The sequence below is a fragment of the Muntiacus reevesi genome, chromosome 1 (genome assembly GCF_963930625.1).
Source record: "Muntiacus reevesi chromosome 1, mMunRee1.1, whole genome shotgun sequence".
NCBI classification, from domain to species: Eukaryota; Metazoa; Chordata; class Mammalia; order Artiodactyla; family Cervidae; genus Muntiacus; species Muntiacus reevesi.
The window spans coordinates 182,590,353-182,834,145 of record NC_089249.1 but is presented as its reverse complement, the minus strand read 5'-3'; the positions used below and the strand labels follow the sequence as shown (position 1 = coordinate 182,834,145).

Here is a 243,793-nt window from a genome sequence, read left to right as displayed (position 1 = left end):
TGGACCGGAGGTCCGCTCCACTCTCCCATTGGTAAAGCGCATGTCATTCATCTTGTCCCGCCTCCTCGGGCCCGCCCAAGCCCCCGGCGCGATCCCGAGGGCCAGCCGGCCCGTATGATCATTGGCCGCCGAATGCTGTCCGTCACGAGACTGGTCACGCCCTCTCCGGGGCGCGGATCCCGGGAACTCTGGCCGGACCTCATTGGCCTGCGGCGCCGCCACTCGGTGAGACGTGCCTCAACCCGGAAGTGTGAGAGGCGAAATCTGCCTAGCAACCGGGGAAGCCGGGCTGCGAAGCGGGCAATTTCAGTGTGAGACGGAGCGGCGAGACCAAGCGGCGGCTTCGAGCGCGGCGCGGCGGCTCCTCCCGCCCGGGGTCAGCGCCCCGGCGCGCGCACGCGCAACCCCGCTGCCCGAACGCGCTCCGCGCCGCCCGCGCAGTCAGTCGGTCGATCGTCCGTCGTCCTGTCGCCGCCGCAGTCGGCGCCGCGGGCGCCACCTGAGGGAGCTGCCGCCGCGAGACCCGAGCGGACGGGATCCGATCCTGCCACCCGAGGTCGTCTGGGGCCCAGCAGCCGCCCGCAGAGGCGCCGAGCAACTTCGGTGAGTGAGGGGCGGACGCCGCTGGTGGCGGGTCCCCGGCTTCCGGTGCCCCGGGCTTCTCTGGGGCTTCCGCTTCTCCGAGGGGGCCGCTTCCACGCGTGGACCCTCTTGTCTGGGGGAACCTGCTTCTTTAAGGGACCCTGCCTCTCTGAGGGGAGCCTCCCTTCCCTGAGGGTGCCCCATCTCTTTGAGGGACCTCCTGCTTCGCTAAGGGGCCCGTTTTCTGAGGGCCCCGCGTCTCTGAGACACCTCCTCTCAACTTCTCTAAGGGGACCTCTGCTTCTCCGAGGGGTTGCTTTTTATGCGGGACCGCCTCCCTTTCTGGGACCGACCCCCATCTTCCCTGAGGGACCGCCACTTCTCTGGGGAGGTATTCCTGTTTCTAGGGGACCCTCCCCCTCAGTTCTCTGGGGGACCCCCACCTCTGTAGGAGATCCCTGCTTCTCTGAGCTGTTGTCCCACTGTGTACTGTGTTCCTTTTTTGCCCTAGCTTTTTTAAGGTGTCCTCTACTTTTCATAGGTTCCCCTTCCCCCCTACCTTTCCGCGTTGCTCTCCCTGCTTCTCTGTCCCCACTTCTTTGGGTGACCTCCTCCTTTCCCCATGTGCCTCCCCCTCAACTAATCTGAGGTGTTCCTGCTTCTGTCAGAATCCTTCTTGGAGGTATCCCCCACTTTTTTGAGTTGTCCTCACTTTTGATGGGACCCCCTAACTTTTTGATGAGTACCTCGATTTTCCTGAGGGGGCCCACTACTCCAAAGTGCCCATACATATGACTGGATCCTGATTTGTTTGAGGAAATGTTCCCCACTTTTCCAAAACAGTTTCCATTTTGTGGGGGACTCCTACTAATCTATGGGTGCTGCAGAGTTTGGAGGGGTCCCTGGCTTCTCCATAGGTTCTCTTCCTAAAGTGAAATGTCCCACTTTATTAGGCTCCTCACATTCCTGAGGTATGCCTCCACTCTTTCAAGATACCCCCTCTCTGATTGAAGAGGGAATGAGTTTCTTCACTTCTCTGAAGGGTCCCTGTCCATTCCCAGGGGTTCTCCTTCCACTTGCCTGAGGACATTTCCCCTTTCCTAAGGTTTCCCTCCTGGTTCTTTAATGCAAAAACTCTTCCCTCACTTTTCCTTCGAGACTCCAACTTCAGAGTTCCCCTGTTTCTGTTTTTGGTACTCACTCCTCTCTGTTCTGGAAGGAGAGATTGGAAATATGCCCCTCCCACCTTCATTCTTCTTTCTGGCCAGATTAGGGGTATTCTCTGAATTTTTACCTCAGCTTCAGGGGACCTGGAGGAATTTGTGGCTGGAAGGGAAATTGGGAGACAGGCAAAAAACAAAACGCTGTTTTCTCTTATCCTTTTAAGACCTGCTAGATTTGGGGGAGCAAGAGCTGTTGTCAAATGACAATTGTGGTTACTCCATGTTTGAGTCACGGGGCCACTACAGTGTTGTCAGGCCAGTGCAGAGACAGGACGGACAGGGCTGGAGCATTGTACCCCATTATCACACCTTCATGTTGTGGGATTGACCCATTTCCTGTCCCATCCCTCAGTCCTCTGCGCGCTTGAACTCACCCCCAACCCCTGCAAAAGGAGAAGAAAAAAAAAAAAACGCTCGTTCAGGTCTTCCTGCTGTGTTTTCTCTCCTGAGGTCGACTCACTTACCCCTTGATCTCTAGTGGATCTTCAGTTTGTGGGACACTCTGGTTTGAAAGGCAGGGCAAGAAGCAGGAAATGGGTCACCTTCAATTCAGGAAGGGAGGAAGGGAGGAAGGGAGGCAGAGAACAGGGGATTTGAATTCATTTCTCTAAGTTAGGTGCCTTCAGCTTGGCTCAAAGGAAGTTTTTACATGGCTTTTACAAATCTCATGTGTACTTTATTTTAGTGGCCCACCCTGGATTCCAAATTCACTCCAGTAGCTAATTTTATCTGTTTTGCCAAACGCAGAGCTCTCTGGAGCCCAAGTTGATGAATGCTGGCATTGAGAGATGGTCCAAAGGACAGGAATGAACTCAATTTGAAACCTGAGTAACTTGTAACCAGTTCGTGTCCATGCACAAGTCTCAGGCTAAAAACATGGGGAGAAATGTTCCTGAAGTGGAGTTCTGAAATAGAGGCTGAACTTGGTGGGTTTAGCATTTCAACCAGTTCTTCCCTCTGACTCTGCTAGAACTCAGTTCACTTTACAGTTTGACTTAAGACTGTCTCTCTCCTGTTCATTTCCATCTGGGTCTTGCTTAATTTGCGTCCTTTGTGAAGGCTCCTGCCGAGGCTATAATTTGAGTTCTAAATCTGTCGGTGGACCATGTGGACACAAGTTTCAACTCGAGCTATTTTCTTCTGTGGAGAAGCGCTTGGAGAGTTTCCTGGGCCCGCTGCTCCTGCAGTAGTCAAGTCCAGGCAGGAGGCTGCCACGGACCTGGTTGCTTCTCTACTGCCTCTTTCTGGTCAGCTGTAGGCACTGCCCTGAAGGGAAAAGGAAGATGGTGGGGAACTCGAGGCTTAAGATGTCCTGAGACAGGGCAGAGAAGTGCTGGCACATGTTTATTATTTGAAATGAAACCCATAGGACCGGCAGGGTGAGGTGTTAGGGAAGGGGGAACTTTGAAGTCAGAAGGACCTGATTCAGATTCTGGGTCTGTCCTTCCTAGCTGTGTGGCCCTAGATAAGTTATGGCACAAGATCAGCACGTTACTAAATATTTGAGGCAGGGGTCACATCTCCGTGAATATGTGTGAAGGTGCCTAGAAATGGGAAGTGCTTCCTAGATGTGTGATTGAATGAATCTAGGATAATGAACCAGAGGCAGCCAGCACAGCACCTAGCACATGGTTGGTGTGCAATAAAGGTTGGTTGTTGTGCTCAGGAGACTATGGTTCTGGCCTGGACTCCCAGACCAGGAAACGTTTGATATTTTGCCAAGGCTAAATATGCCCAAAGAGCAAAGAGAAAGAAACTTGTCTCTTGCAAAATCCACTGCCTACCTGGGTCTAGCATTTTTCTGTGTTCAGATAGCAGTTGTGAGATAGTTTGGCTTTGTGGCAGGGGTTTGTGTTTGCCTTGGCCTTGCTTTCTCCCTCTGTAAAATGGGGTAACCTGTGAGCTAAGGACAAGGAGATATATTACTATAATTAGACCACAGGCCAGATAGAAGATTATTACAAACTTGAATTGTGGGAAGAAAAAGAAGGTGAACCATACAAGATCCTAGGCCAGATTTTGGGACTGCTTGACTGAAGGATACGAAACAGTTACCTGATAAGTGATCTCTTCTTACACATTAGAACCTTGGAAGACGAACCATTCTTTTTGGGTAATGGGTCAGATTTGGGGGCAAAAGACTGCAAACATGATGTACAAAGGCATTTGTTGCCACACAATAATAGTACATTGAGTGTGTAGCATAGTGCCTATGAGATCAGAATTCACCTTGAGGTCCCAAATATACAAAGAACTGTGGAGATGCTAACTCAGCCTCTGTGGATGGGGACTGGAATGGGCAGGACACTTTTTTTTTTTCCCTGAGAAGCTGTTTTTCTTAGCAATTAGTGAATGCCTTAAAATTGGGCCTGATGAGTTGGGCTCAACCTTTTTCACTTATTCATGTGGGGACAGATGGCACTTGTCCCTGATAGCTAAAACCTGGGTTGCAGGGGAATAGTGAGTGAGAAATCTGAGCTAGGCCTCCACTGCATTGCTCCCAAGTTAAAAGAAAAGGGTTCCCTCCAAAAAATATCCCCTCTCCCTCCCTTTGTCCCCCCCCCCCCCTTTCATACATACACAGTGAATTTTACTGTTGAAGCTAAGAAATATCTACCAGTCTTAAAATTCTCTTTAATTCTCTTAAGGACATTTATTCCATTATATGGGAAAGGAGCAAAGTTTATTACTTTTAAAATATAAAACACAAGGTTAAGAACTTTAAAGGGATTATTATCCCTTCTGAAATTATGTCTCTTATGTACCACAGACTTCACTTTGGTGGATGGTGGCGCCACCATCTCATCTCTTTTATCTAACAGGAAGTTTTTTAAACCTTTCTGTTTTTTGAATTGAAAGATCCTTACAGCAATAAAAACCCTTGGATAGTTAGAAATGATATTGATCTAGGTACATTTATTAGATGTAATGTAACGTGGTTATCCGTTGGTAGGCTGCTCTAAAAGGCATGTGGGTCCCAACACTGCCCAGCTTCTAACTCTGGATGATAAACTGTTGATTTATATAACTGAAATAGCTGGGAAGTCAGGGTTTCCTTCCTGTTGGAGACAGCACTGGGGGCATTAAATCCCTGCGGGATTTTGATGATAAGAAAGAAGCTGACCTCTTTTGGAATTGGGAAGTAACTACTCTATGGAGTTGTTCCATTCAAATAAATGGATGTTGTTATTTTGAATGTCTAGTATTAAGTTTGACTTTATCCTCTCTGCAGATTGTCTGCCTTTGTCTATATGGATGTGTTGCTTGGATATGAATTTATCCCTTCAAAGTGGCATATAAGGGCCATTTGAACACTCAAGTAAGGGCTTAACTTGTTATGAGTTTTCCTGTGTGGCTCTAAGGTAGGGTTTTTTTTTTTTTTTAATGTAAGTTAAATTGGATTGGAAAATAGAAAGTGTTAGATCTTCTGGCTCATATAACTTCCTATGCCAGCAAATAATTCTGCAAAAAATGATGCACTAGGCACGCCGTGCTGCGTGCTGGAAGTCTAGCAGTGAGCAGGCTAGAGAGATGCTGTCAGGCCTCCAGGATAGTACATCTCGGTCACAGGCAAATGAATGAATGAAAGAATATCTCAGGGCTTCTCTGAGACTATCCCTGGATGTTGAGATTTTGGGGTAGAGTTTCTTGAAAGTTTGGAAGTAAAACCTTACTACTCTTCTGATTTCCTCACTGGACCTTTTTTTTCTGTTTCCTCTCTCTGAAAGGAAGCAGAAATTATGGTGTTTTCCTGGTTGATTGTTGGCTTTTGGCACTAGTTGATCCAGGATGACTGGGGCTATAGTCTTGGACAAACAAAAGAGATTCTGGAATGGTTATTTCCCAGAGCATTTTCAGCTGTGCTTCTCCTGAAGCTGGTGGCAGTGTGTTTTTGGAATCCCGTGGCATTTCTTCATGGCAGTGCCTATTATGCAGAGATGCATGCATGCATGCTAAGTTGCTTCAGCCATGTCCAACTCTGTGCGACCCTATGGACTGTAGCCCACCAGGCTCCTCTGTCCATGGGATTCTCCAGGCAAGAATACTGGAGTGGGCAGCAGTGCCCTTCTCCAGGGGATCTTCCTGATCCAGGGATTGAACCCATGTCTCTAATGTCTCCTGAATTGGCAGGCAGGTTCTTTACCACTAGTGCCACCTGGGAAGCCCAGATATGCAAAGAAATATACAACTCTAAATGTCCTCTTGCCTCATTTGAAATCTCTTAAAAAAAAAAATCAGACAAGGGTAGTACTTGGCTGTTGTTTATGGCATAGGCAAGGTGAGATTTCAAGGAGCTAGGTTGCTTTATCTTGTATTAGTATTCTTGGCGCAGAGTTCCCTCTGCCCTATCGTTCCTTCTTATATTGGGACTGGGGAAGCACTAGTTTGATTTTTCTATGTTGTGGTCCAGATTTGATGTTAGTCCACTTAGATCAATCATGTGACAGGTGTTTTTCTTAAGTAAATGTATTTATGAGGGGTGGAGCCAGAGAGCAGGGGTGGATACTCATTCAGGGCCCAGGTTCCAGGGGAGAGGGAGCATATTACAAGGAGTTGCTGGTAGTCTTCTTTTCCTCTCTCTCCACCCAAGTACTGACTCCTGAGGAGAAGAGGAAAGCCCAGGCCGGAAGTGGGCGTGGACAAGTATTGCAGTTGTGCACGTGATCAGACTCCCACCTCTGGGCTCTGCTGCCCTTGGGAAGTGGATGCTTGCTCTCTCTTCACTTCCTGTTCCCCGCCCTCCAGGCTGCGTTCTTAGGCTCCAGGGTGAGCATAGAAAACATGTTAGGCTCTCACTTTTTGCTCAGTAAGCTGCTCTGTCAGAGCTGGGAGCTAGTGGACCTGCACTTAGCAGGACTGCAGGCCCAGCTTATGTACCCACAAATTCAGGACTGTCTGGCAGGGTGGTTAACAGGACAGTTTCCTGTTGCATTATCACAGGGTTCCCTGCAGTAGCTTGCCTGCAAAAGGCTGCTCTGGAGATGTGTAGAGAACTTACGGAAGCAGACAATAGATAGATCCTTCTGCAAGAGTGTGTTCTTGGATAATAATAAATTTGCTGTTATTTGTCTTTACTGCTTGGTAAAAAGTGCCATGGGAAGCCCTGTGTGCAAGAGAAATTTTAGAGCCAGAAAGCCAGATTCTGCCACTTGCTGGTTTTGTGCCCTTAGGAAAGTGGCCTAACATTGGAGCCTTCGTCTCTTCATTTGCTGGTGGGGATGGTAAGCATGAAGCAAGCAGCCAGACTGTTGTGGGTGCCTAGTAAAGGTAGCTTCCCAGATGGCTCAGTGGTAAAGAATCCGCCTTCCAATACAGGAGATCCCCTGGAGGAGGAAATGGCAACCCACTCCAGTATTGTTGCCTGGGAAATCCCATGGACAGAGGAGCCTGGTGGGCTACAATCCATGGTGTCACAAAGAGTCAAACACAACTTAACAGCTAAACAACAGTAAAGGTAATTTTTATAGAATCATATCAAGGCTGGCTATTCCTCTTGAGGTTGGCACCCAAGTTTGGATAGCTACCAATGGCAGTTAATACTGCCCAAGAGCAAACCAGTCCATGTTGGGGCCACAGGCTGCTGTTTATGATTGAGGGCCAGTGATCTAGAGCAGCAGTCCTCAATTTTTTTGGCACCAGGGACTGGTTTCATGGAGGACAGTTTTACCATGAACCGGAGGGAAGGAGGATGATTCTGGGATGATTCCAGCACATTACATTTATTGTGCACTTTATTTCTGTTGGTACATCAGCTCCACCTCAGATCATCAGGCATTCCAAGAGGTTAGGGACCCCTGATGTAGAGGTTCCTGGATTGGCTGATTTTTCCTAATGGGTTTCCTTAGTCCACTGTAGCCTTATACTGCCCCTGCTGCTTCTGCCACCACCACCACTGCATCACCTTGGTATACCCTGTGGACTTGCTGTGCCTTCTGAAGCATGACAGGGTAACTAGAAAAAGGCTCAAACTTACACACGATGTGGCTGCAGTATGTTATAGCAAAAACCTTACCTTCAAGTGTGATGGGAGTGCTCATTTAACTTGTTAAGGGTTAGGCGCCTGATTGGATACAGGGGCTCTCATATGCTGCTAGGAAAAGAGAGGTTCATGCACTGGAAAGTGCAGCAAAAAGCTGCAGCTGGAATGTGGAAGGAGGGATGGATTGGAGAGCCTGCAAAGGAAGGGGAAATGGGGAGAGCTATTTTTTAGATGACTGGGCATTCACAGGGGAGGAACAGCATGGGCACCATCAGGGACCTGGACGTGAAAAACAGTCTGGTGAATTCTCTTGACCTGAGGTGGTTATGCTCATCTAAAAATCAGTGTTTGAATGGAGCACCTTTGACAAGAAAAGCTCAGTTACCTTCAAAAGTAGAGAGTCTTATAAAATGTGTCATAGTAGGATTCAAGATTGAACTGTTAAGTTATATTTAAATTGACCTCTGAATAAGTATTTTCAATCAACCAGTGGTGGCTAGTGAAATCAGACTGTGCGGACTCTCTTTGTAATAGTATGCAGTCTACATGGAGGACAGATAATGGGGACTGCTTCTGAAATTTTTTTTAAATATTTATATATTTCAGCTGCACTGAGTCTCAGTTGCAGCCTGCAGGATCTTTACTTGTGGCATGTGGAATCTAGTGCCCTGACCAGGGATAGAACCTGGGCTCCCTGCACTGGGAGCACAGTCTTAGCCACTGGACCACCAGGGAAGTCGCTGCTTTTGAATTTTTTCTTTCCTTTGAGAATTGTCATTAAAAAAAATTTTTTTTTAATTTTATTTATTTATTTTTGACTGTGCTGGGTCCTCATTGCTGCACAGACTTTTCTCTAGTGGCAGTGAGTGGGAGTATGCTCTAGTTGTAGTGCTGTGGCTTCTCATTGCAGAAGGTGGGTTCTAGGCGCTCAGGCTTCAGGAGTTGTGGCATGTTGTCTCAGTTGTGGCTCCCAGGCTCTAGAGTGCGGACTCAATAATTGTGGTGCACCGGGTTAGTTGCTCTGTGGCATGTGGGGTCTTCCTGAGTCAGGGATTGAACCTCTGTTCCCTGCATTGACAAGTAGATTCTCTATCACTGAACCACCAGGGAAGCCCTAAGCTGGTCTAAAATTCTTAACATGCAGAACAGTTTTTTAACTTGCATGACATTTTCAAGGTTTAGGCTTTATATTTTATATTTATAAAGATTTCAAGTTTATATTTATCCTCTTAAAGTGTATATACTGAAGGTTGATTTTTTAAAATTTTATTTACTTTTTTAATTGAAGGATAATTGCTTTACAGGATTTTGTTGTTTTCTGTCAAATCTCAACATGAACCAGTCATAGATATACCTCTATCCCCTCTCTTTTGAACCTCCCTCCCATGTCCCTTCCCATCCCACCCCTCTAGGTTGATACAGATCCCCTGTTTGAGTTTCCTGAGCCATACAGCAAATTCCTGTTGGCTGTCTATTTTACATATGGTGAAGGTTGATTTTTGACCCAAATTTGAAGAAAAGATTTTACTGCTTTCAAACCAGGAGTTGGTAATATTGTAGGCCTGACTAGGTCAGCATGGAATAGGGCAAGCTGTGAGGGAGAAAGCTAGAAAGACCCATCTCATATATTTTCTATAGTAAAATGCTGGGCACCAGTGGAGGCGGCAAGTACTCATCCTATTAGGAAAACTTTGGGAGGAATGTTTTTCTCCTTCTTATGTCAAGTTGGAAGATCTGCCCTTTAATAACTGGAGATAGAGGTATGAACTGGATACCAAGGTTTTAAAATATGTTTTTCTAAATGTCTAAACCAATGATGTTTATTAGCATCCAAGGATGAATGATGTGACTAACTTTCTTTGTTAAGCGTGTTTGAATAGATTTATTTCTAGACTTAAGACTGTCATATAGCACTTCTTTTTTTTTCCTGGTCGTCTTCTGTTTTTTTTTTTCCCTCTTAATTCTTTAATTCATAGAAAACATGGTTCACTGATTAACTTTTCAAAGACTTAAAATAGATCTAAATTAGATGTGCTTTTTTTTTTGTCAGCCATGTATAGACACAAAAGAGATATTCCTTGCCAACTGGTGACACATGCAGATGAAGACAGAGTGGGAGATACACTTCCGGTTCACGGTTCACAGTGGTACTTCTTAGCAGTTTGTATTTAACCCTTTAGGGACGCATTTGTACTCAGAATCCTGTAATAGAGGGATATCGTCAAGGTCACAGAGACTAACTACACATGGAGCCTGAACTCCACATTGCATTGACACTAAGTGTTCAGAGTTGTGGTTAGAAAGAATACTCAAACACATGTTGACAAGGTGGCTCATCTCCAGAGAGCTGCACTTCAGAGAGCTTTCCTGGGATGGGGCAGACAGGAGCTGATGTCTCCCACAAACTCCTAATCTAGTGTAAAAGTGTTGTGATTGTTTTTAAACAGTGACATTTGTTGTAGCAGCTGTAATGTGTTGGGAGTATTGTATTTTTCTTAAAGTACATCCCCTTAACTCTTTTCTGGTCCTTGAAAAAGGTACCAAAAATATCGAAGTACTAGGGAGATGAAATTCACAAAGAAACAAATCTTTTCCTTTCCCAACCCAATTGCTTTGTAATCTCACCATCTGAGTATGAATTTGGGGTGAAATAAGAAACTTAAAAATAATCCTCTTAGAGACTGTGGTTATATTGTCTCTAAATGAAAATAGTTTTAGACTTTAGAGTACTAAAAATGCAAAGTGTGGAAAGTAGTCAGTTTTGTTTTTCTTTTTTTTTAAATATTTTTTTAAAATTTTATGATCACATTTCTATTTATGTATGTGTGTATGAATTTTTGGCTGCATGGGTCTTTGTTGCTGCATGCAGGCTTTTTCTAGTTGCGTTGAGCCAACTCCTCTCTAGTTGTGTTGCATTGGCTTCTCATTGTGGTGGCTTTTCCTGTTGCAAAGCGCAGGTTGTAGGGTTTGCGGGCCTCAGTAGTTGTGGTGCACAGGATTAGTTGCCCCTCAGCATGTGGAATCGTCCCGGACCAGGGATAGAACCCATGTCCCCTGCATTGACAGGTAGATTCTTAACCACTGGGTACCAGGGAAGTCTAGTGCTCTTTGTTCTAAGGGTACCTTAAAAAAAATTTTTTTTTAAACTTTTTATTTGGCTGCACTGGGAGTTAGTTACAGCATGCACAAACTTTAGTTGCAGCATGTGGGATCTAGTTCCTTGACCAGGGATCCAACCCGGGCCCCTTGCATTGGGAGCTCAGCGTCTTAGCCATTGGACCATGAGGGAAGTCCCTTTTTTAAAAAAACTTGAATGAACAACCTGTTTATTCTTTGGAGAGCTTCTTAGAATACAAGTTGGAGCTTAGTGTCACTGTTTGATAGTGGTAATCTAAAAATTGGTTAAAATCTTCATAACTAGGCCTGCTTAGCTTGTGAATTTAAGCATTCTGAGAGAGAAAGCCATCTAGAAAGTATAAAGGATCATGAACCCACCCCTTTTCAGCCCTTTCTGCGCCAAAACCACTCCAGGAGTAGCCAGCTCTGGCCCCTTGCCTCTGCTATTCTCGTTGCCTAGGATGTCCATCCATTAAGAGCTGGCTCAAATGTCACATCCGCAAAGATTTCCCAGAGCCCTCCCCAGGGAGGGGAGCAGTCCTTTCCTCTGTGAGTCCTGTCTTTCCTACGAAGGCATTTTCTGCATTGAAATCATTCTGTGTCTTTCTGTGCCACCAGCCTGTGAACTTTGTTTAGGTGGTTCCTCTAGGCTCCCTAGCCTACAGAATCCAGTTCTTATTTATCAGATAAGACATCTTAAATTTTTGTCCACCAGAAACTTCAAAGAAATTTTCTGATTAAAACCCCAAAAGTACAGTACCTTAAACATTCAGTAGGTGATGCTACTCCTTTTCAGTCAGTTTCACACTACTTTGGAGCCTTTGACCAATTTCTGCTTTATAAACGAGGACACGAACATGGAATTTGGCCCAAATTTCTTTTCATCAGTCCCTCTGTTGTACAGGAATTTAGCTCAGATGGTGTTTGGAAGTTTATTTAATAGTACATTAGAGAGATAATTAGAATATTTCTTCAGTGGTTAGGGTGGAAGGAGGCTTGGCTATTATTAGCAAGGATCTGATCTGAAGGATATGAAGTGAATTTGGCAGAAAATTTTTTTAACTTAATAACAGAAGTGTTTTTATGTTAACTGGCATCTATACATATTAAGTGACTGTCTCGTTCTTAGGGCAGAGGGAAAAAACTTCAAGAGAAACATAGTTCTAGCCCTGCTTGTCTCTTAGTGCTTTGTTTTAGAATGGTATCTGAAGGTGATTGCAGCATATTTCTTAATCAGCTGAATCTCAGTTCAGCCAGCTGAACTATTTGCTGTTTAGTCCAGTACAATGGCACAAGGCCTCAAAGCCAAGCAGCATCGGCATTCACCCACCTGAGCATCTGGGACCCCAAACAGGTCTGGATTCACCATCGCTTTTTCCATCTACATACTTGGTCCTCTCTTCCTATCACAAAATAAACAATTTCACCCTTTGCCAGCCAGAGAAGTTGGCACTATTCTTTGGAGGATCACCTGTCACCAGTTCACATCTCAGTCCATGGGGCCATGTCATTACTGTGTCACAGTTGATGCCTTCCTCTTTAAAACAGGATGGTTGTCACCTGGGTGATTTGCACAGGGTTTGCCAGCTCATATTCTGGAATCCCTATGTCAGACTCAAGTCTTGGATCTCCCACCTGACCACACTTTGCTGTGTCTGTAGTTAATTAAGTTGGATTAATCACGACCCAGTTGAGGAGCAGTGAGGTAATATTTTGCTTGTATTGCTTTAACATAGTTGTATTGCTTTAGTATACATCATCTCACTAATTGTTGAATAAAGCAGTTCTCAAAATACAGAGTTGCCAAATTAGAGTGAAAATCATACTTGTTTTAAACTACCTTTGCTTCTGGGATCAGGGATTTTTCTGCATTCCTCTACCCAGATACCTGTTTGAGAATAAACTGTTTTTGTTTGGTTTTTGAATTTGAACATTTAAAATTTCTTTGTAGCAAGCCAAATTGCTGACAAAACTGGGTCAGGCAAGGTGTTTGAGGGTCAACAACTTGTATTTTGTATCATTTTTAGATTTTTTGGGTTGGGTTGGGGGTGGAATCAGCAACAAAAAGTTGCCAGTTAGGTGTGGAACTCACCATTAAAATGGGCGTTTTTGAACTTCTTATTGAGATGGGGGGGGGGACATGGCAGAAAACTTTAATTTGTAAAACTTATTCTACATTTAGTGTTTTTAAAGTTTGGGTCAAGACCAGTTGTGGGTTAGAATTACATTGATTCTCTTTAAAAAAATGAAGTACAAAAATATCACTACATTTCAAGTGGTAAAGGTATGTTTGGTGAAACTTTGTTTCACTTGATGAATATGTATTAGGATGTGTTATCTAGGTGTCTCATTATGAATTATTTGTATTAATGCCATAAAAAGAACTTGGGAAGGGCCTTTTTTGGTGATTCTTCAGGACTAACCTTGATATTGAGAGCTTCTTGTAATACAAGGTATTTTATTTTGCCTTTTAAAATTGTGTTTTGCTTTATATAGCTGAATATCTCCAAAGCACATCCTCTCGGGTTAGACTGTTTCCCGTGTTTCCTCCACGTCACTGCAGAGGGAAGGGCTCAGATTTGCTTTCTTGGGAGGTTTCACCTTCTCCTAGAAGCACGGGGCAGATTGGGAAGTAACTGGAGAGGGAGAGCAGTCATCTCTTAAGTGTTTTTAAGTGGGTGGCTCTGGCGCTTACTTTGTAGAACTCTCTTTACTGAGCTGGAGGAATTATGGTTTCGCCGATCCCCTGGAGGGGAACGTCTGTGTGTCGATCCCGCAGGGGTGGCATTCTAACCTCGGTTTTCAGAAGTTGCTCGATGTCTCGCGGCCCAGTTGGAGCGAGGTCAGCAGTGAGCGCGCCGTGAGTCAGCCCTGGGCGCGGCCCGCTCGGCTGTGCCGCGGGTGAGCTGGCGACGACCCTTCGGCGCTGCTACAGGAGCCCGCCCGAGCCCTCGTGGGAAACCGGCGCACGGGGCAGGGCGTCCCGTGGAGGGCGGTCGGGAGGGGCGGGGCCGGTCAACCGACCCCGCCCACCAGCACAAGACCCCGCCCACCAACTGCCTGGCCCCGCCCAGCCGGGCGCGGGCGGGCGGCGTCGCCTTTAAGAGCTCCCCGGTGTTTTGGGGGCCGCGGGCCGGGCGCGCTGACCTGGTGCGCATGTCCCGGGCGGTGACGCCGGCGCCGGGCTCCATGTGTGCGGCCGAGGGGCGCATTATCTGGCCGGCGGCGCGGGCGGGAGGGCGGACCGGCGGAGCGAGCGCCGCGGGCCCGGGCGGCCCCACAGGCGGAGCGAGCGCGCGCGGCCCAGCGCCCCGAGCCCCTCGGCCGCCCGGCCCCGCAGGCGACCCCGACCCCGGCCCCGCGGCCCCTTGAACCCGCTCACTGTCCTAGGGCCCGGCCGGCCCGCGGCCCGGTAAGTTCCGGACCAAACTTGGCGGGGGGCGGGGGCTGGGGTCAGGGCCGGGGTCGCGTGGGGAGACTGGAGCGGCAGGGGCGGTGTGGGCTGGGCAGGGTCGGAGGGTCGGGGGGCTGTGAGGGACCCCGATGCGAGCGTGGAAAAGTGAGAGCGAGCGAGTTCTACTCCTTGTATTCCGGGAGCGTCTTTTCTCTCGCTGCCCTGGAAAGTTCCGCGCTCCGACGCCGCCCGGGCACGTGGGGGCCGGGCCGGGCGGGGGTCTCAGAAAGTCGCGGCGTCGCCCCTCTTCCCCTTGCGCTTCTTCTGGGGGTCAGAATCGGGGCCAGGTCGTGAGGTGCAGCTTCCGAGCGGCCGGGACGGGCATGGGGGCAGTGGCACGTGGGCGCGCGGGGCGGGGGTCCCGGGCGGGAGACGAGGGTCGCGGGCAGGCCGGGCCGCGGCGCTGAACCCCGCGGCGACGGCGACGGCGGCTGCGGATCCCGTGTCAGAATAAGAGTCCCCGCGCGCCCACGCCTGCAGGGCTGGCGCTCCCCCCCGCTCGCGCCCTTCCTGCCTGACCCCGGGGAGCCACGGGACCCTTCCCCCTCTCTGGGTTCCGGCCTTTCTCAGGGCCTTATGCTTTAAATTTATTTCTCCATCTAGGTGTTGGCTGTATTGATTTCTTTTTTCCCACCTGGAAAGGGTTGGCATCAGTGACTAGACAGCAGCAGCTGGCCTTTTAAAGGGATTATTGCCAAGAATCGGAATTGATCACTTCAACAAGGAAAGGCTTATGGGCAGGGCCCTAGCCTAGAGCGTGACTGACACTTGGTGTGTGTGTAAACACTGGGACCCAGAAATGAATGGGGACCCCTCCCTTAGGCACTGAATGACTTGGGAAACCTGCGTGCACGTTTCTCCCTTGCCCTGGGAATTTTGCAGGGACTGCTTAATTTTGTGTATCTGACCCTACCTCTTTTCGTGTGTGGTTCATCCTTATCTTTAGAGCTTCGGATTCTTTAGGTCAAAGTCCCAGTGAGTCACTTGAGCCTTTAATTTTTCTCTCGTCCTTACCCTTTTACTTCTTTCGGTTTTCTCGGAGTGGAGTACTGGTTAAGTCTATGGTTCTTGTGTGTCCATTTCACACAGTGACACCTTCTGGCTGTGGTAGCGCAGAGAAACTGAGGGACAGCCTTCTGTGCAGCTGCTTCAGTCTTGCACCCACTGTCTTGTTAATATTCTTTTTCTTCTGGTAGTGGTTACAAGTTTTCTTTTAAGTTCAGTTCAGTTCAGTCAGTGATGTCCAACTCTTTCCGACCCCGTGGACTGCAACACGCCAGGCTTCTCTGTCCAGCACCAACTGCCGGAGCTTGCTCAAATTCATGGCCACTGAGTTGGTGAGGCCATTTGAACCATCTTATCCTCTGTTGTCCCCTTCTCCTCCTGCCTTCAGTCTTACGTGAAATGTTCTCTGGCACCAGAGTGCTGGTAACTTGTTAGGCCTGACAGCAAGCTGTGGAGGAAAGATCAAACTGGCCCCAATTTGAGTGCCCACTGTTTGCTAAGCTCAGTTCACAGACATGTTATTTCATGCCATATTAATCCGATTTGGGATGGGAGAGTATAGTCCTCATTTTCCAGGTGGGATCACTGGGACTTCTTGCTTGTCCACGACTGCTGAGCAGTGGAGGCAGAGCTGGGCACGCGCCTGCCCGGTGGGGCGCCGAAGCCCAGGAATGCTCTGGTCTGCAAGCTGTGTATGAGTATTTTCTGGGAGCTCCCACAGCACAAAGTCATGTACTTGTCCAAGCTCCAGTACCTCTGATTGGAGTTAGGGGATGATCTGGTAACTCCGTTTCTAGCCCTGCTTTGTCCTTGGAGAGCAGAATTACCAGGTGACTTTTTTTTTTTTTTTTTCCAGGTGACTTTTAAGATCTAAGCCACAGAGTCGCCCTACTGCTTCGCTTCTGTAGCCTATAACTCAGAAAAGTTGACTCTTTTTTGGAGGAAGCGGTTTAGATTGGGGATTTTGAGAGTAACCTGCTAGACCCTCTCCTCGCTAACTCCCCCACTCTTCATCTTTCATCCCCTCTGTTGCCCCCAAAATTCTGAAGCTGGTTTTTGCAGAGGATTGCCTGTCATCTTGGATGTGGTGTAGAGAATGGGATTAATGTACTAATGATTTGGATGTATTGTTATTTCTATTCAGATGACATCATTTTTTTTAAATGTCAAGTCATCTCTATTAATGCAGTATCATTTGGCAGATCCTGCAATCTTATATTTTGATAGAGAGGAAAGAAATAATGCTGCTCTTGGTAGAAAAAAATCCTGGAAGAATTTGTAGCAAGATGTCAACAAAATCTTTGGGTTAGGATTAGCAATAGTTTTTTGTTTTTATAAACTTTTTGGTGTCTGTGTTTTACAAATTTTTTTTAACGAAAGAACACTTTTAAATATCAGTATTTAATGATAAAGCATTTAAAAGACTCCAGTTCTCAACTCTTGTAAGTAGTTCTTCTCACTTGTTTTGCATCACTTATTTTGTGACTTTGTGGCACTGCAAGTAGTGATTTCTCTATTGATTTATTCAATAAATATCAGAGTGCATACCGTGCCTCTGGCGCTGTGCTAGGAATCTCTCCCTGCTCAGTGGAGTTTACTGTGAGATTAATGGGAGAGCAATTGTAACTAATCTCATAAACTTGAGGAAACTTAACATGGGCCAAGGATAGAAGGATGTTGTGAACTGGTAAGCAGGACTCGAGGGGGCCTTCCTTCATCTGGGATCAGAGGACATGTAGGAGCTAAATAAGCGGAAAAGGGAGAGCATTTCTGGCAGAGAGAGTGTTTGGGACTGAAGGAAGATCAATGTGGTTGGAGCAGAGAGAGACAAATGGGCAGGTTCCAGGACTGAGGAGGTCTGGAATTTACCATAAGAGCAGTGGGACCCAGCTGAAGAGGGGGAGGCAGGGACCAGTGTGATGAGGGCGCACTGAACCCCACAGCTAGGACCTCCTTGGGCCCTAGACAGCAGAGGACTGAAAGGTGGACCTGAAGGACGTGAGTGGGAGAGTAGTGAAACTGTTTCTGAAATGTTGGCATTTTCTGGTTTTCTGTTGAGAGAGAATGAAAAATGACCTGCAGAGTCTTGAATGTGTCAGTTTCCAAGACACAAAAGTGTAATACTCTTACCACTGAGTCCAGTTAAGGACTGCAACTCAAATACTTGTGTCGAGAACTACCTATTTGGACTTGGGGTGTTTCTGTGCCATCAAATGGAATGGACAAGACTGTTTTCCCTGGGCTTATTCCCCCCCCCCCCAATAATTGAGATAATTTATGCTCATTGTAGAAAACTAGGAAGATTATGAAACAGGGGAGTAGGTGAGGTCTTCATGAGCTGTGGTCCTGGGGTAATAGAGCATCGTTGGGATTTCCTTATAATAGTTGTCAGGTTGGGAAGTGCTGTAGAACCAGAAGAACGAGTTGGCAGTGTCATAGTTTGAGGCTTACAGAACTGTGCTGCCAGCTAAATGTGGTTGGTTGTTAGAATGGATGCTCTTGAGTTATATGAACTGTTTTAGGAGGTGAGTTAGGCAGTCTGGCTTCAGATTGCTATTTGTTCAGCTAATGAAACTTACTTTATGTGCCAAGTGTGCAAAGCTACATCTTTGTCTTGAATTAGGAAGGCAGTATGTTAAGGTGGAGGTAAAAAAAAAAAAAGAAGGTGGAGGTAAAAGGCAGGGGATCTGAAGAGGTGGCAGTGAGGCGGAAGGTGGTGAGACTGTGTTATTGGAGACAAGTTCCAGCTGGGGAGACATCTTGCGTACCTGTGGATTTTCGCAAATATTATGTGGGACTTCTTAGTTAAGAGGGATGTCAGACCACAGGCTTCTTGCCCCTCCCCTTGCTTTCTAGGCTGTATTTGTGACCTCTTTTTTTGTCTAATGAAAATGTAGGTTAGTCTTTTAGAAGACAAAGAAACTTACTCTAATTGAAAACCTGCAGGTCGCCTTAGGAAGTGACTGGGAATCCTCTGGAACACTCCAGGGTATGTGAGAAAGGGTCTTTGCAGCTTCAGTGCACTGCACCCACTTTCTTGCTCTCAGTCTGCACAGAGGTACCTGTTTCACAGGTGAGTTGGACAGGGACCTTGCTTTCCTGTTCCAATTCGCAGTTCTTGGATTCCTTCTGTGAAAGGACTGAAGATTTGATACGTGTCCGAGGCAATCTGAGGTAGAATGTGCTGGCTAGGATGGGCTGTACCTGAAAGGGGGCTCTCAACAAAATGGAGGCAGGAGTTTGGAGGGAAGGTTTGATGAGGTTGTAAACTTTGAGGCTGCTTGGCCTTAGCTCCAGCCATAGCTGGGACTGGGGTAGAGGGCAGAGGCAGAGTTGGAGGCAGTGTGGGATTGGAAAGAAAGTCGTCACATGATGCTGAAGAATCCTTCAGCTATTCCTCCTGTGTCTTCATCTCTACACTTGACACTGCTTGACCTGCCTTGATGGCCAGGTCTTTTGATTTGAACCTTCAAACCTAATTTATCCTAAACAAGGTAATGCCTTTGAGCGCACTCTAATGCTGCTGGATTACATGGTCATCCAGCTCCTCCTGGTATCAGGGGTGGGGGTGGGGGGTGTCCCCGGGCAGCAGGTCCCTGTAGAGGTGTCCTGGGCCAACCCTGGCTTCGCCTTAGGTTGGGTGTGAGCTCCACCCAACCACTTCACAGTGACTTGACCTTGGTGAGCCTCATCCTCTGTTTCTCATTTCTTCTTCTTCTTCTTTTTTTTTTTTCCTCTTCTTCTTTTTAAAATATTTATTTTAATTTATTTATTTGGCTGTGCCAGGTGTTTGTTGTGGCATGTGAACCTTTAGGGAACTCTTAGTTCCCTGACCAGGGATCGACCCTGGGGCCCCTGCGTTCAGAGCTTAGCCACTGGACTGCCAGAAAAGTTGCCTGTTTTTTTGTTTCTGAAAAGAAGGAAGTGTTGTCTACCATGAATGACGGAGTTGGAAGTGAGATAATAAATGCAAAGGGGCTAGTGCAGCACCTAGTGTGTGCCTGCTCACACACTCAGGGCCACTGGGTGTACTGTTGTGGCTGGAATAGATGAGGCAGAGCTCGGATGCTCACTGCGCTGCTTCTCATGTGTGGAGCACCTCCATGCTTGTGGGACAGATGTCACTGTCTGCCCCTGGGAACCACAGCCTGTCTGCACATTTGAGATGGAAGAAGGTGAAGTCCCTACAGAGGGTGGTACTTGCAGGGTCACCTTGCTGGGTTTTCTACATCTGGGACTGGGCCCCAGCCTTTCTAATTTCAGACTGAATGTTTTTCCCGTCAGCCTTGGCGCCTCCCTGGCAGTACAGAACGTCTGGATTGGTGATGCCTCATTGGGGCAAAGGGGACACAGCCCCTCTTCCTGACCCAGGGCTTTCTGAACCTCACATTCTGATTTTCAGGGGGCTGCTCTTCCATTTGTAAGATGTTCGCCAGGCAGATCCTCATGGGGTCCTGCCGTTGAGAACCAAGAGGGACTTCTGTACTTCTGGCCTTACCACTGAGTGACTTGGGCCAGGAATTGGAAGTAGGTTGCTTGATGGTGCTTGCAGTGGCTAATGGGTGAGTTTGGGCCTGAACCCTGTCTTTCTTCTGCACTCAGGCTGCTTGGGAATCTGAAGATCTGACAACAGCTTACCATTCTTCAGCTGTGGGCAGGTTGTCTGGCCACCTGGCCTCAGCTTTCCCACCTGTAGATGGGCACTGTATCTTTAACCTCATGGGATGGTTGCAAGGACCACCGAGAAATGTTTGGGGTTATCCTAACCCTTGGTCCTCCATTTACCTCTGAGATGAAACTCCTCCCCTGAGGGAATTCCCTGGTGGTCCAGTGGACTCCTGGACTTCCACTGCAGGGAGCATAGGTTCTATCCCTGGTTGGGGAACTAAGATCCAAAAACAAGCCAAAAACCAAAATCCTCCTCTGCCCAGAGGACAACTACAGGATAATCCCCTCAAGTTTTACATCTCAATTTTCAAGCACAATGAAACACTCAGATTGAGAAACTAGATTTTCTTTATAACAAAAATTTTACCACAGCCTAACAATTTGGAGGTCTTCAGAACTCATTGTAAGGAGATCTCACCTAAAAAGGTCAATCAGGTTGCCCAGAAGGGAGTTTAAAAAAGCCTTGTGGTCTTAACTCTGCATATAATCCCAATATAACATTTCCTCCAATTCCGATTGTTCTGTGCAATTACCCTTTGAGTCAGTGGCTGTTAAACTTGACCCAACACATTTTTACCTGAGAGGAAGGTTCTCACCAGGACCTTGGAGGTAAGCAGGTTTCCAGGCCAGTTTTTCCTTACTCGAGAGTTTCCATTTGTTGGGCTTTCGTGGCAGTGACAACAGATATAGTTTTCTTGTGTGTTTTGGGCAGGCTCTCACTGCTAGCCAGCCAGTTCTGAAAATTTTGCTGCTGCAACCTTCATTCATCCATGGCGGAAAGTTTTTTTTTTCCCCCAGTTGTTCAGTGCTGTGGGGAAAGTAGGAGCATGGCAAACAGAATCTTTGGTTTGAAGGTGTTGGTTGCATTGGTTGAGTCACTCCAGAACTGTGATATTCTTAGGGCTTGCTTATCATTGACAGAACACTTTAACTTCATTTTCTTTTTTTTTTTCCTGTATTATTGTTTATGTAAAGACTTAATGCAATCCTTCAATGGCAAGTGATTCTTTCAGAGGATTCTGGAGTCAGATCCCTCCCTGGGATTCTTTTTCATGCCCTGGAGAGATTTTGAGGGTTTGGTTAGTGTTTTCCTTGACACTTTTGTTTGATTAGCTGACCTTTTCAGCAGATTGTGTGTTGGTCATCTGTCTCTTGCCTCTTTCCCCAAACCTTTAAGGTTTTTATTGTTGAGGCTTTCTGTCTCTTTCAACCCTACAAGTGACATTTCCTGATACTAAAGTCTGGAGAGAAGGTGGGAGTCTCAGGTGTCAGTAGTAGTCATACCCTGGTCTGCTTGTGAAGTTTTCTTGGTTAAGGATATTAACGGACTTGAGCCTGGATTGAAATGTAATTGCAGCCTACTGTCAATTTCTGTTTGTCAGGAAGAACATTAGAAATGTAACTATTTTTGGTCCTTGGGCAGCAGACCAGTTTAATATTCACCTGGGACTAGCTTCTGTGTGCTGTTTTGCTGAACCCAGCAGGTGGCATACAGTCTCCCAGATGAGTGGGGCAGGGCTTGATATTACAAACTGGAAACTGAGGCCTGAGAGGGGAGTGGCCTGCCCTGTGTTGACTTGCAGAAGAGAGAAGGACGCAGAGCTCTATTCCCTTCTGGAGCCTCCTGGTCTGATCTGTGACTTTGCTTCTTTATGGCTTGGTTAGGTTCACAATTTTTATTTTGTTTTAGGTTTCTCTTTCCTTTATTTATGTAGTGTAAGTCCAGTGGCAAATTTCCTTCCTCAGGACCTTGTCTTTTGAGGTCATCACGGTATCTCTAATGTGAGGATGGGACAGGACACAGGCAAGAATTCAGGCTGCTTCTGGAGTCTCCGGGTGGCATTTAAAAGCCAGCAAAGAAAACAAACTAGCTATGTTTCTTGTTCTGGAATTGAGTGGTTGATGGCTTTGAGTTTTAAGAGCATTAAACTGCTTTTCCCTATCTATTAAAAAACAAGAGATGGTTCTCATTATTTAGGCACCCTCCAGATGAGTCATTTTGGGTGACCATTTCAAGGATTCAGGAAAGCTGGACATCAGATCCTATTTTCAGGCTCTGCTAGTCTAGGGCAGGAGGGACGGTCCTCAACACTCAGGTAAGGGTGAGTCTAGAACAGCACAGGCTGGCTGCTGAAAAGCTATGAGAGAGGTTGTTTCTCACTTACCCTTTATATGTGGGGGGAGTCTGCTCCGCCTGCTGAAGTCATCTTTAAGCTGTTTCATGAACTGGTTACAGGATTGAATGTGTTCTTGAACAAGAGAAGATTGGGGTAGGGGGTGGTAAGGGGTTCCAGGAGGTATGTTGGTGATTTGGGAATCTTGGCTCAGGATTGGACAGTTGTCCTTTCCTGCTGCTGGTGCCATAGGTATCCACTCAGCCCCCTCAGGGAGGATGGAAGAGGTTCCTCTTAACTTTCCAGAGATAAAATCAGGTGACTCTGCCATGACATGCAGCAAAAGTGTAAGGTCCCTGGGGAAGGTGCTCTGCATTGGGTGAGCACATGAGAGACCTGCGCGCACCTTCTGTGAATTTAAGATGGTGGGAGCATGCCCACTTTGTTGCCTTGGTTTATTGCAGAAAGGAGAAGGAAACTTAAATTGTAACCAGTCTTCTGTGAACTATTGTTGGCTGCTGCTTTTTCTTTAAGTTTTTTTTTTTTTAAGTTAGCCCATTGATATTTAAGAGCCTAAGTTACTCCAGTAGGTGACCCATGGAGTGAAATGCAGTGCATGCATCTCATCACCGCACAGCGAGTTGGTGGCTCACACTTGGGCACACACTCAGCCACGGCACGTGTTGCGGGCTCTGAGATTCCCTAAGGAGAGATGCTGAGCTGGGTGACAGAGATGCAGAGATGTCCTCAGGCCCAGGTGGCCCCAACCCAGCTCCTCAGTGAGTTGCCCTCATATTACTGAAGTGTACTGTGCACATACAATTTTTGTTACATGTCATGACATGAGAAAGATGGGGCATCTGATCTGTGCTTGCCATGCACACTGTTCTGAGAAGAGATGATTTCCTTGGTCTCGGGGTTCTTAATAGCTATTGTGAAGTAGGTTCGTTGTGTGGAAGTGGACTGTTAGAGGGAGTGTTCCCTGTACTGGAGTGTCGGGGAGGGATGGCATTGGAAAATCACTGTCCTGGACCTCAGGGTTTGTGGAAAATAAGTTTGAAAAATTATTATTGTTGATGACCTTAAATGGAGGGCTGTTGACACCTGATACTAAAAGCACGGAGCGCCCTCAGGTTTGTGAGGAGGGAAATGCTGACTTGAATTGGGTAGGGAAGCCAGTGAGGGAGAAGGGCTGCTGATAAGAGGCAGACGTGGGCTGACCTGGCCTTAAGTTTCCTGATGGGGAGTAAAAAGCAGGGGCAGGTGCCAGAGACCCTGTGCATGAAGATCGGGTGGGATTAACTGGGTGCCAGGGTCTGGGGACAGACAAGTCACCTGTTCATTCAGCAGCCGCGCTCCCTTCTCTGCCTGGCCTGTGCTGTGCCCCTGGGTTCTGGCGATGGGCGAGAGGGCCAGTTCCTGCCCTCGGGGGCCTTAACTCTTCATGGGGGAGACAGGGCACAGTGCCCTGGGAAAGAGGAAGGACGGGCAGGAGCATGTCCAAGTGGTGGCACCTGAGTGAAGACTGGAAGGTGACACAGGCCCTGAGATAGTGGGTCTTAAGTTTCCAGGGTGCTGAGTTTGAGCAAAGGTGGGGTGACCTGGGTCCTAGAGAAGTGTGGTCTGAGATCATGTCTCCTTCCTGGGAGAAGCCAGGCATTGTGAGACAGCCCAGCCTGTGGGTCTGGATGGCTGCTCTCTGCTTCACTGGGAGAACATAGTGGATTGAGGTATGGTGGGTCGTGTGTGGTCATCAGGACCCAGGACCCTCATGAACTGAGGGGTGTGTGTCTTTGACCCTTCTCTGGGGACTGGGTGCGGAACTTGATTTGTCCTTGTGTCTCCTCCTCCCCAAACTAGCAGTGCTTTGTGTTAGATGAAAGTGTGGTAAATAACAGATAAAAGAATAAAATATCGGAGGGATGGTCCTGTATATAAACAGTTTGTTCTTTTCCCAAGAGTGAAGTGTAGTGATGAGTGGATTGAAAGTAGGAGGACACGGCCCTTAACTCCGCCTGAGAAAGAGCTTTGTAGTAGTTAAGAGGGCCCAAGAAGAGGCTCAGTGTGATTCCTGTGCCCTGGGAGCTGGTTGGTAATCAGCATTTTCTAAAATCTGAGAATTTTCCAGCTTGAGGCTTTGGACACTTTTCCAGACAGACCTAGAGCAATTAAGACACTTCCCTGAAACATCCACATGAATTTTTCCAAGAGCTGCTACTCTCTAGTTTGAGAAAGTTACCCTGTTTCATGCATTGCTCAAATGTTTTCAAATCCTGACTCTTCTGGCAGAGTCCAGGGAAGAAGACAGGTGGATGTCCTGCCAAATGACAGTATGGGTTTTGAGAGTAGGGAGGGGTTGTGGACACAGGAAGGAAGGGGGCCTTGGAGACTTGGCCCTTGGGAAAGAATGACTTTGGTTCTGAGAGTGGCATCTGCCTGATGGTGACCAGGGGTCCCGGTTTTGAGGTTAAGGGTGGGAGTGAGGAATCAGGAGAGTTAGGGTGAGGGTAGCAGACTGGTGCCTCATGTACAGAGCTGGGAGGGCCAGCATGTGCCCTGGCCACCAGCCACCTTAGGAAGCCCTGCCTTCAGGGCCTGGGCTGCCCCCCGGATCCATGTTCCGTGGGCTGGGGACTGCCGAGTCAGTGACCAGAGGACCTGTCTCCTTCCCCCAGTCTGTGTCTGCTCTGTTTCCTGCCTCCTGTGAGCACTTTGCTCCTCGGATGGAAGGAAAGCAGCTCAGTCTACACAAGTCCTCGCTGCGGGCCCCAGGTCTGCTTGCTGGAGTGCTGAGTGTGGTTGGCGTCTGTGTACATCTCACACAGTGGAAAAGGCAAAAGGGTCTTCATTTATATTTATAACCCAGGCTGGCAGTGTTGAGCAAGTCCTCTTCCCTTAGGTTGTGTGTACCCTGGCAGTAGGAGCTTAGAAATCTGTGCTTCAGCACCCTCTGAGGGTTTTAGTGCCTCTCATAGAAGGTGAAGACACACATGAGTCACTGCATTTGCTGAATGGCTCACGGAATGAGGGCTTGCACAACAAGACTTACTGTTACAGGAGGTTTCCTGAAATTCAGTAAAGGGATAAGTTAGTGTGCTCTAACTTAGGAATGGAGGTTGTGCTGACCTTTGCTTTAGGAAGTTCTCCCAAAGCCTTGGGAAGGATCCAGCTTAGGATGGTCTTGGTTAAGAGACAGACTGCCTCCCCAAGGTGCCACGGTTGAGATCAGAGCCTGGGTCTGGATCCCCATTAGCCCTGTAACCCTGGCCGATCACCTTGACTTCTCTCAGCCTGTTTTCTCACCTGTCAAGTGTGGGCATCAGTAGCAGTTTCCCCTGTGAAGTGTGGGTGACAGTGGCAGTCCCCCCGTGTGAAGTGTGGGTAGTGTTAGCAGTACCTGTGTGAAGTATGGGTAGAGTTGGTAGTACCTCATTCTGTGGTTACGAGGATTAAATGAAATCAGGCATGTAAAGTACTGGCACCACGCCTGGCACCAAATAAAGAATTTAATAATTGTTAGCCACTGTTACACTTTTCTTTTCCTCCTTTAGTAACAAAATCTCTTGTCAGTGTGCTAAAGGTGATTCTCTGGATGTTCCTGCCTTTGTCAGCAGTGGGCTTTTTTTTCTGCAGCAGTTTGAATCTGTGTGCCCAGTGGTGGCTTTCTCAATGCAGAGTCAGGCCCTCCCCTTCCCATGCCACCAAAGCTCGATGAGCACTGGAAGGAGTCCTGGACCACGGGGGACCGCGGAGCCCCCACTTGGAGCAGTCTTGTCACTGGGGTCTTGGGGACAGACCTGCAGTGACTGGGACCTAGGTCTGTGTGAGGGGCTGGTGACAGCATGGCAGTGGGGTGGGCCGCGGAGGAGGCCAGAGGGGTCCTGCAAGGCGCGCCCAGCGACAGTGAGGTGACTGGACTCCTACTCTTGCCTCCCTGGCACTCCTCCTGCCCCCTCTTCACCCCTCTGGTCTGGGAGGGCTGCTGACCTGGGACTCGAAGCAATTTCCCAGAGGATTTCTTGCTTAGGTTGTGTTATGTTGGCAGGACTGTGCCATTGGGATGAGATGGACTTTGTGGGCTACTTGGGAATATCTCATCCCACTTAGGACCGTGTTCCCCTGGAATGTGTGGTCTGCGTTCTCAACAACTGACAGCTTAGAAGTGCGCCTTTGCCTGGAAGATAAAATGTGTGCTGGCCAGTGTGTGCCCAAGCGCTCATGCTTGTGCACCTACAGATGGCTCCTTATGTGCTGTGTGCGCCTGGAGTGACCCACAGGCACTCTGGTGTTTGCAAATGGAGCAAAGACATTGCACTCAGCGTTGGATGTGGACTTTGTGTGGCAGAGTCCTGCCTTTTGTGGGGTCCCTGGCTTACTCTGGGCTGAGTTTGAGGTATAGGCAAAGTCCCCCTGAGGGCACAACCCACAGGTTTCTTTGGACTTCTTAAGGCAGAGATTCACATGACGTTTGCATCGTACCTCACAGATCATCAGTGTTAGTACTAAAATCTACCACCAAGGAAAACTGATTTGCAGCAGAGGACAAAGCAAAGCATATTTCAAAATTCTGGTCTCAACCGTTGCACCCCTGGAGGCAGGCACTCTTCTGAAGCTTTGGTGGGGGCAGGAGGTTCGCCCTCGCTGCCTCTCTCCTCCTGGAGTCGGCTTTTCCAGGTGTCTGAGTCCCTAGTACAGTTTCCTTCCTGTCTGCTCCCCAGATGCTGGCTTCTTGGCCCAGTGGAGCAGGACTGTTCCCAGCCAGCAAGACTGTGTCCGCCCAGCACCTCCTCTCCCCTTTGGCCCTTCTGTGAGGAGGAAGTGATGGGAAGTGTCCGTGCAGGGAAGCACTGACGGCCCCCAGAAGCTGGTGTTGCCCACTCTCCCCTCTTGCCTGCCTCCTCTGAGACCTTCGGGAGGCTCTGCTTTCTTCCATCTTGGGTTCAGTTTACCCTGTAAGGGCTGGGGGCAGGGGACAGTTGGATGGTTCCCTGAAACACCCTCCCTTAGAAACCCCTCTGATCCTGATGTTCTCTGATCATACCTTTATTGTTGGGTACATTGTCAGGAAGATGTGGTGTATGTTCATGTCATTTCTCAGTTTATTTTTAATTGGCTTATGTACTGCAAGCTTGTATGTAGGACTTCCCTGGTGGCTCAGATGGTAAAGAATCTGCATGCAATGCAGGAAATCTGGGTTTGATCCTTGGGTTGGGAAAATCCCCTGGAGGAGGGCATGGCAACCCACTCTAGTATTCTTGCCTGGAAAACCCCTTGGACAGAGGAACCTGGTGAGCTATAGTCCGTGGGGTCGCAAAGAGTCAGACACGACTGAGCCTGCGCGAGTAAGCACAGCACAGTGCAAGCCACAATTCACTGATGGATGTTGCCATTGCTGTGGTTTCTTTTTTGAAACTTTGCAGCATTTTAATCAGTCGTGCAATTTAAAAGAACTGTTTTTCTCTGTGGCTCTCCTGAGTGTTGATGTGTGTGAGTTTTCTCTAGCTGTGGCACGTGGGCGCTACTCTCTAGTTGTGACGCTTGAGCTTCTTATTGTGGTGGTTTCTCTTGTTGCGGAGCTGGGCTAAGCAGTTACAGCACGTGGGCTTAGTTGCTCCACGGGATGTGGGGCCTTCCCAGACTGGGGATCGAACCCGTGACTCCTACATTGGCAGGTGCATTCTTTACTCCTGAGCCACCAGGGAAGCCCTTGCCAGTATCTTTTTGTGCAGTTTATTTGGGGAGTGGAGGGAAGGACTGAGTGATAGTGAAGCATGTCAGGGACATGGGCCTGGTCTGGGAAGCAAGTTTCTAGAACCTTACTTGTAGTCGTGGGTATACCAGCCCTCTGGGATTTGTTCTGTACCCACGCCTCAGAATGTTAGAATGATCTGTTATTCTACCTCGAAGAGGCATTGTGTTGAGTGAAATAAACCAGACAATAAAGGACAAATACTGCATGATTTCTACTTAAATGAGACTCCTAGCGTAGTCAAATTCATAGAAACAGAAAGTAGGATGGTGGGTGCCTAGATAGGGGTGCGGGGGAGGGAGGAGTGGGTGATGAGTGTGTAATGGGGACAGAGTTTCAGTTTTGTAAGGTTAAGAAGCTCTGGAGATGGTTGGTGCTAATGGCTGTGCAGCAGTACGAGTGTACTTAATGCCGCTAAACTGTGCACTGAAAAAAATGACCAAGACCAGAGAAGTGACTTAAGTCGGTGAATGTTACGTATATTTTATTAATACCACATTGAGGAAGAAAAACAAAAGGGAACCTTTGTGAATTTAGAAATATCCTGTATCTTTGTGAGAGCATGCATTTTTATCCTCCAAATGTTAGCTTAGAGAGAAATGAACAAAGGCGCTCACATTTTGATGGTCTACCTTATGTCAGATACTAGGGGCTTAAAAAAAAAAAAAAAGATACGCATAGTTCTAGAAGGCTCATTGTAACATCATCTTGGGAACATGATTCCGTGGGTGTTCTTTGGTCCCTAGGAGGGTGGGGCCTGGATGCACTTCCTCCCCTTGGTAGGGTGACACGACTGGAGTCTGCAGGAGGTGTAGGGGGAGCAGTGTCCTGGAATACCTGAGGTCTTCTCACAGTGCTCAGAAGAGATTGAAGGTAGTCCTTATTTTCCTGTGGCTCTTTGTTAGACAGTTTCCTTAGTATGGCACATATTTTATGGGTGTACCCTGAAGGGGAGACTCCAGTTCCTAGGTCCTCGTTACTAACACTGAAGTTATTTCCTCTTTTGTTCTGACATTTTCTTCAGGGTGTCCTTTCATAACATCACACACTAATGCTAAACCCTTCAAACACTTACCAAAGTCTCAGACTTGTCTAGAGGTGGACATTTGATTGTTGTGCATTTTAAATATGGGGTGAGGTGTTTTCTCTGACGTTTTGAACTCCCAGGTGGACTGCTTGGGCAGCTGCTAGGGAACACGCGTGAAGACACTGAAAGGAGCCTCGTTATAAGGAGTCATAGGATTTTGAGGAGCAACAGTAGTCATAGTAGTCAAAGAAAGAACTAGTTGCTTCTGTTGGAGAGTCCTCCTGGAGCCAGGCTTTGTCGCTTGGTCTTCAGGGTGATCTTGAGTCCTAAGGGGCTAAACGGGCCCCCAGGGGCACAGTCGGATTTGGCCCCAGAGTGTTTGAATTGTCAGAAGGGTCGTGGCCGAGCAGTTGGTTGTTTGTGATTCATCAGGAGGACTCTGTTCATCATCATCAGGATGGTCTGGTGATGTGAAAGGGGGGGTATCCAGAATGCTTAGGAGAGAGGAGGTAGGTGGTGGGGTCAAGTCTTCAGGAGGGCGTGGGTCTGTTGGAAGGATTGTTGATGGTATTTTCTCGGGACGGATGCAAAAGGAGAAGGGGGCGGCAGAGGGTGAGATGGTTAGATGGTATCACCGACGCAGTGGACGTGAGTTTGAGCAAACTCTGGGAGATAGTGGACGGAGGAGCCTGGCATGCAGCAGTCCATGGGGTTGCAAAGAGTTGGACGTTGACTGAGTGAACGACAACAGCAGAGAACTTTGGCCGTAGGAAAGGGGGAGGGGAGTAGTTCAGGATGTTGGTGACTGGGTCCTGGGGTAGCTCTCACTTCTCAGCAGTGACAGGGAGGCGCTTCTGGACACAAGGCCGTTGAGGCCTGTCGGAACCTCCAAGCACCATTCTCCAAATAAATGTGTGAGGGAGTTGGGGGGAGCCCCTCCCCGGAGAAGCCCTGGGCCCCCCAGGGGCTGTGGTGATGCTGTGGCCTTGCCTATCTCCATGTGTTGTTTGTTTCTCATGTTATTTATATTGTCATGTTTTTACATCAAGTTGGTGGTGAAAACAGGCTTCCCACGTGGCTCAGTGATAAAGAATCTGCCTGCCAGTCCAGGAGACATAGAGACGTGGGTTTGATCCCTGGGTTGAGAAGATCCCCTGGAGAAGGAAATGGCTACCCAGGCCAGTATTCTTGCCATGGGGTCACAAAAGAGTTGGACACGACTTAGCGGCTGAGCAGAGTGGTGAAAGCACAGTGGCTGGGTGTTTATAACTGGCAGAGGATGCCGTTTTGTCATTTCTCTCCGTTCCTTGCTGGACCTTGGGTAAGAGGAGCAAGAGCCCTTCCTCTTGTGGAACGTGGAGTGTTTGGGGGAGAGAACCTAGCGGAATGCTTGTCAGATGTCAGGATCAGCCATGCCAAGTGAGGGGGTTTTAATCCTTGGGGATGAAAGGGAGAGGGTTTCTGAGTAATACACGTTGAGTCTGACAGATGAGTGAGGGGAAGGAAGTACTTTCATAGGAGTTAGAATAGCATGTGCAAAGGTCGGGTCGTAGAGGAAGGCAGATATGGTGGGTAAAGGAAATAAGATCGCTGTGGTTGGAGGCAGGAGCATGGTGTGTGTACCCAAACATACGTGCGTGCCTATACATAACGTGCATGCCAGATGACTTCATGGGGTTGCCTGGGCCTAAACAGTCAGGGTCCTAAAGGCTGTGGTGAGGTGTTGGGAGCACTGGGGGTTTTAAGGAGCTTCCGGAAGGGACGGTGTGGGGACACAGCCCGTGTCTTGGTGAGGCCATGGTTACTGTGGCTGAGGGGGATAGGCAGGGGTCCTTCAGGGCTCTGAGGGGCACATACTGCTTGCTGCCCGGTGGATGCTCTGCCTTGACAGTTGAGATCGGCCAGCTCTGGTTGCCGAGGACAGGCTTGTGCAGCCGGCCTCCCTGTCAGCTCCGTGACCCTCGTGGGGCTGAGTCTCCCTCTCCAGTCTGCCTAGTCATGCTCTCCCTGCCTCTGTGGGGATACAGGGTTAATGAGGCTCTGGGCCTGGGGGAGAGCAGGTACTGCTTGGTCCCGGGGGATGTGGAGCCAGAGCACACCCTCGCTGCGCCTGCGCTCTGATCTTGTCTCAGGCAGGCAGCTTTGACCGAGTCACCTCTGTCCCTGTAATGCTGAGCAGAGCCCACCAGCTCAGTCTTGTTGGCTTTGGGGGCCACGTTGTTGTCATTACTGCTCAGCTCTGCCCTGTGGATGAAAGCAGCCATAGACAGGGCGGATGTGGCTGTGTCCCAGGAAACCCATTTCCCAGAGCAGGCCCAGACAGTAGTTTGTGACCCCTGGATTAGGGAATTGACTCTGACCCAAGTTAGTCTTTGCCTAGCCAGCCAGCACATGCTGGAGCAGTGTGACCTTTGGGCTTGCTGGGGTAATCCACTGTTGCCCTGCCTCAGTTTCTCCTTTTCTCATAGGGCTGGCTATGGACTTCGTCTCCTTGACAAGTAGCAGTGTGGTTGCTTCGACTGTTGGCAGATGGGTCTAGGGTAATAACCCTTTGTTTCTGGAGGGCGATGCTCATTTTGTGTGGAACAAGTGGACTTTGGACCTAGGGGTGGGAGAAGGTGAATGGGATTGTTGGGTTTCATCTTGGCGTTTTTTTGGGCTTAATACCACGTTCTTGGGCCTGGATTGGAGCTAGGGTAGTTAAATATTTGGATGCAGACACAACTGAAGAATTTTAGAAACAACACAAGTGTTCGAGTGTAGACAGTGGTAAGGAGGAGACCAGAGGCATGTGGCTTCCCTAGGACCAGGCCTCGGAAGGGACAATGTGGCCCTTGGGGGAGCCCCTCAGAGAGCCCAGGCTTCCCCATCAGGCGCCCTTGGCCCCTGAGAGCTGACCCTGGGCTGGCTCTGGGCACTGCAACTTCAGTGTCCCTGAGGAACACTGGAGCTCCCTAGACAGCAGCCGGTGTCTGGCCGGGGCCTTCTCACCTCAGAAGGGCGCGGACCTCACTTGCCTGAGCTGGAAAGGATGAAGTGGCAACAATGGACTTATGTTCCCTGAAGTGCGGTAACTTGATTTCGTTTAAATCACCAATCACTGCATCCTCAACAAGTGTGATCTCCCTCAGATTGGGAAATCGTTGTTTGGGGTATTGTGTGTGTATGCATGTTAAGTGGAGTACCCAGGTGCAGGGTCAAAGCCAAACCATAATGATTTATCAAGGGAGCGGAAGAGTCTCTTATGAGTTGGTAATTGTGTACTTAAGGGTTACTCGATACTGTTTTAAATGTATGGGTTGGAAATAAAAACAGTAAAAACTCTCTAAACCCAGCGGGGTTGATGGCACAGCAGCCCAAACGATGTATCAGTGAAAAGCGATTACAGTTTCTTTTAGAGAGGTGCTCCCAGTTCTGTTTGGTGCTAAGGGGTTTCTGCTCCTTTCTGAATTTTGCACTAATTTTATCAAGGGGTGGTTGTTTATGAACTCCTCAAGTTGATTCCTTCTCCCTTAGTTAACCATCTCTGTTAAACCATCTCTGCTCATTCAATCCGTAAACTATTGAGTGCCAGACATGTTGTAGGTGCTTGAAATGAAATCAGGTCCCAGGCAGATACTCCTTTCCTTGTGGCATCTTTGTTTTTACTTGGTGAGAAAGTTCGTAGACATGGTAACTATGTTGTGTGGAGTTTGAGGAGGGGTTGGGGTGTGGGGAAGAAGGGGCAGTGAGCACAGTGGGCCTCTCTGAAGGAGACGTTTGAGCAGTGATTTGGGGGTGAAGGGGAGGAGTCGGTCCTCAGGGTGAGAGTGATTAAGGCAGAGAGAGCAGCTAGCACAAGTGGTCTAACAGCTACAGTTGGGACAGACTGTATACAGACATTCCTGAAAAATCGTGTGAAACTGAATATGAACTGGGCATTTGTTGACATTTAGGGCTTATTGTATGGTAGTTATGTCTTCAAAGGTCATTTTCAACTTGGACTGCAAACTGAAGAACTGATTGTTTAAAATAATAGCGTATCTGGGATTTTGTTGAGAACCTTAAAGGGGACCCCAAGGTGGAAGGGTGCCTGGTGTGTTGGAGGCCAGTAAGGTGGGGTGGGTCATGCCTCTGGGAGAGGACTGGACCTCACTCTGAGTGAGAATGCAGGGCCTTTGGAGGGTTTTGAGCTGAGGAGTGAAAGCAGGAGGTCCAGTTTGCAGACCTCCGCCCTGTTACTGGAGGATAGTGTGGCTAGTGGAGGTGTGAGAGGTGGTTGGACCCCACATGTGTTTGACAGCAAAATCAGTAGGATTTCCTGACGGACTGGATGATGGGTAATCTGATTAAGAAGATAATGCCAGATTTTAATCTGAGCATCTTGAAAGACTGAATTTGCTGTGAGCTAAAGTGGGGAAGGTTGTGGTTCAGGGTGAAAGTCTGAGATGACCTTAAAACTTCTTATATGTTGCATAGTGTCACATGATGCACTGTATGCATTATTATAGCAAATTAAGGTGACTTGGCATTAATCCCTTAGGAAAATGTCCAGTGTGTCTTGTGGTTTCAGAATTAGGGTACTTGGTGTTGCAAATCAATTGTCCATATGAGCATGGATGTATTCTGTTCATATATCTGCTCATCTGCTTTTATGTGCATGTCACACTCTTGGTTACATACTTGATGGTATGTCTCCAGATTTGTTTCTTTTTCAGTGTTTCATTATTCTAGGTCTTTTGCATTTCCATATAAATTTTGGAGTCAGCCTTTTTGTTTGTTTGTTTTTCAGCAAAAGATGCTGGCAAATTTTTGATTGGGGCTTTGCATCAATTTAGGGGAGAACTGACACTTTCTGATCCATGGGAAAGTCATCTCTCTATTTGGGTTTTCTCTCACTAATCTTGGTGACATCTTACTGTAATTCAGGTTGCAGGTCTTGTCCATGTTTTTAAAAATCAGATTTATCTTTAGGTGTTTTACATTTATACTGTATTAATTATTACTATTTTTTAGAGCTTTGAGTTTTTTTTCCCCAAAGATTTACTACTTAGTTTCTTGTCTGTGGTGGATCTTCGTTGCTGTGGTTGGAGGCAGGCTTTTCTCTGGTTGTGAGCAGGGACTAATCTTAGTTGTGATGCACAGGCTTCTTACTGTGGTGACTTCTCTTGTTCCAGAGCATGGGCTCTAGGCGTGCAGGCTTCAGTAGTTGTGGTGCTCGGGCTTAGTTGCTCCCTGGCGTGTGGGATCTTTCTGGACCAGGGATCGGTCCTGTGTCCCCTAAATTGGCAGGCGGATTCTTAACCATTGGACCACCAGGGCAGTCCGAGCTTTGAGCTTTTAAAAACTTTATTTACTTATTTGGCCGCATAGGGTCTTCGTTGTGGTGTGCAGGCTCTTTTAGTTGTGGCATGTGAGATCTAGTTCCCTGACCAGGGATTAAACTTGGTCCCTAAGAGCAGGGAATCTTCGCCATTGGACCACCACAGAAATTCTGAGTTTTGATTGTTTGTTGCCATTGTGTGGAAATACCTCTGACTTTTGTATATTGACCATGACCTGAAGAGAGCAGGAGCTTGGAAAAGCCCAGGACTACTCCTTCTGAGGTTTTGCTCTCTGAGGCAGAGAGGCATTGGCTCCAGGGAATTAATGGCATCTACTGCATTTCCCAGACTGAATAGGGTCTAAAAAAGTGACAGAAAGGGCCCCTCTCCCTAGGAGCTAGCCCTGGTGGTGGCTGTAGCCAGCTCTGGGCCTCACTGAGGAGGACTCTGTGTTCCTTGGTGCCCAAAGATCTTTCCATTAGATATCTTTACATATGATATTTGCTTATTTTGCAAGTTCTCCTATGGGAGTGTTTCTCGACATCCATGAGCTGTGAATTGCTGTGAACCCAGTTTAAATATAAAGGTTTCATATCAGAGCAAGCTCCTGGTAGTCATGTGGGTGCAAAGAATGACAACAGAGATGATACTGACAATATTTGGCAAACTAGAACTGACAGCTGCCTGGGAGGCTGAGATTTGACTGGTTCACTGGCTTGAGCCTGTGTGCCCATTGCACTGGACATGTAACCTCACAAAGGAGGGAAAGTCATGCTGTCTCTGTGACCTTGGGAGAGTTCCTGGACATTCTTGAGCCTTAGTTTTCCTGTCTGTAAAACAAGGCAGCCCCTTTTTGCGTGGGCCATGTAAGCCTTTTGGAGCTGATCCCTGGGTGAAACTTATAGTTGCCCTGTGGCAGTGAGGCCACTTCCATGTGGGAGATGAAGTTTATCCATCCTTGGGTACCTCATGTCCCCAGCTTCATGAGGGCAAACTCTGCCCTGCCTGTAATGGTGGGTGGTTTTCTTGGGGTCTGTGTTTGGGTGTGGGCACTGGCGAGAGGGGAGAGGTCACGTCTGGAGAGGGAGATGTGGTGACCTTGGACAAGTTCCTGAATATCAAATATGTCACTTCCCTTACCTGTCAAATGGGAATGATTGTGTAACTTAAACCCTGAGACTGTCGTGGGGATTCAGAGAGATAACCGAATTTTAATATAGTACCTGGAACTCACTACTGAGCATCTATTAAATGCTAGTATGTCTGTTTTTGCTGTTACTGTCATTAATAGTATAATCACAACCGTCAACCATTTTCTGCGTGCTCAGTATGTTGGCTTGTGGTTGTGTACCACCTATTGTCTCTATCCGTATTGTTTAAGATGGGATCTTTCATGTCTGACATCTTCGTGTTTACTGGTTAGTGCACCATATTGGGTCATACAGTCAGAGACTGATAGAAATTGATTTCTTCAGCTTGCCCTCCTGTGGAAGGGAGCAGTCACAGTGCTCTGCTTGAAATCTAGAATTATGCTGTGTAATTCCAGGGATTGGAGACATTTAAAATTGTCAGTATGTTCCAGTAACTTTTTTTGGAAACTCAGTGTTTCATCCTCTGTTCTTTGTTTTAGGTTGGCCAGCACATTGACAGAAGTTGCCTTTTGACATAGCTCCCACCATGGCCGGCTGGTAGGACCAGCGTCCCATGCCCAGAACCCAGGTGAGTGCGAGGTACCTGGTATCTGTGGAGTGGAGGCACTGACTTACCCAGCAGGCCTCGTTCAGGCCCTTGGACTTTTGAAACAGCACTGCTTCGGAAGCTGGTAGCCACTCCTGGAGAGGGAAGAAGGCCAGCACCTCTGGATTTGCACACTGGGCGATCTCCTCGGGGCTTCCCAGGCCCTGCCTTCTCGGGGTGGCCTTTCACTCTCTTCTTGGGTCTCACAGGTCACTCATTTGAAAAGCCCAGGCCCCAGGAGAATGAGCCGTCCTCTTTGAGGATCAGGGGCAGAGGATAGTTGTGGCCAGGTGGCCTTTGCCCTCTGGCCATTCCTGTGATTTCCCAATGCTGACGGAAATGGTTAGCATTTATCCTTAACCACCCATGCTTGTAGCTCATTGACCTTACTGCACTCCGTGCCTGTGGGGAAACTGAGCCATCCCCCCACTGCTTTGGGGTCTCAGGTGGAGACTGTCCAGGGCTTTTAGGACCCAACAGGACCGAGCCCAGAACCAGGTGGTATTTTGTCTGTTACTATCAGGGACTGGCTAGTGATGTTTTGGGCCAGGGTTACCTAACTGGAGAAAGTAGGACTGAGAGACGTCTTAGAAGATGAAGACACCTTGGAGACCTCCTGGGTTAGTGAGCCGCTTCCTCTTGTAGGCCAGCTGGCCGGTGACTTTCCGAGGGGTGTATGCCCTCGAAACAGTGGCACCACTGCATGGGGCGAGAACTGGCTGCAGGGACTCCCCTGCTGGGCTGAGCAGGGTATGTGGCGGGGATTGGGTGTCGATTTGTGAGGTTTCAGCTCTTACCTCCGTAGAGCAACAAAGTATGGGAGTGACCAAGTAATCCTGGGGTCAGGAAAACATTTCCAGAATGTTTCCCCAGCAAAAATAAATTTTACTGGTGTTTAAAATTTTTTAATTGAGATAATTTATATACCATTTAATTCACCCATTTATAGTATACAATTCAGCGATGTTTTCGTGTGTTAAGGAGTAGTGCAGGTCACCTCTGTGTAGTTATGGAACACTTTCATCACCCCCCAAAAGAACCCCATCTCCAGTCCCCCTTCCTCAGCCCCCAGCAGCCATTCCTCTACTTTATACCTCTGAATTTGCCTGTTCCGGACATTTCTTACCAGCGGAATAACTGTATCTGACCTCTCGCGTCTCACTTCTCATACTTAGCCTGTTTTCAAGGGTCAGGGTCTGTCTACTCTGCAGCGTGAGTCAGTGCTTCATCTGTTTTTGTGGCTGAGCATATTTGATTGCATGGCTAGACTACGTTTTGTTTATCCATTCATCTGGGATAAATTTGGGCTATTCCCACATCTTGGTAATTATGAATAGTACTATGAAGATTTATGTACACATGTTTGTGGAGACGTGTTTTCAGTTCCTTTGAACGTGTACTTGGAGTGGAATTGTTGGATCATAAGTCTAATATTCTGATGAAATGCCGGACCGTTGTCATGGCAGCTGCACCATTTTACACCCCACTCCCCCAGCCCTGCCCAGGGACCCTAGAGCTCTGGTGAAAATGACTCAAGGAGTCTGTCCCAGTTTCTTGGAGCTAGTTGAGGATCATTGGTGTTAATGGTGCTCATGACCTGGTGCTGGTGGCAGCATGCAGTAGGCCAGCCACCTAGAAAGTGGGTTTGGCCCGTGGTTGTCAGTAGGCTTTCTTTGAATGTTAGCATTTAAAATTCATGGTACTTTATGTCTAGTAAAGGTCTTACTGCAGCCCAGGGTGGGGTGAGTGACCATCACTTGTTTAGTAGCCCAGGGCGTTGTCTGAAGGCAGAGGGCTGGTTCAGGATTCTTTGAGGTCCTAGGCTGGATGACCTCATATCTGTCTGGCCCTTCGTTTTATTTTGCTTTAAATTTTGACCACAGTTCAGCATGTAGGGTCTTAGTTCGCTGACCAGGGATTGAGCCTGCACACGCTGCAGTGCGCGCGCACAGTCTGAACAGTCGGCTTGTTGAATGAAAGAAAACTCCTCCTTTCCTATTACAGGGCCAACAAGGAAGACAGAGCCATAGCGTTGGAAAGCAGTCAGGTTGGGGATCCAGGAGGGAATTTCTGGAAGCCCCCTCAGGTGTTCCTCTGGTCCTGCCTCTCTGTACCTGCTGTGTGAAGGGCTCGATGGGAAAATATGGGCTGTGGATGGTGGTGGCAGGTGATGGTCAATGTCAGACAGGCAAAAGCACCCTTGAGCAATTATTTTTAAAAAATGTATAAATACGTCAGCTTGTGTACTTTTGGTCGTGGGTGTAAGTCAGCCGAGTAGATTGATTGATTGATTGTTCCACTTTCCATTGAACCGTGGCCTGTGGTCTGCTGGGGTCTCCTCATTCCTGCTGCCCAGGACTCAGTGGGCACAGAGAAAGAGCAGGGCAGGAGAGGGGCTGTGTCCTGGAGAGTCTTGGACACGCACACAGCCCGCACACAGGGCCCCACGCTGTGTGTGTTGTCAGTGTGCGCACTGAGGGTCCGTCTGCTTGCCTGGGCTGATGGCATTGGTGTCTGCCCTTGAATTTCGCCTGTCAGGTGTCTTGTTCATTCAGCAGCTGTAGACACTGCTCTCGTGCTGAGAGACTGGCCTTGTGCTTGGTTGTTAAGGACCAAAACGGGTATGACTTGTAGAAAAACAAACAGGGAAAAGCAAATGCAGATAACCCTTAAGCAAGTCAGGAAAGAGACTCAGTCTTTCCCAGTACTAAGAATAATGCTCACTGGAGCTTCCCTAAGACATTTCTGACCCTTAGTCTTGAAAGGTGGACTCTGTTCTGTTCTCTTGGTGGGAACCAGGCACCACTATATGTTGCTTTGGGAGGCTCACAACACGTCAGAGAGGGATTTACTTACCCTTTGCTCCAGTGAGTTCACTTCTCAAAAAGTATCCTGTAGATAGACTGTCAAAAGTAAGGATTGTGGCTGGGCTGTTCACTACAACGTTCTGAAGTAGCAAACTGGAACTGACCTAGCTGTTTGCCAGCTGGGGCCAGGACTGATGGGGCTGGATCTGCCAGTGGGGTGGAGCTGAGCCCCTGAATGAAAGAAGGGATGGCTTCATGTCACGGTGATGGGATTTCTAGGGTGAATTAAGTAGAAACAATAACAAACTGAAGGGTAGATGTATTGCACTTACTTTCACCCCCCATGATAAAAGGTTAGGGGTAGGATGGAGACATAATGTGTATTTGTTTTTATTTTATTTTTTAGAATGGATATACAAACCATAAATGAACTGCATGGTCACCTCCAGAGGTATGACGAAAAGAGAATAGGATTATTGGGAGACTCCTCCAGGTTTCCTTTCTGTGTCGCACCAGATGCATGATTTATATAATTGGAAAATAAAGTTATGTCATGTTGGGGGAGGGGAATCCCCAAAAGCCATGCGCAAAAGCAAGCTGGAATAAATGAATCTAGGTACATATCAGTTGTACTCAAGTTGGTAATTTAACCTCTCAGAGGATTTATTTTACATGGCCTTAAAGCATTGTAGTTTTGGAGACTTGTTGGTGGCCCAGTGTTAACAATCCACATGCCAAGGCAGGGGACACATGCTGCGAGATGCCTAAGTCCATGCGCTACAACTACTGAAGCCTGTGTGCCTGCAACTAAAGAAGGGCCACATGCAGCAACAAAGACCCTGTGCAGCCATAAATAAGTAAAATTGAAAAAAATGGTAGTTTTTGATCATAAGATATGAGATAATGCCATAAAGGTAAGAATAAGGGGGGAAAAATCTTTAACTCCTTTTAGGAATCATATTTTTGGTTTCAGGTCAACAATGCCGATAGTCTTATATATTGTAGGAGAAAACAAGTAATTGATGTCTTTAAGAACCAAAATTGGAAAAAAAAAAAAAAAAGAACCAAAATTGGGAATTCCCTGGTTGTCCAGTGGTTAGGACTCCATGCTTCCATTGCAGGGGGCCCAGGTTTGATCCCTGGTCAGGAAACTAGAATCCCACAAGCCCTGTGGTGTGGTTAAAAAAAAAAAAATTTTTTTGGTTGTTGTTGTTTTAAGGACAAAAGACATGTGAGTGAAAGATCAAAGCACGTAAGTGAAAATGTTTTGATTCTAAATCTGCATTGGGACTGTCCCAGTTGTGAAAGATCCTGCCAGGGTTATGTCAGAAGGACCCACAGGACACCACCCCCCCCCCCCCCCGACCAAGGGTGGGGCAAGGGCACTGTGAATGAAAATTAGTCCCTGGGTTGGAGCATCAAATGTGTTTAAAGAAAAAAATCCAGGGTTTGTATTGATGATTAGAAGAAAGGAAAAAACTCGTGAGTGCCCTTCAGAAAGTGTTAGGGAGTCAACTCATGTTGAAAAATTGGTAGAGTGAAGAAGCAAGCATTTAGCTCTACTCTACAACTGAACTTGCAAGGAACAAAACAGTGGGTGAGGGCTAGTTTCCCTCGAAGATGGATTCAAGCTGCCAGAATTATCCAGTATGCTCTACTCATACTGTCTGATGTGGTACCTGGAATATTGTGACTGAGAAAGTAAAATTTTAGTTTTATTTGATTTAAATCTTTTTAAATAGCCACATGTGGCTAACAGACAGTGTAGCTATTGACACTCTGGCTAGTGAGTATGGAACATGAAATTATAAGTTCATGCTTTTGCAGACACCTAATAAAATGGTGGATCTAGACAGTGGTCCTCAGTAGCTGCCAGCCTTCCCCACCCCACCCCCCAACCCAGGAAGGGTGCATGTGCTCTCAGAGGGGTGTATGCTTGATTCGGCCTCAAAGTCTAGTTTATGGGAAATTGGGGTTGTGTTCCTGGTGTGGGTCCCTGGTGACTCAGACGGTAAAGAATCTGCCTGCAGCACAGGAGAACTGGGTTCGATCCCTGGGCTGGGAAGATTCCCTGGAGAAAGGAATGGCTCCCCACTCCAGTTTTCTTGCCTGAAGAATTCCATGGACAGGGAAGCCTAGCTGGCTACAGTCCATAGGGTCACAAAAAGTCTGAGCGGCTTTCTATGCGACTGAGCAACTGACAACTTTTCACACTTTCCATTATACCACAAGGCGGCCACTTGCAAAACCCAGTCAAGGGGAATGGGACAAATGACCTGATTTCTTCAACATATGATTGAAAAGAATGTGATGGGGGAACCTGTGTCTTAGACAAGTGTGACTTTGACAGAGATTGAGGAATGATTAATTGTTGATGGTGTGATCATGAAATTGTGGTTTTGTGTCCTGTAGTGATAAATACTGAACTGTTCATTCATAAATACATATTGAATGGCATTTGCTTCTTAGAGCCTATCAGACATGAGGTGGGTGAAAGACTGGTTGGTTGTCTTGATGACCGTGGGATCTGGGTGGTGGGCATGTGCAATTTATGCTGCTTCTTTGGGTATGTTTGCAGTTTTTCATAAAATAATTTATTCTCCATAAAATAAATTTGGAAAATGGGTGTGACCCAGGCCTTCCTTCAGGGAGCTTTATGATGCATGTCACCCAGTGCAGGAAAAGTACTACTTATAGCAGTGAGGATGGTGGCCGCTTGTGGTTGGTGTAAGTTCAAGCAGAAAACCTTCAGCAGAGATTCTGGAGTTGCTGTGGGGAGCTGTGACCAGTAGCCCATCAAGTGGTACAGCTTCCTGTTAAAGCGTTATTATTTTCTGTAATAACAGCACTTATAGTACCTTCGTGGAGCCATGTTGGTGATAAAGTGGGTGTGTTCCTATTTTGCAGGTGAGGAAGGTGAGGGATATGGAGGTGAGCCAGGTATTCTGGTTTCGGCCTGATGGAGTGTGACGCTGGTAGCACTGTCTGTTCTGTGCGTGATTCCTCCCACCGCCCCCAGAACCCAGAATGCATCGATCACCACATGTGTTGCTTCACTTCAGTACCCTGATGCCATAATGTCCCATATGTTGTTTTCTGACACAAATTAATATATTATTCATTAGAAATCAATCTCACCTCTCCATTGGTGGTGTCTGCCCAGAGCAGCCGTAGCTGCTGGATAAAGTAGGTAGTTAGCTGGTCTTCACCATGACTGTCTTATAAAAAAAGAAGTGCTTTGTAAATTTGAGCCTTAAGTGTGATCCAGGGTTTATGAGAACTCCAGTGTGGGTGGGACCTCTGCCCTATGTCTCAGCCTGCTGTGTTCACTGCCCACCCCACACATCTTCCTGGGACTGTGCTGCTATGGATGGGAGGCCTTTTGTTGGAACCCCTAAAGGTGTCGCTGGGGCCCAATCAGCCCCTGGTCCCTGGTAGAAACTAAGCAAGTGTTAGGGTGAATGAGTGAGTGACACATCTGTGAGACTGAGGCGTCTGACACAAGCCCAGTGTGGGGCCAGTGACAGGCCTGACTTGATCCTGCTCTACACTGGTGGCCTGTGTGACCCCTGTCCTCGGAGGTCTTGGCTTCTCACAGAGCTGGTTCCCTTTTGGTAAACTGTCCCATTTGTGCCCCACGTGGTCACACACTGTATCACGGGCTTGCTGCGGCCTCCTTGGCTGCTGTGAGAAGCTGATGAGGGACTACGCCCCAGTGGACAGTGGCTCTTGGATTGTTGGCGATCTTGTTACACAAAGGAGTCTTTCCTTGAGGACCCTTTTCAGGTCCTGTTGGGAACAGAGTAAGCCTGCTTTTCCCTTTTAGTAGTTAAGCAGCTCTAGAGGGGCTGTGGCTCTTGAGGTTGATTATTTTGTTTTTGTTTTCCTGCCTTAAAATACTAAGGTAATGTTCACACAACATGAAATTCACCATTTTAATCCTTTTAAGTATACGTTGGCATTTAATACAGTCATAATATTGTGCAGCTATCACCTCTAATTCCAGAACATTTTCATCACCCTGGAGAGAAAACCTGTATGTATTAGCCTATACTCCCCCACCTCTGTGCCCCCATTCCCTAGCAGCCATTAATCTACTTTGTGTCTTTAGATTTGCATGGTTCTGGGCATCTCAGAAAAATGGAATCATATTCTGTATGGCCTTTTGTGTCTGCTAAACATTCTAAACAGTTACCATGTTTTCACAGTTCATCTGCATTGTGACAGGATCAGAAATTTATTCCTTATGTCTGAATAATATTCCATAATATGGATATACCACATTTTGTTTATCCACCCATTGGTGACATTTGGGTTGTTCTTGTTGGTTGTTGTGAATAGTTCTGCTTTTTAACACTTGTATACAATTTTTTTTTTTTTTTAATGAACACATCTCTTGGATATATCTAGGAGTAGAATTGTTGGGTCATAGGGGTAATTCTATATTTATCTGTATTTAACTTTTCAAGGAGCTGCCAGACTTTCCCACATCACAGCAACATTTTACATTCCCACCAGCAGTTTATGGTGGTTCCAGTTTCTTTATGTCCTCAACAACACTTATTTTCCTTTTTTTTCTTTAAATAGTCCTCCTAATGGGTGAGAGGTAGTTTTGATTTGTGTCTTCCTAATGATTAATGATGGTGAACATCTTTTCATGTGCTTATTTGCCATTTGCCATTTCATCTTTGGAAAAATGTCTTTTCAAATCTTTTGTCTGTTTTTTTGAATTGGGTTTGTTGCTAAGTTCTAATAGTTCTTTATATATTCTGGACATCAGACCATTATTAGAGATATGATTTCAAATATTTTTTCCCTACTCTGTTGATTTTTTTTCACAGTCTTCTGCACAAAAGAATTTAAATAAATTTGATGAAGTCTTAATTTATTTTATTTTCTTTTTTTTTGATGAAGTCTAATTTATTTTTTTCCTTTGTTGATATTGAACTTTTGGAGTCCTATCTAAGAATTTCTTGCCAAATTGAGGGTCCTGGTTTTACCCTCATATACTCTTCTTCTAAGAGTTTTATAGCTTTTAATATTTAGGTCTTTGGCCAATTTTGAGTTGGTTTTTCATATATGGTGTGAAGTAAGCATTTTGTTTTATTAATTTTATTTATTTTTTGGCTGCACTGGGTCTTCGTTACTGTGCATGGGCTTTCTCTAGTTGCATTGAGTGGAGGCTGCTCTTCATTGTAGTGTGCGGACTTCTCATCGCAGTGATTTCTCTTGTTGCCAAGCATGGGCTCTAAACTGTGTGGGCTTCAGTAGTTGGTACTCCCATGGTCTAGAATGAGGACTCAGTAGTTGCAGCTCACTGGCTTAGTGCTCTTCTGTCATGTGGGATCTTCCTGGACCAGGGATCGAACCTGTATTCCCTGCACTGAGAGGTGGATTTTTAACCACAGGGCTACCAGGGAAGTCCCCATTTTGTTTGGTTTTGATCATTTTATTTTCTATTGACAGGAAGAGTTTTTGACTTATTTAATGAGGGAGGGGAGTGCCATAGTTGAGAGTACTGAAAGTACTTTTTCTCATCTGTTTAACAAGTATGTATTGAACACCTATTCTGTCCTGGGCCCTAGGACAGTATCACTGAACAGAGATAGTCTGTGTTCTTGGGGGGGTTAGAGGAGGGGGACATACAGATGGAAAGATGAGTAATTAGCATGTCTAGTGGTGATGAGGTGGGAAAGGGGGTAGAGACCCCCCCTGAGTCGTGTATGTGGGGTGGGGGGGAGATTCATGTCACTTTGCTGTTTCTGCTGAAGAGAATGCTGTACAGAGATCCTGGGAAGGATGTAGCAGGAAGTACAAAGGCCCTGAGGTGGGAGTAAACTTGGCTTTCAGAGGAGCAGCTGGGATGTCTGAGTGGCTGGAGCTGAGAGAAAGGGGTTGAGGGATAGGGGGGACGTGAGAGGGGTGGTAGTAGTCAGGTCAGAGGGGCTCTCAGGGCCTTGGCTGGGGCAAGATCTTGCTTTTACCTTGAGTAGCATGTTGTAAAAAATGACCACTCATGTGATATCCTCTAGGTCAGCCTGGCTATTTTTTGGAGATGATAGGTGTCTATACCCAGAACAACCCTCTGCCCAAGGGGGAGATTTCTACTCACAGGATGGAGGAGAGAAGGAAGATTTCTGTTCCAGCTTTCACAGCTGTGCAGGAAGTGCTGGAGGAACTGTTCCTCAGGAGGAACTGTTTCTTAGGCCCATGGGCTTCATTGAGGCCAGACACTTACTTAGCCCTAGACATAGGTTTCCCTGCTGGCTCTGATCCTTTTGGGGCTGCCTGCCCTGCTGCCGCAGGATGTGTATGGGGAGGAGCTGACAAAGGAGCCCAGGCAGGGCCTCCAGGCTCGTGTCCCCACATTGCTGGGTGCACGTTTGGCTCTCTTTCCACTCCCGTCTCCTCCTGAGAATGCAGAATGCTTTTCTGGCCCTTCCTGGAAGTTTCTCTGTAAAACCTCCTGCCATTCCCAGCTCGTTGGAGCTGGTGGCCAGGGCTGCTTTCCCAGCCAGGTCCTGAGGGAGGCGGCCCTGGAAGGGTTAAGGCCTCCCATTTGGTGATGTGACACCCACTGGGCACATTGCAGTTGGCAGGGAATTGGCAGGCATAACCCTTTGTGGGCCAAGGAGGCTCAGCCACACATCTCTCAGTGACGTCCTGCACTGGAGGGCCCCTGGCCACCGTTTCCCTGTGGGTATTTAATATTCAGATCCTCCTCACAGGCAGCGTTTTTTTTTTTTTTTTAAGAGTCAGACATGACTGAAGTGACTACAGGCAGCGTTTTTATTTCCATGTCGCCTTCTCTTCTGGTGACATTTGTTTCTCTCTGGGGTTGCACTTGGACTTCAGGCGCAGGCCCCAGCTGTCAGAGGCCCAGACACCTCTGTGGGGCCACTTCCAGGTAGGCAGTGTTGGGTAGTAAATGAGCACTTCTGAGAGCGGAAACACAAAATCCAAGCCCTCCTCTTCAGAGTGAGCCCCGGGGTGCTATCAAGTTTTAAAAACATTTGCTGCCAGTCTCTCCCCCTTTTAAAGCATGGTCAGTTTAGGCGTACTTTGTCCTGCTGTATGCTTGAACGTGGAGGTGTGGACAAGCTTTCATCTCCTGTCACTGGGAAGAGATACTCAGAGGCCAAGGCATGAAGCTGAGGTGCAGACTGATCTCAGTGATATCTGCATGGCCTTTCTGGTCCGTGGTGGTCCCTGTTTTCCGAAGTTTCAAGAGATGGTCTATGTCTGGGAAAGATAAAAACAAACTCACCACCTACCCCAGCTTCCTCGACAGGACCTGTGCTTTCTCTGGCTGCCTCTCCCTGTGACTCCAGGGAGGGAGGGAGGTGTTGAGGTCTGGGGACTTGGCTGTCCCAGGCCTGGCCCTACGTGTCCCCAGAGTGAGTCTGAGCGTCTGGGCGGGCCACCAGAGGGCTGGCTGTTACTGTGGCATGAGCCCCAATGAAGGCAGTGACCATCGGTTTTTGTGGAGATGACTGGTCCCCAAACCTGCTCTGTTCCCTCAGGTGGTACTGGGGTGAGGTGCTACCACCATCTTTCTCCAGGTCTGCATGGCATTGGCCTTGAGGAATATGAAGACCATTAAGGTTTTATTTTTAAAATGGTGGTGGTTGCTACTTGAGTATATTAAAATTTCTGCTCTCCGGATTAATTTTATTAAATATATCTCAAAAAAGCATTATTTCAGAGGCTACATTTACATGTCCTCCACTGGTGAAGAATCTGCCTGCAGTGCAGGAGACTCCGGTTTGATTCCTGGGTCAGGAAGATCTCCTGAAGAAGGGGCGGGCTCCCCACTCCAGTGTTCTTGGGCTTCCCTGGAGGCTTAGACAGTAAAGAATCCACTTGCAATGAGAGAGACCTGGGTTCCATCCTTGGGTTGGGAAGATCCCCTGGAGGAGGGCATGACAACACAAAAATAATCAGATTGTAATTGTGTGTTTATTTGTAAACTTAAGAGCCCAGGGTGTATTATATGTGGGTGTTTTTTTTTTTTTTTTTTAATTCTTCCCAGTGTTAACAGTGTTACATATCCGAGTGGTTCTTGAACCAAGGACTGAAGGTGACCTGATAGGATGGCTGCCTTGGTCTGACTTTACCTTGCATGATTCCTGAGTGGTGATGGCCTTATATTTGGTGTGTCATTATCATTTCAGATGGATGTGGTGTCTGGGCATGCTTGGCATGAAAGAAGTGCCCTGTTAGGAAACTAAGATGCTCCTGAACTTAACCTTCACCTTTGGCTCCTGAGTCTGAGTTGAACCCTCATTCACAAATGATGTGTCTTCCCTGAAGGGTAGGTAACCCCTTTGGGGGCTGGGGTCAAGAGAGTTCCCTGTGGAGAGCATCAGTGCTCAGATGGATTAGTTTGATGGAGTGACTGGAGGCACTTGATTTAAATTGTGTGCACACTTAGGTCTTTTTGGAGCACACTCTGTGCTGTCAGCACTTTCCTCCTCTGTCCTTCAGGACCTAAAGGTTCCAGCTCTCCTCACTCTCACAGGCTGATGGTCAGCCAGGACCTCCACCCCATCCCCAGTCCCAGACTACTGCAGCCTGCGGGGCCCAGTCATCACTGCTAGCATATAAATGGCCTCACTCTCATGGGGGAATGTTTTTTCCTTCTAAGCAACCTCATTCCATTTTAAAAAGTTGTTAAAAGTTTTGATCCCCTTTTATCTGGTTTCATGTACTTACTTGGGAGATGGGTTTTCACATGCCTGTATATTTCTGCCACTTTACCTTTTCTGCTCCCATTGCTTTCTCCTCTTCCATCTCTACAACTCCAGATTCTGCTCATGTGGCCTACCTCTAATGAAGCATTTCTAGATACTCCCCCTCCTCCTCTGGACCAGCTGAGTGGATTTCTTTTCCATTGTTGGCTTGTAACAAAATGATGATCAACACATGTATCTTACCACCCTTACTGGGTCTTTGCTGTCATGAAGGCCAGTGACCCCAAGCTCCTGCTCCTGCCTTCCACAAAGGTGGGACCCCCAGGTCACTGGCCCCTTGGAGGTAACTGACTGGGGCAGAATCAGTATTCGACATCCATGTCCTGGATCAGACAGACTGTGAACTAGGAGAAGGGTATCCCTGGTTGTTAGTAACTGACCAGGCTTCTTGGTACTGCCGAAGTTCCCTTCCAGATTCAGGCATCACTCAGATATTAACAACAGTAGACAGCAGTTGGTTCTTTGCCTTCTTTGGAACTTTACATTACTGTGTGCACAAAGTAGTAAAAATGAGCATGGTTGCAGGTGCTAGTGATTTTTAAACCGCTCTCTTGTTCTACCCAGGTGTGAAATTATTTGTCTCAGAGGAAGTGTGGGTTGAAGTGGTGGAGGTGTGCAGGGGTCCACAGAGGGCCCTGAGTAGCTTTTGCACGGCCTGTGGGCTCCTTCGCTTGCTTCAGAAGTTGGTGGTTCTGGACCCTGTGTCTCATCTCATTTTCAGAATGGTTTTCCTTCCCGACAGTTGGTTCTGGAGCCCAGCAGACAGTGATCACACATGAGAACTGCTGTTCTTTTGCTCATAAATTAATTACACAGAGAAGCAAGACCTTTTCTAAGATGATTGGATAAGATTTGGAAGTGGGAAGAAGGGATGAAAACTGTATATACATGAGTGTGTGTAGGTGCATGTGTCTGAGTGTGGGTACACGTGTGTATTTGTGTGACGCAAGGTTGCTTGGTGTTCAGCTAGCCTGGTGTATTGCATTTTGGGGATCAGGGCGGTATCTGCTGACACCCCTGTTTCCTGAGTCCCTCCTCTGCCAGTAGGGCGATGCTCTGCAAGTAGGGTCAGATGCTCCCAAGTCTGGAGCACCACGTGTTCATCTCTTTTACACTCTTCTCTCTGTGTGCCCAGAGCCTCGGCACCGCCAGCCACCATTAGAGGCCAGAGGTGACATTATGCGCCTTGTGAGAAACCTTTAAGAGAGCAAGTGAGCTCCTTAACACCACTGAAGAATTTGTTGGTCAAGACTTTGATTTCTGTAAAGAGGTTGTTTATCTGGCAAAAAATGCTGGCTTCTCTTACCATTAAGCAGGAGGCTCCGAAAACCTGCATCAAGTCCCCAGGTCCAGGGAACTCCAGTGGGATGAACACGATGCTGTCAGGCTGGAAGTGAGGTGGTGTGCCTACCAGTCAGGCCTGGCGTTCACATAAAAGTCAGGAGACTTGAAGGACCAAGGTGCTGACTGGTTGAAGGCTGAGCCCAGCGGCTGTTCCTGAAGCTGTGGTGGCGTGTCCAGGCTGAGGCTGAGCTGTGGAACTCCAGTTGCAGGCAGAAAGCACTGAGGTTTATTCAGGATGCAAGGAACAGGGCTGTGATGGCACTGCATGACTTGCCCTGGAGTAGGACATTGGGGGGCAGTGTGGTGTGAACCTGTGTCCTCCTGGACCCCGCCCCGCCCCCTGCTGCCGCCAAACCAGTTGAAGCCCTTCTTAGGGTTTCCCTGACACAGACGACTGCACCCACCCCCACCAGCCTTCAAGGGCACAGTTAAGTCCGGGTTACCTGGAGAGAAACCTGATCCCGAGGCTCTTCCCAGGAACCCCCTCCCCTCACCACCCCAGGTCTCTAGCAACTCAGCCCCAGTGTACTTGATTTGCACTTACTTTCCTGGTGGCTCAGGTGGTAAAGCGGCTGCTTGCAACGCGGGAGACCTGGGGTTCAGTCCCTGGGTGGGACAGATCCCTTGGAGAGGAAAATGGCAACCCACTGCAATACTCTTGCCTGGAAAATCCCATGGACCGGGTAGCCTGGCAGGCTGCAGTCTGTGGGGTCGCAAAGAGTTGGACATGACCGAGTGACTTCACTTTTTTTCTTTTCCTGGCTTAACCCTGCCCTGTACTTTTCCTTAGAGCTTTGGTCTGATGCTCAGGCACGTGTGCTTAGGAACCATTTGTTTCTGTAACTGGGTTAAAGTTTCATCTGCTTCAGTAATTGAGTTTATAGCATGTAATTTCCTTCTATGAGGGGCCTATTTATCTTGAGAGTGTGTAGGGCTTTTAGAATGATGTAAAATTGACCCATGTAGTTGGGACAGACTGACCCTGCAGTAACCAGTATGCACTTGACACTTCTTGAAACTCAATTTCTTCTGATTTGTCCAAAGGGTTAACCTTGAGTCCTGGACTTGGATTGAATTTACACATTCACTTCCTTTCTTTGAAACCAGTTTTCTCTATAGTCAGTTCTGCCGTAATGCTTGTTTGGAAAAGCAGATTTGTTCCAACACTGTTGGTATAAGGGCACATGGTTTTGTTACATGTGATTTTGTCCAGGAGAAATGCTAGGTCTGGGGGGTTGGGAACCTGTGGCCCACAGGCTCATGGCCTGTTTGGGTAAATAAAGTTTGATTGGGACACAGCCACGCCCATTTGAGAACCAACTGTCACAGTGCAGGGCTTGAGCAACTATGACAAAGACCGAATGGCCTGCAGAGCTGAAAATATTTACTGTGTCTCTTTAAGAAAGTTTGCTGACTCCTGTATTAGATGAATCCAGAAAACTACTCTCAGTTAAAAGAGCTCCTGCTGGGACCCTGAAACAAAATGCACCTACCTTAGATGTGCATCACATCATATCCATCCCCTTCTGGGTTCACACAACCTCCTTCCTCCTGAGTTACTGTTGCTGTAACTCAGAAACTGCACCCCATCCAGAGTCACAGCAAATACCCAGGTGAGGCTTCAGGCAGCATTTGTGTATTTCTTAGCTGTTTAACATGCTACCATTTAAAAATCAGGTTCCAAAAAATAAATAAATAAATAAAAATCAGGTTCCAGACTCTCTTTTGATGTTACTGGTGAAGCTTTGTGGTGGTGTTCCATCATTTCCACAAGCCCTGTGTTTCATTGCGCAGTTTTGCGCCTTGTGGCAGCTTTTAGGGATGTATGTCCTGTACTCCGGCAGAATTTCTGTGCTCTGAAAGCAACAGCAGGAGGTGTGGTCCCACTGATAACACTCAATACGGTTGTAAACATTTAATATCTCGTTTGGACCTCAGGGGGCCAGAGCAAGCGGTCAGACCCAACTTCCTGCTTGTGAGGCGCTTCCTGTGTCCTTTGGAAAGGACACGCCTGACTCTGGGTGGTTGATGGGGGTTTGATGGGGGTACTGTGTAGAGGAGCCTGGGCTTCAGTTCCCAGCACTGTCCCTCCCACGTGCTGTGTGATTTTCACCTGCCTCAGTTTTCCTTCCTGTAAATCAAGGGCTGATGATAGCACTCACCTTGCATCTGAGACGATTCATGTGCGGTACATAAATTCTCAATCAGTGTAAGCTATCTTGTCTGTAAAAGAAGACCCCACATTTCTGTTAACAGAGGAACATTAAACTTGGGTTGAGATCTGAGAGTACCAGTGTTGAAAGGGAGCCCATGTTCACCAACCCCCACCCCAGCCCCTTGGGGGGTCTCTTTAAAACCTGCATTTGTTCATCAAATGTTTGACGTGCACCCGCTATGTGGCTGGTACTCCTCTGGAGTTGGGGATACACCAGGTGGGTGGCAGTGACATCTGATGCCAGGAGGCTCATACCTTTTAGTTGCAGGGGTCCTCCTGGCCAGACTTCCCCACAGGTGCTTCTGTAGCCCCTGGCATGGCGAGCCTTAATTCTCGGAAGGAAGGCTGCCATGGAAGCCTTTGAGGACCACTGTTCTGTCCCAACTGGCGTCATTTACCGCCCCCCCCCCCCCCCCAACGTGCTTGTCTCTCCAAGGTCAGGGAAAAAAGATTTGAGCATGAGTAACAAAAGGCCTTTCGATTGTACGGTGGGATGTTCCATGGTGGGGAGCTTATAAGATAGCCAAGTAGAAAGAAGAGTGTTGAACCTGGTTCCAGGCCCACTGTACTCGGATTTCACCCCTTGTGGGATGACTGGCTGGTCTTCTACCCACAGAGACTCTTGGTGAATGGCACCTGCCCTCACATGTGTGGGTGTGGTCAGTCCTCACCGGAGTTCCCGGACTGCGGCAGGGAGAATCTGTTGTCCTTTGAAGGCCCATGGAACTTTTAGCCAGGTGGCTGGGCCCTTCTGATGATATATAGAAGAGAAAACATTTACATTTCTGAAGTGTCTTTAGGTTTTCAGAACACTAAGGGTTCAGATGATTTTGAACTGTCACGTTGGAGAAGACTGTTGAGAGTCCCTTGGACAGTAAGGAAATCAAACCAGTCAATCCTGAAGGAAATCAGTCCTGAATATTCATTGGGAGGACTGATGCTGAAACTCCAGTACTTTGGCCACCTCATGCAAACTGACTCATTGGAAAAGACCCTGATGCTGAGAAAGATTGAAGGTGGGAGGAGAAGGGGATGACAGAGGATAGCATCACCGACTCGATGGACATGAGTTTGAGCAAACTCCGAGAGTTGGTGAGGGACAGGGAGGCCTGGAGTGCTGTAGTCTGAGGGGTCTCAGAGCCGGACACAACTGAGCGACTGAACTGAACTGAAGGGTTCAGAACTCAGCTTCAGTCAGTAAGACTGAGGTTTCTTTTTGAGGAAATCTTTTGCACAGGACTAACTGTGGCCCCCTGTCCTCTGTCTGAGATTCCCCTCTCAGTTGCTAGGCATATGCTGTTCCTCTACCTGGACCATCTCCCTGGATTCCTGTTCTGCTTTGGCCTCATTCTGTGAGGCTCCATCTGAGTACACTCGCCTTCCAGAAAGTCAGAATGCAGGGGTTTTTAATCAAAGCCCTTGACTGACTTGCTACATTTTGCCATGTAAGCCATCTCCAAGAGTCATACCCTTCATGAGGCTGATTAACAGAAATGTAGGTCTAACTCAGCAGCCCATACTGAACCCATACTGTTTGCTCCACACTGAAGATGAAGACAGATGGGGGATATCTGCTGTGGGGGAGATGACGCCCCTGAGCGGTGTGGGGTTTGCTGCTGTGGGCTCTCTTGAGTGAGGGGCCCTCTCAGGGAGAGCCTACTCTGATGCCGTGGCCTGATGCCCACTGGGGATAGCTGGTGACCCAGGGGGAAGGTGGGCTGTGCGGATGAAATAATGGGTTCGGGTTTACTGCCGAACTCAGAACTCAGAAGTTGCTGTAGCAAGTGGTCCAGAAGGTGGACTTGAAAGCTGCCAGTAACAAGTGGGAAAGTGGCAGCAGCATCCACTCTCCGTCCGCTGAAGGTCGCAGTTCCTCTTGGGTTCTTTGCCTGTTGGAGGAGCTGGCCGCCTCCCTCCAAAGGGGACCTTCTCCCCTCACCCGGACCTCATGCCGCTGGTTCTTTCAGTTCTCACCTTCTGCAGTGGGAATGTTTGTTTATCTTAACTCTTTCTATCTTTGTTTTCTTTGACTACAAAGAAACTGGTTGTCACTGTTAAGAGAAATAGTTTAGTGCAGAAATGCTTAATATAGACAGTGAAAGTTTCAGAGGGGAGTGTTGTGGATTTTAGTCCAATTTCTTTCAGTTTCAATTTTAGTGAGCTTTCAGTATCTTTTCCTGCAGGTTGTAACTAAGCCTTTTAAAACTGAATGGTATCATACCATTCTGCAACTTGATTTTTCTCACTCAAAGGTTTTACTGATGTCACTGTTTCTCTTCACCCAGCAGATCTGTGAGTTGTGGAGGGGAAACTGAGGTTCAGGGAGTAACAAGCTCCCTTGCCAGTTGCTCCCTAAGGTTCATCCTTGTTCTCTGCTGTATCTGGTGGGGGCTGGCCGTTGGGAAGCAATTGTTAACTTTCCCAAGTTAAATTACATCCCTTATATTTGGCCTTCATGAGGTTTGGCATTGTTTAAAACTCGAGAGCTGGGGTGTTTGATGTGAGCTCCTTCCAGAACACAGCTGCTGCATCTCTGCCGCTGTCTCTCGGAGACATGCACCAGGAAGTAGCTCGGGCCGAGAGCAGAGTGAGGTCTCTGTGCTGGATGGGAAGACGGTGCGCCTGTCAGCCGGGGGTGGTGGAGGGTGTGGAGCTTGGCCGGGGCCCAGTGCGGCTGGCATCTGGGCCCTGTCGTCACCGTGGCAGTTGCCGCACAAGCTCAGGCCCTTCTTTCCACACCACCCTGAGTTCAGCGGCTGTGCCGTGTGCAGGCCCCCACCTGTCCGCACGCCCCTGGCCTCCGTGCGTGTCAGCCCGTCTCAGTCCCGTGGTCTTCCTTCAGACCTGCTCCAGCTCTGTCCCAAAAAGTCAAGTCCATCTTTTCTCAGCTGCTCAGACAAAAATTAAGAACAGCAACTCAGCAACCCTCTCTCGCCTCTTGTCTAGCTGCTGGTTTGTTATGTTGTTCAAATCCTCTGACGTTCACCCATCATTTGGTCATGTCTCCCTGCTGCTCTGCCCCAGTGTGTCCCCAGATCAACCACATGATCCTTTAGAACAGATTGGACCCCTCTGCCCCCGACTTACCCTGCCCTCTGTGCTCTACCTGAGGTCAGTCTGCACTCAGCACCCTCCTTCTGCCACCACCTCGAGCTCACGCCCTTCTTTGGGCTCTGCACAAAGCACCCCACGTCATCTACTTTTCAGAGCATCAGCTCTTGTCACTTCTTCCAAACACATAGTCCTAAGCCTCACTTTCCTCATGCCTGAAACAAGAGTATTACTAGTAGTGTTTTTACTGTTATGTTAGTAGCAGTATACATAGCATTTCCTAGTACAGAGAGTATTAATGATAACCTCAGGGTTAAGACTCTGTGACTTATGCCTCTCTAAACCTCCCCTCTCCCAAATGAACTAGCCTGTGTGAGGTGCTGGTCCCCTGAGTCCTGTTTAAAAAATAATGGTTCCTGCCATAGCACAATCACCCTTTTGGAGTTATTTTAGAACAGATTTTCCACCTGAGGTCCTCAAACCAGTTGGAAGGTGACATTTAACTGAAAGCATCTTTTGGTAGAAGCAGTTGAAATCTGCACCCCTTCCAGAGCCGTGTGTAAGCATTCTGCCTAGGACTTGGTAGCCCCCATGCTGGTATTTGTGCTGAGTGCTTGGGAATCCTCTGGTGTAGCTGGAGCTTGTCCCTCTTGGGCCCGAGGACTACTTGTGCTGTGTCCTGCTGACCAGCCAGGTTTTGTCTGGAGAGAGTGAGAAGGGGGACTGAAGCCCCCTGGGTTCCGGCCCTGCTCCCCAGGTAGCAGCCTGTGCCTCGGGCAGCCGTGCGCCCTGGTGGTGCCTCTTGGCGGTGGGCTTGCTGCCCTTGGGCTCTGCCCTGCAGGCAACAGCCAGCTCGGGATCCTGCCTCAGAGGGGCTGCTCTCTGCGGGCCAGCAGTTCTCCAGCCTGTGGTGGAGCTTAGGCGCTGTCGTCTGTCACTGCTGCTCTGCTGTCCCTTCGTTCTCTTCCCCTCACTCTCCAGGGGTTTTGAAGCAGATCCTAATTTCCCGGTTGGGGCGATATATCCTCTTCAGCTGCTCTTCAGAAAGCACCCTAGTGCTCCTCCTCACTGCGTCTTGCAGAAATTGTGCGTCCTGCTTCATTCCTAGGTCACACTTCATTCTTCAAGGCTGGTTTCTTCCTCACAACTTTTCTTTTTTTTTTTTTTTGCTGTGCCTGCAGGGCGGTGGCCGCCAGCCCTGATGTGCCGGATTGGGTCACAGGTCCTTCCTGCTGAGAGGAGGGTGGGGCCCCTCCTTTCTCGCACCTGCCCTCCCCAGGAGCAGTTGCCTGGCGGGATCGAGATTGGCTGGCGGCGGGCCCCTTGTGGGCACTAAAGCAACCGCCTTCCCCAGTGGAGGAGGAGGCTCCACCCAAGGAGGGGGAGGTCAGAGCCTGAGACTTCATCCCCCCTCCACCCCCCTGCTGTCCCCGCCCCCTCCAGCTGTGCACGTCCTTCGTGTCATGGGGGAAGGGTGCAGCAGCCGGGCCCCCCAACCACAGCAGCCTGCCAGAGGCCCAGGGAGTGTCTGGGGTTGGCAGAGTTCCAGCCCCTCAGCTTCCGAGTGAGCTGCCCTGACGCTGCACGCTGAGCACAAGCAGACAGGTCTCCCAGGTTCTCAGCTGGGGACCCTGACCAGATCTGAGTCTGGAGGGAGCAGCCCCATGGGTGTGAAACTCCACTCTGGCCCCTTGGGACCACTTGTCCCACACCAGTGACAGTGAAATGAGGTCACTGCGGCAGTGCCTCGCTGGTCTGATGGCCTCATGCAGAGCGACCTCCTTGTCTTCACTCCCCAGCCTTCCCCCACCCCAACCTTGTTCTTCATATTGACAATTGGGAGGAAGGACTTCAGATCGAAACTGGGGTTCAGATGAGCTTCATGGATTGGAGCCTGGGGCTTACCACTCTGGAGGCTGTGCTGGGGGGGCCCTCTCGGCTGGCCAGACCGAGAGCTTCTCCCTAAGGGACAGAATTTCCTTTGACTTGCCTGAGATCCTGGACTCCCCACATCTTTTATGCCTAGTAGGCTCCTCTCTGGTCCTGGATGCACAGGACCACTATTCACAGTGACCACTGAGATCACTGCTCTCATCCAATTCCCCAAATGTTGGAGCAGCTCCTGTTGTTTAGGCAGTGCCTCAGAGGAAAGTGACCAGTCCCTCCCATGATGAGGGAGGGGAGGGGAGGGGAGGGTGACTTCCATTCAGGGCATTGACTGATCTGCAGCTCATGGGGAAGCAGGACAGGCTCAGCAGTCTGACGGTTTGTGGGATATAGGGGGCTAAGGTGGTGTGGCAGGTGCAGGCTGGGGTGCCAGGAGGGTTTGGGGGCAGGTGGAGGGCAAGTTGATAGCCTCTGCCCTTGAGCTTCAGAGTTCTCAAGCTCTGCCTGGAATGGGGAGCACCCTGGGGGGATACATGGCCATCGGGAACCCTGCTTGACTCCACCCTTTTGGACTGCCTGTGGGAGCAGATGTCTGAGTGCCCAGGGTCGGCCACGCTGGCCTAACACGTGTCAGACGGACGCTCTGCCTCCTGCGCCAGGAGCATGGAGCAGCTGTCACTTCCCTTCCTTTCCGTTTGAGTCCAAGGCAGTGCCTTGTGCTGTTGCTCGTTTGTGAAGTCGGCTCCTTTAAAGAGGTGGCAGATGAGTTGCCTCAGGAGTGTGGCACATACAGTGATGTGGCTCCTTTGCTGCCCTGTACCACCCCCTAGATTCCAGAAGTTGGGCTCTGGACTGACTCTGCCTGGCACTACCCAGGACAGGCCTCCCAGGGGTTTTGCTGGGGAGAAACCGGGGTGCTAGGTGCCCTGCCTGCGTGGACACAGCCAGGAGGTCTTCAGTGCAGACACACCACGGGGGCGGTCGGGGTTCCCCGAGGGCCTGCCGTGTTGGTAGGTGTGGGCATTGACTGTCCTGTGATGAACCCTTGGTGGCTTCTTAGGTCCTGACCAGTGGAACTCTGGTCTCCAGTGTCCTGCCCTGTTGGGACATCAAGGCTGGTCTCTGAGTGGCCCCTTTAAGAGCAAGTACCTGTGTCCCAAACTGGGTTGTGGAATGCCAGCAGTCTCCCTGCAAACAGCCATCACTGCGGTCTTCCTTCACTGTCTCTGTGAGGGTTAACAACACTTCAGCTTGTTGTCTGGAACCGGTTCAGACTGGTTTTCTGGAAAGTGCTTTGTCTCTCAGACTGAATCCTGGGAAGGGTCATGTGGAGCCCAGTGATGTCATGGGATCAAAACCTGACTCAGCTGTTTCCCCCCCCCCCCTTTTTATTTTCTTTCTTCTTTCAATCAAGATATGTGTGTGCTACAGGTACAGGGTGCTGGCAGGGTGATGGGCCAGGCCTCACCCCATTCAGAATTCATTTTGTTGGCAGTCAAAGGGTTAAATGTGATCTCCCTCCGCCCCCTGCTGAGGTGAGCTGGCAGTGAGGAGGCTACCCCTGGCTGAAGGGAGAAGCAGGGTCAGCCCTCATCAGGGCAGGGCAGGGCAGGGCTGGACTTAGGCTGTGACCCTGCTCCTGGGACAGCGTGGTCCCCCTTCTTGGATTCCAGATAGCTCACATCCAGTGCTCTAGATCCCACCAGAGGTGGTCAGATCTAGAACAGCTTGTTCTATTTGCTGTTGAGTCTGGAATGCAGAGATTACCCCCTTCTTCCTGACAAACAGCCACCTTCCCTTGTTCCTGTCCCGGTCCCTGTAGGTTTCTGGTCCCAGAAAGGGCGATGCGTAGCTTGGCTTTTCAGGTGCTCTGTTGCTTCTGCTCAAGGCTGTGAAGAAATGTTCTGAGCACGCTTTGTGGGCCCTTCATTTGTTGTACCCACTTCTGCCATCATCACATGTGAGGCAGACACTCCAAGCTGACATTGTGAGAAGTTTCTGAGAAGATAGCTACTTCATTGTGCCCAGTTTACATGTCGTGTTTTCTCCTTCCGCTAAAGTTCAGAATGACTGAAGAAGCATGCCGGACACGGAGTCAGAAGCGAGCGCTTGAACGGGACCCAGCGGAGGACGATGTGGAGAGCAAGAAGATAAAAATGGAGAGAGGAGTGTTGGCCTCAGATTTAAATGCTGATGGAGACACACGAGTGACGCCTGAGTTGGGAGCAGGCCCAGCCCAAGGGCTGCTGAGGGGCACAGAGACGACGGCCGTGGGCAGAGGCGAAGGGCAGGTGGGCGACGGGCCTGTGGACATGCGAACCACGCACAGGTGAGCGAGGGGCCGGGCTCCAGAGGCGGCTGGGGTGAGCAGGTGGAGGCCGCCCATCAAGCCTGCGGGAAGCAGCTTCTGGTGGGTGATCGTGGAGACGGCTGCGGGCTCCAGCTCCGACACCCGCCCTACTGTTCTGGCCAAGGGACCTTCCTCCTGGGGCCCAGCCGTCTGTAGTGTGGGGTGGGTCTCACAGGATGGGGGGTGGTAGCCTCTGTCGGCTCCCCTGCTTGGCAGCAAGTCTTAACTGAACGTGTACCTGTGTCCAACTCTGTGCTTCTGGTTTATAGGGAAACTTGAGTTTTTCATTTGGTCCTGCCTCCCTGCTTTTCACATCTAGGGCACCGGGGGCCAGAGATGCTGCCACCCCTTCCTGGTCACTGGGCTATGGACAGTCTGGAGCCACCCCTCCTCCTAGGTGGGGGACATGGGAAGAGAAGTCCCTCTCTTCCCAAGTTCAGTACCATGTCCTTCACTGGTTTCCCCTTAATCAGTACTGATGGCTTCAAGAGCAACTTTCCCAATCCTCAGCTTTAAAGAAATAAGACTCAGTGTACCACCCTGTTTCTTTTCCCCCATGAAAAAAATTGCAGCTCCCCACCCCCACCCCACCCCATCCTCACCCCACCCCACCCCCTCGGCGCCACTCTTCCCTTCAGAGCTCAGGTGAGCAGTATTCTCGGCGGGGTTCACCCCTTAGGTCCCGTGAGCCAGCAGCTGGTGGGCATGTGGGTGTGGCCACAGCCTCCTGAGCAGCCCACAGCCGTCTGTGGTTCATCTCTTGTCTTCCTTAGCGCCTCCTCTGCACACTCCCTTCCGGATCTGTGCGCCTGGGGTGGGGGAGGGGGCAGTAGTGGGAGGGGCAGCTCTGGAGAACCTGGGTGCTCTTCCCTTTGTTGCGCTGATGAATCTCACAGAGGGACCCCAGCCTGCAGGCTTTGTGTCAAATTCACTGCGGGCCCAGACGGTTGGTGTTGTAAGGACCTCAGAGGTTGTCTGACTCGTTGTTTCTTGGCTTTAAGGACTCTTGCCACTTTGAGATAAATGGGGACTCCACCCCCTCCCGCTGGGAAGCAGTTAGCTGGGCCGGTGTGCTTTCTGCTCTTGCTACCCAGAAAGGCCTTTTCTGTCTGACTCTGCTTTCTGCCCTCCCTGTTTTAAAACCAGAGGCCTCTTTTCAAGTTCTGGAAATTAAATTGTAAGTTTGGGTCTGCTTTCCCTTCACCAGTGTCACATGTGGGTGAAGAGAAGGAAGAGCCCACATTTGTGGAGACTTGCTGGGTCCCCCTTATGTTCCTAGGTGGCAGTAGTTTAGTTGCTAAGTTGTGACCGACTATTGCAACCCCATGGACCGTAACCCATCAGGTTCCTCTGTCCAAGGCATTTCCCAGGCAAGAATAGTTAAGTGATTGCCATTTCCTTCTCCAGGGGATCTTCCTGATTCAGGGATCAAACCTGCATCTCTTGCATTGCAGACAGTCTCCTGCATTGTAGGCGGATTCTTTACCACTGAGCTGCTAGGGAAACTCTGTTTCTAGGTGTCTGGTCTGCATTTTTTCCCTGTAATCACCATGCTCCCCTGTAGGGCAGGCCAGGGAACTGTGAGGTTAAGTGAAGGAGCATAAAAGAATGTGGAGAGCAAGCGACAGACTAACCCAGGCACACAGAGCACGGGCCCTGTGGGACTAGAGACACCCTGGTGTCTCCAGACACGAAGCATGTGAGATTGTGGGGAGAGCCTGGCTTTGGCAGAGTAAGGGTCAGCTTCCACTCCCTGGCTGACCTTGGGTGGATGACGTTAGTCTGTTTCTTCGTTTGTGAAATAGGCGATAATGTCTGCTTTGCATCTCTAGGTGACAAGATGTGCACGCAGAAACTGACCGTGGTGCGTGGCGTGAGAAGTGTTGGTGACAAGTGCTCTTCGGGTTTAACCTTCACTTAAAATAAGATGTCTCATACAGAGCTTAGTGTCTCCTTGAGTGCCCACACAGAATGTTCTGGCTGGTTTGTTGGAGAATTTTGACAGAATGATAGGATCAAGTCTAGCCCAGAACCATTCTAGAACTAATCTTTTTTGGGTTGGGTGGCCATGGTTTCTGTGTTTGAAGCTGGCAGTCTTTGGATCCTCATTGAGAGCATCTGGCTCATCCCTTGGGAACCTCCATATAGAGAATTTCATTTGATTGAGGTGTAGCATACATGATAAAAAGTAGACATGTGCCACTTGGTATACTTCACAAACTGATTTCTTTCTTGTAGCTCAGATCAAGAAATATAATGTGGGTTTAGGATGGGGAACACATGTAAATCCATGGCTGATTCATGTCAATGTATGGCAAAAGCCACTACAATATCGTGGAGTGATTGGCCTCCAACTAATAAAAATAAATGAAAAAAATTAAATAAAAAAAGAAATATAATGTACCCCTCATACCCACTTGTCACTACCCTCTTAGTAACCACTCTCTTGACTTCGAACAGCAGAGATTAGTTTTTTCACTTTAAATAATTGGAATTATGTAGTCTGTAGCTTTTGCTTACTTTCTTTCAGCATGATGTTGTGAAGTTTACTTAGATTGTTGTCTTTAATATTTATTTTTGAGTCTTAGTTGCGCATGTGGGCTCTTTCATTGTGGTATGTGAGCTTAGTTGCCCTGCTGCGTGTGGGATCTTAGTTCCCCGACCAGGGGTTGGACCCATGTCCCTGCACTGGAAGGCAGATTCTTAACCAGGGGACCACCACGGAAGTCCCAGATTTACTTGTGTTGTTGAATGTTGGAATAATCTTTTTTTTCAGTGCCATGTAGTATTTTTCTAGAATTTCTGTTTGGCTTTTTAAATTTTATTAATTAATTCTTATTGCAGTATAATTGCTTTACAGTGTTTTGTTAGCTTCTACTGCTTACCGAAATGAATCAACCATACATACACAATATATCCCTTCCCTTTTGGGTTTCCATCCTATTTAGGACACCACAATGCATTAAGTAGAGTTCCCTGTGCTATATAGTATGTTCCAATCAGTTGTCTATTTTATATAGCATATCAATAGTGTGTATGTGTCTATCCCAGTCTCCCAGTTCATCCAGGACACCCCTTTCCCTCTGGTCTGGCTCTTTTAAAAAACTGCTGCTTTCTTTCATGCTGTCCTATTCTTAGGATCCAGTTTAAGCATATTAGACTAGAGGGAGTTTCTGGTGGCTTCTAGCAGAGAGAATTTCCTTTTTCTTTAAGGAAGTGGCTGGTGAGTTTAAATCAAGATACAACTTAAAAAACTACTTTGGGGGATTTAGAGCATGTGGAGATTGATAAAGAGGTAGCAGGATGAGTTTTCTCTTTCTCTACAGTTCCTCTTTTCATCTCTGGCATTTTTTTCTGACATAGTCTTCCAATGTGTATGTTTTATTTTCAAAATGAATCAAGACTGGAAGGCAGCTTCCAGCAGTGATTGAGTAAAGAGAGATTGTCAAATCCTTTCCCCCCCAAAAATGGCTATAAAGCAGGACAGAATTGACAGCGCAGCCGTGTCCCCCCCCCCCCCCCCAATCAACCATTTCAGCATCCTGGAAATGGATGAGAAGCATGCGGCAATCTGAGAAGGATTTATGCTTAAGAAACTGCTGAAAGTTTGGGTTAAAATGGTGAGAATCTGTGTCACTTAACCTGGTACGCTCATGCCCTCTGCCCAGCCCTGTTCATAGGGAGGTTCTGCCCAGCCAGTGCAGGCTGTAACGGGTGAGAAGGGACTCGCTCAGTTTCGAGTGGTGGGCAACAGCCTTGGCTGAAGTGACAGTTTTGAAGATGAACACGTGGGGAGGGACAGTGGCTGCGTTAGCCCACGTTTGCAGGCATATTTGGGGCAAGAGAGAAAAACTGTTTGAAGGAAGAATCCCCAAAAATGTATCTGAGGAGAAGTTTATCCAGGAAGCTCAACAAATCTCAAGTAGCATATATGCAAAGAGATCTGTACCTAGCACATCATAGTCAAACTGTTATAAGCCACAGACAAAGAGAAAATATCGAAAGTAGCAAGAGAACAACTCATGACATACAGGGGAAGCATTAATGTAATTAACAGCTGACTTCTCACCTGAGACATTCAAATGGAAACCAGAAGGGAACCGAATGGCATTCAGAGTACTAAAAGAAGAAAACTATAAACCCAGAGTTCTCAATGCCTCAAAACTGTCCCTCAGAAACGAAAGCAGAAAGACATTTGCAGATAAACAAAGACCGAGAGGGTTTGTTCCTGGCAGATCTGCTGGTTCTTCAAGCTGAAAGGAAATGACATGTTGGTAACTTATGTTCACAGGAAGAAATAAAGAGTTCTGGAAAAGGTAAATGTGGGCTACTGTAAAAGACTTTTTCCCCCTCATTTCTTATTAGTTAAAAGATATATCATCTAAAGCATTAACTGTAACACTGGGTAGAGTTGACAAAAACAACCATAGCTCTTTGGCAATTGATCAAAAGTATATAACAATCTGTTGTATTTATAACATATATAGATAAATAATATATGGGACAACAGTAGTACAGAAGGAATGAAATGGAGCTGTATCGGAATAAAGTTTTTCCATTTTACCAGGATCAGGTTAGTGTTAATCTGAAGCAGATTGTGATCTTAGTAAAATGCTTATTGTAATCCCTAGAGCAACTATTAAGAAAATAACTTTAAAATATAGTTTAAAAAATCAACAGAAGAATTTAGTGGTACATTAAATATTTGACGTAAAAGAAAGCAGTCAGTCAGGAACAGAAGAACAAAAAAGAAGGAAGACATGTAGAAAACAAATAGCAAAATGATATATGTGTAAATCCACTCAGATCAAAAATATATTAAATGTGAATGGTTTAAACACTTCTGTCAAAAGGCAGAGATTGTCAGACCAGATAAAAAGGCAAGATCAAGCTTAATTATATATTGTCTATAAGAGACACCCCTTAGATCTGTAGATAAAAAGGATGAGGAAAGAGACACCATAAGTAACCATAAGAAAACTAGAATGACTGTATTAATATCAGATAAAATTAACTTTGGCTTCCCAGGTGGGACAGTGGTAAAGAATCCAGCTGCCAATGCAGGAGATTTGTTAAGGGATGCCAGTTTGATACTTGGGTCAGGAATATCCCCTGGAGGAGGAAATAGCAACCCAGGATTCTTGCCTGGAAAATTTCCGTGGACAGAGGAACCTAAAGGGCTACAATCCATGGGGTCACAAAGAGTTGGGATGTGATGGAGCGTGTGTGCATACATGCACACACAATCAACTTTAAGACAAAAAATATTCCTAAAGCCAAAGAGGGACCTTTTTTTTTTTTTTAAATGTGGGCCATTTTTAAGTCTTTGTTGGATTTGTTACAATATTCTGTTTTATGTTTTGGTTTTTGGCCAGGAGGCTCCCTGACCAGAAATCGAACCCACACCCCTCTCAACCAGAGAACCACCAAGGAAGTCACAAAGAGGGTCATTATTTTTTTAATGGCACAGCAGGAAGTTTTAACAGTCACAAAGGTACATGTGCTTAACGACAGAGTCCCAAAATAGCTGAAGCATGAACTGATAGTATTGCTAATAGAAATAGATAATTCATAAATTGTAGTTAGAGACTTCATACTTCTCTTCAAGTAATTGGTAGAGTAACTAAGCTGAAAATTGACAAGATTCCTGAAGACTTAAAGAGCACTGATTCTGTTTGGCTAAGGGGTGTCTATAGAATACTGGGAAATACGTCTCATATGCACGTGGCACAGGGTGGCTCATAGGCTAGGCCATAAAGTAAGTCTCATGGGTGGCTGTATTAAAAAGACAGTAACAAGTGTTGGTGGGGATATGGGGAGGCTGAAACCCTGATCGTTGCTGGTGGGAATGTAAAATGACATGAGCAGTTTGGGAGTTTCTTAGAAAGTTAGATGTGACCAAGTTAGCACATGACCCAGCAATCTATCCCAGGAAGGTACCTGAGAAAGTACATCTGCACAGAGACAAGTGCATGGGTGTCCATGACAGCATCATTTTGGGGTGAGGGACGTGTTCTAAGCTTTGATTGTAGGGATGGTTGCACAACTCTAAATCTACTTAAAAATCATTGAACTACATTTTTATAGTGAATGAATTTTGCAGTATGTAAATTATGTCTCAGTATGGGTGTTTAAAATTTAAAAATGAGGTTAAAATAGTTCAGTTTCCTTTATGGCATCCATAAATGTGCTCATGGGAAGACAGAATCCCCCAGAGGTGGAAGTCGAGCCTGTTGGTCTTGTGAGACCAGCCCAAAGGTCATGAACCTGTGCTGCCCTCCCCCCACGCCAAGTCTGGACTGTTGGATGAGGCTGGAGCTGGGACAGACAAACGAACCTGCTTGGAGTTCTCTTTTTTCCTTTCTAAGATAAATAGACTCCATTCCTACACTTTCACAAATTGATCTTCAGAAGTAATCTAGGCCACACACAGGTGGGAATAGCTTTCTTTTTCCTCTCTTGGGTGGCGGTACATTTAACTCAGTAAAATAATGAGCCTCTTTGCCAGGCCGTCTCCACCTGAAAGGTTAGGACGGGGTCCCTTGGCTTCCCTGGGCTGTGTGAGGTGGGAGCCGCACATATACACCCCCATGCTTCACTGAAAACGTTTGTGTGTGCCTTTTTCTGAGTTGCCAGCTCTCCCTCGATTGTCTGGCAGGTCCTGTGCTGGTCCTTGGAGGCAGAAGTGATGGGACAGGGTTTTCTAGGATACCGTAGTGTGGTTAGGGAACCTGCAGAGGTGTTGGGGAACCTTGACTTTAGGGGTGTGGCTCACAAGGGCTGAAAGTCACTGGGCACCTGAGCAGACCATCTCTATTTCCTTATTTTACCTTGGAGGGAAACAGCTAGGGCTCCTAGGTCTCGGGCACAGCAGGGGCAGACTTGGAGCCCCATTTCTGCTTCTCACCAACCAGCCCTGTGGGCCTTGAATGGATGTGTGGGGCAGGTGGCATGATGACTGCCTTTGCTGGCTTCCATTGGGTATGTGGTCTTCAGGCAGCTGCGTCACCTGCTCTTCCTTCCCCATTTTGCATCATGTGTCTCTTTTGCTCTGGGACAGAGCTTTACTTGGACCAGTGGTGTGCCCTGTGGCATGGATGGGAGGCACTTTGATGTGTGTTCTTATCCCCACCAAGGTGCCTGCAAAGCAGGACACCTTTGAAGCGGGTATCCTTGGTGACAGAACCACTGCCCCATCTTTCTTTGGAACTCTGATAGTGGTGGGCGACACTCTGTATAGAAGCCAGGATTCTCAGATCATTTGCCAGTAAGACAGGACTTAGCCACCCACAGTGGTGAGTGGTGTGTGGAAGCACGTCATCCATACCCAGGTTAATGCTCAGGTCCTCTTCCAAAGTGAAAATGAATCTGAAAGTAACTTGATAGTGCTCCCGCTTGTCATCTGTAGCGTGGGCTTGTGTGGATGGCCTTGTTCTGTTTTGAGTAGAAATTGAGTCCACGGGACGAGGTATGTGTGTCACTTAGTGTTTATAGGGTATGGAGGCCTTGTTTGCACCCGCTTTACCAGCAGCCTATAGGAGAGGATGAACGCAGTCAACACTGGGGTTGGCATTGCTCTGCCAGGAGCGCTGCTGGTACCGGCTGCAGATGCTTCTCCTGCCGCGGTTTTCACATGTGTATCCACCTGTGTAGTCCAAAGCTTTATCAGGGTACAGACCCTTAGCATCCCTGAAGGTTCACTGGAGCCACCCACACATATACTGCCCTTCCTGACGGGGTGTATGCTCCCACTTTCCATCAGTCTTGCTTCTCAAACCTCTTAGAAATAGAATCAGAGAGTATGTGCTTGGTAGGGTCTGCCTTCCCTGACTCCGTGTGATTGGGATTCATCCCTGTTGTGTGTATCAGCGTCTCACTGAGCAACTCCTGTTGGATATGTGTAGTCGTCCACTCACCTGTCCAGGGATACCAGGCAGTCTCCAGGTTGGGGCTGCTGAGAGCATTCCTACAGAAATTTTCATGTGAACATGGATCATCTTGTTAAATGGGGATCAAATTGCTGGGGTCACAGGGTAGGTCAGTATTGAGTTGTTTTAAAGAAATTGCTGTACCTTTCCTCTAAAACGTCTGAGTGGTTTTACTTTTGTGTGGAGATCTGGCTACTTGATCCTCACTCGGTGTCAAGTCTTCACAGTTTAGCCATGAGGTCTCCAGAGAGGTCTGAGCCCGTGTCCTGGTCTGCCTGTGTGACCACCAGCCCTCTCCCTTCCATGACAGAGGGTGAGGCCAGCACTGTTGCCATGCCAGCTTCTGTGGGGGGTGGGGTGGGGGGCCTCCATGGCTCTGTGCAGACCCGAGCCCCCTCCTACGCCGTTCTCCCCACCATGCCCCACTGCAGCTGTGCCTGACCCGTTGGCCAGCTGTCTGCTGGAATGTGCGTCCTTGAGTGGTTTGGGGGAATGTGACACGGCTGTGGGCCTGTGATGGCTCTGGAAGGGGCTCTGGTTCTCACAGCCCAAGTAGGTGTGGTGGCCCTCACCTCGGCTCTCCTACGGTCCCAGTGATTGACCCCTGTCTCCCCCCACACCGTGTGTGAGAGCTTTGGGGGTCCTGCAGCCAGGAGCCTGTTTGTGGCCATCACTTCCATCGGTGGGGGCTCTGACACGCTGTGGCGCCCAGCCCCTCCCCAGCCACCTGTTGTGGGCTGGCCTTTCATTTGCTAATTCTCTGTCTGCTCCAGGAGAGGCCAAGCAGGCTGGGGAGCAGCTCCATCGGCTTCCACTGGAAGTCCACAGCTTGCTTGTATTTCCGCACGTGGAACTGAGAGGTGGGTTCCTTCAGAAATCAGCTCCCCATTCTGCCCTCCTGGCCTCAGCTGCCCCCTCCCCGAACCTCTGTGACTTCCCTCCATCTCCTCCTTGTCCTCTGCCTCTCCCCTTCCCTCGGGGCTGCTCATCCCAGTTCTTCTTTGTCTGACCGCATCTTATCACAGGGTTGTAATTGAAATTTGAGGGAGTTCACCTGTACTTCTGAAAATCATTATTTTTGGATGGCAGCGTGACAGACTTGAGGGGCCTTGTTTTCTAACTCTCAGAGTGACCTAGGGACATACTGTGAGGGGCATATTGTGAGCCAGCCTGGTCAGGTAAGGAGCCCCCCAGTTTTGCCGCTTTCCTGTTGCCTTTACGGCGCCCTCCTCTGGCTGTGGAGGGCATGGCTTCTCACTGGATAGTGCCAGCCTTCTGGGGATGTTACTGTGGTACTGCCCTACCAGGAACCAGAAGGCCACTGTGTACAGTCATCTAGGTAAGTAGCTGGGGCTTACCAGGTGGTGCTTGTGTTAAAGAACCTGCTTGCTGATGAAGGAAGTGCCGGTTTGATCTCTGAATCAGGAAGATTCCCCTGGAGGAGGGCATGGCAACCCACTTGCCTGGAGAAACCCATGGACATAGAAGCCTGGTGGGCTACAGTCCATAGGGTTACAAAGAGTCAGACATAACTGATGCGACTTTGCACGCACAAGGAACTCTTGGCTTCACACATGTGTGAGTTAAGCAGATTGGCAGATTAAGCAGGTCATTTCCTTATTTTGAAATTACCCAGTCTGATTCTGCAGTTACAGTTTCTGATAGCCTCTCATGGTGTGTGTTCCTGCTGGTGCTGTGTCCTCGCTGCTGCAGTGGGTCATTGAAGCATTCTACCTGCAGGGGTACATGAGAGAGGGTCTCTGACCAGCCCTCTACTGTGAAGGCTCTGCTTTTGTATGCATTGCTTTTTATTTTGCATCTGGTATCTCTGACGTGATGAAAGCAGGTGTATCAGAACCTTAACCAGCCCTGAGGTGGGGATGGCAAGTGTGCCAGTCCGAGGGATCCCATCTTGACCCCCCCATCCACCTAACCCAGTGAAGAAGTGGGCTGAAGGGAGCTCTGTGTGTGACCCCAGGCCCGCAGGAGTGACACACCAGGAGAGGAACATTTCCTCAGCAGAATGTGCCCTGGAGAAAAAGGAGAGCTGGCCTGATTGCAAGAGATTTCTGGTTTTTTTTTTTTTTCCCCTTTAGATGAGCATTTGAATTGTAATTTGTGAGCCTGAAAGGGAGCGGGATAGCAGGTGGTTAAAAAAAAAAAAAGAATATGGGGTCTGACAGCGCGATTTCACTCACACCCCTGGGGAGCTGAGGACAGGTCTCTCCACTCTCGGAGCCCACCCTCTGCTCTGAAGTGAGGTTGGTCATACTCGAACCTCAGAAGGTCCAGCATAATTCAGTAAGGTTTGTCACAGTGCTGGTGGGAAGGAGCCTTGGGACTCATGGGTGTCCAAAAATGAGGGAGGGGGAACTGAGTTCTCTGAAACTCTGTAATGGGCCAACCTGGGGGAGGGGGAGTACAAAGGAGGTAGGGAGTGTCTGATGGGTGGAGAAATGGGAGACATAGCAGACATTGCTACGTGTCCCCTTCCTTAGGTACCAAGCTGTCAGAGTGCTTAATTTTAGAGCTTAAATCTTGACAATAGTTGTGATGTAATCACCCGAAAAAGCTTTGGGTCTTAGGGGTCTGAGACCTGGTGACATACAGCGTTCCTTAAGGCAGGCCCTTGACAGCTTTCAAAAGCAGCTTCAACATAACACTGCTCTAAGGAGACCCACCAGTCCAGGCCCACAGTGTGCCCTTCCTTCAGGAGGACTTGGGCATCCATCCCAGGCAGTCCGGGTGGCATGTTCTGGGAGCTCACGGCCCAGAAATAGCGGTGCTCAGGTGTCCAGGTCCCTGGAGCCCCCTGGGTTTGCCTGGAGTCAGGGCCAGAGAAGGCCTGTGATGGTGGGAGCAGGGTCGGGTTGTTGGACCAGAAGTGCAGGCTGTGGACCGCCCTCTGGAGCAGGGAGAGTTGATGCTCTGGATGTGGGTGACGCTCAGAAGCTTGCCGGATGCCTGCTGCTGCGAGCAGAGGTGCTGGCGGAGGGAGAGGAGAGGCCTTTGGCCCGGAGGGCAGCGTGAGCAGGGAGTGCAGCAGCGTGAGGCCAGGGGAGTCTCCTGGCCTGGGAACGGGGCCCCCAGCCTGCCCCTCTGCAGCTGCGGCGTGTCCCAGCCGCCTTGGGCAGTGGCAGCTTCTCTGTGAACTGGCTAACTGTGGGGCCTGTACAGTTGCTGCTTTTCAAGGCCACAAGGACAAGGTTACCTGTTCTTGTAAGACAAGCATCCTTGTCCTATAACTGAATAGGTTTTAGAGAGAAATGACAGTGTTATATGTGAGGTGAGTCCTGTTAAATTTTTAGTACACGTCGCTTTTCAAAACACAGCTTTGGTAACAAGAAAAAAACACATGGGTTGTGGTATGTCAGGAGGACTCCACTTGGGGCGCCTCTACTCAGACGGGCTGGCATCTTCCTTCGATGGGGACAGAAAACCCTTTGCTGGAAGCATTGGCCCTGGCCCCTTTTCCATCTCTGGGCCCCAGAGAAGCTTAGTTGTGTGGAAAATATGTTGACATTTACTGTGTTAGAAAAATTTGAAAATACTTGTTTATTTTTAAATAATAATAATGAACAATAATGGACCAATTCCATGTTAGCATAAAGAACATTTTTCATTTAAAAAAAGCTATTTTGCAGCTCTCTCTAATAAGCAAACAGCTGGATTCTTCTATCTGCTTCTCCATCTAGTCTCTCGTGCTAAATTGTTAGGGTGAAGCATGTGAAGGAAATCCAGCCTCACACAGACAAGCACGTTGGGGCAGGGAGGAGTGTTTCCTTGTCGTTTTGCATAATTGTGTGTTTCTTCTTTTAATGCAGGACACAGAGTGGCCATTCCCAACAGTTAGTTGCACTGTGGACTCCGAAACTTTGATTAAGTTTTTGTACTCAGTTACATTAAAATCTATCAGTCCCTCTTGTACTTTGAACAGAAAATTTTTTTTTTAACTTTTAAGATTACTTTAGACTTGACAGAAAAGTTGTGAAGATCATTCCTACACACCCCTTCCCAGTCTTTTCGATTGTTAACAGACTGCTGTGGAACATTTGTCCTAAGTAGTTACTACGAACCACAGTCTATATTGTCTGTTCTGATTTCCTGTTTCCGGTTTTTACCTTTTCTGTCCCACAATCCCACATGACATTTTGTCAGGTCTCTTTAGTTTCCTTTGTGCTGAAACAGTTTCTTAGACTCCCTTGGTTTTCATGACCTGGACAGTTGGGAGTCAGGTGTTCTGTAGGGTGGCCCGCAGCTGAGGTTTGTCTGGGGTCTCTCACCGGCGGGCTGGGGTTTGGAGAGGCCCACGGAGGGGAGGTGCCCTTCTCACACGCGTGGCCAGGGCGCGTCCCGTCAGTGAGCGCCGTCACTGTGGTGGTGACCACCTGGGCGTCTGTCAGGCGTCTTCACCATAAAGCTACTTTCTTCCTCCCTTCTGTGCTCTGCCCTCTGGGAGGAAGTCACTGTTTATAGCTTGGAAAGGGTGAAGCATCAGGGTATTTTGTTTCTTCTCTCCCTGAATGATCCTTTACTCATATTTGAGTGTGTAATGATACCACTGAACATTCGAAACTATTAGTTGACTAAGTTACAGAGATCTTTCAAATACTGATACATTTTATTTTTCATTATTGCAGAAAATCAGATTAGTTAATTATCTGATCTGTTGGGAAGCTGTTGGACTCACAAGTTTTCCAAAATTCTACATTTTGCTTGTTGGGAGCTCCGACGTTATCATTGGTGACATATTATTGGTTATTTTCCTGGAAGTGAACCCGCTTTGCTCTAACCATTTTGGGGAAAGTGCATGCCAGACACCCGCATCTGAATAACTACAGCATGTCTGTCCATCCTTCCTTCAAACGTTGCGAATGCCCAAACGTGTGATTCCTCCCCCCCCAATGGCTCTTCTGCTTTGGTATGCAGCAGGAGTGCTTTATCTTGTCACAGAATATTAAAGAGACATGTATACTCAAATGCTGAGTTTTAATAAAATCAATAGCTTGTACTTTATCCAAGGCATTGCCTACAGTGTGACAACAATTTGAATCTTGGCACAGTTTGCTGCAACTGTGCTGACTTGGTACAAAAGGCAAATGTCATCTCCTTATTACAACAACCTGGCAGAAGCCCTGAAGGGGTCCTGAGGCCCACGCTGGGGGCGACCCGGCGGTCTGTCCAGGGTGGGCACAGGCGCGGTTACCTGGGAGGACTCCGAGTGCACATCTCAGGCAGGACAGTGGTTAGCGGCCTGACGGGCTCAGAAAGTCGGGGTAAGAGAAGCCCTCAGCTGGAGACCTTGTCACCAGAGACCTCCAGTTGCAGGGCAGGTGGCCAAATGAATCAATTCAGAGCTAAATTGTAGCAGAAAAGGTGATGGGAGCTGCCCTGAGTGTGCATGCACCTTACATTCTGTGAGCCTGGGGGAGAGAGGTGGGGTGGTCATCCCTTGACTGGCTGCACTTTCTGTGCCCTCTGCGGTTCACAACATCCTCTCAAAGTCAGTGGCATCCCATTCTGCAGATGGAGACACTGAAACTCTTTGAGGCTTGGTAACTGGCCCAGGTCACTGCAGCCACTGAGGAGTGCCCAGCCCCCACAGTCCTCATGGCTGACCTGGGTGGAGTCTCACAGCAGCTTTGCTCAGAGCAGCTGGAGCAGGTCTGGTGGGGGTGGCGGACTCCAGAGCCTTGCTGGGAGGGCATCCCCTGGGGTTTGCCAGGGCGTGGTGAGGGAGGATCCAGCAGTTTGAAACACATATTTAAGAGGGGGCAAGAAGCTTGCAGGCAAACAAAGCACTTTCCATTTATCACAAGAGCTTGTGAATGTTGCAAGCTGGAAAGCAGTGTTTGTTTCATCTGTGTACAGCTGACTTTTTTCTTGCTGTGAATTGGTGAGGAAGCCGGCCTCCTGGAGTTGTGTTTGGGTTTATCTGCTGTAGGGAGTCCCTCCTTGCTGCAAGTGCCCCTGAATCTCTCCCTGGAGGAAGGCTGGCTGGCACGTGGGTACAGTGACAGAGCAAAAAATGGATGCTAGCGATGGTGTTGTGGCCGGCAGAGGGGTCCCACACTCCTTTGACCTTCACTTCCCAGGCCCAGGCCCTTTGGAAGCGTGAGTTCCCGAGTGCTAAAACATCACCCAGCTTCCTCGAGTAGACAGCAGTCCACATGTAGCAAGAGTTGTTTCTCAGATAAGTCTGAGGGCTACATCCGTGTCCTTGCTCTGTTATCACCCCAGGGACTCAGCATGCAGATGCTGCTGACTGGAATCCACGATCTTGCAGGTGTAAATAAAAATGCTTTCCCCTTCAACCTAGTCCAAAAATGGTGTTTGATGACCTGAGTAGAGGCCTCACTTGGCAGTTGTGTGACACCCACCCTCTCTTGCTCCACACCTTCTTTTCTAGGGTGCCCTTTAGCCCCCTGCAGGCTACAGGCGTCCAGCTGCTCTGAGCAGGGCGGGGGCTCAGGCCCCAGCGCAGTGTGGGGTGCACGTGGCGGGCCTTGGCGTGTGAGAGTTGAGCAGACCTGCTGTGGGCCCAGGTTATCTGCAGGCCTTGGGGCTGTCACCTCAGGAAGTCGCTCTCAAGATCCCCTCCACACCTCTGGGTATAGGTGACAGTTGAGAGAATCATACAGAGGTGGCCACCATAAAAGGTCAGCAAACGTCCAGATCTAACACAGGCCAGCATTTCAGTTCTGTGACTGTGGTTGTTTTCTGACAAGTGCCCTTCCCAGATTTCTGGGCAGAGTGCGTGGCGGTGCCCCAGCTGGAACGTGCTCCTGGCTGGCAGGTCGTGCTGCAGTGGCCGTGGGTGGGCTGACCCTGCAGGCCGCCCCATTGCCGCTTGGAAGTCGGGGTCTTTCTGTGGGGCCGCTGCCGGTTGCTGGCTCAGGGAACACTCCCTTCGGCCTGTCCTTGGCTTGTTTCTCCAGGGATGCTTCATGCCCCCATAGCTGGCCCCCATCCCTGTTTACAGTCCCAAGAAGGTCCTCTTGGTTCCCCTGGCCAGACTGTGTGACTTCAGGGGCTCCTGTGTTCCTGGAAGGAGCCCCCAGCAGGACAGGCCGGATGCCTCCTGGCTTTGCAGATGGCGCAGTGCTCTTCCACTGCAGCTGCCTCTGCCCGCCTGCTCTGGGGGCCTTGGTGGGGGATGGGCTCTTGGGGCCAGACCCTGGTCACACGTGTTCCCTTCCTTTCTTCTGAGATCCTTGGCCATAATGGAGTCCTGGAGCAATAGCTGGACCTGGAGTCTCCAGGAAGAATTATGGCTGGGTTTCAAAACTCCCATCTCAGCTGCTCACCTCCGTGGCCTCTGTGGCCTAGAAGCACGATGGATTCTGACTTCCTGGCCCCCACAAAGCAGGCTCTGGGCTTTTGTCTTGACATCCCAGCCACCAGGGTGTCAAGTTACAGGACTGGGAGAGGTGGTAATGGATGCCAAGAAGGGGAGCTGAGGGAATCTCAGAAGAGCTGGGGCAGGCGGGAAGCAGGTGGGCTCTGGGGGCGCAGCAGGGGCCCGGCACTCGTCATTGCCCGCCAGTCCCCAGGGCAGGCAAGTGTCCAGCTTTGGGGCACAGCCTATGTCTGCATATAGCAGTTCCCTCTCTGATAACAGCGTGTCTGAGTGGATGGGGCCTCTTGAGAAGGGAGGGTGCTGTGTGGTGGGGTCCCAGTGAGTAGCTCTCACGCCCAGATGACTGTGAAAGATCCCATTGGTGTGTCCACTGAGACAAACAGTATGCAACTGGAAACTGCCAGTGAAACGTTACCAGGCGGTAGGTCTAACCTGGGAACTGGTGACAAACGTTTTATAAAAAATTTTCTCTCTTTAGAACTTTCCTAGAAGTGCTTCTGAAATAGGGGTGCTCCCTGGATTAAGTGTCTGGAATTGCTTTCCAACACTGGCTCAGACAGCCCTCCCGGCAGTGCCTGAAGCCACCGGTCTGAGGATGGCTGAGGATGGCTGTCTGCTCTCCTGGGACTCCCTGTGCACCCCTTTCTCTTTTGGGCCAGGCCGTCCCTGAACTGTATGCCAATCTCCTGCTGAGTGGGCATCTGCCCCGGGGCACCCTCTGTTCAGAGAACTGCTGCTGGTCCTTTCAGGGGAGAAGAAGGGGCTTTGAGGTTCAGTGAGGGTGGTTACTTGGATAAGCTCTTTCTTTGCCGCCTTCTCTCTCCCAGGGTAGTGTAATGTCTAGAGTGGTCAGCCTTGTTGAAGACAGTCTTCAACAAGTTACACTGGAGTTACACTGGCATTGGCTAGCTTTCGGGGGCAGAGCTGGGCTGCCAGCCCCAGGAGTTGAGTGGTTTAGTGTATTTGTGACAGCATAGCGTCGTCTGTCAGCTCTGCTGGCTGACTGGTCCCAGCTGAGCGTAGCTTCTTGGGTTCTCCTCTCCAGCGGCTTTGTTCCTCGGGGGGGGGGGGGGGGGGGGGCGTCTCTGTGTCTGTCTCTGTGACCCTGTTGCCAAACAGCTAGCTTGGCATCCTTCTGTGGGGTGGTCTCTCAGAGCACATGTTCTGAGGGCCCGAGGAGAAGCTTTTGAGGCTGTGACCTTGCTTCGGAAGCTCGGGCTGTTGCTTCCTCTCCGTTCCTCACTGCAGGCTGCAGGGAGTGAGCTGCCTTCAGGGCACGCTGCAGACTGAGTGGGCGGCCTCATAAGGGTATGGTGCAGTGGTCCTCTACACAGCGTTTGTCAACTGGGAGTGTTAGGACTCCTCGTTAACATCCACCAGAGTCCTGGACTCACAGGAAATGGATTTCTAGGGCCTGGTGCTTGAAAATACATAATGACACAATTCAGAAATCGTTTGACTTCTGAGTTGAGGTTGCAGATCTTTGAGCAGTGTAGTATCTGTGCATGTGGAAAGACCTGCCCACAGGTGCACAGAGATAAGTCAGTCTACAGGCATTGTGGATTCTCGTGAACTCAGACTGTCATGGAGCCAGGTACAGGGAAGAGGGGGCGGTAGGTGCACAACAAGGGTAGACTCAACACCGGTCTTCACTGTTAACCTGATTGTCCACTGTCTGCCGAATTCACTTCACAGTGAGCAGCTGCTTACCTGCCTTGGGAGGTTGGGGCCCGAACTGCCCCAGGGACCTCCTAGGGCATCCAAACCTTCTTGGCACTGAGGTCTCACTTCACCCAGCGAATCTGAGGGGCAGTGGGGCAGGAATTACTGTCCCCAACCTTGTAGGATGCACAGAGAGGGAATGTCCTGCCCTGAGTGTCTAACTTGTACGAGGCAGGACCCAGTGGGGGAGTTTTGTAGGAGTGTGGCCCCTCCTTCCCACAGCACGCTCAGGCTTGGAGCGCCATGCCTGCGCTGGGAGGAGGTGCTGTGGCCTGTCCACCAGCCAGCATGGTGCCGGGAGGAGAGTCCCTCCCCTCTGGCTCAGGGGGGCCTCGTCCCCTTTTCCGGGGTTGTGATGTCGCACCAGGGCTGGACCCCTGATTTTGCCATTGTCACAGCAGCCTGGGAGCATCCTGGCCCTCACCAGGAGCTGCTGTGCCCCACTCTTCTGGAGAGAGTATCTAAGTGGGAACACTGGTCCCTGGCCCCAGCCCTGGGCTGGGGAACCCGCCTGTCGAGCGGGCAGTGGCAGCATCACCCTGGGAGGCTGAGGGAGGGTGGCTCTTATAGGAAGGCCAAGGCACTGTCCTTGTGTTAACCCCACACTGACTGCTGATGGGTAGGGATGGAGGTGCTGTGAATGGAGGGATCTTGTTGTGAGTTAAGTTTTAATCTCCAGGAAACTTGACGGAAGTTCTGGGCATGTAACAGAATTTTTGTTTGTTTAGCCTCGGGTGGCATACAAGGGAGGAAGGTAGTGAAAACATTTTCACAAACAGCCTGGCTTGCTTCCAGGTCACATAAAATCTCTTCTCATCATAATAATTTATGTCAGGATTCCCAAGATGGGCAGGCTGGGCTTAATGAATTTGCCCTGAAATCATAGCTTTCAAATAAACGTGGTGCCCAGGCAGCCTCCCTGGACCGAAGTAGTACACATGGTCACCACAGTGTTTCCCTGGCATGTTGGGCTAGATGGTGTTATAATTTAAAATTCATTTTTTAAAGAAGAATGCCCACGATAATCTTGAGCCTTTGTCAAATGTGTGTGTCCTTTCCCCTGAATTAAAAGAACTCTCTGGGAAAGTACTGAGAAACTTGAAGTACCTTTGCGTTAAAATTGAGCTTTAGGAAAGTTTTTCATGTTGGAAACTAGTGGGGACTGGTGGCCCTTCTGCGTTTGGAAGAAGCGACCCAGGTCCCTGTAACAAGCGAACAGTCCCCTGTGGGCCGGCGCCACACAGGAAGTGCCTGCAGCCCCGCAGCCCCAGGGCGGGCTGGCGCCTCCATTTCCTGACAGCACCTGAACCCTACCTCACTTCTCAAAATGAAGGCTGCATGTCACAAACTGGTTAGAACTGGCTGTTGCCATGGTTTTCACGTTGGAAGGCACAGTTAAAGGGTCACATGACCAAAGAGGGAAATGCCTTTGTCACATGACTTTTTGGTGGCCTGATTAGCATACAGGAAGTTCACTCCCTGCTGGCTGCTGGGATGCTGAGTGATCACTGATGGGAGGTGATGTCATCTCTTGGACGAGTTATTGATTAGTCTCGGTCCAAGATGGGACCCGGGAGAGCTCTGGTCACAGTGGTCATCTCAGGAAGCTTCAGCTTCCATGTGGTCCAGCCCCTGACCCTGCCCTCTTCCCTCAGGCACATTTGCACTGTACTAGGCGTCTAACCTTTGGGAGACGGGCAGATGCTCTGTGAGATGGTAAAAAGGGATAAACCCCCTTAGGGTGCATTGCCCTCCCCCCATGTCCGCTCTCGATCGGGCAGCACCGGCAGTCGTAACTCTACATGTGGCTCTGCCGAGGTCGCTGCTCCGCCTGTGTGCAGCCGCATGGGAGCCCCCTGGGCTGCGGCCAGCGCCTTGTGTCTGCTCCATGCCTGTGCGCCTGTCCACAGAGCCTGGACTGGGGCCCCGGGGGCGTCTTTAATGTGGACCTTGGGCAGAGTTGGCAGCCAGCAAGGGAGACACAGACTTGAAAGAGTAGTGGTTCCTGAACTGCATTGGTTTTTGGTTTGTTGAGGCCCTCGTGAGACATCCTGGGTTATTTTACAGCCAGCCAGCCAGTTCCTGGACTTGAAAATGTGGGCTGCTAACCCCAATGAGGGAGTTCTGTACTTTGAAATGGGCGCCTTTTTGTTGGTTCACCCTCCTGATCACTCGTGGAAGACCATCCAGCTGCTATAGCTGTGGTGGTTAAAGTGCATCAGGGCTGGGCTTGTTGAAGTGCAGCAACTATGCTGCTCTAAGAGCTGAGACTAGGGTGGGCCAAGGGGAGCCCTGCCCGTTGAGGGGTTAGGGGAGTCAGTGAACCCCAGTGTCTGGTCCTCTGTGCCCCGCCCCCCCCCTTCCCTGAAGACATAGCTCACTCTGGGAGTAGAAAGGGCAGTTCAGTGGGCTGTTAAAATACAAGTTTCCCATCTGTAACTGTTCCCCACTCTGCTGGAAGGAATGGGACAACTTTGAGCTGTTGTTAGTCCCAGTTAACTTTAACGGAGTTTGTTCTTTGGGTCATAGTGCCACCTAGTGGGTGAATTCAGTCCTTGGCTGGCTTTCCTGCTGATTTGATTCTTTGAGCACACAAGCTGAGGCTAGATCTGAAGGGAGAGTTTACATTATGTCCTCAGCTAATGGAGCTGCTTGGTTTGGCGCTAAGCACTGTCTCTGAGACCCACTGGTCCTTATATATGTGGTCAGCAATGCCATTAGCGGAAGCCTAGCATCACCAGATGTGCACATACATTCTAAGGAACTTGAGTGGTAGGATTGGGAGAAGAGGGCAGAGGATAGTGGGCAGGGGCGGTTGGGAGCTGGTTTGGGAGCAGAGGAAGTGGGTGGGTTGGACACCGGTCTGTGAGAGCGCCTGTGCTCCACGTTCCAGTCAGTGTCACAGCATGCAGCCAGCACTGCCACGGTGGCCCTGGCCAGGTAGGGAGCCCAGCTGTAGCCCGGGGGGACCACGCAGCAGGCTGCCGTGGCTGCCTTGTGAGGTGGTGATGCCCGTGCTGGGGAGTTAGACCGTGACTGACAGCGCGTGCATCAGCCTCTCTGTCACCTGGGGAGGGGCGTGCGGGTTGTCAGGGAGTCTGGGTTCAGCACAGAAATGCTGATTCAGGTGGGGCTGGCCTCCCCATCAGGTGTCTCCCAGCATGGGTGGGTAGGCACTCCACCGGCAGGCTCAAGATCCAGGAGCACGTGTTCTCGTTCAGTACTGAGCCACATGGTGCGGAGAGGGGCTGTGGTGGGCTCCAAAGTGCGGACATGTATGTCCTCAGCCCGGGGACGCAGAAGTGGCTACTGGTGACGGTCCTGACTTTTCACAGGGCTCAGCCGTAAACTGGCAGACTCTAGGGCCACGAGGTGAGTGTGGTGAGAAAAGGCAGCCCAGGCAGGCGGCTGTGGGGAAGGGTGGTGAGAAGCCTGCTCACCTCCACTTCACTGTGTTGCGTCCGAACCCCAGCATCCATGGGAGCGCTGCCCACCGCAGGCAGGGTGCTCGGCTAACAGCCCCCCTCCCTGGCCCACAGTGACATGAAGTCTGAGAGGAGACCCCCTTCGCCCGATGTGATTGTGCTCTCTGACAACGAGCAGCCTGTGAGCCCGAGGGTGAATGGGCTGGCCGAGGAGCCCCTGAAGGAGACCAGCACCGAGGCCCTTATGGTGAGCTTTGTCCCCGCGGGGTGCTGGGGAACTGCCTCGAAGCAGAGCCGACGGGTGTCCCCTGGCCCCCAGCCCTCTCCCCCAGCCCGTGTCCTCTTGCCCTTGTAGAAAAGCAGTCCTGAAGAACGAGAAAGGATGATTAAGCAACTAAAAGAAGAGTTAAGGTTAGAAGAAGCAAAACTGGTTTTGTTGAAGAAGTTGCGGCAGAGTCAAATACAAAAAGAAACTCCCACCCAGAAGGTATGTGCGTGGCTGCTCACTTCCCAGGGGTCACTGAGACACCCCTTTAGGGCCGTGGATAGAGAGCCATGGGCGCTTGCTTGGTGCCCTGAGGAACTGGGTCTGTGAGGGGTCAGGTCTCCTCCGGGGCAGTGGGGCAAGGTCTGAACTGGAGATTTGCAGGCTCAAGTTCCCACGCTTTTGATTTAGCTTGGAGGAGATCAGACTACATTTCAGTCTAGAATATTCTGGATCTGAGTATGAGAACCTCATTCCCTGTAGACTCCCATCAAGGAAATGGAGAGCAGACGTCTCTGAAGGTGCTGGAAACACAACTCTGTCCTGAAACCCTTTCAGAAGGGCGTCCTGCCCTGGGGGTGCCTGTGGTGGCCGCAGGGGCCGCTTTGGGTTTCTGAACAGACTGCTGATCGCCTGCTTCAGGCTGCACATGCCCAACCCCAGAGGCCGTGTCCCGGGGCTTCTGCCCCTGTCACCTGCCCCTGCCTCACGCTTCTTGTGCGGCTTCTAAATGGGGCTTACCCTGTAAGGCAAGGTCAGGCTGGTTTTGTGGGCCTCTTTTGTTATCCCATTCTGGAAAGGTTCCTGGTCCATGACAACGGCTACCCTTCCTTACATTTTGATGACTCTCTCAGTGAACCAGAAAGTAAATGCACCTTGGGCCGTACAAGCTGACAGTTGTAGGCATTGTTTCCGCCTTAAAGGGAGCGAGACAGGAGGACACTCAGTGGTCTGACTTGGGGATTTTTTTGAGCTCCCACTCCACACCTAGTAAACATGTGGACCAAGCCTGGTGGCTGTTAGTATCCTGATGGACGAGCCTGCTTGGTACTTGCTTCCTTGTTGATTGCTTAAGAGCTGATGATGGAACCGAGTCTGTCACTGTCCCTGGTGGGCTGTATGCCTGGACCAGAGGGTTTCTCACCAGGGTGGGGATTGATGTATATACATAAGCCTCGGCCTTTACCGCCAGCCTTTTTTTGTCCCCTGGAGGGCAGAGATGGCACCCGCATTTTGGTGATGCCAAGCACCCTGGGGCATAGAGGTAAAGGGCCATGGAAAATCTGTCCTGTGTCTTTCAAACATGTTAATTCCCACAGCAGTGAACGTGGCAGGCAAACAGAACCTTTGAGAGCCTGAAGCTTCTTAAAGAAGAAAAACGCAACGCTTCTCAGAATCGTGTGTGGGGAGGAGCATGGTTGGTAGCCCTCTCACCTCCTGCCTGCCCTGATCTCTTGCAGCCTGCAGGCTCCACTGGGAGCTCCGTGACCACCCCTCCCCCGCTTGTACGGGGCACCCAGAACATTCCTTCCGGCAAGCCATCACTTCAGGTCAGTGTTTACTCTGCATCATGCTCCTGAGCAGCCCTGATCCAGTTTCTGCAAAAGGCCACTTATTCCTTCTCGTAAGACTAGAATGAGGCCTTCCGTGGGAACCCCCCGCCAGTCACACTTGCGTCCCCATACCCAAACCAGCCCCTGTTGACATCGTGAATCACACAGACGCTCGGAGGGCCCCTCCCACGGCTGCCTCTAGTGAGACTGGAGAGACAGCCAAGATCCTGGACACGCTGTGCTCCCACTTCAGCCCGACTCTGAGCCTGTCACAGCCTCCTCTGCCCACAGGGTGCGATGGGCAGAACTCCCACCCCAGCCATAGGACAGAGGTCAGGCCAGGCCCACTTGCCCTCACTCAAGCCAGAGACCGCAGCTCAGACCAGCAGGCGGGTAGTATTGATCCCAGTTAGCTAACTTCTCACCATCGGGGTGCCTGAGTCCTGAATGAGTCCAGGTTGGCCTGGCTCTTGTTGGGAGTCTGTGTTCCTCATTCTTTTGTGTGCTTAGAATAAGTAGACATTTTAGCTTTTTTCTACCACCACCATTTTGGTGGGTATGCGTATGTACCTTTATGAAAACAACAAACCTGTTTAAAAAGCCATGTAAGATCTGAGGGTTGTGTTGTTGACAGACCTCTTCAACTCGGATGCCTGGCAGTGTCATCCCACCGCCCCTGGTCCGTGGCGGGCAGCAGACGTCCTCTAAGCTAGGGCCGCAGGCGAGCTCCCAGGTCGTCATGCCCCCACTCGTCAGAGGGGCCCAGGTGAGCAGGGCATGGCTCAGGCAGCAGTCCCAAGCACCTTTCCCTCTCGCAGGAATGGCCCCAGTTCTCAGACTGGGGCTCTTTCCCCGAGTCTCTTTTTATCGTCTTCTCACTGTCTTGTCTCTGCCCCACACCCTGATAGCAAATCCACAACATCAGACAACATTCCAGCGCAGGGCCGCCGCCGCTCCTCCTGGCTCCCCGGGCGTCTGTGCCCAGTGTGCAGATTCAGGGACAGAGAATCATTCAGCAGGGCCTCATCCGTGTCGCCAACGTCCCCAACACTAGTCTGCTCGTCAACATCCCACAGGTGAGTCGTGCAACAGGCAGTCCAGTCCCATGGACTGCGGTGCTGTAGTTCCTGGGACCCTTTTTGGGTCATGAAGGTTATGGACAGGAGTCTCCTGTTGCCCTCTGCTGTCTAACAGAGGCAGATAACTGCCGAGAGGGTGAGGGTGGGGTCACCAGAGGCTCCCCCTTCCCCTCCACCCACCCCTCCCTCTTCGCCACCGCTGCCAGGCGCAAGCACGTGAGGGGAATGTCTGCAGATGTCCCTTCAGTGCCAGTGCATCTATTTTTAGCCGCGTGTCCCTTCATCTCTGTACAGAGCCTCTGAGAGGGTGAGGGTTTGTTCCCACCTAACAGAGTGGGGGGAGATGGAGCCAGGGGCGGCAGGCTGAAGATCCTCATTGACAGATGAAATGACTGGGTCTGCACGAGCTTTTGTTGATGTGCTTCTCTTCCTCCTCTGGCATGGCTCATCCTTGCCTGCCTTTCTCAGATAAGATCATGGCCAGCTATGCTCTTCTGAGGTCAGGTTCAAGTACAGTCCTGCTGCCTGCATGGGGACGTCCCGGGCAGGCTATTTTGTCCACCCCGTAGACGCTGATCAGATCTCCGCTGTGTGTCATCCTGTCCTCGTGTGACGAGGATGGCAGCCAGGCAGGCAGTGGTGATCCTGCAGCTCTGCTCCCCGAGGGGCCAAGGAAGCGGCAAGGGGAACAGCGAAGAGCTGGCAGGTCAGAGGCCCGGTGGCCAGGTCGAGTGCTGTGGTGTCATCCTGTGTACTGGGGAGTTTCACTCCCCTGTGGAGATGCCTGGGGCCAGTGTCATGAGCTCCCTGAGGCCCACAGCCTATTGCATACCAGTTGTGAGGTGTGTGCATTTTCCTGGGGATAGTGTACACAGTTTTCCTATTTCCAGAAGGGTCTTCAGTTCCATAGAGCTTAAGGGCACTGGCATGGTCCACTCCCAGTTTGGGGAGAGCATTTGAGTATCGGGTGGCAAGTGGGCTGGAGCGAGGAGATGATGGAAGGCCAGCCAGCAGGGTCCAGAAGATGGTGAGTAATGCAGGAGCAGTGAGGATGGAGAAGCGTAAAGGGTGGGGGCGCAGGTACTCGTGAGGGAAATGCCGCTGATGCCGCTGTGAGCCACCTCTGCAGCCTTTGAGGAGGGGGCCACCCAGACCCGCGCTGGAAGGGGGACCAGGCTGTAGTGACGGGACAGTGGCCATGCGCCTGGGTGCGGGGGGTTGCCACGGGGGGGGTACCCACTGTAATGGTGACGGCTTTATGAGTGTCCTCTGTTGGTAAGAGTGTAGCAGATTACAGATTTTTAAGTTATCTGGATCAGCTAAACTTCAACAAGTTATTTGTAAGATTGGTCATCTCAGAGCAGTTGAGTTTAATGTCTATTCTTCTGTTGCTTGTTGATGTCAGGCAGCTCTGAGTTACTTTTAAGGACTTGTTAGTGTAGCTGATGGTTCAGGTTAACTTTGATAAGGACTTAGCGTAGCTAATGGTACAGACTGTGGGGTTCTCCTCAGCCTTCACCTCCTCAGCCATGCCAGAGGAGGAAGAGAAGCACATCAACAAAAGCTCGTGCAGACCCAGTCATTTCATCTGTCAATGAGGATCTTCAGCCTGCCGCCCCTGGCTCCATCTCCCCCCACTCTGTTAGGTGGGAACAAACCCTCACCCTCTCAGAGGCTCTGTACAGAGATGAAGGGACACGCGGCTAAGGAGAACCTCCTCTCCTTCACCCTCAAGCACGCTGACCAGGTCATTGTCTCCCCAAAGCCCTCCCCAGCATCGCTGAAAGGAACAGCAGCCACCTCTGCTCAGGCCAACTCCACCCCCACCAGCGTGGCCTCCGTGGTCACTGCTGCGGATTCTCCAGCCAGTCGGCAGGCGGCCGCCAAGCTTGCACTGCGCAAACAGCTGGAGAAGACACTGCTTGAAATCCCCCCACCCAAGCCCCCTGCCCCTGAGATGAACTTCCTTCCCAGCGCTGCCAACAACGAATTCATCTACCTGGTTGGCCTGGAGGAGGTGGTGCAGAACCTGCTGGAGACACAAGGTGAGCGGGCCATGGGCCCAGGGGCTGCTTTCTGTCTTGGAGCTGAAGTTTCCATCTTGTGAGTTGTTTCCGATGCATAGTGCATGTGGACACATCTGCTGTGTATGCACGGCTGTCTCAGAGCACATTGTGGATGATCTCTTGCCATCAGTTCTTCACTTACTCTGAGGTTTAGATAATTTTTTTTTTTTTTAAGTTTTCCTTTGAGTGTAGTTGATTGACAGTGTTGTGTTGGCTTCTCTGCTGTACAGTAAAGCAAGTCAGTTATACATACATCCTCTTTCTTAGGTTCTGTTCCCATGAGGGTCATCAGAGAGAAATGAGTAGTTTCCCATGCTCTGCGGTGGGTCCTTATTAGTTACCCATTTTATATATAGTAGTGTATGTATATCAATCCCATTCTGTTTATTATCCCTCCCGTCCTAGGTCATTTCTTAAATGTACAGTGGGCAGCTTCTTTCTGATGGGGCCTCCTCTGAGAGTTGGGGAAAGCTTTGCAGAGCGCTGAGTCCCCACACTGGGGGAGGGACACCTGTGCCTCCAGCTTCACTTCATTACCCTCTCTGGAAGTGGTAGGAAGGAAAGAGCTCATACGGGTTAGTGAGGAGAAATGATGCTGGAAAGTAGGAAGTCAGGTTTGCCCCCAGGGAGTCGCCAGCGGATGCTGAACTGAGGGCTCTTCTGTCCTTAAATTGAGCGCATGGTGACGCTGATTAGCTAGCCAGCCTGGATCTCCTCCCATGTGCTCTCATCAGATGCTCCGTGCTGAAGAGGAGACAGAGCGGTAACCCTCCTCAGGGCCGGGGATGGCCGGGTGGACTGCCCCGGAGGAGCTGTGGGCCCCCCGCCGGGCCCAGTGCAGAGAGGTGTGGGCTCTGACACAGCCTGGAAGTGTCTACACTCCTGTCATGACTTCTTTGGGATGAGGTCCGGATGGCAAAAGAGCTGCTGCCAGGCCTGTGTGGTGTGGCAGGCAGCAGCCTGCAGTGCCCGCTGGTCTTGCACTGGCCTGTGCTGGGCACCTTCTCTCCCAGACTGGTCTGTCTGCGCTTGTTCTTGTCAGGGCTCAGTCTCCCTCCGAGTCCTGCCTGCGGTGGCGCTGACACCGATGGCAGCTGCTGCTGCCTCCTCTGGAGGTGGATGTGTGCAAGGAGAAGCTCCAGGCTGGGGTCCGGAGCTGGGGCCCATGGTGGACCCCGGGGCCTCGGTCCACTTGGGCAGGTGGCGTCCTGTCTGTTCTATGGAGTGGCAGGAGCCCCGTAGAGTCGGATCCCCCGCTGCAGCCCCTCAGCAGGTAGAGGCAACTTGGCCAGGCCCCAGGCAGGATGGGGAGGCAGGGGTCTCTCCACATCATGGTCCATCATGCCAGGAGGCTGTAGAACTTTGAGTGCTGGCCATGGAAGAGATAGGAACAAAATGCAGAGTTACCCCTTAATGCACATTGGATGGCACATATATATGTGTGTGTGTGTGTGTACACACGCTGAATAAAGTATGACCCCACACCTCAGCAGGCGCTTTTTGTGGCTGCCCTGGTCACCCCTCTTGGAGCTGGGTGCCACCAGGTTCCCATTTCCCAGGGCACCCGGCTGTGCGTCTGACCAGCTGTGCACAGTCACTTAGCTCCCTGGGCTGTTTCCTCTCAAGATGGGGGGTAGGGGTGTCCCCTCAAGAGCTTGTTGTGCAGCCCGGAAGCCCTGATGGGCACAGGACGCCAGGCACAGTGTCTGTCGGGAGCATTTCCTAGACGCCTGGTCCTCGCGTACCTCGCCCCCTGGCAAGGGTGCCGTCACCTTACAAGGTGGGGCCTGGAGTGGCCACCGTCTCCCTCAGAGCTGATGCAGTGCAGGAGGGTCGGGAGTGTCTGCTCCATGGGTAGGGAGGATGGCCGCGAGAAGCCAGGTGTCTGAGAGCTGGTGTCAAGGATGCCGAGCCCACAGTGCTTTCTGAAGTGCATCGGCGTTGCTTCTGCTGGCAGAGCTTCTGGAGGCTGCCCCTGCGTCTGCACACAGTGGCACCCGCATGTGTGCCGGGTGAGCGAGCGTGGGGCCCCTGGCCCAGGGTGCTGCCTGGGCTCTGCCAGCGTGCTCGGCCCTCCTGGGGGGGTGCGGGCTCTGGCCGTGCTGTTCCTGCTCCTCCGACGTGAGCCTTTGTCTGCCCCTGCAGCAGGCAGGATGTCGGCCGCCGTCGTGCTCTCCCGGGAGCCCTACATGTGTGCACAGTGCAAGACAGACTTCACGTGCCGCTGGCGGGAGGAGAAGGGCGGCGCCATCATGTGCGAGAACTGCATGGCGTCCAACCAGAAGAAGGCGCTCAAGGTGGAGCACACGAGCCGCCTGAAGGCCGCCTTCGTGAAGGCGCTGCAGCAGGAGCAGGAGATCGAGCAGCGGCTCCTGCAGCAGGGTGCCGCCCCCGTGCAGGCCAAGGCTGAGCCCACCAGCGCCCCACACCCTGTGCTGAAGCAGGTGAGAGCCGGGGCGGGGACCAGAGCTGCGCGGGGGGTGGACACGGATGCTGCCCTCCGGGAGAGGGGCCTTGCTCCTCGCTCCCTCGGCAAGGAGCTGTCGCTGGCAGGCAGGATGTTCTGGCATTCTCTCCCATACTCGGCGATCATCTGCCTGGTTGTTAACTGTGCGTCTAAATTGCATTTAATGGTGGCTTTTGGTGGTGAAAATACTAATTTGCAGTTTCTTTAGATTTTGTAGCTTTCACTCGCAGTGTGCCGGCTGACAAGTACTTCTTGTCTAAAAGGACTTTTTCTGAAAGCCACACTGAGCGCAAAAGGGGCGTTGGAAGAAATGTTCTAGCTAAATTAAGGAGAGAAGCAAGTTTGAAGTCGAGTTTTTTTGGCTGCCCTTTTTTTTTTTAATGTTTTGTTTTCCCACCCCTCGTAGACCCAAAGCTCCCTGCTGGCAATTTTTTGTGTCCTTGGAAGTCATTGATAATTTACTAACAAACTCATCTTCTCAAGATCCCCGCATAGTGGGTGGCGGTGCTGCCCTCAGGAAGTTGCTGTCCTTGTGGGGACTCAGCCTCGCACGGCCATAGCTGCTGCCCCTCGCTCACGTGGTCGCCTGAGGTCAGCCTCTGGACAGTGCTGACCTCGCTTTCAACCCCCATCTGTGTAGGTCATAAAACCCCGGCGTAAGTTGGCGTTCCGCTCAGGAGAGGCCCGCGACTGGAGTAACGGGGCTGTGCTACAGGTCAGAACTGGGGCGCCGGGAGCCCCCCGCACCGCACCACCAACCAGCCCTCACGCCCCCGACCGTGACCACTTCAGGCGCCAACTGTCACGCTGCCTGCGTCCGTCTGTCCGTCTGTCTCTCGCTCTCTTTTTCCCTTCCTCCTTCCCCTCCTGCCTTGGTGCAACTTAGTCTCCTGATGTTGGACTTCCAGGGATCCCGTGTGGGTGGGAAGAGGTCAGCTAGCTCAAGGAGAGGCTGCGCTGAGCACCGTGCCCTCCACGGCCCCCTCCCCTGTGTGAGCTGTGGCCCCTCTCTCTCCCCCGCAGGCCTCCAGCCAGCTGTCCCGGGGCTCAGCCACGACGCCCCGAGGCATCCTGCACACATTCAGCCAGTCGCCCAAACTGCAGAACGCAGCCTCGGCCACCGCCCTGGTCAGCAGGACAGGCAGACATTCCGAGCGGGCCGTGAGCGCTGGCAAGGGCAGCACCACCTCCAACTGGAAGAAGGCGCCCCTGAGTACAGGTGGGCGGCCCCGCCGGGGCTCAGCGGGGACCTCCCCAGGGGCAGGCCCATCCCGTCCTTACTTTTAACATGCATGCACACGCCCAGGTTGTGGCACCAGGGGTCCTGAACCCGTACCTGTCTTCTTAAGAGCAGCTGCCTCCGAGACTACAGCCTCACCTCTGTTTACTGACTAGGACACTCTGAACTCGTGGTAGCCCTGGATCAATACTAATCACGCTTGGTATCTCCGCCCCCATACCTAGACTCTCAGCTCTTGACCCAAAATGTAAGACAGAACCAGTTCAGGCAGTGCCCGCCTCACCTCTCCTCCTTCCTGCCACAGAGAATGTTTGTTTCTGCTGTTACAGCATACTTTTCACGGTGTACTGACCCAGTGTCCTTCATTCCCCACTCTGTGGGGAACCCCTGCCTGCTTGGACAGGTCAGATGGTACAAAGTGCAGGATAGAATGAGAAAGGAGGCAGGAGGAGGGGACCCTGAGGAGGTGGGCAGCAGAGACCTGTGAGGAGCAGGCATCTCAGACAGCTTGGGGAGGTGGAGACCCTTAGGGAGTCACTCTCCAGTCTGCCAGAGCTCCACCTTCCCATGGTTGTCCTCGGGCCATCCCCACACCACTTTTCCTGTTTTTCCTTATTCTTGCCCTGGCCTTGAGATTAATGTTCAATATTTCTTGTGTCCATCAGTAACTGGAAAGTGAAATGTCAGCCCAGAGGGCTGAGAGGTGGAGATGGATGAGAGCGCTCTCCCCTCTCACTTCCCAGCCCACCCCCGGGTCCCTATAGGAAGAAGAGGCACCATCGTGAGACTCCATCTCAATAGTCAGAACTGGGAGAGCAGGACTCTCAGTGGAAACACAACACAGAAAAGCCGGCTGTGCGTGCGGCTGACCATGCGTTAGAAACACGCCTGAAGAGCAGAGCCTGCTGCAGGGTGGGGAGGGGTCATCCAACTGCAGCAGAATCCAGACCTCCTGGAGGGCAGAGAGCATTTGCGAACATGCCAGACAGAGATACTTTTGCTCAGCACGTTTGAGATGGCAGCAAAGAACTCATAGGCTGGTCAGAAAATTCCTTTTTTGGGAAATTTGGAAGTATATGAAATAAGTGGGAAAAGTCAAATAGGAGACTACACATGTGTGCACAGTGATAGCAGCCATGGGAAAACTGCACACTGCAGGTAGCGTTTGAAAGAGAACATGAGGGAATAAATAGTTGCTGTCTTCAAATACTTGTACGATTAGATATGAAAGTGTCATGGCTTAGGAGCATGCTCCTGGTTGCCCTGGGTTTCTGGATGGTGGTTTGAGGAAAGCTGGGCAGGACCTGGCAGGACCTCCAGGTTTCTGGAGCGCTGGCCTTGAATGTGCATGGAGGGTTCTGTGGTGCATTCAGTTTGGAAGTCTTGTTCCAGAGAATAGGTTAACCCACCCAGAATACCTGGTGCCACAGTGACTCGGGTCCCTGCTGCTGCCGGGGCCTTGGGACAGTGTTTGGCTGCAGGCCAGCCCAGAACCGAGTGTGATGGTTGGAGGCTTTCGGGGGTTCCCCCAGCTGGGCTTCGTGCCACCTGTGCCCAGTGGGCCCAGCCAAGGCGGGGGTCTTCCCCGGAGCCTCCCCTGACCGGGCCCTTGTGACCTGTTGCTCTGTCCTGTCGCAGGCGGGGCCCTCGCATTCGTCAGCCCAAGCTTGGCGGTGCACAAGACCTCCTCAGCCGTGGACCGCCAGCGGGAGTACCTCCTGGACATGATCCCGCCCCGCTCCATCCCCCAGTCAGCCACGTGGAAGTAGTGCGAGCCAGGCCCAGTGGGGAACAGGCTCCCTCCTCCCTCCCACCTGGCCCCACCACCCTCCTCGGGAAGACACCCGGCGCCCCAAGAGGGCGAGCGGCGCAGGCCACGCTGCGGAAGTGAGAGCTCCAGTCTTGGCTACAAAGTCGCGTCGCGTCACGGAGGGGCGCGTCCCAGGTGGACCAGGAATCACACTGGGGGGCCTTTCCCGCGGGCTTCCTTCCTTCCTTTGCCTTTAGTTTGCCCAACACCAGCAGAAAAGCGGACCTCGGGGCCGGCTCTGCTCCTGGCCCTCCCCTTCAGCCCCGGGCAGGGCTCGTGGACGGCGCGCCCAGACACTGTGACACGCCCGGCAGCAGTGCCCGGCTGCAGAAGTTGAGCGGAGCGGTTGTTTTGTTTTGCTTTGCCCCCGTCTTAGCCTCCTAATCTCTGACTGCCTTTCTTCATGGCAATCCCTAGGTTGACAGATTTTTTAAAATCACCTCACGATGATGGAGTTTAACATAAACTGTGCAGACCCAGGGTTCCCTGCCAAGCGTGACCCCGGTGACCCCCCAGCCCTCACTCCAGCAGAAGGCCTCTGCTGCTGCTCATCCCGGAGACACCCTCCGACCTTCCACACTTAAGCAGAAGAACAAACTGCAACCCAGACCCACCCAGAGAACCTGGGACCCTGGAAGCCGAGTGCCGCCACCCGAGTAGGGAGGGGCGAATCGGCAGCCACGCCCAGACCCCCGAGCAGGAAGTCGGAGGGGCCGGCTGTTGTGTTCTGTGTTGTTGTGGTGATTTATTTTATTAAATTTTTCCTTTTCTTTTCCTCCTCATTTTGATGGACAGCATCCTAAGCCCTGGCCTGTGCTCCTGTCAGGTGTGTCCGTGTGGGGAGGCGCCCCCACGCCCCCCAGACTTCAGGGTTTACGTTTGGGTCTAGTTTAGAACCTCCCTTAAAAAGCAGGGCCGTGCTGCCAGGGTTTGCCTTCAGACTTTTGTTTTTAATCCTCTAGCGTCTACAGAAATGTCTTACAAAGGATCAGGTCTGCTCTTAGTTGTGTTTTGTTTTCTCCCACTCCTTAAAAATCAGTCCATGAGGAAAGGTAGAAGCTGTTGTGTGTGTGCTGCACATGGGCCAGCTCTGTGCAGGTGTGAGGGTGTCACGTGTGCATGCACACACGTGTGGAGATGGGGTACGCTGCTCCTCACTTCAGCCCCAGCCCTGGTTCTCCTGTCCATGCAGTTAGGGACTTAATTTAAAATCCTTATTTTGTAGGACCACCTTCCTCAGATACACTGCTGTGCCGTTCTAATAAAGGCTCATTTAACCCCCCTCATGCTGTGTGAACATCAGTGTTTAGAAGACATTTTTGACATGCAATAGAAGACCTAGTTTTGCAAAGCATTCGAATTTTTTGTTGTCTAAAGCCCTAAATTTCTCACTGATTTTTGTTTTGAGTGCATAATGAAGGTGGCCTGAAGGAGGGGAGGGCTGGAGAAGGGTGGCTTTCATTCCAAGATCCAGGGATTTGGGGAAAAGGGGAAATTGACCTTTGGGGGAGGGGGGAGTGGGGAAGGGTGTGTTTTTACACCAAAAAATCAAGAGTATGCAAGCATTTCTATTCCTCGCATTTTTCTGTGTGCCTGGCAAATAAATACCTGTCTTATACTACTCTGAGCTGTTAGCTCTCTCTGTTCAGTGACACGGGCCAAAATTCCCAAATCCTACAAGAAGGAGTGCCCAGCTGGCCGAACCGGGCAGACTGACCTCTGCCATGCAGCAGCTCAGGTGTCTCGGCCAGGGTCACCTCGGCACTGGGGGCACCCAGGGTTGCTGCTCCCCCACAGGGGTTGACTGGGTCTGTGACTCCTGGGCTCGAAACCAAGGCACTCGCATTGGCCCCGGATCCTCTCCCCATCATTCTCCACCGTGCTCAGGATCCACCTCTCCTCACCTCCTCTGGCCAGACTTCTCCAGGCTACTGACTAGACCTTGTGAGCTGAGTGCAGACTGACTGCCACAGGCAGATGTGGTGGCTGGGCCCTGACCGGTTCTCTGCCTCCTCCAGCCCAGTATTTGCAGGAACATTCCCATGGGTAGGACTTACTGTGACATAAATGTAGCTTTTTAAAAAGGGATCAAGAAAAAAAGGGGGGATCCAGAAGGTGAGATGCCTTAATCTTGATTCATTTCCCCTGTCTCAAAACTTCTATCCCCCTTTTTTCCTTTAGTTTCCCCTTTGCATTGTCACTCCTATAAGCCTCAAGTGCATGGTTCTGTGCTGAAATTTATAATGTTATTAAGAAAGCGTTAAATACCTTTCGAGTATGAAGGATGTTAACATTAAAGGTATTCTCCCAGCCCCAAAGCCCACCCCTCAAAATGGGCCATGGTTCTGGGATTCTGTAGGCTGAGAGGATCTGGTTCCCAGGAGAACCAGAGAACATGGGAGCCCCCAGTCCCAAGTGACAGTTGTAACTGCCCAGTAGTCTGTGACAGGAACCCCCGGTGGCACCTGGAAACTATTCAGAAAGTCGGCTGTTCTGTGGACTGGGGTGCAGGGCTCACCAGGCTCCCTTCCCCATCTGAAATGGCTGTGTGCGGAGGCCCGTGGGTGCCCGCACAGGTAACTCTGCGTCCACTCAGAGCTGCCCATGGCTCTGGCCATCCTGACTTGTGGGGACCCTAGTCCTCAGTGTCCCAGGTGTATCTCTTGGGACCCACACCTTTGACAAGGTCAAGAGTGACTGCTCTGGGAGGCAGGGGTAGGGTTGGGTGGCGGCTCTGGTCTGGAAGCGAAAGGTCACTGGTGCAGAGGGAATGAAAGAGGTGACGCCCCCGCATGGCTCCTGAGTGGCCCACAAGTCACTCCTGTGGCTGGAGAGACGCGGGTAGGGGGTTTCTATGTAAATCATACATTCTCATCACAGGCGTGAATAATGGAAAGACAGTCCTTGCTGCTCTGCCATAGGGTTTTTCTTTGATGCCTAGTTATGCTGCACATGGCGTTTGCCTAAAGAAGTTGGACTGAGTTTTTTTTTAAAGGACAGCTAAAGTTTTATAATCCTTGAAGAGTAATAGTCACACCAATGTAGGGTATTTGGGAGGTGGTTTGTTTTGATTGGAGGGATGAGGTTGTCACTTGTATTTATTGTGACTCTAAGTCTTTGATAAGAATGTTAAAAAACAAAGTGACCACCAAACTGGCATAGAAGTTCTAATAAATAAAGACGCTGGAATCAATGGCTATACGTTGTGTCGTGAAGTTTTAGAATCTGAAGGACAATAAAGAAATGGATGATGTGTTGCCTGTATTTTTCTTTTTGACTGCTCAGCTTTGGTATCCTGCATTTTCCTCCCAGCTTTGGGGCAGCTTGGAGACTTAAGATGGCAGCGTGATCCTTTCTTAACAGCAAAGGATCAGACACTTGTTTCTTGGGCTTCTTTCAGATCTCACTTGCCGTGGGGATTTTAGTCTTCCCCAACTGGATGCTTCAGTTGAATTGCTCAGTCGTGTCTGACTCTACGACCCCATGAACTGCAGCACACCAGGCTTCCCTGTCCATCGCAGAGTTGGATACGACTGAGTGACTGAACAGAACAGAATGAAACTGGATGCTGGGGCTTCCCAGGTGGCAAAGAACCCATCTACCAGTGCAGGAGGCATAAGAGACGTGGGTTCAATCCCTGGGTGAGGAAGATCCCCTGGAGGAGGGCATGGCAACCCACTCCAGTGTTCTTGCCTGGAGAATCCCATGGACAGAGAGCCTGGCAGGCTATATGGTCCCTTGGGTTGTGAGGAGTCAGACATGACTGCACGCAAGCACACACCCAACTGGATGCTACCGCCTTACCCCTGGGTGGCGCTTTGTGGCCTGTTTATCCACAGCGCCAGGGGAGTGCATGAGGTGAGGATGCAGTGAATTCTGCCCCTTGGCTTGGGTTTTAGCCATCAACAGCCTCCAACCCAGAGTGGTGGGCTTCTCTGGCTCAACATTGGGTGTCTGCTGCAGGACAGTGATGGGGCAGTGTGGGAGCCACCTGGCTGGCTTTGAAATGAACAATTCCTGGTGCAAACTTGTTTTCAGAGGTTGACCCACTGTTTCAAAGTTTTACTCACAAAATGAAACCTATGAGCACTTTGAACTCCAATACGCATAAAATGTCACCTTGTTTTCCAAGGTGCTTTTGTTCATTTACTTATTGCTGCCACTTGTTAACCGGGGCATCTCTGCCTCCAGCCTGGGGTCTGTCTGACATCCCTCCCCTGCGGCCGTGGCCAGCCTGGTCTCAGCTGGGCAAGACACAGAACTGGAACAAGACGCTACCGGACGGAGCTCAAGCCTGACGCCTGTGGCATGTGCAGATGCACCCATGCTCCCCAACACTGACAGAAGCCCACATCTGGGGTTCCACAGGCCCCTCTGCAAGGGAGCCTGCTGGGTCAGGCACCCAGGCTCCTCCCTGGAGGCAGGGCCACCAGCCTGGTCCCTGAGACCCTGTCCCCTCTTCACTGAGTCACGGATGTGGCCACAAGGGGAAGGACCCCCAGGCCCACTGCTCACACAGTGATGAGGGGGCACAAAAGGGCATGTGCCATGCCCCCATCATTGGGATCATACCTTGTGAGGGGGGTGAGGAGGGAAAGAACGGGGCCTCTTGAGAGGTGACCTTTTTCAGGCCAAGTCTTGCATGAGGAGAAGGGAAAAGCGTTGGGAGTGGTGTCAGCCTGTGCAAATGCTCAGAGGTGAGACCACGCAATGCAGGGGCAAGGGCAAAGGATGTGGGTTTCATTCTGAGTGAGCAAGACATTTCCCTCTTCTCACCCTGTTTCTTGCTCTGTAAAATGAGGCGGTTGGGACCACACCCAATTTGAAGGGAGTGGAGGGAGAGCTGGCACATAATCCCCAAGGCACCTGAGAGCCACGGAGGGTGAGGGAGCAGGGGTGGGGTTCGGTCAGACCCAGAAACTGACCACTCTCGTCAGGGACTTGGGCTCTGGTGGAGGCAGACAGGGTAAGCACCTAGGGAGCTGTTTCTCGTACACCCGAATGACAACAGCCACTGTCACTAAACTCAGTAACCTCATCACAAGCAAAACAACCCCCAGCCTTCCCCAGACCCTGTGGGGTCCCTCTCCAGACACCAGACACACCCCTTTTACCTCTCTGCCTCCTTTCCCTCTCCATTCCAGCTACAGCAGTTCCTAGCATTACTCAAACACACCAGCTCCATCCTCTCTTGGGAACACTCCTGTTGTTTCCAGTGTTTGATTCCTTCCCTTCAGTCCCTCCTTGCTCACCCCCACCTGGTATTTAGCACAACTTACAATTATTTTATGTTCACACCATCCTTTTACTTTCCACTTGCTCCCTTGCTGGGAGCACAGATGGATCCAAGCCACTTGGCTGTGTCCAAGTGCCTTTGCACACAGCAGCTGCTCAAAAAATGCCTGAATGAACAGCATGAGTGAAGCCACGAGTGGGACAGGGGGTGCAGGAGGGAGGGGACAGGTGTACACCTATGTCGCGTGTTGGTGAATAGCATGAACACCATCATAATATTGTAAAGTAACTGTTCTACAATTAAAAAAGAATGAGCCCGGCAGACTCCTTTGCCTCACCAAGGAAGGGGCCTAACCCCTTCCTCACCAAGGAGAGCTTCCAGCACCTCCCCACCCCACTTCAGACATATCGGGGTGCCAATCCTGGCTGTTTTTGGGCAAGTGTGGGCCTCAATTTACTCTTTTGTAAACACTCTGTCTGGACAGGCGCCCCCGGCCCCTTGCTGTCCTATCCTTAAACACCAGAAAGGTGCTGGAGTCCTTGCTCCCCAACCGAGCACCTCCTTTCCCAGGGCCATTACGTTGCTGAGGATGACGCCAAGGCCCCTTTGAGTCTGCCCAGGATGGAAAGCCCGAAAAGTCTCTGTTCGAATCCTCCTAACTCCCTTTTCAGACCTGGAGCAAGAACCTCCACAAGTCTCTTTAAAATGGGGTGCCCGTGCCTGCCTTTCCCCGGGGAGTGATTCCCTCCCCACTGCTCCATAAAAGGGGGCCATTGCTAGAGCTAGGTGCGAGAAAGAGCGAGTTTATTGCAAGTTCCAAGGAGGGCAGCGCCTGGAGCGCGCCTTCCCTCACCGGTACTCGAGGCTGGCTGTGGATGGACGTCCTCCGCGCGCGTCCGCTCGCCAGCAGCTTCTCCAAGCAGCCACCGCCCACCGCGGCCACTCACCCTGCACCGGCGCAACGTTTCTGTCTCCTCTCATCTGGCCCCCTCCTGGGGCCTTCTCGCCTGGAACCGAGGGAGCGCATGCGCCCTCCTGCTCTTGGGATCGTGTTGGAGTAGTTGAATTCCAAACAGGGGCGACCGCGGCCCCCGGCGTCGAAGAAGTAGGGAAGGGGGAAGGGCGCGTGCACAGCGGTGCGCGGCGGCTTCGCGGAACTACGGAAGCGCGCTTCTTGCGCGTGCCCTGCTCTTGCGCAATGCTCGGGGCGGCGGGAACGGTGGGAACCCCGGCTCCTAGCCGGAGTCCCCCGCACGCAGCCAGCCGTTGCGCGCTACTTGGCCCGCGGAGGGCCTGGCCGACGGACTGAACTGCAGCAATTCGGCTATCAGTGCTTTGCAGCGCTCGGACAGCTCGAGGCCGTCGGGGTAGAGAACGCCGCGCTTCTGGCGTCGGGGCAGGCCGGCGATGTCCGAGTCGTCGAAGGGCATACAGCCAGTGACCATGACGTAGAGCACGACGCCCAGACTCCACACGTCGTACTTCTTGGGGTCGTAGGGAATGCCCAGCAGTACCTCGGGCGACGCGTAGGCGGCAGAGCCACAGTAGGTGGTGCTCAGATCGGGGTATCCGTGAGCCTGACGGCCGAAACCGAAGTCGGTGAGCTTGACGCGGCGCTCATCAGGGCTCAGCAGCACGTTTTCGCACTTGAGGTCGCGGTGCACCAGGTGGTGGTCGTGTAGGTAGCGCACGGCACCGGCGATCTGCGCGAAGAGGTCGCGAGCCTGCCCCCCGGGGATGCGCCCGTTTCGCTGCACTGCCTGCAGTAGGTCGGTGGCGGCCGCCTCCATCACGATGTACAACTTCCCGTTGCACACCTCGATGAATTCGAAGACGTGCACGATGTGTGGGTGCCGCACGCCCCTTAGGATGGACAGCTCGCGTGGCAGGAACTTGTTAACAAAGTCGGGCGGTGCGCGCCGCCGGTCCACCACCTTGATGGCCACTGTGCCCTTGTATTTCTTGGACGTAGCCACCTTTACCTTGGAGTAACTGCCCTCTCCTATCGTGCGGCCCAGCTTATAGCCGAGTTCGCTCAGAAGCTTGTCGCCCGACATGGTGGCGCCTGGGGCGCGTGGGGAGCAGGAGGCGGCTGCTGTCGGGGGGCGGCCGGACTCCGATCTCGGGCCTAACCCATGGCGCTTGGCACCTGCACACCCGCACCCCCATGTGCCCACTCCCCGGTCCCCGCCTCTCCGGTGCCTTTTATTGCCCAGGTAACAATTTCTGCCTTGTGAAGTGACCGCGGGCGTCACCCGGCCTCGGGGTGGGGTGGGGGCCCCTGATCCCCACCCCCACCCCGTGGTGCTCTCCCCAAGGCCCTACGGCTTTGTGACTCATAATCGCTCTGAATGATCCAGTTCCCGATGAGAGGACACTAGCAAGGCGTCTCGACCGTCACGGGAGTGGAATCCGAGCCTGGGGTTGGGGCGGCTCCTCAGGAGTCCGAATCTGAGCAGCAGCCGTACCCGAACTTCGTGTAATCCAGTCCTAACCCTGCAGAGCCCTGGGCTGCCCTCAGGGGGCCCCAAGGGAGGAATATGGGATGATACCTGGCTCCCTCGGGAGCCTGGGGTTTCTAACTGGCCTCACATTGCCCCAGAGAGAAGGTGAGTGGGAAGGTCCTTTGGTGCAAGAACTCTGGCGACCAGACGGGCTGCAGGCTTCAGCACCGACCGAGCCATGCCTCCGTCTAGGAGAAGAGAAAATAAGGACTTTTTGGTCGCAGCTGGGGCGCGCAGTCGATCCCAGGCCCCGCAACGGCGCTCTCGCACGAACTGGGGTAGGTGCAGCGGCGCCCTAGGTTTCCCAGTCGGGCCCGAGACCTGCGCTGCAGCTTCCGCCACACTCAGCATGGTGTCGATCGCCGTTGCGTAACTTCCTCCTGAGACCGGAAGTGCAAGGTCCTGCAAGCATGGCGGCGTCGAAGGTGAAGCAGGACATGCCCCCGGTGGGGGGCTACGGCCCTATCGACTACAAGCGGAACCTTCCGCGTCGGGGACTGTCGGGTCAGTGTCGCCCTGCGCCGGGGTGTCAGGGTCTGGGCGTTCTAGGCGCCGCGGCGGGGTCGGGACGCCAGGGAGTCTAGCGGGCCAAGGTTTCCCCGCGGTATGACAGGAGGCGGAGCCTTGGGATCCCCCAAAGCTTCAGTACTAACAATAATGAAAACTGCTGCAGTTTGTCGACCGTTTACTAGGCCCTTTGCTTCCTTCTCGTAACAGCCCAAGAGGTCGGTCCCGTTAATTATTTATATTTTACAATTCATTGATTAAACCGAGAGAGGGCTTCCCCGGTGGTTGAGCGGGTAAAGAATCCGCCTGCAATTCAGGAGACACAGGAGGTGCAGGTTCGATCCCTGGGTCAGGAAGATTCCCTGGAGGAGGGCATGGCAACCCACTCCAGTATTCTTGCCTGAAAAATCCCACGGACAGAGGAGCCTGGCGGGCTACAGTCCATACGGTCGCAAAGAGTTGGACATGACTGAGCGACTAAGCACAAACTGAGGTTAGTGTAGCCCCCGCCAGGAGCCTTCCCGCACGTTCCCGTTTCACAAGTAGGGAGACTGAGACCCGAGAGAGGATGCGATTCCCCACAGGGCCACCCAGAGTAAAGCTGGGGCCGAACCTGGATTACCCAGGGAATTTGAAAGATTTTTTTGGAGGGGGTGGGGGGGCGGAAAAAAAGTTCTGCGCAGTGGTTCCTCGCTGGTGGCCCCCACCTGCAGGATATCACAGAAATATGGATTCTTCAATTTGTCAAGGGCTCTAAATAACGTTTTAAATTTTTTTTATTGGGGTCAACACAAAAACATGTAAGAGAATGTAAAAAACGGCCATACACTGCAGTCAAGATTAACAGAAAGAATGTCAACCAAGTTAAGAATGAATATTTTGCTGAAACTCATTGAGCTTTACATTTAAAACTTGTGCATGTTTTGCAAATTATGCCTCAGTTAAAAAGCAGAAAGAAATTCATGGGCATGATTTTTTTTAATGTTATAATTAAGACAGAGAAAAGTTAATGTTAGGTTTAAAAACTCAAGTATTCCCTTGCTCCCTACTGGCTTTTTTATAATTTGGAACAAAGGTTGGCAAACTTTTCCGTAAAGAGCCGGGTAAGTATTTTCTGCTTTCTTTGCCAGATAGTCTTTCTCCCCTGTTGTTTTTACAACTTTACCAACCTAAAAGTGTGCTTAGCCTGAGGACCATACAAAAACAGTTACAGGTTAGATTCAGAGCACTGGGCACTGAACTCTAGACTCACTCCTAGGTTCAATGAATATAATGCGATCTGTTTCGTCTTTTCTCAAAATCTTAACTTAGCACCCAGGCGAGAACACTCCTCGGGTGTGTGGCACGAGTTCTGTTTATACATGTGTACTTCTGTGGCCTGTGTCCAGACCAGGCCGCACAAGAACCGCAGCCCTTGAGTCTCCCTGGGCTTCCCACAGCCAGCATCTGTCTTATTTTGCAGGTCCACATGTGGCCTGTATCCTGCTCCTCTCAGCAGTGCTTGCTGTGTGCCTTAAATGCCCCTGCCTGCGCTTGGGTCTCCTACTCTCAGCCTTTACACCCGCTTCCCCTGTTGCACATCCAGACCACCTCAGTCTCTCCTGGCTGCAGAGGGATGAGGAATATAACCCTTTCTGAGGTGTGGTCTCCGTCCGTGTACCTGCATTTAGTGACTGCTGAGGGCGTCCTTAGTGCTGGGCTCTGTCCTGAGGAGCTCACACAGCTGAGGAGACAAACACGTTGCTTGTGATTTCCCATTGTGGCCCAGGATGATTGGCGCCTTAGCGAGCCACAATGGGCGCGAGGACCTCTCTGAAAAGGAGTTGCCCAGGTAGAGGGAAGAGCGGCTGTTCACTCTCATTCTGCACGCAGCCCTCATTTCTGTCCTCCAGCCTTATCCACAGCTGCTTTCTCTCCATCAGTCTTGCTCTTGTCCAGGCACCATGACGCCAAGCTTGGCACCCCCTCCCCTTTTCTCTGCCTGGACCACTCACCCAGCATGCTACAACGTGCCAGGCTGGCTCAGGCCACCCATGATCCACACAGCTACTGAGTGACTGTTGCCCCCACCTTCCCCCTGGTCTCTCACACCCCGCTCTCCTCACCCTCCTGCACCCAGTGAATGGCCCTTTTTTTCTGGTATCTTTAATGTTTTAATTGAGATTCACATGCCATACCATCTAATCACCCATTTCATGTGAGCAGACTGATTTTTAGTCTGTTCCCAGTTGTGCAACCATTGGAACAATCTAAGTTTACATTTTCATCACCCCAGAAGAAATGCTGCTCCACATCCTCCCCCAGCCCCTGACAACCACAGATCTGCTTCCTGCCTCTAGGGATAGGGATTTGCCTCTCATATAAATGGCATAGTTAACGATGTCTCTTTATGTCTAACTTTTCTCAGCATGTTTTTTGTTGTTTGTTTATTTTCGGCTGTGCTGGGATTCCACTACTGTGTGGGCTTTTCTCTTATCTGCGGCGAGTGGGGGGCTACTCTAGATGTGGTACACAGGCTTCTCATTGCGATGTCTCTCGTTGCGGAGCATGGACTCTAGGGTGCATGGGCTCAGTAGTTGCAGCACATGTGCTCGGTAGTTGTGGCTGCTGGGCTCTAGAGCACACACTTGATTGTCGTGCAGGGGCTTAGTTGCTCCACGGCATGTGGGATCTTCCCGGATCAGGGATGGAATCCATATCTCCTGCGTTGGCAGGCAGAGTCTTAACCACTGGACAACCAGGGAAGTGCTCTCAGTACATTTTTAATGTATACGATGTAGTATGCATCAGTGCTTCCTTCTTTATTGTGGCTGAGTAACCTTGTATGGCGGGACGTCTTGTGTGTCCATTTACTATTGGATGGACGTTTGAATTGTCTCCATCTTTTGGCTGTTATGAACAGTGCTGCTCTGAACATGCTTGTATGGGTTTCTGTGTGAACATATGTTTCCTTTCTCTTGGGTGAAGTGGGGTTGCTGGGTCACATGGTAACTCCACATTTAATGTTTTCCAAATTGGCTATACCAAATTACGTTCCCACCTACAGTGTATGGGCATTCCCATTTCTCTGCGTCTGGACAACACTAATTGTTTTCCATTAAAAAAAATGTTAGCCATCCTAGTGGGTGTGAGGTGGTATCTACTGTGGTTTTGATTTGCATTTCCCTAGTTACTAATGATGTTGAGTACCTTTTCATGTGTTTGCTGACTATTTGTGTAACTTCCTTGAAGAAATATCTATTCAGACCCTTGACACATTTTTAAATTAGGTGGTTAGTCTTTTTATTATTGAATTTTAAGAGTTCTTTATATATTTTGGATACCATTCCCTTATCAGATACATGATTTGCAAATACTTCCATCCTGTGGATTGTCTTGTCAGCTTGTTGATAGTGTCACTTGCAGCACAAAAGTTTTACATTTCAGCAGTGGCCAATTCATCTATTTTTTCTCTTGTCGCTTGTGTGGCCAGTGTCTAATCTAAGAAATTGTTGCCTTATCCTAGGTCACAGAATGACTTCGCTGTTTTCTAGGAGGTTTATAGTTTTAGCTCTTATATTGAGGTCTTTGATCCATTTTGAGTTAATTTTTGTGTATGGAGGGAGGGAGATGCACACTTTATTCTTTTGCATGTGGCTACCCAGTTGTCCAATTTGCTGAAAAGACTGTTCTTTCCCCATTGAATTATCTTGGCACCCTTGTCCACAATCAGTTGACCATAAATGTGAGGGTTTATTTCTGGCCTCTCAGCTCTGTTCCACCGACACACACGTCTGTCTTTATGCCAGTGCACACTGTCTTGTACACACAGCTGCGTGGTAAGTTTGAAGAGTCCTCCAACTTTGTTCTTTTCCAGAACTATCTCAGCTGTTCTGGGCCCTTGCATTTCCACATGAATTTTCCGAGCTGCTTGTCAATTTCTGTGGGACTGTGGCGGGGGGAAGGGATTCTGATGGGAACTAGGTTGGATCTGAACCTCTTTGTAGACTGCTGCCACCTGAACAATGTTCAGTTCCGATCCATGAACACAGGATGCATTTCTGTTTATTCAGGTCGTCTTTACACCTGGCCTGCTCCCTTTTCTGGATGTGCCCCCCCCTTGGCATCTCCCACCAGAGGAGGTGCAGACATCCCCCTGAGGGCCTGGGTGTCAGCCTCACCACTATCAGTGAGGACTAGATGAGTTAGAGGGAAGGTCACCTCACCTTGTTTAGCCCATCCCTCGTGTCTGACTCTTGGTGACCACACAGATTGTAGCCCGCCAGGCTCCTCTGTCCATGGGATTCTCCAGGCAGGAACACCGGAGTGGGTTGCCATATCTTCCTGTAGCACCTTACCTTAGTCTTGGAATTTATCTTCCAGATGGACCCACACATGGGCGCCCAGTGTTGGGGGTAAGAGGCCCTTACAAGGACAGCCTAGGTCTGTTCTCTGGGGCTGGGGTAGAAGGAGAAACCCCTGAGCCTCTCTGCAGAGAATGGGCAGCTTTGGTGAAGCGCGTATAGCCCAGCAGAGCGTGCGGCGTGCCCAGCGCGGGCACACTGAGGGCTGCCCCTGGGCGCGCGGGCCTCTCAGCACAGGAACCAGCGTGCTCCCACCACCTCGTCCCCCATAACTTGGCAATGTCTTGCCTGCAGCTTGTGTTTTAACAGGTTGAACTAAAAGGAGTAAAAAATTGAGCCAGTTTCTCATTTATCTCTAGGTCCAACAGAGGTGCCAGATGAGTCTTGTGCTAAACCAAACTAAAGGAGAAAGAGCCCACACTTCATCCCCCGCCAGGCCCAGGGAGTGGCTTTACCCACCATTTGCTGGCCCTTTACTGGGTGTTACATGGGGCTCTGTCTGGCTGAGCTGGTGAGCTCATCCCAGCAGCCACGAGTTCCATCCCGAGGAGAGACCAAGGCTCGAAGGGGGTGTGGGACGAGCCAGCCCCAGCCAGGCCCCAGGCATCCAGACCTCCCTGAAGACCCCAGCAGGCCCACAGCCTGTCAGTCAGAATTACAGCCAGGTGCCCCAGGGGCTCAGTAAATATTCATTTCAGCCTCTGCGTCCTGGGGTCCCAGGAAGGGGCTCAATTCCACGGGGATGGGAGGCAGCAGTACCCTGGGAGCCCAGGGGGTGGCCGGGTGGCCCCTGCAGGGCGCTGCCTGCCCCCGGCAGCCCCATCCAGCCTCTTCTGGGCAGCCCCCGGGGAGGTACCCCGGCTGCCGGGCCCTCCGTGGGGCCAGGACCCAGCGTGGACACCATCCTTCGCCATGGGAACCAGCTGGCTGAAGGAACTCAAACAACCTTCAGGTCAATGGCAGGCCGAGGCCGCACAGCTGTAGCCATTTAGACTGCCAGGCTCTCCCGTGGCCTCTGCCCAGCTGCGCCTTCTGAGAACCCTGGCATGGGGCTGAGGTGTGGCAGCCGCAGCAGCCTTGCAGCCTGGTGTGCCCTGCCCGCAGAGTGGGTGATTGGGATGAAGCGTGGTCTGCAGTTGCAGGGGACGGGTGTCAGCGGGAGGGGCGGGTGGGCGCTCCACAGACAAGTAGTCTAAGAACAGGCGTCAGAAACAGCCCTGGCTGGCTGGGCAGGGCTCCGTGGGGGCTTTCGCCTTCTCCCTCTTTCCTGTTTCTGGAGTACTTGCTGTGGGTGGGTTGTGGGTTAGGAGAAGACGGGTGAAGGAGGCCTGTCCCTCGGGCAGGTGCTGAGCGGTGCCTTCACCCTGCAGGCTACAGCATGTTCGCCGTGGGCATTGGGGCCTTGCTTTTCGGGTACTGGAGCATGATGAGGTGGAACCGCGAGCGCAGGTAGGCCCCGCACTGGAGAGGCGGGTGGGGACTTAGGCCGTGGACCCGGGGCTCCTCCAGGCCCCTGTCAGCACCTCAGGGAGCTCAGGGCCTGAGCTGGTGAGTCCATTTCTGGGCTTTACTTCAAGGAATGACTGACTAGTAAGTAAGAAGCTTGCCTCTGGGTGTTCACTAGGTACCCTTGAGCTCCACCCCCAGGTACCCCAAGGTCATTTGCATAGCCCACCAGGCAGAGACGGAGGCAGGGGGACAGGCCCTGTCCCCCAGGGGGTGTTTGTCAGTGGTGCCGGGGCAATGATGATACCAGGACTTCAAAGGCAGATCACACAAGACAATGGCCGGGCCAGCCACACCGGCCTGAGGGTCCCAGTCTGCTGTGGCCTTGGTTTGGACCCTGGCCACCTCCGAGTTTGCCCAGTACTCTGTCAGATGGCTCCTCATCACTGGCTCCCAACCAGCGGTCCCCCACCCCCACCCTCCCCCGCTCTGTGTCCTCAGCATCCACCTGGACCCTGCTCACCCCCCTACAAGGGCAGTGTTGGAGAAGGTCCAGCACGCGGAGGGCACTCCACTTTGTTCAGTGAATTCAGGGCACCTGGTGGGTGCTGGGCCCCACCCTGAACAGGCGCGACCAGGCCCAGTCTCTCGGGGGGCACCGTGGTAGCCATGGTGTGTGACTGCTGAGGACAGCAGCCCCGGTCCCTGGGCCCTGGGGGGTTGAGGTGGAGGCGGACGTTCCCTGGGACCCTTCCCTGTGTTGCTGTGAGATTCGTGGTGATGGGGGGGACAGGGTCAGGGGCCACCCCCGGGGCTGCATCACTGGGACTGCTCTCCCCACTCCCCCCAGCAGACAGGGCTGGCGAGTTAGAGACACCGAAAAGCAGGGAGAAGAAAGAAGCTGCTCATGATACTCGCCACCCCCCCCCCATCACCACGGTTATTTTGAGATGAAAAGGATGTGGTTTTGTAAGGCCCAGAACCTCATGATGAATGTTCCCCCCAGTTCACTGCAATCATCAGGCCTGGGCTATTTTTAGGATTAAAAAAAAAGTTTTGAGCTGAAAAGAAAGTGTGAAGCCAGCAGTCTTGTGGACTGATGCCGCCTCTGCCAGCTGTGTTTCCCCGCATCCCCCGCGCCTATCGCAGGCTACTGGTGGCTGAGCCCACTTCCCCCCTTGCTTGCCTCTGCCTCTCCCCCAAGCCCCATGCCAGGGTAATGCCCGTCCAAGGACCGCATCGTCTGCCCCCATCCCACCGGGGACTGATCTGTCAGTTTTGGGGTTTCACAGGCGTCTCCAGATTGAGGACTTCGAGGCCCGCATCGCGCTGATGCCTCTGTTGCAGGCAGAGAAGGACCGGAGGTAGGGTGCTGGGGTCAAGAGGTCACAGGTCAGAGTGCCCCAGCCTGCACGATGGGACAAGGCCAGAATGCACGTGGGGATCAACAGCCATGATCTTGTTGACGGCAGCTCCAGGGGCTGCCGTCGTCCTTGGAGAGGACCCCATACTTGACTTGCAGAAGAGACCAAAGAGGGAGAATGAATGTTTCTGGAGGAGGGGGCTTTGACTGGGAGGGCTGCAAGAGTTTGTCAGGGGGAAGGAAGTAAAGCGGAGAGATCAGTGTGTGTGCCGGGCTGAAAGCCCTGGGAGGTGATGGGGAGCTGGAGGAGGGGCAGGTCTGTCTGGAGGAGGGGCAGGTCTGTCAGGTTTGTTAGGCAGAGGCCCTGTCCCCCACCTCCCACCTTGTCTCCCTGCAGGGTTCTCCAGATGCTTCGGGAGAACTTGGAGGAGGAGGCAACTATCATGAAGGACGTGCCGGGCTGGAAGGTGGGTCCTCAGCCCCGCAGGGGCCAGGCCGCTGCAGAGACGCAGCCTCCCACAGAAAACCTGGGCCTTTGCGGGAGTGGGTGCCGGGTGCCAGCAGGGGGCGGCCGTTCCGGGTAGAGGCACGGGGGCTGCCAAGCCTGGTGGGGTCCCAGCAGGCTCCTGGGACCCACCCTTACCCCTCCATCCCCACAGGTGGGAGAGTCCGTGTTCCACACCACGCGCTGGGTGACTCCCATGATGGGCGAGCTCTACGGGCTGCGCACGCGCGAGGAGATTCTCAACGCCACCTATGGGTTCATATGGTACACGTAGGGGTCTGCGCCCCAGAGACTGCTGGACCCGCGCCCTCTCCCCGCTAGGAGAGAATAAACGCTCTGGAGACTGACCTGCTTGTGTCCCAGGGACTGAGTGATTGGGGGTGGGAGGTGTCAGAGGAGGCGTGGGGACTAAGCAGAAGATGCCAATGGGATGGGCCCTGGATCGCCCTGCAGCGTCGGCTGCCAAATGTGCCTGGACTTTTTCCTGCCTTTGCTGAAACCCTGCTTGTCAGCAGCCAGCCTCTTCAGACTGGGGGTCTTCTCCACTGTGGTACCGGTTGGGTGGATGGGCGACCTGTATCGGAGCGTGCCGGGCTGGAGAGGGGCGCAGCAGAGGCAGGTCCACTTGCACACAGGCCAGGACCCCGTAGCGGGGGTAATGAGCCCATCGCTGTCCTTCCAGACTTCGTTTCCCTGCCAGTATCTGGAACTTTGGGATTCCCGCCATTCCACGGGCAGCTCCACTCCTGGCACGAAAGGGTTAAGTCCACTTGCACTTTACAACCAATGGCTATGCGCAGCGCCTTCGCGGTGTCTCCTGATTGGCGGACACACAGTGGGCGGGAGGAGAGCCGACGCCCCCTCCGCCCAGGGATGGGTTTAAAAGGCTGTGGCAGTGGTGGCTGCCGGCGTGCACCCAGATCACCTGCGCCATGAGCAGCACGGATGGCCCGGACCTAGCGGAGGCGCCCGAAGAGCGGTGTTTCCTCAGGTCAGCCAGGGAGAGGGGCCAGAGGGAAGCAGGGGCACGGCTGGAAGAAGGCCTGGGGAACCGGTGGCTTAGATGGGAGGCAGAGGCATGGCCGGGATAGGGGGGCGGGGAGAATGCCAGGCCCATCCCAGATTTCGTTGGAGGGACTAAGCCTGCAGCTGCCAACACCTCCAAAGCTGCGTTGCCAGGGAAACGGTATCAGCAGCAGGCCTGCCCCTCATGAATTATTCATCAGCACCGCTGGTTGCTCCCCCCACCCCACCCCCGCCAAACACACAGCCTAAGGAGGCCCACCTCCTCTTTCCATCTTTCCCAGGGACCCTGGAGCCGTGCCCCTTGTTCCCCATCTGGGAAGAGCCGCTCCTCAAATGCTCACCCCCTGCATGGTAGTCCCCCCTGCTACTAAACCCCTTGTTCAGAGAATAAAACTGAAGGCTGGGGAGGGAAGCGGCTGGCTGAGCTCGGATTAAAACGATTTTTGAATACATGGGCCACTTGCCAGTGGGCTGATGAATTTGGGGTCTGGAGCTGGCAGCCGTGGTTGTGTCCTCCACCTGATCCTGAGCCGTCATCCTGTGTCTTCTGAGTGTGTGTGGCGTGGGACCCCAAACCGGGCTGTAGATCTCTGTCTAAACCAGACCCCACAGCCCTTGTGCTGCCACCTGCCCGCTCTCCACTCAACCCCTCTCAAAGGCAGGTCCTCTGCGGCACTTGGCTGGTATCCGACTAGAGACCCAGCACATAAGAGGCAGGGGAGGAAGATGTTCCAGAAGCTGGAGCTGTGACTTCACCTGGTGTGGGAGACGGAGGGGCCTCAAATGCCAACTGGGGTGTGATGAGGTGCTATGTGTTGGGTAGGAGTGGGACACGGGGAGAGGAGGCCAGAGTGGGAGACATACTGGGGAGCATGTAAGTCTGGTGAAGAATTAGAATAAATGTTCTCTTAATGCTGGGAAGGTTTGGGAAATCTGGCGTTCAAGTTTTCAAAGCCCCATGGCTTGTGTGGAGTTTGAGGGGACAGGATTGCAGTAGCGGCCAGGTGAGCAGTGACGGAGGACTGGAGGGCAGAGACAGGAAGGTGGAGAGAAGCAGATGGATCTGAGAAAGAGGGAGTGTCTGGCACAGACACCCTGGCCTCACAGCTTCACCTCCAAAAAGCCCCCTCTGGGGCTTTTGCTCCTTCTGGGGCTGGTGGGCAAATCCTGGGGCCTTGCAGCTCCTCTCCTGGGGGCGGAGGTTGGGAGAAGCAAGAGGCACCCTCATAAACTGAGCACCCTCCGCTCCTCAGTCCCATAGTAGCTCTGCCATATCCCCTCCCGACTCGGAGCAGCTGCTGCTCCAGCCCTCAGGTTCCCGAACTGCCCTTTGCCTGTGGAGTCCCGGTTGTCACTCCAGTGACCCACTAGGCAGAAAGATAATGGAGTGAAAGCCGCTCAGTCATGTCTGACTCTTTGTGACCCCATGGACTGTAGCCCGCCAGGCTCCTCTGCCCCTGGGGATTCTCCAGGCAAGAATACTGGAGTGGGTGGCCATGCCTCTAGGGGAACTTTGCAGGGGATTGAACCCGGGTCTCCCTCCTTGCAAGCAGATTCTTTATCATCTGAGCCACTAGGGAATCCCAGGAAGCCTCCACATGGAGGCCAGAGGCCAAATCTTCAGAACAGAGGTAAAAAAGAGGAGGATGGATGATCTTCCTCAGCCCTCCCATGGGGGCAGCAGAGCTGTCACAAGCTGAAGACGGGGGAATGAGCCGCGTTACTGCATGCAGGCTTCCTCTAGTTGTGGCGCGTGGGGGAGACTCTGCCGCGGAGCACTGGCTTCTCATTCTGGTGGCTTCTTTTGTTGCAGAGCAGGCTCGAGAGGTGTGGGCTTCAGCAATTACAGCTCGAAGGCTCAGTAGTTGTGCTCGTGGGCCCCTGAGCTTACAGGCTCAGTAGTTGTGATGCAGGGGCTTAGTTGCTCCGAAGCACATGGAATCTTCCCAGACCAGGAATCAAACCTGTGTACCCTGCATTGGCAGGCGGACTCTTACCCACTGTGCCACCAGAGAAGCCCCTGGGCCTGCCTGCTCTTCATATGGCCCCACCGGGAGCTCGTTTTTCCTACCTGGTCCTTCAGCCTACAGCATCAGCCGCAGACAAGTGTGGGCTTGAATGTGGCTCCGCTTGCTGGGGTCACGAGGCATGTCACCTTGCCCTAAGCCTGCATCTCCATCAGTGTGACACCCTGAAGTGTGTCCGACCAAGTTTTTCAGCCTCACTCACTCTGCCTCTCTTCTGTCCCTTGAATCTGACAAGTTCATTTCCACCGCAGGACCTTGACCCTCATTGTTCTTGCCACTTGGATTACCTCCCACAACATTTCAGGTCAGCTCCTCCAGGAAGCCTTCCCTGACTTTCCATCCCATAGCAATCCTAGCTTCCCATCTCCAGCCCTCCTGCTGCCTGGCCTGGTCACACTACAAAATTAGCTAGAAGGTTGTAGTCTCCTTCTCACAGAATTTAAGAAAGGAGCCTCAGGATTCATCCCAATAAACCTCTGCCTATCTGTAGGTCAGCCTCAGCTTCTTTGCTCACACCCCATCCATGGCTCTGGAGACAGGCCCAAGGGTAGAAGGCTCAGTTTTCCAATTTGCTTCCAGTGTGACTCTGGGCAAGCCATTTTACTTCTCATGAGTTGTTATACATTCTTCCAACTCTTCTGAGCCCAATCCTTTTAAAGTAATAATAATTGTTGTTATATGTATCTTTATTATTACCATTATACTCAAGGGTGTGCTAATAAGCTGGGGCAAGTGCTCTTGCTCACCTGGGAGGGGTCCTGGCCAGGGGGAGCTGGCATCAGGCTGCAGACTTTGCTCAGCTGCTCCAGCCCCTGATTCTGGCATGAGGAATATCTTCCCATCCTCAGTGCCAGCTTTTCCTCTCTGAAGCCACCAAGCCCATGTCCCTTGGAAGGTCCCCTAAACTGGGGGCTCTGCTCTTAGAAGGGCCCAACACTTGGCTTAATGCTCTGCTATCACCATCTTAAAATTCTTAATAATTATTGATCAAGGGGCCGCACATTTGCATTATGCACTGGACCTCAAAAATTATCTAGCCTGTGCTGCCTACACTTTTGCAAAGGAGGAAGAAAGCAAGGCTTAGAGAGGAGTCAGACCTGTCACTTAGCAGGCTGGGGGTGGAGCTTCACCTCAACTATATTGGCTCCATCTCTCTGGCCACAATTATTTGAATTTTTAAAAATTAATTTATTTTAACTTCTTTTATTTTTGGCTGCACTGGATCTTCCTGGCTTTGTTTGGACTTTCTCTAGTCCGTGTGAGTGGGGGTTACTCTTTGTTGCAGTGCCTGGGCTTCTTATTGCCATGGCTTCTCATTGCAGAGCTTGGGCTGTAAGCACGTGGGCGCTCGAGTGCAGGCTCAGTAATTGTGACGCATACATTTAGTTGCTCTGTGACATGTGGAATCTTCCCAGGCCAGGGATCGAACCTGTGTCCCCTGCAATAGCAGGCGATTCCTATCCACTCTGCTGCCAGGGAAGTCTAGTCATTTGAATTTTATCACTGCATCTAAAGAATAATCACCAGTGAGTCTCATGGCTGCAGTCCCCACAGCCACCACCTCATGTGAACCATTAAAATCCTCTGTAGCTTTTAAAACCCACCTCTCCCAGGCACCTCCAGTCCAGGGTGCCCCCTCCAGTGTCGGAGAGCTCCTTCAGTGGTTTCCACTGCCTCAAGTCCACACATTGCCCCCAGCAACTAAGTCCTTCATGCTGTCACCTGCGCTGGGTCCCTCCTGCCTTGGGGGCTTCAGGCAGCTGGGGGAGGCCCCCACTGTTATTGTTGTTTGGTCACTAAGCCATGTCTGACTCTTTCCCACCCCGTGAACCGCAGCACTCCAGGCTTCCCTATCCTTCACGATCTCCCGGAGTTTGCTCAAACTCATGTCCATTGAGTTGGTGATATCATCCAGCCATCTCATCCTCTGTCACCCTCTTCTCCTCTTGCCCTCAATCTTTCCCGGCATCAGGGTCTTTTTCAGTGAGTCAGCTCTTCTCATCCGGTTGCCAAAGTACTGAAGCTTCATCTTCAGCCTCAGTACTTCTAATGAATATTCATTGTTGATTTCCTTTGGGATTGACTGGTTGGATCCCCTGGCAGTCCAAGGGACTCTCAGGAGTCTTCTCCAGCACCACAGTTCGGAAGCACCCATTCTTCAGTTCTCAGCCTTCTTTATGGTCCAGCTCTCACATCTGTAGGTGGCTACAGGCACCCGCCCATGCCCTGAGGCAGTGGGGCCAACATGCAGTGCCATGTGCGTCCTCTACCACCAGGGGGCTCCCGTGCCTCAGGCTGGTGTTCAAAACTCCCACTGCGTCCCTGGCAGCGTCCATTCAGCCGTTTCTGGGACAGATGAGGCACTCTGGGCACAGGGGTGGGGTGGTGTCAGGGCCTGGCTCAGAACACTGGTGGCACATTTCTGGCTCCGGCTGAGTGTCTGTCTCTCCGTCTCTGTGTCTCCCCACTCTGACCCTCAGCACCGCGGAGGCAGCGGCCCTGGAGCGGGAGCTGCTGGAGGACTATCGCTTTGGGCGGCAGCAGCTGGTGGAGTGGTGTGGCCACGCTAGTGCCGTGGCTGTGACCAAGGTACCTGGGCCTGCTTCTCAGCCTCGACCCTGAGCAGACGGCCGGCTTGCCAGAGTGGAGGCCTAGCTGCTGACCCCCCCGGCCAGGATGGTCATTTCTGCCCTCAAGAGAGCCCTCTTGGCTTGGGGCCACCCCGGCCCGTCACTCAGATGAGGAAACCAAGGTCCGTCACTGGCCCAGGCCAGGGGGTTGCTGAGCGTCAGGACAGAGACGGGGTCCCCAGAGATGTGGAAGCAACTACAGAGATGGGTCTGGGGCCCTTGACTGCCTGTCTCTGCCACCTCCTGGGTCGTGAGCAGAGGGGACATCAGCTTCCTAAGTCTGAGCACCCCCAAACAGCTACCTGCCACGGGTCCAGGAACTGAGGCCCGGAAGGGTAGGAGTCGAGCTGTATTTGGCTTTGGGACAAATCCCCAGGCTTCAGAGTGCCTGCAGGAGGCCGGCTGCCATCCAGTGGTCTGTGTCATGTTGCCAGACCACCATGCTGGGCCTGAAAGAGGGTAATAAACAGACACCAATGTATAAACACAAACTCCTTAGGAAAGTGCCCAGTTGAGTCAGGGCTCCAGCAGGTAACCTCCTCCTGTTCCTCTTCTTCTTCCTCTTCTGATCACCACTGTATACTTTTGAAAAAACTTCATATCTTTCTTTACGTAGACTCCACTGTTTTTTAACTTAAACGTTCCTATTTCCAAGTGAAACATATCCTGAGTGAGATGCTCAGAGGTAAGAAGAACAATGAAAATCAAAGCCACAAAAGCAAACCCAGTAAAGTAGCCTCATGCTTGGCTGTTGAAGACCAACCGTCCAATTTTCACACTGAATGCTTTGTGTCTGTCTAGAGGCAAGCCAGCCAGACCTTATGACTCTCCCTGACTAGGTCAGGTCTGGGGCTCTGCGGATGGCGTGGTGGGGTCATAGATATGATCAGGGTGAGTCAGGACCCTGCTGAGACCCTGGGGAGGAGACTCCAAAAGGAAAGAACTCCCTTGGTGTGGTTGGAAGTTAGAGTATAGTTTGGCCCCCTGGTGACCCCAGAAGCCCGTCAGAGTCACTGTTACTCCTACTTGATAGAGGTGGCAGGAGGAGTGTGAGCTAAGGCCACGCAGAGAGTCAGGGCTGAGACTCGGCTCCTGTGTCAAAGAGAGATGCAGAGAGTCTGAGAGAGACAGACGGAGAGAGAGAGACAGAGGCGGAGACAGAGCTGGAGAGAAACAAGTATTGTCGTCGCTACTTTAAAAGGGTCGGGCCCAGAAGAGCTGGAAGAACAGCACATAACAACTCAGGAGAAGTAATGTGGCTTGCCCAGAGTAGTGTAGGAAGCAGGGTGGAAAATGGCCTTCTCCCCTGGGGTCTGTCTCCGGAACCACGGATGAGGAGTGAGCAAAGAAGCTGAGGCTGACCTATGGACAGTCAGACACGAGAGGCAGGCAGTGAGGACAGAGGCCAAGGGAGAGGGACAGGGGAGAGAGGCCAGGCTCGGCGGGCTGGAAAAATTCCCCCCACCTCCCGCCCCCACCTCCGGGCCTCCTGAAGGGATGCAGGCCCGGAGACGCGGGCGGGGGAGGGGCAGCCACCGCCGCGGAAAAGGTGGAAGAATGTCTGCAGCTCAGGCCGAGAATAAACAAACCGCACTCCGGCTCGGGTGGTGGCAGGAGGCACGTTTCTCTGCTCAAGCTTGAGAGAGCCTGAGGCGAGGACCCCGGGTCTCTAACAAGGACCCCGAGGCCCCTAGGGGCCCCGTGCCGCCCCCAGAACAGCCCTGCCCCCGGTCTTGTCCTCGCGCCTTCTGGCCCGAACCCCATTCCTCCCTCCACCCCGGGCCTCAGTTTCCCCACCGGATTCGGGAGGCGTTCCGAACCCCGTGCCTTTGCCTTTGCTGTGCCAGGCGTTTCCTCTGCCCGCTCTCCCCCGGAAGCAGAGGACGGCGCTGGTCGTGTGCGGCCCAGAGCAGAACGGAGCGGTGGGGCTGGTGTGCGCGCGGCACCTGAGGGTGTTCGTGAGTAGCGAGGATGCCCTTGGCCTCCCAGGCCACCCCCCCGCGCCCCCCCCCCGCCCCAAGCCCTGAAAATGTCACTGGCTCCTCTGGTCAGTGCTTGCCTCAGGCAGTTCCTGCCAAGCTGGGAGCAGAGGCCCGGGGGAGCTGGGGAGGGTCCCAGTGCCGACCCCTTCCTGCTTCCCGCAGGAGTACGAACCCACCATCTTCTACCCCACACGCTCACTGGACCCACTGCACCGGGACCTGACCACTCAGTGTGAGAAGATGGACATCCCCTTCCTGTCCTACCTGCCTGCAGAGGTCAGCTTGGGTGTCAAAAGAGGGGTGGGGGTTGGGGCAGAGCCCCAGGGCCACCCCCTGACCCTGCCTCTGCCTCGCTCTCCCAGGTCCAGCTCATCAACAACGCCTACAGGCTGGTGGTGGACGCTGTGCTGGGCCCTGGCGTGGAGCCGGGTGAGGTCGGGGGTCCCTGCACACGTGCGCTGGCCACACTCAAGCTACTGTCCATCCCCCTCGTGAGCCTGGACATCCCCTCAGGCACGCCAGGTGGAAGGGGGCGCATGAGGGGCGGGGAAGCAGGCTTGGGTGGAGGCCCCTATCCCCTGGCTTCTGGTGGTCCCAGCCTGTTTGCCCACCCTGAGCATATTTCCTCACCGTGGATGGCTTCTACACTCTAGGTGAGGCCGAGGGTCATGTCCATCCTTTGGATGGGCAGTGCTCAGGCTGGCGCCCAGGTGACCCTGGCTCCCCTCCGCCTTACACCCAGCACGGCGTGCCCTCTGCCCATCCTGGCCCAGTCGCCCAGGCAGACGTGAGCTCACTCGGCAAAGGCCTCGCCCATCCTGGCCGCCGCCCCATGCCTGTTGGAACCATTAGGCAACAGGCAGACGGAACAAACAGCTGCTAGCCAGCCGGACCCTCCATGGGGGCAACCAGACTCAGGGGACATCCCCCGGCTTACAAGAGCCCAGGGTCATACCAACAGGATGCCACAGAGCTGGGGATGGTGGCTAAAGGAGGAGGTGGGCTGCCTGGTCAGGGGGAGAGGCTGCAAGCTGGTATCTGAACAAACAGCCTAGGACAGAGGGGGTCGCCCTGTTAGGTCAGGAGGGGTTATTAGTGGCCCCTAGTCTGAGGGTGGAAGCTAGGGTCAGAGAAGGCAGGATTAAAGTCAGACGGAGGAGGAATTCCCTGATAACCCAGTGGTTACGACTCTGCACTTTCAATGCAGGGGGCACGGGTGTGAGCTCTGGTCAGGGAACTAAAATCTCACACGCTGCACTGTGTGGCCTAAAAATAAATAAACACACATTTTAAATAAATAGTCAGAGGGAGGAGGCTTTCAGTGAGTGGCCCCAGACAGGTCGGAGGGGGGAGAGAAGGCAAGACCCCAAGTCTGAAGGTGGAGGCTCATCTGAGATCTGGCAGAGGCTATGGTCCAGTGAGGGAGGGGCTGGGACCTGCCAAGCCAAAAGGCAAGATCTGGTCTGAGGATGAAGGCAGGTCAGAAGGAAGAATCTCTAGTCAGAAGGAGGAGGATGGATGCTCACGTTGCTAAGGGCAGGGCATATCTTCAGAGGCAAGAACCCGGCACAAAGAGACAGGTCTGGTGGGGGAGGCTTGACTGAGGATGGAGGTGAGACAAGTATTCTGAGTAGAGGGTGGGGATCTGTCCAGAGGAGGCTGTGAGATCTGGGAGGAAGGAGACTTCAGTCTTACAGGGGGAGCTTAGGACTGTTAGGGAAGGAGGGATACAGACAGACCCCAGGTCAGAAGGCAGACACACAGGTCTGACTGGGAAGAGCAGCAGGTAGAAATGTAGTCTGATGGCAGAGGTTGAGACAGATGGAGGAGGAGGATTGGGTAGCAGGATGGAAGCAGACAGACAAGTATGAAGGCAAAGGCTGCGGTCAGAGGGGGAGGGAGACATATCCAAGGAGGGAGGAGAAACTGGGCTGAGGGCAGAGGCTCAGTTTTATGGGGAGGCCGGTCTGACCAGGACTCACGTGTCAGAGCCCAGGCCGCGCTGGCTGGGGAAGGGGAGGTGGGTGGTGGGCGGCGGTGCTCCTGAGAACGAGCACTCCTCCCAGCTCCGGCTCCCGCCTCCCATCTTTCCTCCCTCAGGCTGGGACCCAGAGACTGGCGGCGACGCCGAGGACGGGCTACGACCCGACGTGCTCGTATCGCTGGCGGCGCCCAAGCGCTGCGCCGGCCGCTTCTCAGGGCGTCACCACTTCGTGGCGGGCAGGTTCGTGCCCGACGACGTGCGCCGAAAGTTCGCTCTGCGCCTGCCGGGGTACACGGGCACCGACTGCGTCGCTGCGCTTTGACAGGCGCCCGCGCCAATAAACAGACGTACCACCACTGCCTCCTCGCCTGGGCCTCCTCTGTGCGCCGCGTCTGCCGCGGGGGCGGGCAGCCTCGGGGGTAGCTGCCCACCGGCACTCCGGCGGCCCAAGGCGGGAGGGATGGAGGGCAGACGCACATGGGACTTCCCGCTGGCCTCCGAGAAAACGGGCCAGGAGAGTGGCGGGTGGACTCCGGGTGGGATTGATTTCCAGCCTGCTCGGGGCGACCTAAAGCCAACAGAGTCGAAGCGAGACCCGGAGGAGGATTTCTAGCCGCCTAAAGGGCTGCCTAAAGCCTGAATGTCGGGACGGCTTCAGGCTCTGTTCCAGGAGGCGCTTCCCGACGTGGAGAAGGGAGGGTGGGCTCAGGAAGGGACTTGCAGTCGGCGACGAGGGGACGCAGGCCAGCGCGAGGGCGGAGGTACAGCCGGATGCACCGAGGGGGTCGCCCCAGAGGGGTGGTCACCCAAGTCACCTCATGGGGGGGGGGGGGGGGAGTTGCTCGGACGGGGGCGGGGCCTGCACGGGGCGTGGCCTGCGGCCGCGTCCCTCCCCCATTCTCAGCCCCAGCGGCCGCCAGACCCGCGGGAGTCCGACCCGAGTGCGCAGCGGAGCTGGGACCCTCCCTCCGACCTTCGGACCTGGCCATGGCGTCACTGCCGACACTGCTCTGCCTCTGTGTTGCCGCCGCACACCTGGCGGGGGCCCGAGGTGAGGCGCCCCTAGACCCCCGCCCAGCCCCCCCTCCAGGCGCCCGAACGTCTGGCAGAGGACCTGGCAAGCAGCCGGAGCCTGGAGACAGAACCAAGGGACCCACTCGCTTCCCCCACGCTGCAGCCGCCTTGCCCGCCTCGGGAGTGGAGTGAGGGGGCAAGAGGGGACTGCAGGGTATCCATCGCAGCCACAGCGTTTGGGCCCTGATTCATCCAGTCCTGTCCCCAGGATGAAGGGGTCAGAACTGTCCCCTCTCAGCGAACTCCTCCCCTCTTGCACACACACACATACCATTCAGAAAAGAAACTCCCATCTCTGGAACACTCAGTAGAGCCGGGGACTGGGCCTATTTTTCAGATGGGGAGACTGAGACTCCAAGAGGGAAGGGACTTGTCTGTCACCGCCCAGCCTGGCTATCTCAGACACCTCAAGGCCAGAGATGCCAGGCTAGATTCCAAGGACTTCCCTTTGGCAGCCTGGGCCCCGAGTGCAGGGATGTAAGGTAGACTGAGGGAGCCAGCAAAGGGATGAAGGAAAATTCAGATCAAGATGAGGGCAGAGAGGGGCACAGCCAACTCAACTCATGGCCATTGAACACAGTGGGAGAGCTGGGTCTGGGGGAGTGAAGTGGACAGACTTTCCCAACCTAAGGGGCTGTGTCCGAGTGAGGGATGGGGCTGTGAGATACTGAGGGTGGGAAGGTCAGGGGAGGCTTCCTGGAGAAGGGGAGGCTGCTGCTCTTGGGGTCCGCTAGAGTTGGAGTCTGGCTTCTCCTCTGTGAAATGGGAGAGACCATGGCAGCACCTCACATACCAGGAGCTCACAGAGGTCTCCCCCCTTCCCCCCGCCACGCCTCACCCCTTTGATAGGTACTCCCGACACTGAGGAGCCCACGGTGACCGCGTGGGGCCTTGAAGGTTCATCGTTACGCCCTGGCCAGCCCTCACCAGCCCTGGAGGACTGGGAAGGTGAGCCAGTTTGGGTCTGAGTCCTGGCTCTGCTGTGGGCTCTGAGTGAGCTCTGGCTGGTGGGGTCATGTGAGAAGGGGGATGTGAGCTGGGTGAAGAATGCAGGAGGCGTCCCTGGGCATGGCGGTCCCTGGAAGTGGTGCCCTAAGAGGTCTTAAGTTTTAGGAGCAGGTAGAGTCCAGGCTGTTTGTCCAGGAGGAAATCGGGGGTGGGGGGTGGGGGGAAGTGGCATGGTGGGACAAGCAGCTCAGTTCGGTCAAGGTCTGTTTCCCAGCTATGAAGGTTCTGTTTGACTTGGTCTTGAATCAGGAAAGGAGTGAGCACCCCCTGTGCTGATGGATACAGAAGCTAACCTGTGCGAGGCCAGACCCTTCCCACCTCTGGCTTCCCCGAAACTGAGGGTGCCTGATGGGTTCAGTGGGCAAGGTCCCTTAGTGGGTTTTCCTGGTGGCTCAGGTGATAAAGAATCTGCCTGCAGTGCAGGAGGCCTGGGTTCCATGCCTGGGTTGGGAAGATCCTCTGGAGGAGGGTGTAGCAACCCACTCCAGTGTTCTTGCCTGGAGAATCCCCTGGACAAAGGAACCTGGCGGGCTACAGTCCATGGGGTGGCGAAGAGCTGGGCACGACTGAGCGCAGCACAAGCAAGACCCCAGCTGGCACTGATGGGGGCGGGGGAGGGCAGCAGAGGGGCTGGTGGCAGGCGGGGCTCCTCCTGCTGCCCTTACACCTCCTTACCTCTCAAGGGTTCTGAATGCTGAGGCTAGGGGTGGTGCCGCAGTGGCCAGAGCTCGCTTGCACCCGGGGCCAGCTCAGGTACTGAGCAGAGCAGCAGAACGAGGGGGGCTGCAGGAGGAAAACAACCTCCCTTGGTCTCTTTGCAGCTCCTGTGCTCGAGGGCTCTGGGTCTGGGAAGGCTGGGCTGGCCCATGCACTTTTGAGCGCAGGGCAACCCGGATTTAAACGTGAGATGGGGGTGGGCAGGCCCGGGTTTCCGCATGAATTGATGGGGCCCGACCGGCGGCGTCCCGGGTCCCAGCGCGTGTGGTGCCCGCAGAGGCCAGCGAGTGGACGTCCTGGTTCAACGTCGACCACCCGGGCGGCGACGGTGACTTCGAGAGCCTGGCCGCGATCCGCTTCTATTATGGGCCTGCACGCGTGTGCCCAAGGCCGCTGGCGCTGGAGGCGCGCACCACAGACTGGGCCCTGCCGTCGGACGTCGGCGAGCGCGTACACTTGAACCCCACGCGCGGTTTCTGGTGCCTCAACCGCGAGCAGCCCCGAGGCCGCCGCTGCTCCAACTACCACGTGCGCTTCCGCTGCCCGCTCGGTGAGGGCGGGGCTCCGGGGGCCTCGGGGACCCGCGGGAGGTGGAGGCGGCCTGAATGTCTGGTTCTGGGGAGGGGGCAGGACCGAGAGGATGGGGCGTGGCTAGGAAGAGGAGGGGGTCCTTTAGGACCAAGGCCACAGAAGAGGGCTGGAGCGGGGAGCAGAGGGGGCTTTGGAAGGGATGGGCTTAAATGGAGGGGGCCCAGGTGGGGGGGGGGCAGGAAGGGGCCCCCAGGAACGTATCTCCCTCTTGCTGCCCTCATTTGCTCATCTACAACAGCTGCGTCCTGTGAAAGCATGTTCTGAGCCCCAGACACGTGTGAGACGCAGAAAGAATAGCTCGGCTGGTGGGGGGAGAGGGAGGTAAGGGGGGGCAGTGTGCTGGGGGTGGACGACCGTACCTCCACTGCACATTCAACCGGTTCGCCTTGGTGGGGAGAGGGTAGGACTTCTCTCTGACTCAGATGCACGTGCCAGGAGCGTCCTCCAGCCCCACACTGTCACCAGATTCTAGGTTTCTGGGGTGGGCGGCCACCTGACGCCCCCATCCCTGCCCTCTCCCCAGAGGCCACGTGGGGTTCGTGGGGCCCGTGGGGTCCCTGTTCGGGGAGCTGCGGGCCAGGCCGTCGCTTGCGCCGCCGCCGCTGCCCAAGCCCCGCGAGGGATGCGTGTCCCGGGCGTCCCTCGGAGGCGCAGAAGTGTGTGAGGCCTCGGTGTCCAGGTAGGAGGGGCGGGGCCTGGAGGAGATAGGCGGACTAGAGGCGGGGCCTGGGTGTGATGGGAGCGGGGCCAGTTGAGGGAAGTACCTAGAGGGGCTGATTAGGGTGGAGTCTGATGGGGAGGTGCCTGAAGAGAGGAGGCGGGGTCTGGGCGTAGGGGCGGAGCCTGGAGGAGCAGAACTTGGACCACGTGGAGACTGGCTCTTCCTTCCCTTCTGGGCCTCCGAGGAGCGCTGGTAAAAGCGTACATCTGAACGGGTGGACTTGACGGGGGTCATGTCCAGTCACGGGCAGATCTGTGGAGGCGCTTCTTCCGTGTGCATGTTGAGGTGTGCGGATATCTCGGTGGACGTGGACACACACAGAAGCTGGCTCCTGCACTCGGGATGCACACTTGCATGGCATTGGCAGACCCCGCCCGTCCCCCCACGCCCACGCGCACACGCGCTCACACCCTGGCAGACACGATGCCCAGGCCCTCCCAGGGCCGGACACCAGGCCAGCCAGGAGGCGACTGGAAATTCCAATCAGGCCTGGGCTCCACAAACACGGCCTGGAGACTGCCCCAGCAGAGCCCGCAGCAGGGTGGGGGAGCACGTGGCCAATGGGGTGGTGGGGTCCCCACCCTACCCTGCCTGGCTCTGCGTTCTCCATGCCTCTTCCCTGAAGTTTCCAGTGGAATTTTCCATTTTATGGAGAAACCGCAGGATTGGGACTGGAGGGCGAGGTTCTGGGCCCAAGACCCAGCCCCTTGCTGGGCCCCCAGCCCCTGCCTGAATGTTTCCTCTCATACCAGAAGGAGCCTCTCTTGCCTGTGAGAGTCAGCTCTCCTGTCCCTCCCCGGGGCATCTCCCTCACACCAGGACCCCAGGTCCCCCCCTTGCCCCAGCCCTGACCACTCAGCCCCCTGTCCTTCACACAGGGGCTGCTCCAAGCAGGTCCATGCTGAGGACTCTCTGAGGGCATCAAGGTGGGCAGGGTGCCTAGGTGTCTTTGCTGAGTGACTGATGGAGAGGAAAGCCCTCCTCAGGAAGGGGTCAAGAGTCTTCCGTGCCTCCCTGTGTCCCTCCAGGGTGTGATCCCAACACGTGTGGGTGCCCCGACCACATTCTTCTGGGCTCGGTGGTCACCCCATCTGGACGTCCGCTGCCAGGAGCCAGGGTCTCTTTGAGAGACTGGCCTGGCACCATAGCAACTAGTGATGCCCATGGAACCTTCCGGATGCCTGGAATCTGTGCCAGCAGCCGAGCCAACGTCAGTGCCCAAATGGACGGCTTTTCTGCAGGCACGGCCCAGGCCCAGGCCAACAGCTCCATGTCAGCGGTGGCCACTGTTGTCCTTAATAAGTTGGGTAAGTGCCTCGTGGCAAGAGGGATGAGGGGCTGAGGACCTGGGGAGGTAACTCTGGATGACACCAAGCACTTGGGATGATATGATGCACAACGAAGTCAATGGGGCAAGAAATAAGATATCACAGTCCTTGGAGAAGGTGTGGAGTGAGAAATGAGTTGCAAAGGGAAGCATTAAGATTAGGCATTAAGAACCCACTCCAGTATTCTTGCCTGGGAAATCTCATGGACAGAGAAGCCTGGCGGGCTACAGTCCATGGCTGGGCACAACTTAGAAACTAAACTTCCTAGCGGCTCAGTTGGTAAAGAATCTGCCTGCAATGCAGGAGAACCGGGTTCGATCCCTGGGTCAGGAAGATCCCCTGGAGAAGGAAATGGCAACCCACTCCAGTACTCCTACCTGGAGAATTCCATGGACAGCGGAGCCAGGCAGGCTCTAGTCCATGGAACTGCAAAAAGCCGGACACGACTGTGTGACTAACTTTCACTTTAGCAACTGAACAATAACAACAACCCACAATCAGGCACACTGTGCCCTAGGGAAATACTTCCTGATGGAAATGTGCCATAAAGTGGAGAGTGAAGTGACCCAGTAATAAGGAATACAGAGTTCTATAAGAAATTAAAATTTGTGTATAGAATAGCAGCTGCAAATATTCAAACAATAAAGTCCGTGGCTAACAGGAAAAAAATAGATTCTGCATTAAGGGTACAGTCTCCAGCAGATGTGGGGTGAAAGTGGTGTCATCAGAAAAGACCCAGGTGAAACAGGGCATCGCTGTAAGGGACTGGATGGCACCTGACTCTTGGGAAGGGTCACTGGGAGAAGCTGGACCCTGACCTTTCCTGCTTTTGCCCCCAGAGAAGCCCTACCTGGTGAAGCATCCCGAGTCTCGAGTTCGAGAGGCTGGCCAGAATGTGACCTTCTGCTGCAAAGCCTCAGGCACTCCCATGCCCAAGAAATACTCCTGGTGAGTGCCCTGCCTCGTGCTCATGGGTCTCTCGCCCAGCTGTGTACTTGGAATGGGCATCCTGTGATGTGTGGTGCCTCGAAGACCCAGAGAAAGCTGCTCTGCAACCTCCTTGTGCTGCACGGGGGCAGGAGGTTGGGGAGGTGGATGCAGCCCCTCCCCTCTGCCAAGGACACCCATGGTGTTGTTCACCCGCCCCTGCCCAGGTTCCACAATGGGACGCTGCTGGACAGGCGGACACACAGGTATGGGGCCCACCTGGAACTGCATGGGCTCCGCCCAGACCAGGCAGGCGCCTACCACTGCAAAGCATGGAATGACGCGGGGGCTGTGCGGTCGGGCATCGCCCGACTCACGGTGCTTGGTGAGCATCCTCAGCAACCCTCCCCCCGACCCTGACACCAAACTGAGTCCCAGCTCCAGCTGAAACTCAGTCTCACATGGCACCCCAGCTTCAGACTGATCGCTGACCTTGCTCAGTCACTGAGCCCCTGGGTTGAGCCTCTGACCCCAATCCAGGCCCCCGGCCTTGGCCTCCCTGGAGCTCTCCCCCTTGCGCTGATCTGCCTGCTTCCTTGCTCCACAGCCCCGGGCCAGCCAGCCTGTGACCCCCGGCCCCGAGAACACCTGATCAAGCTTCCAGATGACTGTGGTCAGCCAGGCAGAGGGCCCACCTACCTGGACGTAGGCCTTTGCCCTGACACCCTCTGCCCCAGCCCTGCAGGCTCCAGACCTCGGTGTGGGGACGCAGGCTCTCGCTGCTGTTCCGTGCGCCGCCTGGAGAGCAGAAAGATCCACTGCTCTGGCTATACCCTCCCAGTCAAGATCGTGGCTGAATGTGGCTGTCAGAAATGTCTGCCCCTTCGGGGGCTGATCCGGGGTCGCGTGGTGGCCGCTGACTCTAGGGAGCCCTTGCGCTTTGCTCGCATCCTTCTGGGACGGGAGCCCATTGGCTTCACGTCCTACCAGGGTGACTTCACCCTCGAGGTGGCGCCTTCTACTCAGAGGCTGGTGATGACCTTTGTGGACCCCAGCGGCCAGTTCGTGGACACTGTCAGGGTCCTGCCTTTTGACCCTCGAGGTGCCGGTGTATACCACGAGATCAAGGCCATGCGAAAGAAAGCCCCGATCATTTTAGATTCCAGCCAGAGCAACACGATATCCCTCGGGGAAATGGGAGATGAGGCCCCCTTAGGAGAGCTGGTCATCCCGCCCGGGGCCTTCCGCAGAGCTGACGGTCAACCCTACACGGGGGCTGTGGAGGCCCAGGTGACCTTCGTGGACCCCCGAAATCTCACTTCGGCGGCCGCCGCCCCTAGCGACCTGCGATTTGTGGACAGGGACGGGGAGTTGGCCCCGCTGCGCACCTACGGCATGTTCTACGTGGACCTCCGTGCCGCCGGCTCCACCGAGCAGCTGCAGACTGGGCTGGTGGCCGTGCGCGTGGCCACCGACCAGATCCGGATGCCCGGCCACCTCGAGGCCCTGAAGCTGTGGTCGCTGAACCCTGACACGGGCCTGTGGGAGGAAGAGAGCAGCTTCCAGCGCGAGAGACCGACGTCCCAGCGGGCCCGCCGGGAGGAACGGGTCTTCCTGGTGGGCAATGTGGAGATCCGCGAGCGCCGTCTGTTCAACCTGGACGTGCCCGAGCGCCGCCGCTGCTTCGTGAAGGTGCGCGCCTACGCCAACGACAAGTTCACCCCCAGCGAGCAGGTGGAGGGCGTGGTGGTCACGCTGGTCAATCTGGAGCCCGCCCCCGGCTTCTCGGCCAACCCTCGCGCCTGGGGCCGCTTCGACAGCGCCGTCACCGGCCCGAATGGCGCCTGCCTCCCTGCCTTCTGCGACGCTGACCAGCCCGATGCCTACACCGCCGTGGTCACGGCCACCCTGGGCGGGGAGGAGCTGGAGCCCGCGCCCTCGCGGCCACGCCCGCTGCCGGCCGCCGTGGGCGTGGCGCAGCCCTACCTGGACCGGCTGGCCTACCGCCGCACGGACCACGACGACCCCGCCCTCAAGCGCACCGGCTTCCGCATCAACCTCGCCAAGCCCAGGCCTGGCGACCCCACCGAGGCCAACGGCCCTGTGTACCCCTGGCGCAGCCTGCGGGAGTGCCAGGAGGCCCCCGTGACCGCCAGTCACTTCCGCTTCGCTCGTGTGGAGGCGGACAAATACGAGTACAACGTGGTCCCCTTCCGCGAGGGCGCGCCGGCCTCCTGGACCGGAGATCTCCTGGCCTGGTGGCCCAACCCGCAGGAGTTCCGGGCCTGCTTCCTCAAGGTGAAGATCCAGGGACCTCAGGAGTACATGGTCCGCTCCCACAATTTGGGAGGCAGCCATCCCCGGACCCAGGGCCAGCTCTACGGGCTGCGGGATTCCCGGAGCGTCCGGGACCCCCAGCGCCCGAGCTCCTCTGCCGCCTGTGTGGAATTCAAGTGCAGCGGAATGCTGTTCGACCAGCGCCAGGTGGACAGGACGCTGGTGACCATCATGCCGCAGGGCAGCTGCCGGCGCGTGGCGGTCAACGGGCTCCTGCAGGATTACCTGACTCGGCACCCCCCACCCGCGCCCTCTGACGACCTGGCTGCCTTCTCCATGCTGGCCCCGCTGGACCCTCTGGGTCACAACTACGGTGTCTACACAGTCACCGACCAGAGCCCAAGGCTGGCCAAGGAGATCGCCATCGGCCGCTGCTTCGACGGCTCCTCTGACGGCTTCTCCAGGGAGATGAAGGCTGATGCGGGCACTGCCGTGACCTTTCAGTGCCGGGAGCCGACTGCGGGCCGGCCCAGCCTCTTCCAGAGGCTGCTGGAGTCCCCATCGGCGGCTCTTGGGGACATCCGCAGGGAGATGGGCGACGTGACACGTGTACAGGCCCGAGCCTCGAGTCCACTCCGCACCCGCCGAGGCAGGGCCCAGCAGTGACCTGGCCCCCAGCCTCGCCCCTCTGCCCTGCTCCCGATCCCCGTGTCCTTGGGAAGCCAAGCCCCCTTCTCCAGAGGCTCGCTGTCTCTTAAGGTTTCTGGGCACCCCCCTCCCCTGCCCAGGATTCAGAGTCAGGTCTGATGGTGGAGAACGCCGGCAAGTAATTGTTACTGTGTGACATGAAATGGAGTTAGTTCGTCCTGACTGTGGGAGCCAGTGTCGTGAGGTGACCGTGGGGGCATGGGGCCCAGAGGGGATCATTCCCAGCTCGCATACCAGCTCTGATTTCATGTGTATTTCGATCCCGATTCAGATAATCCGCTTCTTCAGATTTCTGTGCTGAGCTGGGCCTCCACCCTGAGCTTTGTTCTTGGGCTTATTTATTGAAACAAAGCCGGCAAGACTGGTCACAGGTGTGAGTGGGGAGGGGTCTGGAGATGGCGCATTGAGGGTCTGGGGAAGTGGCTTCTTGGCTCTGGGGCTGGGGGGCCCAGTTCTCACATGTTTGGTGCTTGGAGATTCTCTAGGGGTTTGAGGCAGGGATTCAATTAAAGATGCTTCTTTTCCTCCTCATGGTGTCAGTCTTGGGGAGGGAAGGATGGGGGCTGGGACTGCTAGATCCAGAGGCACCTTGGCAGGCAGAAGCACATATGGACATGAGAGGTCCCGGACACTCCTCAGACAGGTATGTGTGCCCCAACCAATGCCCACAGAAGTGTGTCTGCGACACGTGTGAGCGGGGCTGACCCACGAGTCGCCTGAGCTCGTGCAGCCCTGACCGCTGAACACAGCAGCAGCTGCTGCCCCGGGCTTCTCCTCCTCGCCTGGCTATGGTCAGCGGCTCCCGCCTGGCCACGTGCCCAGGGGCTGCAGTGGGCAGGGAGGGGCCCTGGAAGGGCCGCCTGCTCCAGGAGGCAGGAATCGAGGCCGCCCTGGGCCACAGCTGCCCTGCCCTGGGTCCCACCCAGCTGACGCCTGGCCACGCCTTAACCACATGGTGATTGGGCTGCCCAGGGCTGTGGTCCTGAGCCCTCTGGCCTTGCCAGGCCTCTTGGTCTGGAGGCGCAGAAGGCGCAGAACCATCACTTTGCATCTGTGCGCTTGGCAGGGCAAGGCGCCCTGACACCCCATGGGGCAGGTGCTGTTCTGACCACACCCCCACTTTCCAGACAGAGAAACCGAGGTCCCAGAAGGAGAGGTGAAGGGTTGCCTGGGCTCTGGAGTCAATCCTGGCAGGAGTGGGGGCTCCCTGGATGGCCCAACAGTCCCCTCAGAACAAGACTCCCTTTGCCTGGAGATGTCAGCTACCAGAAAGCAGGGATGTGGCATTTCTCAGGGCCTGGAAGAGGGACCATGGTGCCTGGCTGAGTTTGAGTGTGGAGTGTTCCCTTATTCCGGGGCACACTTAGGCCTTCTGCATCCCCACTCTCCCACCGTCTTCCCCTTCTGTCACCCCCCTGCCCACCTGTCCACCCCACCGCTCGAGTCTCCCTTACGATTTGCTTGTCCAGCATTAAGAGGTGTCAGCTCTGTGCTAACAATAGGGGCCCCGAGAGGGCCTGGCCTTGGGGAGGAGAGAGGCTCTGTGTGGGAGCCCCTACATACTGTGGGGTCAGCACTCAGCGCCCATGGCCTACCGGCTCTTGTCCATCTGGTGAACTCTCTATCCGCCGACCCCCAACCTCCCCAGCCCTCCCTCACACCTTTGCTCAGGCCAGACCTTTCAGGGGAACACCTTCCTCTGCCCAGGGGGGCAGACTTGGGGGCCTGGAGGGTCTGGAAAAATCTAGCAAACCCAGGGTATTGCCCCAGTCTCTGAGGGCGGGCCCTGGGGCTCTCCTTGGAGACCAGCAGAAGGTTTGGAGCCCTGGTGCCGGCACCCCAGCCTCCCCTTGGATTGGCTGTGACAGACAAGAGAGGGGAGACGCTGGGAGGGCCCTGGAAGCCAGGGGCATGTGCATGTATCCGGACTGACTTATACAGTCTACACCCTCTGCTGACAGGGGCGCTCAGAAGGGCAGGTTCCCACCCCGGGCAACGCAGATGCCAGGTCTGTCTGTCAGGGTCCTGGGAAGCAGCGGGAGAGGAGGGGGCTCCCCCTGCAGCCGCAGGAGAAGCTGGCTTCCAGGCCGCATGTGATGAGGTGTCAGGCTCTGCTGCCAAATACCTTTTATTGAGAAAGTGTTGGGGCCATGGCCAATGCCAGGCCTGGGGCAGCTGAATTTGGAGCGGCCTGCTGGCCCCCCTTCCCTAGGACCGGGGTGGCTGGGTGTCATCCTGAAACCCCCTCCCCAGCTGCAGTGGCCGGGCCAGGCGTGAGCAGGGGCTCCTAGAGGGAAGCGGGCCGGGAGACTTGCTGGCCAAGTGTCAGGCCCGAAAGAATGCTTGGCAGTGGCTATAGCCCGAGAGCCTCCTCGCGCGTGCTGACAGCCCTTCAGGAGGACAGCACTCAGTTCCAATATTCAGATGAGGAAACTGAGGCTCCAAGAGAAGGAAACCATGGCTCTTAGCTGACAGCCCTGGGCTTCTTGACACTGCACAGTGACCCCATTCTACTTCTGAGCCAGGAGTCCCGCCCCTTCCCTCCTGAAATGTTTGCCATCTGCCTCCTGCTAAATCCATCACTCTCCCCCTAAAACTGGGGCTGCCAGACCATACCCCATCAGTTTGGGGCGTGGGGGGACATAAGGCCTCCCCCTAGAGACCCCGGCCTCAGACACCCTGGGGTCAGCTCAGGGCACAAGGAAGTCCTTGGTCCTGCCCACGGCATTTTAGACTTTTAATTTTAGAAGCAGGGGTTCTTATTATTCCTAGTACTGTGAGTGGGAGAAAAATCTTGGAATGATGCTTAGAACAAGAGGCTCTCAAACCTGCAGAATCCAGGAGAAAGGAAAATGAACATGCATCGAGCACTGACTGGATACAAGCCCTCTTTGCCCCCTCCCACAGCCGTAACTCACCTTAAGGGCATTTTATTCTTGCCTGGAGAATTCCGTGGACAGAGGAGCTTGGCAGGCTACAGTCCATGGGGTTGCAGAGAGTCAGACATGACTGAGCAACTAACACTATAATGTATATTTATTGTCTTGGGCCCCCAAATGTACTTTTTGTAAGGGTGATTTTTCACACACATACCTTTCATTTCACAACTGAAGGGACTTGCCCAGGGTCACACAGGAAATGGGGACACCCTAGACTGAGGGAAAGGGTTATGTTTTCCAGAGAAAGGTACAAAGGCAGTGGGTCTTGAAGGATGTATAGGAGTTTTCCAGGTGGGCAAGGCAGGAAGGACATAACAGGCAGCTGGAAAGATACATGTGAAGGCTGAGAAGGGAAACCTCAAGTGGGCCTGGAGATGGAGATACCCAGCGGAGGTGAGCAAAGCCTTGAGGGTTGACTGAGGAGCTGGAGGTTGGTGGGGAGCCACAGAGGGTGCTGGAACAGGGGAAGATCACATAATTTCTCATAACAAAGGCTCTTCTAGAACTGTTGTGGGAAAGCATGTTGGGAAGTGTTTCTTTTATGGAACTGGGGTCTGCTCCCTCCCAAGTGGCAGCCCTTGCAGGGTCCAAACCTGCAGGCTGGAGCCCCCTCCCCTCGGGCGGTCTCCAGTCCTGGCTGGACGTTGCTGGCTCCTCCGTCGGGGAGCTCCTCCGTGGCCCTGGCGCAGCCACCCACCACTTCCCTAGCCCTGTCTGTCTCCCTTATCAGCCCTCAGGGTTGGATATGACCCAGTCGCAGACCCCAAAGACTGGAGCCAGCCTGGCGGGGAGACCTGGCTTCAGTCAGATGGCGGGGAGGGGGGGGAGTGCTTGCATTTTAATAGTGGAAACAGAGGCAGAGAGCCAACAGAGAAAGAGCAGCCTAGCTAAATGCCCCTCCCGGGGCAGGAGCGGAGGCCAGACCCCAGGGCCTGGGCGGGGGGAGATCTGGGCAGGCAGGAGGGAGGAGACCCCAGGGGTCGGGGGAGCAACAGACATGCAGGGAACACCTTCGGCCTCACCAGGGTCACAGGCACCGTGCAGCCCCGGAGACGTGGCACGTGGGGTCAGGAGTCCCGAGGTCACACTGTCCTGGCCACGCCCTGTCCCCGTCCTCCCGTCGGACGCTCCCTCCCACACCACCCGGCCACCTCCTTGTCCCTCATTCGGCTCCCCGTCACGCTTCGTCGCAGCCCCACTGCAGTCTACCCCCTCGACGCGCACGTGGCTGGATTTGCTGGTCACGCGGCGCGGGGCAGCCTCGCTGGTCACTGTGGCCCTCACAGCTGCCCACGTGGATGCATCCAGACAAAAGCCTACGCAGCAGGGTCCTGCGGGGCGCCAGCAGCCAAGCGCATGTGCACAGTGGGGCATCAACACTCACAGTCGCCCTCTATCACCCTGCTCTTGGGGACACTCGACCCTCAGACGCCCAGACTGCCGCCGTCGGGCTCGCTTCTGAGCCTCCACGAACCCCCACGGTTCAGTCCCACATAGCACCCGGGCACTGCCCACCTTCCAGCAGCCCCGGGGAGGGTGTGGGCTGGGGCCGGGGCGCCTCGGAGTCCCAGATGCTTTTCCTGGGAATTCCTGAACCTCTTCCTGCTGACTCAACCCCGGGGGCTGTCTGGCCGGGTGTTGCCAAACCTCAGGTATGTCCTCGAAGGCTGCCTGGTGGGGCCTCCCTCAAGGCAGTGGTGGGGGAGCCCACTCAGGACTCAGGCCACCCCCCTGGAGCCCTTGCCCGTCCTTTGCCCCAGATGGGGCTAGAGTTCTGATGGTGGGTCATAGGGCACGGCGCCTGCGTGGTGGAGGCTGAGGCCGGCGGCTCACACCCCCGCTTCTTCTCTGCTGAAAGTTGGGAGACAGATGAGCTCCCTGCCAAGTCAGGGCCCCCATGGGCCCTGCTCAGCCCACGCGGCTTGCCTCTGGTGAAGATGCCTCTGTCTTGGGTGGTCTGGGGGGAGTTGACCTGGCTGCCCTTGCTGGGGGCCGGCACAGGCACAGAGACAGACAGACAGACAGACACACAGATGTGTACCCGTGTGCTCACATGTGATGTCTCCATGCAGACGCTTACACTGGTCTTTCCAGAACCCCATTCTGGAGAGGGACCCAGAGCCAGGCACAGATAGCTCAGCCTGTAGGGGTCTGATTTGGGCCAACAGGAGGGTCATGAACTGGAAAGAAAAGAAAAAAAAACAACAGAAGGGCCAAAGGAAGGCTTTCTGGAGAAGAGGACATTTGCTATGGGTTTTGAAGAGTGAATAGGAGTTTGCCAAACTGCTATCAGATATCCGAAGATCTTGAATGCTGGTTTTAGAGTTTACCTTTGGTCTGATAAGGTCCTGAGCAGGGCAGGGACACAGGCAAAACTCCATTCACTCCCTCCTCTTGAAGACCCAGCCTCTCCCTTCAGGGAGCTTCCAGTCTGATGGGGGAGGCAGCCAGACCCCTCCTGGAAGCAGGGAAGAGTCCTCAGGTTTGTGAAGCACCTGCTAGGCATTGGGTTGGATCTCATGAACAACAGGTTCCATTATCATCTCTAGTTTACAGCCAAGGAAAGCTAAGGCTGAGAGGGGGAAGTGCAATGTGGAGGCAGGGTCGTTCACATCCCGTGCTGGCTTCTGACTTACAATTGTGGCAGCTGACATGGTCGTAAGCTGACCCTGAAGTCTGAAGGCCAGCATGGAGGTGTTCCAATAAGTCAGCTGTGCCCAGGGTCGTGTCTTTGCCCCTGGGGTCCTGGCTGGGGGGGAACCCCTGCTCAAGGGACACACAAGCTCCCCCTGGCCCTCAGCACAATTGTCCCATCTCCCATATCCCATGTCATTCTCTGCCGAGTGGCTTTAATGAGCAGCTTTAATGAGCAGCTTCTGGGCCAGAGGACTGTCTGGGTAGGAGGCTGGGGGTGCTTCTCCAGGCTTTCTGGGAGGCCACAGCCACGGGCCCGCCGTCTGGCCCAGCTGAACACAAACACTTGGAAATGGCCGGCCCGACGGAATCTAGGTTGTGGTCAGGCTGTGGCTGAAGAAGCCACTGGAAAAACACGCAGTCCACGCGGCCAGACCCAGCTTACGTTTCACCAGGCAGGAGCGGCCTGCCCGGGTGCCTGGAGCTGAGGAATGTCCGTTCTCTAGCTCTCTGGAACCTGCTGCCTCCGACAGGGGAGTCCAGCTGCCGGGCAGTACTCCCCTTGGTCTCCTGCGGCCAGGATGTGACCTGCCTGCTAATGGGTCCTCAGAGAATCAGGCCTCTTGGCTTGTCCCCTGGTGTAGATGCTGTTGGAAACCTTCTGTTTGCTTGCATGCCCCTGACCACGGGGAGCTCACTCCTTTACAACTGTCATAGCCAGCAGCCAGGGGCCTATCACTGGGCTGATTCCCCACCGGAAGCTCTGGCTCCCTTGACCACATGAAGGGGAGGTCACGCAGCCTGAGTAAACCCCACCCCACACCCTTCCATGTGTTCAGCCCCATCCCGGGCCTCCAGACCTCCCCCATTCCCCCGGCGTTCAGCGTGTCCTAAGTGGATCCAAGTGTCCTTCCCCCAGAAGGTGCTCCTGGCCCCACGGCCATGCTTCAGTGCTCAGCTTTCTGTCCACCTGCCTGAGCCCTAGGCTGGGCAGAAGGCCCACATGTCCGTTGAGCACATGCTTGATGCTAAAGCATTTACTAGCATCTCCTCACTGCCCCTCCCAGTGAAGCTGTTCCTGTAATTGCTCTCCTTTACAGATGGGGAAACCAAGGCTCAGCGGGCCTGCTTGGTGTCCTGGGATAGCACCGCCGACTCTGGAACAGGAGCCGTTCCCCAGCTGCTGAACTAGGACAGGGTCCCGGTGACCTTGTCTTTGGGGCTGGGATGCCCCCTGGAGGTCAAAGGGGGAGCTGCAGCCTGTGCCACGCGGGTCGGCCTGAGTGGCCCAGCTTCCCGCAGGCTCTGCCGCCGCCCTGCTCACCGTCCTCCGTGGCTCTCATGGTCCCCTCCGGTGGGGGGCGGGGCTCTGCGTGCACCCTTGCTGGGTCACCATGGAGACCCCTGAGCACAAAGCCAGCCTCTGTGCCAAACTCCAGCTGGACCCAGGGCTGGGGAGGGACCGGATGAGGGGAGGGGTCTGAGTCCAGTCTGCATGTGGGTGACACACGGAGGTTCCAGTGAGGGGCCCATTCAGGAGGGGCGGGCAGAGTCCAGGTGGCCTGAGAACGCATGCCTGCCCAGTCTCCTGGTTTCACTCCACCCCAGGAGAGACGGTGAAATTAAACCAGAAGCTTCCGGGGGACTTTGGCCATCGACCAACATGGGGTAACTGGGGGGTCACAGACCTCCCCTCCACACAGACCATAGCTCTCCTCATCTCTCAGCCCTGCCCAGGATTCGCTTTGGTCTGGAAAATCCCCATCGGCCAAGCAGCGGTATGATTGAGGACCAGAGGGAATTCCCTGGTGGTCCAGTGGTGAGGACTCTGAGCTTTCCCTGCTGAGGACGCCGGTTCAGTCCCTGGTCAGGGAAGTAAGATTCGGCAAGCTGGGAAGCCAAAAAGAGAAAGAAAATAAACCCAAACCTTGGGACCACAGAGGGGACAATCCTTCCTGGACATACAGCCCAGTCCCGTTCTGTCCCAGGTGACTTGGCGGCATTTGGGTGGGGGAAGGTGGGGGGTGCGGGGAGGGCAGGAGGTTGGGCCTAGACAGGGAATAACTGGAGCCGCAGACCCCGCTGCAGAGCTGCCCCATCTCTATTCTTTTATCTTTTTTGGTCGTGCCTCCTGGCTTGCTGGATCTTAGTTCCCCGACCAGGGATCGAACCTGGGGAATTCCGTCTCCTGCTGTTTTTGGAGTTGCCGCATCTTTATTCCAGAGAGGAAACAAGGGCCAGGCAGGAGAAACCAGACCACTGTGACCCTTGACGTGCCCGCGGGCCTTGGACGCTGGCTGGCTGGTGAGGGGGCGGCGGCTGGAAAGAAGGCTGGGCAGCGGGCAGTCGTGTGTCGGGGACCCCAGGGAGTCAGGTCCGGGGGAGAGGCGCTGTAGGAAGTGGGCTGGGAGCAGGGGCGAGGGGTGGGGTCTTGGGGGTGGGGTAAAGCAGCTCACGGGGCAAAGAAGGAAAGGGGGAGCCCTCGGGCAGAGAGAACAGCCAGTGCAAAAGCCCCGGGGTGGGAGCATGTTTCTGGGAGGGGGAGCGAAGGAGGCCAGTGAGGAGGGAAATGACGGTTACACCCTTTGCAAGACCTGGAGGAGGCGGAAAAGGGAATCGGAGTCTGAAAGGGAGACCAGGGCCTGCGCTTGCTTCATGCTCTCAGTGCGCCCCCTGGTGGCCGAGTGAAGAAGGGGCAGGGAGATGGGTCTGCCCACCCTCGAGTCTGTGCTCCGCGCCCTCGCAGGCGGCCACAGACGCTGAGCCGGGCTGCCCTTGGTCAGACCTCGGCCCTCCTGTCTTCCTGTCCCTGTGTTCCCCTCGGAAGGGGGACAAGATAACCCCAGATCCTCCAAGAGCGTGGACAGCATGCTTCAGGTCCAAGCCTGTGGGGGCGGGAGTTACTTCTGTTAGTACTTCCACTCCGCAGAGGAGAAAACGGAGGCGCAGGGAGGGCAGGGCATGGCCGGACCGCCTCTCACCATGGATGCCTGCCAGGAGAGAACGGCCCCCCCGGGCGCCAGCCCCGTGGGCCAGAACTCTTCAAGTTCTGCTGCTTCATAGTCTCGGGGTTACCTTCTCGTGCCTCAGTTTCCCCAGTCCTTCAGTTGAGGGAGGCTAGCAAGAATAGCTCTAATTCACTCTTCAGACTTTTCTTTTTGCTGATGTTGGTGTACATTTGTGGTTGTACAGTCGCTCAGTCCTGTCCGACTCTTTGCGACCCCATGGACTGCAGCACACCAGGCAGCTTGCTCAAACTCATGTCCATTGAGTCGGTGATGCCATCCAACCATCTCATCCTCTGTCGTCCCCTTCTTCTTCTGCCTTCAATCTTTCCCTTCAATCTTCAGCATCAGGGTCTTTTCTAATGAGTCAGCTGTTCACATCAGGTGGTCAAAGTAAGGAGCTTCAGCTTCAACATCAGTCCTTCCAGTGAATACAGAATTGATCTCCTTGCAGTCCAAGGGACTCTCAAGAGTATTAGTTTCTGCTGAAAAACAACACACAATGTGAATCAGCTATGTGCTCTGCTCAGTCATTCAGTGGTGTCCGACTCTGTGTGACCCCATGCACTGTAGCCCACCAGGCTCCTCTGTTCATGAGAATTCCCAGGCAAGACTACTGGAGTGGCTTGCCATTCCCTCCTCCAGGGGATCTTTCTGACCCAGGGATAAAACTTACATCTCTTGTGTCTCCTGCATTGGCAGGTGAATTCTTTAGCACTGTGCCACCTGGAAAGCCCAGAATCAGCTATAAGTAACATATATCTCCTCTTTCTTGAGCCTCCCTCCCAGCCCCCCTCCACTGGTGATTCTTTTTTTTTTTTCCCAGAGCGAAGTTCATTGTTGTGTGCTTTCACACACCAAAACTGTATCCGCCAACATAGGCAGTCTAACTCGCGCTGTGTATTTCCCCGCCTTCCTGGGCCGCTCCAGATGCAGATGGAAGGAGGCAGCACGGCCAGACACCAGAGGGACTGGAGGTGGGGGGTCAGTTTGATTAGTCTTCGATGTGTGTGTGTGTGTGTGTGTGTGTGTGTGTGTGTGTGTGTGGTTGCTCAGAGTGTGGGATCTTAGTTCCCTGACCAGGGATCGAACCCACGCCCCCTTGCAGTGGAAGCACAGAGTCTTAACCACTGGCCCACCGAGGAAGTTCTGATCGTCCTTAACCTTGCCGTTGAAGTAGGGCGCCCAGTCCGGACTCCGCCACCACTGGGTGGCCCACACCAGTCCCACGGTGCCCGTGGAGGCCCTCATGCCCTCCTGAGGAACCCAGTCTCTGGCCAACTCACAGTAGTGCGGGCCCAGGAACCTGTACAGCATCCCCAGGCTGGCTGGTGATTCTTGCGTGAATCGGTGCGGTCACGGGCCAGCAGGAGGTCCTTCCACACTGCTCCTGCATCTGTCAGTTACCCTAAAATTCAGGTCCTCTGGCTCCCTGACCTCAGGCGCCTACACATTTGGACGTGTGTTTGAGATTGAAAGTGCTACCCTTCATTCCCGAAGAAGGTCCCTCGTCACCTGGTTCTGCAAGGTCTGGGTCATGAGCCACTGCGATCGCTCACCTTCAACACACCCTGAAAGGAGTTCGGGGCAGAGATTAGGGATGAAACTCTCAGTGCTCTGGGTAAACTGGTCGAATAGCCCTTCAGATAGGTAGGTATTTTCAGGAGAAAACTTTTATGAACACGGTTTCTTGCATCTTTTCATACTTAGAGAAGCGTGAAATCATTAACTGAGACATCTGGTTCTTGTGAGTAGCAGCTCTTCTGAGGTACGTGCTTGATTGCACATTCTCCTTCTCCAAGATCACATATATGCTGACATCCTCCCACCTCTTTGGAGCACTTGCTAGGAACTCTCTGAGAGGCTGTAGGGGCTATAGTCCTCAGTTAGTCCCCAAATAAAACTGAAACTCACAGGTCTCATGATATGTATTTTTCAAAATTTAATTTTAATTTAATATTGGAGTAACTCAACATTCAGAAAACAAAGATCATGGTATCTTGTCCCAACCCTTCATGGCAAATAGATAGGGAAACAATGAAAGCAGTGTTTTCTTGGGCTCCAAAATCACTGCAGATGGTGACTGCAGCCATGAAATTAAAAGACGCTTGCTCCTTGGAAGAAAAGCTATGTCAACCTTAGACAGCATATTAAAAACCAGAGACATCACTTTGCCGACAAAGGTCCATGTAGTCAAAGTTATGGTTTTTCCAGTAGGTCATATATGGATGTGAGAGTTTGACTATAGAGAAAGCTGAGCACCAAAGAATTGATACTTTTGAACTGTGGTGTTGGAGAAGACTCTTGAGAGTCCCTTGGACTGCAAGGAGATCCAACCAGTCCATCCTGAAGGAGATCAGTCCTGGGTGTTCACTGGAAGGACTGATGCTGAGGCGCCAATACTTTGGCCACCTGATACGAAGAACTGATTCATTGGAAAAGACCCTGATGCTGGGAAAGATTGAGGGCAGGAGGAGAAGGGATGACAGAGGATGAGATGGTTGGATGGCATTACTGACTCGATGGACATGAGTTTGAGTAAGCTCCGGGTGCTGGTGATGGACAGGGAGGCCTGGCGTGCTGCAGTTCATGGGGTCACAGAGTCGGACACGACTGAGCGGCTGAACTGACTGACTGATAATTGATCCACAATGTCGCATTAGTTTCAGGCGTACAGCAAAGTGCTTCAGTCACACGCGTATATGTATCCATTCTTCTTCAGATTCTTTTCCTGTATAGTTATTATAGGGATGCAGAATACCAGGTAGAGTTATCTGTGCTATAGAGTAGGTGCTTGTTTGTTATCTATCTTATATGTAGTAGTGTATATATGTTCATGTTGTGCATTTTTATTTCATTTGACACTCTCTTTCCAATTTCTCAATGTTCTCAAATAAGGAACCAATGAATCTGACAGCCGGGCAGCACCCTGTCTAAGCTGGTCCCGAGGGAAGGGTGTCATGTGCAGGGTCCACGCCCAGACAGGGGCAGCTACCCCAGTCAGGGTCACACATTCCAGGCACACGGCTGCTACTTGCAAAACTCTAACCTACAACCAGACTTTAGATCACCAATCACCCTCAGACACTTAGCTCATTGAGTATCATGATGAATACTGTTGTTCTTTGGTTGCTAAGTCATGTCTGACTCTTTTGCGACTGCACGGACTATAGCCTGTCACATTCCTCTGTCCATTTCCCAGGCAAGAATGCTGGAGAGGGTTGCCATTTCCTTCTCCAGGGGATCTTCCCCACCCAGGGGTTGAACCTAGGTCTCCTACATTGGCAGGAGCTGCCTGGGAAGCCTCTATGATTAATATTAGAGTGAATTTTTCTCTGGTGGGAGCCTTGGGGTTAAGATGTGTGGATCAGAGAGACTATTAGTGGTTTTCCTGCCCAGACATCTGGCCAGAATGCCAGCCTTATCTGGGAACTGGTGGAAATGCAGATTCCCAGGCTTGGCCTGGATCCCATGAACCAGAACCTCCATTTAAGCCCATCTCTGGCCTAGACACCTCAGAGTAGCCCTCAAGGCTCTTGTGTCCAGCTGCTTGGAATTCTGCCCGCGTTATGCTGACTTTTGTCTCAGAGGTTGCATGGAGCTCTAGGCAGACAGAGTGTGTCTTCCTGGGGCTCCCAACCAGGTGATGGAGATGAGATTCCACAGAACCTGGGGGAGGTGTCCACTCACCTCTCAGAGGCTGCCAAGGACTTGGATTCCCAGTCTCCGTCTCCCAACAAACTGGCTCACAAAAAAAAGATCTCTAAAAAACTATACAAATGGAATGCAAAAATATGCAAATCACACATGCATTTAATTCAAATAAAGCAAGTCATGCATATTATATGCAAACCACAAACACACAGGCAAATATGAGAGGGTGAGTGCCTGAGTGAGGGTGATCAGACACTTTGCAAGGGACACCTTGAGCAGAATGGTGACGGCGGAGGCCTCGTTTCCTGCCCGGAGCCTGGCCCTTTGTGTGTGTCTGCCTTTGAACCCCACAGCCACCAGGGAAGGGGTCTTGCATCCCAGGGTCCCTAGCCCAGGAGCAGCAGTGCAGGCCCCCAGCTCTGTACTCTCTGCAGGGCCCTGGCGACCCCTGGTGGACGATGGTGGGACACAGAGCCTGGGTCTCCCACCCTCCCTGTGCGGCGGCCTCCAGATCCATCTGTGGGCCTCCTCGCAGGTAAGATCATGTACTTCCAGGCCGAGGATTAGTGGGTGCGTAACAAGCAGAACTGACTGGGGCGTGGCCAGTGTTCCATGGGCTCCCCTTCCCGCCCCTGGACAAGCCTCTTTTTGTTGTTTAGTTGCTAAGTCGTGTCTGACTCTTGTGACCCCACAAACTGTAGCCCACAGGTCCTTAAGGATTTCTAAAATGCAGACTGCCCCAGGATATACAGAGAAAAGAGAGACTGCTTTCCCACCAGTCCGGGATCCTTGGTTCCTTCTCCAGTGGTCGTGGCTGTGACCCTGTCTCCTTCCAAAGATATTTGGATACCTCCTCATTAAAAAAAAAAGTATGCAAATTGCTGTCTTCCTGTTCTTTACAGTAACACGGTGTGGAGAAAAACTGCTTCAGCTTTTTAATGGTTGTGTACTATTCTGCTACATGACTCAACAGCCTGATTTAAACAGTCCCTGCACTTCGTGCTTAGTTATGCAGTCATGTCTGACCCTTTGCGACCCCCTGGATTGTAGCCCACCAGGCGCCTTTGTCCACGGGATTTCTTGCAGGCAAGAATACTGGAGTGGTTTGCCATTTCCTTCTCCAGGGGATCTTCCCAATCCAGGGATCAAACCAGCATCTCTTGCATCATAGGCAGATTCTTTACTGCTGAGTCATTGGGGAAGCCCCAAATAGTTCTCAACTGACAAATATTTATTTTCCTTTTTTTGCAATTACAAAAAATGTAGCAGGAAACGGATCATTTTGCATGCATTTGCATGTTCCTGTAGAAAAATTCTTAGAAGGCAAACTGCTGAGGGAAAGAGTGTGTGCATTTTTAATATTAATAGATTCTAGAAAATTGCCATCTTGAGTCACTGTACAGATGAGCAGTCCCCCCTGATCAGCTTTCAGGCTCAAGGCCTTGGGTCTGCCTACCTCTCTCTTAACTGGGGGCTTGGGGCACAGGTCACCAAGGCTTCGAGCCTCAACGTCCCCTCCTGTTTCATGGAGGTGCCATCAGCACCCGCTCTGCCAGCAGGGTGACTCCTCTGAGCTCCTGTAATCCTTGTAGTTTGATGACTGTCGTGTGGCCACAATTCAGCCGTTTTTTGAGTAATGTAACATGAAATGCTAGTAAAGTGCGACTTTAGCTGCAGAATTTGACGTAGGGAGTTTCCTCAAATTGAAACCCTCCAGCCGGAAGCTGGAGGCTAAACCAACCCAGAGCTGCATTCACGCCATGGCCACGAGAGGGGGCAGAGAGCGGTAAGCGCCAGGGCCGCCTGGGACGTACGCGCTGCAACTTCTTCTCTTCCTCTGGGCCGGCCCTGCAGGGTTCTCTCCAGCACCTGTGCTCTTCGCCGCCTCTCCAGGGTGCAGACGACCTGCCCTGGCACAGGCCACGTCCCCCTCCCTCAGGACCTGCCTGGCAGCTCTCACCACACCTTGCCTCAGTTTCCCTCTCACACCTCCACGGCCTCTGGCGGCATTTTTGCTGCAAATGTGCTCACGAGCTGACTGTGCTCTCTGCCTCTGATTGCTTCTTGAACTGGTTTATGGCCCCGTGGTTCCCCTGGGCCCATGCAGCTCAGTCGGGCCACGCTGGTGAGGCTTCACTTTCTGCTCCCGAGATCTGTCTTTCTGACTTGTGACATCCTCTCTTGATTTTTGTCCTGTATTTTGGCCTCTCCCAACTTCCAAATTTCTTTCTTTCTGTCTTTTTGAAGTTTTGCAATATTTCCTTTATTTCTTTCACTTTACAAAAGAAGTTCTTTTAATTTTTAAAATACTTTTTATTTTGTATTGGTGTGTAGCCAGTGGACAACGTTGTGATAACATCAGATGATCAGCAAAGGGACTCGGCCATACCTGTATCCATGTATCCATTCTCCCCCAAACTGCCCTCCCCTCCGGCCGCCACATAACATCGAGCAGAGTTCCATGTGCGATACAGTAGATCCTTGTCCCAGCTCCCACATTTCTATCCTGAACACGACTCCTCTGCCCAGCTGTGTGGACACACCAAGCCTGCCGGATCAGAGCCGAGCTACCCTCCCTCTGTGCGTCCCGTCTAGTCTCCCTGTGGTCAGAGCACCCTACTCAGCCTGAAAGCAGGCTGCATGCAAGGGCCAGACACAGAAGGCCTCGTGCGGTGTGACCCTACGTGTATGAAATGTCTGCAACAGGCAAATTCATGGAGACGGAGCAGATTGGTGGTTGCCAGGGGCTGGGGAGGGGGCCTGGGAAGTGACTGCTCATGGGGAGGGGTCTTCTTTTGGGTGGGCTGCTCAACAGCCTCGATTGAGACTCCCCCACCCCAGGCTGTGATTTTGGGGCTTCCTAGCATCTTAACCGTTCCTGCTGGGGGAGTGCTCAGTGGAAATGTCACAAGTGCAGCGGGAGATCCTGATGGGTGGTCCCTGCGGCTTTCCAGGTAGCTTAGTGGTAAAGAATCCTGCCTACAAATGCAGGAGACACAGGTTTGATCTCTGGGTTGGAAAGATCCCCTGGAGAAGGAAATGTCAACCCACTCCAGTATTCGTGCCCGGAGAATCCCATGGACAGAGGAGCCTGGCGGGTTACAGTCCAGGGGGTCACAAAGAGTCAGACACGACTGAGCACTGCAGCAGCGCACTGAAGGGAGGAAACGAGGCGGCCACTATGCAGAGCGCCAGGCCGGGCGGCTCGCTGACCAGCACTCAGCACTCAGGAGTTGCTGAGCTGAGGGGCAGTGAGGGCCCAGGGCTGCAAAGATGGAACTACTCTAAGTATCCAGTACCAGGAACGAGGGGCTCACTCACTGGAGGAAGATCTTTCCAGATGCAGAGGCAGTGACCACTCCAAGATACATCATCTGGAGAAAAGCAGGGTGTGCCAAGTGGGGACGTGCACACACCATCACAGACCATCTTGGGAGGACCCAACCCTAACTCTGAGGATGGGTCTGCAGCGGATGCCGCTGGAGAAGGGGCCAGGGCCTGGATGGGGTCAGCTGAGATTGTATTACCTTCACCACAAATCTATTTCTTGAGACTTCCCTGGTGGTCCAGTGGTTAAGACTCTGTGCTTCCAATGCAAAGGGCATGGGTTCAATGCCTGGTCAGGGAACTAAGCTCCCACATGCCGTGCAGTGCGGCCAGGAAAATATATTAAAAAAAAAGAAATCCATTTCTTGGTTCTCAAACAGAAATGGAGACACGGAGGGCAGTGTGGTAACTGATCAGGTGAGAGCAGCAGGCCTGTGGCCGTGACAGGTAAGGGTGGGCAGGTGGATGGGAGCCAGAAGGGAGGGGGCTGAGGTCCTCTGATTCCTGGAGACCACTGTGCTCAGGCTTTTGGGGTGCAGGCTGTGATCCCGTCATGCCGCATGGCTGTACCTGGCGCACTTTCAGTCCTGCACCTCGTTTCCTGTCTGCACCCCTCACTAGAGCGTCAACACCCCAGTGGTTGCACTGCACGGGGTGGAGCCAGGAGGGAAGGGGTGGAGCCAGGAGGGAGGAGTGGAGCCAGGAGGGAGGGGAGTGGGAGCCAGGAGGGAGGGGGTGGAGCCAGGGGAGGGGGTGGAACCAGGAGGGAGGGGAGGGGGAGTCAGGAGGGAGGGGGTGGAACCAGGAGGGAGGGGAGGAGCCAGGAGGGAAGGGGTGGAGCCAGGAGGGAGGGGTGGAGCTAGGAGGGAGGGGAGGGGGAGTCAGGAGGGAGGGGTGGAGCCAGGAGCTGGGGGGGGGGGGAGCCAGGAGGGAGGGGTGGAGCTAGGAGGGAGGGGAGGGGGAGTCAGGAGGGAGGGGTGGAGCCAGGAGCTGGGGGGGGGGGGGAGCCAGGAGGGAGGGGTGGAACCAGGAAGGGGGGGGAGCCAGGAGGGAGGGGTGGAACCAGGAGGGAGGGGGGGAGCCAGGAGGGAGGGGGGGAGCCAGGAGGGAGACATGGGAGGGCTTGGAGGCCAAGAACCAGGAGAACAGTGACGCAGTCAACTGGCCAGGATCTGGGGTGAGCTGTGGGGAGGCGTGCGGGAGTTGGAACACACTGTGTGCAGAGAAGAAACCCTCTGCACGGAAATTCAGGAGCTAGTCGTGGAGTCAGCTGGTAGTGTGGAGCCAGGGCCCCGGTAGCGCAGACTGATGGGCAGATGCAACAGGGCCCTGACTGCCCCAGTGCAGGCTCATTTAATTCTTCCAACAGCCCAGCCCTGCCATCTTGATTTGGCTGCTCCAGGCCTCAGCTGTGGCGTGGGGCACTTTAGGTGCGGCATGTGAACTCCAGTGTGGCACTTGGGATCCAGTTTCTTGACCAGGGATAGAACCTGGGCCTCTTGCACTGGAAGCCCAGAGTCTTAGCTACTGGACCGCCAGGGAAGTCCCCAGCTCTTCCATCTTCATTCCCAGGGAGGGCAAGAAGAAGAGGAGATGGAGCGAAGGTCCCACCTGAAGGCTGAAGCAGAGGAGGAACCAGGTGAGGGGACAGAGGGACACCTGGGAGGCGGGGCAAGTTGAGCACGAACCTCAGGCGAGCGGGATTTCAAGAGCACAGAGGCAGGAAAGTGCTTGGGAAGTTTATTGTCTGGAATGACATTTCAGCTGAAAATGGTAGAACTTGTATTAACAGAAGAACGAAAAGTGCCAAAAACTAATTCTGGGAAAACCCTGAGCTCACAAGACTTAAATCAAAACTGCATTTTCATAACACAACGCAAGTCAGGGAGAGAGACAGTGTCTGGGCGAGTTGGCACCGGGACAGAGCAGTGAGCAGAAGGTCACAACTCACACGACTGCGCTTGCGTTGTCAGCCCCTGCCAACAACAGATCTGGGGTGAATGGCGGCAAAAGTAAAATCAGTCCAAAATTTTAATGGCAGAATTGGTGCCAGAATTTCTTCTAGAAATAGTTCATAGTCTTAACCATAAAATTACTGTATATATATATATATATGTATAAATATAAAAACAAGAGTTGGGAGAACAAGTTGCATCTCAAGCCGTTTCAAATCCCAGTTCGTAAACAGACGACCGCGTTGGTGTCTCTGGCCGGCGGCTCACGGGGCGCCCTCTGCCGTCAGCTCTGGGTTTTCTGAAGGAACTCGAGGGCCAGGGAACCAGGGCAGGTCACACGTCCTCTTTTCTGCTCGCCCCAACACTTAATTAGATGCGTCTGAGGTGACACTGTCGGGGTTGCTAGCGGGTGAAGCGGTTGGCATTTGCCTCCCCGGCCAGCCGCCCCTGGCCTGAAAAGACAGAAACAGAGCTTCAGAGGGGGCCGTGAAGACTGGTGGCCCGTCCAGCCTCCACGTCCCTTAGGACGTGCTGAGAACTGCGAGAGGAGCCAGGAGACGAGGGGGCACGCAGGGGTCCGCCCTGAGTCGCAGCTGGCCTCCACATGGACCTGCTTCCTTGGCCGGGGAGAGGGGAGGGAGGCCCGGGCGGGCCGGGAGCTAACAGTGGGCCCTGAGAGATGGCGGTGAGATGTGCTGGGCAGCGGGAGGTTCGGGAACCCAGCAGGACGCGCGTCTGACTGGGAGTCAGGAGGGGAGGGCCCGTGGCCGCTGGCGGGGGGGCTCTGCCTGTGCTGCGGGGATGTACTGGTGCACGTGACCGTGGGGTGTCCATCCACAGACCGCCACCATCATGGAAACCACTGTTGACAATGGCTGCCTGCTCCAAGGTGAGTCCTGTTTGCAGCCCACGAGAGCAATAACGCACAAGCTCCCCTTCTCCTCCCTCATTCTCAAACTTTCCTGAACAGGCTGAACCCCCCTGCCTGCACCCTCTGATGCCTGCAGCCCCACGAGGCCCAGACCCGGCTCCCTTCCTGCTCTCCCCACGGCTGTTGCCTCCCACATGTCCCCAGGGCCTGCCAGAGGGCCGTGCTGGGCAAGAGGATCGGAAGGCTGGCGCTGCTGCACTCAGCCTCAGTCTCAAAGCACCGGGGTGGGGACGCCGGCCGCAGGGGGACACACTCTGCCCTCGGACGGACACCACAGGCCTGTGACCCCAGCAGGAAGATATGAGTGAGGAGGGGAGGGCCCAACTGGCAGGCCTGGGAGGTGACCGCCTGGGGCCCAGTGTGGGCCTGGGAGCCAAAGGGCAGCTCAGGGCTGAGGAGCCGGTGGGGGGTGGGGGGGGGGGAGCGGGGGTGCTCAGTCTGGAGACCTTCTCTCGGGAAGAGCATCTGTGCCTGCCCGGGCCAGGGGACTGGGGCACAGCTGGGTGTGCACACCACAGCCCGCACTTTCCCACATACTACATAGACCCCCCCTCACCCCAAGTCACTCTCAGAGGCTTGCCCCTACTGTGCTCGAGGCGCTGGGCCTTGGGCAAGCGCAGAGCAGGATGAGCTGGCCACCTGCTGGCGTCAGAGTGCTGGCTCTGCTAGGTGCTCTCTGGGGGCCGTGGGGTTGCCATGGTGATGGGATGCACTGCAGCAGGAGGCATCCATTCCCTGAGTCTTTAAGAGGGGTACGCTGAGGAGGCAGATTCGACTCTGAAGCAAACAGTCTGGCTGCGTAAGACCCTGCCCACTGCTGCGTGGCCATGTCACACCGGGACCTCACAGCTCAGCAGGACAGTCCTGAGTGTGGGCCCGGCCCCCAGCCGCCCCCCGCCATGGCTGTCAGTGGGGGGCCGCGAGAGGGATGGCGTCCCTCACCCTGAGAACCTTCCTGAGGCCACATCCTGAGACAGCCACGCTCCGAGGCCCATGCTCTTCCCAGCCACTAAAATGAACCTCCACTCTGGCCCAGCTGGGCGCCAGCAGTGGGTGCCTGGGACGGCGAGGCATGCTGAAGGCTCTGAACTCAGGGTGCTGCACCTCCAGCCCCCCAGGGCCTCATTTTCCTGCCCCAGCCTCTGCCTCGGGGAGGGAGGGCCCCTTCCCAAGAGGCAGAGCCGGCCGTGCCCCCGAGTCCTATGAGGACCGAGGTCTCTGCGGAGCGGCCCACGGTGCCCAGCTCCCTGAGGCAGCTCCGCCCGCCTGCACCATCCCCGTGACGAGGGCCTGGCGGGCCCACCTGGGTGTCACGCCCTGCATGAGAGCCTGCGGAGGCCGCCAGGCCCAAGGACCTGCCACCCGTGGGGCTCCATGCCTGCTCGTCACTGGGTTGGGGGCCCCACAGACTCACCTGGGCCAGCAGGCCGCCTCTCCGGGGCGTGGGCTGGAGGCAGGCCAGCGTCTGCAGGCGGACAAGTGTGTCCCCAGGGCTGGTCAGCGGAAAGGGGCCAGAGGAGCCTGCAGGGGTCGGAGGGGTCAGGACCAGTGTTCCTGCCCCGGGAGGCGCAGTGACGCCTCAGGTGGGACTCGCCAGCCCCCTGGGTCGGGGAGAGGCCATGAACGGGACTCCCATGGCCCCCGGCCGTCCCGCAACCTGTGTGAGTGGGGAGACCAGCCTTCTGGGGTGCACCTCCTGTCCCCGTGGCACCCGCCCAGTCAGCCGGGCTGTGTGATTTGACGGGGACCATCAGCAGTGGGAACGGAAACCCCACCGTGTGAGCAGAGGAGAGAGGCGTGTGCAGGGCCCGTCGTGGCTCAGCGCGCCCAGCCTCGGGGAGCCGCCAAGCTGGGCTGGGTGGCCTCACTCACTGGAGTGGGAAATCGATGGGCAGCTGGCCTGGCGCCCTGGGCCCCTGACTTCGGTGGCGTCCATCGCCGTCTTGGCTGTGTAGATGGTAGCCTCTTCTTGAAACTTCCTCATGTTCTTTTTATACCGGATTCTTTTGTTACCGAACCAGTTGGAGACCTATGGACACACAGAGGCAGAAGTCGCTGGAAAAGCTGACGGAGCAATGAGACATGACATGAGGGCATTGCTGAGTGACGGCGCATGGCCCCAGGAGGGGTGAGAGGCTGAGACTGGAGCTGGCGCTGATGAACCCTGGGCACAGGGAGATGTCTGCCGTGTGCTGGGGGCGCCCTGGAGTCGGTGTGGCTTACAGAGGGGGAGGACCAGGCGCTGCTGGAGCCTGGGATGAGGATGGAGGTGGGAGAAGAGCAGGTGCGTGTCACTCGCATGTGTGGAGAGACCAATGTCTGCTCACTGCAGGCAGCAGGCTGGTTCCTGACGCGGGACACGTGCACCAGCAATCGCGTTTCTGGGAATGCAATTTAAGCAAAGAACACAGCCGAATCCAAAGCTTCTCCAAGGATAAAGGACCACCTGACAGAGCAGGGGAGGAGCTGAGCACGGAGCGGGGCGCAGGCAGCCTTCAGTCTTGGTTGGGAGGGAGCTGCAGTCACACGTCTTCTAAGCACGGAGCCGGAGCCAGCCCAGGGGCCCAGCCCTAACAGCACCTCTGCGCGAGCCCTCTGGGGCAGGGCTCCTGCCTGTGGATTGCTCTCTGGGCGGGTGGTGTCCTGGGCCCTGAGGCTGCTGAGCAGCATCCCTGGTCTCCACCCGCCAGAGGCCAGGTGCGCCCTCCCCTCCCCTCAAGAACCGTGACAACGAAAGCGTCCCCTGGCTGGGGGGGAGGCTGGACAGCGCCCAGCGGCAAGAGCATGGAGACGTGCACAACCGGACATGCCGCATATCCCTAAGCAGGGAGCCTGGGCCTGCAGGTTCACGCACACGTGAGACGTGTGCATTTTCGTGAACAGAAACACAGCTGAATTGCCTGGCAGGACAGTGGATGACCTTTTCTCCTTTAAAAATTAGTTTCTTTAATGTCCCTCTGTAATCCTCTGAGTGTCAACCACGGACAGAAAAAGCCCCATGTGTGTTCCCTGCTCTCAACTCTCCTGCCTCGGTGTGAGTGTGACCTGCTCACAACCAAGCCAGGTAAGCACCTGGCTCCCACTTACCTCCAAGGAATGCACCCACACGTCTGTGTTGAAGTTTGCAGAAGAATGTTGGCGAGCAGTTTTCCATGTTGAATTCAACTGGCATTTTAGAGGGGCGAAGAGCAGACTTCCCGAGTGGGTGTCTGCGGGGGAGCTGGCTCAGGCCGGGGCCCGCCCTCCCTACAGGGTCTGTCCCAGCACCTTGGACAGGAGCGAGATGCCCTCCCTGCAAGGCTACCATAGCTCGGCGTCCCCGGCCACTCCCTGCCCAGTCCCTTTGGTCCATGTAGCTTAGCCATTCAGGTTTCCACCCATTGCCCCGTCCATGGGCTCAGCTCTCCTGTCCTTCCCCCTCAGGCCTCCTCAGCCTGCAGTTGCAGCTGATCCATCCTGGAAACATCCACAGTCTCATCTGCAACAACTGTGCCTAATGTTGCTCCACTGTTTTCTCCTTAAGTGAACCTCACAGCCTGCACCAGATCTGGAGCCCCACTCAGCTGTCAGCCATCTCTCCCGAGGAGCCGCCGCAGCGGGGAGGGGTCCCAGGACAGAATTCCGCTGCTGGTGGGGGGTGGGGATGTTGGGGCCCAGCCACCGAGCAGGAGTCGCTGGAATGTGGCCAGTGCTTTTCAAACCTTTGTCACAAACTCTCTCCCCAGATGAAGTGTAGACCCCAGACCCGCCTGCTGTCTGAGGCAGCAGGCCTTGCAGTGAATCTGGTCATTTCCAGACAACTGCTCCCGGGGACAGATGGGCTGCCATGCCTCCCACTTCTTCTGGGCCTCGAGGTCCTAGAGGTGCAGCCCTCACTTCGGTTTTGGCCGAAGCGCTGAGGATACCACGGCAGTTCCGGGTGAGTGAGGACACCCGTGAGACCTCGCTGCCTGTGGGACCCTGCAGGGCTCCTGAGTGCCACTGTCCCCAAGTTGCTGCTGGGCTAGGCAGGGACTGGGGCAGAGGGTGGTGACTGAGGGTGCAGGTTGACCGGGCTGGAAGCTCAGCCTCTCCCTCAGCACATGGGGAGGGGGTGGCTGCCTGCAGGCAGGTGGTCCCGCTTACTGAGTCCAGGTCCCTGACGGCCCTCTCTGTGGCCAGAGGCAGGTCTGACCCCCACGCTGCCCCGTGGGTGTTGCCTGGCCCGTTTCTCATTTGTGGCCTGCCTGTACTTAACTGTTCTCATTTTAAAACCTTTTGAAAGGGCTTCCCTGGTGGGCTAGTGGTTAAGAATCCACCTGCCAATGCTGGAGACATGAGTTCAATCCCTGGTCCAGAAAGATCCCACATGCCTCAGAGCAACGAAGCCCAAGCCGGAGCGCCCCTGTTGTGGAGCTCCACAGCAAGAGAAGCCACCACGAGGTCCAGGCCACGCAGTGAAACTAGAGTAGCCCCCACTCTCTGCAGCTAGAGAAAGCCCGAGCAAAGCAGTGAAGACCCAGCGCAGACAAAAGTCAGTAAGACAAACAACAAAACCTTCTGACGTATTTCTTGGGCTCTCGCCTTAGCCCCGACTCCACCCCAATCCCACTGAGATGAACAGTCATCCCAATGTGGCCGGAAGTTGTCCAGGTCTTTTCTCCAACCTGCGCTCCTATTTCCCATCTGGAGCCAGCTGTTGCCTGTCTTGTACCCTCAGACACACACTGGACTGTCTGAGAAACTAGCAGGTAATGCACACACCTGAATTTATTCCAGGATAACTGAATTGGTACTTCTGCACGAGAGCTGGTCTATCACTTTAAGTCCTAATCTTGCTCCAAGCTCTTTTTCTTCCCCCAAGCTTACACCCCATCCATCTGACAGAACACAGCACACCCCTCTGATATGAGAATATTAAATCTTAATGACTGGGCTTCCTTGGCAGTTCAGTGGTAAAGAATCTACCTCCCAACGCAGGAGACACTGGTTCGATCCCTGATCCAGGAAGATCCCGCATGCCGTGGAGCAACTCAGCCCATGTGTCACAACTACTGAGCCTGCACTCTGGAGCCCAGGAGCCACAACTACTGAAGCCCGCTTGCCCTAGAGCCCGTGCTCCACAAGAGAAGCCACTGCAATGAGAAGCCTGTGCACTGCAATGAAGAGTAGCCCTGCTCGCCACAACTAGAGAGACGCTTGTGCAGCAGTGAAGACCCAGCACAGCCAAAACTAAATACATAAGCAAAGAATGTAAGGTTTAAAAAAAGTCTGACTACAACTCACCAAGTATCACTACTCAGTGGTGTCACGACCGCACACTCACACCCATGTCCTCAGGGAGCGTGGGAGGGTCGGTGTGGGCTACTGTGCCCACATTCGTAGCACAGACCCAGGACCTGAGCCCAGACAGCCAGTTCCGAGGCTGCTCTCCATGTTCGGCTGTGGCTGCACGCCACACTCAGCCCCTGCACCACACATCTCATGAACCTCCCTGGGTGTGCCTCCTGGGTTCAGGGAGCTGTGGCGGGGAAGGACCGTCACCTGCGAGACCGAGATGCCACCCCTCCTGGCCAGCTCCTCTTTGGCTTCTTCACTGGGGTATGGGTTGCTCAGATGGGAATAAAAGTATTCATTCAGCACTTCTGTGGCTTGCTTGCTGAAATTCTGCCGCTTACGCCTGAGAAGACAGACAGCCTCAGCCAGGGATCATCCGCGGGGCCTCATCCCCATCTCTGATCTCCTAGAGGCTGTTTCAGCAGCAGTCAGCACTTCATACCCTCCCTGGAGGCTGTGTGAGGGCCGCACCTACAGAGCCCCCGCCTAGGCTGGGAGGCTCCCGTAACTCAGACCCATACCAGCGCAGGACTTGCTGCCTCTTCCTGAGGTCACAGGCTGGGGGCAGGGCCTGACCTGGCATCGAGGAACCTCGCGCGCAGGGTCATCACGGCCTCACAGGTGCTCTGCTTCAGCTGCATCTGGATGCTGTTGAACTTGCCGTGGATGACACCCACCAGGTGCGCTATCTCTGTGGGCGAGACGGGCCTGACCCTGCTCTGCTCCTGGAGGAGGCTGGTGACGTGCCTGGTGAACTCGCGGCAAGCCTGGGGTGGGGACACACATGCCAGCAGGTGACCTCCTGGCAGGCTGGCCCGGGGCCCGTGTGGGACCAGCCCCCGCCCCCCGAGCCTCTCACACAGGCTGGCTACTGAGAAAGGAGGGCAAGGGGCTGTGGTCCGATCGGCCACCTCGGCTACGAGGCCAAGCTCGCGGGCTCTCCGCTTGATGCTGCCCAGGGAAGGCAGTGTGTCCACTGTGCTTTCCTTTGACACATGTGCATTCCCGTGATAGAGACTCTTCCACGCAGAAAGGTCACCTGTTCGTATTTCTCTAGCTCGGAGTGGTACACCTGTCGGATATGGGACAGCTTGGCCCTGTAGCCAGAGTGCTCGAGGCCCCTGTTGCTGGGACGGCCGTCTGGCGCTGCTGCTGCGCCCCTCCCTTGCTTCTCCGGCCTGGACACGCCCTCGGCCAGCAGCATGTTATCCAGCCTCAGGAGCTGAGCATCAGGGGGGCCCTCTTCCTGAATGCCACGGATGCTTGACACTGGATCAGAGAGAGGAGATGGAATCAGTGTCTGTTGTTGGAGCAAAAATCACCACAACAGAGCGCTAGCACTGGCCACCTGTCTGAACATTCTTCACGGAACCCTTTTGGGGGAAGAAAGACTCTCTGATGACAGACATCAAATAACGCACTCTGATGCTGGCCTAGGTGCTGTGCTCAGGAGCCCAGCTGGGGTGCCAGGAGTGGAGGGGGCAGACACGCCACAGCCCGAAGCTCACAGCTGGGTGCACGTGGAGCTGCAGGCAGGGCAGGGGTGGGATGGCCCTGGGTGTGGAAAAGCGTGAAGCCCTGAATCACACCCCCAGATGGGAGAGGAGGCACCTTCCAGACGCTCATACCGCAGAGACAGGAATATGAAGGCTAGTGGCAGCCTGGCTTTGGGTGAGGCTCTGCTGGCATGTGTCTGAAACTGAGCCCCCAGAAACCAGGTCCCCTGACTGAGTCTCATTAACTTCTCCATCTGAAACCTTATTCCCTTTCTCATCCCCTTTGACCTCCACCCGGTGTTGTTCAGTCGCTAAGTCATGTCCGACTCTTTGTGACCCCATGGACTGTAGCCTGCCAGGCTCCTCTGTCCACGGGATTCTCCAGGCAAGGATACTGGAGTGGGTTGCCATGCCCTCCTCCAGGGGATCTTCCCGACCCAGGGATCGAACCTGAGTCTCTTGCTTGGCAGGTGGATTCTTTACCCTTGAGCCACCTGAGAAGCCTCAACCCTGTGTTAACTGTGTTCACTGAACACTAATCAACCAGTCAGATGACTCATATTCTGTTGTTGATAACATGGTTAAAGTGCTAAAATTGCTATTATAGATATTTCATCATTCATGTACAAACTCAGGTTGTGTTTCCAGGGCAAGATGACCTAATGGACACCCAAGGCACGGACCGCCTGGAGAGTGAATCATAAGCCAGAAACACCCTGACTGTTGAAACTACGATTATGAAATGTCACAAGATGACGCTTAATTCCAGCCTCTCTGTTCTCCCCCTGAAAAAAGGACCCTCATTCAAAGACCAAAGTGGGGTAGATCTGAGGCTTGTCTGCCACTCCCTTGCTTGGTGCCCTGAAGTAAATGCTGTACTTTCCTTCACCGTGACCTGGTGTCAGTACAGTGAATTTGCTTTTCAGGTGACTGAACTTTAGTTTGGTAATACATCTGTTGTATCTGTGTCTGTTCTGTGAGTGTGCTGTAAAATCAGAGAGGAAAAGATGGATCCAGAGGTGCCAGAGAAGATGAGCTAACTCACTGAGAGATGGGCTAGTTTGAGCGCAGACCCAGTCGCCTGGCTTTGTAGCACGGAGAAGCCATCCTAGCTAGGTGATGTGCTCAAGGGCAGGACCAGACAGGCAGTGGATGGGCAGGGACAAGCTGCTGCTGTCCAGGGGGTACATGTCAGCTACGAGGCGGCCAGAGGGAGAGGCCCCAGACTGTGACCACGGGAATGTGAAAGTGTTAGTCGCTCAGTTGGGTCTGACTCTTTGCGAGCCCATAGACTGTAGCTCACCAGGCTCCTGTGTCCAGGGCATTTCCTAGGCAAGAATACTGGAGTGGGTTGCCATTTCCTCTTCCAGGGGATCTTCCTGACCCAGGGATTGAACTTGTGCCTCCTATGTTTCCTGCCCTGGCAGGTGGATTCTTTACCGTCTGAGTCACCAGGACTTGAGGAAAAGGAAGAGACTGTGACAACTCCCACATTCGCCCTGGAAGGCTTTACATTTTCCCAAGCAGAACACTCAAAACAGCAGGCAGGCAGGTGAAAAGGTGGTGTCAGGCTGGTCCCTGACACAGCTCAGCACAAATGTCTGGGTTGCTGCAAAGCAGTTGCTACCTGGGACCTGGGGCTGAGCCGACCAGATCAGGTGCAAGGAGGTATTCGTGAGTCATCGGTGTGTGGCGTGAGTTTGAGAAGTCTGTTTCTCTCTACCTGTACCTGCAGGTACAGCTATGAGAAGGCCATACCCCCTGAATGCTAGAAAATCCGCGTTTAAAGGGCAGGCAAAGGAGCAGATGGAAAGAGTTATGAGGCAGGTGGAGGAATAATCAGAAGTGGTTACAGAGGGGTGAAAACATAGGTTTGGTCATTAGGGGAAGATTGTTCAGTTCAGTTCAGTTCTGTTGCTCAGTTGTGTCCAACTCTTTGCAACTCCATGGACTGCAGCGTGCCAGGCCTCCTTGTCCATCACCAACACCTGGAGTTTACTCAAACTCATGTCCATTGAGTCAGTGATGCCATTCAACCAGGGGAAGATTGTTAACCTCTGCAAAAGCAGCTGCAGAGTATGGCCTGATTAGCAAGTTCAGAGGAGGACGGGAGGCAGGCAGCGTAGGGAGGAGGCTGCTGCGGGGTTACAGAGTGAGGCTTGGGTCCAGGGAGGGTGGTCTTGGAGGACCTGTTTTTTCTCTGCTTTTTCAGTGATGGAACAAATATCTGTGGAGATAGAGGAAGGAAGGCTGAGGGGTGGCTCCTAAGGGGATGGGAGGCAGGGAATGGGGAAGGAGGTAATGAGAGATGATATAGATTCCATGTGGTTCTGACTTTCAGGAAAAACAAAGTTTTAAGTCTTTTCTTAGAAACAGGCTCTCAGTATTGTCAGCTACAAATGGACTGAAGTGCTCAGGTAAGAACTGAGCTTAGGGAACTCCCTGACGGTCAGTGGTTAGGACTCAGTGCCCTTACTGCCATGGCCTGGTCCAGCCCCTGGTCCTGTAAGCTGCGTGGTGCAGCTGAAAAACAGTGTAACCCTATCATAGAGACATCTGCTCATTAATCATGTGCCCTTTCTTGTTCCCTGTTTAACAGATGAGCTTTTTTTGGTCAAAAACACTAGTGAAAACTGAAGGCGTTCAAGAGATGTCCTTGCAGGAATTTTCCTCACATGCAGGGACCGCTACCTCCTCAGATTCGGGGACTCTCAACTCACACAAAAGAACTCTTCCCGTTTAGTCCCACTGAGCTGCAACAGGGTTCTTTCTGAAAGAAATAAAGGAAAAGGGTCCCTTTTATCAATTGCGGGCCTTCCAGTTCGGAGACCTAATCCTCTAACGGCCTTACTTGGTCTTCAAGAAGCGCCAGATGTAAAGGCTGGGGACTTCTGAACAGAGTGGATCTGCGCTGCCTGAGCCTTGGAAAGGCCCACACCCTCTTAACTGTTCCTAGCCCACAGCAGATTATGGACATGCTCTTCCCTCATCTGTCTGTGTGTGCAGATCCTATTGATTCTACCTGGGGGACTGACCCATCATCCAACCCCTCCCTTCACGCCGCTCCTGGAACCCTGCTGCGTTGACCCCTCCCTGCCCTCTGCGACCTTTGAGGAAAGCTCTCCCCTCTGGCCCATCAGGCACACCTACAAGCTGACTGCCCTCCAGTGCTGTCTTCATCACGCCAGTCTTCTGTTCAGAGACTCCAATCAGCTCTGCATCCACAGCGGTGGCCTAGGCTCTGACCCTGGCACTCGGGGCCCTTCCTGACAGCCTTCCAAACCCGCCCTTGTGAACCTGCCCTCTTCCGGGCTCTTCACGGCCCTTGGAAGCCCAGCAACTGTCTCAGGCTTGCTCAGCAGCGCCTCCCTAAGCACCCGTGGGTCTGGCCTGGGCTCAGGAGTGACGGAGAGGGACACAGAGCAGCCCCCCCAAGAGGGCCCCCAGCACGGCCCGACTCCCAGGGCTGGAGAGGTCCCTTCAGCTCCTCTCGTTACAGTTAGGGGCAGGAGTGGTCCAGGCTGGACACGTGGCTGAGTGAAGAGTGGGTGGGAGCACGTGTGTGTGTTTGTGCATTTGTGTGTGTATGCCTCTGGGCTGCTGAGGAATGCTTAGTGGTCTGTCTTTTGTTCTTTTATTTTTGGCCACGCCTTGCAACTTGTGGGATCTCTGTTTCCTAACCAGGGACTGAACCTGGTTTAAGGCAGTGAGAGCACCGAATCCTAACCACTAGGGAACTCCCCTTACACTCTTTTATTTAACCAGCAGCGTCAAGAGAACGCACTGGTCATAGCAAACACCCTCTTCCAACAACACGAGAGATAGTTCTACACATGAACGTCACCAGATGGTCAATACCAAAATCAGATTGATTCTACTCCTTGCAACCAAAGATGGAGAAGCTCTACACAGTCAGCAAAAACAAGACCTGGCTCACATCATGAGCTCCTTATTGCAAAATTCACGCTTAAATTGGAAGAAAGCTGAAGTTCCAATACTTTGGCCATCTGATGTAAAGAGTCGACTCATTAGGAAAGATCCTGATGCTGTGAAAGATTGAAGGCAGGAGGAAAAGGGGGTGACAGAGGATGACATGGTTGGATAGCATCACCAACTCAAAGGACATGAGTTTGAGAAGGCTCTGGGAGATAGTGAAGGACAGGGAAGCCTGGCATGCTGACATGAATCTGAGCAAACTCCAGGAGATAGTGGGGAACAGAAGAGCCTGGCATGCTACAGTCTGTGAGGTTGCAAAGAGTTGGACATGACTTAACTGACTGAACAATGACAGCAAAGCATCTGAGAACCCATCGTAAGTCAAGTACCCAACCAGGTGCAGGAGATTTTAAAAAAATCCCAGAAAACTATGGGACCTATTCTCAACTGAAAACTCTCACAGAGAACTCTGAGAACAAAGAGAACACCCCTTTCTCACACCTCGTTACGGGGTCTGCATTATCGTGAACTTTTTTGGAGGGGTGCTTTGAAATGCTGATTAACATCTTCAAATTCTTGTTCTGAGAACTTACCCTACAGGAACACAGACACCAGTAGATGTTACAATTATAGGACACACAGACCACACTGAAACTGTGAAAAACCAAACCCGCCCAGATGCCCATGAATAAGGAGAGTCCTGGGCAGTGGATTGGCCCCAGGGCAGCCAGCAGCAGAGGGAACCTGGAGCCCTCTGCTCCTAGGAGTCCTCCAACATACGTTCTGGCCTTCCCCAGACTCCCTTCCCAGCTACTCCAGCAGGAGCTTTGCCTTGACTTTTGAGTCACACAGCCATTGAAGGTTTATATGCTCAATGAGGACCAGCAGTGACCAACCAGGGCACCAGGCATGTCATTCAGCTATGTGGAGTGGCCGAAGGGCACGTCCCTGCTAGTTAAGGCCCGACAAAACATGGTCCACCGGAGAAGGGAATGGCAAACCACTTCAGTATTCTTGCCTTGAGAACCCCATGAACAGTATGAAAAGGCAAAATGATAGGATACTGAAAGATGAACCCCCCAGATCAGTAGACGTTCAATATACCAATGGGGAAGAGAGGAGAAATAGCTACAAAAAGAAAGAAGAGGTGAAGCCAAAGCAGAAACAACACCCAGGTGTGGGTGTGTCTGGTGGTGAAAGTAAAGTCTGATGCTGTAAAGAACAACACTGCATAGGAACCTGGAATGTTAGGTCCATGAATCAAGGTAAATTGGAAGTGGTCACACAGGAGACGGCAAGAGTGAACATCAACTTGTTAGGAATCAGTGAACTAAAATGGACGGAATGGTCAAATTTAATCCAGATGACCATTATATATACTACTGTGGGCAAGAATCCCATGGAAGGAATGGAATAGCCCTCACAGTCAATAAGAGTCCAAAATGCAGTACTTGGTTGCAGTCTCAAAAATCACAGAAAGATCTTGGTTCGTTTCCAAGGCAAACCACTCAACATCACAGTAATGCAAGTCTATGCCCCAACCACTAATGACGAAGAAGCTGAAGCTGACTGGTTCTATGATGACTTATAAGACCTTCTAGAACTAACACCAAAAAAAAAAAAAAAGATGCCCTTTTCATCACAGGGGACTGGAATGTAAAAGTAGGAAGTCAAGAGATACCTGGAGTAACAGGCAAGTTTGGCCTTGGAGTACAAAATGAAGCACAGCAAAGGCTAACAGAGTTCTGCCAAGAGAATACACTGTTCATAGCAAACACCTTCCAAGAACACAAGAGAAGACTCTACACATGGACATCACCAGATGATCAATACCAAAATCAGATTGATTATATTCTTTGCAGCCAAAGATGAAAAAAACCCTACACAGTTAGCAAAAACAAGACCTGAGGCTGACTGTGACTCAGATCATGAACTCCTTATTGCAAAATTCAGGTTCAAATTGAAGAAAGTAGGGAAAACCACTAAGCCATTCAGGTATGACCTAAATCAAATTCCTATGATTATACAGTGGAAGTGACAAACAGATTCAATACACTGGATTTGGTAGATGGAGTGCCTGAAGAACTATGGATGGAGGTTCATAACACTGTATAGGAGGTGGTGACCAAAACCATCCCCAAGAAAAAGAAATGCAAGAAAGCAAAGTGGTCATCTGAGAAGGCCTTACAGGTAGCTGAGAAAAGAAGAGATGTGAAAGGCAATGGGGAAAGGGAAAGATACACCCATTTGAATGCAGAGTTCCAGAGACTAGCAAGGACGATAAGAAAGCCTTCCTCAGTGAACATTGCAAAGAAATAGAGGAACACAATAGAATGGGAAAGTCTAGAGATCTCTTTAAGAAAACTGGAGATACCAAGGGAACATTTCATGCAAACATGGTTTCAATAAAGGACACAAACGACAGAAGCAGAAGACATTAAGAAGAGGTAGCAAGAATACACAGAACTGTACAAAAAAGCTCTTAATGACACAGAAAACCACGATGGTGTAGTCATTCACCTAGAGCCAGACATCCTGGAGTGTGAAGTCAAGTGGGCCTTAGGAAGCATTGCTACAAACAAAGCTAGTGGAGGTGATGGAATTCCAGCTGAGCTATTTCAAATCCTAAAAGACGATGCTGTTGAAGTGCTGTACTCAACATGTCAGCAAATTTGGAAAATTCAGCAGTGGCCACAGGGCTGGAAAAGATCAGTTTTCATTCCAATCCCAAAGAAAGGCAGTGCCAAAGAATGTTTAAATTACGATACAATTGCACTCATTTCATATGCTCGCAAGATTATGCTCAAAATTCTCCAAGCTAGGCTTCAGCAGTATGTGAACTGAGAAATTCTAGATGTACAAGGTGGATTTAGAAAAAGCAGAGGAATCATAGAAAAAATTGCCAACATCTCCTGGCTCATAGAAAAAGCAAGATGGACTTCCCTGCTGGTCCAGTGGTTAAGACTATGAGCTCTCAATGCGGGGGGCCCAGGTTCGATCCCTGGTCAGGGAACAAGATCCCACATGCCACAGCTAAAAGATTTCATGTGCCGCAACTAAGACCCTGTGCAGCTAAATAAGTTAAATAAATAAAAATAAATATTAAAAAAAAAAAGATGGCATAGAAAAAGCAAGAGAATTCCAAAAAACACACCTATTTCTGCTTCATTGACTACTCTAAAGCCTTTGACTGTGTGGATCACAACAAACTGTGGAATATTCTTGAAGAGATGAGACTACCAGACCACCTGACCTGCCTCCTGAGAAACCTGTATGCAGGTCAAGAAGCAACAGTTAGAACTGGACATGGAAAAATGGACTGGTTCCAAATTGGGATATTGTCACCTTGCTTATGTAACTTACATGCAGAGTACATCATGTGAAATGCTGGGCTGGATGACTCATAAGCTGGAATCAAGATTGCTGGGAGAATATCAATAACCTCAGATATGCAGATATCACTTTAAGGACAGAAAGTAAAGAGGAACTAAAAAGCCTCTTGATCAAGGTGAAAGAAGATAGTGAAAAAGCTGGCTTAAAACTCAACATTCAAAAAACTAAGATTATGGCATCTGGTCCAATCACTTTATGGCAAATAGATGGGGAAAAAGTGGAAACAATGTCAGATTTCATTTTCTTGAGGACTATAAAGAAAGTCGAGCACTGAAGAATTGATGCTTTTGAACTGGGTGTTGGAGAAGACTCTTGAGAGTCCCTTGCACTGCAAGATCAAACCAGTCAATCCTAAAGGAAATCAGTCCTGAATATTCATTGGAAGGACTGATGCTGAAGCTGAAGCTCCAATACTTTGGCCACCTGATGTGAAAAGTCAACGCACTGGAAAAGACTCTGACGCTGGGAAAGATTGAAGGCAGGAGGAGAAGGGGGTGACAGGGGATGAGATGGTTGGATGGCATCACTGACTCGATGGACATGAGTTTGAGCAAACTCCGGGAGATAGTGAAGGACAGGGAAGACTGGTGTGCTGCTGTCCATGGGGTCGCAGAGTTGGACACAATTTAGAGACCGAACAATAGCAACAAGGAGAAAATACGCCTGTCACAGCCCAGGCCCCGTGGGGTTAACAGTGCGTATGTTATGACAGGCATACACACGTTTCAGGTTTTATTTCTTCAGAGCTGTGCATTTTTGTGAACACACCGGGGTCCCGGCTGTGGACACGGGTCTGCTGAGCACCTCTGCGCTCTGTCTGCACCCCTGTGTGGAGCACGGCCCAGCCGTTTCCCAGCACCCTGTCCCTGGCTTGACTGCCGTCATTAGCACGTGTGACCGCAGCGCGTGTGAGCCTCCTCTCACACACGTGTAGATGACTCGTTACTATCAATTGCAGCAACTCACTTCCAGTCCCCGTGGTGCTCCTCGGCGCCCCCAGGCCCCGACTGCGGAGCGGGTGGCGCTGGAGACCAGGAGCGCAGCTCAGGACACTGTCAGTGAGAGGCATTCAGAGGAGGAGCTGGGATCTAAAACAGAGGCATTCCCCGCCAAACCACCAAATTTCCTTATGTTCCCAATTTACTGTGAGTTTAAAAACCACACAGCGAGGTAAAATAAAATTATGAATATCAACACATTATGTTTTTTATAAGAAACAATATGGAACTGCTATGGACTAAATTGTGTTCCCCAAACTCACACATGAAACCCCAAATGTCTATGTGAAATAGGGCCTGTGAGGAATTAAGGTCAAATGAGGTGATGGGGCAGGGCTCTAATCCATAGGACCATGGCCTTCTCAGCAGAGGACAAGGCTTCCTTGGTGGTTCAGACAGTAAGGAATCCAGCCGCAATGCAGGAGACCCGGGTTTGATCCCTGGGTCGTGAAGATCCCCTGGAGAAGGGAATGGCTACCCACTCCAGTATTCTTGTCTGGGAAATCCCATGGACAGAGAAGCCTGGCAGGCTACGGTCCACGGGATTGCAAAGAATCGGACAGGACTGAGCGACTAACACTTCATTTCAAGCAGAGGAAGAGAGACCTCTTCCATCTACAGACCAGTAAGAGAGCCCAGACTAGGAACTGACCTAGCTCCAGACAATAGTAAACCAATGAGCAGGGGAGTTCAATAAAAAAAACTGCTCACCAAGACTGTGGTCCGGGACTCTGCCTCTCCGTGTGCGTGTCACGGAGCCTAGCGGGTCCAAGCAGGAGCCTCTAAATGTGTGGGTCCACACGGGTCCTCACCTCTGCTTCACTGCCTTCAGGTCCCCCGTCCTTGGGGTGCCTCTCCACCCTTCCCCTTCCCTGACGATTTTTCTCCTATGTGCACAGTACAGAAGAGGAGATTTTAGAGTGTTTCTTTCAGTTCTAATCTAGACAAGGACTCCTCAAAAGGTAGCATCTGGTTTGCCTTCTGTCTGCGTAAAGGCCAGCACAGACATGAGAGGCGGCAGCGTGACAGGGTAAATTCATGTCTGTTGAGTCTAATGGGATTTTTGAGCTTATTCTTTTAGATGTCGGCTTCACTTTTTTTTTTAAGGTAGCAAGCAAATAGGCTTTATTAAAGAGAAGGAAAGTACAAAGCCCTCAGCATAGACACTGAGAGGGGGTAAAGAGTCACCCTCGGCTTCACCTTTTGTTTCCCTCTCCTGGTGTCCTTCTGTGGGTTTCACACTGGTCCTGGGCAGTGGTGAGCCAAAACGCTTCCAGCGGCCAGGGGCACTCTGCGCCTGGGGCACTCCCGGGGGCTGTGGGTACGTCCTGGGGGTGCCCTAGCCCCAGGTGCAAGGTCCAGGTGAGGGCCAATCCAGGAGCGACACTCTCGGGGGGCGAGGCTGCTTCCTCTCACAGGTGTGCGGGAGGCCTGCCTCCCCGTGTGTCGCGACCATTCTTAGTCCTGGGGTGGAGGTGGCGCTGCTACCCTGAAGGAGTCTGGAAGAGCACCCTGGGGTCTGGAGAGGAGATGCTGAGGGAAAGCCCCGTGCGCGGTAAAAAGGCTCATTCCAGGTGTTCCCATCAAGGGAACTAAGCGAGAGGCGCTAAGCGAGGAGGAGGGGCCGGGACCGGGTTGTAAAAGAAGAGCAATCCATTCTCACGGGAAGATCCATGCAGTGAGGAAGCAAGGCCCTGCCAACCCCAACGACGCCAGGCTGCTGGCATCACAGATGTGGTGGAACCCAGGCTGTGGGCGCTTCCTTCGCAGAGAAGGCAGACCGGGTTTCCTGACCCAGGAGTGAACGCCTCAGCCCAGGCATCAGCATGGCAACAGGAGGAGGTGGGGCTGATGCACTGAGGAAGATGAGGAGGGGCTGGGCGGGATGGGGAGCGGCACAAAGAGAGGGAGGTGCGGGCAGTGGGAGACCCCAGGAGGCCCAGGGACCCACACTGAAGGGGCGGGGCCAGAGCAGGAGCAGGAGGTGGCCCCACCCCCAGCAGGGGGCGGGGCGGTGACCCCCGTTCCCCACCAGCCCCACCCCGCGTCCTCAGGTTCTGTTCCGAGAAGCTCCCTGGCTCTCCCTGCTGCTGCCCACTCTCCTCACTCACTCAGCTCCAACCTGGCTGCCTGCCTCAGAGACACTTTCCCAACGTGGAAGCAGAGATGTCCCGTCAGGCAGGTCCTAGCGCAGGTCAGGCCCCCTGGGGAGACTGACCTGCCCCACTGCCCGCCACCAAGGGCTCTGAAGGTCACAGCAGTCTCTACATGGCTGTGTGGGACAACCCTGCTCCCCAGGGACCCAGGGACTGTTGCTGGCTCCTTCACTGCCACGGCTCTGGTTCCCGCAACGTTCCTGGTCTCACGGAATCATGGCCCAGAAATAGGAACTTGTGCTAAGAAACCTCTCCCTAAAGGCTAGCAGGACATTTTAGGGACTGGCACTACCAGGCCCTCAAGGAAGAGAGAGCGCCTTCCTGCAACACTTTTAGAAAAGAGAGACACAGGAAAACCAGCCGCTCACCAGATGGAAAGTGAAGGTGGGCGCTAGCATGCAGAAGCCCCACACATTCATGACCTGCAACAGTAAAACATCATCAGCAACCCGAAGTCAGCAACATCTGTGTGCATGTGTGAGCACAGATACAGGGATCACAGCCAAGAAGACTCACCTCTGAACACGGAGTCATTGATGCCACTGACAACTCCCCCCTCATCCTCCACCTCACCCCCAAATTGGCCTCCAGGTGGGGTTGGTGCTGAGCAATGGCATTCAGACCAGCTGGCCACCCGCACTGCCAAAGGACCTTTAGATTCTTGCTTCCTGGTGATAACTTGGAACACAGCCTGCTGGTGTTGAGAACTGTCTGCATTTACCTTTGAGGCAATGTTTCCCAGGTCAGTTCTTTAAGCAAGATTCTAGATGAAGCCTTGTTTAATTAAAAAAAACTTTGTATGTTATTTCTTTGGCTGCACAGGTCTTAGTGCAGCATGCAGGATCTTTAGTTGTGAGGCATGAGTGGTATTTTAGTTGCAGCACGGGGGATCTAGTTCCCTGACCAGGGATTGAACCCAGGTCCCCTGAAGAGTCTCAGCCAGTGACCCACCAGGGCAGTCCTTGAAGCCTTGTTTCAAGACACTGGACTTTCTCAGTCCCATGAAAGTGAAAGTGTTCATCGCCCAGTTGTGTCCAAATCTTTGTGACCCCAAGGACTATAGCCTGCCAGGATCCTCTGACCTTGGGACTTTCCGGGCAAGAATACTGGAGTGGGTTGCCATTCTCTTCTCCAGGGGATCTTTCTAACCCAGGGATCGAACCTGGGTCTACCACACTGAAGGTAGATTCTTTACCATCTTTCCCATAGGACTTCACAAAGAATATTTCTTCAGAGAGTCCCTGGTGGTCCACTGGTTAGGTCTTTTTGCGCTTTCACTGCCAAGGGCCCTTATCAGGAACTAAGATTTCACAAGACGAGTGGTGAGGCCAAAATAAGCAAAAAAACAAAGAATATTCCTTTAGCAAACACTCATCAATTTCTGAAATCACAGCTGACATGAACGTTAGATATTCATCAGACTGAAATGTATAACACTATGCAAATTCCCGTCAGTTCTAATCAATCCTTAGTTAAAATACATCACAACCTAAGCGCTGAAATCTCAACCAAATATGCAAGTTGTTTTCATTTCAATACACGCTCGCAGTTGTTAATTAAAGGCCTGAGATTCTGTCATAAACTACTGAACTGCTGAGGCTCAGTGAAAATGGCATGGAGTTTGCTTCGGCTCTGTTTTCTTGTGGCAACAGGGCAAGAGGACAAGACAGAGAAATGCTGCAATAGAAAATGCAGTCAAGTAAAACGTCTAGAAAACTAGTCCATGCTCTCCTGTGAGGCTTTGAGAACATTTAAGAGCGACAGCCAAGAAAAACAGCACTTGTGGATGGTTTCTGTCTACCTTAAACAAACTTATTTCTCACCCCAAGAAATGCTCTAATTTCAGCTGAACAATATCTAGAAGCTTCTGAAGTTGAGCTCCGGTTGCCCCAGGTGTGACCTTTACTTTGCCGAGTCCTACACGGGGCGGTGAGCAGCCCAGCAACACACACAACCATGTCCAACCCACCCCCAGGCTGGAAATCAGATTTTCAGGCCTGCGTGGACCTAACTCCCCTCTGAGGGATTGGCCCAGGGACTGCTGTCAAGCAGGTTCTGGGTGACAGTCAGAAGGAGCATTCTCTGTTAAGAAAGGTTAGTCACCTTCACACCGTGACCAGGTTTACCGACAGCGACTGTGGGCCAAGCCCGTAACTGGGCTGGGAGATGCTGCAGGCACATCTGTGCATTGGCGGGCCGGCGTTCCAGGGAGGGGATCAGGAGACACACCAGAGACAAACCACGGGGCAATTTCAGCGAATGCTTAAGCCCTGAGAAGAAACTGGAATAGAGGTACAGACACTGCAAGAAAGTGATGCTTTATAAGAATCTGTGTACTAAGTCCTTAAGCTGTGGGCCCGACTAAAATCCTTCAGTCTTTGAGTGGTTTTTATAAAAGCTTTATTGAGAAATAATTCAGGTGACATACAATCCACCCGTTTCCAGTGAATAACTCAGTGGTTTTTCAGTGCTTTTACCAGGTTGTGCAACCACTGCCTAATTTTTCACCACCTCAAAGAGACCCCGGGCCCATCAGGAGTCACTCCCCACCCTCCCACCCAGGCCTCTAACTACTAATCGTCTCTTTCTGCCTCTTCTGGACATTTCACATAGATGGAGCCACATGCTATTGTGGACATTTTCGCCTGGCTTCTTTCACTCGGTGCAGAGGTTTTTTTTTTCATTGAACTATAGTTGATTTACAATGTTTCAGGCGTACAGCAAAGTGATTCTGTTATATATATATTATTTATATAATACATAGAAACAAATATATTCTATTAATGTACCATATATGTTATATGTATAATATATATATTTCTCAGATTATTTTCCATTATAGGTTAATACAAGATATTGAATATACCTCCGTCTACTATACAGTAGGGCCTTGTTGTTAGCATAAAGTTTTTAAGGTTCATCAATGTTGTAGTTTGTGTTAGAGAACTTCATTTCTTTTCATGGGTAAATAGCAGTCCATTGAACAGATGAACCATATTCTGTTTCTCTGGTCATCATCATGGACATTAGAGTTTTTTTTTTTTTTCCCCATAAATCTTAATTTGTGTATCTGTCTATACTAATCCATCTGTCTGTCCAGTAGAATTTCCCCGGTGATGGAATGTTCTACATCTGCACTGTCTAACATGTAAACCACCAGCTACACGTGGCTACTGAGCACTTGAGATGTAGCTAGTGTGGCTGAAGAAAGCCTTATTTAATTATACTTGATTTTAATTAATTCGAATGTAAACTGTCCCTGGGGGGTGAACCACAGTCTATGGCTGGTCAGAACTGGAGGCTCAATTCACGAGTCACCCTGAGACTGTGGGGCCAAGAAAGGATGCTCCAAGCAACCTGAAAAGTAACCCCCAGCTCTAGGAGATCCACTCCCTGCACAGCCACAGTGAGCTACTCCTCAGGTCCAGCCAATCACAAAAGGGGTTCGGATTCCAAAAGAAGTCACACACTGGCCCAAAGCGTAGTCGCTGAGACAGACCCAACCAGAAGGCTGGAACTACCGATCACGATGTTACAATCGCCAACAGCTCTGAGTGGCTGAGGGGGAAGGGAAACAGAAGTGAAAAAGCAAAATGAAAAAATGCTGGGTGACTTGTGCCTGAGAGCTTCCACCCAGGCCCGGAGCAGGGGTGAGGAAACAGGAGGTGGCCCTTTGTGTGCTGACATCTTTACATCCACTCTGCTGGCAGCAGCTGCCTGTGCTCCTCGGCCCCAGAGCAAGGCTGGCAGAGCTGGGACTTCTCGTTTCTCAGAGACAAAGTGAGCCCAGAACCAACCAAAGTGAAGCCCAGAGGTGCCCCTGAGGCCAGCACAGGGGACAGGCACGGCTTGGAGAAGACAGGCCAGGGCCCTCGGTGCGAATTGCTGGGATGCCTGGCAGCTCTTCCAGGGGCACTCCAAGAGCCAAAGGTGGCACTTGAGCTAATTTGAGCTAATTTGGAGGTACAGCCTGACCCACACCAGAGTGTGTGGCTGTTCCTGCTCCGAGGCTCAGGCACTTAACACAGGCTCTGCTTCAGTCCTTGTCAATACCACACACCTGAAACCCAAACACTTCAGAGTCCCGTCCTGCACCCAGCCCCAAAGGCTTCAGAAGGGGACTGGGCCAGTACTGGGTCCTCCCAACTAAATTCAAAGATCTCCATAAAGGGTTTATTAGTTCTCAGGAGCGCTCCTCCAGACACCAAGAAGGATGGTGTTTCAAGGGAAAGATGGGGAGCGGGGTGTCCTCTGAGGGTACGCTTGGCCTCTGGAGAGTGCCACGGGCAGGACCACCCAGACAGTGCACAGAGGGGAACATGGGTGGGGCACTGGCATCTTGACCCTGGAAGATGTGCCCACATCCCTGCCACTGGCGGGAGGAGGCGTTGGATGGAAGCTCCTGGAACTTGTAGGTAGGGCTTCCAGGAACACTGGACACCATGGCTCACACAGAGGACGTCGCTCTCTTCAGGGTGATATGAACGATAAGCCTTGTGTTCTGAGTCAGGCCCCAGACACCCCATCTTCCTGAATCCCATAAGATGTACAAGGTAAAAAGGATTTCACTTAATAGGTATCAGTCACCAGAAACTGCTCTTAATTCAACAAAAATACAAGCTGTGTACACTGTGTGTCGGGCACCAGGGCAGTCCTAGGACATGGCTAGTTACAGACCCTGCACTCACGGGGGGGACAGATGGCAGAGGCCAGGAGCCACTGTGGGGGCAGTGAGCGCAGCAGACACGGAGGCAGCGCCTGCGGCCTGTGGGTGCAGGGTCCCCCCCGAGCCAGAACAGCGTGTGGAGGGGCAGCACGCGGCCTGGCTAGGGGTTACCAGGGTGCAACCCTCTCTCTGGACTCCACTCTGCTCATCTTTAAAGCTGGAGTGAAGTCCCGTCTGCCCGGGGCCACTGGAAGGCTGGGGCGATGATGCTGCACCTCGCGGAGCTGTCTTGCTGTGGCCCACACTCTATCAGAGCCTGTGTTTGTGCTCAGTCGTGTCTGACTCTCTGTGATCTTATGGACTGTAGCTGGCCAGGCTCTGTCCATGGGATTTCCAGGCAAGAATGCTGGAGTCAGTTGCCATTTCCTCCTCCAGGGGATCTTCCAGAGCCAGAGATCTAACTAGTGTTGCCTGCATTGGCAGGCAGATTATTTTATCACTGAGCCACCTGGGTACTGGCCCTTAAATCCTCTGTGCAGGTTTAGTTATAGTTTTTATCCTAAAGGCTTGTTGCAGACATTAGCCAGAGGCAAATCCGGGTTAAATAAAAAAGCCGATGTGGGGCTGCTCTGGTGGTCCAGTGGTTAAAACTCTGCCTTGCAATGCAAGAGACACTGGTTTGATCCGCCCTGGTCCAGGAAGAACCCACATGCTGTGAAACAAGTAAGCTCGTGCGCTACAACCACAGAGCCTGCGCTCTGCAACAAGAGAAGCCACTATAATGAAACGCCCCTGCATCGCCACGCAGAGCAGTGCCTGGTCTCTGCAACCAGAGAAAGCCCTTGGGCAGCAGTGAAGACCCACCACAGCCAAAAAATAAAATCTATCAATCTTTAAAATAAAAAAAGAAGCTGATGTGCCATCTCCTGCTGTGAGCGCCCCAGGAGGCCCAACCCCCAGGATCACTCACTAGGCAGAGGCCTCTAGGAACCCAGTGCAGGATCAGGACCCTCAGCACTTTTCTTTGGGCTAGGACTTGGTCATTCCTGGTCAGGGGGTTGGGGAATGCTCAGGCAGAACTGAGATCTCGCTTCTTTTCGTTGGGGTCCGTCCTGAGACGGGAAGGCCCGTGTGTTGGACACACAGTACTCCCATGACTGCACTGCCTACTAATATGAAAAGACGCCTGGCCACACTGAACCTGACGTTTAGGCAGCTCTTGGCAGTCGTGATGGCTCTTATTTTTCAAGGGTGAGTGGTGCTGCTCCATCCTGATGCCATGCCCCCAACTGTACCAGGCAACCTGATGTTTGAGCCAATCAGTGGAAAGGAAGCATGATTTTCTGAAAAAAATGCCCAGATCTGACGCGTGGCCTAAACTGTGGGCCCCACAGCTGCCTTGGGACTCAGTCTGGGTGGGGTCAGAAGCCCTGAGTGTGACCTCAGCCTGGGAGGGTGGGATAGGGCAGGGCATGGGCTAAAATGGACCCCTCAGCCAGTCCTGATGGCGGGAGGTATCAAGCCGTTCTTTTTCTCCTGAAATTGCTGAGTTGGAAGCTGACTAACGGCTGTCGTCACATCCGCACATACAGAATCAGATGAGGCAAAAGCAGATGTGCCCAGACAGCGCACACGTGGCATTCAGGAAGCAGTTTTCTGATCAGTCCCAGCATCTCGCCGATGGGAAAAGCTTGTCAAGAGTCACAGCTTCCTGAGATGACAGCTGATGAAATGACTTTTAATGATTGCTTATTATTGCCACTCAATGTTTTACTTTGCCTAGCTAAGCTGTCAATAAAAACCTCAAGGATCCACACAGCCAAGGCGCTCTGTTGACAGGGCCAGCTGCTGGGGGCAGTGGGGAACCCCCCAGAGGGCTGCTTCTCTCCTCCGGGGGCAGTTGGGGGCTGGCTGGGAGTCAGCACGCCTCAGAGAGAGGCACCAACAGCGCACGATTTCAGGAAGGTGAGCAACATCACACAGTCCACGTGGCCCTGGGGAGCGTGTGACTGCGCCAGGAGCTCCAGGCGCTGGACCACACCAGCGTGTCCCCGAGGGCGGTGTCATCCAGCCCACGGACTTGTGGGTTGTACTGCTTTTTCAGTTGCAGGAATGCTGCTCATCTGGTTCACACAGAGCTCTGGAGGTGCTGTGAGGTGTTGAGAGCAAACTTGTTTATAAACCCCCAAAGCCCAACCTTTGTTTACTGGAAGCCGTAATATCTGTACCCCATAATAAAAATAAGGAACACAAATAGAAACATACATAAATAAGGAACAGAGAAGACAGACCACTAGACATTCAGACACCTGTGGGAAGTACCTGACCAGGAGCTTAGGGGTGGGACATTATAGCCCTGTAGGGAAAGGCCTGCTTGCAGCGGGGAGGTGGCCTGGCTCTGGGCGTTGGAGGCTGAGGAAGGTGAGGAGGGCATCAGGCAGGAGTTGGCGGGGGATCCGGGCCAGGGGCTGAGGTGGTGAAAAGGGATCTATGTGGGGGAGGAGGAGGAGGGATACACATGAGAGGGGAGGGGATGACTGATTAAATAAACAAAGCACCAAGGATGACGGGAGCAGGGTTCTGACTGTCAGAGAAATGAGGTACCAATCTGGAAGAGAAAAAGAGAGTGAACCCTGTGCTGCTGAACTGGGATTACAGATACTGAAATGAGCGAATTTCCTGGTGGTCCAGTGGTTAGGACTCCATGCTTCCACTGTAGGGTTCCACCCTTGGTTGGGGAACTAAGATTCTGCAAGCTGTACCACATGGCCAAAAAAAAAGAGAGAGAGAGAAAGGAAAGAGTTACAATAGTAACTGACTGTTTTAAATAACACTCCATGAATCAATAGCGATACAAAACCCAAAAATGAATAAATGGGAAATTTAATAAGCAGTGGTGGCTCAGAGATTAAAGCATCTGCCTGCAGTGCGGGAGACCCCTGGGTCGGGGGTTCATCCCTGGTTCGGGAAGATCCCCTGGAGAAGGAAATGGCAACCCACTCCAGTATTCTTGCCTGGAGAATCCCATGGACAGAGGAGCCTGGTGGCTACAGTCCATGGGGTCACAAAGGGTCGGACACGACTGAGCGACTTCACTTTTCAGTCTTTGAGTGCCTCCGGCAGAATACTTATTACAAAGGGGAAAGGAGCAACGTTAAAAAGGAGAAGTCTGGCGGACACCACCTCACTTGAGTTGTCAAAGGTAACGTCACCAAGAGGGGACAGAGCAAATGTGGGCACGACTGAGCCGTCTTTGCGTGAGAAGAGGCACCGCTTCCTCTTGAGGATGTGTAGAAGTCTAACCATGAGGAAACACCAGATAAGCCCAAATGAAGAGGGCTCGCCTGTGATCTTCCAGATGCTCAAGGTCATGAGAGTCAAGGAGAGACAGGGGTCTTACCACAGACGGAACAGACCAAAGAGATGTGACAACTAAAGGCAACATGAGACCTTGACCCTTTTTGTCCTTTTCTCTAAAACACATCATTGCGACAGCTGGCAGAGCCTGAATGAGATCTGAGGATTCCATAGGGGGTTATATCAGTGTATATCAGTGTTCCTCTTCTGACCATGCTGGTTGTTCTGTGGGTAAACAGGAGACTGTGCCCTGTTCGTTGGAAATGTGCTCAAGTGTACAGGGGTCATAAGGCATCATGGCAGCAACTTTCCCTCCAATAGTGCAGGGAGAAAATTTATTTGTGCAATTTTTGGAACATTTATGTAAATCTGTGATTGTTTCAAAATAAAAAGTTAAACACGCATAAACAAACTTATCAGAACAAACGTAGACCACTCAAACTACAGAGGCTTTGTAAACCAAATGGAATATAAATTTATGGGTTACAGAGTGCATAGAAGGTAAAAGAATTAAAAAAGAAATACACCACAAGCTGGGCTTTCCAGGTAGCGCTAGTGGTAAAGAACCTACCTGCCAATGCAGGAGAGGCAAAAGATACCAGTTTGATCCCTGGGTCGGGAAGATCCCCTAGAGGAAGGCATGGCAACCCACTCCAGTATTCTTGCCTGCAGCATTCCATGGAGAGAGGAGCCTGGCAGTTACAGTCCATAGAGTTGCAAAGAGTCAGAAAGGATTGAAGCAACTCAGCGCACACACTCATACCACAGGCTAGTTCTTAGGAAAAGTCTTAGTTTAAGAAGATGAAAACGTGTTGGAGGAGGATGGTGGTGATGGTTGTACAACAATGTGAATGTACTTAATACCACTAAACTGTACTCTTAAAAATGGTTGAAGTGGCAAATTTTATGTTATGCATATTTTATCACAATAAAAAATATTCAAACTGCGGGGGAAAAAAGACTATTATGTCTTTACAGCATTTGGGTGAAACTTAAATAGGTTTAAAATTGAATTTCTCTTTCAGTCACCAAATCAATCCCTGATTTGGGAAGACGCCACATGCCTCGGAGCAAGTAAACCCATGTGCCACTGGGTTTACTATCTATCTATCCAATAGATAACTATTGGAGGCCGGCACTGCACACATAACCTTACATCTATGAACTCACACAGTCTTCAGTCATCATGAGCTAAGTGTTATCACTGTCCCCAATTCACAGAGAAGGACTAGGGACAGGAAAATTTTCAGTCACATGCCAGGGTGATGGAACCAGAAGCAAAAAGGAATTCAGACCATGTCACTGCTCTCTGCCACTGTCCACGTCAAGTATATGTCAATCTTGCACCAAAACCACGTTGAGAAAGAAACATACTTTTGGAATTCCCTGGTGGATAGGAAACCACCCGCCAATGCAGGGGACATGGGTTCAATCCCCAGTCTAGGAAGATCCCACAGGCCGCAGGGCAACTAAGCCCTCGCACCATCACTATTGGAGCCTGCACGCTCTGGGGTCCGCCAGATGCAACTGCGGAAACCTGTGCACGCCTGCAGCCTGTGCTCTGCAACAAGGGAAGCCACCGCAATGAGAAGCCTATGCACCGCAACCAAGAGTAGCCCACACAGAGGAACGAAGACCCAAAATAGCTGAATTAATGAATAAAAAAAGAAACACACTTTTGTACCACATTTGTACTTTCTACAAGCCCCAGCATAACTGAAGAGCTATGCTCTAAAGTGATGCCCAACATTCGAGTAACTGATCTCAAGAGACCAACTCCCTCTAAGAAATCAAGTGGCAACCCTTCCATTGATGACTTTAGTTTTAAAGGTATCTTCACCATATTTGGTGGCTTCTCTTATAAACCATCTTCAGGGGACTTCCCGGCTGGGCCACTGGATAAGAATCACCCTGCCAATGCAGGGGACACAGGTTCAATCCCTGATTTGGGAAGACTCCACATGCCGCGGAGCAAGTAAACCCACGATTACTGAGCCTATGTTCTGGAGCCCCCGAGCCATGACTACTGAGCCTGTGTGCTGCGACTACTGAGCTCACAAGCCTAGAGCCTGTGTTCTGCAACAGGAGAAGCCCCCACAATGAGAAGCCCATGCACCACAAGGAAAAGTAGCCCCTGTTTGCTGCAACTAAAGGCCTGTGAGCAGCAATGAAGACCCAGCACAATAAAAAAACAAAACAAAACAAAACACACCTTCAAATTGTTATTAACCTTGACCAAGCGATCAAGTCAGAACTATCAGTGGTAGGATTTATTGACGGCACATACCTCAGACATGATGCGCTGAGAAGTACACAACCTTGCTTCTCTGAGATTTCTGCCAAAGACGCACAACCTCAGTCTAATTATGTAGAAACAACGGACAAACCACACTGAAGGACTCTCTATAAAATGACTGAGCAGTTCTCAGCAAAAGTATGAACGTCATAAATGAGGAATAACAATGGAGAAAACTTCACAGATTGGTGGTAACTAAGGAGACACGATGACTACATGCAATGTGGATCCTGAACCAGAAAAGGGCATTTAGGACCAAACCCAGGGAAATTCAAATAGGGCCTGTTGCTCAGTTACATAGCATTGTACCAACGTCAGTTTCCTGTTTTTAATCACTGCACTGTGGAAACAGTGACAGATTTTATTTTCTTGGGCTCCAAAATCACTGTGGACAGTGACTGCAGCCACGAAATTAAAAGACGCTTACTTCTTGGCAGAAAAGCTATGACAAACCTAGACACGTATTAAAAAGCAAAGACATTACTTTGCTGACAAAGGCCTGTATAGTCAAAGCTGTGTTTTTTCCAGTAGTCATGTACGGATGTGAAAGTTGGACAATAAAAACGGCTGATCACCAACGAATTAATGCCTTCAAACTGTGGTGCTAGAACTGACTTGAGAGTCCCCTGGACAGCAAGGAGATCAAACCAGTCAATCCTAAAGGAAATCAACCCTGAATTGGAAGGACTGATGCTGAAGCTTAAGCTCCAATACTTTGGCCACCTGATGTGAAGAGCTGACTCACTGGAAAAGACCCTGATGCTGGAAAAGATTGAAGGCAGGAAGAGGAGGAGGCAACAGAGGATGAGATGGTTAGATGGCATCACCGACCCAATGGACATGAGTTTGAGCAAACTCTGGGAGGTAGTGAAGGACAGGGAAGCCTGGTGTGCTGCAGCCCATGGGATCACAGAGTCGGACACGACTGGGCGACTGAACAACAACAATGGTTTTGAAGGTGTTGCCACTAGAAGCAGTTGGGAGAAGGGGATATGAGAACTGTACCAGTTCTGTACCAGTCTGTCAACTCTCTGCAAGTCTAAATTAATTCAAAATAAAAAGATTTTTTTTTTTTAAACAAAAGAACTTCCAGTGGCAGAAACTTCCATGGAGCTTACTTTGGATGCTTAAAACAAGCAAAACAAAATTATTCTACTTTCCGAATTCTGTCATGTTAGATCCTTTTGTAAAACAATGGAATGCCACAATGCCTCTGAGGTCTTATACACAGAATGCAGCCGCTTGTTACTCACTGGCAACAGTACCCTTCCGGTTACAAACTATGAAATAAACGAGTGTAATACACCAGAAAGCAGGGCTGTGACAAGTCAGAAGTGAATCATCTGAACCACTGCTGCCAGAGAGGGATGTGACGAGCATGATGGCTCAGGATGTGTGTTAGGACTGAGCCAGGACCAGAGGTACGAAGTGGTTGTGTTCCTGGATCCACACTGGAAGCGCCTTCTCAACGGCCTACCTGTCTTTTCCTTGATCTCGCAGAGCACGCTGAAGAGAGCAGGCTTCATCCGATGGCAGTTCAGAGCATGCTTTCTGAAAGAGAGGCGGCAGGAGCACGTGAGAGGCACAAGAGTAAAGATCCTCCAGACTGAGTCTGCCAGTTCTGCTGGAATTTCCAATGGAAGGACGGAACCGTAGCACTTCCAATGAATTCAATTTGTACCAAATCCAAACAGTAATATTCAAACATTCAAAACATTTCTCCTTAAACAGTGCAAATTTAAATAACACAAATATGAAATTTCAAGGTCCAGTAACTTGAAAGCTGTTCACATGTTGCCCGATCGCAGCCTCTCAGTGCATAAGTAAAACCCCAACTCAACTGTCCCAGTGTCCTGCAATGTTAATTTAGCAAGACTGATGCTGAAGCTGGAGCTCAATACTTTGGCCACCCGATGCAAACAGCTGACTCATTGGGAAAAACCCTGATGCTGGGAAAGATTGAGGGCAGGAGGAGAAGAGGGTGACAGAGGATGAGATGGTTGGATGGCATCACTGACTCAGCGGACATGAACTTGGGCAAACTCCGGGAGATGGCGAGGGATAGGGGAGCCTGGCGTGCCTCAGTCCACGGGGTCACACAGAGTCAGACACGACTCAGTGACTGAAGAACAAGAACTGAGCCGCTCCTAGGTGCCACGCATGATTCCAGTGTCACAGAGACACACATGAGGTCCCTAGCAGTTAGGATGGGGATGTGAGACCCCACACAAACAAACCTACCCTGTCAGCGGGGCAGGCACTTTCTGGGCACTTAGACTAGAGTGACGAGAAGGCTTAGGGGAGTGTGCAAGTCTCTAAAGTGACATCAAAGCCGAGATCAGAGTGATACGGAGAAGTCAGACGGGAAGAGGCCCAAAGAGTAAATGTTTAGGCAGAGGAAACAGCCAGTGCCAAGGCCCCAGGCGTGGGGTTTCCCTGGTTGTCCAGTGTAAGAATCTGCCTGCAATGCCAAGGACACCGGTTCCATCCCAGGTTCAGGACGCTCCCTCGTGCCTCTTGGCACCACAACCACTGACCCTGTGCTCTGGAGCCCACGTGCAGCAACTACTGAAGTCCACCGGCCCGAGCGATCGTGCTCCACAAGAGAAGACTCTGCGACGAGGAGTCCAAGTACTATAGCTAGAGAGTGGCCCCGGCTCTCCATAACTGGAGACAGCCTGCGTGTAGCAAGAAAGACACAGCACAGCCAGAAGTAATAAGCAGTGGGCTTAAGAGACCAGGACGCAGTAGAAAAAGGGGTGAGGGAGACAGCCATATGGTTAACTTAAAGAGGCAGGTGGGGCTCACTGGAGAGTCTCATAAGTCAGAAGAATGACTGGCTTTTGTTCACCTGTGATGGAAACTGTGATTGGCAGAGGAATGGCCCCCAAAGATGTCTGTATGGTGATTCTCAGAACCACTTACAAGAGAAAAAGAACTCTCAAGAAGATTAATGTTAGCGACTTTGAAGTGGAAGGATTAACTCGGATTACACAAATGGGCACAATCTAATTCATGTGTCCTTTTTTTTTTCAAATTGAATTACAGTAGAAATGGCAACCCACTCCAGTATTCTTGCCTGGAAAAATCCCATGGACAGAGGAGCCTGGAGGGCTACAAGTCTGTGGGGTCGCAGAGTTGGACATGACTGAGCACACACACACATATATACATAGCTGATTTATATCTAATCATGTGTTCCTTTTTTTAATTGTTTTTAGATTTTTAATTTTTAATTTTTTAATTTTTCCCAATTATTTTTATTAGTTGGAGGCTAATTACTTCACAATACTGTAGTGGTTTTTGCCATACATTGACATGAATCAGCCATGGATTTACATGTGTTCCCCATCCCCCCTCCCACCTCCCTCCCCATCCCATCCCTCTGGGTCTTCCCAGTGCACCAGCCCCAAGCACTTGTCTCATACATCCAACCTGGACTGGTGATCTGTTTCACACTTGATAATATACACGTTTCGATGCTCAGATCATCCCACCCTCGCCTTCTCCCATAGAGTCCAAAAGTCTGTTCTATACATCTGTGTCTCTTTTTCTGTCTTGCATATAGGGTTATTGTTACCATCTTTCTAAATTCCATATATATGCGTTAGTATACTGTATTGGTATTTTTCTTTCTGGCTTACTTCACTCTGTATAAGGGCACCAGTTTCATCCACCTCATTAGAACTGATTCAAATGAATTCTTTTTAATGGCTGAGTAATATTCCATTGTGTATATGTACCACAGCTTTCTTATCCATTTGTCTGCTGATGGGCATCTAGATTGCTTCCATGTCCTGGCTATTATAAACAGTGCGGCAATGAACACTGGGGTTAATCATGTGTTCTTAAAAGTGGACAAACTCTCCCGGCTGTGGTCAGTGAAAGAGAGGCAATGACATAGGGTCAAGCCCAGTGTTGTGGGCTTTGAAGATGGAGGAACTGTGAGCCGAGGAATGCAGGTGGAAAAGGCAAGCTGGAAACAGCAAGGTAGTGGACACTCTCCCAGAGCCTCCAGTAGGAATCCCCTGCTGACACCTTGATTTTAGCGCAACAAGAGCCATGCCGGACTTGGAACCTACAGAAATGGAAGATCATAAATTTGTGCTTTTTAAGTGACGATGTGGCCATTTGTCACAGCTGGTAATAGAAAACAAACACAGGAAGTGACGGAGGATCTCACAGGGTGGTTTGCATGTGATATATATTGTACTTTATTAGTGCTGATCTTTTTGAGATGTAATTCACACATCATAAAGTTTACCCTTAAGTGTATATATAATTCAGTGACTTTTAGCTAATTCATGACATGCAATTCTCACCACTACTTAATTCCAGGACACTTTCATTACCCCAAGGAGAAATCATGTTCTCATTAGTAGTCATTCCACATTTCTCCCTCCTCCCACTCAGCAACTCCTGATCTGCTTTCACAGATTTGTCTGGACATTTCATATAAAAGGAAATCACACAGCATGTGGTCTTTGGTGACACAGAGTACGTTTTCAAAGTTCATCCAAGATATTGTGTATCAGTGCTTCCTTCCTTTTAACAGGCAACTAATACTCCGTTGTTAGAATATATTTTGTTCATCTATTCATCAGTTGATGGACACTTGGGTTATTTCCACCTTTTGATTATTATTAATAATGCTGCTACGAACACGCATATGTAAGTTTTTGTGTGACCCCATGCCTAGGGAGAATGGTTGGATCATATAGTAACTCTACGTTTAACTTTTTAAGGAAATGGCAAACTTTTGCAAAGTGGCTGTACCATTTCCCCTTCCTATCAGCAACTTAAGAGGGATTCAATTTCTCCACATCCTCAACACTTGTTACTTAAAAAAAAAAAAATTATAGCCACCCTTGTGGGTGTGAGGTGGTATTGCACTGTGGTTTGGGTTTGCATTTGTCTAACGGCTAAAGACGTTGTACATCTTTTCAAGCATTTATTAGTCACTTTTTTCGGTTGTACCGGGTCATCACTGCTGAGTGTGGGCTTTCCCTAGTTGCGGCGAGCAGGCTTCTCATGGTGGGGGCTTCTCTCGAGGAGCACAGGTTCTAGGCGTGAGGGCTTCACTAGCTGCGGTGTGCGGGTCTAGGGCACGAGGGCTCCAGTAGAGGTGGCCCTGGGGCTCAGAAGCTGTGGCTCTCGGACTCCAGAGTGCGGGCTCAGAAGCTGTGGCTCTCGGGCATGGTTGCTGCAAGGTTTGTGGAATCTTCCTGGACCAGAGATCAAACCTGGGTCCCCTGCATTGGAAAGCGGATTATTGTCCACTGTGCCACCAGGGAAGTCCTATCAGCTTTCTTCTTCTTCTTCTTTTTTTTCTGGTGTATTTGGTCTTTTTATTTTTTATATTTACTGGAGTATAATTGATTTATGGGCTTCCCAGCTGGCTCAGTGGTATAAAGAACTTGCCTGCTAATGCAGGAGACCAGGGATTCAATCCCTGGGTTGGGAAGATCCTCTGGAGAAGGAAATGGCAACCCACTCCAGTATTCTTGCCTGGGAAATCCCATGGACAGAGGAGTCTGGTGGGCTACAGTCCGTGGGGTCACAAAAGACTTGGGCACGACTGATCAACTAAACAACAGCAACAACAAGTAGTCGGTTTACAATAGTGTGTGCTTTCAGGCGCAGAGCCGGCCATCCTTTAGGAAAATGTCTCTTCAAATCCTCCACTTGCTTGGCTGCGCTGGATCTCAGTTGCAGCGCTTGGGGTCTCCGATGTGTCCTGCGGGATCTCCTCTTGTGGCTCATGGACCCTGTCTTTTCTTGTAGCCTGCTGCCTCCAGAGTCCATAGGCTTAGTAGTTGCGGGGTGCAGCCTCAGTAGCTCTATGGCAAGAGGGATCTTAGTTCCTCAATCAGTGATCAGACTCTAGTTCCCTGTGTTGCAAGGTGGATTCTTAATCACTGGACCATCAGGGAAGTCCCCTTTGTTCCTTTTTAAATTAGGCTATTTTTTATTGTTGAATTGTAAGAGTTCCTTATATATTCTGGATACTAGATGCTAATATGATTTGCAAATTTTTTTCTCCCATTCTATAAGCTGTCTTTTGACTTTCTTTATAGTGTCCTTTGAAGCACAGAAGTTTTTCATTTTGATGATATCAAATTTATCTATTTTTTCCTTCTGCTGCTTGTGCTTCAGGGGTCATGTCTAAGAAGCTGTTGAGACTGGAGGGCTTTGTGGGTTTGAGCGTTGAGCACGTTTGGGGGAGGGTCTGAAAAGGAGGGCTGTGTTTTGATCAGGTTATACCTGAGATCCCTATAAGCTTCCCAAGAGGAGGAATCAGGTAGGCAGGCAACAGACAGACATGGACTCCAGGCTGGAGATAAACAACATAAATGCTAGGAGAAACACTGACTGAAACTGCCCACCCTGGCCAGGCACCATAGTAACATTTATGTGCTATTTTACGACAGGAGGTCCTGGTAAGAAATATGGAACCCACAAGCCACCACCAACGGGAAGAACATGGGAAAGGTCAAAAGGAGACGCCATATGTCCTACCAACCTCCCAGAATCCTCCTCGCTGGAATCCATCCTGGCTGGATGCGTGTACCACCAGGAAGGACCCTGAGTCAGAATGTTGGCCAGAGACAACCTGGAAACTCACCCCATCACCATAAAACCCGAGGCCGTGAGCCCTGTGGCAGAGCGGTCCTCCTGGGTTCCCTCAGCCTCCTTCTCTCCGCCCAGGCACCCGTTCCCAATAAAGTCCCTTGCTCTGTCAGCTCATGTGTCTTCTTGGACAATTCATTTCTGAGTGTTAGACAAAAGTCCACTCTCTGGCCCTGGAAGGGGTCCCCCTCCCCTTCCTGTGATGTAAAGATGGAGCCCTGGGCATAGGAGATGGCACTTTTAAGTCACAAGACTTGAGGGAATCACCACAGGAGAATGTAGATAGAGGGGCCCAGGCCCAGGCTCAGCCATCTGGCCTTGGAGGGCCAAGCAGATGAGAAACTCCCGCAGAGGAGACTGGGGCCCAAGCTGCCAGTGGGGAGGAACCAAGAACAGCTTCAAAGACAGAAGCGTAATCTGTGAGCAATGTTTCTGAGAGGTGAAGCAGGAGAAGAGACCTTGGATTTAGCAACATGGAGGTCACTGGTCACTGACTCAGCGGAAGGAGGAGAAGGTCGGGAGAGGGTGGGTGGAGGTGGGAGAGGAAGTGGAAGTAGCAACCACAAACTCTGACACCATCACAAAAAACAGCAAAGAAATGCAGCAAGTGCTAAAAGAAAGGGTGTATATTAATCATGTTGAAAATTTTTCTTATTTTATTTACTTTTAAAAAATTTATTCATTCATTCGGCTGCACTGGTCTTAGTTGCGGCATGTTCTGTCTTTTATGATGCTTTGACTTTGACATCCTGGGGCAGGGAGAGGCCGACTTTCCCAGGGCTAGCTAGTCCACACAAAACAACTTGTCTGAGAGTGTGTCTTTCATATGCAAACCCAAATCCAAGGCCCATACTCCTAACTACTGCTCTAACTCTCAGCACCAGTCAAGATGCCCCTAGCCCTAAATCACCCCAGGTGCCAGATACCAGATGAGGAGAGAGGAACTGCTGAAATTATTGAAACTATCCAATCCCAAACTTGCTCAGTTGTCTACCCAGCCTCACTGTTTCCCTCTCACATGTGCATGCTAAGCCGCTTCCATCATGTCCAGCTCTTTGTGACCCTATGGACTGCAGCCCGCCAGGCTCCTCTGTCCATGAGATTCTCCAGGCAAGGATACTGAAGTGGGTTGCCATTTCTTCCTCCAGGGGATCTTCCTGACCCAGGTATCGAACCTACATCTCTTACGTCTCCTGCATTGGCAGGCGGGTTCTTTACCACTAGCGCCACTTCATGGAAATCCCAATAAAGGCTCCAGGCTATGGCTTCTCCTCACTTCTGCCCACGTGGCGCTTCCCCATGTGGCCTGCATGGCGTGCACTGCCTTCTCTCAGGAATTTTAAGTGATAAACTCTTCTTTGGAAGTTGTCTCTGTCTTTCATCTTATTATACCTGATTAAAAACAAATCCTAGGGATTTCCCTGGCGGTCCGCTGGTTAAGAATCTGTCTTCTGATGCGAGGGACTTGGGTTTGATCCCTGGTCAACACACTAAGATTGCACATGCCTCGGGACAAAGCACAGAGCAACTGCTGGGCCGATGCGCTCTAGAGCCTGTGCCCCACGGCTAGAGACCCCCAGGCCCTGCGGCTAGAGAAAAGCCGGCACGCCACAGTGGAGAGCTCATGAGAGGCAACGAAGACCCAGCACAGCCAAAAACACCCAGATCCCAGGTACAAGCCACAGACAGGGAGAGACAAGGGGGGTGTTTGCTTCTTTGTGTGTTTTTAAAGATGGGAGACACTAGCACACGTTTATATGCCCAAGAGCCAGTCTAGGGAGGGAATGTGATAACACAAGAGAGAGTGAGGATACCTGTAATCTCAAGGGTGTATATATATATATGCGAGAAGTCAGCATACAAATTTGATTGTTTGTAGCTAGGCTTCAACAGTACATGAACTGAGAAGTTCCAGACGTACAAGCTGGATTTAGAAAAGGAAGAGGAACCAGAGATCAAATCGCCAACATTCACTGGATCATAGAAAAAGAGAGAGAATTCCAGAAAAACATCTACTTCTGCTTCATTGATTACACTAGAGCTTTTGACTGTGTGGGTCACAAAAAACTGGAAAATTCTTAAAGAGGGGGGAATACCAGACCATCTTACTTGCCGCCTGTGAAACCTGTACGCAGGTCAAGAAGCAACAGTTAGAACCAGAAATGGAACAACAGACTGGCTCAAAATTGGGAAAGGAGTACATCAAGGCTGTATATTGTCAACCCGCTTTTTTTTTTTCAACCTGCTTATTTAACTTACGTGTAGAGTACATCATGCGAAATGCCCAGCTGGATGATGCATAAGGCTGGAATCAAGACTGCCAATCTGAAGAGGAGAAGGGGATGGGAGAAATATCAATAACTTCAGATATGTAGATGACACCATCTTTATGGCAGAAAGCGAAGAGGAACTAAAGAGCCTCTTGATGAAGGTGAAAGAGGAGAATGAAAAAGCTGGCTGGAAACAACATTCAGAAAACTAAGATCATGGCATCTGGTCCCATCACTTCATGGCAAATAGATGGGGAAACAATGGGATAGTGATGGACTTTATTTTTTGGGGCTCCAAAATGACTGCAGATTGTGACTGCAGCCATGAAATTAAAAGACGCTTGCTCCTTGGAAGAAAAACTATAACAAACCGAGGCAGCATATTAAAAAGCAGGGACATTGCTTTGCTGACAAATGTCCATATAGTCAAAGCTATGGTTTTTCCAGTAGTCACATATGGATGTGAGAGTTGGACCACAAAGAAGGCTGCACACCAAAGAATTGATGCTCTTGAGCTGTGGTGCTGGAGAAGACTCTTCAAAGTCCCTTGGACTGCAAGGAGATCAAACCAGTCAATCCTAAGGGAAATCAATCCTGAGTATTCATTGGAAGGACTGATGTTGAAGCTGAAGCTCCAATACTTTAACCACCTGATGCGAAGAGTCTACTCATTGGAAAAGACCCTGATGCTGGGAAAGACTGCAGGCAGGAGAAGGGGATGACAGAGGATGAGATGGCTGGGTGGCATCACCGACTCGATGGACATGAGTTTGAGCGCGCCCCGGGAGATAGTGAGGGACAGGGAGGTCTGCAGGAAATGGCGTCACAAAGAGTTGGACACGACTGAGTGACTGAACAGCAACAACATGCCATTACTTTAACATTTGCTGCTGCTTTAAACGTTTAAAAGCATTTGTGATTTTAAATCCTATAATGCTGTCATCCAAGCATCCATTATTAAAAGGTGCTGCAAGGACACATAATGTACCTGAAAACCAGCAGCTTCATCATGGAAGCCAAATGTGATTAACACCATGAGGAAGGTCAAACATCTGCCATAACTCACTATAATGTTGATCCAAAGGAGAATGTCCTCATTTTCAAATGCTTTCCAAACTCACCATGTGCCCCTGCGGATGCCTTTCAAAAGGTTAGGGTTGGGGTGCAGAACTAAGATACACATCTCTGAAGCCAAATATGAGAATGTTAATGGGCGATGAGATTCGGTGTTCTGTAAAGCTGAACCCGAATGTTAGTCTTTCGTACACAGTGTACAGTAGTTGACACATAGGATTATTACGCCAAAATGTTTTCCTTCCATAGAAGCAGTTATCATCATCATAAAAATGGACTCTGGTTAGAGCTTGTGATGTAATTCTAAAATTACAAGGAACAAGAAAAGAGAATAAAGTTGGCTGCTTTGCTTCTCAAAGGGGATTCTAGGAAAGTTTATCCCCAGGTCAGTTTCCTGCTTATAAAACATCTTACTTAAGATACAGTATAAAGGCACCTTTGAATGAACACAGAATGATTTCACAGAATGTTTTTTGTGGTTTATTATGAAGAGTAAACAAATAAACAAATGTCTAACCTTCTAGCATGTTCCTGGCCTAGAGGTGATCAGCTGACAGCAAACCATTAATGATTTCATAAAGTATGACAGACCAGGGAATTCACAGCATCACCAAAAAGGATGAATTATTTTCTGCGAGGGACATACCCTAAGGTGACTCCCACTGAGTGTAATCTTCTCTCCTTGACTTTGGGCAGATTCTGTGACTTGCAGGGCAGCAGTGGTGATGATACAGTCTAGCCTGCGGTTATGTTACGTTATGTATTACTCCAGTTTAGTAGACTGGGGAATGTAACCTGTCGTCCTCGCAGCCAGCTGCTATGTTGTGAGAGGGCCATAACTCAGAACTCTAGGGAGCCTCTGAGAGTTGAGAGCAGACCCCATCTGACAGCTAGCAAGAAAATAAGAACCTCCATCCTATAACTGCAAGGAACAGTTCTGCCAACAACCCTATGAGACTGGAAGAGGACCCAGAGCTTCAGATAGGAACACAGACCAGCCAACACCTTGGCTGATGTCTTGCGAGACCCTGAGCAGACGACCCAGCTCATATGTGCCCAGATTCCTGCCCATGGAAACTGAGATCACAAAGGTATGTTATTTTAAGCCATTAGGTTTGTGGCAATTTGTTACATAGCAACAGATAACTGACCAGATAGTAAGGTAGTGAATGGGGACTGTGGGCAGAAAAACAACATCTATGTTGGCACCTCTAGCAAGTACATGATATGTTCTGCCCAACCAAGTATCTGCATTAAAACAAAACAAAATGTTAATATTTATGAAGAAGTAAAATTCCAATGAATGAGAAATGATAAAGCCTTTAAATAAAGAAACTTCTGAAGATAAACTAAACTAAAAAACAAATCTGTGAATATCCTTTTAAAACCAATCTGTAACAAAACTATTATCACATAGAATCATGCCAGAAAATGAAAGCACTCAGCTTTACCACCCTCCAAACCTACTTATTCAATATTTACAGGACAAACATTGAGGCACTACTATATAGTGGTCACTGTATAAGGAGAAAGGACTGTGGGAATGAATAGAAGATAAATCACATCCTGGCTTCTACCAACTACTACAGCTTCTAATTTTACCTATTATTTACTTTTCCAAATTATGGAATGACCTGCCTTTCTGAACGAAGTATTGTTTCATTTTATTTATTTTTGGGGTATTTGTTTACTAATTTTTTATTAAAGTATAGTTGACTTACAATGCTACATTAGTTTTGGGTGTGTCTGCATGCTAAATCACTTCAGTGGTATGCAGCTCTTTGCGACGCTATGAACTGTAGCCCACAGGCTCCTCTGTCCATGGGATTCTCTAGGCAAGAATACTGGTAGTGGGTTGCCATTCCCTTCTCCGGGGGATCTTCCCAACCCAGGGATCAAACCCAGGTCTCCTGAGGCTCCTGCTTTGCAGGTGGATTCTCTACCACTGAGCCAGTAGGAAGCCCAGACTGGGGCGTACCCCATAGTAATTCAACATTTTTATAGCTTATACTCAAAACAAAGTTATTATAACATACTGTCTATATTCCCTGTGCTACGCATACATTCCTATAACTTACTTATTTCGTAGCTACTAGTTTGCACCTTTTAACCCGCTTCACGTACTCAGCCTCTCCCCCAGCCTTCTTCCCCCTGGAAACCAATAGTTTGTTCTCTGTGAGTCTGTTTCTGCTCTATTTGTTCACTTGCTTTATATTTCAGATTCCACATATAAGTGAAGACACACTACCTATCTTTTTCTCTCTGACTTATTTTCTGAACAAGGTCTCATTTTAAATTATTGAGAAATTTGACGTAGAGATACATCCAGAGATCTTATCCCTTAGAATAGGATACTTTTTGAAAAAACTTCCCTGAGAGCAACAATGATCAAATACCTCAACAAAAGATGGAATCAAATCCTCTTAATTATTTTTGTTTCTGAAGAACTGTTTTAGCTGACAAATAATATGTACCTCCTGGAGACAGACCAAGGTGAAGAACAATAATTAGAAGACTTGGTCCCTACCCTGAGGAAATAAAACCTAGATGGAAAACCTAGAAACTCAGAGGGTGCCGAGCTCCAGAAGGGAATGCAGCCCAGGAGACAGATGCTCCTGGCATTTTAAAATAAACTTCTTAGTAAACTAGGAAGAATCAAACTATAGTAGGTGTCATCAATCATTTGTACAGTCATTCAAAAAACAAACTTACACACAATGAAACAAAAACAGCTAAGTAAATGGGAATTGAGAATATGGTCTGATACCCAAGTTCAACCATGCAAATCATTACAGCAATTTTAGCAAAATGAAGCCTTGAACCAGGACCTAGCTTTGGCACTGGGAAACAAGGAAGATTATTAATACAACACAGGAAAAACTCTGTAGGACTTGAATGAAAGAGCAGCCTTTACACAGAATAAGTTTAAGACTGCATAAAGCTCATTTCAATGTTCTTATTTCCTAATGTGCCCATGGACTGGTCACAATTGACAATACTGCGAAATTTCTTACTCAAAACCAAGGAGAGATGAGAATCTGTCTGAGCACAAGGTGAAGTGGCTACTCACTATCTGCTCCAATAAACTCAAACCCCTCAGCAAGGTATTTGAGGCTCTTCACCAGCATCTCTCTGACCTGCTCCCTCTGGTCTTGAAAGTGAAAAGTGAAAGTGAAAGTCGCTCAGTTGTATCCGACTCTTTGCAACCCCATGGACTATACAGCCCATGGAATTCTCCAGGCCAGAATACTGAGGTGGGTAGCCGTTCCCTTCTCCAGGGGTCTTGGGGCAGTCCTACCTTTCCGTCAAGTCCAAGACTCCAATGGGTTGGCCTATCCCAGCCTGGATTCATTACTCCCTCCTCTATTCTATCGACAGCGCTTACCAGGCCTGGCCTGGGCATGGTGAAGGCCTCAACTTACACATTTTAGAAAGTCCAGGCCAGCACCACACTTGGCACAATAACTGAGCAAAGATTTGTTGAATTTGACTGAAGGCAAGGTAGAGGCTAGAGATGTCAAACTAATAGAGGAGAAATGGAAAGTGGCAGCGCTCTGACATCTCTAGACTGAAGTAGGGCAAGTGGAGAATCAAAAACTAGGGTGAGAACTGCTAACTTCCTCGGTCAAAGAAGAGAGGAGAAGCCAAAGGTGTACAGGGCTCGGTTGGGGGCCCCTCCTTCTTGGTCTCTGTTATAGGGCTGAGCTCCTGGTGGGCACTCATCCACTTTAGGAATGATGAGAACATATTAAGGGGTTTAATAATGCTGCATGATGAGAGAGACAATCAAAAATGTCTGGCTGGAACACACCACATTTGGAGAATTCCCTAGAGGTCCAGTGGGACATAGGCACTTTCACTGCTGGGGCCTGGGTTCAATCCCTGGTTGGGGAACTAAGATCTTGCAAGCCTCATGACATGGCCAAAGTGGGGAGGTGGGGGAAACACTAGATTTGGGCAGGAGAAAGTGATGAATAAAGAAGAAGGTTGCTTTAATAAAAACTAAGAGCATGAGCACTTAAACCACTAGAAGGCTCAATCTGCAAGAGAAATGAGTGTCTCAAGACATTTCTGAAGAATGGATGGTAGAGAAGAGCCAATGACTACTCAACTCTCTTCTGATCCAGGACTAACACATTAGAAAGGCAGGAATACTTCAAGAAGTACTTATACAGGGAACAGAATAAACTTCATGCTCATTCCTTGCTTGGGGCTTGGCAAGGAATTCATGCTCGCCTGGATAGCAGAGAAGACAGGCAGTCACCCCACTGAGTCCCCGCCTAGAAGGCCGTGCCCGCCACTCAGGTGTGACAGAACCATATGTTCCATGCCTTCCTTGCACACACGCTTGCCCCAGCCTGGAATACTGTTGCCTCCTTGGCCTAGGCAAAGCCTCTCATCCAGGCCACAGTCATCTCCTCGGGGGATGCTTCTGACACCCAGCCTGACTGCAGCTGGACTCTGGTGTCCCAGGGTGCACATTCCACGGGCTCTCATCTTGCTGACAGGTAGTCTCTCTTGCCCTGGCTGATCGAGTCCTCATCACCCTCTCTGGTCGCCTCTGCACTGCACTCTGCAGTGTCTGCCTCTCCTGAACTGTGAACTACTGGGACTCACTGCTGTATCCCCAGAACCTGGCACAAAAGGAAAGGTTACTGAGCAGTTGAGATTAAATTCTTTTTTAAATGAACTTTAAAAAACAGCTTCTGATGCTCCAGTCCAGCTTTCTAATCTTCCACAGTACTGGATCAGCTCCAAGCTCCTCTGAGTGATGTCATGCTCTAGGGAGCCCGTGGGGCACTGGGAGAAGCAGGGAGGACAGCAAGGCAGCACCAGAGTTCAAGAGAATAAGGCCAGATCTCCAACCAGCCACACCCTCGTCATCCGACCTCAGGCAAGTTCTTACTCAGGTCCAGTTCCTCTTCTACAAGCTCAGTGAAATCACCCACTTCCTAGGGTTTTTGGGAGATTTAAATGAGATAGAAATTATGGCTGTCGTCGTCATCATCAACCACTGTATTCTGAGAGGTGCTGGGTGCTGTGCTGTGCTTAGTCGCTTAGTCGTGTCTGACTCTTTGCGACCCCATGGACTGTAGCCCGCCAGGCTCCTCTGTCCGTGGGATTCTCCAGGCAAGAATACTGGAATGGGTTGCCATGCCCTCCTCCAGGGGATCTTCCCGTCTCCTGCATTGCAGGTGGATTCTTTACTGTCTGAGTCACCAGGAAGGTCATACTCTCACATAAATGACTGAAACCTGCTCATTTATGAAACTTTTCTGAAACATTCACATATTGCTTTACTTACTGATAAAACCACTTCAAAAGGGATTTTGCTGTGATCCTAGACAGCTTCAGGAAATCATTTTAAAACCAGCAAAGTCCAACTCTTGGGAAAAGCATACCAAGGACAGCAAGACTTTCCTTTGGCACTAGACCAAGTCAAGCTAAGTGTGTTAAGCTAGGAGCAGCGCTAAAATCTGCAAGCAGGCTAAGGACACAGACTGCCAGGCACCAAGTCGACTCGTATTTACAGAACCTCCTTAAGGGTGATGAAAAAGAAAATTTTAGCGCTGAAATTTTACTTCCTGGGTTTGGACTAATAGATCCTCTCTTGCCAATGCTATCTGGCTTTAGGAAATTACAAACCATAAATTCCTCTTCTGACTCCTTGCATTCTTTGATGGGTGTGCTCAAAGGCTGAATGCTCTCTGAAAAGCATTAACGTGCTTACTTCTAATGGTCTGTGTTCCCATATTTAGTATCCCAGAGGTGCCGAGACAAGGGGCGTACCATTCACTCATCAGTGTCCGACTCTGTGCAATCCCATAGACGGCAGCCCACCAGGCTCCCCTGTCCCTGGGATTCTCCAGGCAAGAACACTGGAGTGGGTTGCCATCAAATTCTACAAACTAACACGAATTTGAGCTATGGTTTTATAGACTATGTATAGGAACTATTAGAAACAACGCCTGGAACCTCTAAAACCTGATTTCCTTGGACTGGAAATTAAACAGACCCTGAAACAACGGGGCCCCAAGCCCCCAGATCAAAAGTATCATCTAGAGGGGAAAACAATCAACTATTTTCTGATTTTTATTCAGTTCATTTCTAATTTTCTTTCTATATTAAGTAGGCAAAACAATGCTAATATATGACCCTTGTGGTTAATTTTAAATTCCTTATGCCCACACACAATTTGGGCTCAAAAATAATTTCATTTGTCAGATTAACCATCTACTTACTCAAGGAGATCAAACCAGTCAATCCTGAAGGAAATCAACCCTGAATATTCTTTGGAAGGACTGTTGCTGAAGCTGACGCTCCAATACTTCAATCACGTGACGTGAAGACCCAACTCATTGGAAAAGACCCTGATGCTGGGAAAGATGAAGGCAGGAAAAGGGGATGACAGAGGATGAGATGGTAGGATGGCATCACTGATTCAATGAATATGAATCTGAGCACTTTGGGAGATGGTGAAGGACAGAGAAGCCTGGGATGCTGCAGCCCATGGGGTCGCAAACAGTCGGATACAACTTAGCGACTGAACAACAAAAACAGGGTAAAATGATCCATGAAAACTGAAGTAAGTGACACAGTCTCATCTCTACTCTTTTTTTTCCATCCCTACTCTTGAGGTCCAACCTCTCCAAGGGTGGTCAGGGATCAGCACCCTGGGAGATGGTTAGAAATGTGGACTCTTCAGCCCCACTGGGACCTGGCACATCAGAATCTGCAATGCAATAGGATTTCTGCAGAGACCTGCTGCAGGTCCAGCTGAGAGAAACATTGCCCTAAAGCCCAGCTGTCTGGAAATTTCTTCAGTGATGGAAATGTTTTTTACCTTCACTAATATAGTAGCTATTAGACACATGTGGCTACTGAGCACTTGAGATATAGCTAGTGTGACGTAGGAACTGAATGTTTAATTCTATTTACTTTTAATGCATTTTACTTTATTTTTTTCATTTTATTATTTTTAATTATTATTATTTTTTTGCTGCTCTGCGTGGCATGTGGGATCTTAGTTCCTCAACCAGGGACTGAATCTGTGCCCCCTGAAATAGAAGTGCAGAGTCTTAACCACTGGGATGCTGAGGAAGTCCTCAATTTTAATGCATTTTAATTGAATTTATGGCAAGAGGCTATCACATCGGACAGTGTCGCGAGTACCTGCATTTCCTTGCCAGCAAATGGTCAAGAAGTGACCACAACAGCCAACTCTGCCAATTTGGCAGCACAATCCATCTATCCTTCCAACACGCAAAATGACTTGAAGGCCAGTCCTCTTTAGCTGCCTGGGTCTCCAGGGTGACACTGCTGACCACTCTGCGTCCCTTTTAATTTTTTTAAAGGTAAGAAGTGTATTTATTTAGATTCAGAGAGAAGTACACTCTACAGACAGAGTGTGGGCCACCACAGAGGGTGAGTGGCGAAATCTGGCGTGGTTAGTTTTTATAGACTATTTTTGCTCAGGTTCTTGATGTCTCATTGTAGAAAGAATTTGGTGAGAGACAAAGTGATAGGTAAGAAGTAGGTTTATTTAGATTCAGAGAGACCACACTCCACAGACAGAATGTGGGCCATCGCAGAGGGCGAGTGTGGCCCCTTTTAAAATTAAATTTCCAAAACTCACCCCTCGGCCTTCCCAGGTTCAGAGTTTTCACCCTGACTTCTTAGGAATCTCACTACTGGACAGAAAGTAAGTCTACCAGCCTTTGATGAGTGGCAGCTTTCAGATCCCAGGGCACCTGAAGCTTGAGGATTCTCAAAGGTGTGGTATACAAGCACACTGTTTGGGGCCATGGTAGTGGGGTGGGGGGCCCAGAGACTGCACTGGATTTTCAAAGGGGCCCATGATTCAAACACTGGTTAAGAACTCTGGGAGGAAGGAAGAACTTTAGAGCCTGACAGTCCTGACAGAGGAGCCTTCAACCGGAGTCTGGCAATCTCATAAACTCTTCATAAAGGGTTTCAAAGGTATTCATAGAGGTAAATGAAAAAAATCTATGTAAACTTCGAAATGTAAAATGTACTATTATAAAAAATAAGGCTATACGTGATAGAGTGAATATACTCAGAAAATCTTTGGCAAATGAGAGAAAAATTTCTGCCTTCCTGGTTCCATATAAGAAATGAATGAGAACATGGTCAGTGAAAGGTCCAAATCAGAAACTGTAAAACTGTCCCTTCTCCAGGAAAAGCTCAAGGTGTCACCCAAGAAAGTCAGAAGATAATTCAAGGAAACTGGTTATCCCTCACGCAGGAAGTCTCCAGCTGATGAGGGCTGAATTTCAACAAAGACGGTGCATTCCAAGGTCCCCAGTGTCCATCTACTATCTGGGTAGCCGGAAGGAAGAACAATACACAGTTCACTATTCCAAGACTCCATCGAGCTGAAGCTGTAATGACAAAGTGAATTACACAAAAGCACATGGAGCTGCCTTCCTAATAATGTAGAAAGGTGTAAGAAAAATCCAGGCTTAAGGAGGACAGGTGTGCTTTCCTTCTTTAAACATATTTAATGGTGACGAAGAGGACTTCCCTGTGGTTGGCTCAGTGGTAAAGAACCCGATTGCCAGTGCAGGAGAACTGAGTTTGATCTGGGGGTCAGGAAGATCCCCTGGAGAAGGAAATGTCAATGCATTCTAATGATTTTGCCTGGAAAATCCCACAGACAGAGAAGCCTGGCAGGATACAGTCCATGGGGGTGCAAAGAGTCAGGTATGACTTAGCAACTGAACACGCACGCACAGACAAAGCAGGTTGAGAGGGCCTCAAATCAGAGATGAAAAATTCTTTCTTGCCAGCCAGTTGAGCTAAATGGATTCTAGGGGCCATGAAGGGGTTGGCGGGGCACAGAGACAGCGCGGGGTCAAAAGGACTCAGAAAGGTCTCACCCAGTTGGCCAATCAGGGAAGACACAGTTTACTCCCCTGCGCAGGTTGATAATCTACCTGGCTGCTGGGTTTACTATAAGGAATGAAAAGTTAAAGTGTTAGTCGCTCAGTCATGTCCGACTCTTTGCAACCCCATGGACTTCAACCCGTCAGGCTCTTCTGTCAACAGAATTCTCTAGACAAGAATACTGGAGTCAGTAGCCATTCCTTTCAAAGAACAGACCCACCCAAGCTGTGTTTTCTCCAAAGTGGAGTAAGTGGCCCGCCCACTAGAGGACTAAAGACTGGTGTCTGGACTTGGGTGACTTTTAGGGCCCTTAATTCACCTAGAGGCTACACAAGAAGTAGAGCAGATGTGAAGCTCCCCAAAGTCTCAAAATAGAAACCCCAGGGCTCCTTCTACCTCAGAAAGGAAACAGGAATCAGCTACTTAACAGCTCTGTGGTGGTAGAGTAAGTACCATACCCTCCCTTTTCAGCTTCTTAGCCTTCAAAGAAAAAGGACTCACTTTGAGAACAGCAAGTAGTGACTGACTGCATTCCATTCTAAAGCCTACCTAAGGGAGTTGAGAATCTCGAGATTGACAAGGGAAAAGCAGCAGCCTCGGGGCTGTGTTGGGCTGCCACATGCCTGAGGAAGCCCACGTCTGGGCGGAGTTCAAGCTGCTTAAGCAGCTCCAGGCCTAGAACAGAAGGAACACAGCTAACTAGGCAAACACTGAAAACACTGCTTCTGTGGTTCCTGGGTGTGAAGAGCCCGTTTTCCCTTCTCCCAGCTCCAACAAATCCTGAACCTAAGTGCCACAAAACTTGACTGAATACTAGGTGCCAGGTATTGTGCACAGCCCTGGGAATATAAAGGAAAGTACAACAATACCCTTGTTCTCAGACTGGCTTAGCAGACAGGGCATCACAGAAGGGCACCCTCTCCCGGCCCAACTCTTTGTGCCAGGAATCACCTCTATTCAGCACACTGCTGTTATGATGACTGTTTATAAGTTAGTCTCCCCCATACCTTACTTCTGAATGAGATTATAAGAGAACCTCTTAGCCATCCTGGTTTCTGTACACCTAGCACACTGCTCCAGTGCGGGTGGGGGTGGAAGTATGTATATGTGACACTTTTAACTTTCCAGATAGAGGCCTTGAAACTGTGGAAAGAATTGACATGTTATAAGAAGCAGAGGAAAGAAAGTGTGAAGAATGCCTGCCACATCCACCTTTTACTTGCCTTCTCTGTTTCTGGGGCTGTTGTTCACCTGGCTTTGTAACCTGTCCTCCCTGGAGGGTTCTAGGCACTGTACAATTCACACCTCCAGACCCTGGTCCCATCCACAGGGACCATCCTTTACCCCAAACAGGCCCCACTCAACAAGACCTCATCTTCCAAAAGGCTATCATTCAGTGCTTTGCTACTTTCTAATAATTCAAGCAGACCCCAAACACAATGGGCTGCCTTGAGAAGTGTGTTCTACCAGTCCTGGCTGGCTGACAAGTGCTAAGTGGAGGCGAGACATAAAAGCCACTGTGATTTTCCCACTATACCTGAAATAAAACCCAGGCTCCTTCCCGAGGCTTGTCATCCCCATGTGATCCTGGTTCCAGGCTCTCTCCACTCCACTGGGGACTCTGAGTCCCCAGCTCTGCTTTCTTCCTGCCGTTTCCCACCCTGGGGCTTCTGAAGGTGCTGTGCCCTCTCCACCTGGCTTCCCACAGCTTTCCATCCCTTTACTTACAGTTTTTCTCACAACTTATTTTTGTTGTTATTTTCTCTCACACCATTAGCTTGAGAACAGTGACTATGTCAGCACCCAGCTCTGTGCCCCACACATAGTATCTAGCAAATATTAGCCAGATTAATTAAAAAAAAAAAAGGCGCGGCGGGGGGGGGGGGGGGATCCTCTGTCTCCACTCAGCTTCCACACTAACCTTTTTACTGGATCACTTCCAAATCAAATGACACCATCTCTTCATTACCCAGTCTTATTTCCCACAACTCATTCTCCATTACCGACCCCCTCCCCAATTTCCCATCTTCATAAACACCACTGATTCATTTATTCACGAATCCTGTGTGTACCCACCTCTCAGACCTTACACCCCTCATCTCCAAACCTCTTCCCCCTTATATTCCATAACCCTTGAAACCACTTTTCACCATAAACCTCTCCATCCACAAACTCTTCTTAAACCCATCCCTCTCACCTCAGGACGCGCTCCTAAAATCCATCACTCAACTGCTTAGTTCCATAAGCCCCCTTTCAATCCGTTCCATTTTAACCCGTCACGTCCCTTCGTCCTCAGAATCCTGCTTCAGTCCTCCTTAAGCCTCCCCCTGCCATGCGCCCTGCCCTCCCTCTCTCCGCCTAGAGACTCATCGCATCTCTCACCTTGCACCTTCCTCACCCCTCACGACCCCAGCTGCCCCGGTCCTGGCCCCTCGGCCCGCCCCCTTCAGTGAAGCGGCTTTGCAAGGCCCCCCGCCGAATCCGCGCCAGCACCTGGCCTGCGCCTCGTCCAGGCTCTGGTCGGTGATGGCCATGATCTGCTGCAGGACATCGCCTGTGTTGGAGCCCGATGGGGGCCCGGGTGGCGAGCGGCGCGGGGAAGGCGGTGGCGGCGCGGGGCGCGGCGGGCGCTGCGGAGCGTCCATGAGCTGCGGGTGCTCAACCAGGAGCCGGCGAGCCTGGAGAGCTCGCGCGAACGTCGTAGCCAACTGCTGCCGTCGGTGCGCACCGCGCGCGCACCCCGGAGCCCCGCCCCTCGCCACCGCCTACGGCCAACCGCCGCCTGCTAGGCGGTGGCGCCCCGCCCAGGGACACGCCCTGCTATCTCCTCCAGCCAACCACCGCCGCCCAAGCTGCCCGGCCCCGCCCACGGACACGACCCCACCAGTCCCGCTCTCAACGGCCTAGGACTCTTTCGGAGGTTGCTGAGGCAACGGCGCTTTCAATTTTAACCCCCTCCCTCTTCCCTGCTGGCTCAGACAGTGAAGAATCCGCCTGCAATGCGGGAGACCTGGGTTCGATCCCTGGGTTGGGAAAATCCCCTGGAGTAGAGTATGGCGACCCACTCGTGTTCTTGCCTGGAGAATCCCATGGACAGAGAAGCCTGGCGGGGTACAGTCCATGGGATCGGACTGAGCGACTAAGCACACAGTCTTCCCGCCGGAGAGGGCGACGCTGGTTTTGCTCTGCTTCCGAGACTCCCACCTCTCACATCTCTGCCTTCCGCATTTCCTCAGAGCGACCGCTCCTGCTCAGAGACACTTTACTTCTCCTCAGAGCTAGAGCCCACCCCCCTCCCCATTTCATAGGCTCCCAAGTCTCAGAGCATCCCTCAGGAACCTACACACCTCAGATCCTAACTTCTCAGACACTGCACTCTTCCTTAAAGCCACCCTTTCTTTTCAGACCTTCCCTTGCCTTTCAGAACCTCATCAACCACCCCCCCGCCCCCCCAATCTCCAGAAACCCTGAGCCCCAGACCCCTGCGCAGTGAGCTAGTGCATCCCTCGGCCTAGGGTCCCATCAGATAGGTCACTGGGGCTTCCTGCCTCCTGGCTTCCCCCGCTGCACCTCTAGTGCTCCATGGATGGCACAGGAATATGTGGTGATGCTGGCTGGGAAGTTAAAACTGATTTTCTCAGTTGCAGAAACCAGTTCACCTTTCAAGATTCAGCTTAAGAGTGACCTTGCTTGTTTATTCATTCTTTCACTCTACAGCATTCTGCCAGCACGGGAAGGATGCTTTCTGAGGACCTACCCTGTGATGCATCCCCAAATCAGAGTGAATCTTCACAGGCCTTTGTTTCTAGCTGTTAGGACTCCAACCATCAGAGGATACTTGTGTGAGAGAAAAGGATTTATTATTGGACATAAATCACTTCTCCAAAGTCATGGAACCTCCTAGAGCCTGTTTGCTTTGGGGACAGATTTCTGACACAGGCTCAGAAAGGAACCTCAACTTCCTGGGAACATTTCAGAATTTTCTTCCCACTACTGTTGGAGAGGAAATGCAAACACAATCTAATGCGAAAACCCCGACATAGCCCCAGTTAACAGGAAGTACTAAAACACATGGGGACCATGTAAATGTCAGACTAGCGTGGTCAGTGACCACACGAAAGACCTGAAAAGTGGTCAGTAACTTTGGTGTCCTTCAGAGAATAGTGGTGGGGGGAGGGGGTTGAAAGCTATGAGTACCATCTGAGACAAAAAAAACCCTGAAACCTGGTAGAGAGAAGAGAACCTACGGGGGAGGGAAAAACTGATGGCACAAGATCCCAAAGGAGACCAGAATTGTGTGGGTTAGAACCTGGAAGGTGCTGATGCAACAGCAGCCAGCTCAGAGCACATGAAACAGAGCTGCCTTTGGAGACCACTGGGTGGGGGAGAGGGGGTTCCCCACCCCACAGGAATTGATTGACTGCCTCTGCATCTGAAATGAACACTCCTGTCCAACAGGCATGGAGCTCCATGGAGACAAGGACTGTGTACTCATCTGTGTGGTAAAAGATGCTGGCCAAGGTCATCACTTCTGGCAATTCAGGGCACAAGGAACCATGCTGCCCACCTTGGACCCTGGGATACCTAGCACCCCAGTTTATTCTTGCCTCCTCACAGATCTGTTGTAGGGCTGGGAGAGTTTCCCAAAGGGAAACCCAGCCCCATTCAATGTAGAAAGACCTACATGTTTTTGGGTCTTTGGCAATGCATGCGTTAGTAGAATTTGGTCTCTGATGCGAGGCCTGGGTTCAAATTCTGGCTAGGTGTGGAAGCAGAGAATCCAGATCCTGGTTCACTCTGTGCTTAGCAGATTGCCTCTATGAGCATCTGAGAGGGGGGTCCATCATGGGTCTGGCACATCTGAGACAATAGAGTGAAGTGGGGAAAGCCAGGCTGAGCTTGTGATCAATTCCGGACTTTATGGAAAACTGAAGTCCTTTCTTCAGGGGCCTCTCTAGCCCCCTCTGTGTCCTTCTGAAGCTAAGTAACCATGCGCCAAATCTCAGTCTTTTAGGGCCACCGTCCTCACATGAAAAATATGTATAATACCTTTGCCACAAGAAGCAGGTGGTGATTAAATAATGTACGTAAAGCACCCTGATGCTGGGAAATAGAGGGCAGGAGGAGAAGGGGGGACAGAGGATGAGATGGTTGGATGGCATCACCAATTCAATGGACATGAGTTTGAGCAAGCTCTGGGAGTGGGTGATGGACAAGGAAGCTTTAACGTGTTGCAGCCCATGGGGTTGTAAAGAGCAAAGTGCGTATCTGTGTGCCAGGCATAGCAGAGGAGCTTGAGAAATGGCAACTTTAAAATCCTGCATGCTGGTCCGTGGACCCCACAACCTCTAGCCCATCTATTATAGGTAGGTGATAGAGTGGGCAATAGGATAGACACACCTGACTATTAACAACCTGGACTCAGACAAAAGGGCAAGCAGGAGGCTTACACAGGCCAGGAACCACTCTGGGCTCCAGAGGCTGGAGACAGAGAGGCAGGCGGCAAGATGAAGGCAGGGGAACAGGTGGAGGAGACAGAGCACAAAAGGAAATGAGAGATGGAACAACAGCCATACAGAGACCAAGGGGGGTGAGAACAGGGCCGAGGAGATGCCACGGTGAAGGATCCCTGCTCAGTCTGAGCCAAGGTGGGCAATTCTGGGACACAGGGACAGACAGACCAAGCTGACAACAGAAGAGGCTTTGGAGATCTCAGAGTAGAAAAGTTTACTCCTTAAATCATGCCCTCCTTGTAGACCGCCTCAGTTCTCATGGGGACAGGCAAGACCCCTGGAGGCTGCAAGGGGTCATAGACCTTTCCAAGCTCACACTCAGCACTCCTGTCTGTGCCCCTAAACAGTCAGCCTCAGGCAGATGGGGCACCCATAGTCCGTCGGTGTTACCCTGCTTCCCTGGGCTGAATGGCCCGAGAGTCCTCATCTCTCTCATCTTTATCATCCATGCCACCACAGACAAGAAAGCAGTCCACAGGGGTTACCAGGCATGTGCAGGAAAAAAAAGTGTCTGTTAAAAAGCCCCCCAACCTTCAGAACCTGATTCTTGCACCCCATTCAACTCTCTCCCAGTTGCATAGATGACCCTAACCCGCAGGCTCAGAGACAGACACAGCTGCGTGCCTGGGTAGGGCTGGCAGTGGTTCATGCCATGTCAGACTGACAGTCTGCCTTTAAGTCTGGCCCGCAGACTGGGTAGAGCCAGGTGCATCCACAGTGGCCCGGGGCAGCGATGTGGCATTTGCTGTACCCTGCTGAAGTTCAAGGTTAGCTAAAGGGTGGAGTCCATCAAGGAATGGCCATTCTCAGGAAGCATGATGCGAGTGCTGGTGCCCGCGTGGGTGGCGGTTGTGTAGCGAACAGACTCGTGGGTAGACGGGCGGAGGCACCGACAGCACAGAAGATGGCGGAAGGTGCGGCGCATCTCGGCATCACGGCACGAGTACACCACGGCATTGACCAGCGAGTTGGCCTCGGCTAAGAGTAGGAAGTACTTCTCCACTGCCAGGACGTTGCAGGACTTGCAGCCCAGACCATCCAGGAGCAGCACCACCTGGCCCGGCGTCCAGCAGACCACAAATGCCCCTGTGGGACAGAGCCTGATGTGAGCAGGGCCAGCTGTTGCCAACTGCTCAAAGCTGGAGGGCATCTCTAGATCTTGGGCGACAGCTGAACAGTTTGCAAGGAAGTGCTGCCTGTCTTGCTGCCTTTGCAGCATGATGGGCAGAACGGCTAAGAAGGGGAACCTTTCTCTGATTTGTCTGCCTTTCCTAACTGGTACACGGTGGACAGGTGGGAGTAGGAAATGGCAACCAGCTACAATATTCTTGCCTGGAAACTCCCATGGACCGTGGAGCCTGGTGGGCTACAGTCCACGGAGTCGAAAAGAGTCGGACATGACTGAGCAGGCACACACACAGTGGACAGGACCCTAGACACTGAAGATTCTTTGGTGGAAAGGAGGTCACTCTGGGACTGGCCAGTTAGTTGGTGGGGGAAAACAATGATTGGGAAGAGTTGCCCTGTTTCTTTGGGGTGGTGTGTGTCCTCAACCCAGACCATTCTATATTTAACAGCCGAACTGACCTCATTACTCCTGGCTAAGAACCCTTAAATTCCCACGGAACTCAGAACAAGCTATGACTCCTGTCTGTACCCTTTAAGGCTGTGCTGACCTCTCCTCACACAAGAGCTATGTGGGCCTTCTTCTCTCTTTGGGCTGGTCCTGTTGGAGCTCTTGCTTTCTTTTTTTTTTTTTGAGCTCTTGCTTTCTGCTCCCTCTGCTTGGAATTCTTCCCTGGCCTCATCTCAGGTATCACTTCCCGGGAGAACATTCCTCGCTCAAATCGTTCCCTCCCATCACGCTCGATCAGACTGGCAGTCGGGAAGCAGGGTAGCACTCACCTAGGATGATGACAACAGTCTTGACCAGGTTCAGCGTCGTTTCACGGTAGCGGGGGTAGCAGCTGACATGCTCGGCCATGCGCTGCACTCGCCGCCTCACATAGAAGAAGATGCGGGTGTAGACGGCCACCATGAGCAGGAAGACGAGCAGACTGGACAGCGCCCAGACGGTAAGGTAGGAGCGGCTGAGCAGGGGGGCCATGCGAGAGCAGCGGTCCAGGGCACAGAGGCAGTGCCAGAAGTGGGCAGGCAGCAGCCCCAGCCCCAGCGCGGCCACCCACACGACCACGATCAGCATGATGACCCGGCCTGGGGGCAGGCGGCTGTGCAGCTGCACGGCCATCACACTGCAGTGTCGCTCCACGGCAATGGCCAGAAGTGTGGCCACGGAGGCCGTCAGGCTCGTGTCCAACAGGCCCTGCCGCACGAACCAGCCCCGGAGTGACAGCCGGGCTGTTCGTGGGCCTGTGTGGAACATGAGGAAGAGGTAGGCCACACCGGCGAAGAGGTCAGCTGCGGCCAGATTGCCAAGCAGGTAGTAAATGGGTTGGTGGAAGCGGCGATTGGAGGCGATGGCTGCGATGACCAGCAGGTTGGTGAGAAGCACCAGCACGCTGACAGTCAGGCCCAGCGCCACCACAACCAGATCTTTGGGCCGCCAATGGGAGCTGAGCTCCTTGCCACTGTTGTTGTAGAAGAAGCCGATGGTCTCATTGTAGTAGCACTGGCCCATGGTGACCATCTAGGGGCAGAGAGGGAGAAGTCAGTACAGGCAGTCCTTGGTGGAAGGACACAGAGGGGAGCAGCAGCCAGAGGGAGGTTTAAGCCAGGAAGGGCAAGTGTCTCAAATGCAGATGAAAGTGAAAGTGAAAGTCTCTCGGTTGTGTCCAACTCTTTGAGACTCCATGGACTGTATAGTCCACGGAACTCTCCAGGCCAGAATACAGGAGGTGGGTAGCCTTTCCCTTCTGCAGGGGATCTTCCCAACCCAGGGATCGAACCCAGGTCTCCCGCATTGCAGGCCGATTCTTTACCAGACGTCTGACCACCAGGGAAGATGCCTCATGGCAAAGTGGCACTGGTGGGGACAGGGCTGACCTGCAAAAGCAAGCTCTATGAGTTGGGGGGTGGGCAGCTGTTGCTTAATTACGAATAAGCCTCTTGTAAAGATATCCCCTGAATCAAATGACTGGGCGGTTTTGTTTTTCACGGAAAAAAGCAAAACAAAACTCATTTGCCCACCGGGGGCCAATCTGTAACCAACTTGTGTTGGGTGGTGGTGGGGGTGTCGATTGGGGCAGGACAAAGGGGTGTGAGCTGTGAAACTGGACAAGGGAGGGTCAGTTTGGTGTTGGGGTCAGTGCAGGGAGCAGAGACCAGCGGGCGTGTTTGCAGGGTGGGGCCCCTGCTAGACCTGGCAGGAGGTCGGTGCTGGGGTGTGGTGACCTGGGCGATCAGATTGGACAGTGAGGCAGCTCCATTTGTTGGGCGGCGGGCTTGGCTTTGCGCGCGCGTGCTTCCGAAGCAGGCGGTGCGTCGGACCGCTCCGGGTGGGAGTGAAGACGCTGGCGGCCTCTGGGACAAAAGGGGCTGTCAGGAAGGCGGCGGCAGGCCTGGCTTCGCGGGGAGGGGAGCCCTCAGGCTGGGGGAGGAGGAGGAAGGAGAGGAGGGTGAGGCACCCCGGCCCCGCGGGCACTTGCCGCGCCCTCCCCGGAGCCCGCGCGCACCAACCCCCCGTCGATGCCGGCCTCACCTGAGCCGCCCGTCACGCCGCACACTGGGCGGCCCCGCGCCCAAGACCCACGGCCGGGCGACCAGGGCGGGAACAGAAGAGCGTCTGGCTGCGCCGATCCGGAGCGGCCCGGGGAGGCCGGGAGGCGGGGTCCCGCCGCCACGCCCCCGTCGCGGCGTCCCGCCCCCAGCACCTGGGCGAGCTCCGCCCGGTCCCCGCCACCTGAAGGAGCCTCGCTTCCGCAGCCGCGGTGGGGATAGGGGCGTCCGGAACCGCAGCTCCCCGTTTCCTCTCCGCCTCGCGGCCCCTCGGCCGCCCCTCTCTACTTCCGGCGCGGGACCCCCACCTCCTGTCCCCGCACACCTCTCGCGCCTGCAATTGTGGGCCTTCGCGGGGCTGGCCGAGAGTTCCCGCCGTGACCTGGCGCCGCCCGGGCCCGCGTCCGGGTGGTCGCACGGTCGGCGCCCCCGCCCCGGCACTCCCCCGCCCGCTCCCTCGCGTCCAATCCGTCACCGAGTTCCAAGCCACGCCCTGATCCGACCCCGCTCCTCAGCCCGGACCCCAGCCCCTCCTTGGCTTCGCTGGCCGAGAGCTACCGCACGCCTGGCCCCAGCTGACTGTCCAGTCGCGCTCAGGTTTCTCGGAATGCCTCCTTTCTCAGCGCTGTTCCCTGCCGGGCCCACGCTTGTGGCGGCCGTGGACTCCCACGTCCCAGAGCACACAGCCCTATTGTCTCGGTTATCTGCACTTTGTTTTAAGTGTTTGATTTCACAGGACTGGATCGCATGCGGAGCTCTGGGAGGGCCGGCCCGTGTGACTCAGCCAGGTGTCCAGGCACAGCCGCTACCGCCTGTACGTGCTCGGGGGTGTTCTGAGATGAAAATAAGAGGTCTTTGGCTTCTGTGGTCGGTGAAAATGAAGCGGAAGGCTGCTGCCTCACCGACCTCTCCTCTGTCACCCTTCCCCAGCAAAGAAAGACACTCAAAGATATAAAAGACACAGTTTATTCAGAGGCCACCAGACCCCAGGCACCACCAGGATGCTGAGTCTGGGTTGCCACACCCTCCAAGATCTGGTCACTTGGGATCAGCTAAGGAGGCAGACAGAGATGGGGGAGTGGCCACAACCAAAGTAGCAAAAAGCACCCCTGTCTCAAGGATCCCATGACCTATATTGACCCTGAGTAACCTCTGAACCTGAGTGGCCCTGATGCTTGACATTGACCTATGTTTTGTAGAGGGTATCCTGGTACCGCCAAAAGGGTTTTAGTTCTCTGCTAGGCCATGTAGTCTTTCCTCATAGGAACTCTCCAGACACCCCATTTAACTCCTGGGAAGCTGGGCCCATCTTCTCAGTCCTGGCCTTCTTGATCAGAGCGCTGGAATAGTTAGAAGTGGTCCTCGGCCTCCTCAGTTTGGGGGTCTGGGCAGCAGGTGGCCTGGGGCACAGACTCACTGTGCAGCTTGGAGAGTAGCCTGGCTGTCTCCTGGGTGATCTCAAAATGCTTGGGCAGCGGGGTGCGGCGCAGAGGGCTGTCTTCACGGGTGCTGGCGGCAGGGCTGGGTCCTCGCCTCCGCAGGCTTCCGTGGGGCACTGATGTGATGGGGGTCTCCTCGGACAGTTTGGAAGCCACCAGGGCCAAGCCAGACAGCTGGTGGGTGACAGGCCGCACACCTCCCCGGGAATACTTCACTGGCTGGCGGCTGAAGTGGCCACGGGGCTGTGTCCCCAGGGGTGAGTCCTCAGGCCCTTGGTTGGACACTGTGGGATAGGGTGGTCAATGCTAAGCACCCCAAAGTCCTCTGGATGCCACCCTCCATTGTCATCACTAAGTCCAGCAACCCCAGGGCAGGAGCAACCCCAGAACCCTGGGCTCACCTCCAACACACTCACCTTCCCCTCCTTCATTTTTGATGTCTTCGGTTATTTCCTCTTCCTGCTCACTCTGCAGAGTTGAAATCTGTAAGAAGAAACCCAGGAATGAGACCTCCAGCAATAAAATCCCAGTTCTTGGAGACTCTTGAACCAGCAATAAAATCCTAGTTCTTGGAGACTCTTGAACATGCCAAAGCTCCTCTTTGCAGTTTTGTTATTTGGGGAGAGATGATGCCCTTAAGAGCGTACTGCTTGCCCTCCTGAGAAGAGGTGTCATTAATCTCAACTGTGGGCTCTGTAAGGTGGGAATGCCTTTGTTCAGCAGAGGTTGTTGGTAGTCATGTCTGACTCTTTGTGACCCCATGGACTGTAGCCCACCGGGCTCCTCTGGCCACAGGATTCTCCAGGCAAGAATACCGGAGTGGGTTGCCATTCCCTTTTTCCAGGGGATCTTCTCGACCCAGGGATCGAACCCAGGTCTCCCGCATTGCAGGCAGCAGAGGACCAGCCTGGAAAGTGACAGCCATCTCTCCATTAGGAAGGGGTGAACTACTGATCTCCATCCTGCTATACTTTCTGCAATTTCAGGCCTGCTTTTTTAGCTTATCTGTGTACCTTTTAGTTTGTCCTTTAGCTAAATGCTAATAGCAGCTGGGATGCTCTCTCTGTGTCCTGAGCACTTTCTGAAGTTCTGAGTCCCACACCTCACTCGCAGCCCCTTTCCCAGCTCTGGGGTGCTACAGGGGAGAGCCAAGCTCTCAGGAATGGTGAGTATATCAGGACCTGAGGGACAGGAGGACTCCCCTAACAGTCCCATCTCTATATGGTTTTCACTAACAGTATGTACCTCTTAGGGCAATTGCTGTGTAAGCTCACCTGCACTGTAGGTATGCAGTCAGTGGAGGCTTGCACACTCCTCTCTGGCCTCACTTCCTACCACCTTCCCCTCACTCATTCATTACAGCACAGGGCTGTGCCCTGAACACACTAGGCATGTTCCCACCTCAGGGCTTTTGTACTGGCTGTTCCCTTTGCCTGGAACACCCTTTCCCTGATCCCCATCTGGCCTGCTCCCCCCTACATCCTTCTAGTTTTTGATCGAACTCATCTTCTTCAGGGGACCCACCCACAGCATCCTATTACTGTTACAAACTGCCCACCACCTCTCACCTTGGTGCCCTTGACGTCTCTGACTTTACCCAACCCTTTCTTTTCTTTATAATCATCACCTTGTAACATCCTATATAAGTCTGTATGACTTTGTATCATATATCTTGTTTATTGTTGGTTTTTTCCTCACTAGAAGGTAGGCTAAAGCGACTTAGCAGCAGCAGCAGCAGCGGAAGGTAGGCAATCAAGAGGGTGGAGTCTGACTATTTTGCTCACTGATATATATGTAATGCCTAGAATAATGCTTGGCACACAGTAGGTGTTCAATAAATATTCTGTTGAAGGAATCAGTAGTATTCATGTTCGGATCTCTGCAAGGCTGTATCCTGTTGTTATTTCATTATTTCCCACCTCTCCATTCCTTACTTTTCCTTTCAGGATGAGTGCAGAGTCAATAATAAAGGAGGAAGGGAATGAAATAGACATTTTAAAGGGGAAGGAAGAAAGGAAGACAGGAGAGAGAGTGAGAGGATTGCATGGAGAGAAGGCTCTCCCCATGTCTGTGGCCCAGCAGGTTCCTACCTCTGGGAGCGTGGCCTCGGGATGCTTCTCCAGGGCATTAAGGAGCATGGCGTCTGGGTCCTGGTCTGAGGCGAGGGATGAGGGCAGGGGGTCCAAGACAAGTTGTAAGTGTGGTGGCTGGAGGCTGGCTGGGAGGGTCACAGGGGGTGGGCTGGGGTCTCGGGGCAGGGGCTCCGTGGCCAGGAGGAGCTCGTCAGCCCCGAAGATCTGCTCATAGTGCACAATGAGGAACTCGATGAGCTGAGCCTGGTGTGCGGAATCCAGCAGACAGGTGATAGGCCCGGCACCGGCTGGCCCTGGACCGTCGGGCAGCCGCAATAGCGTCGGCCCAAATACAATGCCCAGGTTGTTGGCAGACATCTTGTTGTCCTCATACTGTGCAGCCACCCTGGGGACAGCAGGAACAGAAGGATCAGGGCACAGAGTGTCTGATTACTGGTCACTGGGTAGGACCTGCAAACCAGGCTAGTGGTGACTTGCTCAAGTCATGGGTAAGAGGTCCTGGTCACTGTTTGCAACCAGCAGCTACAAGCCTGGAGGTGGGGGTCAAGGGTCAGCATCCAAAGTCAGGAGCCATGTATTAAGTTTCAGAGCTCAGAAAACACATATGAAGGTCAGAAGTCAGTGTCAGGGGTCGGTGGTCCCACGTCTAAGGAAGGCGCAACAGTCTGAGCCTCAGGTCAGAAGTCATGTGTCAAGACCAAGGACAGTGCACACCTGAACAGATGGGCCACGAGGTGCCGCAGGGTGTTGTAGTTAGAGTCGGGCAGCTGCACCAAGAGGGTCTTCAGCGAGCGGATAACCTCAGGGCTGGGGCTGGGGGTCCCAGGGTCGTGCACAGGGTCTGCATGCAGGGTCTTAGCCAGAGAGATGAAGGCATCGTAGAGGTGGAAGGGGACCACGGGGTCAGTGAGCTGGGGGTGGAATGGCAGGGGGGATATGGGTGTGGGTGGGCTGCAGAGGGTCCTCAGCCTGAGCCCATCTGGCCCATGAGTCCCAAGCCACTGAGCACCCACCTCCTGGAGGAATCGCTTGAGAACGCTCGAGACATCATGAGGTGAGTTCCCTGACAGGTCAACCAATGCTCGGCCATTCTCAAAAGCCTGGCACAGCCGTTCCACGCGGACCCTGGACCCGCTGACCCGATAAATGCCCTGCAGGGCAGGGGTGGGAAGTGGACACCCGGCTTGCAGTCTGGCCATTGAGAGGGCTGGGTCACTACTGGGGGTAGTCAAAGGTCAAGGGAGCACCTGCACATTCAGCGCACGCTGTTCTATCTCGGCCGTGCACCTGGTGATCACAAAAGGCACCTCCTCTGGGAAGTCCCTGGGCAGCTGCAGGAAGTTGACCCCAAAGAGGGGAGTCCGGGCTGGTAGCCGCTTATGTCCACAGAGGATCAGCAGAGTCTCGAGGCAGCGCTTGTGGCAGGTCAGAAAGCACTGAGGAAAGGTCACAGGGTCAGGAAGGTCATCAGGGTCCGTGGGGGAAGAGAAGGTCATAGAGATCCTCAGGGAGCAGGGGGTTCACAGGGGATCATCAGATCAGGGCAGGTCACTCATGGCAAGGTCTTAGGAATCTCAGGTTAGGGAGATGCCTGTGGTCAGAGAGGTCACTGGGGGTCAGCAGAGGTCATTAGGTCGTCAACCCAGGCCGTACCTCCTCGCACTCTGACCCGCTGACCATGAAAGCCTCACACTCTCGGCACTTGGCTGGGCCCCGCAGCCGCCGCAACCGGTGGGTCTGGGCCGCGTTGGATAGTATCCACTTCTTGAAGGGGGTCCCTGGCCCGTTCTCCAGCCCATCTCCCAGGTCTGCAGGGAGGGAGACAGGGTCAGAAGTGCTTAGTCCATCCCCAGCCCACCTCCACCTGCTTCCAGCCTCACCAGGATCTCGCTCCTCAAAGTCATCTGAAGACTCGGTGCCTATGGATGACACTTTTACCAGCCGCCTCGTGCCAGAGCCTGGAGTCAGGTTACAGAGGTTGAGGGTCACAGAGGCAGGCTAAGGAGACCTTCCTGGTCTTCAGCCTTCCCAAAGCACCCATGGATGCCCTTGGGGAAAGGGTCAGAGGTCAGGGGGGTCAGACAGGTCAGGGGTTAGGGGCTGAGGAATAGGTCAGTAACCTGGGGGTAGCGGTAGTTCCAAGTTGGATCAAGAGAATGGGTCAGAGGTTGAGAAAATAGGTCAGGGATGCAGGGTAGGTCAGAGGTCAAAGAAAGAGGGTTTGAGTCTGGGGGTCAGAGCCTGGCCAGGGGCCGGAGGATGGTCCCACCTGGACTGGAAGTGGGAGAGTCCTGGGAGCGAGACTCGCTGCCGCCGCCCACGCTGTCCACATCACTGCCCACAGCGGGGCCCAGGGCTCCTAGGGAGGGATAGGTCGGTCAGGCGTGGCCTCCCCAGCATCGCTCCGGCCTGCCCTTCACTGTACTCACCCTGCCAGCCTGTGCCTGTGTCCTCCCAAGGGCCTGGCTCAGCTGCACTCTCATCCAGCTGTGGAGGAGGTGCTCCAGAGAGCTTCTTTCTTGTGTCCAGAGGGGAACTGAGAGGAGACGTTGGAGGGCTCTGATAATCAGGAAGCTGGCCTGGGATTGACATCACCCCTGGCATCCCTTTTTAAGACCCAACTTCAAGGACTTGGGTCTGCAAGCCCTTATGGCCATGGGCATCATGGCCCCCAGTGCAGTAACCCCAAGTTCCCAGCCCTCCCACGACTAGGACAACCCTACTCAAAGGCCTGGTGCCGCGTCTCCCTGGCTTCCCATCCGACCCTGCTCCTGGGGACCCACCTGTGCGTGAACTCCTGGAAAGAATAGGCGGCTGGCGGGGGTGGTGGGGGATCGGGCCCTAGCGCCCTCACGAACTCTTGGTATCGCTGGCCAGGCTCGAAGGGCTTACAGCACTCAGCCAGGGCGGCGAAGGCGCGAGGGCCACGCTCTGCCTGAGCGCCTCGAAGCCCGAACAATCCCAGGGTCACCTGCGGGGCGGAGCCCGCGTGTGAGAGGGGCGGAGCCCGGGAGCCTGGGGCGTGGCCTGCCCCTGAGAGACACCAGCTCGGTCCAGGCTTGGGGGCGGGGCAGGGCAGTGGGAGGTGGCTGAGGGACCGAGTTTGCAGCTGGGCTAGGGGTGTGATCAGAACCCGGGTGGGTCAACCTCGGGGCAGGACCCCTTGAGTGGGGCCGAGAAAGGAAGTGCTGGCAGGGTCTGGGGGCGGGAACTGGCTGTCCAGAGAGACGGAGTGAGTCCTGGTGCCCCGGAGGCGGTCTAGGGGCAGGTGAGGCCCAGCGGTGCTAATGAGCCTGGCGGGCAGCTGTCGGGTCAGGGTCTCACCCGCCGGAGCACTTCGTCCCCCTGCAGCACCAGTTTGCGCACGTGGGACACGATCCGCTGCTTGGCGGCCTCCAGTTCCTGTTGCCGCGCGTTGGCCTCTCTGACGCAGGCCTGGTACAGCGCTTCGGCCTCCTGTGCCTGGAGAAACCGAGGCAGGGAGCGTGTATGGAGAGATGCGTGGGGCTGGGGGCGCCGAAGCGCAGCGGGGCAGGGGGCGGAGTCCCCACCTTGGCCTGAGCCTCTTCTCGAGAGCGTCGCCGCCGCTCCTGCTGTTTGTTGGGGCCCGGTGAGGCCTGGAGAGCCAGATCTTCGGGCGACACCTGGGAGCGCACCCGCAGCTCCTCGCTGCGCTGCATGTACTGGAGCTGGGCCCGCCGCAGCGCCTGCACCGCCTCGTTCTAGGGGCGGAAGAGGGATGGATCTTCCGGCTTCTTCTGTCTCCTCCCCCAGCCCGCTTTCCCAGCTTGCAGCCCTAGGCCTCACCATCCGCTTCTGCTCTTTCATCCACTGCTCCTTGAACTCCTTCCGCCACTTCTCAATCTCAGTCCGTTTGGCAGCCAAGGGCTGGGAAGGATGGGGAATGAGGAACGCTGCCCAGGTTGCTTGGTCATCCCATTTACCCGGGCCACGTGGCTTTCACCCGCGGGACCCTTTTCTCCATCTGCACTCTCTCCTGGGTCTTCTCCCCCAGATTTGCCCTCCCCCACCCCGCTGGCCTCTCTGCAGAGTCTCGGTGGTCACCTCCATCCTTTGGGTCTGGAGCTGGGGATGCCAAGGCTCTCTTCCTGACTACACTCGGCATCTCGCCCCATGGCCCGCAGACAAAAGCACAGTTTTGCAATCGCGCAGGAAGCCTGGTTTGAATCTCTGCTGGGTAACCTTGGGCAAGTTCCGCAGCATCCCTGGTCTCTGCTTCCTCATCAGCAAATGGTGCTGATGGTAATGATGCCTCCCCGGATGCTTGTAGAGAAATGATGCATGAAGGACCCCCTCACCTGGTAGTAATCTCTTTTCTGCTGGGCTAGTGTCTCCATGGCCAGGCTTCCTAGGCTGAGGTCGTGCTCCAGAAACAGGAGGTAGATATACTGCAGTGACATGTGGCTCTGCGGGAGGGGAGAGGCAGCTGGTGTTAGAGGATGCTGAAGATCTAGGGGGCATCCAGCTGGGATTCTGGAGGGGTTGGGCTCTGGGGGCCAGTGTCTGCTCAGGGCTACCTGCTGCTGGATTGACACCTTGCCAGCCTCGGCAATCTTCATGATGCTTTTGGCAAACTCCAACTCTGGGGGTAGACGACAGGGGTGTGAGTCAGGCGGGGTGCGAGCACGGCAGGGCCCAGGGCAGGGCCTGGGGCTGGGCCCGAGGAGCCCTCACCATAACTGGCTCTCTTCTCGGTCCAGGCCAGCAGCTCCTTGACGTAGCGGCTCCAGGTCTTGGCGTACTCCAGAGCTGCATCCACGCCCCCCTTGGTTCGGATGAGCCGCAAGTCCAGCTCCTCTCCTGGGGCAGATGGGTGGACCTCTGAAACTTCACTGAGCCCTCAGACCAGACCAGTGAACCCTGTTCTACATCCTATGGCTTCTCCAAACACTCCCTTGCTTTTGCTTTTTTGCAGTGTAGGTTGCGACCTTACACTGATTCTCCACCGAGACTGGAGCTCCCTGAGGACAGGGGTTCACGTCTGTTGGGGGCACTGCCACGTCCCTGGTGCACGGGACAGGCTGTTGATGATGGAGGACTCCTTTGTGCCCCCATGCTTCTGGTCCCAGAGCCCCTACCTGTAAGGGGTGCAGGATCCTCTGGGGAGGGGCCACTCCAACGGCTGGTCTCACTGGCCTGAGAGGTGGGGGGAGACAGCATTCAGGAACATGCAGTGCAAGCGCCTCCACCTTCCTCAGTCTCTCCTCTGAGGCCCCCTTCTCCCTGTCCCCTGGGTCCCATCTCTCACCAAAGTGGCTGTGGGGTTCTTGTCAGGTTCCGGGTCTCCTGAAATCACAGTATCTCCAGCCAGCATCTCAAGAGTCCTGGGAGGTCAGGGAGTCAGGATGCCACCCTCCACCAAGTCTGTCCCACCTAGGGTGCTGGGAACCCCAGGGCAGTTTGGGGATGGTCCTAGATATCACCTCTGTGACATCTGTTGTATCTGGGGGTCCTGAGGGATGGGACTTTAGAGAGGGAAGTAAGTGAGCTTCTTTTTTAAAGAAATTTGAGATAGAATTTGAAGGATCCTGGGTAACTTTGGGGTTTAGAGCAGGATTATAAAGTTCTCCAATGTTTTAAGTGTTCACAAGGGTCACAAGAAGGATATGTGGGGCCCCTAGGATCACTCTGGGGGTTGCTGGTGGATTTAGGGGGTTGAATTTGGGGATATTCAGGTGTGTTGAGGGCCCTCTCTTAGGCTTCTTGCATTATTAGGTAAGCGCATCCAGAAGTTGCAGGTTCCTAAAGGGGCTTTGGGCATCTAAACGGTTAGTGATTTAGGGATCCTGGCAGAATTTGGGGTGACTCAGGCTCAGACTCACACGTTCCCCAGTGAGATTTCGAGGTTGTCCAGGCTCCGGAAGATGTCACTGTACCTCTTCCTGCTCTCAGGAGCCGGGGGTAACCCTTGGAGAGGGGAGTATCACACATGGGCGAACAGAAGCCTCTCTCCACCCACCACACCTTGGCAGGTTGTTTGGAGGGTGTGGATGGTGAGTGGGGAGGAGGTGGGGGGGAACAGGGGGTGGGGTGGGGGGAAGGAGGGAAAGAGAAAGGAAAGAGAGAGAGAGTTCTGGTCTCATGGGGAGTGCAGGATGGGATGGGTGTTTGAGCTGGGATGGTGGGAGTGTGGGCTTGGGTGGGACCTGACTCAGGACAGGCAGATGGACTCAGGCACAACCCAACACAGAGACCGCTGCTTGGAGAAGCAGAGACACCCACACATGCATGGGCCTAGAAGCAAAGTGAGAAAACAGATGTCCTAGATACAGCCACACTGTCTCCAGGGACAGAGACAGCTTGACAATGGAACCACATGGACCTCAGGCCAGACAGATGGAAATACACGTGGGACAGACCAGTACAGGGCCTGCGGCAGAAACACACACGGGCAGATTGAAACCCGGAGCGGCGTAAAGACCAAATGACACTCAATATGCAAATCAGAGACACAAAGACTGGTGGAAACAAAGTCGGACCTCGCCACGTTTCTGCTGCAGGCACCCCTTCTAGGGGGCGCAGATCAGCATGTTCCCCTCCCTGGGCAATGGAGTGGCCGGGTGGGGATCCTGCCGCGTTGCCCTCTCCATCAGCAGTCGTGACACCCTGCCCCCATCACAGATATCAGAAGCAGAAGCGGCCACTTCCCCTTCCTGGGCCCCCTCCCCCAGACATCCGGGGTGAACTCCTAAGGGGGAGGGGGTCAGGGGCTGGTGTCCCGGGCCCCCTCTCAGCTTGGGAGTCCCCACAGTGGAGGATTCCCGCGTCCTCCCCATTCAGGAACTCCTCTCCCAGCTCTCTGCACAGGGAGGAACAGGCGGGGACCCTCACTGATTTAGGAAGTAGGATACGGTCGGGAGAGCCCCCGCGAGGATCACGAGTCCCGGACCGCCTACCCGGCTCCGTTGAGTCCATGCTCCGGCCCTAGGGTCGCTCGGCTGGGACGGGGACTGGGAGGCAATCGCGCGCCGGCGCCGCCGGGGCCCAGCCCCGGTTTCCTGCCTCCGCCGCCGCTGCCGGGGTTCCGCGCGGCCCCGCCTCAGAAGGCCCCGCCTCCAGCCACGCCTCTGCTGGTAGGCCACACCCTCCATGCGAAGACGCAGAACACGCCCCCTGCCGGAGTGGCCGGGGGGTGCACTCAGGACTTCCTGCGTGACCGGCCGAAACGACTCCGTCCCGGCCAGGGTTTCCTCTTCCCAGATCTTTGTGGGCCCCCTAACCCCAGCATACTCCCCTTACAGTGAGCCCACACAGTCTGCCTGGCCAGAGGAGCCTGTCCCAAACGTTTCCCGTTCTACGACCCAGGGACACCCCTGCGCATAAGTCTCTTGGAACTCTGAACCCATCCTAAACTGGCTGGGGCAATGGGAGCCCCCTGGTGGTGGTCTGATGTTCTGCCCCATTCCGGTTGAATTTGAAGTCCCCGAAAGCTGAACAACGAAGAACTGATGCTTTTAAACCGTGGTGTTGAAGACTCTTGCGAGTCCCTTGAACTGCGAGGAGATCAAACCAGTCGATCCTAAAGGAAATCAGTCCTGAATATTCATTGGAAGGACTGATGCTGAAGCTGAAACCCCAATACTTTGGCCACCTGATGCGAAGAACTGATTCATTGGAAAAGACCCTGTTACTGGGAAAGATTGAAGGTGAGAGGTGAAAGGGACGACAGAAGATGAGCTGGTTGGATGGCATCACTGATTTGAGGGACATGAGTCTGAGCAAGCTCCAGGAGTTGGTGATGGACAGGGAAGCCTGGTGAGCTGCAGCCCATGGGGTCACAAACCGACACAACTTGAGCAACTGAATTTTGGGGGACGGGTTGGGACCGAATGGTTGAGGGACCTGTTTTGTGGAAGACGATTTTTCCATGAATTGGGGGGGGTCAGAGCAGGGGTATGGTTTCAGGATGATTGGAGAGCATTACATTTATTGTGCACTTTATTTCATTATTACATTGTGATACATAATGAAATAATTATACAACTCATCATGATGCAAATCAGTGGGAGCCCCGAGCTTGTTTTCCTGCAACTGCATGGTCCCATCTGGGGGTGATGGGACATAATGAAACCTGAAGTGTGTTGCTTATGTCCAGTCTACTCTGGAATCTCATTTGGTTGCTGTCACTGCAGAAAACCCTGCTTCACAAAGATGAAATAGAATGAAAGTGGAAATGGAAGCAGGTTTTTCAGTGCTTTTGTGGCAATCTCAGGATATTCTGCTTTGACTTTAATCTAGAACATGTGTGCGTGCTAAGTCGTTTCAGTTATGTCGGACCTTATGAACTATAGACCACCAGGCTCCTTTGTCCATGGGATCCTCCAGGCAAGAAGACTGGAGTGGGTTGCCAAGCCCTCCTCCAGAGGATCTTCCTGACCCAGAGATGGAACTGATGCCTCTTATGTCTGCTGCCTTGGAGGCAGGTTCTTTACCACCAGCACCACCATGCCTGCAAGTGTTAGTTGCTCAGTTGTGTCTGACTCTTTGCGACCTCATGGACTGTAGCGAACCAGGCTCCTCAGTCTATAGAATTTCCAGGCAAGAATACTGGAGTGGATTGCCATTCCTTTCTCCAGAGGGTCTTCCTGATCCAGGGATCAGATTCTTTACTGTCTGAGCCACCAGGAAAGTCCATCCAGAACATACAGAAATTTTAAATTATCTCAAACATACTTTTAAGGCCACTGTCATTTTTTATCTTAAGCAGTTAATCCTTTTCTAGCATTAGAAAAGATAAATTCTATTTGACAAAGTCAATTCACTTGGCTTTTTCACAAATGGGTTGAGGATCCATTCCTTTCCAATTTGGGGGTCTTCTGTGGTTGGGAAATATTGCTCAAACTCTTGAAAGGTGCAAGGTGATCATTCATCAGCTGGGAGAAAGTAGGTCCTGGCTCAGTCCCTTTCAAAATCTCTGCTAATGTTTGAAACATGTCAGAAATCCTCAGTGTTCACTCGTTGCCCCCATAATTCTGGTGTGGGTTTGAATGTAGCCACTTTATCTGCTGACCTGAACACAGTTGTTTGCCCCTAAAGTGACAGATTGAGTTCGTCGAGCAGGTTAAAGATGTCACACAAATAAGCAAATTTTGCAACCCATTCTGCCACTGAAACATGCTTCCAGTGGTGACTGTTCTTCTAAAAGAAATCTCTAGAGCAGCTCTCATAACTCAAAAACTCTGGCTATGGATCTCCTTTTATATACTTTATTTTTACTTATTATTTTTGGCTGTGTTGGGTCTTCGTTGCTTTGTGCGGGCTCTCTTGTGGCGGCGAGCAGGGACTGCTCTTGACTGCAATGTGCGGGCTTCTCATTGCGGAGCACAGGCTCTAGGTGCACGGGCTACAGCAGTTGTAGCTGAGGTCTCAAGTTTAATTGTGGTACATGGGCTTAGCTGCTCCTTGGCATGTGGAATCTTCCTGGACTAGGGATCGAACCCATGTCCCCTGCATTAGAAGGTAGGTTCCTATCCACGGCACAACCAGGGAAGTCTCAGTGATCTGCCATCAGAAAGCATCTCACGTCTGTGTAAGAGAGGCTTGTGCTCTCTGTCTCTCTCTTCACAGAGCTGCTCGAACAGATGTGAGCTAAGGGCATGGACTTTAATGTGGTTGATAATTTTAATCATATCATACAAAGTGTTAAGTTCAGGTGACATTTTTTGGCTAGCAGCATTTCTTTATGGATGACACAGTGTGTAGACTCACACTCAGAAGTGACCTCTTTGATCCAAGCAGTGAAACCAGAAAGCCTTTTGGTCACGGCAGCCCTTCAGTCCATGCATATGCCAACACAGTGACCTGGTACATAATCACTAAGAGACTTGGGGTGCTGGTTGGCAACGAAAGTGCAGGTAACATGTTCTCATGAAAAATAAAAGGCACAAGAACATTGTTGCCTTGTCACACTGGTAGATGTCAACCTGGATCACGTACCATGTGGATGTTAACCCTAACAACTGCGGCTCAACATTCTCTATTTAATCAGTTAGTTATGAGAGTGAAAAGTGAAAGAGCCAGTCAGTCATGTCTGACTCTTTATGAACCCATGGACTGTAGCCCGCCAGGCTCCTCTGTCCATGGAATTCTCCAGGCAAGAATCCTGGAGTGGGTTGCCATCCATTCCCTTCTGCAGGGGATCTCCTTGTCCCAGGGATGGAACCTGGGTCTCCTGCATTGCAGGTGGATTCTTTACTGTCTGAGCCGCCAGGGAAGCTTAATTATGGTATCCTCTAGTTATGGCACTAGCCAAAAAAGGAACACAGGCCACCTTTTGAACTGCAGCCTCTCCTAAAAGTTCATGACAAATGTCCCCAGCAGCAGGATCAACTCTTCACCAACAGTAAAGGGCTTAGCTTTAGCAGGAGGGTTAGCCACTAAGAATGAGATTTGCCGTTCAGACACATTTAATGAAGTGGTGGCCTTCAATAATTGCTTCGGTTCACTTTTTTTCTTTTGAAAAACTCCAAAGGCTTGTCTTTTAACGCAGGGTGCTTGGTCTCCATGTGGCAAAGCAGTTTTGAAGGCTCCGTGGCTTTGTTGGATAGCCAGTTGCCCGTATTATACAACACAGTCTTAGAGAGTGTTATAATGAACCCGTAACTTAACTATGCTAGGACTCTTGGTTGCTGTTTAGTTGCTAAGGTGTGCGTGACTCTTTTGTGACCCCATGGACTGTAGCCCACCAGGCTCCTCTGTCCATGGGATTTCCCAGGTAAGAATACAGGAGTGGGTTGCCATTTCCTTCTCCAGAGTATCTTTCCAAACTAAAACTCTTGGTATTTTCTTTCAAATGAAGTTTTTTTGGGGGTGGGGTGGGGGGGGGCAGTCTTGGAGTCTTCTGCTGTCTCACCGCTGGGTCTTTCCTCCCTTACAAAGAAGCTCTCCAGTGATATTTGTTTTTACACATTTTGGCTAGGGTCAGCTTGTGGGCTTATCAAAACTGTAACCGAGACAAGTGTGCATTTCGGGAAAGAGGCACGGATGGAAGTAGTGGTAAATAAAATGGGCAGGCCACACATGGACTAAAACAAAGTGTCGGATTCTGACTCTGACAGCCTGGATCTGCAGCTGCTTCCTGCGCTAGCATCGCCGCCTCAGCTCCACCTCAGACCACCAGTTATTAGATTCCTGTAAGGAGCACACAACCTAGGGATCTAGGTTTGAATCCTTGCATGCGCGGCTCATGATGCTATGAGCCGCTGATAGCTCATGATGATAGCTCATGATCTGCCACTGATCTGACAGGAGGCAGAGCTCAGGTGGTAAGGCGAGAGATGGGGAGCGGCTGTAAACACAGATGAAGCTTCGCTTGCCTACCTGCCACTCACTCCCTGCTGAGCAGCCGGTTCCTGAAGCCCAGGGCTTGGGGACCTCTGCCCTAACCTGCTGGGGCTGAAGACACTACTGGGAACCCCTGGGAGGGCTCAGCGCTGCATCAGGGCTGAGGGCCCATTCTCAGGGCAGTCAGAGCACCCCTTGGACCTCTCTCATGCACGGAGGGTACAAGGAGCCTTGCTCTGAGCCCAACAAGAATAATGCCCAGCAAACTCCCCCGTCCAGAGTGCTCCCCTCCCCATTTGAGTGCCTCAAATGGCCTCAGGGATCCCCTGCTGGATGGGGCCTGGCACCTCCGTTGTGGTTCACTCGCTAACTGGTGTCCGGCTCTTTGCGACGCCATGGACTGGGAGATGGGTGGAGAAACAGCAGGCATCTCTTCCCTTCTGGAAACCCTGGCCAGTGTCCAGGGCCCATGTGACACTCACAGCCGGTCTCAGCCCCTTCCTTGCTCTGGCTTCCAGGACTCTTGGTGGGCTCTGGGCCACGCTCCCTTTGATGGAGAAGCCTGTTGGGTGGGTTGCTAAGGATGACCATGAGGCAGGGGCAGAACAGGGTAGAGTTCCTCACTGAGGCGGGGAGAGGAAGGAAGTTGTCCGGAAGCCTGGGCTTGGGTTCCATGGCCTGAGATTGTCACATGCAGCTTGTCAGTTATCAAATGCACCCACACCCCACACTCGGGAATTTCTGACGGGAAATAAAAGGCTTTTTCTAGTTTTTCTTTGGCTGTTGAAAAGGTAAGAAATCTGACTGCAGCTCTCAGCTTTCATGCTACCAAGTCCACAGGTCCTGAACTGCAGCGCGTGAACGCCTTCTGGAAGGACAGTGTCAGTGTGGAGAGCCCGACTGCAGGTCAGACCCTGGCTGGGATGTGATCTAGTGCTGGCACCTGTGTGCTGCAGGATCCTGAGGGCTGACCCGAGTCAGTATTTGTAATGACTTCAACTTCCTTGTATCTGACACCACGAGAGGAAGGCATGCTGTTATTCTGCATGTTACTTAAAAAGGAAAATTGCCATGATCCTAAGACTTCCCTGAGTGCCTGAGGTGTCAAAAACGTGAAGCTGCGAGGCCATGGAAACACGGAAGCGGTTACAAAACTAGGAAGCACAGAGAGCTCGCTGGGCTCCGGGCTCGGCCTGTCCAAGTGCCGCGCGTCTTGCATAGAAAGGTTAGAACCTCACACTGCCCACGGCGGGAGGCAGGGGCCAGGACCTTCCTCGGGGACCACTCGGACCCTGACAACCCCTCCTGCGGCACACAGACGCAGGTGAGGCTTCTTAAAATTATCGATGCTGCTTTATTTACCAAAGGTGTTGGCCCGGGGCTGGTTCTGCCAGCCAGGTCCTCAGACAGTCACAGGGAGATGGGGGGTGGGGGTGGGGTGTCCCAGCTCAGTCTTGGTGGGCAAGGCCAGGTCAGCCTCACGTGGGGGCGGCGCTCCCTCCTGGGGCCCTCGTGGGGCTCCTGCCCAGAGGCAGCAGGGTGGGCAGCAGGTGCCAGCACTGCTGTCTCAGGAAGGCACTTTCAGCTTTGGGGTCCCCAGGAAGAACTGCAGGACGCGGTCGGCCAGGAGCGCCAAACAGAAGTCCAGGAGGAGGACCTGGGCGATGACCAGCTTGAACTGTGGGGCAGGGAGTGCTGGTGAGGCAGGTGCCCGCAGATAGGTCCAGGCTGAGTCCCGGGACCATGTCTACAGAGCGACTCACCTCCACAGGGATGTCCACGAGCCCAAACTGGCTGTTGAACTCAGGTGAGGAGCCGAGGAGCAGGCCCACAATGGCCAGGAGTGACACGGCCAGGCTCCACACCAGGGGCCTGTTCTCAGGCAGGCTCTCCATGAAGGGTGGGCCCTGTGGGGACAGACAGACAGAGCGCTGTGTCACGGGGGCCCAGAGGGTGGGCAGGGGCTGCCTGGGCAGGGGCCGGGCCTCACCTTGTAGTTGATGGCGAAGGTGGCCATCTGCATGGCCATGGCCATGATGTACACTGTGCTGTTGACTAGGCTCGGCTCAAATTCTTTGTATAAGTCCACAAACTGCTCCTGCCTGCAAGGACACAGGGGGGTCAGGGCCCCTTCGTGACCCCTGCTGCAACCCCTGCCCCTCAGAAGCAGGACTCTGCTGGCCTGGTCACTCCAGGCCAACGTCTGCACGTATCCCTCCTGCCCCCCGCCCTGGGCGGGCACTCACTTCTCAGGGCTCCGGGCCTGGGCCTCGCTGTACAGGTAGACGAGACTCACAAAATGCACGCAGAATTGCAGCGTGACAGTGAGGATGGTATACAGGTTGAAGATGTTGGGCAGGGGCCGCTCTCGGGACAGTGTCTTCAGGGGCTGCAGAGGCAGGCTGGGGGTCAGGGCCCAGGCTCAGCCTGGGGTCACCCACCTACCTTGCTTCCTGGCAGGCCTTATGTAGAGAGTTGTCATTGAATTCTGGGGGTTGCAGGTCAGCACCAGTCCCCTGCTCACTCCTCTAGCTCCTCAGTCCAGATGCCACCCCAGCCTCGCTCAATGCCCATGTGCTGCACGGCTATCACAGGGGTCTCATGACCCACTACGCCCCTGCCCTACAATAAATGTAAAGCCCCCCGCCCCCACTATTGCTCATGGCGCAGGCACAGTCAATCCAGACCACCGCCCACGCCCTCTGGCCTCAAGGGCCTCCCTGCACCAGCCCTTGACCATCTGCAACCTCTGGGGGGTTCCTGGCTGCTTCTCTTGTTCTTTACACGTTGACTTGAGTGTCAGCATCACACAGGCCTCCCCGACTGACCCCGAGGCCATTCCTCACAGCCTGTGTGATCCCACTTGGTGTTCTTCTCAGCACTGCATACTTTCTGAGTGGTCGTGATAATCATTTCCCATCTGTCTTGTCCTCACCTGTATGGCCCACCTGAGACCCCAGCCTGTGCACAACGCTGGGCCCGAGATGCTTCGCTCTGAAGCAGCCAAGTGGGAGCCCACCCTGCCCCGGATCTCCATCTGTAACTTGAGGTGACAGTTCCCACCCCAAGGGCTGCTGCGCAGGTAACTCAGACCTGTGGCTCCACTTTTAACAGCGTGCCCTGGGTGACCCAACTGTCAACTGATGGCTAACCAGCAATCCGAGAAGCCTCTCAATTCCTCCAGGGAGGGAATCATGGCTCAGAGAAGCGGAGGGTACCCTCGGGCTGGGGCAGGAGCCCCTGCTTTTCTCAGGCTCCTGACCCACCTTGGAGCGGGAGATGAAGAGGAAACAGCCAGCCAGCAGCAGCCCCTGCAGCGTGGCCTGGAAGTCACTGAACTTGACACCCTCCAGGTACAGGACACTCTGGCTGTAGGCTAGGATGAGGGCGTTGAGCGCCAAGATCTTGAACATCTGCAGTGTGGTCACCAATGTGCATCGGCCCTGCTTGATCACGTGGCAAACTGCGGGGGAAGGCAGGTGTGGGCGTGGGGGCCAGGCAGTGTGGGCCGAGGGATGGGGCAGGGGGAGGAGCAGGCAGCAGGACTCACTGCATTGGATGGAAGAGAGCTTGGAGGTGAAGGGCGCGGCGATGCTGGCATCCCCCAGCTTCACGATGGGCGTGCTTTCGTCCTCTAGGTCCCGCAGCACCTGACTCAGGCGGTCCTGCGAAGCAGACAGATGGGTGAGGCCTGACCACAAGGGGGCGCTGGTGCCCCTCCTCCTCCGGAGACTCACCCGCTGGGAGGCCAGCTGCTCCTCCGGGGGTGGGAGCCCTGACCTCTGCTTGGCAGCCCTGGAGGCCGCCCTGACTCCGCTGTTGCTCAGGACGGGGCTGTCCCGGGGCCGTCGCCTCCGTTCGACGACCCGCTCAGGGGCGTTGGCCAGGAGGGCCACACCTGGTGGGAGAGTGTGTCAGGAGCCAGAGCACGGAGCATCTGCTCAACGCAGCTCAGCCGGTACCAAACCCCCCACTTCACCTGCCCACCCTCCCCAAGGAGTGAGCACCTCAGAGCATCCGCCCTACTTCTACAAACTACTTACAGAAAGACGACAAGAGAAAAGCAACACCCAAATACAGTATGTCACACTACAGAGGTCCAAAGTGACTCCCAGAGAAGTTTATTGCCAAGAGTCATGCGGTCATGAGAACTGCAGTCGATAAACCAAGTAAATATCTGAAAAGCACTGAAAGAAGCTGGGGCTGCCCAGGTGGTGCTAGTGGTAAAGAACCCGCCTGCCAAAGCAGGAGACCTGGGTTCAACCCCTGGGTCAAGAAGATCCTCTGGAGACCTGGGTTCAACCCCTGGGTCAAGAAGATCCATGGCAACCCAGTCCAGTATTCTTGCCTGGAGAATCCCATGGAGAGAGGAGCCTGGTGGGCTACATGGGGTCGCACAGAGTCAGACATGACTGAAGCGACTCAGCACGCACGCATGAAAGAAATGAGGTTAAACTGTCTTTGAACACCAACTTGCTACCTGTACTCTGCTGACACAGAATCAAGGTGGGAAACTCTCCTGGCCTTGGCTCTGGGTGCTCACACGGTGCCTGGGGGAGGGCTGGACAAACCGAGTCGTCTGCCCCGTGGAGCCTCCCTGGCCCCACCACACCCTTCCTCAGGCACGTGTATCCCCTCCTGGCTTCGGAGCCCTTCAGACCCCCAGCCCCGCCGGCCCCTGCCCCATCTCTGCGCCACTGCCGCCTTACAGAACCAGCTCCGTGGCGTGCCCCCGACGGTAAGCCAGAGAAGGCAGAGGAGTCCCCGCCCCCAACCCCAGGCTCACCCACATCGGCGTGCTTCAGGGCACCCACGTCATTGGTGCCGTCTCCGCACATGAGGGTCACGTAGCCCAGCTCCTTCAGGCTGGTGATGACAAACTCCTATTTGGGGAAGAGACGGGCCGAGTGAGGGCTGTGTGCCGTGCCCAGCGCCCCGCCTGCCCTCTGCCACCCCCTGCACCCACCTTCTGCTTGGGGGCCACTCGGGCAAACACTTGCACGTAGGGGATGAGGCGAAGCAGCAGCTGAGGGTCCTCGGCCTGCAGGTGGGCCAGGCCGTCGCCCGTGAGGCACAGTGCGTGCTCCCGGGCCAGGGCCTTGGGGGAACCCTGGGCCAGGGGCTGTGAGATGCTGCCGTCGATGGAGCGCCACTCACACAGGCCACCTGCAAAGCCGGGGCCCAGGGTCAGGGCAGGGGGTTCAGCTGTTCAGGCGGACCCTCTCACCTGGACCCCACATATGCAGTCCTCGTCCTTCTCTGGAGCACCTTCTTGCTCCCTACCTCTCCTAATCCAGGTCCACACCAACCTGTACCCTACACTCTCAGTACCCCCGCGAGATCACCCATAGAAGGCTCTGATACAAAGAATCTGAAAACCTAGGGCCTAAGTCACTAGAGACTGCATGAAGAGGCCAGATCCAAACCCAGATGGCGTTTGCCTACAACTCTGCTCTCCTAGGCCAGGGCACCCCATGTCACTTCCTCAGGTCAGACACTGCCTGCTGTCCACTTCCCCTTTCTAGCTGGTGGGTCGAGGCCCAGATGCTGGGTGTGAAGGATGGCTGAGGGCAGTCTACCAGCCCTTGTGGCACTGGGCTGGCCGTGAGCTGTCTCAGCCCGGAGGGAAATCAGTCTCCACCGGGCTTCTGTTCTGGGTGTTCTGCTAAAGTAGCTTGGCTGGAAAGCTAACAGTCTTGGTAGTCATCTCTGGGCCACCCACCTACGATTTCCCAGGCTCTGCAGAGTGCAGTGCCTGTGACTGGCACAGAGATCTGGCATACAATGCAGATCGAGAGGAGGGCGAGGTGGTTCTGGACACCCCCTTGGCTGGGCCACACCAGCGTCCTCCTCCGTCTGGCCTGCTGCCTGGTGACACCCGGGGGCATGCTGCTCCCAAGCCAGGCCCTGCACTGGGTGCCACCCTAGGGCACCTGACAGATTCCACCCCAGCAGCTGGAGGTGCTGGAACTGGATTTGCCTCTTGACCAGTCCGATTCTGAGGCACCACTTCGGTTATTCAGGAGACACCAGAGACCACGAGCTCTGGACCTGAGTTCAAATCCTTAGTCACAGTGTCTCCAAGTGACCCAGGTGGAAGGATCCACTTCTGTTTATCTACAGAGCAGGGACCCCAACAACTGATCAGCTGGGTTCCTATGTTGTGCGGGGATGACAGGCCCTTCCAGGTGGAGCAGAAGGGCTGACCTGGTGAGGCAAACCAAGGCCTTTGCCCCAGGTCTGGCCGCCAAACATGAGCTCCGTGCTCTCAGTGGGAGCACTCAGGCAGCCAGCCGGGCCCAAGGAGGGGAGGCTATGAAACGTGGGCTGCTGTGACTATAACCCGTAGCCTTAGGACTGCAAGTCACTGCCGGTCCCGGGGCCACGGGTCATCTGCACGCTGCTGCATGGGCGGGGAGTGGAGTTCCCAGGCCAGGTAGACCAAGTGTGCTCACGGTGCAGGCTGTGACCAAAAGGCCTGTGTCACAGGGGCGGAGGACGCCTGGCGTGCTTACTCCGGCCTGGCACATAGGTAGGCCACCAGGTGGGAGCTGCTCTTGGACTCAAGGTCCCCCCAGCTCACGAGACATGGGGCCTCACCTTTCTCCGTGGGAGGCTGCAGGATCAGCGTCTGAGCCTTCTCAATGAAATGCAGCTCCTGAGCCACATGGCAGGCAGTGAGCGGGTTGTCACCTGTGATCATGACCACCTGGGGAGAAGGCAGAAGCTCAGGAGGTCAGAACTGCAGCCTGGAGACATGGGGGCTAAGTCTCTTCTAAGGAAAGCCACGGAGGGAGATCGTGGCCTCCTACTGGGGACTGGGCTTCCAGGAGCCCTAAGGTCTGAGAGCAGCTTCTACAAACAGTATATGTATCGGTGTCTTTGTGAGAACACCTGTGGCCTTTAATTAAAACATGCACCAAGAACCAGATTCTGGTGTGGCCCCTCTTCGCTTGGAAACTGGTGACGGGAAGACGGGCCCTGACTGCTGAGGGCCAGGTGAGGACTAATCATATCTCTGCCCTCTGACACGTCCAGCTCATCTCCCACACCCTAGAACTGCATCCTGAGCCCCCAGCTAGAAAACACAAACCACCAGGACTGGCAGAGCAAAGCCACTGGGACAGATGCAGCCTGTCTGGGCGTGGTCTCCACATCCCCTCAGCCAGTCTCAACTGTTCTCTAGGACAGGGTGGAATGGGGAAACAGCGCTCATCTCCCAGGGATGCCGGGGGCCTGGGGAAGTGAGGTGAGAAGGGTGGGCGTGGGTCCGAGAGCAGCCTCAAGATGGGACAGCATGAGTGTCTAAGTCACGGTGGAGCTCAACCAAAAGCCATGCTCTTTGCTTCCAAGGCCCAGACACCCACCCCTGGGCACCCCACTGAGGGTCAACTGCCGCCTACTGTCACATCCCCCTCTCTGTTAGGAGCAGCCAAGACAGCCCACCCGGAGGCCTGGTAGAAAGGGGGCCAGTGGCTGTACCCGATGGGAGGCGTTCTGGATCTCACGGATCACGGCCTTGGAATCAGCCTTGAGTGGGCAGGAGACCACAATGAAGCCGACGAACTTGAGGTTGCACTCCAGGGCCTCCCGCTTGACCTCCCGGGCCTGTGGATGGACACACCAGGGCCCTAAAGATCTGTTTCTCTTCTCCTTCCCCAATACCTAAGCTCTGACACGACAACATGCTGGGGATGGGGGGGTCAGAGACAGCCCCCTCCTTGCAGGAGGGGACCTGAGGGTCAGAAGGTGAGAGACGTGGGGAGGGTGAGAGGCGCCCTGGTGGCAGAAGGGCTGAGCAGGGGCTGGGCGTCCTGGCCCCCCAGTGGCACCTCTACCCTCTATCACGGACAAGAGCGTGGCGTGAAGTCTCTGTGAGTCCACTTCTAGGACGAGAGAGTCTGGACTCTCCTTTGAGAACCACTGAGCACAAGCTGACCCTCTTCACTTCATACAGAAAGCAGAAAACCTCTGCCCTCATGGAGCTTGCCTTCTCCTGGAGAAGACGTGCAGTAAAGTCACAAACACCAGAACACTGAGTACCATGAGAGAGATGAAGGCAGGGGCTGGGGCAGAGGGGCGCGGTGGGGCATAGGGCTGGGTGGCTCTGACAGGTCTGTGACTAGGCTCTGGACACAGAGGTGTGACCTCCTGCACTTTCTGGAAGGATCTCAGGGCCGCTGGGTGCCAGTAGACAAAAGCCACTCGGATGAGGGCCGAAGTGGAAGCAGTCCGAGGAGCAGTGTTGGTGATGGAGGTGGGCAGAGAGTCTACAAGGATGTGGGCTGTGACCAAGGGCTGGGGACACCCCAAGACCATAGAGTGGCCAGGCGGCAGGGCAGGGCAGGGGTGAGCTGGGGAGCCCAAGGTGCCCCAAGGCCTTCCCAAAGGGGCTGTGAGGACAGGAGGTGAGACCTGGGTGTGTTCTCCAGGGAGCAGCCCTGGATTCAGGGATGGGATGGGGTCTCGCAGGGGAGGGGGCACGCTGGGGAGAAGAAACTGCGGACTGAGTGCCACCTGGGGCCTCCAGAGGTAGAGGCGAGGAAGACGATGAAATTGTGGCTGCTCGTGGTGGCACCCCAGGGGGAAGAGGGTGACCCGCACGGGGGTTGGTGGGTGGGGGCCTGGGCCCTTACCTGCTGGTGAGTGAGGTGCCCCAGCTCCTTATACCCCAGCGCCAGAACTCGGGCTCCTTCCCGGGAAATCTCCGTGTGAATGTGCTGGTAGTCAGGTGGGCACTGGGCGAACTGCAGGGAACGCAGGGGGCGATCACCGACCGCCCTGCAACCCCCCTCCCGACCCTGGCCGGGGCTGGCTCACCATGGAGTGCAGGGTTTCGGGGGCCCCCTTCACGGCCGCGATGTAGCAGAGATCGGTGGAGCCAAGCTTCTCATAGGAGGCGAGCACGGACATTCGCTTTAGGGCACTGGCAAAATGAAAGCGCTGGTGAATTTTCAGCCCCTGAGTTTTAATACTTCGGGGGAATACTTTCTCATCTGGAAACAAATAAGCACGAGTCCTGAGGGCCTTCGCTCCAAAGAGGCCGCCAAGCCACCGCCCGCCCCCGCCATGCCCTCCTACCCTCCGCCCACCCTCCCCCGACCTCCGCACACGGGGTCTGGCTCGGCGAGGGGTCAGAGCCGGGCGACCTGGGCACAGAGGACCCCGCCCCAGGTCAGAGGCGAGCCTGTGCCCACCCGCTTGCCCAAGGTGAACACACACGTGTCCGACAGGTACACTGCCTGCCTGGGGATGCACAAGCCGGTGGTGTGCGAGGTTCCAGCCCTCACCTCTGGTCAGGGTCCAGTCTACGGCCGTCAGCATGGCTTTCTCCAGGGGGTCACCCACGAGGGTTCCGTCATCCAGCTGCATAAGGGAGTGGCACGAGGCCAGAGCGCGGTGTGTCTCTATGGGGATGCTGGACACGGGGGTCACCTCCTTCCCATCTCTGCAAGGAGGACGACCCGCGGGTTACAGGGGGGAAGGGAGCGGGTGGAGGGGCCCCTGGGAACTGCCAGGATGAGGGATGGGCCCCCACACTCCACTCCAGTCACGGGGCAGGGGCAACGACGACAGGGTGTCGGGGTGTCGCCTTGGTCCTTGTAGCGTCTGCACCTGCCACATGATGCCCCCAGAGATAGTGGCTGCCTAAGGCCCGAGCTGAGCCACGTGTCACTGTCGCTTAGGCTGAGAGCTGCCGGGGGACCCTGGAGTGGGCCTCGGTGGGAGGGCCGTGCCAGGCCCTCGCTTTGAAAGCTTGGGCTGGGCAGCTCTCTGTCCCGAGCCCCCAGAAACACCCCTGGTGGGCACCTGGTGACCCCGATGCCCATGCTCACCGGAGCCCGGCCACTCCGCGCACCACCAGGCTGTCACTGGTCAAGGTCCCCGTCTTGTCGAAGCAGCACACCTCCACCTTGCCGGCGAAGGGGATCCGGAAGGGCTCCGTGCAGTACATGTCTGGGTGGTGGGAGCCAGGGTCAGGGGTCCTGCTGGGCCCCAGCCCACTCGGCACCCTGTCCCTGCCCCGGAGACTCACAGAGCTTGGCCAGAGCGATGAGAGAAGTGTTGACGGCCAGAGACAGCTCAATGGGCAGCTCAGGGGGCACGACGGAGGTGAGGATCAGCGTGCATTCCAGAAAGAGCTTGTAGCGGTTCCTGCTGGGGTCCTTGGTTCCTGCAGAGACAGCACCTGCCGGTCTGGGGGCCATGGGCCTGGGGCCGAGCAGACGGCGGGGGGAGGGGTCAGGGCGCTTACCTTCGATCCACACATAGGCGGCTGCCGCAATGGCAAAGACCAGGAGGAAGAGGATGAAGATGAAGGTCTCCAGGTTGTTCGCCGTCACCCTCTTGACCCCAAAGAGGATGGTGCGCAGCAGCTTGCCCTAGAGGGACAGAGGGGCAGAGGGCTTTCCTGGGAGGGCAGCAGACTCTCCTGCCCTGCGACTGAAGACTGGGGGTCAGGGAAGGAAGTGGCTGTGACTGGGGCAGGGGCTGAATTCTCCAGAAGGAGAGCTGACCATCACCTTTCTTGAGAAATCCTTAAGCCACTTCAGTGTTTACTTGGCCCAAACTGTTTGTGATCCCCAAGTGTGCGGGGTCAGTTTGGGGTTTCCACCAGAGCCCCTGCCCGGGAAGGCGGGCCTGCTCCGGGGCTTGTCTCTGCACTGTGGCCCCCAGCCCAGCAGCTGCTACCAGAGCGCTTATGGGTCAGACGTTCTGGGGTCTGAAAGGCTGCCACCTTAGCTGCCCGCCAGTCGCCCCAGGGACCACCCTCTCAGGAAGGGGCAAGATGCCACACCTGGGACGTGTTGAAGCCAGTCCTCAGGACGTAGGCCACACACCCGTTGTCCACGGCTGGGGAGACAAAGAGCGGGCGTCACTAGTGCCTGCATATCCCGACCCTCTCTCGGGGCCAAGCAGATTCGGGGTGCGGGGGTGGCAGGATGGGGACACCCCCAACACCCTTGAGGCACCTACGCTTCAGGCCTGTGGTGGCTTTCTGAGGGGGGATGTGCTGCACCACTTTGGTGCCCCCAAAGATGACATGGAGCCGGGAATCTGCCTGAAGGTCCAGCACCCGGCTGGGGCTGAGGTCTTCGATGGGCTCCTGGGGAGGAGGGGAGGATGGTAGCGTCAATGGCTAATCCCACCCTGGCCTCTGTCCCTAGTCTGGAGTCTGCAAGGAGCCGCCCGACCCTCACGGGCCTCCCCATCTAACCTGGTGCGTGTTACCAGGGTCCCAGGCCCGGTCCGTCTTCTTTCTACCTTCGTGTGCAGTGTTGACTCCCAGGGACCCTGCACCCAGCCTCACCCAGGAGTCATAGCTTCCACTTCTCTCTCAGCCCACCTCAGCCTGAGACCCCAGAGTGCCCGACACCCCACTGATGCTGCTGCCTCTCATCTCCTCCTCCTCCCCACCAGGCCTCCCTCAGTCCAGGGTGCTAACCCGCCAGGAAAGCCAGGAGCCCTGTCTGCAAAGCCTCTGTCTCGGGGCCCCCTCCCTCCCGGATCTGAGCCTGGGCAGGACCCTGGCCCGTCTCCTCCCCGACGCCCGCCCCAGCACCTTCATCTGGGGCACTGATTCCCCAGTGAGCATGGCCTCGTCCACGATGCAGCGGCCCCGCAGCAGCAGCACGTCGCACGGCACCAGGTTCTCCTGGGGGGAGCGGCCTGCAGGGCAGGGGCTGGGGTTGGACCGAAGCCCGAGGCAAGGGTTCCCACCAGGGCAGAGCAGGACTGGGCCTCACCGACTGAGACGATGTCCCCGGGAACAATCTCATCGCTGGCGATGGGCCTCCACTTTCGGCTTCGGTAGACCTGGGTGGGGGTGCGGTGCCGTCGGTTCTGGGGACGCTCCCGTGCCGTGCCCACCCCAAGACCACAGGGACCCTCCTACCCACCCACTGCCCCACTGGCTGCACCTGGATCATGTGGGGCTTGTTGCCCATCTTCCGGATCTCTGACATGTTCCGCATCTGCTGCTGCACCAGGGAGGCCTCGAAGGCCACCAGCATGGACAGCGTGAAGACACTGTAGTACCAGTATTCATCCAGACACCAGAGCCCCACGCAGAACACCTGTGGGGTACGTACGGGCCTGTCTGTTCCCAGGAATGCGGGGAGACCACCCGAGGCGGACTGGCCGGCACGCCGAGGGCCATTCTGCCCATGGGCTCTGACCACAAGGGCAGGCGGAGATTTTCACGTTTGGAAGTGGGCTGGGAAAGCCCCAAGAACAGGTGGGGAGAAGGACCAGCGCTGCTGTTTTACCTGGAACACAAAGAAGGGTGCTGTGGCTCTCTCCTTGAACAGCTCTGAGAAATCAGGCACCACCATCTCGGCCCTGAAAGAGACAGATGGCTCACCCCGTTATGGGCAGGAGGCCCCACCTCGACGCCTCCACCTGGGGGCACCGCAGGCCTCCCTGGGCAACGGGCTGCTCCGTTCCAGCCTGTCTCCTTGGCCGTGCAGCACTGAAGCGGGCATGCTGACCGCCCGCAGCCCTCTGGTCTGCAGAGCCCTGACAGAACCTCTGAATCTGCACCATAGGCCCTTCAGGGAGCCGGCCCCCGCTCGGCTGGGCCGGTGAAGACCAGAACCTGTCAGGTGGCTGGGGTCCCAGGCAAGGGGGGAGGACCAGCTGACTCTGCGCCGGGAGCCCTGAGGCTGCACAGAGGCAGCTGGGCAGCTGGGTGCTGTGGGGCCTGAAACAACGTGCCAGAACCCCACCCTGCTATGGAGGGGGGTGGGCGGAGCTGGGGTCTCCCCAAGACTCCTTGGATGAAAGCCCTGGAATTTGAGGAGGAGGGCGGAAAGGTGCGTTCTGCAGCACTCAGGGTGGTGGCTGGCTCTGCCCAGGGGACCAGGTCAACTTGGGCTGTCTCTGTTTCGCCCTGCAGTGACGTCCAGGACGTGGGACTTGAGAAAAAGAACCTGCACAGTGGCCGTGTTGGGACACAGACTGAGCCCCAACCCGGACTGTGCAGGGGACCCTCACCTAAGTGAGGGGAAGTGAAGGCATGAGAGGGGGCAGCCCAGGCCGCCAGTGCGCTCAACAGGGCGGGGTGGTGAAGGTGTGCGAGGAGACAGCCCAGGCTGCCGGCACGCTCACCAGGGTGGGGTGGTGAAGGTGTGCGAGGGGAGAGCCCAGGCTGCCGGCACGCTCACCAGGGTGGGGTGGTGAAGGTGTGCGAGGGGACAGCCCAGGCTGCCGCGCTCATCAGGGCGGGGTGGGAGGAGACTCAATAAATGCTTCCGCTGAGACTTCCGATTAGACTGCTGGGTACGGTAATGTTTTTGTAATTTTTGAAAAGCAGCTAGGTCAAGTAGTAATTTCCTAGCGGTTCTGAGGGTTTTCGAGTCAAGGACAATCACCACCAGGATGGGGGCTCTGAAGCCCAGCTCTGGTCCCACCCAGCCCGGTGAGCTGGGTTCAGGTGGTTCTGGTGAAGATGAAAGGAGAAAGTGCTAACAGAGCATCTACATTCCACCTGGTACAAACAAGAGCTGTTCTGATCACCACCCCCTTTGTTTCTTATCAGCACTCATACCGTGCTGGGATATGTGTGAGAAGAATGATAAGAATTCACACCTATAGAAAAAATTTCTAAGGAAGAAGAGAACTAAAACACAAGGCAAGGATGAACAGCTCTAGGCCAGGCTCCCAGCTACGAGCCCTTCAGGGGGTCCTATCAGCAGGCAAGTTGGGAGACACCAGACTAGAACACCTTTCTCAAAAGGTGCCTGCCACGTTCACCTGGGACATCGTGTTGAAAAGGCAGACTCTCCCAAACCACTGAGCATACACAAACGGAGATGGTGCCATTAAGTGGAGCAGGGACCCAGCCTGGGACTATAAGGCAGAGCCCCAGCCCTGTCTCAGCAGGGGCGATACACAGGGATGCTGGGACTCACTTGTTGCTCCCAAACTTCTTCTCAGCAGCACGAATCTCCGAGTCCTCCTGGAACCCTCTGTTGCTCTGGTAGAATGAGAAAGCGTTTCCCACTGGAAAGGCCACGGGGAGAAAACGCTTCTTCTCCAGGGCATCATAGGAATACTTGATCTTCTGGAACTCGAAGGACAGCACCTCCTGCCCGTCTTCGCCCTGTGGGAGGTGAGTCTGTGGCAGGGGCCCCTGGCCTGGGGACCCCATCTGAGCCCGTGCCAGAGCTGGTGGTCCCTACCTCATCGCGATGCAGGGCCACGAGCTCGGTGGAGCCGTTGTTGGGAGTCGGTACCACCTTCACGAAGGTCGCTTTGCGGGCGTCGTACTCCTGTGAGAGGCAAAGTGCCGCTGCTGAGCCCTCCTCAAGTCCCAGCTCCACATTCTGGAATAAGCTACTGGGCTCTGGGTGTGGGCTTGGCCACACCCAGCTTACCACTGGGGCAAGGGACAGCATTTCACTGGGCCTTTGGTCCTGCCTGTATCATAAAGCCAGGGTCACGAACAGTGTCAAACGCCCAGGGCTCTGCTGACGAAGATAAACTCCAGCAGGAAAAATGCTGCCTAGCAGAGGTACCCGTGTGAGTCAGGCCCTGTCCCAGCCCACCTGGCCTGCTGCTCCCGCTGCCCATTACTATTCTGTGGTTCTCAAGTGACAAGGGACAACAAGGCTCATCCTTGCTTCAGCGAAGGGCACATGCTGTTTTTTTCCTGCCTGGAGCGCATGGTCAGACTGCTGGCTTTAGGCCTTTGCTCAAATGTCACCTCCTCAGGAAGCTGCTCCACCTCAAGTTCCCTCAGAATCCTTGTCCTGGTTTTCCCTTCTGCATTGACTGTGGAGTTCCACCTCTCCCGCTAACACCAAGAAAGCAATGCATTTTGTCTGTTTTGTTCCTTGTTATTTCTCCAGCACTTAAGACACGGAGGCGCTGAATAGAGCTGCGTTAGCGCTCCGTGCTGTGAGCTGCATCCGCCTCACAGCTGCTCCACCAGAACCTGTGTTGCCCTATGTTTTTTTTTTGGGGGGGGTGGTGTGTGGAGGACATGGCAGTGATCCTGAGCAGCAAGGCCCTGCCCCGCTAGGAGTTCATGGTCCCCAAAGCAGGCAGAAACTAACGACAAAAGACAGAACTACCAACCCTGGAAACGCCAGGTAGAAAGGTGCAAAGTGGTACATGGGGCCAGACGTACGCCGGGAGCTCTGCAGATGTCATCTCAAGTTCTTATACTGGCACCCTGCGCTAAGTGTTACGGTTCTCACTTTACCCAAGGGGAAACTGAAACCCAGAGAGGAGAAGCACCCTTGTCTGAGATCTCTGATGAAAACTCAGATCTGCTGGTCCTAACCTCCAGCTGTTGAACTCTCCATTTCTGGAGAGGAAGTTAATAACAGTCACACTTTTTAGCTGCAGGCTAACAGGAAGCTGGAAGTCTGGGGGTGTCATCCCCCCAACTCCCCTCCATTCTTTTGTCCCTCACTGAGGTCTTTCATTGCACTGACAGGAAGCTACCAATGCCAGAAGTTTGAGTCTCCCTTCTGGGATAAGAGAGATTTCACTTTCTCAAAAGAGAGAATTCAGTCCATATTTGGAGTCAGAGAGGTTGTAGGGTGGGGTTGTTGCTTCCCTTTCTCTTTCTGGAGCCCTTGGTGCTGTTCCCTTTCTCTCTTCTTTTAGCAAACATGTCTGAGATGAGAGGGGAGGCTGGCTGGAGGCTGACCTCAGTCCCCATGGCTCCACACCTGCTGGTGTCATATGAGGCAGGCCCAGAGGGCAGTGGACAACTGCTGAGTGGGCAGCGCTCATCCAGACCTCACCGCTAAAGGTCACGTGTACTACCATGCTATTGTACTCTGAGGGCGGCCATCAGAATCATACCCTTGTGGACAGACCTAAGGGTCTCTGAGCAGTTAAGTCACTTGCTCACAAATACCCACTGCTCCTCTTAAACGCTGCAATAAACTGCATTTCAAGCTCATTTTGGTCGTTGTGGGGTGGAAGCTCCCAGCACTGGCCAGCAGGACTGATGCTCAGTTCTCAAGACGCACAGACAGGGATATCCATCCTACAGGTCTAGCCTCACACTTTGAAAAAGAAGGTAGGAGACAGACAACAAAGGTAGGACCGATTCTAGGAGACTCATACTCGTTAGGATGGGAGCTAGCAAATGGTGACATATTCTAGGCTCTGCGCTAAGCTTTTTATAGGGTACCTTATCGACCTAATTGACCACACCAGGGAAGAATTTCAGAGAAGGGAAGTAACCTGCACCAGGGTCGTACAGCTACCGTCAGTAGCCGGTCGGAATTTAGCGAGCAGCGCAAAAGGATGAGGGCGCCCGGAGGCACCTGGGACTAGCTGAGGCAGCCCCGGCTGGGTTGGGGACGGACACGAACGCAGAGGCTGAGATCCGCGGTAAGGCCTGACCACGGCTGTGGTCGGTCTCGGGTGCGCACACTTACCGGGGTGCAGGTGAGCGCGCAGTGCGCGTGCACGGACCAATGCCCCGACAGGACGGTGAGCGCGTGCGCCAGGCAGATGGTGGCGAGCACAAGCAGCGCGGCCTCGGGGATCTGCGCCCAGCTGCTGCCCCAGCCCCAGAAGCCGGTAGCTGCGGAACCCAGCCAGGCCGGGTAGAGCAGCCCCACGAATGGCAGCAGCGTGAGGCGCCGCAGTAGCGCCAGCCGCCGGTACGGCCACACAGCGGCGACCAGCTCGTCGCCGCTCTGTATGAGTGCCGGCCCAGCGGCAAGGAGCGTGCGCGGCTGCGGCCTGGGCTTGGGCTGCCCGGCGGGCCGGGCCCCGCAAGGAACCGCATTGCCCACCGCCGCCTCCGCCGCCATCTTTCCCAGCGCCGCGCTCGCTTCCGGGCAGAGGCACCGGCTCACTTCCGAAGTTTTACTTCCGGTAAACCCTGGGGGCCGCCATGACACATGGGAGGAACAAGAGCCCGGGAAACGTAGGTGTTTGTGGCTGAATTTGGCTACTCAGGGCATCGCCATGACAGGCTGTGCCCGGAAGGAGACGCAGGGCACCGCCGTGATAGGGAGGGCTTGAAATGACTAAGACCGCCTACCTACTCTGCCACGCCGGATTGAGACCGGAAAAGACGAGGCAAGGTGGGCTGGGCGCCACCATGACAACCTAAACCGGAAGAAGCGAATTCTCCTCGGAGCCTGCACTGTCTGGGTCGGGAAGGGTGGAGCCTGGACGCTGCGGAGGCGGAACCAAAGAAACTTCGGTGCTGTGTGGGCGGGGTTTATCATGAGGGTGGAGCTTGTGTGGTGGGGAGAGGGTGAGGCTTCCTTCCCTCGGGGCTTGGGCCTAGCTTGAGGCTGGTGGGCTTAGAGAGTCTAGACAGGATACAGTTCAGCTCAGTCGTGTCCGACTCTTTGCGACCCCATGAACTGTAGCACGCCAGGTCTCCCTTGTCCATCACCAACTCCTGGAGTTTACTCAAACTAATGTCCGTTGAGTCGGTGATGCCATCCAACCATCTCATCCTGTGTCGTTTCCTTCTCCTCCTGCCTTCAATCTTTCCCAGCATCAGAGTCTTTTCAAATGAGTCAGTTCTTTGCCTCAGGTGGCCAAAGTATTGTATTTTCCACTTCAACCTCAGTCCTTCCAATGAGTATTCAGGACTGATTTCCTTTAGGAAGGACTGGTTGGATCTCCTTGCAGTCCAAGGTACTCATCTCCAACACCTCGGTTCAAAATCATCAATTCTGCAGCGCTCAGCTTTCTTTATAGTCCAAATCGCACATCCATACATGACTGTTGGAAAAACCATAGCTTTGACTACATGGCCCTTTGTTGGCAAAGTAACGTCTCTACTTTATAATACGCTGTCTAGGTTGGTCATGACTTTTCTTCCAAGGTGTAAGCGTCTTTTAATTTCATGGCTGCAGTCACACCTGAAAAGAGGCATCATGTAATAGGTAATAATTACACACTCACAAGCGGCTTCCCACGTGATCATAGTAGCAAAGAATCTGCCTGCCTATGCAGGAGAAACTGGTTCTATTCCTGGGCTGAAAAGATCCATGGGCTAGAGGACCCTGGTGGGCACCAGTCTGTGGGGCTGCAAAGAGTGGGCCAGGACTGAATCACTGAGCACATGCCCACAAGATTACTTCTTTTACATAAGAATATGAAAAATTGGTGTTTATTTACTGTTACATAAATGCTGTTGTTTGAACAAAATCCAAAAATAGGACTAATAACGATGGCAATTAGTATTTTAATACTTGTCATTCAGTCACATCTGACTCATCGTGACCCCATGGGCTGCAGCAGGCCAGGATTCCCTGTCCTTCACCGTCTCCCAGAGCTTGCTCAAACTCAAGTCCATTGAATTGGTGATGCTATCCAGCCATCTCATCCTCTCTTATCCCCTTCTCTTCTTGCCTTCAATCTTTCCCAGCATCAGGGTCTTTTCAGTGAATCAGTTCTTCCCGTCAGGTGGCCAAAGTATTGGAGTTTCTACTTCAGTTATCAGTCCTTCCAATGAATATTCAGGACTGATTTCCTTTAAGACTGACTGGTTTGATCTCTTTGCAGTCCAAGGGATTCTCAAGAGTCTTCTTCAACACCACAGTTCAAAAATATCAATTCCTTAGTGCTCAGCCTTCTTTATGGTCCAGCCGTCATGACTATTGGAAAAACCATACCTTTGACTATATGGACCTTTGTTGGCAAAGTAATGTCTCTGCTTTTTAATACATTGTCTAGGTTTGTCAAAGCTTTTCTTCCAAGGAGCAAGCATCTTTTAATTTCATGGCAGCAAGCATCATCCACAGTGATTTTGGAGCCCAAGAAAATAAAGCCTGGCACTGTTTCCATTCTTTCTCCATCTATTTACCATGAAGTGCTGGGACGAGATGCCATGATATTAGTATTTTGAATGCTGAATTTTAAGCCAGCTTTTTCACTTTCCTTTTTCACCTTCAAGAGGTGGTCTAGCTTCTCTTTGCTTTCTGCCATAAGGGTGGTGTTATCTGCGTATGTGATAATATTGATATTTCTGCCAACAATCTTGATTCCAGCTTGTGCTTCATCCAGCTGGGCATTTTGCATGATGTACTCTGCGTGTAAGTTAAATAAGCAGGGTGACAATATATAGCCTTGTTGTACTCCTTTCCCAATTTTGAACCATTGTTCCTTGTTTGGTTCTAACTGTTTCTTCTTGATCTGCATACAGGTTTCTCAGAAGGCAGGTAAGATGGTCTGGTATTCCCATCTCTTTAAGAATTTCCCACAGATTGTTGTGATCCACACAGTCAAAGGCTTTAGCATAGTCAATGAAGCAGAAGTAGAGGTTTTTTTTTTGTGGAATTCTCTTGCTTTTTTTTAATGATCCAATGGATATTGGCAATATCACAGTCAATATCACAGTAATTCAAGTCAAAACCCAAACAACTAATGCTGAAGAAGCTGAAGTTGAATGGTTCTATGAAGATCTACAAGACCTTCTAGAACTAATACCAAAAAAGAGATGTCCATATCATTATAGGGGATTGGAATGGAAAAGAAGGAAGTCAGGAGATACCTGGAGTAACAGGCAAGTTTGGCCTCAGAGTACAAAATGAAACAGGGCAAAGACTAACAGAATTTTGCCAAGAGAATGCACTTGTCATAGCAAACACCCTCTTCCAAGAACACGAGAGATGACTCTACACACGGACATCTCTAGACTGATTACATTCTTTGCAGCCAAAGGTGGAGAAGCTCTATACAGTCAGCAAAAACAAGACTGGGAGCTGACTGTGACTCAGCTCATGAACTCCTTATTGCAAAATTCAGACCTAAATTGACGAAAGTAGAGAAAACCACTAGACCATTCAGGTATGACCTAAATCAAATCCCTTACGATTTTACAGTGGAAGTGACAAATAGATTCAAGGGATTAGATCTGATAAGAGTGCCCGAAGAATGATGAATGGAGGTTCATGACATTGTACAAGAGGCAGTGATCAAGATCATTCCCAAGAAAAAGAAATGCAAAAAGACAAAGTGGATGTCTGAGGAGGCCTTACAAATAGATGAGAAAAGAAGAGAAGTGAAAAGCAAAGGAGAAAAGGAAAGATATACCCATCTGAATGCAGAGTTCCAAAGGACAGTAAGGAGAGATAAGAAAGCCTTTCTCAGTCATCAATGCAAAGAAATAGAGGAAAACAGTAGAATGGGAAAGACTAGAGATCTCTTCAAGGAAATTAGAGATACCAAGGGAACATTTCATGCAAGTTCAGTTCAGTCACTCAGTTGTGTCCAACTCTTTGCGACCCCATGGACTGCAGAGATGGGCACAATAAAGGACAGAAATGGCATGGACCTAACAGAAGCAGAAGATATTAAGAAGAGATGCCAAGAATACACAGGGAACTATACAAAAAAGATCTTCATGACCCAGATAACCACGATGGTATGATCACTCGCCTATAGCCAGACATCCTGGAATGCGAAGTCAAGTGGGCCTTAGGAAGCGTCACTATGAACAAAGCTAGTGGAGGTGATGGAATTCCAGTTGAGCTATTTCAAATCCTAAAAGATGATGCTGTGAAAGTGCTGCACTCAATATGCCAGCAAATTGGGAAAACTTAGCAGTGGCCACAGGACTGGAAAAGGTCTGTTTTCATTCCAATCCCAAAGAAAGGCAATGCCAAAGAATGTTTAGACTACTGCACAATTGCACTCATCTCACAAGCTAGCAAAGTAATGCTCAAAATTCTTCAAGGTAGGCTTCTATAGTATGTAAACCGAGAACTCCCAGATGTTCATTTCAATACTTAGTAGTACTACTAATAGAAAACACATAACAATATGTCTGAGATAAATTTGTTTTGATGTGTTTATAATTTTTTTTGTCCTCTAATACAGTAGTTTATTTGAACTATTTTTTAAACTTTCATTGGATATTAAATTTATAGGTTTATGTTGTTGCCTATTAAGGTATATACATGTAAGACCTCAAAAGAACAGAAGTGCAATAGGAGTTGGATAATATTCTATGTTTAATTAAAAATATGACGTTTCTATGTTTCCCATTTTCCACAGTAGGATATCTTTACTCTTTCAGTTTTGTTTTCCAGTGATACTTCTTTGAATGGACTGCGATCTTTAGAACATCCTTTTCACAGGAATTCCCTGGCAGTCCAGTGGTTAGGACTCTGTGCTTTCACTGCTTAAGGGCAAGGGTTCAGTCTCTGTTTGGGGAACTAAGATACTGCAAGGTTGGCCAAAAAAAAAAAAAAAGAATATTTTTTTCTTTTATGTGGTGATGAAACTGTTCCATTCAGGGGTTTCCTTGTTGATCCAGTGGTTGAGAACGTGCCTTGTGATGCAGGTGACATGGGTTCACTCCCTGGTTGGGGAACTAAGATCCCACATGATGCTGAGCCTGAGCGCCAAAACTAGAGAGTCTGTGTGCTGTTTTGAAAGATCCCACATGACACAGGGAAGATCCTGGGTGCTGCAGCTAAGATCTGACACAGCCAAATAAGTAAATAAACATTACACACAAAAGCTAGCTCAGTCAAAGATTTCATCACTTTGGTACTTCCCTGGTGGTTCAGTGGCTAAGATTCATGGGGTCAGGGTTCCATCTTTGGTTGGGAAACTAGATCACACAAGCCGCAACTAAAGATCCAGCATGCCACAACTAAGAGACAGCGCAGCCAAATAAATAAAAATAAATATTAAAAATGGTGACATCACTTTGACTTGCTTCCCTGCTCTTAGCAAACCCACAATTACACTGATTCTTGGTGTCATTCCACTGTGAAGACATGATGCAAATATCCTCCCACCTGAAGTCTTTCAGCATGGATTTTACTGATTATTAATAGTAGCAACAAGCTTTTTGATTTGCAAGAATTCGTCTCTATTAATAGCTCTCCAGACCAGAGAGCTATTGTTTTGTAGACCACCTGTTTTTCAATCAGGTCTTTGCAGTCAATGATGACTTTGTAGTAAAGTCATCACATGCCACTACTGGTGTCCAAGGTGTTCACCATTTTTGAACACTCTGAAGCACAATTCCAGTGTTAACTTATTCCAGGTTAACTGTAAGTTAAACCTCCCTTGCTCAGGGAGATGGTTTTAAAGCAGAGCGGTAACTTGTGAAATCAGAGTTGAATTCCAACCAGTTACATTTTAAGAAAACAAACAGTCTATCCCATTTAACTGACTGCCCCTTTCTGTTGACATTTTGAATTCCAAAACAAGCATACTTCAAAAAATGAATCATTGTTTGTCATATGAGCTTAAACGTTTTTTAGTTATGTGTTTATATATTTATTTTTGGTTGCATTGGATTTTTCTTGCTGTGCGTGGGCTTTCTCTAGTTGCAGTGAGCAGGGGCTACCCTTTGCTGCAGTACATGGGCTTCTCTTGTGTGAAGCACAGGCTCTAGGCACACAGGTTTAGTTGCTCCTCAGCATATGGAATGTTCCTGGACCAGGCACTGAACCTGTGTCCTCTGCACTGGGAGGTGAATTCTTATCTACTGCACCACCAGGAAGTCCCATATGAGTTTTTGTCACAACTTACATGCAACTAAGATGTTCAGCAACTTAGGGGTAATTAGTCCTTATCTGGACTCCTTATGGCTTCTTTAAACAAGTGTTTTGGAGGAACCGCTTGTAAATTTCTGCTTTGCTATCATTGTGTTTTCATTCTAATTCTCCATGCATTTGCAAATTAGAGAAAGTCATTTTTCTTTTCTAACACTTTGAAAATAGGTCTTATGGCAGGTCAACTTAAAAAAAACCCTTTATTTTATTACAGCAAATAAAATGTCAAGCTCAAGCAAAGCTGAGAGAAAGGTACAGTAATTTCCCACATTATCACCTGCCCTCCCACATTTATAGCCTTCCAGATTATCACCTAACTCAATGGACGTTAGTTTGAGCAAACTCTGGGAGACAGTGAAGGACGGGAAGCCTGGCGTGCTGCAATTCATGCGGTCACAAAGAGTCGGGCACGACTTAGCTACCAAACAACAACAGATTATTAACATCCTCCACCCAAGTGGTACATTGTTAAATTGATGAACCTATATTGACACATCATAATCATTCTAAGTCTATAGTTTGTTGTAGGGTTCACTTTTGGCATTGCATGTTCTTGAAGAGGTGAGGTGAGAGTCACCACTCAGTCCTGTCCGACTCTTTGCGACACCATGGAGTATACGGTTCACGGGATTCTCCAGACCAGAATACTGGAGTGGGTAGCTTTTCCCTTCTCTGAGGGATCTTCCCAGCCAAGGGATCAAACCCAGGTCTCCTGCATTGCAGGCAGATTCTTTACCAGCTGAGCCACAAGGGAAGTCCAAGAATACTGGAGAGGGTAGCCTTTCCCTTCTCCAGGGGATCTTCCTGACCCAGGAAACAACCCAGGGTCTCCTGCATTGCAGGCAGATTCTTCATCAACTGAGCTATCAGGGAAGCCCCCCGCAAATAAAGATGTCATGTGACCAAGCCTGCAGTGACCCAGCAGCCTTGGCAGGGAAGTCACACTCTGAATTCTTTGTGACCCCATGGACTATGCAGTCCTTGGAATTCTCCAGGCCAAAATACTGGAGTGGGTAGCTGTTCCCTTCTCCAGTGGATCTTCCCAAACCACGGATCAAACCCATGTCTTCCACACTGCAAGTGGATTCTATACTAGCTGAGCCACCAGGGAAGCCTGTATATTTGAAGTTTACTCAGTCGTGTCTGGCTCTTAGCGACCCCATGGACTGTAGCCTAACAGGTTCCTCCATCCATGGAATTTTCCAGGCAAGAGTATTGGAGTGGGTTGCCATTTCCTTCTCCAGGGGATCTTCCTGACCCAGGGATAGAACCCAGGTCTCCTGCATTACAGGTAGATGCTTTACAATCTGAGCCACCAGGGAAGCCCGTACATACTATGGGTTTGGGCAAATGTGTAATAAAATGCATCCACCATTATAGTATCATTCACAGTAGCTTTACTGTCCTAAAAATCTCCTTTATTCTGCATATTCATCCCTCCTCCCCATAACTCCAGGCAACCAGAGACTTTCTTTTTCTGTCTCCTATGTGTTGCCTTTTCCAGGATATATAGTTGGAATCATGCAGTATGTAGCCTTTTCAGACTGATTTCTTCACTTAGTACTACATTTAAGGTTCCTCAATGTCTTTTCATGTCTTGATAGCTCATTTCTGTTTAGCACTGAATAATATTCCATTATCTGCATGCACCACAGTTTATTTATCTATTTCCCCTGCTGAAGGGCATCTTGGTTGCTTCCAAATTTTGGCAATTATGAATAAAGTTTTGCTATAGGTGTATGCTATGTATATCACAAAATGGTAACGTGGTGACATACATTTCTTTTTTCTTCCTTTCAAATGTTCTAACTTTATTGAGACACAACTCACATATAACATTGTATAAATTTAACGTGTACAACATGATGATTTCCTATGCTTATGTATTCCAAAATTATTACCACAATAACGTAACCCTCCATCATCTCACATAGTTACGTGTGTGTGTGTGTGTGTGTGTGTGTGTGTGTGTGTATACTGAGAACATTTAAGATCTACTGTTTTAGCAACTGGGCTTCCCTTGTAGTTCAGCTGGTAAAGAATCTGCCTGCAGTGCAGGAGACCTGGGTTTGATCCCTGGGTTGGGAAGATCCCCTGGAGAAGGAACTACCAACCCACGCCAGTATTTTTGCCTGGAAAATTCCATGGATAGAGGAGCCTGGTAGGCTACAGTCCATGGTGTCGCAGAAGAGTTGGACACGACTGAGTGACTTCACATTTTTTAGCAGTTTTCAATTATACAGTACAGTATTAACTATAGTCATCATGCTGTACATTACATCCCAGAACATATTCATCTTGTATCTAGAAGTTTATACCCTATGACCAACATCACTCCATTTCCCCCACTCCTCAGCTCTGGCAACCACCCCTCTACTCTCTGAGTTCCAGGTTTTTAGATCTCAAATATAAATCATGTGATCATGAAATATTTGTCTTTCTCTTCTCTGTCTGACTTCTTTCACTTACCATTATATCCTTAAGGTCCATCCAGGTTGTCTCAAATGGCAGGATTTCCCTTTTTTTTTTTTAATTGACTGAATGTGTGTGTGTGTACATATATATGTGTACATATACCACATTTTATTGATATATGTATTTGTAATGTTTTATAAATACATATACACATATATTTGTAATATGTATATATCTCACATTTTCTTTATCCATACATCGTTAACAAACACTTAGATTTTTTTGTGTCTTGCCTATTGTGATTAATGCTGCAATGAACATGGGAGTGCAGATAGCTCTTTGAGATACTGATCTACTTCCTTAGAGATAGTGATTTCTTTAGCTTTGGATATATACCCTGAAGTATGATTGCTGGATCCCATGGTAGCTCTAATTTTAATTCTTTGAGGAAACTCCATGCTGTTTTCTGAAGTGGCTGAGCCAGTTTAACATTCCCACCAACAGTGCACAGTTTTCCCCAAATCCTTGCCAGCTTTCGATATTTCTTGTCTTTTTGACAAAAGCCGTTTTAGGGATGAGATGATATCTCATTATGATTTTAATTTGTGTTTCTCTGATAGTCATATTGAATACCTTTTCACGTACCTGTTGGCCATTTATATAACTTTGGGAAAATGTCTATTCATATCCTCTGCTCATTTTTAAATTGGATTTTTTTTTTGCTATTGAATCATAAATGTTCCTTTTATATTTTGGATATTAATCTATTATCATATATCTGGGGTTAAAATATTTTCTCCCGTTATATAGGTTGCCTTTTTTGCTATTCTTGTTGATTACTTTTTACTTCTTTTAGTTTGATATAGTTTCTCACTAATTTTTCTTTCTGTTGCTTATGCTTTTGCTGTCATATTCATGAAATGACTATCAAGACCAATGGCAATCAGCTTATTCCCTTTGTTTTCTTCTAGGATTTTTACAGTTTTAGACTTATGTTTAAATCTTTAATATATTTCATTGTGAGTGGTGTAAGATATTGTTCCAATTTCATTCTTTTGTATATGGATATCCAGGTTTCTCATTACCATTTATTCAAGAGACGAACTTTCCCCATTGAGTATTCTTGGCTTTCTTGTCAAACATTAGCTGACATATATGCATGGGTTTGTTTCTGGGCAGATGATTCTGTCTCATTGGTCTATGTGTCTGTTTTTATGCAAGTACTATAGTGTTTTGATTCCTATACTTTCGTAATATGGAAATCAGAAGTATGATGCCTCCAGCTTTGTTCTTTCTTAGTATTTGTCTACTCTGGGTATTTTGGGTTCCATGCAAATTTTAGGATTGTTTATTTTATTTCTGTGAAAAGTGCCTTTGGAATTTTGAGTGTTTGCATTGAATCTATAGATGGCTTTGGGTGGTATGGACATTTCAATGATATTAGCTCTCCTGATCTGTGAACATGGGATAGTTCCCCATTTATTTGTCTCTTCTTCAATTTTTTCATCAATGTCATACAGTTTTCAGTGTGTGTGTGTGTAATGTGTGTGTGTATGTGTATATATCTTTCTCTTGGTTAAATTTACTCCTAGGTATTTTATTGCTTTTGATGCTGCTCTGAATAGGATTGTTTTCTTTCTTTTTCAGATAGTTTATTGTTGGTGTATAGAAATGCAACCAATTTTTTATGTTGATTTTTATTTTTTTTTTAGCACTGTTTGGAATGCAGGATCCTAGTGCATGTTTGGAATGCAGTTCCCATACCAGGGATCAAACCCACACTCCCACAGTGGAAACACAGAGTCTTAACCTCTGGACTGCCAGGGAAGTCTCTTTGTATGTTGATTTTGTATCCTGAAATTTTACTAAATTTGTTTATTAGTTCTAATAATTTTTTTTTTGAGGAGCCTAGGATTTATAAAAAAATCATATCAGCTGATAGAGAAATTTTTACTTTTTTTTTTTTTCAATTTGGATGTTTTTTGTTTTATTTTTTTTCTTATCTGATCACTCTGACTGGGACTTCCAGGACTGCATTGAATAGGAGTGGTGAGAGTGAGCATGCTTATTTCTGATCTTAGTAGGAAAATGTTCAGTCTTTTACCATAGAGTATGATGTTAGCTTTGGGTTTTTATTTATGGGCTTTGTTATGTTGAGGTATGTTCCTTCCATACTCACTTCTTTTGAGAGTCTTTATCATGAAAGCATGTTGAATTTTGTTAAATGCTTTTTTGGCATCTACTGAAATGATTACATGATTTTTGTCTTTCATCCAATTAGTGCGGTGTACCATATTACTGATTTGTGTGTCTTGAACTATCCTTGCATCCTAGGGATAAATTTTGCTTTTTCATGATGTATGATCCTTTCAATGTGCTGTTGAACTTGGTGTGCTAATATTTAAGAAATTTTGCATCTGTGTTCACCAGGGATGTTGACTTATAATTTTATTTTCTTTTAGGGTCCTTATCTGGCTTTAGTATCATGATAGTGTTGGACTTGTAAAGTAAATTTGGGCATGTTCTTTACTCTTCTATTTTTGGAAGAGTTTGAGAATGATTGGTGCTAATTTACTCTTGATTGGTAGAATTGGTAGAAGACTGGAGTTTTCTTTCTTAGGAGTTTTTAATTACTGATTCAGCCTCCTTACTTATTATTCATCTGTTCACATTTTCTATTTCTCCTTATTCAGACTCGGTAGGTGGTATGTTTCTAGGAATTTATCCATTTCTACTAGCTTGTCCAATTTGTTGACTATTTTTTGATTGTTATTGTTTATAGTAACCTCCAATGATCCTTTGCATTGTTGATCCTTGAACAACTTTGGGTGTTAGGGGTGCTGACCCTCTCTGCAGTAAAAAAAAAAATCTGTGTATAACTTTAAGTCAATCCTCTATATCTGTATATTCTGAATTCTTGAATTTAACCAACTGTGGCTAGTGTAGTATTGTAGTACATATTTAGTGGAAAAAAATCCATGTATAAGTGGACCCACACACTGAAAACCTGTTGTTCAAGGGTCAACTGTTTATCTGTGATATTAGTATCTCTTCTTTCATTTATAATTTTATTTATTTTAGTCCTCTCCTTTTTTCTTGGTAAGTCTGGCTAATGGTTTGTCAATTTTGTCTTCAAAAACCAACTCAGTTTCATTTTCTTTTCTGTTTTACTAATCTCTATTTCATTTATTTCTTCTATGATCTTTGTTATTTCCTTCCTTCTGCTAACTTTGCCCATTGTTCTGCTTTTCCTAGTTCCTTGAGGTAAAATGTTAGGTTATTTGAGATTTTTTAAAAACATAGGCATTTATCATTATGTAAGTGCCCGACTTTAAGCTTTTGATTGCCTGATATGAGTATTGCGACTCCTGCTTTCTTTTGTTCTCCGTTTGCGTGAAATATTTTTTTCCAGCCCTTCACTTTTAGTCTGTATATGTCTCTTGTTTTGAGGTGGGTCTCTTGTAGACAGCATATATAGGGGTCTTGTTTTTGTATCCATTCAGCCAGTCTTTGTCTTTTGGTTGGGGCATTCAACCCATTTACATTTAAGGTAATTATTGATAGGTGTGGTCCCGTTGCCATTTACTTTGTTGTTTTGGGTTCATGTTTATACAACCTTTCTGTGTTTCCTGTCTAGAGAAGATCCTTTAGCATTTGTTGAAGAGCTGGTTTGGTGGTGCTGGATTTTCTCAGCTTTTGCTTGTCTGTAAAGCTTTTGAATTCTCCTTCATATCTGAATGAGATCCTTGCTGGGTACAGTAATCTAGGTTGTAGGTTATTCTCTCTCATTACTTTAAGTATGTCCTGCCATTCCTTTCTGGCTTGGAGGGTTTCTATTGATAGATCAGCTGTTATCCTTATGGGAATCCCTTTGTGTGTTATTTGTTGTTTCTCCCTTGCTGCTTTTAATATTTGTTCTTTGTGTTTGATCTTTGTTAATTTGATTAATATGTGTCTTGGGGTGTTTTGTCCTGGGTTTATCCTGTTTGGGACTCTCTGGGTTTCTTGGACTTGGGTGGCTATTTCCTTCCCCATTTTAGGGAAGTTTTCAGCTATTATCTCCTCAAGTATTTTCTCATGGCCTTTCTTTTTGTCTTCTTCTTCTGGGACTGCTATGATTCGAATGTTGGGGCGTTTCACATTGTCCCAGATGTCCCTGAGGTTGTCCTCATTTCTTTTGATTCTTTTTTCTTTTTTTCCTCTCTGCTTCATTTATTTCCACCATTTTATCTTCTACCTCACTTATGCTATCTTCTGTCTCCGTTATTCTACTCTTGGTTCCCTCCAGAGTGTTTTTGATCTCATTTATTGCATTATTCATTTTTAATTGACTCTTTTTTATTTCTTCTAGGTCTTTATTAAACATTTCTTGCATCTTCTCAATCTTTGTCTCCAGGCTATTTATCTGTAACTCCATTTTGTTTTCAAGATTTTGGATCATTTTTATTATCATTATTCTAAATTCTTTTTCAGGTAGATTCCCTATCTCCTCCTCTTTTGTTTGACTTGGTGGGCATTTTTCATGTTCCTTTACCTGTTGGGTATTTCTCTGCCTTTTCATCTTGTTTATATTGCTGTGTCTGGAGTGGGCTTTCTGTATTCTGGAGGTCTGTGGTTCCTTTTTACTGTGGAGGTTTTACCCAGTGGGTGGGGTTGGATGATTGGCTTGTCAAGGTTTCCTGGTTAGGGAAGCTTGCATCGGTGTTCTGGTGCGTGGAACTGGATTTCTTTTCTCTGGAGTGCAATGGAGTGTCCAGTAATGAGTTTTGAGATGGGTCTATATGTTAGGTGTGACTTTGGGCAGCCTGTATGTTGACGCTCAGGGCTATGTTCCTGCGTTGCTGGAGAATTTGCGTGGTATGTCTTGCTCTGAAACTTACTGGCTCTTGGGTGGTGGTTGGTTTCAGCGTAGGTATGGAGGCTTTTGGATGGTCTCTTATTACTTAATGTTCCGTGTAGTCGGGAGTTCTCTGGTGTTCTCAGGTTTTGGGCTTAAGTCTCCTGCCTCTGAATTTCAGTTGTATTCTTACAGTAGTCTCAAGACTTCTCCAACTATACAGCACCGATAATAAAACTTCTAGGTTAATGGTGAAAAGATTCTCCACCATGAGGGACACCCAGAGAGGTTCACAGAGTTACATGAAGGAGAGGAGAGGGAGGAGGGAGATAGAGATGAGCAGGAGGAGAAAAAGGGGGACCCAAGAGGAGAGAGACAGATCTACGCAGTTGTCTGTTCCCAGAATGTTCTCCGTAGCCCAGACACCCACAAAGATTCACAGAATTGGATTGGGAAAAGAAGGGGAAAGGAGGAAACAGAGGTGTTCTGAGGTAGAAAATGGAGAGTCAAAATTGGGAGAGAGTAATCAACACACTCCTGCATAAAAATGGGAACTGAATATTGGATTCTTAAATGTCCAAAATTTATATCACATACTGAAAAACAAAGATTAAAAATCTAGAGTAGAGGTTAGACTCTTAAAAATACAATATTAAAAACAAAAATAAAAATTTTAGAAATATATATGAAGTTTGGTTTAAAAATAGGGCTTCTCTTTTTTTTTTTGTAAGGTTATAGTGAAATGAAAATGAAAATTAAGGAGTAGTAGAGGACTTTAAAAGGAAATAAGAGAAAAAGAAAAAAGAAAAAAAAGAAAAAAATTTTCTCCTAATTAAAAAAATCATAAAAATCTATGAAAATGAAAGTTAAGGAGTAATGGG

General features: G+C 52.0%; 9 protein-coding genes across 19 annotated transcripts; 4 read left to right on the top strand and 5 right to left on the bottom strand.

Annotated features, from left to right (window-relative positions):
- The first annotated feature begins 297 nt into the window (after positions 1–297).
- Positions 298–92,480, top strand: GATAD2A (GATA zinc finger domain containing 2A). Of its 8 annotated transcripts, none has more exons than XM_065917343.1 (13): positions 298–603; positions 35,853–35,941; positions 58,077–58,345; positions 78,916–79,048; positions 79,157–79,288; positions 80,527–80,616; positions 81,254–81,385; positions 81,528–81,695; positions 83,464–83,743; positions 85,913–86,208; positions 86,872–86,946; positions 87,255–87,450; positions 89,110–92,480. In XM_065917343.1, exons 2-13 carry the CDS (start codon positions 35,927–35,929, stop codon positions 89,238–89,240), a joined length of 1,917 nt encoding a protein of 638 aa, XP_065773415.1. In that variant the 5' UTR covers positions 298–603; positions 35,853–35,926; the 3' UTR covers positions 89,241–92,480. The 8 variants fall into 8 exon arrangements, with proteins under 8 accessions (XP_065773415.1, XP_065773412.1, XP_065773419.1 ...); XM_065917340.1 differs by having other exon boundaries at positions 85,910–86,208; XM_065917342.1 differs by lacking the exon at positions 298–603 and adding an exon at positions 13,533–13,744 and having other exon boundaries at positions 85,910–86,208.
- A 2,359-nt stretch (positions 92,481–94,839) lies between these two features.
- Positions 94,840–97,319, bottom strand: TSSK6 (testis specific serine kinase 6). The gene has a single exon (XM_065917336.1). The coding sequence runs from the start codon at positions 96,572–96,574 to the stop codon at positions 95,753–95,755; it is 822 nt and encodes a 273-aa protein (XP_065773408.1). The 5' UTR covers positions 96,575–97,319; the 3' UTR covers positions 94,840–95,752.
- A 52-nt stretch (positions 97,320–97,371) lies between these two features.
- NDUFA13 (NADH:ubiquinone oxidoreductase subunit A13) lies at positions 97,372–105,532 on the top strand. 2 transcript variants are annotated; one of them, XM_065917338.1, is made up of 6 exons: positions 97,400–97,525; positions 102,713–102,823; positions 103,242–103,320; positions 104,610–104,681; positions 105,078–105,147; positions 105,340–105,532. In XM_065917338.1, exons 1-6 carry the CDS (start codon positions 97,432–97,434, stop codon positions 105,457–105,459), a joined length of 546 nt encoding a protein of 181 aa, XP_065773410.1. In that variant the 5' UTR covers positions 97,400–97,431; the 3' UTR covers positions 105,460–105,532. The 2 variants fall into 2 exon arrangements, with proteins under 2 accessions (XP_065773411.1, XP_065773410.1); XM_065917339.1 differs by lacking the exon at positions 102,713–102,823 and having other exon boundaries at positions 97,372–97,525.
- Positions 105,533–105,675: 143 nt separating this feature from the next.
- On the top strand, positions 105,676–115,179 carry YJEFN3 (YjeF N-terminal domain containing 3). The gene is made up of 6 exons (XM_065917337.1): positions 105,676–106,176; positions 110,719–110,827; positions 112,716–112,826; positions 113,013–113,126; positions 113,213–113,363; positions 114,951–115,179. The coding sequence occupies exons 1-6, from the start codon at positions 106,118–106,120 to the stop codon at positions 115,154–115,156; spliced, it is 750 nt and encodes a 249-aa protein (XP_065773409.1). The 5' UTR covers positions 105,676–106,117; the 3' UTR covers positions 115,157–115,179.
- A 554-nt stretch (positions 115,180–115,733) lies between these two features.
- Positions 115,734–124,712, top strand: CILP2 (cartilage intermediate layer protein 2). 2 transcript variants are annotated; one of them, XM_065931433.1, is made up of 8 exons: positions 115,734–115,885; positions 116,758–116,856; positions 117,911–118,183; positions 118,748–118,903; positions 119,974–120,252; positions 121,113–121,221; positions 121,428–121,585; positions 121,808–124,712. In XM_065931433.1, exons 1-8 carry the CDS (start codon positions 115,822–115,824, stop codon positions 124,141–124,143), a joined length of 3,474 nt encoding a protein of 1,157 aa, XP_065787505.1. In that variant the 5' UTR covers positions 115,734–115,821; the 3' UTR covers positions 124,144–124,712. The 2 variants fall into 2 exon arrangements, with proteins under 2 accessions (XP_065787505.1, XP_065787516.1); XM_065931444.1 differs by lacking the exon at positions 118,748–118,903.
- A 16,810-nt stretch (positions 124,713–141,522) lies between these two features.
- PBX4 (PBX homeobox 4) lies at positions 141,523–191,777 on the bottom strand. The gene is made up of 8 exons (XM_065931419.1): positions 191,619–191,777; positions 171,722–171,795; positions 148,986–149,215; positions 148,523–148,713; positions 148,154–148,289; positions 144,503–144,659; positions 144,045–144,151; positions 141,523–142,151 (listed from the first exon to the last, which is right to left on the bottom strand). The coding sequence occupies exons 1-8, from the start codon at positions 191,768–191,770 to the stop codon at positions 142,065–142,067; spliced, it is 1,134 nt and encodes a 377-aa protein (XP_065787491.1). The 5' UTR covers positions 191,771–191,777; the 3' UTR covers positions 141,523–142,064.
- Positions 191,778–194,811: 3,034 nt separating this feature from the next.
- Positions 194,812–198,373, bottom strand: LPAR2 (lysophosphatidic acid receptor 2). Its single transcript, XM_065931410.1, has 4 exons — positions 198,297–198,373; positions 197,958–198,118; positions 196,544–197,285; positions 194,812–195,724 (listed from the first exon to the last, which is right to left on the bottom strand). Exons 3-4 carry the CDS (start codon positions 197,283–197,285, stop codon positions 195,411–195,413), a joined length of 1,056 nt encoding a protein of 351 aa, XP_065787482.1. The 5' UTR covers positions 197,958–198,118; positions 198,297–198,373; the 3' UTR covers positions 194,812–195,410.
- An 890-nt stretch (positions 198,374–199,263) lies between these two features.
- On the bottom strand, positions 199,264–208,895 carry GMIP (GEM interacting protein). Of its 2 annotated transcripts, none has more exons than XM_065931387.1 (21): positions 208,763–208,895; positions 207,689–207,773; positions 207,115–207,190; positions 206,945–207,002; positions 206,541–206,666; positions 206,384–206,448; positions 206,165–206,272; positions 205,653–205,733; positions 205,397–205,567; positions 205,170–205,307; positions 204,629–204,816; positions 204,275–204,381; positions 204,115–204,204; positions 203,726–203,803; positions 203,499–203,653; positions 203,093–203,281; positions 202,859–202,996; positions 202,560–202,756; positions 201,843–202,230; positions 200,169–200,235; positions 199,264–200,036 (listed from the first exon to the last, which is right to left on the bottom strand). In XM_065931387.1, exons 1-21 carry the CDS (start codon positions 208,779–208,781, stop codon positions 199,663–199,665), a joined length of 2,898 nt encoding a protein of 965 aa, XP_065787459.1. In that variant the 5' UTR covers positions 208,782–208,895; the 3' UTR covers positions 199,264–199,662. The 2 variants fall into 2 exon arrangements, with proteins under 2 accessions (XP_065787459.1, XP_065787470.1); XM_065931398.1 differs by lacking the exon at positions 208,763–208,895 and adding an exon at positions 208,346–208,707.
- Positions 208,896–214,480: 5,585 nt separating this feature from the next.
- Positions 214,481–229,956, bottom strand: ATP13A1 (ATPase 13A1). Its single transcript, XM_065917334.1, has 26 exons — positions 229,553–229,956; positions 227,333–227,422; positions 227,063–227,253; positions 225,419–225,491; positions 225,071–225,226; positions 224,897–224,966; positions 224,713–224,819; positions 224,127–224,256; positions 223,948–224,003; positions 223,405–223,531; positions 223,186–223,323; positions 222,986–223,106; positions 222,440–222,597; positions 221,970–222,145; positions 221,786–221,896; positions 220,632–220,757; positions 219,750–219,858; positions 218,116–218,315; positions 217,936–218,032; positions 216,887–217,047; positions 216,700–216,814; positions 216,416–216,612; positions 215,396–215,538; positions 215,140–215,251; positions 214,913–215,056; positions 214,481–214,827 (listed from the first exon to the last, which is right to left on the bottom strand). The coding sequence occupies exons 1-26, from the start codon at positions 229,931–229,933 to the stop codon at positions 214,717–214,719; spliced, it is 3,600 nt and encodes a 1,199-aa protein (XP_065773406.1). The 5' UTR covers positions 229,934–229,956; the 3' UTR covers positions 214,481–214,716.
- Between the last annotated feature and the right edge of the window lie 13,837 nt (positions 229,957–243,793).

Excerpts from the sequence above, each read along its gene's own strand:
- GMIP (XM_065931387.1), bottom strand. Across the intron at positions 202,997-203,092 it reads AGCGTGCGCTGAATGTGCAG|GGCATTTATCGGGTCAGCGG; the intron begins GTGCTCCCTTGA and ends CCTGCCCTGCAG. Across the intron at positions 200,236-201,842 it reads CCGAGGCCACGCTCCCAGAG|ATTTCAACTCTGCAGAGTGA; the intron begins GTAGGAACCTGC and ends TTCTTCTTACAG.
- LPAR2 (XM_065931410.1), bottom strand. The coding sequence starts at position 197,285 with ATGGTCACCATGGGCCAGTGCTACTACAATGAGACCATCGGCTTCTTC. Across the intron at positions 195,725-196,543 it reads GACTGTTGTCATCATCCTAG|GGGCATTTGTGGTCTGCTGG; the intron begins GTGAGTGCTACC and ends TCTGTCCCACAG.
- TSSK6 (XM_065917336.1), bottom strand. The coding sequence starts at position 96,574 with ATGTCGGGCGACAAGCTTCTGAGCGAACTCGGCTATAAGCTGGGCCGC.
- CILP2 (XM_065931433.1), top strand. The coding sequence starts at position 115,822 with ATGGCGTCACTGCCGACACTGCTCTGCCTCTGTGTTGCCGCCGCACAC. Across the intron at positions 118,904-119,973 it reads TGTGAGGCCTCGGTGTCCAG|GGTGTGATCCCAACACGTGT; the intron begins GTAGGAGGGGCG and ends GTGTCCCTCCAG. Across the intron at positions 120,253-121,112 it reads TGTTGTCCTTAATAAGTTGG|AGAAGCCCTACCTGGTGAAG; the intron begins GTAAGTGCCTCG and ends TTTTGCCCCCAG.
- YJEFN3 (XM_065917337.1), top strand. The coding sequence starts at position 106,118 with ATGAGCAGCACGGATGGCCCGGACCTAGCGGAGGCGCCCGAAGAGCGG. Across the intron at positions 112,827-113,012 it reads CGCGGCACCTGAGGGTGTTC|GAGTACGAACCCACCATCTT; the intron begins GTGAGTAGCGAG and ends TGCTTCCCGCAG. Across the intron at positions 113,364-114,950 it reads GAGCCTGGACATCCCCTCAG|GCTGGGACCCAGAGACTGGC; the intron begins GCACGCCAGGTG and ends TTCCTCCCTCAG.
- NDUFA13 (XM_065917338.1), top strand. The coding sequence starts at position 97,432 with ATGGCGGCGTCGAAGGTGAAGCAGGACATGCCCCCGGTGGGGGGCTAC. Across the intron at positions 97,526-102,712 it reads TCCGCGTCGGGGACTGTCGG|CCCCCGGGGAGGTACCCCGG; the intron begins GTCAGTGTCGCC and ends TCTTCTGGGCAG. Across the intron at positions 104,682-105,077 it reads CAGGCAGAGAAGGACCGGAG|GGTTCTCCAGATGCTTCGGG; the intron begins GTAGGGTGCTGG and ends GTCTCCCTGCAG.
- PBX4 (XM_065931419.1), bottom strand. The coding sequence starts at position 191,770 with ATGGACGCTCCGCAGCGCCCGCCGCGCCCCGCGCCGCCACCGCCTTCC. Across the intron at positions 171,796-191,618 it reads CTGGACGAGGCGCAGGCCAG|AAAGCATGCTCTGAACTGCC; the intron begins GTGCTGGCGCGG and ends CCTCTCTTTCAG. Across the intron at positions 148,290-148,522 it reads GCGAGGTTCCTCGATGCCAG|GCGTAAGCGGCAGAATTTCA; the intron begins GTCAGGCCCTGC and ends CTGTCTTCTCAG.
- ATP13A1 (XM_065917334.1), bottom strand. The coding sequence starts at position 229,933 with ATGGCGGCGGAGGCGGCGGTGGGCAATGCGGTTCCTTGCGGGGCCCGG. Across the intron at positions 224,004-224,126 it reads AGCCACCACAGGCCTGAAGC|CCGTGGACAACGGGTGTGTG; the intron begins GTAGGTGCCTCA and ends TTGTCTCCCCAG. Across the intron at positions 220,758-221,785 it reads GGCACCTCACTCACCAGCAG|GCCCGGGAGGTCAAGCGGGA; the intron begins GTAAGGGCCCAG and ends GTCCATCCACAG.
- GATAD2A (XM_065917340.1), top strand. Across the intron at positions 79,049-79,156 it reads CCAGCACCGAGGCCCTTATG|AAAAGCAGTCCTGAAGAACG; the intron begins GTGAGCTTTGTC and ends TTGCCCTTGTAG. Across the intron at positions 81,696-83,463 it reads TGCTCGTCAACATCCCACAG|CCCTCCCCAGCATCGCTGAA; the intron begins GTGAGTCGTGCA and ends GTCTCCCCAAAG.